The 269060-nt window shown below is 49.3% G+C and overlaps 1 protein-coding gene and 1 pseudogene across 1 annotated transcript; both read left to right on the top strand.

Moving 5' to 3' along the window:
• The first annotated feature begins 67811 nt into the window (after nucleotides 1-67811).
• Nucleotides 67812-185785, top strand: Adgrd1 (adhesion G protein-coupled receptor D1). The gene is made up of 25 exons (XM_041648529.1): nucleotides 67812-68062; nucleotides 68143-68179; nucleotides 79780-79863; nucleotides 85520-85642; nucleotides 92904-93083; nucleotides 97241-97495; nucleotides 100195-100250; nucleotides 101294-101449; nucleotides 106817-106876; nucleotides 109505-109622; nucleotides 110482-110592; nucleotides 112021-112096; nucleotides 113548-113689; nucleotides 144163-144236; nucleotides 152259-152382; nucleotides 158692-158795; nucleotides 159818-159929; nucleotides 160214-160367; nucleotides 170313-170379; nucleotides 171963-172029; nucleotides 180093-180184; nucleotides 181954-182080; nucleotides 182385-182426; nucleotides 182709-182801; nucleotides 183779-185785. The coding sequence occupies exons 1-25, from the start codon at nucleotides 67997-67999 to the stop codon at nucleotides 183872-183874; spliced, it is 2616 nt and encodes an 871-aa protein (XP_041504463.1). The 5' UTR covers nucleotides 67812-67996; the 3' UTR covers nucleotides 183875-185785.
• A 59243-nt stretch (nucleotides 185786-245028) lies between these two features.
• On the top strand, nucleotides 245029-245670 carry LOC121446532 (annotated as a pseudogene).
• Nucleotides 245671-269060: the final 23390 nt, after the last annotated feature.

Raw genomic sequence — 269060 nt, 5'->3', positions numbered from 1 at the left:
AAAGAATAACTTGTTTAAAGTTGTATGTGTGAATCAGATGTTTTAGTGTAAGGGCTATAGTCGAAGTGTCTGTAACCTAGACCTTCAGAAGTTAGAACTGCCTTTGATGGAAGGAAGCTTGAGGATTTTCTGACATGTATGTTTCTTGGTTTCCCTGTCTAATGTTGGTTCTCTAAAATGTTCTCGGCTTTTGAGTGGTGGTCTCAGCCAGCATTCAGGAGGCAGAGGCAGGAGGATCTGAGTTCAAGGCCAACCTAGTCTACCAAGCAAGTTCCAGAACTGCATAGAGAGACCTGTCTCAAAAGAAGTGTTCATGGTAGGTAGGCTGTGGCCCAGCATCTGATTCCCAGAGATTGTTTATAGGCAGCACAGGAAAGGAAAAGCTAGATTACTGCTGTAGATTTGCCTGGGCATCTGATGTGAAAATGTCATTTGAGCCTGTTTGTTAGGTGTGATCCTGTCAGAACTATGGTGTGGTAACATGTATTTAAAGGAATCCTTGTGTGGGCTCTTGCTAGTTCAATCTACCAAAGTTATTTTGATTTCCCCCCACCCCCCAAGGTTTCTCTGAACATTCTGGACTGTCCTGTAACTAACTCACTTTGTAGACTAGGTTGACCTTGAACTCAGAGAGATCAGCCTGCCTCTGCCTCCGAAGTGCTGGGATTAAAGGCCACCACTGCCCAGCTCTACTACCAAAGTTCTTAAAAGTGTGGACTACTTTATCTCCAAAGAAGGTTGAGTAATGAGGCTGAAAGGAAGTTGTGCTGTGCACCAGCTTTTACTAATTTTAAGATGCTATGTATATGCTATGCTAAAATCAGGTGAAGACCCTCTCCCCTGACTGGGATAAAACTTCATTTAGATCTCTTAAATTAATATGCTGTATGTAAACCTGATGTAGAATGCAAATACCTTATGACTCTGATTTTTGTAACAGTTAAACTTGAGAACTACTTCATGTGTGTTTAACCAGAGTGTAGAAGATTTACATCATTTATTGAAAGAACTTGAAAATATATATTGCTTCTGCTTTGCCTAGTTTTCTGAGTCATCTCGTATTTGCTGTAGGAGTAAGTAGTGAACGGCTTTTTCCTTTTTTTTTTTTTTAGGATTTGAGGTTTGATCTGCCAAATAGCAGAGATCTCCTTATTTTATCCAGTTCTTTTTTGTTTTTTTTTTTTTGCTTTTCTCTGTAGTCCTGACTGTCCTGGAACTCCAGGCTGGCTTCAACAAGTCTGCCTGTGAGTTCTGACTTTAAAGGCATATGCTATTCAGTTTTTATGTGTGGAGATAGTGCTCTCCCATTTTGTAAAAGCATCCCTGAATAGATGGCTTTATATTAATCAGTTAGTGTACAGCCGATAGAGGTGGCTGAATCAAAGTCGCTGAGGAGAAGTTGAAAAGTTGGGTATTTAAGAAACGGGGTTTCTTTGTTTTGTTTTTTTAAGATTTATTTATTACATGTACAGTGTTCTGTCTGTATGTATCCTGCAGGCTAGAAGAGGGTACCAGATCTTACACATGGCTGTGAGGCACTGTGTGGTTGCTGGGAATTGAACTGAGGACCTCTGGAGGAACAGGCCGTACTCTTAACCGCCGAGCCATCTCTCCAGCTTCTAAACAATTTTATAGACTTCAGGGGGTTTTGTTTTTTGTTTTTTCGAGACAGGGTTTCTCTGTAGCTTTGGAGCCAATAAAACTCAGTGGTTCACTAAGTCTGACTTTTGGTAGTATTCATAAAATTTGGTCTGTTGTGGGTTCTGTATCTGGGGTGAATAGATGTGTGTGTTATGTCTTCCCAGAAGTTTTGTAACATAGGAGGTTGTACCAAGTAAGGGTATGTGGAGATGACCAGGTCCTGATGGCAGTCCTCCAGGTGCAGAAAATGGGCCTTCAGATTTCTAGGAAAGGGTGCTAGTAGCAGAATCCTAGAGGCAGCCTAGGCCAGTAAACCAGTAGCCAGTTTGTGGGTAACACTTTGCTTTTTTCCCAACCCTGGCATGTCTCAGTCCCTTCCCCATGCTTTCTGACCAGTGAAGAATAACTCACTGATATTTTGCTGTTACCTTTCAAATGTTTTCTCAAAAGACAAGGGACCAGCAAGAGGCTTGGCAGGTAGAAGTCTTAGCAACCAAGCCTGAGGACCTGAGTCCGATCTTCAGGACTCAGGAGTGGAAAGAGAACCAACTCCTGAAAGTGGTTCTCAGACCTCTGCAAGCATACAGTAGCATACAACACACATATTTAAATAAATGTAATAATAAACCTGCTTTCAAAAGAGATGAAATTAGCTGGTCAGTGGTGGGAAATTAGCTCCCAGCTCTTGGGAGGCAGAAGCAGATGGATCTCTGAGTTCGAGGCCAGCCTGGTCTACAGAGTGAGTTTGAGGGCAGCTAACACTGCACAGAGAAACCCTGTCTTGGAGGTAAAAGATGAAATTGTACTTTAATTCTGCTTCATTCATTTTTTTCTTTTATATAGCCGTTAACTAGTGACCCACAGCATGGATGAACACAGATCAGTTTGACCAGTTCTGCATGTCTGGCCTAGGTGCACCGTGTACGTGCTCTGCTTTGTCTTGGGCATCTTTCACAATGGTGCTCCTCTTCTGCTAAAGCTACAGGCTTGGTTGGGCTAGGCCAGTGTTTCTCAGCCTATGGGTCACGACCCTTCCACAGCAGCTATTTACATTACAGTTCCTAACAGTAGCAAAATTGCAGTTAGGAAGTAGCAACAAAAGTAATTTTGTCTTTGGGGGGAATCACTGTAACATGAAGAACTGTATTAAAGGTCCAAACATTAGGAAGGTTGAGAACCACTGAAATAGGCTAATACTCTATCACAGGACTCCAATCCAGTGCTGAGTGGACTGGCTGTGATCTCTAAGTGTTTTACAGTTTCTGTGTTTTACATTTGTGAGACACTAACTGTCAATGGTCTTACTTTCTAAAAAGTACACATTGCCTAATGAAAGAGAAATGTTGAAATTACTATTTTGAGGCAAGATTTCTCATAGCCCTCTCTAGCCTCCAATTTGCTGTATAGTCAGGGATTACTTTGAACTAACCTTCCTGCCTCTACTTCCCAAGTGCTGGGGTTACAGATGTGCACTGCTACATCCAGTCTTGGGGATTTAAAGCAAGTGAGGCAGGGGCTGGAGAGATGGCTCAGAGGTTAAGAGCAATGGCTGCTCTTCCAGAGTTCCTGAGTTCCTTTCCCAGCAGCTATGTGGTGGCTCACAGACACCTGTAATGAGATCTGGTGCCCTCTTCTGGCGTGCAGGGATACATGCAGACAGAACGCTGTGTACATAATAAATAAATCTTAAAAAAAAAAAAACATAGGAGGCAAGTGTCCCACCCACCACTGAGCTATATATAGTCCCAGCTGAACTACCTTTTAATTGTTTTTTGTTTGTCTAAATTTTGGTTGTTTTTAGGTGGGGGTGCCAATATCAGTGTGCGTGTAGAGGTTAAATGAAGGCTTATGAGAGCAGGCTCCTTTCACTATGTGTGTTTCAGGGACCAGGCTGTGACTTGTATGTCAAGTGCCTTTCTCAGATGAGTCATCTCAATGGCCCATCCTTCCCTCTCCCCCTTTGAGACAGTCTCATCATGTATCCCAAGCTGGCCTCAAACTCATGATCCTCCTATATCCTGGCTGCTGTAATTACAGATGTGCACCACCATTCCCAAAAGACTGTGTGTAATGTCACTATGTCACCAGCAGCTTTCGGTGTCCATCTCTGGACAGACTGAGTCAAACACACAGAGTCCTACCCTCCCTTGGACATGTAACTACAATTCCTGTGTGTGTCCTCAGACTTGCACAAGACAAGGTGTGTGTGTATGTGCTCTTAGTCCCTACCACTGCATGTTCGTTTGGAGCTCAGAAAACTGTGGCTGGTGGCAACGATGGTGGAGTGTAGGCATGGATTTTTGTTTTGTTTCGAGACAGGGTTGCTCTGTGTAGTCCTAGTTGTCCCAGAACTCACTCTGTAGACCAGACTGGCCTCAAACTCAGAGATCCACCTGCTTCTGCCTCTCAAGTGCTGGGATTAAAGATGTACACCACCACCACACAGCGTGCTTTGCCTTCTATTCTGGCAGTAGTTGGCAGATATTTGGTAACTGATAGTTGGGCTGAGACTACCAGATATTTGGTAACCGACTGAGACTACCAAACTTTCCTAAAATGACTTGACCATTCCTACAAACAGCCTTATTGCCAAATCATAATTTTGAGTCCCTGTAGTTACAGAACTGGATCAACTTTGCCAGAACATAGATTGTTAATAAATTGATCCCTTAATAATTTAGTCACCTTCCTCCATGCACATGGGGCTGCTATACTATTCTCTGTCACTGGTGTCCCCAGTCCCCCCCACACCGGAAGCTCTAATATCATCCGTTAATGACTAAAAACATCAGCGCAGCCCTTACTTAACCTAGGAGGGAGTGATGTGACCTCATGCCTGAACGCACCACTGCCCTACACACAGTTGGAGATCTGATGGAGGCAGGGAATGGCTGTGGGGTGGTCATTTTCTGTCACATATTGTATAAGAATTAGTGAATTTTCAAACAGTTCTAATTCATATTTTTATATAATTTCAATGAGCATTTTTGTATACACAGCTTGAATGTTTCCTCCTTTTTGGTAGCGATGGCATCCAGAGTCTCTGCTTTCAGCTGCACACAGGCCTGTTTGGTTAGCCTTTGCCAGTAGCAGTGAGACTGGTTGGCCAGAACTTAGGAAAAATCACTGTTTGAAAAGACATTGTCCCATGGTGTTGGTGGCACTCACTTTTAATCCCAGCACTCGGGAGGCAGAGGCGGGCGGATCTCTGAGTTTGAGGCTAGCCTGGTCTACAGAGTGAATTCTAGGACAGCCAGTGCTATGCAGAGAAACCCTGTCTCCAAAAATCAAACCCAAAACCTCAAAGCCCACTCCCAGTGAAACACCTCCAACAAAACCACACCCATTCCACCAAAGCTGCACTTTCTAATTCTTAGAAATAGTTTATTAACTGGGGACTAAGCTCATTTCTTTATATAAGCCTCTGGGGGCTATTTTCATTCAAACCACCACAATGGCCCCAGACTTGCCTCTCCTATTTATCTCCCACCTGATAAGGTCTCCTCCCTCTGTGCACGTCTGTCTCTGCTCTTCCAGCAAGGACAGGTGTCACATCAACTGTCCCACTATGACTTCAACAAATACACCTGCTTGGAGCCCATTTCTAAATAAGTCAGACATTCTGAGATAAAATGGGCTAGGACCAAGCATGTCTTGTGGGAGACAAGTCAGTTCACAGCAATCCCTGCCAGTAGCCAGAAGGTCTCCACAAGGGCCTCACTATCAACATTGTCCTTCATGCCCTTGGGCCCTCCTCCCTCTTGGATAGAAACACACTCGCCCACAGAGGTGAATGGCTAGATAAAGGATATTTGTTGAACTTCATGAGATGGTGTCAGAGTCTTCCCAAAGACATAGATTTGTGTCTCCCAACCCTTGGTTGTGTCTGATTTTTGTTTATTCATTTGTTTGTTTTTAAGATTTACTATACTTGGGCTGGAGAGATGGCTCAGTGGTTAAGAGCACTGCCTGCCCTTCCAAAGGTCCTGAGTTTGGTTCCCAGAAACCACATGGTGGCTCACAACCATCTGTAATGAGATCTGGTGCCCTCTTCTGGCCTGCAGGCATATATGCAGACAGAATACCGAGAATACTGCATACATAATAAATAAATAGATTTAAAAAAAAAAAAGATTTACTAGCTGGGCGGTGGTGGCGCACACCTTTAATCCCAGCACTCGGGAGGCAGAGGCAGGTGGATCTCTGTGAGTTCGAGACCAGCCTGGTCTACAAGAGCTAGTTCCAGGACAGGCTCCAAAACCACAGGGAAACCCTGTCTCGAAAAACAAAAACAAAAAAAAAAAGATTTACTATACTTGTGTGCATGCATGCACACATGCATGTAAATGCGATGTCCACAGAAGTCGGAAGAGGGTATTGGATATCCTGGAGCTGAAGTTACCATGTGCTTGTGAGCCAACATATGGGTACTGGGAGCCCAACCCAGGTCCTCTGCAAGAGCAGCAAGCACTAGTAAGCGCTGAGCCATCTCTCCAGCCCCTGTTTAAATTAAAAAATAAATGAACAGATCAGGTAATTAAACTGTTGGAAATTTTCTTCAGGGGCCTCTTGCTAACTTGGGGGCAGGTTCAGACATCTTTGCGCTTTGCTTACGTTCAGGCCAAAGGGTGTTCCACTCCTGGGACCACTCTTCACCAGGGACTCTTAGGGGCCTGGAGGAGTGACTCAGTGGTAAGAATCCCTGCTGCTCTTGTAGAGGACCCAGGTTTGCTTGCAGGCACTCATGATGGCTCACGAGCATTTGTAACTCCAGTTTCAAAGGATTCCATGCCCCCTCTTCTGGCCTCTCTAGGCACTGCACTCGTGTGGCATACACACAGTCACACATACACGTAAGTAAAGTGAAGATTAGAAAGAGAGCTTACCGGAGTGGCGTGAACCCAGAACACTGACAACATCTAATGGCTAAGAGGATGCAGGTAATGGAAACTCTCTTTACAACTTGGAGAACTGAGGGGTTTCTCAGAAAGCTAGGCATAGTCTTTCTGCCTGATTTAGTGGTCATGTTCCTTTGTAGTTACACCCAGTGAGCTACAACCACTTCTAAGCAAAATCTGCCATGTGGATATTTATAGAAACTTTTTTTTTATAACTGTTCAATGCAGCAGCAACCAAGCTGTCCTTCGGTAGATGAAAGGATAAGCCATGGTGTATCTAGGAACAGAATATTATTAAGCAAAGAAAAGAACCAAGCAGCTGGACTGGGAGATAGCTCAGGGGGAAGAGTGTTCGCTATGCAAGCGTGAAGGCATGAGTTCCAATCCCTGGCACCTACAGAAAAAGCTGTGCGTGGTTGCACACGCTTGTATACTCAGTGCTGGCAGCAGTGGGGCAGAGATAGGTTGCTGAGGCTCACGTGTCTCCAGTGGAAAAATGAAGGACTTCAGGCTCAGTAAGCCTGTCTCTAGAACAGGTAGGGAGTGATACAGTAGGCTGCTGGATGTCCTCTTCTGACCTCTGGATGTTCTTATGGGCACATGCACACCACACACACACATATCACCACCACCACCACCAACAACAACAAAAACCACTCAACAAAGCCGGGCAATGGTGGCGCACGCCTTTAATCCCAGCACTCGGGAGGCAGAGGCAGGCGGATCTCTGTGAGTTCGAGACCAGCCTGGTCTACAGAACTAGTTCCAGGACAGGCTCTAAAGCCACAGAGAAACCAAAAAAAAAAAAAAAAACACTCAACAATCAAGCCAAGAAAAACAGGAAGGAACCTTGAGTGGACATCAAAGTCGAGGGGGAATGGGAGGAGTAGAGGGAAGGGAGGCTGTGGTCTGGATATATTGTTTAAGAGAAGAAAGAAAGCCGGGCGATGGAGGCGTACGCCTTTAATCCCAGCACTCGGGAGGCAGAGGCAGGCGGATCTCTGTGAGTTCGAGACCAGCCTGATCTACAGAGCTAGTTCCAGGACAGGCTCCAAAGCCACAGAGAAACCCTATCTCGAAAAACCAAAAAAAAAAAAAAAAGAAAGAAAAACACTAAAAACAAACAACACTTGGGAGGCATGGGAGGCAGAGGCAGGTGGATCTCTTTGAGTTCGAGGCCAGCCTGGTCTGCGTATCGAGTTCCAGGATAGCTAGGGCTACACAGAAACCCTGTCTCAAAAATCAAAACAAAACAAACAAAAAAAGAAGGCGATATAAAAAAGCTGTGATTCTAACTCACAATGAGGTTCTGAGAAGGCAGATCTGTAGGGATACCGTTTATGTGAGCAGCCGCCAGAGAGGTCAGGAGTGAACAAGTGAAGAACAGAGGACCCTAGGAGCAGGGCAACTCACACTTCAAAAAGCTGCAGTGTAGCCGGGCTGTGGTGGCGCATGCCTTTAATCCCAGCACTTGGGAGGCATAGGCAGGCAGATCTCTGTGAGTTCGAGACCAGCCTGGACTACAAGAGCTAGTTCCAGGACAGGCTCCAAAACCACAGAGAAACCCTGTCTCGAAAAACCAAAAAAAAAAAAAAAAAAAAAAAAAAAAAAAAAAGCTGCAGTGTTGGACAACATCCCCTCACAGCACAGAATGCACAGAGCCAGGATGAATCCCCCGATGTCACCCATGGGTGCCCAGGAAGATAATGTTCATGGAGGTTCATCCAATGTACTGATGGATGGACACATGGTAGCGGGGAGCCAGGGAACCCAGGAGGGCTCTACTCTGCATGCAATTTTTCTATGACCCCAAAACTGCTTTAACAATTAGTTCTGTTTCAGATAATAAATAAGTTTTAGCTGCATCTAAACCTATTAGGGAGACAGCTGTCAACGGGAAAAAGATGAGTGTCTTTTGTTGGACAATTTGTTAGTAAAACTGACTTGCAAAATTTCTTCTTTGAATCTTGCTCAAGCCATCTCAGAAGCAAGTACCCGAGTTGCTAGCATGAACAGTTAAAGCCATCTGAGTCCAGATGAAGGAGCCAGAAGCCTCGGCATGTCTGCCCAGAGCTAAGAATATGAGGGAGTTTGGGAAATACAGTCTCACTATGCAGTGCCTGCTGGCACTAGACTCACGATCCTCCTGCCTCAGTCTCCCTAGTGTTGGGATTATCACCAAGTGCCACCACACAGAGGAGAGTTCACTATTTTAAACACTTGAGAGTCTTGGATTGTCTACCACTAATTAGGGCACTTTGAAAATGCTCCTGGTTGGGGTTGGGGCAGTGGCTCAGTGGCTAAGAGCACTGACTGCTCTTCCAGAGGACCTGGGTTCAATCCCCAGCACCTATATGGAAGCTCACAACTGTGTGATACTCCAGGGGATCTGACGCCTCATACAGGCATAAGTGAAAAAAAAATCATTAAAGAAAGAACATTTCTAATGTTGGGCAGTGATGGCACACATCTTTAATCCCAGCACTTGGGAGACAGAGATGGATCTCAAAAAAAAAAAAATACTGCTCTAAATTATTTGTGGTGTGAATCTATTTACAGAAGCCTGACGGGGAGATGTGTTTGGCAGATGAGTTGACAGGGGAGGATGTATCTGAGCCATTAAGAGAGAGCTGAACTGTCCTGGCTGGGGAGTTGGTTCCATCTGCAAAGAGCTCGCCACACAAGCGTGAGGTCCTGAGTTTGATCCCAGAACACACATATAACAGCTAGGAGCAGTGTACACATTTGTAATTAATCCTGGTTCTGAGAAGGCAGATACAAGAGGATCTCCGAGGCTCGCATGCCAACCAGATTGAAGACTCCTTGGTGGGCTAATGAGAGACTTTGTCTCAAAAGAAGAAGAAGAAGAAGAAGAAGAAGAAGAAGAAGAAGAAGAAGAAGAAGAAGAAGAAGAAGCAGCAGCAGCAGCAGCAGCAGCAGCAGCATGTGTGTGGGGTCCTGTGGATACAGCTCAGTCAGCAAGAGTGCTTGAAAGCATACACAAGGCCCTAGGTTTGATCCCTAGTGCTGCATAAACCAGATGTGCAGGTGCAAATGTGCAATCCCAATACTTAGGGGATAGAAGTTCAGGAGTTCTAAAGCAGCCTGGACTACATGAGACTCAATAATAACAATAATGATAATAATAGATAAAACAGCAGCAACAATAACAACAATAATAATGGGGCTGGAAAGATGTCTCAGCATCTAAGAGCACTTTCTGCGCTTCAAAAGGGCGGGAGCTCTTCTGCACTCACATTAGGGTCTCGTATCTGTCTTCAACTCCAGCTCCAGGGACCGGGACTCCCTCTTCTGGCCTCTACAGGTACTGCACTCACGTGGTATGCACTTACACAGACACATACATGTAAATAAAAATAAAAAATCTTTTGTTTGTTTGTTTGTTTTCGAGACAGGGTTTCTTTGTGTAACAGTTCTGGGTGTCTTGGAACTTGGTCTATAGACCAGGCTGACCTTGAACTCCCAGAGATTCGCCTGCCTCTGCTTCCCAATTGCTGGGATTAAAGGTGGGTTTCTCAACCCTCTGGCCTAAAAATAAAATCCACAAAAACAAAGTGGGCCCAAAGAGATGGCGTAGAAGATAAAAGTGACTGCTTCAGAGGCTGACAGTCTGAGTGGGATCCCTGCACCCCACGCGGTGGGAAAAGAGAAGTGGATTTGGGCCGTTGTCCTCTGACCACGTGTACATCATGACACAGTGCCCGCCCCCCATAAATAAATGCAATTAGAATAGACAAGGTGGACCGCTCCCGAAGACCGATGCCTGAGGCTGTCTTCTAGCCTACACGCACGCATGTGCGCACACACACTCACTCAGAAAAAACAGAGAGACTCACAGTATATTTCCGGCAAATACCTAAGAACTAGGCAGTGCTGTTTCCTAGTGTCTCTCTCTAGCAGCCTGGTGTCTGTCACGCAGGCTTGGGTCAATAAAATTCACAGCCTATTTTTTTGAAACGAGCCAATATAGAGAGTACATTTTAAAGCGGCGTGTGGTAGACTCACAGTGTGCAAGCACAGCCGTCAGTCCCTGACACATCCACCCAAAGGATGCTTCATAAATCAGTCCGTGTGTCCCGTGTCCCCCTCCCCCCCAGTTTCTTATCTCTGCTTCTGGGTCCCTCCGGGTCTAGATGTTTTGTCACCATAGGGCAACCCAGTGGATGTCCTTGAGTCTGCTGCCCCCCCCCCCCCCCAGTCACACGTCCAAGGCTTGTATTGTTTGTTTTGTTTTTTCTTCCTTTCCTTTTACGGCTGAATACTGTTCTGTTGTGTGGCTAGACCCTTCCCTGTCGTCAACTCCTCACCTGGTGGACGTTTGGACTGTGTCCACCTTTGGGCTCTTCGAATTAGGGGATCTGCAAACACTCATAGGAGTGTTTTTTTTTAATATTTATTTATTCATTATGTATACAATATTCTGTCTGTGTATGTCTGCAGGCCAGAAGAGGGCACCAGACCCTGTTACAGATGGTTGTGAGCCACCATGTGGTTGCTGGGAATTGAATCAGGACCTTTGGAAGAGCAGGCAATGCTCTTAACCTCTGAGCCATCTCTCCAGCCCAGGAGTGTTTTTTAAAACTTGTTTTAAATTCTTTAAGATCTTGGATAGGAATAAAATGGTTCATTCTTATGGGAATTCCAGCCTCAACTTACTATTTATGTATTGTGTGTGTGCGTGTGTGTGTGTGCATGTGTGTATGTGTGCATGTGTGTGTGTGTGAATGCATACATGTGGAGGTCAGAGGCCAAACTGCAGGAACCAGCTCCCTTCTTCCACCATGTGTGTTCTAGGGATCAAACTGAGGTTAGGCTTGGAGGCAAGCTCCTCAGCTTGGTGACCCATCTTGCTGGCCCTTTCCTTTTCTCATTTATTATTATTAAAGGTTTGTTTTTATTTTCTGCATATGGATGTTTTATCTTCACATCTGCCTGTGTACCATGTGTATGCCTGGTGTCAGGGGAGATCAGAAGAGGGTGTAGGATTTCTGAGAACCAGAGTTACAAATAGTTGCTGGGAATCGAACCTGGGTCTTCTGGAAGAGCAGCGGGTGCTCCTAACTGCTCAGCCATTTCTCCAGTCCCATGAAGAAAAGGTACATTTTTGCCTCATGCTTTAAGGATATAGTCCATCATGGCGGGGAAGGGATGGCAGCAGGAGCGTGAGGCAGCTGGTCACGTGACACCCACAGTCAGGAGGTAGAGAGATGGTTGCTGGGGGCTCAGCTCACTTTCTCCTTTGTCTTCAATTGGAGATGCCAGTATGGGAAGGACACTGCTGCCCACATTCCTGGTGTGGCTTCCTTCCTCAGCGAATCCTCTCTGCCTCCCTTGCAGGCATGCCATGCCCAGAGATGTCTCCTAGGTGCTTCCAAATCCCAACAAGAGAACAGGGAAGGTGAACCATCATGGAGAGTTATTTGAAGTAGAAGCTGTTCAATTGGAGCCTCCAGTGCGGTCTGGTTCGGGAAACCCCATCTCTCTCTCTCTCTCTCTCTCTCTCTCTCTCTCTCTCTCTCTCTCTCCAAACCCCATCCACTCAGAGACTCTTCAAACAAAGGGAAGGGGTCTAAAAGCCTAGTTCTGCATTCTTGGCGGCTACTGCAGCTTCCTCCCCCGAAGTTGCCAGCAGCCCAAGTCCCCACCTAAGCGCTCAGCTTTTGATCGTATTTGGGTGCAAACCCAGCTTGTGCCAGACAAATCATCACCCCTTGCTTATGGTTTATACAACTTTCCTGCCCTGGCTGTCTGCGAGACTTCTCCGGCCTCGATTTCTGGGACCAGAAAACCTGCCAGGCTGCTTTGCTTAATATACCTGTTTCTATACTTTTTCAATTCATTTTGATCTGACTTACTGCATCGGGAGAAACTTAATATGGGAGGGGGCCAGAAAACCCTAGAAGCTATTTTAATTTAAAGTTTTCAAGTCCACTTAACTTTTTGTCAGTGTTCAAGCCTTCCACTGTTTTTTTTTCTTTTCTTTCTTCTTCTTCTTTTTTTTTTTTTTAGTTGTTGTAGAGGATTTTGGACTTTATACAGCCCCTCTGTGATATAATTTATATCAAGTTTATACAGGGTCAAGTGGAAGACTCTTTTTTTGTGTGTAGATAGCCCGCCGATCAATTTGTTGAAAATAAGTTCTTTTGTGCACTGTATTACCTTGACATCTTGCCAAAAATCCACTGACAAAACGCATGCAGGTCACCGTCGGACTCATCAATTCTGGGTTGACGTTCTTCAGGTGACCTGACACTGTCACCCCAGCGTCTCTGATTTGTGTGGCTTATTTCTTGGTGTTTGAGAAGCTAAACAGTCAAGTTTTTCTTCTGTGAATTTACTGATTCAGGTCCTTGTGACCACCTTTTTTTTTTTTTTTTTAAATATTTATTTATTATGTATACAATATTCTGTCTGTGTGTATGCCTGAAGGCCAGAAGAGGGCGCCAGACCTCTTTACAGATGGTTGTGAGCCACCATGTGGTTGCCGGGAATTGAACTCAGGACCTTTGGAAGAGCAGGCAATGCTCTTAACCACTGAGCCATCTCTCCAGCCCATGACCACCTTTATTTAACTCCAGTGACCCTCTTGCTCCAAGCATGCCGTGTGCTGGGACTTTGGCATAAGGAGGTGTGTGTGTGGGGGGGGGGGCAGAGACATTCGGTCTTCCAGGGCTTGTTGGTCCCAGCATCCCAGTTCCTTTCCTGCCTTCTTGACCTCTCCCGACAACATTCTTCGAGGCAACACCTGGTGTTCAGCAGTTCTTCTGACACTGGCCAGAAAGTGGAATCAGATTCTAAACAATCCCTGCGTTTAACTCCCACTTCACAGACAGTATGAAGTCAGAGGTCTCAGCTGAATTGCGTCAGCCGAGTCCAGAATCCAGGAAGCATAACAGAACAGCCTAAAACCAAACAAGGACACTTTAGAGCTCACACACTTGGAAGCCCTGCAGAGCATCCTAGTCCTAGCAAACTAAGGGAAATATTTGCTGCATAGTTTTTTTTTTTTTAAATTTCATTTCTCAGGATTTACACTCTTCTGTGTGACAGATTTTTGCGTCCACTTTTCTTAAGTATGAACACTGAAGTAAGCAATGTGTTTATTCCCTCATCCATCTTCCCTGACAGCTTTCATGGCCATAGATGATTGATAGATGTATAGCTGTAGTACCTCGGTCCCACGGCACAGTGGTAATTTCTTGATTCTATGGTTCTTGAGCTTGTTAACGGTGATTCTTCTAAAGAACAGCATTTCCACATTAACCACTTGGTAACTCTGATGCAAACCCATACAGGGCAGGCATAGTTAATACCAGTACTTTTTTTTTTTGTGATTTCTTTTTTTTATTATTTATTTATTTATTTTTAATTTATTTATTTATTAAGGATTTCTGCCTCCTCCCCGCAACCACTTCCCATTTCCCTCCCCCTCCCCCGATCAAGTCCCCCTCCCTCATCTGCTAGAAGAGCAATCAGGGTTCCCTGACCTGTGGGAAGCCCAAGGACCGCCCACCTCTATCCAGGTCTCGTAAGGTGAGCATCCAAACTGCCTAGGCTCCCACAAAGCCAGTATGTGCAGTAGGATCAAAAACCCACTGCGATTGTTCTTGAGTTCTCAGTATTCCTCATTGTCCGCTATGTTCAGCTAGTCCGGATTTATCCCATGCTTTTTCAGACCTAGGCCAGCTGGCCTTGGTGAGTTCCCGATAGAACATCCCCATTGTCTCAGTGTGTGGGTGCACCCCTCGTGGTCCTGAGTTCCTTGCTCGTGCTCCGTCTCCTTCTGCTCCTGATTTGGACCTTGAGATTTCTGTCCGGTGCTCCCATGTGGGTCTCTGTCTCTGTCTCCTTTCATCGCCTGATGAAGGTTAATATTCAGGAGGATGCCTCGGTACTTTCTTACTAATAGTGATGGATAGATAATCTTCACTGTCGGCTTGACTGGATTTGGAGTCCCCTGGGAGACACACCTCTGTGTGTGTCTGTGAGGTGTCTCTAGAGAGGTTTAACGGGGCTGGAGAGATGGCTCAGAGGTTAAGAGCATTGCCTGCTCTTCCAAACGTCCTGAGTTCAATTCCCAGCAACCACATGGTGGCTCACAACCATCTGTAAAGGGGTCTGGCGCCCTCTTCTGGCCTTCAGGCATACAGACAGACTATTGTATACATAATAAATAAATAAATTTAAAAAAAATAGAGAGGTTTAACGGAGGAGGGGGCATCATCCCATAGATTGGACTGAATGAAAAGGTGAGAATGAACTGAGCATCAGCACCCATCTCTCTGCTTCCTGATTGTGTATGTCATGTGACCAGTCACCTCATGTTTCCACCACTATGCCTTCCCCACCATGATGAACTCTCAGACCATGACTCAAATAAACCCTACCTTACTTAAGTTGCCTTAAGCATTTTGTCAGCACAATGAGAACTCACTAAAAATCAACTTTGAGAAGAATAACTCGATGTGCAGTTTCCAGGATGACCAGCGAGTGTTTTCCATTGTGGCATCATTAGAGGCGCATAGATTCTTACATCTTGGTTGTGTTTTGATATAGCGAAGCCATTATTTTCTTCTTTATGGTTGAATGCTCTCTCTTGGGCCATTGGGGACCCATCAAATTGGTTTCTATGCCATTTTGCTCTGGCTTTTCCCCCCTTTAATGTATTTTTTGCTTCCAGGCATGACAGAGCATCATCTTGATCTCTGGCTCCAGACCTCGTTAGAGACTTCTGCAGTTGGTGTCAGCTTAGAAGGGGGAGGAAGCCTGTGGTGCCAGGGCTGCTCGCTCTTGGTCTGTCATTGCCACTAGACTGCTTGATTGACAGGCATAAGAAGTAGGTATTATTCTCCGAAAGGGAAAATTAATCCTCAATTTCCAAATAAAAATTAAGAACGCACAGATTTCACTTAATGTTTCCGAGGCTATATTTACATCTTCACATGTTTCACATGTATTTGTTACTTGTTACTTTGTGTGTATGTGATGTGTGTGTGTAGGGGGGTGCAGATGTGAAGAGGACAGCTGTGGGAGCCAGAAAGAAGGGAGAAGGGGGAAGAGGGAAATGCAAACACATATTTGTGCAGATCTGTGTAGAGAATACATGCATATCTCGTATTTCCTCTTTCTTTCCTTTTTGATTTTTTTTTTTTCCTTTTTGATTTTTTGAGACAGGGTTTCTCTGTGTAGCCCTGGTTGTTCTGGAGCTCCCTCTGTAGACCACAGAGACCCACCTGTCTCTGACTCCTGAGTGCTGGGGTTAAAGGCAAGTGCCACTACTGCCTGGCTATGTCTCCCATTTTTTATAAGATAGGCATCACCCTGAACATTTCTTGAGCTATTCCGTCTTTGACACACCACAGCCATCTGAAGACCTTTGAACTCATTTGCATAGCCTCCTAGGGGAACATTTTATAAGTGACACTGCAGGGCCTAGGTGAATGGGGGCTGTTTCCAGGATTCGGTGAGGGTCTAGTGGGTGTGGAGGTTTCTATCTATTGATCTAATCTCTCTTTGTTTAAAATCTCTAAGTTTATGGGTGTCTGCTGGGGGCAAGAGTTCAAAGGGCTAAGGCCTACGGCTATGTTACCCTGAATGTACCCAATCTCGGCAAAGGCAAAGGCCTACTTAGGTTTGGAAATGACTTCCTGATTCTTCATTTAGGATCCTGTCCACTTCCATTCTCACCAGCAATGCTTTCTGCAAGTTCAAAAAACTGCATACAATTCTGGTCAGTCCTGATGGCTCACGGCTTTAGTCTCAGTGGCTGAGAAGCCTAGACAGAAGGACTGCTGTGAGTTTGAGGTAGACATAGGCTAAATAGCAAAGTTCCAGGTCAGCCCAGGGTACAAAATGAGATCTGCCTCAGCAAGACAAAAAAACCACACACACACACACACACACACACACACACACACACACACACACACTTTAAACATTTCCCACAACAATGTACACTTTCTTGAAGAATGAGAAGCTATGACAATACACGCCCCTCCCCAGTAACCCCCCACCCTTCCACCACACCCCCCTGTAATCCTCCTACCCCCACACCCAACCCCCCACCCCCTTAACTGGAACAGTTGTCTGGGCTGTTTTACTTCTGCCTCTGGGACAAGGTAGGTGTTGCTCATGTGCTCTGGGCCAGGCCTTGACTCATCACAGGCCCCGGATTCTAGAACCTGCCTGAAGTCACACATTGTACTTTCAGACATGCGCTGTTAGTGAACGAGACAGAACAGGCCTCCGCTCTGAGTGTGTTTGTGTTTCGGGGAAGGTGAGTGTGTGTTCGACTATGGGGTGTGAATCCCTCCGAGTGTCGGCCCGTGTGCAAATGTGCATGTATGCCAAGGGCTCAGTATGACTTACAAAGTCCTTCCATAATGCAGAAACCCACCTCTGTTTCGTGTGTTTCATGTTCCAGGACTTTTATATTTATTACTGCTTTTAAGATATTTATTTTATGTGCATGTGTGTACACCCGGGTGTTTGTATGTCCACCATGTGCACTTGTGGTGAGCCCACAAGTATTAAAACAGCAAATGGACAGCTGACAGGGCTATTGGACTATCCACGGGAAGTATATATGTATATATGTACATATGTACACTCCACCCAGAAAACCTCTTTGTGCAGAGCTGCGGGAACATCTGTCCTTTGGATAAGTCACCGTCGATTCTGTAAAACTCTTGTGAAATCATGGCATTTCTCCCTTCTATGGTATCCCAGCAGAGTTATCAGTAGTGTATAAACCTGACTTTTCCTGTAGGACAACTGCGTACCTCCCCCCACACCACGGAGCCACGGTGTGAAAAGGATTCAGTTAAGTCCTTGTTCTCGGTAGCCAAAATCTACATAAAAATGCTCCCCACAAACTTCCTTTATTGACAGTAGTCACTGAAAGAAAGGAGCCTCACACCGGAGGCAGTCTGCCTGCTCTAACAGCAGACTCAGGAAGCTGTAATCTGCTGGTCTGCTCTAAACTACTTACTAGTGTTCTGTGTTTACCCTTCATCTTGGTTTCAACTAACATAGGATCCTAGACCAGGAGATTAGCTGTTTAGACAGGGAAAAGGCCCAGTTGCTAAAACCAGCTTCAGAGAGAAAAATTCTCACCCGGGCACCTTACTGGAGTCAAAAGCAGGGTCCCCAGAAGAGATTTGTTTTAACCCAAGCAGCTAGATGCTAATGCAGGTCAGGCCCACAGGTTAGCACAGCTACCAAGGTTGTGTTTCCAGCCGCAGGGAAACTTCACAGCCATACCCCCTCTGAGACCGGAAGGTGCCTCCTTACCAGATCCACCGGCTTTTGTGACTCTGAAAATGCACACTTGATACTATTGTTACAGCCTAAGGGACTGCTACTTTGTCTGTGTGCCAGCGAAAGCGTACCCTTATCCTTATGCCCTTACACCCTTTTTACACCCTTACACCTGATGCCTTTATCCTTACACTTTGCTCTTATGTCTGACACTCTGTCTTTATACCTTATGCCCCTATGCTGCTTCTTCTTTTTCCTTCTTTCATATTCCCTCAAGAAATAAAGACACATGCAGGAAAAACATGCCTAAGTCAGTCAGTTTGTTCTACCCCTCAGATCCTGCTCCCAAGCCAGTCTTCAATTGTCGTAGAAGTCCTATTCTGAGCCCTGAGAGAGTGCTGAGAGGGACTGAGTAACCCTCAATATGCATGCAGTACCCACAGAGTCCAGAAGAGGGTGTCAGCTTTTTTTCTTTTTCCTTTCCTTTCCTTTCCTTCCCTTCCCTTCCCTTCCCTTTCCTTCTTCCTTCCTTCCTTCCTTTCTTCCTTCTTTTCTTTTTTTTTGAGACATGGTCATACTTTGTAACCCTGGCTGGCCTGAGGTTTGCTGTGTAGGCCAGGGTGGCCTCTCTCCTGAATGCCACCATTCCAGGCTAGCTGGTATTCTCGACCACTGAGCCATCTCTCTTTTCTTTCGCTTGTTTCATCAGTGCAGTGATGGGGCAGCTCTGTCTCAAGAAGGTCTTAATCGGGCTGGAGAGATGGCTCAGAGGTTAAGAGCATTGCCTGCTCTTCCAAAGGTCCTGAGTTCAATTCCCAGCAACCACATGGTGGCTCACAACCATCTGTAATGGGGTCTGGTGCCCTCTTCTGGCCTGCAGGCATACACACAGACAGAATATTGTATACATAATAAATAAATATTAAAAAAAAAAAGGTCTTAATCTTAACCTCGTTCAGGGACTACCGGAGAGAGAGGGTGTCTTTTTAGATTGTGTGTTTACATCTACCTGGGCACACTGTGTCTTTTCCTGGTGAGGGCCGACTTAGTAGGAGGCCCCAGCGGTAATAGCAGCCCTACTGTGTTGTGAGAGATACACATTTTTTCTGCTCCTCGTCCTTTTAACAGGAAATCAGCCAATATTTGGCAATAGTCAAGGCTAACAAAATTCCAGTGTGAGAAGCTCTTCAGTATGCTACAGGAGTGCCTCTTTAAGTGAGGATTATTGGGATTAGGCGTAGCCATTTGGATCTACTTAAACAAGGACTGGCGTTTTGGAGTGGAGATGTGACATGTTTTGTACTAAATGCCATCGAGCTGCTAACTGAAATGATGTGTAGATTCCTGGAACCGACCCAAAAGCGAATTGCATGAATCTGGAAGGCTCGTCCCTCGCTCTGAAGAACTACAGCTTATTCTTCAACACGCACTTGATTCTAACAGCACAATCACCAGAAGAGATCAGAGCAGAAATATTTGTAAGCCTCATCAGTCTCCCGGAGGGCCCTTCCAGCGTCTCAAGTGCTCACATTAGTCTCTGCTCACCAGTTAGGAGTGATGGTGTCCATTTCCGCTTGCCGCTGCTCTCGTTCTGCGGACCTCGACTTCTTGATGACACTGTGGGTCATCAAGGATAGTTCTATGGCATGGCTGTCCACCCCAGTTATCAGACACTGCTGCTTTTCTGTGCTTTGCTATGTCCTTGCTCTTTATGGTTCCGTCAGAGAGGCCAGGAGGAGTAAGCCCTGAGATGCCCAACTGTGGTTTGGGTGGGACAGGGGTAAGGAGCAAGAGGGATTTGGAGGGATGTCACAGCCTCTTCACTGACTTGTGGTGATTTTTGCCTCCTGTTGTAGCCTCAGTAAGGAATGTTCACCGCCCCTGTCCCCGCCCAGTTGTGGTTGGGGATTAAAATGTAGAGCCTTGTGCATCCTAGGTAATAAACACAAGACCATTGCAGTCCACTCCCAGGCTTTTGTTCTTGCTTTTGGTTCTTGGTCTGGGGATGTAGGTGACTCCTAGGGCACTTGTCTGCCTGTGAGATTCTCAGTTTCTATCCCTAGAACCATGGCAAGGTAGGGAGGGGGAGGAGAAAGAAAGAAGAGAAAAAGGATGAGGAGGGGGAACTTGGTGTGGTGGCACATGCCTTTAATTCCAGCATTCAGGAGGCAGAGACAGATAGATCCTCGTGAGTATAGGTTTGAGACCAGCCTAGTCTCCCTAGCAAGTTCCAGGACAGCTAGAACGACACAGCAAGACCCTATTTTAAAAAAAGAAAAAGAAAAGCCTTAGAGCATACTAATGTGATTCAGCCATAGCCTCTTGGCCAGGACACCCTGGGCCATCATTTGTCCCCCGAGTTTCTCTTGCAGTGAGATCCAGCACTGAGCTGTGAAAGACTGGAGTTCAGATCTGCTGGCAATGCTAAGAGACACACATACAAATAGTCTCCAATGGGAGTGGAGAGGTGGCTCAGTGGTTATGAGCCCTGGCTACTCTTCCAGAGGACCCAGGTTCAATTCTCAGTACCCACATGGCCATTCACAGCTCCTTTTCCAAAAGACCCAACAGCCTCACACAGAGGTACATGTAGGCAAAACACCAATGCACATAAAATAAAAACAAAAGACAAAGAAACAAAAACAAACAAAAAGGACTCTCCAACATGAGGCTAGTGGCATCGCACAATGAATAGAAATACTTGCCATATGGCATTAGGATTCAAGTTTGAATATCTAGAACCCATACAAAACGTTGGGTATGGCCATCCATCTGTGACCCCGACATTGTACAGAGCAGATTCTCCAGGTTCACTGAGAGACCCTGTTGCAGGAGAATAAGGTGGGGAGTGATAGAGCAGGACACTCAGGGTCCTTTGGCACACAGGCATGTGCATACACACACACACACATCTACCTACAGGTACATACATACATGTGTGTACAACACACACATATGCAATTACACCCAAGTACACACATACACCCATGCACGTATGTCATAATGTGCTATAGCATACACACATACACATGCATATATGCATATTTAATATACATGCGTGTATGACACATGTGCATATAGAATACACAAACATACAGTCTCCAGTGTGTGGTCTATTTCAAAGGGCTCTCATTTTTCCCACTTGTTTTTATTAGCATATTTAATTGAGTGTTTTGTTTGTTTTTCCGAGACAAGGTTTCTCTATGTATTCTTGGCTCTATAGACCATGCTGGTCTTGAACTTAGAGATCCGCCTGCCTCTGCCTCCCATATGCTGGGATTAAAGACGTGCACCATCACTGGCCAGCAGTATATTTAATTTAATTACATGGAAGGCACGCATTATTGATATGTATTGGTGGGTATGGAGGTTTGGAAAAAAAAGTCCCCAAAGGAAGTGGCATTATCAGGAGGTGTGGCCTTGTTGAAGTAGGTGTGGTCTTGTTGAAGGAAGTGTGCCACTGTGGAGGTGGGCTTTGAGGGCTCATATATGCTCAAGTCATGTCCAGTGAGCCAGAAACTTCCTGTTGCTGATGAGTCAAGATGTAGGACTCTCGGCTACTTCCCAGCACCATGTTTGCCTGCAGGCCACCGTGTTACACCATGATGAATGATGATAATGGACTAAACCTCTGAAAATGCAAGCCACCCCAATGGAATATTTTTCCTTTATGAAAGTTGCTATGATTATGGTGTTTCTTCAGAGCAAAAAAAAAAAAAAGATAGTGGGGAAGCTAATAAAACAATATACATATGATTAAAAACAACTAATTTTGAGCTGGGTGGTGGTGGTGCACACCTTTAATCCCAGCACTCAGGAGGCAGAGGCAGGCAGATCTCTGTGAGTTCGAGGCCAGCCTGGTCTACAAGAGCTAGTTCCAGGACAGGCTCCAAAGCTACAGAGAAATCCTGTCTTGAAACCCCCCCCCAAAAAAAAAACCCCAAAACTAATTTCAGCTGGACTTGGGGGTGTGTATCTGTAGTCCCAGCATTTGGGAGGTAGAAACAGGAAGATAAGGACTTAAAGTCCAGTAGCTGTAATATACTGGGTCTGAGACAATGCCTGAACTTTGCAAGACCCTGTCTCAAAAACCCCCAAACTGATCAACTAATCAAATTAGTTTCTATAGCATAAGTACCAGCCACAATGTCAAATACTTTTGCCATTATCTCATTTAGCCCCAGATAAAACTAATATGCATATTATCATATATATATATATATATATATATATATATATATATATATATCCCCCAGTTTTAGAGCTTTAGCTGGTAGATTCTGAGTTCTTTGCCCAGAGTCTATGTAGTCAGCAGTGCCAGGGCAGTAAATATTAATTGAGGTGTCTGCTGGCTTTTACTCCACAATCATCGTCTTGACTTCCCCAGAAGCTCTGCCCAGTTTATACTAAATGGTTCTGTACAAAGGTGATTTAAGGATTCAGAATCATGACAGTACTTTGCATACAGCAAGGCAGATTGAAAACCACGTGAAATCCCTCAGCCCGAATCTGCCCATCTGTGAGCATCGATCTGTTCCTTCAGTAGTTGCCAAGCATCCTGTTGCTAAGGTTACCTTAAGGCAGCCCTCTGGGATAGGATACAGAGCAGCGCTGTATCTCAGCACCCCCTCCTGTTGGAATGGGGAGCCCTGGGCACAGTGATACTGATTCTTTGAATTTCTTGAAGGACTATCAGAGCTCATCTTAAGGGAAACAGCTGAGGTGCTAGAAGAATGTTCCCAGTTCCCAAATCAAACAGAAAAAGTTTCTCTCCTGGGTCATTTTTTTGACTAATGCTATTTTTCTTTCATTCTTTCTTTTTTTCTTTTTTTTAATATTTATTTATTTATTATGTATACAATATTCTGTCTGTGTGTATGCCTGCTGGCCAGAAGAGGGCACCAGACCTCATTACAGATGGTTGTGAGCCACCATGTGGTTGCTGGGAATTGAACTCAGGACCTTTGGAAGAGCAGGCACTGCTCTTAACCTCTGAGCCATCTCTCCAGCCCTTTTTTTTTGTTTTTTTAAGACAGGGTTTCTCTGTAGCTTTGGAGCCTGTCCTGGAACTAGCTCTTGTAGACCAGGCTGGTCTTGAGCTCACAGAGATCCGCCTGCCTCTGCCTCCCGAGTGCCGGGATTAAAGGCGCGAGCCACCATTGCCTGGCTTTAATGCTTTTTTTTTAAAAACAAAAGATTTATTTATTTATTTTATGTGTGAGAGCTCTATCTGCATGTGCAGCTTTATGCCAGAAGAGGGCATCAGATCTCACTATAGGTGGTTGTGAGCCACCATGTGGTTGCTGGGAAGAACAGCCAGTGCTCTTAACCATTGAGCCACCTCTCCAGTCCCCCCAATTTTAAGGCTTTTTTAAAACACAGAACAGAGAGAGAGAAAGAGAGAGAGAGAGAGAGAGAGAGAGAACCATATCCATCAGAGTCATTTTGTGTTCTCAGCTGTGAATGTACTGAGAAGCTCTTATTTTTACCAAGGGTTGTCTGCTAGGAGGACTCTTGTCATCTAAAAACAGTGCATAAGCCTTGAAACTGTACCCCGGAAATAACGAGCATGCTTTTTCTTCCCTGGAGAGTTAGAAAATTTGGGGTTGAGTTTTTCATTTGTTTGTTTTCAAATTTTAATTTGTTTTTTTTAAATTTTTTAATTTTTTTTAAAGATTTATTTATTGAGTATGTATTGTGTTCTGCCTGCATGTGTCCCTGCAGTCCAGAAGAGGGTACCAGATCTCATTCTAGATGGTTGTGAGCCACCATGTGTTTGCTGGGAATTGAACTCAGGACCTCTGGAAGAAGTAGTCAAGAGTTCTTAACCTCTGAGCCATCTCTCTAGTCCCCCCAATTTTTATTTTTTTTGAGATAGAGTTTCTCTTTTTAGCCCTGGCTGTCCTGGAACTCGCTCTGTACACCAGGCTGGCCTTAAACTCACAGAGATTCATCTGCCTCTGTCTCCCTAGTGCTGGGATTAAAAGCATGCAGCAACACCTCCTGGCAAATTGTTATTACATTTTGCTTGTTTATTTTGTGTGCACTGTGTGGGAACATGTGCCGCTTGACATGGGTGGAGGTCAGAGGACAACTTATGGGAGTTGGTTCTCTGCTTTCACCAATCTAGGTCCAGAGACAGAACTCGGGTCATCAAGCTTGGCAGCAGGCCCCTTTTCCCCTGGGCTGTGTTGTTGGCCCATGCCTAATCTTCCCCTCCCCTCCCCTCCCCTCCCCTCCCCTCCCTCCCTTCTTTCCTTCCTTCTTCCCTTCCTTCTTTCCTTAAGGCATGAGCCTCCACCACCTACTGGCTTTCTTTCTTTCTTTCTTTCTTTCTTTCTTTCTTTCTTTCTTTCTTCCTTTCTTTCTTTTTGAGACAGGGTCCCTCTATGTAGTCCTAGCTGTTCTGGAGCTCACTATGTAGACCAGGCTGGCCTCAAACTCACAGAGATCTACCATCCTCTGCCTCTCAAGAACTGAGATTAAAGGCCTAGCCTGTGTTTGGTTTCCTAACATTAAGTCTCACTGTGTTGCTAAACCTGTCCCATAATTTGAGATTTTCCTGCTTCTACCCCAGAGTGCTGGAATTACAGGTATGCATTGCCATACCTGGCTCTATAATGTTCTCCCCCCCGCCCCTAAGATGGGGTTTATGTGTAACCCTGGCTGTCCTGAAACTTGCTTTGTAGACCAGGGTGGCCTCAAACTCACAGAGATCCACTTGCCTCTGCCACCCGAGTGCTGAGATTAAATGCACGTACCACCACCACCTGGCTTAAAATGTTCTTAAAAAAGTAAAATAAACAAATAAATGAAAATACAGGCTAAGATAAACATGCAGTTGAATTCTGGATCCCCTGCTCCTACGTAAGTAAAACATTAAGATGTTTTCTTTTTCTTTTTTTTTTAAATATTTATTTATTTATTATGTATACAATATTCTGTCTGTGTGTATGCCTGCTGGCCAGAAGAGGGCACCAGACCCCATTACAGATGGTTGTGAGCCACCATGTGGTTGCTGGGAATTGAACTCAGGACCTTTGGACGAGCAGGCAATGCTTTTAACCTCTGAGCCATCTCTCCAGCCTTAAGATGTTTTCAATACGGAAAAAAAAAACCCTCTTTCTAACGGATGGTAACCATTCTTCTCTGACTTTTGTTCTCCCTCTACTAAAAGAAGGTTAAATGTTTTCCTTCTATACTGTAAAAATCTGCTCATTTGGATTTTTTTAAATGACACTTTTATTTATTGGGATTTTTTTTTTTTTTGAATTTTCAAGACAGGGTTTCTCCGTAGCTTTTTTTGGTTCCTCTCCTGGAACTAGCTCTTGTAGACCAGGCTGGCCTCGAACTCACAGAGATCCGCCTGCCTCTGCCTCCCGAGTGCTGGGATTAAAGGCGTGTGCCACCACTGCCCGGCTATTGGGATTTTTATATTATGTTTATTTATATTATTGGCTCTCTCTATCCACCATGTTGGTCTCAGGGATGGAAGACAAGTTGTCAGCCTGGATGCTAAGTCTCATTACCTACCAAGCTGTCTCTCTGGCCCTTTACTGGAACAAGTTAAAAAATAAATAAAAATGACTGGTTTTAGTTAGACAGGAGTCGATGGTAATTATCCACACTGTAGATGCGGTATGCTAATGTGCCCTGGGGCAGAACCTCACACATAGTGGTTGCTCCTTAGAGGGAATGTAATTCTCAAGCAGTTTTTGAAAGTACATTCTCCCATCCCAAACCTCTGCCCATCTATGTAACCATTGGCAACAGCCTGCTGGGTTATCCTTCTATAGTGTGGTCCTTTGTCATGCTGTGTGCGCCTGAATTTAGTGAGGTTTTAATACTCTGAATTATTTGAACAAGGGATGCTTAGACATTCAAATGGGCCAAAGCTGGAGAGCTGGAGGCACCTGGCTGGGCAGCATCTCTCTCACCACTGCAGCTCTGGGCCTGTGTTTATTTCTCATGTGTCCTGCCATGATTTGAGTACGCAGAAGAAGCAATTAGGATATAGGCCCTTGTTTTCTCTCTACTCAAAGGCACTATTGGTGTCTGGCTTTTCTCCTCGCACAGTATGGTCTCTGGGAGAATGTTCCATATTATGTATATTGAGCTGGCTCTCTCCCTGGGTTGCTGATAATGTTTTGTTATTAAGAACACAGCTGCAAACAGAACCCGTGCGTTCCTGTCATCCACCATGTGTGTGCAGACTTCTCAGCACCACAGACGTTCCCAGGAGGAGCCTTGCTGGGTCCCTGCTCTGCTCTGTTTAGCTCTTGTTACCTAATTGCCTTTCCAAACCTTGGACCATCCCCCAAGTCCTGGAAGAGCTGAGGTTTCCGAATCTTGTTATGATTGTCTGACCAGTGTCTTGGTAACTCAGCATGGTTTGAAACTTTGTATCTCTCTTCCATGTGAGTTGATGCCTCTTCATCCATTCTTGGGTGCTGAGCCTTTCTTTGTGGCTTCCTGCTTCTGTCTCCAACAGCTTTCCCGGAAAGTTTCATTTCATTTTTCATTCATTCTGGTTTTTTTTTTTTTTTGAGACAGGGTTTCTCTGTAGCTTTGGAGCCTATCCTGGACCTAGCTCTTGTAGACCATGCTGACCTTGAACCCACAGAGATCTGCCTGCCTCTGCCTCCTGAGTGCTGGGATTAAAGGCATGTTGCCACCACTATCTGGAGTTTTCATTCATTTTTAGGAGCCCTTTATTGTGGAAAAATACTGTTGATAGAGCTTTGATATTTTCTTCCCATTCTCACTATGTAGTCCTAGCTGACCTGGAACTCTAAGTAGACCAGGCTAGCCTAGAGGGTTAGAGATATTTCTGCCTCCACTTTGTAGCCCTGGCTAGCCTGGAACTAGCTCTGTAGATCAGGCTAGTCTTGAACTCTGTGACTCTGCCTGCCAAGCGCTGGGATAAAAGGTATGAGCTACTACATCTAGCTTAATTTTTGCATTCTAAAATATAGCCCAATTTATCAATTTTTACTTTTTTTTAACAAATTAAAGTATGATTTATTTATTTTATGAGTGTTTGCATGTATGTGTGAGTATCATATTAGCACAGTGCCCTCAGAGGCCAGAAGAGGGAATTGTGTTTGTGTAGCTTAGCAGCCCCCATAATTAAATGTCTTTTTGTAGTTAGCTCATTAGCAGTTAAAAAAATTAAAGAAAACACAGTAATATGCATAATTTAGACTCTGTGTATGTTTTATCTTTATGTGGCTTATTTTTTTCTACTCTATTTTTTTAAATTTTATTTTTCAAATTTTTGGTTTTTTGAGACAGGGTTTCTCTCCAGTATGTATTTTTTTTAAATGCATTTGAAGATTACTTTGACATTTAAAGGTTTTACCACACTGATTACATTCATAGGATTTCTCTCCAGTGTGAGTTCTTTTATGCCTTTGAAGACTACTTTGACATGCAAAGGCCTTTTTTTTATTTAGATAAAAAGGAAAAATGATGTGAGATTCCCCTCTGTATGCTGTGAATATGTTTTATTACCATTAGTTAATAAAGAAGCTACTTTGGCCTATGACAGGGCAGAATATAGCAAGGAGGGAATTCCAAGTAGAGATAGAGGAATAAAGAAGATGCCATGTAGCTGCCAAAGAATAAAAGACACCAGAGCTTTACCAGTAAGTCACAGCCTCATGGTGATACATAGATTAATAGAAATGCGTTAACTTAAGATGTAAGAGTTAGTTAATAAAAAATCTGAGCTAATAAACCAAAGAGTATGTAATTAATATTAAGCCTCAGAGTGGTTATTTCATAAGTGGTTATTTCATAAGTGGTTATTTCACAGTGAGTGGGACCAGGTGGGTGGAGAGAATATTTGTAGTTACAGAACTGATTTTCTTGAAACTGAGATATTAGGTGTTTGTGAGCAGCCATGTGTGTGCTGGAAACTGAACTCAGGTCCTCTACAGGAGCAGTGGCACTTTTAACCATGGAGCTGTCTCTTTAGCTCCTGAATTTATCAATTAAAAAATGGTTTCTGGATTTTGAGCCAGAAATCGTAGGGTAATTTTCTCCTCACGGTGATAATGACATTTGTTGACTCACTTGGCAATTGCAGGTTTTACGACTTAAGTTTTCTGTCATTGAGACTGAGCCTCATGCAAGTATTGGAGACGTTGTTTTGTGTGATTTTATTACCCTTGTTATGCATAAATCATCACACAGTCACTGAAGATGCTCTATATTCTGAGATGCTCCCTTGCCTCTTGTCTTAGTTATATTTTTCTGTTGCTGCAGTTAACACCCTGAAAAACAACCTAAGAGTTTATTTTGGCTCACGGTTTGAGAGTGCACAGTCCATCAGAGCAGAAGGCATAGCAGCGGACATGAGGCAGCTGGTCATGTAGCGTCCACAGTCAGGAAGCAGAGAGAGATGGATGCTGGTGCTCAGCTCACTTTCTCCCTTTTATTCAGTCCAGGATCCCAGCCTAGGGAACGGTGTTGCCCACTTACAGGGTCTGTCCCCCACCCCCCAATGAACCTAGTCAAGGCAATCCCTCATAGCTGCACCTGGGAGCCTGTCTCCTAGGTGACTCTGTTGAGTTTTCAATTGATGTTAACCACCACGGCTCAGTTACAGCTGAACATCTGGGCTCAGTCTGTACTTGTTCTGTACCACAATGGCCACTTATGTACCAGTGCCATGAGGATTTAATGGCTGTGCCTTTAGAACTCCTCTCTCTGACTCTGTCTATATTTCTTCGTCTGTGTAAATCTTCTTTTATGGCTTCCAATAAGATACCATTAAACTTTGTTGTATACTTTTATTTAAATACCATTTGGCTCACTTTTGACAAATGGGATAGTTTCTTTACTTTTTATTAGCTATTTAGGGCTAATACACAGAAAATAACTTAGAAGTTTTTATCATCAATCTGTCTTTATACACTGTTTTATTTACTAGTACTATTAATTTATTTTACTGGTCTTTATTTTTGGAGGGTATGCAGTCATATTCAGAAAAAGAAGTCACACTATCCCATCCCAGATGTTTATACTGATGCTTGTGTTTATAAATCTGCAGAGACTGCTAATCCACACTGAGCAATAATGCTACTATGGATGCCAATGTCTCCTCCCTGGTTTTAATGGAAAAAGCATTTGTTGCCTTGAGGATCTTTATTCTTCCTGTCTGTTAAATGATTTTAAATTCCATTTATTTAGAGGGATAGGATTAGAATGGTCACCAATGTTTTCAATTATCTCTCCAGTATATTTATGTAATCATTAGTTTAGTTCTTTTAGCTGATTGACACACACATACACACATATACGACCAGGTTTCACTATGTATCCCTGGCTGTTCTGGAACTCACAGAGATCTGTCTGCCTCTGTCTCCAGAGTGCTGGCATTTAAGATATGCACCAGCCACCATTTCTGGCTTGAGATGCTTTTTAAAAACATCAGATGTTCTAGATCTTTTGCAGTGAATCCTGCTTGGGTTAATTCCTGTTGCAGTTCTTGTATGATCTGTTTCCGGACCCTCTGTGTTTGTTAGTTTTTGTGCCTATGTTTCAGTGAATGTCGTGGACAGCTGTCTGGTTTCAGATCCCCCCCCCCCCCCCCCCCCCCCCCGCTTTCTGTCAAGAACAGACCGGGCAGCACTAACCAGAGCCCAGACAGGAGCCACTTTTGGTTGGGAGGACCCATCCCCTGCTCTCCAAAGGCCTTGCTCCTATTGATGGTGTCTCCTTTCTTTCTTCCACTTCCCTGTCTGTAGAATGAGGCTGTGGTCAGAGGAGCTTCCCCAGCATGGGAGACTCAAAGAATTGCAGTTCTCACACAGCAGAACAGAGCTTTAAAGGGAAGGGAGAGGGGCCCGGAGAGATGGCCCAGTGGTGAGGAACACTGACTGCTCTTGCCGAGAGCCTGAGTTCAATTCCTAGCATCCACATGGGTGCTCACAGTCTTCTGTAATTCTAGTTCATGAAGATCTGCTTCCCTCCTCTAGCTTCCTCCAGTGCCAGGCATGGACACTGTTCACGTATATACATGCAGGCAAAGTACACAAACAAAAAAAATCTTAAAAAAATGAAGGAAGAGGAGGGTGTTTCTTTCCTCTTCTCCTGTTAGCCTCTCCTTCCCCCTTCTCCTCACCCCTTCCTGAGATCACTGGACGCCAGCCCTCATCCATGCTGTGCGCATACTCTATCCCTCAGCCCACTCTACATTTTACGTCTGGAGTTATGGACCATTTTATGTCCTGACTTCAATCTGGACCCAAGCGCTTGCTCTGAGTGATCTTGAAATCCTGGGGACACCAAAGTGGGAAGCAAAGATCTGAACCGAAAGTGTTTTTAGAGAAGGAAACGGGCTGGCTGCCTTGTGACCTTTGCAAAGAGGCACGGAAAGCCCCCTGGCTCTGAAGTTCAGATGCCACACTGTGTCTTCCAGAGAGCAGCGACAGAAAGAGCATGTGGCTCCCCGCGCTCCTTGACGCTGTGTCTTTTTCCCCTCTGGAGGAGCTCTGAGTCTCGAGATACACTGAATGCGCTCCGGGCTTCTCAGGGTTTGAAGCGCCAAGTTGGACTTTTCCTTAGCAGACCTCTAAGTGACAATAGACGCCAGACACGTTAAGTGTGGTTTTTCCCTTTTCAAACTCTGAGGGCTCTCCAATGGAGGAGTAGGCTTGTGCTTCTATAGCGAAGACTCATAGGGCGGCAGCCTCAACAGAAAGGTCACGTGTAATTGGGGGCCTGCAAGCAGAGAGTGAAGTTTCCTGAGTGACTATGAAGAGCTGGCCAAGCAGGTGACAGCGCCAGACTTTATAGCAGGCTGAGCCACCTGACTGATCACTCCCCACGGCCGCCGCGGCCTCCCGGGACAACATCTTAGCGCCACATTTCCAGGTATTATCTTGTGCGACTCTGAACTGCTCGAGCCTTTCCCTCTCTGCTGAGTGCTTGGATGGTCCACACTCACATCCTTCATGGGAGGAAAGGGTGCCATTTCCTCCAGGTTTTGGTAACTTCCAGATCTCTTGCCAACATGCCCTCTTCAGCCTCGCCACCACCTCCTCCCCAAGAGTTCTTCTGCCTGGCAATGGCTTTTCCCCAATGGGGAGGGAACACATAACTCACAGGATAGTCAAGTCTGTATCAGTCGGTCTGCCATGGCCAGGGAGCTTCTGGGATAGGGCAGCCAGCTCACTGTAAAACGCCGAGAACAGGGGCTGAAGGCACGGCTCAGTGGTGAAGTATACACTGCTGTTACATACTGTTCTTACAGAGGATTGGGGGTGGGTTCCCAGCACCCACACCGGACAACTCATAACTGCCTGAAACTACAGTGTCAAGGAATCTGACCCCCAATCCTGGGCTCTGCTGGTATCTGCATTTATGTACGTGAACACAGACACATGTATCTAATTAAAAACACTTTTAGAAATGTCTGGAACAGTATGTCATCAAAGTCATCTGTAATTTTCAGTATTGGGATGTGCCGCCACATAAAGTGGCATTTCTTAGTCCTTTTGGGCTTGCAAAACAAATTTCCATGACCTGGGCGGTGTATTAATGGAAAAGATATATTTTCCAAGCTCTAGAGGTTGAAAAGTCCATGATCAAGAACCCAATAGAGCCGATGTCTGGGGAAGGCCTCCTCCAGGTTCTTCAATGGCAGGACTCGGTGAGGGAGCACTCCAAAGTCCCTGTCAGAAGGCCTAGGACCAGCCACAGAGGTGCCATCACGATTAGTGTCCTCCCAAAGACCTCACTTTCTGATCCCACCCCACCAGGGATTGCTATTTCGTTGTGAGAGGGGTCGGGTACAGACCTTCAGGTCACAGCATGGAGGTTTCTTATGGTTTGATAAATGCTCATGGCTTGTTGGTTTTGGTACTGACCAAGATGCCAGTTCTCTTCAAACTGATCTACAAATGCAATGAACCCAGAAAAAAGTCCCAACAGATTGTGAAGAAATGAATAAGATATTATAAAAAAAATTAATCTAGAAACACAAAAGACCTAGAAGAGACAAGTTTGAGGAAGATCACCAGAGACGAGAAAGGCCATAAAAAAGATGACTACAGATTTAAACCCTAGGGATCCAGTCTGGACCAGCATAAGCCTGTCCTGTAGCATTTGAGGAAGGGTCCCCATGGTGTCTCTCTGCCTTGACTGTCTTGCTGTCGTTTACACAGCAATCTCTAGGGCTGGGAGAAGCTGGTGTCTGATGGGCAAGATCATGACCATGGAGGTGCCTGGAATGTTTGGAGCATATTGAATGTTTTTCACACAGGCCCCAAACTTCAGATGAATCAGCAGGTTTCCTAGAGGCCCGCCCCCTCTCGCCCCAAATCAGACACTGTTGTCCCTTTAATGGTCAAGGACCATAACCATAAAATTCCCATCCTCATCACATGCAGCATGAAATTAGGTGGGATTAGAACATTCACCATGGGGCTGGAGAGATGGCTCAGCAGTTAAGAGCATTGCCTGCTCTTCTGAAGGTCCTGAGTTCGATTCCCAGCAACCACATGGTGGCTCACAACCATCTGTAATGAGGTCTGGTGCCCTCTTCTGGCCTGCAGGCATACACACAGACAAAATATTGTATACATAATAAATAAATAAATATTAAAAAAAGAACATTCACCATGTAGGGTAACCATCATCATCATCATCACCATCATCATCATCATCACCACCACCATCACCACCACCATCATCACCATCATCATCATCATCATCATCTACTTCCTCAACCTCATCACCCTGTGCTGGCTGCTCCATTACTGGAACAAACTCCAGAGGGAAGAAGCTTAACAAGAGGAAAAGTTTACTTTGGCTTATGATTTTAGTTCACGGTCGCTTAGTTCTCTTTTTCAGGCCTGTGACCAGCAGAGTATCTTAAGAGGGAGTGGGTGGTAACGGCAGTGTCCGTGCACATGAGAACAGAGGCCACAAGAGGCCAGAAGAGGGCACTGTATTCCCTGGCACTGGAGTTCCAGGCGGTTGTGAGTCTCCTCGTGGCATCCGGGAAACAGAGAGACAGGAAGCAGCAGTATCTCTGTCAAGGGCACACTTCCGATGGCCTGGCTTCTTCCTACCACACTTCACTCCAGAGTTTCCACTCTCTCCTTGTAGCACCCCAGGTGCTGCGGGGCCTTTAACACATGCAACCCTCAGTGGAGTCTTTGTCCCCCTGGTAGCAACTGCTCCCACTCTGCCTCCCCAGCTGTGCCAACTTGGCACTAACCTCGCCACCTGGAAAGAAGAAACCTCAACAAGAGAATTGCCTTCATCAGATTGATCTGTGGGCATGTCCATGGGGCATTTTCTTGATATGCTCAGCCCACTGTGGGCGGCACCATCCCTAGGTGAATCTGGGTTGTATAAGAGAGCCTGCAGAATAAGCCAGAGAGAACAAACCAGTAAGCATCCCCCCCCCCACAACAGTTTCTGCCTTGGCTCCTGTTTAAGTTCCTGCCCTGACTTCCTTTCATATGTGAGCTGGATGCATAAGTCAAATACACCCCTTCCTCCACCAGTTGTTTTTAGGCATGCTGCTTATCCTAGAAACTGAAAAGCAAGCCAGAACGCCAGCCTCCGCAACCACGGATCCGTTTTCTGTTTGCATGGATTCTCCTCTTCTGGACAGCTCCCTTAAACGCGGGCTTCTGCCTAACTTCCCACTCGGATCATGTTTTAAGACTGACCCACCTTGTAGCATGGGGCAGAACCTCGTTTCTCTCTGTGGCTGAGCTCTGGAGCTGCGTGCATGGACCGCATTTGCATAGCCACTTATTGCTGGCAAGCGTTTGGTATCTCCTCTCTGGCTATTGTCTGCAGCCTTTGTCTGCGGCGTACTTAGAACACCTGTTTTTCCTTCCTTTCTATACACAGCCAGGAGTGTGGGTTTACGGGTCAAGTGGTGGCTCTGGATCGCCATGGTCCCCACAGCAGCTGGGCTATTCATGGTCAGCTCCAGTCTCTATTTTCCTTCACACACTGGCTTTGTTCTGAAAAAAAGCTACTGTTATTGAGTCTTAAGTCTTCTTCTCGGCCTTTCTAACCAGGGTAGAGCTGGATACCTGGGGCCGCTGTCTGATCTAAATCGCCAGAACACGGAGACTCATGGGCCCTGCCTAAGGGGTCCCCCTCTCTACGGGGTTCCTCAGGGATGTGTCAGGGTGTCTGTTCTGTGCAGCCACAGAACAGTCCACTGTGAATCCAGGTGTGAAACCCACAGATGTGTGTCTTTCCCCTCTTAATGTGGCAACATGGCGGCAGCAGGCACCATCCCCAGAGGACTCACTACCGGTGCCATGCGGAGCGTGGCTTCCTCATCTTCTTTCGTCATCTCCAATGCTGCCAGGCATAGAAAATACAGATTGGCAGAGGATTGTTGGTGGAGGTTTCCGTCCTTCCTGGTCCCACAGCCTGCAGAGGGGAATGCCACATCAGAGGACCATTTAAGAGCCCTAACTATCCCTAAAAGGACACCACTTAAAGATCTCTGAGGATGGTACCCACCCCCCATAGCCAAAAAAGCCAGACATCCCTGTGGGCCTCCCTGCCCTGCCCTGCTCTGGGGGGGGGGGTGCCAGCCTCCTGAGTTCATGTACTTCCTCCTCCTATCTCATCCCTTCTTCCCCAATTACTCCTTATCTCCTCTATTTCCTATGACTTAAATTTATTCCCTTATAGTTCTAGAAGCCAGAATGGAAAAGTCAGGGTGTTTTCAGGGCTTCCTTCCAGAGGCTTCTGGGAGAATTCTCCTTGTCTTTCTCTCAGCTGTGGGAGGCACTATGATCCTGCCTAAGGTGAGGCTGTCTTGCATCAGTCTGTCCCCCTCTCTGTGCCTCCCCCATTTCCCTCCCCAAACCTTAGGTGCCTTGTTCTATATCTGACGATGCCAATACCTCCCTAGTAATCAGGGGTCCTCCCATTTCGGGCTCCTTAGCCATACCACCTGCAGAATCCCTCACCCCCTGTGCAGTGACTCATTGGGCTGTTTCTCAACTGTCACGGCCTGGCATTCCACAGACTCGCTTTGTGCGGCCAGCACTGATGACAGAGCACCTCTGGCTGGTGAGAGCCCCCACTCCCATCTTTGGGCTTGGCTGTTGTTCACCATTCCTTGATTCAGGCATCCTCTGAGAGATACAGAGGCAGACAGAGCGATAGAGACAGAGATGGAGAGAAACAGCAAAGGAGACAGATTGGATGGAGGAGGAGACACAGTGATTCTCTGCACGCTCTCAGAAATCTTTCAGACGGTTTCGAGTCCTCATCATCAGTTTGCTATTGTTCATCTATCCGCCTGACCCATCACTCAGGTGGCTGCCAGGCTCTTAGTGCTGACCAGCTAACAGACAGAGGCCTGCCTGGACCCGGACTGCGAGAGTGAGCTATGTTCTCTGCCAACTGCAGACACGCCCCACCTTGCTAGAATGCATGCTCCCCAGCGAAGGGGTCCCTTTGTCATTTTCATCTCACCTAGAAGTCCTTAGTGTCTTCTGGACTGCTGGACTCGGGATGCCAACACCCCTGAACATTTCCTCTTTTTGCCACTTGGGGGCGCTCATGCTCCATACTGCGGCAATAAACCTACAAGGGGATTTGTTCAAAAGGCCCATGTGTTGCCTACATTCATTTCATATATATTATACATTTGTATATATTATACATAATACAAATACATGTGTATAAAATTTGCTGAACCCCTAACCCTCAAGGCTGGAAGGCAGCTGCAATGACAGTCCCTTACAACACACAGGTTTGCTAGAAGTCGTGAAGGAAAGCCGCTACTCCATAGGTCTTAGCTTGGACAGAGGCTTATGAGGGGCTGGAGACACGTTCCTTCCATTCCAGGTCTTAGGGTTACTTCCCTTAAGACCCTCACATTTTTGGAGCATTTTTACCTTGAGAGAAGGGATCTGAGGTGTCTCTGCGTACCCATGACAGGATGGAAAATTCGGGACACATTTCCCAAAAGATAGGTATCCAAAGTCCTAGATATGTAGGTTTCAACCATTGAGGAAGAACCTAAAATGACATCATGGGGCCTGGGCAGGGGTGGGTCACATTTTCCTCTTAGAATAAACCAAGCTGCTCAGTTACCATCCATGTTGTTAAGAATGACAGTATATCTGTTCAAAACTCTGTCCTGAAATGATATTCTTTTTTTAAAAAAATATTTATTTATTTATTTACTTATTATGTATACAATATTCTGTCTACATGCATGCCTGCAGGCCAGAAGAGGGTACCAGACCTCATTACAGATGGTTGTGAGCCACCATGTGGTTGCTGGGAATTGAACTCAGGACCTTTGGAAGAACAGGCAATGCTCTTAACCTCTGAGCCGTCTCTCCAGCCCGAAATGAAATTCTAAGCTTCAGGGAATGAATTCTGCAGAGGCTCCATTAGGAGACGTGCAAAATGAAGTTCAAATGAAAGCGGTAGGCCTTTCAGTGGTACCCAAGTCCCACATCCTCTGCAGCATCTCGGTTGATGCCGAGCAGCAGACATATCGGGAAAGCTGGGATATCGTCTAGGGTCAAAGGTGGCTTCTGAAGTCAGGGTCTGGCTAAATGAGGCTGCTGTAGTGGGTCCTAAGATCCCAGGGATGCTTGTCAGGTCTTTGGGTGGGGGGCAAGAGGGTGTCACAGAACCAGGGCACAGCTGTGGATGCTGCTTGCTTGGTTTACTCAGGGTATTCACGGGGGAACTGCAGCTGCCTCCAAATGCTGATGCGTGTGCATTAGAGTCCCCAAGATCTTATCACAGTTTAGATGTGACTTGGTGGATCTGTTGAGCCTGAGTGTATTACCAGCACACAGCTGATACTGGTGCCTTAAACACTCAGTGTAATATGCGTCCCAAACGGAGGCTTCTGAGGGGGCAGTAAACCCTGTCCTACCCTTGGGTTTTTCTCTCCGTCATTGGTTCAGGAAATCAAGCGCCCACAGCATGGTAGCCTGCCTGCATATTCCTCTAAGCCATGCACGAAGTCACCCGCGAAGTGACCTCTGCTATTGACGGAGCGTGAGTGATGAAGAAAAGAGCTCGACCCCGTGTTGTCACAGTCTGTCACTGTAGTTTGTGAGCTAATCACACAGTTTGCTAGTGTGATGCTAAATGCCGAGTGGACACGAATATGGGCCTAGGACTGGGTGCCAGTTGGCTCTGGAAGGTAGGATTGAAATCGTGCACGGAGGAGTCTTGCAGACGTATGGGGTCAGCCGGTGGGAAGGAAACTTCAAAGACGGGGATCTTTGGCAGAGAAGTACTGAGGGACTGGGTCACTAAGGAGGACGAAAAATAAGGAGCTACGTCGAGGGTGGTGGTGAAGTGATGGTTACCGCTAAAGGGTTGTCAGTGTGACGCTACAAAGATCGTCCACCAGGGGGCAGCAGAGCAGAGGGAGCAGAGGTTTCGCCATAGAATTTTAGAACTGAGGGGTCCTGCGGATTTTATTCTAGACACCCGGATAGAGGTCGGGGACCTAGCAGGCCGTCCACACTCTCCTGTTTATCTCAAATGTCCTCTGATACTCCTTTATGATGGCAAGTTCCCAGGATACTGTGGTCCTGAGAGAGATGCTCACTTCTTACTCATCCTTAGGACTTCTGCATAGCAGTTCCAGGGAGTCATTCCCCTCATGCTGTTGCAAGGCCACGGCAGACGCACGAGGAGGTTTTCCAGATGGCATAAGTGATTAAACCCTGAATTAGCTGTGAGGAGGGGTGGTGGAGTGGTCTGGAGGACAGATGGACAAATGTATTCAGTGTGCTCTGCGGGGGAGGTGCCCTACCTCGTGGGCGTTACCTCATGGGTATTATCAGTGTACAAGTTCTGTGGATCTCCCGCCCTCTTGGCGTTCAAAGAAGAAGGCGATGGCAGAGAGGGCAGGAGGCCATTCTCAGGTGTGGGGAGACCACACCGGCGGTCGGGTTTGCAATCACGGACTGTGAATTAGAACACAGCAACAGCTCTTTCCTTCCTTCATCCACCCGCGCCCCTGTTCGCTTAGATGGAAAGATGGGAGGAAAAAGGAGCCGAAACCCCAGCATCCTGTAAATGCACTGAGGACCCGCCGAGGTCCACAGACGTCCCGGGACTCCGCATGCACACTGTCACACTAAGATCTCTGCTCCATAAGATCTTGGCCCCTGAAAACAAATCTTATCTGCCCCTGTGTAGCAACTGCGGTGACCAATGGAGGTCATTCTTTTCTCTCCTGTCACGGACTTGAGCTCCCAGGAGCAGCCCAGGAACCAGAAATGCCAGCCTATCAGATTGCTGAACCCATTCAACAGGCGCATGATTGATGTTCTTGCTGGAGAGGCCGTTTGTGGGTGTCTGTGCCCTCCCGGCTCCGAGGCCTATGTGTGAGACTCTTGGTGGCTGACAGACAGCAGTTTTGTTCTGATTTTCTTTTCATTTTGAGCACAGGCGTAACCACGTTGCCCGTGATCCAGTGTCCCAGTGGTGTGATGCGGTGAATGGGAGGTGACTAGAAGAGGTATTGGGTGCTGGGCCTTTAATCCCAGCACTCGGCAGGCAGAGACAGGAGGATCTCTGTGAGTTTGAGCCCAGACCGATCTACAGAGCGAGTTCCAAAACAGGTTCCAAAGCTGGAGAAACCCTCTCTTGAAAAACCAAAAAGGAGGAGGAGGAGGAGGTGGAGGAGGAGGAGGAAGAGGAGGAGGAGGAGGAAGAGGAAAAGGAGGAGGAGGAAGAGGAGGAGGAGAAGGAGAAGGAGAAGAAAGAGGAGGAGGAGGAGTGGTGTAGTATTGGGGACATATGTTCTGACCTGTAAATACTTCCCTCACATGTCTGGTTACCCACTCTCGCCTTGCCGTGTGTGTGTGTGTGTGTGTGTATGTAGGCCAGAGGTCAAGGCTGGGTATCTTCCTTTATTGATTTCCACATCATCATCATCATTATATTTATTATTAATACTATTATTTTTTAAGGAATTTAACCTTTTATTATTTTTAATTATGGGTATGCATGCGGTCTATGTACTTCCATGTGTGCAGGTGCCTGCAGAGTCCAGAGGGGTAGAGAGTCCCTGTATCTTGAGCTACAGGCAGTTGTGTGGTTGCTAACATGGTTGCTGGGACTCAACCTCAGGACCTCTGGCAGAGCAGTGTGTGCTCTTAACCACGGGGCCATCTCTCCAGTCCACCCACTTTACTTCTTGAGATAGGTTCTCTGGCTGAACCTAGAACTTGCAGATTGGTAGGACCTGCTGATCAGGAACCTTCATGGGTTTCTGCTACCTCTACCTCCCCAGCGCTGGAATGACAGGCGTGTGTTGTCATGCTCAGCCTTGTACATGGGGGCTGGGGATCCGAACTCAGGTCCTCAGGCTTGTGCAGCAAGTCCTCTTCCAACAGAGCCATCTTCACCATGCTTTCTCCTTTCTCCTGGCTTGGTACAGGGTATCGAGGTGATAGGGTAAGACTTAGCTGGAGGAACTTGTTCTGAAGGCATGCGTGAGGGGTGTCGTGGCTACTTGGGGACCCTTGAGTCCCTGCGTATGACAGATGAGCCTTGATTTCCCCTCATCGGTCAGGTTTCACAGCAGGTGGCCCTGACCTCCCTGCATCACACAGCTAGATTCCTTGGAATCCATAGACACAGCAGCCTAAGGATGGAAGGTATCCCAAACGCTGTTTATTTTGGCATTGGTGGCATCACACCAGAGCTGAGCGGTAACAGAACCTTTAGTCTTTGCTGAAAGCCACCCACCCAGATTCTGGGAAGAGTCAGGTTTTTAATCACATAGCTTGGGGACCTGAGATGGTTCTTGGAGTCTGGCTCAACCCTCAGGATCTAGAGGATGGACAGGGACTGGTGGTTTTAACATTGTAAGTTCATGAGACGTGTCCTTGGAGCTGGAGCCAAGGGTGTGGCTGCCTGGCCGTTGCATCCGATCTGGCTGGGGAGGTGGGGGTGGCCGGCTTGGCTGAGAATACCCAAGCATGTGTAAACATTTTTTTGCCCTGATATCAGCTGTATTACTCAGGGTTCTAAGCTGCAAGTGCCTGGCTCGCTCAGGCCCAAAGGGAGTCTCCGGAGAGATGCTGGGGTCTGGAGGATCGTGAGGGCCAGAGGGTCATGCGTGGGTAACAGAGCCAACTGAGGAGCCGGGACAGGCCAGACCATGGAGGCTCTGCTCTGATTCTGTGCGAAGACAGACTGTCTGCTTCTCATTTGGGACCCAGTCCCAGGCAAGAGGGCAGAAGCTAAAGAGGCTGTGTCAAGGGTTCATCCTTGACATTCTGGGTGGGAAGCCTCATTTGACTTCGAATGATCTATTGTCTCTCACCACGTCTGACACAAGGCATTAAGAAGCCAGGGGTGATGGGGAACTATGCTAATTGTACAACTTTATGCCCCTTAAACTAAGGTGGTCCCCGAGAGTGGATAATCTTCTATGTCTGATCATTTGGGGACTCAGGATGGTGTAACCATTGACTCCGAGTGCCTGTGCCTTTAGGCAGAGGGGGAAGGAACGAAATGACCTCAAGGGCTGTAAAATTCCTGGCCCCAACTACTTTGGATGGGTGGGGTGGGTGATCCACATCACGTTTGCTCACATTCCCAGAAATACCGTGTCACCACGAGGGATGCTGGGAGGTACGAAAAAGGGGGGGGGGACTGGTAAGTGCGGGGCGCTTTGGCTATAGGAGGCTCATGGGGAGAGAGGGAGGGAGGGAAGGAAGGAGGGAGAGAGGAAGGGAGGGAGGGAGAAAGGAAAGGAGGGAGGAAAGGAGGGAAGGAGGAAAGAAGGGAGGAAGGGAGGAAAGGAGGGAGGGAGGAAAGAAGGGAGGGAGGGAAAAAGCATATTTGATGACAATGATATGGTGAGAATGGCCTGCCATGGGGCAGGTAAAAATTCTTCAGTATCTACTCTGAGGGCTGACGTGGAGGGGTGGGAACCCAAGAGTGTGGTCCTCTCCTAAGTGTGGAGGAGAGGAGGACCAGCAGATGTCCCGTGTCAGCCCCTTTACAAAAGCATCTCAAGGGAACCACAACACCGTCCTGATTAGTAAGTGTACTCTTTCCATTCCCCTGATGGCCAAGCTCAGTCAACAGCCTTCTGAAGGCTGCTTGCCCATCTCTCTCTCCCCTCCGCTCCCTTCCTTTACCTTTCCCCTCTCTTCCCCTTCCTTTCCTCACAGGGCCAGGTTGGAGCCCAGGGCCTCCTCACACACCCTAGAAAGCTTTCCTACTGAGCCGTGCCCTGGTTCATCAATCTTGTCTGTCCCAAAGCACATTCCACACCCCATTTACCAGCCAGGATAAGGACCGGTGGGTTCTGGCCTGGAATGGAAAGAGACTGATGTGCCTGGGCCAGGGTGGGTGGAGTAAAATCTATACCATTTGCTGGTGGTGACCCACGGGCTCTGGGAGTGAGCCACATGTTTCTGTGGAGAGCGGATTGGGGGTAAAAAGCTGCATGAGTGGGAGGAGCTGGGAGGGAGGAAGGAGGGAAAGGGAGTTTATCTGACTCAAGTGAGGGATGTTATTATCATCAAATATTTTCTCTAATTGCAAAAAAATTAAGGGGCTGAGGGATGCCAAGAAAATAAAGTACATATGCACTAGGCGTTGGCTTTTTTGGCAAAGGAAATTTGTCTGTAATCACTTTTACAAAGATATAAAAGAAATTGCCTCCCCAAATGTGATCACTTCGGCCCGGCTTTTTATCTGTTTCTTCAGAAACATCACATTTCGAAGGGAGTTGTATTAGCTTGAAGATGGTGAATTTGTCTGGTAATTGCTTCCTATTATAAATCTAAGCAACATTTAACACTACCCAGGAATGCAAAATTATCAGAAATGCTAAATGGAGCAAGGTTCTTTTGCTAACTTTTGTTTTCCTTGTTGAAAACAAGTGGTTTATGTGTGTGTGTGTGTGTGTGTGTGTGTGTGTGTGTGTAGGGGGGTCTAGAACACCATTTTGTATCACCAAACAAGATTATGGGATGTGGACGACACAGTCCCCAGGTCCCTATGGGGTGGTGGGTCTTGCGTTAGCCACTAGGGATATCCAGTTGCATTCACTGTAGACAAGAATATCTACCAGGGAGAGAAAGGGGTGAGGTTGCCCTGTTTCCAGCTCTTTGCTGTATGTATTTAAACATTGGTGCAGATCTTTGCTGTGGTCTGAATGTATTTCCCCTTAGTTTAGGTTGAAATCCTTGCTCCTGGGTCAATACTATCAGGAGGTATTTAGGTCACGAGGGTAGAGCCCTTGTGACTGGGATTACAAAGAGCAGCCTGCATTCCCCACAAAAGGACCATCAAGAGCCCATCTAGGAACTGGTGTGTTAGTGACTTCCCTTACTGGCAAAATCCCTGACAGAAGCCACTCAAGGGAGGCACTGCTTATGTTGGTTCACAGTTTTGTGGGTTCAGTCCATTATGGTGGAGCAAGCATGGCGGTTGGAGCTTGTGGTCAAGCTTGCTCAGATCTCGGTAGATTGAGAAGCAGGGCTGGGTTCGAACCCTCCAGGGCACCCAGTAGTCAGCCAAGGAGGCCCCAAGTCCCAAACTTTCCACAGCCCTGCAAAGCAATGTCTTCAGTGGGGGAGACAAGTGCGCAAACCCATGAGCCCATGAGGGATAGTTCTCAAGCAAATCATAACAGTTGGGAAAAAAATGCCAGGTTGCCAGAGCTTTGCTCTTGAACTTTTGGCCCCAGGACCATGAGCAGCGACTGACTAGAGTTCAAAATCTAGCCAGGGCATGCTGGTGTGTTATCAGATCCCAAATGGACTAAGGCAATTTTTAACCAAACCCACTTGTTATTGTGTTTTCAAATCCTTTGATACCAACATATTTACAGGAATTAGAAACTGGACCCTGGGGCCTTATTTTTTTTCCTGCTTACATATTTGCTGCACATTTGAATTTGCAATGTTGTAAAAACCAAACATTTTACACAAGATTAGAATCTCATAGCATCTGCACAAAACTCAGAAATCTTGTGAAATAGACTCCCCCATTCTCCTGGGCAGAAGGCTGGATGAGAGGGATAGGAAGTGAGGGAAAAAGGAGGGAGGGAAAGCCAGAGACAGAGAGAGGGAGGGAAGGCCAGAGACAGAGAGGGAGAGAGATTCAGAGACAGAGAGAGGGAGGGAAGGCCAGAGACAGAGAGGGAGGGAGGAAAGGCCAGAGACAGAGAGGGAGGGAGATTCAGAGACAGAGAGAGGGAGGGAAGGCCAGAACAGAGAGGGAGGGAGATTCAGAGACAGAGAGGGAGGGAGGGTCAGAGACAGAGAGAAGGAGGGAAGGCCAGAGACAGAGAGGGAGGGAGATTCAGAGACAGAGAGGGAGGGAGGGTCAGAGACAGAGAAAGAGGGCGGGAAGGCCAAAGACAGAGAGAGAAGGAGGGAAGGCCAGAGACAGAGAGAGAGGGAGGGAAGGCCAGAGACAGAGAGAGAGGGAGGGAAGGCCAGAGACAGAGAGAGAAGAAGGGAAGGCCAGAGACAGAGAGAGAGGGAGGGAAGGCCAGAGACAGAGAGAGAGAGGGAGGGAAGGCCAGAGACAGAGAGAGAGGGAGGGAAGGCCAGAGACAGAGAGGGAGGGAGATTCAGAGACAGAGAGAGAGAGGGAAGGAAGGCCAGAGACAGAGAGGGAGGGAGATTCAGAGACAGAGAGAGAGAGGGAGGGAAGGCCAGAGACAGAGAGGGAGGGAGATTCAGAGACAGAGAGAGGGAGGGAAGGCCAGAGACAGAGAGGGAGGGAGGAAAGGCCAGAGACAGAGAGGGAGGGAGATTCAGAGACAGAGAGAGAGAGGGAGGGAAGGCCAGAGACAGAGAGGGAGGGAGATTCAGAGACAGAGAGGGAGGGAGGGTCAGAGACAGAGAGAGGGAGGGAAGGCCAGAGACAGAGAGGGAGGGAGATTCAGAGACAGAGAGGGAGGGAGGGTCAGAGACAGAGAAAGAGGGCGGGAAGGCCAAAGACAGAGAGAGAAGGAGGGAAGGCCAGAGACAGAGAGAGAAGGAGGGAAGGTCAGAGACAGAGAGAGAGGGAGGGAAGGTCAGAGACAGAGAGAGAGAGGGAGGGTCAGAGACAGAGAGAGAAGGAGGGAAGGCCAGAGACAGAGAGAGAGGGCTGGAGGGTCAGAGACAGAAGCAGAGAGAGAGGGAGGGAGAGAAAGGGAAGAGGAGGGAGGCAGGAAAAGAAAGGGGAAGGAGAGAGGAACAGAGAATACATATGACATTCCCACAGGAATGTCCAGTGTCCCACACAAGAGTTCAGTGTCCCCTCTGCCATTGCTTGGTTCTTCCGCCTGTAGCTGACTGACTTACAGAGCTGGGCTGAGCACAGGCCCCTGCTGGGGTCCCAGGCTGTGGCTCACATGCCCCTTTGTGTCTTTTCCTCACTTCCTATCCATCATTTCATGTTTCTTGAAAGGCTATGAAGTCTCTGGGCATAAGGTCATTATGTCCCTTGCGGTATCACACAGAACCTCCATCATCTGATTCTTGCTGATCAGTGGCTGATTCTAATTTGCATGACCTATGGGGCTCTCTTCCTTCCTTCCTTCCTTCCTTCCTTCCTTCCTTCCTTCCTTCTTTCCTCCCTTTCCTCCCCTCCTCCCTTCCTCCCTTCTTCCTTCCCTCCCTCCCTTCCTCCCTTCCTTATGAGTTTATTTATTTTTATGTGCATAATTACTTTGCTTGCATGTATGTCTGTACGTGCATGCAGTACCTATGGAAGCCAGAAGGGGACATTTGACCCTGTGGAACTGGAGTTATGAATCTCCATGCCTGTCCTAGGAATCAAATCCAGGTCCTCTGGAATAGTAGTCTGTGTTCTTAACCATTGAGCCATCTCTCCGGCCCCACTAATTTCTTCTTCAGCGGGGTGGTAGATGCTTCTGGAGGGCTGTTTTCCTCACAGCCGGGAGACAGTGACAGATGCCAGAGAAGACCTCAGATCAAACACGGGAGAATAGAGCTCCACTGGGGAGAGCTCAGGGCTCCCTAACTGCTGTCTTCGCATCTCTAAACTGGTCAGGGAGAACCTTATTTTCTATTCTGTCTGTGTCTAAGAGCTATTGGCGTGTTATGGTTAGACAGCACCCCTGTCCTTGACACACATACACACACACACACACACACACACACACACACAGCTGTTGCTCAGATTCTGAAGTACTAGGTTTGAAAACCAAATGATGGGTGGAGATCATCCAGTAAAGACAAACAAACAAACAAGCATCCTGGAAGCCGCAAGTCTTCATGTGCCTCAGGGCTGTGCAAGCGACCTTTGCAACTCAAGCGTTGCGGACTCCTGTAGGCCACAGCTACACACGGGGCTGGAGGGCACAGATGCCATCCCTCTCTCAGTTCTCTAGAGCAGCGTTTCCTTGGTATTCATCTGCTTGTATCTCCTCTGTACCCTCCACACAGGTAAAACACACGGAGAAGAGAGTGTGTGTGCTTTGCCTAAACAGCTCTCCACAGTGGTGGTGGCTCTCTTTCTCAGGCTCTTGCCTATGAGATCTTTCCACTAGTACCTACAGTACCTTGAGTTTCTTTGGCCTCCTAAATTCCCCGTGGTCCTGAAACCTGCTTCCTGCCCCTCTGTGACAAGCCAAGGGTCCCTTCCAGGAGAATGATGATCTCTGCCTTGCATGGCTGGCTCTTCTGCATATTCATTTGCCTGAACCCATCGATCTATCGCATTCCTCGATAAGAAAAGTGAAAAAGATCGCAATTTTTCTGGAGTGTTATCAGAAGACTGTCCTAATAATATCATCAAGTCAGAGAAGAAGGCGGGACCTGGGGCTTCAGACACCTTGGTCCTCAACAAGGCTGAGCTGAGCAGCAGAATAGCGGTCAAGTCCCTGGATCCAGTCAAAGCTACAGTGGGTTATTAGTGGTCTTTCCTCTCAGGGACCTATCCATCTCCCTCTCCCCTTACATCAGAGGTTCTCAACCTTCCTAATGCTGCTACCCTTTAATACAGTTCCTCATGCTGTGGTGACTCCCAACCATAACATTATTTCATTGCTACTTCATAATTGTCATTTTAATACTGTTATGAATCGTAATGTGAATATCTGATCTGCAGGATGGTCTTAGGTGACACCTGTGAAAGGGTCAAGGGTCATTCAACCCTGAAAGAGGTCACGACCCACAGGTGGAGAGCCGCTGTCCTACAAGGTCACAGCCACAGGGCGTCAGTGTCGGCTGCTGCCATCTTTCTTTCCTGCTTCAGCATCTTCTCTTTCTGCCTCACGACCCAACTCTTCTCCACTATTTATGCCAGCCTTGCAAAGTGCCCAGACCAGTCACGCTCCACCCGCGCGGTTTAAACCGTTCAGTGTTTACAACATGGTCACTTACCTGCACACATGTATCAGTCCGCATCTGGCTTTGTCACATGCAGGACAACATCCCCCCCTCTTTTCTGTGTAGCCCTGGCATAACCTACTTGGCCACATACTCCACAGCCATTTTAGCTCCAATGTACTGGAAAAGTGACATACGGGAGATGTTTGGCCGCCTCTTCCATGCATCTATGTTTCCTGGTCTGCGTTCATCGCCCTTGAATTCCCGCCAAGGAGCTCGCGGCTTGCTGCCCTACCCTCATCATATTCTCCCCTCAGAGAGAGAAGCGACCAAGCATCCTGCAAACCCCTCAGCTGCCCACCGCGCATTGATCCTGCTGCTTCATTCCTTCCAGATGGTCGTTTTGAAATTCTTTGTAAAGCACCTGAGAATTTTATCAGTGCGGCAAACGGGAGCCTCTTTCTTTCTCGATTAATGAGCACACCACTGGGTGCATTGACCACAGATTTCCATGCCTGGCGCTCATGGCCAGGGAGCAGGGATATTGTAGAGGGGGCCTAGGCAGGGCAGAATATGAGGGTTTCTTTTGTGGGGTTAAATAACCAATCCTTCTCTTGATAGGAGGATGCTATGAGCCTGGGAAGGTTTCCAAGGTCTTTGAATTGTTGCACATGAAAACACGTCACAAAATTTCACAAAAATAATCCATGAGAATGTAAGTGAAGTGTGTCTCTCTGAGACATATCTGTGGGAACGGAGCGGAAGGAGGGCCCAGGCTGTGTGTAGCTTTGTGTATTTGGAGGGGTACCAGTGTCTTCCTCCTCGGTGCAGACTCCGCTCGACTGTGCAGTGTTTATCTACTCACAACTCCACAGTTGAACCATCCCAGAGATGCCTGAAGGCAGGCTAGCCATTCAGACGCCCAAAAGGTTCACAGTTTTGAGTCTACGGCCTTATTTTCCAGAATGAGCTAGAACATCATCACTCCCATGCCTCCTGCTGGCACGCAGCTTGGCAGTCACATGACTTTAAGGCTATTTTCCCAATGAAGGAAAAACAAGATTGGTTATGGGCACAGTAATAATTTTGGAGTAAGGGCCAAAAGCAAGGCAATTTCTTTCATTTATCCATTGGCTGTTTCTGCAGGTCTGAATGAGATGTGTGTCCCTCAGTACAGTACCTGCCAATTTACTTTGCTGGCTTGTAATCAATAGTTCATCGCTCTCATCTCAGTCTCTCTCCTCCCTCCTCTGCATGTACACACACACACATACACACACACACACACACAGAGGCCACATCCCACATACAGACATGCACATCCCCCAGGCACAGACAACATGCACACATGTACATAGACATAGGTGCTATGTACACATACCACACACCACATGTACATAGATATAAATACACCCTTCTGTGCACAATCACACACCCACACACTGCATCACAAGCACACAGACAAACCCCGATAAACAGTCACACTCATGAACACACAACACACATGAACCCACCAACACAGACACACACCACACACACACACACACACACACACACACACACACACCATCCATCCCAATGCTATCTCCTCCTCTGAATCATTGTTATTCTGTTCTTACAGATGACTTAGAAAGATCTGGAATTGTTAGAACATAGATCCAAATCCCACATCCTTTGGCTGGTCTGCCCCACTCCATCCGTACATGAGATACAATTTAGAGCAGAAACCAAACACTCTCTGAAGGCTATGCTGTTCCACAGTTTAATACACAAACCGAGATCGACTGTAGACTCCTGATTTCTACATTGATAATTTTCACTTGGCACTCTCCTAGCCCAACAATAATCTCTGAGCATGTGTACAAGGAAAATAAAGGATCTTTGCTACATGGCAGGACTAATCCAGCAGAGGGATGCCCAGATGCCGCCTATTAACGTTATTGACAGCGATTAACTAGCTCGTTCCAGGTTCTAAGCTCAGGAAGTATGGTCTCCATCACTGCAGAAATAGTATCTTTTTCTTGGGAGATGTGGATCCCTCTGGAATTACCGCTCAGGCCCGAGGATAAGTTCATGGTACACAGCATCTTTTCTTTTTTTTTTTTGGTTTTTCGAGACAGGGTTTCTCTGTGGCTTTGGAGCCTGTCCTGGAACTAGCTCTTGTAGACCAGGCTGGTCTCGAACTCACAGAGATCCGCCTGCCTCTGCCTCCCGAGTGCTGGGATTAAAGGCGGGCGCCACCACCGCCCAGCTTGGTACACAGCATCTTAAATGTTTCCAATGAAGTGTGGCTCCAAGTTATCCAAATGTCAGGGTCAGAGCAACACATAGCATGGACCACCCATGCAATCTTCTGGGAAGATACTGAAAACCCCATCCTTATTGCCCCTCCCTCCACATGCTCCTTGTTCCTATGCTTCCCTCCAGACACCGGGCCGGGTTTCCAAAGCGGCAATGAGCATTGCTCTTGCTTCCAGGTGCCACGACATCTCCTCCTCCCCCAAATATATAGGTACTCTATGTGGGATGTTGATCCTCAAACCACACCCTGAGACAAACCCTAGTAGGATGTTTCTAAATGAGCTCCAGACCCGTTAAGTGGGCCGTACCTCTGCCACTCTATCCTAGACAAGCCTAGTATGAGGGGGCTGGGGGTTTTAGGGGACTGGCTCCCCTGGGGGTTTTAGTGGGATGTCAGGCTTTATAGGGGGCAGAGCCACCTGGCAAGGACACTTAGAGGCTGGCAGGTTTGTAATGCTCTCTTCCCGAGTGATTAGAGCACAAGGCAGGGGATCTCTTGACAGCATTATTAGTCAGACTTCCAGGAAAATCAGCTCTTTTCCTTTTGCAAAGAATGCCCCGGTGGTCATCTTTGGAGCAAGCGAGCCATTGAGAGCACAGTCTGACGAGGTGCCCATCTCCAGGACAGGAGGACTTCTGGGATTTCAGTTTCTTTTCTTCCTTGTCTCTTCCACTAGAAAAATAGCACCCCACTGGTTGGTGGCAGATGACCTTGCTAAGGACTGGGAGGTTAACAGTGGCTTGGAGGATTCAAAGGTAAGAAGGTGCCTTGTATCTGGACATACCACTGAGCAGTGACTATAGAGGAAGGAGGGACATTGGAAAGGAGCTCCTTGCTGGGCGATGGTGGCGCACGCCTTTAATCCCAGCACTCGGGAGGCAGAGGCAGGTGGATCTCTGTGAGTTCGAGACCAGCCTGGTCTACAAGAGCTAAGGAAAGGAGCTCCTTTTTGAAAAAAAAAGTGTGTGTGTGTGTGTGTGTGTGTTTGAATAAGGTCTTCCTAGGCAGCCCAGGCTGGCCTTGAACTTGTCACTTTCCTCATTCAGCCTACTGTACCACCACACCCTTCTCGTTTGCTCAAAGTGACTCTTCAGAGACTGACCTGCCATGAGCCACCTCCAGCCCACCTCTTGTCCAGCTCCATTGACAGAAGGGGACACTTAGGAAATACCACCCCTGAAACTAAATAGAGGGCCTCCAAGTGACGATAGATGCTCGGGGGGACAGTCAGGAGAGTGTGAAAGTTCTGGGGTATGCACTGGCTGTTTGCTGTGGGCCAGAGAAGGCGGGCAGGTGAAGAGTGTTCACACTCCAGACAGTAAGATGCGCAGGCATCCTACACCTTACGTGTTACAAGGCTTCAGGAAGACGTTGTTTTCCCTCTGTAGAGGTTTCTGAAGGGGCTTTGCTGAGCCACCTGCGCATTCTCAGGAGCCATGGGACAGACAGGGAGACACAAAACGGACTGGACTGTAAGCGACATCAGTGCCTACCTTAGAACCATCAGAGTAAAGCGATGCCCGGGAGACACGGTGTGTTGGTGTTAGGTACCAGCATGTAGGTAGAAAGGAGGCATTTCAGCCTAAGGTTGGCTATAGTCTGACTTGAACAGGAAGCTGAGCCAGGCATGGCGGCATTTGCCTGCCACCTGAGCACTGGGGAGGCAGAAGCAGGAAGATCAGCTGTCCAAAACCAGCCTCTAATTCATAGTGACTTCCAGGCTACCCTGGGCTAGGAGACAGTATCTCAACCTGTCCCTCCCATTCGAAAAGAGGAAGCTGATTAGGAAACCCCCAACTAGAACCTCATGAACATGGTGCTCACATGTGAGGGGCAGGTGTGTGCGTGGTGGGTGGAGGCTGGGGCAACTCCTGTTTGGATGAGAAATATGAAGGTGGTGATATTTGGAAGTGATTGGCCCGTAACAGGAAAAATCAATAACCATCTTATCTGTGAGCAATTACCTGTTTCTGGAGATCTCTAAGCATGGAAACTGTAGCGAGGCACGAATTTATGCAGCACCTCTGGCCTGAGATATAGCTACGTAATAAGCATATTCTTTTTTTTTCTTTCTAGTTTTTCATAGAAGTCTAGGTGACTGATTTAGGAGGTCTCTTCTTTTCTGGCAAAAGCATTCAATGCTATATATTTTCCTCCGCTCACGGCCTTGGCTTCTCTCCACACAGTATGATGCAATAGATCACCATTTTTACCCAGTTCAGAATATTTTCTGGATGGGCGGTGGTGGTGGTGCACACCTTTAATCCCAGCACTTGGGATGCAGAGGCAGGTGGATCACTGTGAGTTCGAGGCCAGCCTGATCTACAGAGTGAGTTCTGGGATAGCTGGGTCTACACAGAGAAACTTTCTCTCAAAAACAACAACAAGAACAACAACAAAAATCTGATTTTTCTCTGGGGTTACTTCTGAGCTCACAGTTCACGTAAGAATATGTTTTTTTTTTTTTATTGTCCAGGGATTAGGGACTTACCTGTTATTTTTCCTGTTTTGATTTATGGCTCAAGTTCAGTGTCCAGAGGGCATATCTGATATGGTTTCACTTCTTTAATATCGATTAGATTTTATTTTATGGTGTGAGATAACATTCTGTCTTGGTGGTTGTCTCCTCCGCATTTGAGAAGAACATGGATCATGATGTTGTTGGGTGGGGCGCTCCATAAATGTCAATTAGATCCAGATGGCTGCTTGCGTTGGTGCATTCTGCTAAGTCCCTGGTTAATTTTCTGACTCCTGGTCCTATCTGAGGCTCTATTAGTCAGCATTCTGGAGAGAACAGAGCTAGTGGAATACCCACCTCCTATTGATCAACTGTTTGTTTGCTTTCTCCCTTCCTTTGGAGAATGACATAAGAAGAGGTTCCCTGGCCTGAGCCTGAGTTGTCATCTGCTGGGCTGACCTCACTCCCTACAAGCTGGGGACCTGGGATTGCAGTTGAGGGTCAACCCCAGAGTGATGGCCAAGAGCCAACAGCTCTGATGTTCAAGGGCAGAAAAAGACGGGGATCTCAGTGCAGGGAGAGGGGGCAGGAAACAGGGAGAAAGGGAAGGAGAAGGAGAGAAAGGGGTAGGGAGGAGGGAAGAAGAAAGGGGAAGGGAAAAGGTGGCAGGAGGGATAGGGAGAGAGGGATAAAGAATGGGAGGAAGGTGGGGAAGGAAGGAAGAAGGGAGCAAGAAGAGGGTATGGAAGTAGAGGGAGAGGGAGGGGAAAAGAGAGGGAGAGGGAGAGGGAAGGGAGAGAATAAAGAGAGAAACAACAGGTAACAGCAGAGAAATTGCTGAATATGATGGCGCACGCCTTTAGTCCCAGCACTCGGGAGACAGAGGCAGGAGAATCTCTAATTTCGAGGACAGCCTGGTCTACAGAGTGAGTTCCAGGACAGCCAGGGTTACAGAGAAACCCTGCCTCAAAAAACAAAACAAAACAAAACAAACAAAACAAAAGCCGGAAGAAATAAAGCCCGTCCCTGCCTTCCTTGACTGATTGGCTGACGGGCTTGCCTAGGAGGGCAGATCTTGGCTGAGTCCACAGATTCAAATACTGATTACCTCTGGCACGTGTAAACGTGACAGCCATCTTTTCTTCAAGGATGTTGTTTTGTGCATCACTTTCCCCTGTTCCTGGACAGTGATGACGCCATCCTTACACTCTCGCCCCTCAGGTCTGAGAAACTCTTCCCCTGTTTCAATTAGTTCTCTCTGCTGTTCAGATTGCTCCACCCCTGCCCGCGTCTCCTCAGACTCCACAGGCAATCTCCAGAGTTTCACTCAAGCCGGCTTCAGTTCTGGCTACTTCTCCATTAGACGCTCGGCTCTTTTTCTTGTCACCTTCCCATGCAGACTGTGGGAAATGTTTGTACAGTTTCGGGGGATTCTGCCATGGACACATAGGGGACCAAGCAGACTGGACCCTAATCCCAGAGGCCTTTGCTTTTTCCTGTGCTCTCAGAGATCCTTCTGCGTCCTCCACGTTTGTCCTCAGCCCTCTGGGAGACCCTTGTTGCTCACCTGAGCACCCTCATTGTGGCTGCTCTGAGGGCAGCCAGTTCATCAGTACTGTCTTCTGTTTTGTTAACTCTGGCTGTCCTGGAACTTGCTTTGTAGACCAGGCTGGCCGCAAACTCAGAGATCTGCCTGCCTCTGCCTCCCGAGTGCTGGGATTAAAGGAGTGTGCCACCACCACCTGGCTGGTTTTCTGTTCTTAATGAGTGTTCTTAGCCGGGGACTGTTCCATCTGCGGAAGCAGCGCTGGGACCAGAGCCCAGAGGAGAGGGATAGTGGAACGGAGCACAGGGTCTTTGGAGCCAGACAAGTGGCTCTGTCAGGCTGGGCTGCTGTGACCTGAACACTCAGACAGTAGACATGTGTTTCTCACAGTTCCAGGGGCCCAGGAGCCTGAGGTTGCGGTACTGATGGCTGCTGCCAGGGAAGGGGTTGTCACTTGTCCTGGTGGACAGATGATAATTGCCACGTCTCAGTGCTTCCTATAATAAGAGAGGAGTCATCTACCTCCTGCTTCTTCTCAAGAGGACACGAGCGCCCTTTACAAGGGTTTCATTCTTAAGACAGCCCTGTTCACAAAGGTCACCACACTAAGGACTAGGACTTTCGCCTAGGAATCAGCAGGGTGGGCCAGGCAAACGTTAAGTCCATAGCCTTGAATTGGAGGTAGGAAGATGAGGACTGCTTGGGTCATAGGAAGGGGACAGACAGCTCTGAAAACTTGACAAAAACCATGGTATCAAAAAAAATTGACGAGATATGACTTCAGTTCTGGCTTGTGTCAGGAGGGTGGGCATTGGGGGCTGGAGAGAGGACTGAGGGGCTGTCCAGTGGAAGTGCTGAGCAATTTGCTAGTAGGTGTTGGCATGTGGACATTGGTGGCGATGGAAACAGGCAATTATTAATGCGAAAGGTCTAATTTGTAGTTATATTTACACATTCTGCCCGGAGCACCACTATATAAGGCAAGCTTCAGTGGACAGTGCTTTTCTCTGCAGAGGGGAGCAGGCTGAGCCGTCAGAGGTAGAGCACTGGAAGCTACTCTGGCGAGGGCAGAGACCTCTCCTTAAGGTCTCAGCACGGGGGATGACAGAGAGCCCAGGGTTGGAAGGGTGAACGCTGGCAGCAGGGAGAATGTGAACGGTGTGTGGAGGAAAGCTGGGCCATTGTGTGTTCGGAGGAGGGACTGAGAGCAAAAGCAAGGAGGTATAGGGCCTGCTCGTCCTGGTTCACTCAAAGCATCTTCCTTGAAGGTCGAATAACTAATTCCAAAGCAATTCATTTCAAATGGACTTGGACAGAAAAAAGAAACTTATTGATTGGTGTAGAAATTTCAGTGTGACTGGACCCAGGGATGTGAGCAGGGTCATCAGGAATCATCTTGTTCTCTCAATGCTGTTTTTCTCAGGTTTGGTTTAGAATCAGGTTCTTTTTATCAGAGGCTCAGGGGACAACAACCATGTGAGTATTGCAGCCTTCTAGGTTAGCGAGATGAGCAGGACAAGAGACTATCCCCTTCTCTCCCCCTCCCCCGAGACAGGGTTTCTCTGTAGCTTTGGAGCCTGTCCTGGAACTCACTCTGTAAACCAGGCTGGTCTCGAACTCACACAGATCTGCCTGCCTCTGCCTCCCGAGTGCTGCAATTAAAGGCGCGAGCCATCACCACCCGCCCAGTGAGACTATCCCCTCTTAATGCAAGGTGTCTGAGGAAGATGCCAGCACTCCCCCTGGGTCCTCATGTACCATGTGACTTGAGGAGACTAGGAGGCATGGCCTCATCTGGGCCTGTGACATGCTTTTCGAGTGCCAGCTCTCTCCCTTTCTCCAGTGCATGCTACCTTTTGCTTCTTGGGCCGCACTGTTTGGTTTCCATGGTCAATGATGCATTACTTGTTGACTTGTTTAATTTCCTTGTTAACTCTTAATAATTATGAACTCAAGTTTCTCAAGACAGAAGTCATTTTCTAGTTATAAACATGGACAGGTGAGACAGAGGTCGTTGTCTGCTACATGGGAGGCACTCAATAAGGATTTTTTGAGAGGTTAAGAGTAATAGAGGGCTAGGAATCCTTTAAAATGAGGCTCTATTTACAGTAGAAAGGAAAATGAATGTTTAGCAGACCTCGGGTTCATTAGCATCCTGAACTCCATCATGACTATTATCACCCTCAGTGTCATCACCATACTCAGTATCTCTGTCATCAACATCACTAATGTCATCATTGCCATCATCATCACTGTCATTATCATTAACAGCAGCATCATTGTCATCTTCATCACCATCATCATCGTCGTCGTCATCATCACCATCACTGTCATTATTATCAGCATCACCATCATCACTGTGATCATTAGCATCACTTCCATCATCATCATCACCATCATCATTGTATTGTCATCATTATCATTGTCACCACCATCACAATTGTCATATCATCATCTTCATCCCCATTATCATTGCCATCATTATTGCCATTGATTTCATCGCAATCATGATAATCACCACCATCATCATCACTAACTTTTTAAAAATTCTTTTTATTTTATGTCTATGAATGTTTTACTTGCAAGTATGTTTAAGCATCATGCGAGGGCCTAGTGCCCAAGGAACCTAGAAGAGGGCATTGGATCCCCTAGGACTGGACTTATATATGGTTATTAGCTATCATGTGGGTGCTGAGAATTGAATCTGGGTCCTCTGGAAAAGCATCCAGTGTTCTTAATCTCTGAGCCATCTCTTCAGTGCCCACATTATCATCTACCATCATCACTGCTATCATGGTCTTTATCACCATCATTATCACCACTTTCATCATGATGATTGCTACTGAAGTCATCGAGCACTTACTGTGAGCTAGGCATGGTTGATATAGACTTGACACAGTATTAACATTTATTCCAGCTGTATGAAATAGGTGCAAATATCACCCTTGTGTTGTGGGTGGATACGCTGAGTCCTGGGGAGTTAAGCTCTTACCAAAGGCCTGAAGCAGCTATAGATGTAGAATACTTTTTTGTCTGCAAAAACAGCATGTAGAAGGGGTAGCACGATGGTGTCTGCACCGTGGAGGATGTGAGTGGGAGGAAAGGGACAGGGAAGGATGAAAAAGTGCTTGACCCTGCTGGAGGTTCTCTGGGGAGGGTCAGTCTGTATAAATGATTCCAGTGTCTCGAGCCCAGAGGCCAGAAGAACAGATGTGTGGCCAGCTAAGCTGAGACGCACAGGCCAACATCTCAGCTTAGCATCTCAGAGTGGAGCCTGGCTGGTCCCTATATCCTGTGAGCCCAGGCTTTTGATTTCTGTCCTAATTCATAAGCCGACCTAGATAGCCCAGCCCCTACTCTTAGTGGTTATTACATGTCATCATCTTTGCTTTGGTTCTCGTTTCGATCATTACTCGGTGTTCAGAAGAGTCTGGCTCCTTGTAGCCACTCTGATGAAGGTGTAACCATCTCAGTTCTTCATGGACAGAGGTGCTAAAAAGTGACATGGGGTTTGTAGACTGAATCTTCAATATGTTCCTCTGCGTGGAAGTAACCACTTGCATTTCACTAGCCAAAGCCAGGCGCTTGGTGCTGCAAAGTCCAGAAGCGTGAGACACAAGAGCCTAACTAGAAACACTGGGATATCACCAGTGATGGCCCTAGCTTCTTTCGACCCCTAAAGGCTACCTGTGGCTCTAGCCTAGGACCCAGGTCTTGACTACAGAGTCCCATTCAGTACTTGTATCAATTAGCTCACCACACCCTCCAACCACAGAGGTTGGTGCAGAGATGGACACGACCCAGTGAGAGGCGGCGGACACTTGCTGCTGATGTAAGGACATAGAAAGGCGCTTCTGCAGCCATCTTATGACAGCGAGGCACCAACTCCATAGAGAATGGAGCAACAGGTAGAAAGGAGATAAAGAAAGACGTAGAAAAGAAATTCCCGACACCACTGACTGAGCCCTGAGTGGGGTCATTTTGTCCTTGAGACTTTGTAGTACTGGAATAAACATATATTTTGGGCCTCTTTTGAAGAAACTGGATGGCTTCAGAGCTCTTTCCAATCTTCAGTTGTTTTAAAAATTACATTTACTTATTTAATGTGTGTGTGTGTGTGTACTGTGATGCCCATGCTGAAGTCAGAGGACAACTCGTGTGGGTGGTCACTTCCCCTCATCTCGAGTGTGGGTCTTATGCATCAATTGCTGGCTACCAAGGTTGGCATCAGGCAGCCTTAACTGCTGAGCCATCTCCCAGGCTCCTGGCTGCCACTCTTGAAGGAGGAGGGGGGTGGAAGAAAACTGTAAAAAGATTCTTTTGTTGTCACCGTTTTAAGTGATGACAGCTCATGCATCACAGAATCGTGAGATTGATTTTCAAAGTTGATATCTTTCTTTCATTTCAGGCCGCGGGCTTCATGAGGTTCCGTGTTAGAGCGCATGCTGGTGTAAGCTCTGTTGAGTAAACCCCCCGGTGTGCCATTCTGTCTTTGAAGGTTTGCACCTAGCCCGGCCTTGTCAGTCAGAGATGCCTCCGAGGTGTTAATTAATCATTGCTCTCTGTTCAGCCATGGTTTTTCCAAAGGCTCAAGATAATTGATTATCATTCCCCTTCCTCCAAATGCCATGCACGCGGCGGCTCCTGACGGATGTGTGACTCAGGTGCTGAGTCCTTAGTACTGCAGGGTCCCTCCTTTAGCATCTAGAGTTTTTAGTTCACAATCACAAGTAGGTGAGAATGAAGACGGATCCACAGGGAGAAGCCTCAGCACCGTGTAAACTATGACTCAGAAGCCCCATTTCTGCGGAGGGAGAAGCAGGTGAGATGAAGATGCATGATCTAGGAGAGGCTGGCTCAAATTCTCCTGCCCAGCTGGAGATAATTTCCATCTAACAGAGCCACACTGTAGGCTTTGCCACACAGAGGGACAGACAGACAGTCCAGGATCACCGAGCACCCACACCCCCTTCACCTTTGGCTGTGCTATTCTTAGCTTATGGGGTTTTTGTTTTACATGGGTTTATTTAGGAATAATAATAATAATAAAAAAAAATCACCCTTGCGGGTTGGAGAGATGGCTCAGTGGTTAAGAGCACTGCCTGCTCTTCCAAAGGTCCTGAGTTCAATTCCCAGCAACCACGTGGTGGCTCACAACCGTCTATAATGAGGTCTGGTGCCCTCTTCTGGCCTGCAGGCATACATTCAGACAGAATACTGAGAATATTGAATACATGATAAATAAATAAAATCTTAAAAAAAAATCACCCTTGCTCATGGGTAATGGTACGCACCTGTCTGTGATCCCAGCTCCTCAGGAGGTGATGGGAAAGAATTTCAAGAGCGAACCTAGCCTGGGTTATATAATGAGTTTGAGGTTAATCTAGGCTATGTAATAAGACCCTGCTTCAATAAGACAAAACAAAAACAAAAGCAATAATAAACAAACAAATAAGTAAATGTCCCTCTTCCCCAGAAGGCACCTATGAGACTTTCCTATGGTGTCACCAATATAACAAGATACAAAATAGACTCCACACCCCCAAAATATTCCTGAATAGGGGCTGGAGAGATGGCTCAGTGATTAAGAGCACTGCTGCTGTTGCAGAGGACTGGGCTTCCATTCCCAGCACCCACGTGGTGGCTCACAACTATCTGTAACTCCAGTTCCAGGAGATCTGATGCCTTCTTCTGGCCTCCATGGGCACCAGGTATGATACACACACACACACACACACACACACACACACACACACACAGGTAAAACACTCATGCCTATAAAATAAAATAAGTATATTTCTTTGCTTCTCTTGTAAATGGTATTTTTAAAAATATTTGTATTGGAGGGTTAGCTCAGCTACTAGAGTGCTTGCCTAGCAAAGGAAAGTCCCTGGGTTCCAGCCTCAGCATCACAGAAACCGAGCATGATGGCACATGCCTGCCAGTGTGGTGCTTAGGAGGTGGAAGCAGGAGAATCAAAAGTTCAAGATCATCCTTGGCTACCTTGTGATTCTAAACCAGCCCAAGTTACATGAGACCTTGTCTCAATAAATGAATAAGTTTTAATTCTGATCCTGAATTTTGAGCATATTAAAACAGATTTGGCTTTTCCTGTTGACCCTTTTCTTGTGACCTTGGGGAGCTCACCTGTCCATTCTACAACTTATATATTGTCATCACTGTGTGTTTATTGTTACGGTTCTGTGACCTCCATGCCTATCTATTTACCTACCTACTACCTACCTACCTACCTACCTATCTCTATCTGTCTATCTATCTATCTATCTATCTATCTATCTATCTATCTATCTATCTATCTATGATGGGACTGTATATGTGAGTGAACCCCTATAGCTGTAGTTACAGGCAACTCTCTGCATATGTACTGGCTGTTTTTGTGTGTCCACCTGACACAAGCTAGAGACATCAGAGAGGAAGGAGCTTCAGTTGAGGAATTTTTCTCAAGTAGTGGTCAATGGTCCTGTGAAATGTGTTTGCCATCCAATTTTTGTTATTGTCATTGAATCAGATGTCTCTCTTTATCCAAGGACAAATTCATGCTAAAAGTTACTCCTGGTTTTATTGTCGGCTTTGGAAACAAAGGGCTGTACTCAGCAATGTGTTTAATTCTTAGGTTCAGATGGGGCTGAGGCCCTTCCCTCCACTCTCCCTCTGGGGGAGGGGCTCGAAGACCCTGCAAGTTTCCTGTTTGAGTTCCTGTCCTGACTTCCTTTGGCGATGAACAACAGTGTGGAAGGTAGGCAGAATAAATCCTTTCCTTCCCCACTTTCTTTTCGTTTAGAAACCTGAACTAATACAACAGATCTCCTGATATGGGTGCCGGGAATCAAAGTCTGGTCCTCTACTGGTGCGGTGCGTGTTCTTTTGTTTTGCTTTGTTCTTTCACGACAGGGTTTCTCTGCATAACCCTGGCTGTCTTGGAACTTGCTCTGTAGACCAGGCTGGCCTCAAACTCATAGATCTGCCTGCCTCTCTCTTGTAAATGCTGGGGTTAAAGGTGTGTGCCACCACCGTCCAGGAGCAGTAGGGGTTCTTAAACTCTTGAGCCTTCTCTCTGGGGAACTCAGAACAGCAGAACACACACACACACACACACACACACACACACACACACACGCGCGCGCGTGTGCGCGCGCCGCCCAGTTTCTTCTGTTTCGTGTTTGTTTCACCCTCTTCCTGTAACCTCCCTCTGTGTTTACACTTACACGCTTCTCACGTGCCGGCAGTCAGCGCTTCCGTTCTTCGTCTGTCCTTTATTCTCACTCCTGGGAGAAAAACCTGCCCTTCGCCAGTTATCTTCCGTCCCATCTGTCTGTTCTCTCCTCCCTCAGCCTTTTCTCCATCTGCTCCTGGATTAATTCAGAATTTGTGACTTGCTGTTATTGACTTATCTCTAACTTTATGTCTCTCCAGTGGCTGTCCTCAGATCTGTCGCTGGCTTCTCTCAGCAGTGGCCACCGAAGGCATCTTTTAATGGCTCTCAAGTCACTTTCCAAAGACAGGACATAGAGATGAACCCCTCAGTACTGTCTTACATTAGACTGTGTTTCCTGCCTCTTACTTCGTGCACAAAGCCCACAGCAATCTACCTCTACCACCTCTTCTTCACATAGTCACCTTCTTTCTGTATCAACCAAACAAGGGAGCATAGCTCAGTTGGGAGAGCGCTTGCCTAGAATGCGCAGAGCCCTGAGTTCAATCCCTAGCATGGGATAACCTGGGAGTGGTGGCACAGGCTTGTAATCCCAGCACTCAGAGGGTGGAGGCAGGAGGATGAGAAAGTCAAGGTCATTCTTGGCTACATAGAGAGTTGTCAGCCTCAGTCTGGGCTTCGTGAGACTCTATCTGAAGAAAATCAATAAAAAACAGCAGCAACAACATCAAAAATTCCACTTAAATATTAAAAAAAGGTGGGGGAGCTTTCCCACTTAACTTGAGTTAAACTCTTTTCTTTCTTGGCATGGGTGGAGTTTCTGTCGGGAATGCAGTGGTTCCGATAGAGAACGGGTTACATTTCTTCCTGTCCTGGTCTCCTGCTACTGAATTCTTTCCATTTCTGTTTGAGGTGTTTATTTCTCTTTCTGCTTTATGGAGGCATAATTCACATACAATAAAACCCACTATTTTGAGGGGTAAAACCCAGTGCTTGCAGGCTAGCCGCAGTATTAAGCTGCCACCAGCATCCTCCTCTGCCTTCAGAACAATTAATCATCCAAAGAAATCCGGCCCATGTCTCGGGCTCACCTTCTCCCCCACCCATGGCCCCATTCTCACGCTCTTCCTTTCGAAACACACATCTGTTTTCCTTCCTGTCCCCTTCCCTTCCCCTTTCCTCTTCCTTTTTTCCCTCCCCCTTCCTCTCCTCTCCCCTCCTCTTCTTTTCATTTTCTTTGATCTGGGACCGGAATCTAAGGAGCTGGACATCCTAGGCAAGAGCTCTCCCATTGTGCTGTGCTCTCAGCCCTCAGTATCTAGTTATTCCCCCACATCGTCCTTGGCTGGTATAATTGTAATTTTTGGTAACGTTCCTCTGAGTCCTTCCTTAGTGTGTGTGCTTTCCTTCTTGCTCCTCCTTGATCTCCCCCCTTTCTCTCTCATTTACCTTGTCTGCAATTTCTGAGCCTGACTGACTGTCTTTCATTTGCCTCCTTTAGTCTCTCTCCTCCTGTCTCCCAGCTTCCTTTGGTCTCTTTTTCTCAGTCCTAGAATTCCAATTCCGCCCCCGTCAGAGAAGATTTGACTTGCGCTTCTGTTCTTTCATGCTGTTTTAAGAGGTACTCTTTCATTTTGTGCTCCGGTTTGACTGATTTGAACAGACCTCTGTCAAGGTCGCGGCCCTTCCTTTGCCTTAGCTAAGTCTGTCATATGAGCTCTGCGTGTCATCCAATTTGGGGGCCAGCACTCCACGTGACTCTTGGCATCACCTCCATGTCTGCAGAAGTCCTGCTAGGTGGCGAATGTTGTCAGTGTTTAGCGAATCCATTCCCTTCCCTCGGCATTTTCCAACTCTTGGTTTTGACCGTCTTGTTTCTTGACAGCAGGCATTTTTTCTTTTCATTTTTTTTTCTTGCCTTTGTGGATGTCATCATATTAGAATGGGCAGTTTGGGAAGACTTCAGAGACTGATAAGCTGTATTTGTCCCAGATGTAGCCCGAGTTCCTGCTGAACCATTAGAGTGTGCATATGTGTGTCTCTGTGTGCCCAGGCATACACTCTTACGTGCATTAAGTCCATCTAGACAAATGGGTGTTGCCCTGAGTCTGGCTCCATTACTATGGAGACCCCTAAGGCTGCAGGCCCTACACTCCTCATGCTCCATATTCCTCTGGCCTAGGGTAGGGCCTCTCGCTGTCTCCCTGCACTTCCAATGTCCAGACCTCCTATGCACCTCCCCAAATTCTTCTTGCTCTATCCCCAAAATGCTGCCTCCCATGGGCCTGGTGTTGAGGCAGTGTGAGATCTGCCTTGGTGGCCCTGTGCCCCTGTGTCATTGCTGGGTTTTCTCAAGTACCTATCTTGGGCAGAACGAGAGCCCAAATACTCTGAGCCCCATTTCCTGTCATTCTTGATCTCCTACAGGTTTCTCCTCTCACATGGTGTAGGGTGGCTGTCCAACTCCCAGGAAGGTAAGAGCTTTGGTCCAAGGAAGGATGGTCTGGGCAGGACTGGCAGGCTCTTTTCCACGGTGATGCTGACCTTCTGGGTGTGTGCTGTGACTTGTTCTGTCACCTGCCCACTGTCAGCCTGTCTTGTGGGCACCTGCTGGAGTCCTTGGAGAAGAGTGGAAGTGGGGCAAACGGTTCATGTATAGCTTTTGAGGGCAACCTGCATTCCTTGTGTAACTCTCGGGAGTCTCTGCTGGGTTCTCTGTTCATCCCGTGCTCAGGTTTGTCCGAGCCACTGCTCAAGCCCCACCCCTCCTGGGGTCTGACTGAGTGACTTTTGATGACAGGTTTGATATTTCCTTCCCCACCCCCTTTAGTGGGTCAAGGGGAATCAAGAGGATTTTGGACATGGACCAAGCTTCTCTTGCCAGTATCTTCACGGTTTCCTCCATCTTAGAAGGGGGAGCTTTCGCCATCATCAAACCAGCAGAACACCGTTCTTCATCCACTGCTCCCGGCCGCCACCTTTGAGCCGGGAAAGAGCCTGTCCAGAGGCTCTGAAGGAGTAAGGAAGGTGTATACCATTGGAGTCCTTTCCTCAGAGACTTCTGTCCGTGTCTTATTGTCCACAGGCCAGGGGCCACTATTCGCTACAAGGAGAGTGTATTAATCACCGCTGTGATAAAATGCTCGACACAAGCAGCTTAAGGAACGAAAGGTCTGTTTGGGCTCAGAGCGTGAGGGGAAAGAGTTCAGCATGGCCGTGAAGGCATGGGGTCAAGCTGTGACAGCAGGGATGTGAAGCAGACAAACACACCGCAGCTGTAGTCAGGAGGCAGAGAACAATGACTGCTGGTACCCAGCTGGCTCCTTCAGTCCGGAACCCCAACCTATGGGACAGGGTTGCCCACATATGGAACCCCAACCCACGGAATAGGGCTGAGTCTTCGCAGCTACTCCTCTCGGAATGGCCCCATAGTCACACCCCAAGTGCATCTCCTAGGTGACCCCAAATCCAATCAAGTGGACAGTGAAGGCTAATCATTACAGTCAGTGACTTTTATTCTCTTTCGGGAAGTTGTTGGGGATGAAGCCAAGGGTTCCGCACATATAAGAGAAGCGCTCCACAGATGCATTACACACATACCCCAGCCCCAGCAGCCCACACACAAGTTTGTGTCTCAGGAATGTCTGTCTGTCTGTCTTGAGTTTCGTATTTTCCATAGGTTGTTTTGTTTATTAACTCGTTTGTTTTTCATAGACTATTCTTCCCTCCATCAGCCACCCAGAGCTAACGCTTCCACGTCATTTCCCTTACGACTCCACCCCTCAGTCTGTCTAGGTCTGCCTGTTCTGTTCCTGCCTGTGCATGGCATGTATGCTTTGTGTAGCAGAAGCCGCTGTTCTGTCTGCCCATCTGTAGGGAGTGTGTGTACTGAATCACGCAAGCCAGCTGCCCCACACGGCTGAGATGGCTGGTGGAAGGCCCGTGACAGGGCATGGGAGGTGCACTTGAGGGTATAAAACTCACCAAAGAAACTCATCCACTGAGTTCCTCGGCCGTTCCAGACTGACCCCTGCAGGACCTCTGTCCTGCCCAGGCTGGCCCTTGTGTAATTCGCTCAGGCCCTGTCACCAACGAGCTCCCCCCCACAACTTGCAGCAACCCCATAAACATTTATTGAGTAGAGCCTCATCAAAGCTTAAGGCTCATCTTTTTTTAATATTTAATTAGCATCCACTCAATAAAATCTGATGGAGTTTTACCGAGCCACAACATTTCCCCACATGGATTCGTTTAAGTTAAGTGGGCATGCATCCATTTAAAAGGTACTGTTGGAATATTGGATGCCACACATTGCCCTGTCTCAGAGCGCGCACGGGGCTCTACTGCATGCCCATTTCAGCAGGAAGAGCGTGGCAGCGGCAGCGACTGTAACGGATGCTGGAGATACAATGTGTGTCAGGTGGTGATTTATGTCCATGAAAGAAAAACAATGGGGAAGGGCTGAGAGCCACCTGTCGGGGTGATGCTTGGGTGCCACCCGAGGGAGTGATGGAACGTGGCTCACAAAAGGACTTGGTTATTGGATGGCAAGCCCACATGCCACCTCAGATCTGTGTCCAAAATTCTGCTAAGGGTATAAAGCAACTCACAGACAAACATGGCGTGATTGCTTGGATATGGAGTCTCAGGAAGTCGATTTCATAGGAACGACACAGCCAGTGGAGGCTAGAAGCGGCGAGTCAGAGGAGGGACGTGTTTTGGTCCTGGGTACAAGGACTCAGGAGGCTGGAGGAGGATGCTTTGGTTAGCTATGCACTGACCATGGTAAATAACGCACTGGACTGCAAGATGGCTTAGTGGGTGAAGGTGCTTGCCACTCAGCCTGACAGCCAGAGTTACCTCTCTGGGAGCCACATGGTAGAAGGGGAGAACCGATTCTTTTTTTTTTTTTTCTCAGAATAGGAAAATTTATTACTGTGCTTCCACTGTCAAAATTTAGGATCTTGGTCTTTCCTTCTTGCCTTTGTACAGGGCCAAAAGGGACACGTTGGCTACTTTAACAACCTTAAAGCGGACTCCAGGAATATCACCTACAGCATGACCCTTTCGACCAAATCCAGCAACCAGAACTTCATCGGGGAGAACCGATTCTTACAAGCTGACCTCTGACCTCCACATCAGGCAACACCACACCTTTTGTTTGCCAAGTTAGCTTTGAGAATTTCTCTGCAGTTGAGATTTCAAAGCCAGTTTTGAGAAAACATGGCACAAAAGGGAGGTGTAGGTGTAGGGGAGTCTCTATCCCAGCCTGAGAGCATGCGGAAGTCTAGGGACAGGTGAGTACCCCGTGGGTTGGAGCCTGGCAGCTAGGCTCTGGCAACTGGCAGATGGTCCTGCGGAATGTGTTTTCCATTCGATTTTTGATATTGTCATTGAATCAGGTGTCTCCCTTTATCCAAGGACAAATTCACGCTAAAAGTTACTCTTGGTTTTATTGTCGGCTTTGAAAACAAAGGGCTGTACTCAGCAATGTGTTTAATTCTTAGGTTCAGATGGGGCTGAGGCCCCTCCCTCCACTCTCCCTCTGGAGGAGGGGCTAGAAGATCAAAATGAGAAGTAATTTATAAATCCCCTTTTCCCTACACCACAGGCACCTAGGCACCAAGCTAAAGGTCATTATTACAAACAGCCTGGAGGTCAGAGTCCAATTTCTCTGGCTCTGGGAGGAGGGCTATCTGCAGAGCCATCTGGAACCTTCCCTAGTGAGGTGACCCGATAGTAAGGGAGGTTGTCAGCACAGGCGGGAGTTAGTGCAATCACCTTGCATTTTGACATCCCTTCTCCCTGCCCCCAGGGGCTGGAAACCCTCTTTCTGTCCTCTTTAGGAAGCTTGCTGGACTCAGGACTCTTAATTCCCATTTAAAGTCAGGGCAATTGAGATGATAATGATAGCTCGATTTTATTGGGTGTTATGTTCCACTTTATCGTAGTAATCGGAACATTTATTGAGTGTGTTACCTCTCTCCCAAGCTCTGTGGTAAGGGCTTAAGGTCCTTATATGTTAGTCTCTGTCTCCTGGACACTCAGTGCTGTCTCCAGTCTGCAGAGGAGGAATTCAGGAGGGAGACAGCTCTGCCCAAGAGCACACAAATGGGGAGAGCTGGGAGGAGGCAGCTGTGTGCCTTGTGGCCATGCTACTGGTCGGACTCTGCAGGGATAGCTATTGTGTGTGTATGTGAGAAACGTGTATGCGTGTGTGTGAGTGTGTCTGCACATTTGGAGCAAGGTGAGCCAAGTCTTGACCTCGGCTAAACTGGAGCACGGTTAACAGAAGTCTGACGCTGATGCAGTTGGGCGCTGAGGTGTGCTAAGGTAGGATTGTATGGTAAAGGAAGGTGTCACACATCAGGGGTGTCCTGAATTCCATAAAGGTGAGCTGAAGGGAAAGCTTGGCTGGCTCTGGATGGGGCATGGGTAGATGTTACCTTTCTTGTGTGGCATAATCACTGTTTTCCCATGCTCGAGCAAGACCCGGATTGTAGTGGCGTTCCCAGTTCGAGCCACACCCGTACATACTAATACTGATAGAGATTTTTGAGGGTGCCAATGAGAATGAGCCTGCAATGTACGCATATTCACCGTGGTACCGAGACTCACCCAGTCACACACACCCATCCACAGCTACACTTTTTTATCTTTATTTTTTTAAGTATATTTTTGGTTTTTCGAGACAAGGTTTCTCTGTGTAACCATCCTAGCAGTCCTGGAACCAGATTTTGTAGACCAGGCAGGCTTCGAGCTTACAGAGATCCACCTGCCTCTGCTTTCCGAGTGCTGGGATTAAAGGCGTGTGCCACCACCGCCCGGCTTACACTTGTCTCTTAAAGGTTTATAATTTTTATTTCTGTGTTATGTGTGTGAGGCTACATGAGTTTATGGGTATCTTTTGGGTATAGTAGGCCAGAGAGGTTGTTAGATCTCCTAGAACTGGAGTTACAGACGGTTGTGAGTCACCTGATGTCCTCTGCGATAGCAGTAAGTGCTTTTCAATCACGGAGACAACTCTCTTGCTCCATATTCTTCTCAACGCTAGCGAGGCTTTGAGGGTGCGGCTGAGACTATGCCCTGATGATGTACACCCTCACACCAGCACACACATACTGAGTTACACTCACACCCACATACACTCCCTCACATCCGTCCACACCCACACCCACGCATACCTTGCATGCCCACACGGCCACACTCATACACCTCCGCAGAATACACACACATCACATGCATACATTCTCACCCCTCCCGCATCTCCACACTCATACACACACACACACACACACACACACACACACACACACACTTGTACACACCCACACTTGAAAGCACACGGTGACTAGGAAAGTCTTGAGCCATTGGTATCTTATCATGCATAGGCTTGCCCTCACCCATACCCCACACATATTTCTGCCACCTGTATCTCCCTACGTTCACACCCACACACACTTGCTCGCACCTACCTACGCGCAGTCACACTCCTCCACTTTTACCCCTCTCTTCATTCTTCACTTACGCCTATTCTTACTTCCCCTACCCATATACACTAGCCCTCAATACCCACTTTCTTGCACCCCCAATACTCTGACACATACGTTTACACGCACGTACCTACACACACACTTTCTCACCCCGAATACTGACACTTTCAACACCACCCTCACACACATTCTCACTCTCACAACCTCCCCAACACTCGCACCCCCATTCACACTCTCATCACCCCCCCCCCCCCCCATGTACAGCCCAGGCTTGCCGTCCCGGGAAGGGCTTAGCAGTTCCTAGCAGACTGGTGTTAGGACCCAGGAAAAGCCAGAGTGGGACGGATATAAATAGAGGAGAACAAAGTTTGAGGCCCACTGACATCACTCTGGCTCTCCACCCAAAGCCACGGGCTGGACTCTGGGCCAACGAGGTGTGGCGGAGCTCAGCTGCAGAGGGAGGCAGCGCAGACATCGCTGAGCTCCAAGCTGCGAGCTGAGCTCTGAGCTCTGGATTGAGACAGGAGGCAAGTGCCGGCCAGTCTCCGGCCCAGGACACAGACTCCTGAGCCCTGGCCTGTCCAGCAACAGCAGCAGCAGCAGCAGCAGCAGCAGCAGCAGCAGCAGCAGCAGCAGCAGCAGCAGCAGCAGCCAGGACCTTGGGGATGCTGGTAGAACCAAGGAGGAGTGCATACTCAACCCGGAGCTGCATCCAGACTCTGGGTCCCTGAAGACTCCAGTTTGGAGAGGAGAATCTTCCCAACTGAGCTCAGGCATAAACTTTAGGGGACAGACTTTGTGGCTAGAGACCTGTGATGAAGATGCCCTTGTCCTCAGGAAGTTGGAGGTAGAGAGGTTCCCGGCAGGCTGTGGGAGACCCACTGCCTGGTTCCCACTATGAGGGACCTGCCAGCACTGTCTTGCCGCTGGGCCTGGCTACTCTGGTCCTTCAGCAGCTTTCAGGTAATGCCCCCTCTGCCCAGGCAGCTGGGATGCGTCTGTGAAGGCTGTTCCCGCACTTACCCTGTGACCTTTCCTTACAGATGTGCGGAACCCAGCCCAGATCCCAGGAGCACCCAGGTAAGATCCCTTCCTGCTCCGATGATTGTATGCTTTGCTCCTTGCCTTTGGGGTATGCCACAAACCATTAGTCGAAGCCCCAGAAAATACATTCTGCCCTTTGAGACAACAACTCTGGTGTGACCAGCGCCTTCAGGCTTCTGGTGAGGAAGCTGGCCTCTGTCCCAGCTGCCTCTTGATCCAGGTTAGGTGTTGTCTTCTAATTAAGGAGACATATTAGGCAGACTCTTAATTAAAAGAGCCTTTTGCTCTTTCTTGTGCCTACGTAGATCACTACCATGGGAACTCTCCCTGGTGCCTCCAACCTCATGGTGCTGTGGACTGTCCCTTCCAAGGGTCCTGGCCACCACGATGTGGTGCCTTCCATTTGTGCTGGACATGCACAGCGAGGGTGTGTGTGTGGGGACCAGAACACTTACCTTCGGCTATTGTAACTCCCCCTTTTAGACGTACAAGGTGACACTTGTTTAGAAGTCCAAATCACAGCCCTGTTACAGATAGGAGGCTTGCCACATCTGCAGTGGGGGCGAATAGGAAGAGGCTTCCAGCCTGCTTGCGGTAGGTCCTCTGGGACTGGGGTTCTCGTTGAAGGTTAGAGCCAAAGAACAAGCATGTCTGACCCATTGCTGGGAAAGCCTGGTGGGTCACGGCGAAGAAGCCTGTGACTCAGCTCAGAGACACTGGGGTTCCCAGCAGAACTGATCAACCGAATCAGCCTGTCTCTTAACAGGGGCCCTGCCCAGCCAGTGCTCACAAGCCAACACGGTAGCCATGGTGAAGTGCAGCAGAGAGGATGAGGCTCTGGAGAACATACTGAAACTGTTTTAGGGAAAGATCTCCCTTCCTTCTGATATGGGGGTGCTGCTTATACCAAAAGGCATCTTCAGTCAGTCAGACCCAGAACTGTGCGGATTGCTGGTCTGAGGAGAGAAAACATCAAGGGCCATTTGCGGAATTTGTCCTTTGGCTGAGTTTCTGCCCACATGTCTGTACACACGCATACATGTCTGCACATATTTACATGTCCACTCCACACATGAACTAGCATCCTGGACCCTGAACTTCAGTGATGCCAATTCAGCTTTGTTCTGTGTAGATGCCTCGCACCTGACCTGATGTTGGGGAGAACAAAGTTTCTCCTGGTAGAGCACCCTCAATAACGGCCGAGGGTTCCCGGAGCCTAGGCCAGGGATCCTAGGTGCCTCTCAAAGTCCCAGACTAAGCTGAGAGGGATTCCTTCTTGTTTCCACTCCCATCCTTAGTAGCTCCTTTGTCCTTCTTCCTTCTGCTTCCACTGACCACAGGGCACAGCCAAGAGATGGTCTTCCCCCTCTCCCCTCCTTTCTTTCTGCCTCCCCGCTCATCTTTTCTCTTTTCCAGTTTTCCTCCTTCCTTTCCTCTCCTCTGTTTCTGTTCCTTGTTTCTTTCATCCTCTCCACTCTACTTCCTCACCCCACCCCCCAACTTATTTACATCTTTTCTTACATTTTGGACTTAGTCTATTATTTTTTTTAAAAATAATATCCAGACTTCTCTGCAAGACCTCTTTGGATTTCCCCTCCTATCTCCAAAGCCCAAGAAGCCCCAAAGGAGACTTTAGGAAAACCTGACCCTTGACAGGCTCCCCGACCATGAGAGCCCCAGATGGGCACAGGGTTGACGCATAAGCCAAGGGACTGCCCAGACACAAAGAGTGAGAGTCAGGGTTGGATGTCACTTGCCAAGGATGGGAGTGTCCTTGGGATTGCCCAAAGCAGCTTAAGAAGCACACAGAGCTGGCTCCCACCTGGGCACATGCACCTGCACAGCTGCCAGTCAATGGCAAGCCTGTAGCTGGAGTGGTTAGTTCAAGCTCACAGGAATGAGAGGACGCCATCTGGAGGGAGTTAGGGGAACTTACACCTAGTGGGGGGTCACCTAGGAGTGACACAGAAAACTCGCGATAAGCTGTTATCCTTCATTGCTTCCTTCCGGCTCCATCCCTGTCCATATGCACAAGGCAGGACTCAGAAAACAGCCACCAACCATCTTCCGTGCCTTGTCTGTGTAAAGACAGTGCTGATATCCTGTAAACAGGGTCCCAGCTGAGGCCACCTGCATTTTCAGCTCCCCGTGTTTAGGTGTCTACCCTGACCCAGGTCACCAGGTATCTACCATGTGAGTGATCGCTTAGTTTTAGAAATCTCAAAGATGGTACGAGATCCTTTGGGGTGCCACCACCTTCCGAGTCTCCCTGTGACTGTGACCGTGAGCTGTTATTGACGCCGAATTCTAAGAGCTGTAGTTAGAGCCCATGTAGCTCCAAGTTCCCACTTGAGAGGGAAGCCAGAAGTGGAAGGGGGACTCCGGAGAGGGGACTCACCCCCACACTCATCTGAGACACTCTCACATACACCCCAGGTCCTGGTTCATAACCCTCTGTTCCCCAGGGTGACCTAGGAAGCGCTGAGATTGGTCGATCCAAACCCATAAATGGCATTCATCAAGATTGCCGGCCACTTTGTCAAAGTTTATAAACATGTCCTTTTATAGATGGTGTTTGCAACGAGGGACTGGAAACTTGAGAAAAATAGCAAGCTGCGTCGTTACCTAGTTTCCTTCCTGGCCGTGGGGACTGCCGATTCCAGGACAGCCCCAGACTTCACAGCTCTGCTTGGCATACAAAACAGACAACGACAGCTGTTATTTATGAAGTAGCTTACGAAGGACTTCTGTAACCACCGGGTCACAGCAGAAATATCATTCTCCATCTTTGCTGGGCCAGCCAAAAAATAATATATAAGCCAGGTGGTGGTGGTGCACTTCTTTAATCCCAGCACGCAGGGAGGCAGAGGCAGGTGCATCTCAATGTGAGTTCGAGGCCAGACTGGTCTACAGAGTGAGTTCCAGGACAGGCAGCAACACACAGAGAAAATGCTGTCTTGAAATGAAACAAAAATATATAAATAAGTATATGTATTCACAATGGAGTTGTTAAAAGAGAATTTTATGTGCATGCATGCTTTACCTACATGTATGTCTGTGCACCATATGGATGTCCTATGCGCGTGAAAGTTAGAAAAGGACATCAGCTCCCCTGAGACTGGAGTTATACATGGTTGTGAACTGCCATGTGGGTGCGGAGAATCAAACCCATGTCCTTTTGCAAGAGCAGGCAGAGCTTTAACCACTGAGCCATCTCTCCTGCCCCATAATAAAATTTTTAAAAACAATGTTTATTCCATATCAAAAACATGGAAACATAGCAAGTAGAGATTTTTCTAGAAGATGCTAAATTTATAAATATATTTTATGCATATAATTATATTCTGTGGTCATTCTATGTTTATGTTTAATTATATCTGTCAAGTTGTTTTTATACCCTATCATTCATTCTACCTATATAGTTATGTTTTTAATTACTAACATTTAAAACGGGAGGCTGCAAATGCAGAAACCTGAATTTCACACACACATGCACGCATACACACAGAAAGGCTGTAATTTGATGCAGCAGACACATGATACAGAAGAGATGGACCCCCCTCCCTCTACCACCTTCAAAGATCAAGATGATGAGGCAGACAAAAGACCATAACTAAAACATGGTCGTGGGGCATCACGCTGAGAAAACAGAGCAAGATGCGCTGGAATCAGGAAGTTTTGCAAGAGGGAATGGAGACCCAGATTAGAAAGAGGTAGCTATGAAAAACACGGGGAACAGCATTGCAGACCGTCGAGATAGCAGGCAACCTTCTTCAGTAAAAAGAGCTTTGGTGTCTAAGGCCATCTACAGAGAGAGACCAACTTTTCCACCGCAGAGAGGCTTCTGTAGTGTTTTGGTAGCAGAGCCCAAAGGAACATTCCCAAAGGGAGCCAGCCAGATAAGACGTGGAGGATTTGAGTGTTGACACTCAGTTCTCTCTCTTTCTCTCTCTCTCCCTCCCTCCCAACTCCTCAAAGCAAACTGATATTAGATCAGTGGAACATTAGATATGCGTGAAAAATGAATTCTGAAGAACTGGCTTATGGTTATGCTGTAGACTAAAACCTCTCTCCCACTTCTTCCTTCTTTCTGTTCTCTCACCCCCTCCTTACTCCCGTCTCCAACTTTTTTCTCGGTCATCTTCCCCCGTCTTTTGTCTTTGTTTCTCTTTCGTTCTCTTCTCCCTTCCTCCTTCCCCGTCCTTCTCATTTCTCTGCCTTTCCCACGCCATTATTTTCAGCCCTCGAGGCTGTTTGCTCCCTGAGACCGGCCTGCCATCCCTGTGGGAGTCTGAGGCGGCCATGTGACTAACTGTGACAGGCTTTTCACCTTCGCGGTTTGAAAACAGCCATATATTATCCTTTTCCATAAAAGATCGAGGTTGTCTTGCTCTTACGAAACTTCGAGGACTGTGTGGGTGATCTGACCCTGTTGGGAGTTCAAGGAGCCTATGGGTTGGGTCTAGCCCATCTTATTAACACCAAACGATTTTAATTAAAAAAAAAACTGGCGATATTAGCATCGGCAAAAAATTTCAAAATCCAATTTAAAACATCTGTATTTCTGACATCTTTTAAAAGCAGGCACCTTGAGTCAGCACAATTAGTAAACGCCTATCATGCCAGCACTCAGAGGCAGAAAGATTCTGAGTTCACAGTCAGCCTGGTCCACAAAGGACCTTGCCTTAAAAAAATAAACAAAAACGAGCTGGGCGGTGGTGGCGCATGTCTTTAATCCCAGTGCTCGGGAGGCAGAGGCAGGCGGATCTCTGTGAGTTCGAGGCCAGCCTGGTCTACAGAGCGAGTTCAAAGACTGTCTTCATAACTAACTGAGAAACCCTGTCTCGAAAAACCAAAATTAAATAAATATAAATGAAAAATAAGCAAAAATAGATGAGGTAGTTCATGGCTGGGAAGAAATAATTATCATACTGTCAGCATTTCTTAGCTGCCTGCAGTTTGCCATTTAGGGTTGGGGCCCTGTGATAGCCCCCTTTCACACTGGCATAACTATTGTTGGCTCTGTTCGGGTCTTGTTTATGCAGCCATACTGTTGAAGAATCATGGTGAAGGCTGCCTCGTTATTTCTAGGGCATATAGTTTCACAGCAGATTTTCTGGTCCTCTGGCCCTTGGAAACCCCTACCCTTGCCTTCTGAGATGCTCCCTGATGTTCCTTGCCGGAGTTGTATCGTAGATACACCAACTGGGCCTGGGTACCCGTGATCGCTTGCTCTATGTTCTATGGATTTTGACTAATTGGGGGTGATCTGTAATGGTCTCAAAGAGAAGTTTCTTTAAAGAGTGCTGAGATTTACACTTTATCGAATACAAAGTGGGAGACCTGGTAATCCCAGGTGAACCTTCCCACAGTGTGACATCGGTCTAGTCTAGGACCTGAGAGGCTGGCTGCCCTCCCCTGCTTTTGCTTTCCTGCTCCAAGGTGGGCCACGGCTCCGTGTAGGCTGCTCTAGCTCCTGTGTCCAGTCATCCCGCTCGTTAACCACCTAGAATGCCGTTTTTCTGGGGCTCACCTGCCCCCACCCTCCTTCCTTTTAAGCAGCCTTGTCCCCTGACTTTGTACGTGTAGGAGATTCATGCTGTAGTCAGAGGACAAGGGGAGCGGCGTGGGTGCTTTGTCCTGCCTTGGGGTTCATGCCAACGCAATGGTGACAAACGTGCTCATCTCAAATCTCCCATCCCATCTCCTTTGCATGGGCTTGTTTTGGGGTAACTCCACACCTTCACTGGTCAGTCTTTCTGCCCAGAACCGGCTGTAGCCTTGTTCACTAGAGATGGCAGGAAGGACACTGTGTCTGCGTGGCTTAGTGGCAGAGGTGGATTCTGAAGACCAATAGATGTTCTTTCTGTTTCTGATTTTTTTTCCCACATGAATTGAATAACAAGCCCTGGAGGGTTTTTAAAACCAAATATCTTCAGCTTCTGGGGTTAAAAAAAAAAATCGACGTTGAAAACGAAAGCTTTGGATTTTTAAGCCTTTCTGAGTCCAGCCTTTCCCAGCTGGAGACTGCCCGGCACTGTTTCCTGGCTGCCTGCAGGATTAGGCCTTGATTAATTTCCTAAGGCCCCAGTGGAGGACTTTTTCTGTTTTTGGCTTGCATTTGGGAGTTGTGTGGGAACACAAAAGGGACAGGGGAAAACCGTGAAGGTTAATGTTTCCAATTCAACAGTATTCAGAACCATCCAGGAGGCAAATCTCTGGGCATGCGTGTGGAGAATTCTTTAGATTGAATTGATTGAGGTAGGAAAACTCACTGTTGTAGTTTGATTGCCCTGGCTGTGATGAAACACTTTCACCGAAAGCAACGGTGAGGGGAGAAGGGGTTTATCTGGCGTAACCAAATAAACTGTGTCTCTAATTATATATTCATCTATAGAAGATTATAAACACAGATAAAATCATTTAACTGTGACTCCCAGGTCGCAGTCCCTCACTGAGGGAAGTCAGGGCAGGGACTGAAGGAGAAATCGTGGAGGACCCCGGTTTGTTCTTTGCCTCAGGCTCAGTTATCTTTCTTAGACAACCTAGTGAATGCTGCTACCCACAGTGAGCTGGGCCCTCCTATATAAATTAGCCATTAAGATATGTCCCCGCCCCCCGGACCTGCCCAATCTGATCTAAACAATTCATCCGTTGAGGCTTTTCTCTCAGAGGACTCCAGGCTGTGTCAAGTTGATAGAGCTAACTGGAACACCACCTATAAATGTAGACAGTGCCATCCTATGGCTAGGGATCCTACACGACCCGGAAGGAGAAAGCGAGCTGAGAGCCAGCGTCCGTTCACTTCTCGCGGCTTTCTGACTGTGGCCGAGCTGCTCCTGCTCCGCCATGATGAACTGTGAGCCTGCAGAAAATCCTTCCTGGAGTTGCTTCCCACCGGACATTTTATCACAGCAGCGTGTAAAGTAGTGAAGACCCAAACTGGCACACAGAGCCAGCAATGTGAGGTTCAAGAGATGAGGTGTGAAATGTACTTTAGCTGTCATCTAGGATTATCATGTCAACGCTGCCCCAAGACGACGCCCACCCCCACCCCGCACCCCCAATTTTGAAGGTGGGACTTAGCAGTGTTTTGCCAAGGAAAGCAGGTCAGAGGCTTGGAAAGCAGGACTACTAGCAATGTGACTCTTCCTTCTCTTTTCTTCTTCTTCTTCTTTCTTTCTTTCTTTCTTTCTTTCTTTCTTTCGTTCTTTCTTTTTCTCTTTCTTTCTCCCTTCCTTCCTTTCTTTCTTTCTTTCTTTCTTTCTCCCTTCCTTCCTTTCTTTCTTTCTTTCTTTTTTTTTTGTGTGTGTGGGACAACGTCTCTTTACATAGCCCCGTCTGTCCTGGAACTCACTATATAGACCAAGCTGGCCTCAAACTCACAGAGATCCACCTACCTCTGCCTCTCGAGTGCTGGAATTGAAGGTTGTGTGCCACAATGCCTGGTTATCACTTTGATATATATATTTAAAATTTATTCATTTTAGTTTTTTTTTGAGACATTCTTACTCCGTAGACTAGGCTGACCTTGAATTTATTGTCTCCTCAACTCACCTTCCCTAGCGCCGGAATTGAAGATTTGAAGATCTGTATTACTGTATTTGGTTAAATTATTTTTATTACTTATTATTTTAATCAGCTTTTCTTTTACACCTATCTATTATATGTGTGTGTGCGCGCATGTCACAGTGTGTGTGCTTGTCACAGTGTGTGTGCTTGTCACAGTGTGTGTTTGTGTGTGTGTGTGCACATCATAGTGTGTGCATGAGGTCAGAGGACAACTTGAAGCAGTTGGTTCTCTCCTTCCACCTTGTGGATCCAGCAGGCGAACTCAGGGTGGCAGACTTGGTGGCACACTTTCTGAGTCCACTCACTGACCCGCCTTATTTTGAACTGGTTCCTAAGAACACAGAACCTGTGTTAAAGTACATACGTCTTCTCTTGGTATGGGCACCCACTGTGAGATCGGAGTAGACTTCCATCTCCACAGACATTTATCACCCTTCACGGTAAAGACGTTCAAACTCCCTTCTTTCAGCTTTTTTTTATTTGTGCTGTTTTTCTGAGACAAGGTTTCAATGCAGCCCATGCTGGCCTCAAACCTGTGAACCTCCTGCCTCAGCTTCCTGAGAATTAGACTGAATTCTGCTAGCCTTTGAGATTCATGGGACATGGCTGCTCTCCGTAGTCAATCTCCCCTGTGCAACAGAGTATCAGAGCTTCCTACCCCTGTCTAGCTACAATGTGTAAGAAATTGTTAAGAGTGTGCATGTGTGTGTGTGTGTGTGTGTGTGTGTGTGTGTGTGTGTTGGAGGAGTCAATTTTCTCCTTTCACCATGGGATCGGGAATTGAGCTTAGATTAACTGGCTTGTCTAGAAAATACTTTTACCCACTGATCTGTCTTGCCAACCTGCCGGGTTTTTTTTGTTTGTCTGGTTTGGTTTAGTTTTTGTTGTTGATTTTGCTTCTCCCTAACAATACCAATTAAAGAACACTGTAAGCCCACTATGGTCTCACACATGGATAATTCGAGTACTTGGGAGGTAGAGGCAGGAGGATGTCAGGTTTGAGGCCAGCTTGGGCTAACAAGTGAGCCCACCCATTGTCAACAAACAAGCAAAACCACAAAACATTACAGGAACCAAGTGTGTGTGTATGTGTGTGTGTGTGTATTTTGCTGGGTCTAGAGCCTAAGGGTTTTCACATGCTAGACAAGTGAGCACACCCATTGTCAACAAACAAACAAAACCATTACAGGAACCAAGTGTGTGTGTGTGTGCGTGTATTTTGCTGGGTCTAGAGCCCAAGGGTTTTCGCACGCTAGACAAGCATTCTACCAGCAAGCTATAGAGCCAGCTCTTCTGAGCACCACTCTGATGTCAACCCATGCATGCCATTCTTCACCGTTTCTTCGGCTGCACACCAGCTCACTGCACATACGCTCTGATTATTGAGTCAGCTCTCCACGGTTGAGCATCCAGGCTGCTCTCTGGTTTTCGACCCTGTGGGAACATTCCACAGAGAATACTTTGTGTACAGGTCTTTGATTGTACATTTGAGAGCCTCCGGAGTTAAATTCCTGGGAGTAGAGTTACACCAGAGAAAAAGTGCCCTTAACCTCTGCATCAACTTAGCCAGATTGTCCTCCGGAAAGGCCAACCTGACACTGACTCCCTCTGAATCTCTGTCAGAACCTATCGGCTTCACACATCTGGCATCTTGGTTGCCATTCCAACAGAAGAAGTCCGGCTGGGAGGGTGAGCTGCTTTATAATGTTTTCCTTTCTTCTTCCTCCAACTGTCTTACTGCTCCTAAGCTTTCTGTTGAGTTCCTCTTCATTGATAGATTTTCTTTCTCTTTCTCCTTCCTTCCTTCCTTCCTCCCTCCCTCTCTCCCTCCCTCCCTCCTTTCCTCCCCCCTCCCTCTTCCTCCCTTCTTCCCCCCTTCTTTCTTTTCTGTCTGAGGATTGAATCCAGGCCTTCACACATATTAGTAGAACATTCTACCACTGAACCATATTCCTAGCCCACAGGAATTTTATTAATATGTTAAATTGAATACATCTAAAAAAAAGAAATTGAGTTTCTGTCATATATACTTCATGAATGTTGCCTTGCGGTTTGATTCGGTTTATTTCCTGCATAGAAATTTTCAAAATCAGCTAAATGTAAAACCTCAGAAAATTTCTATTTATTTATGTATTTATTTGAATCAGGGTCTCATGCAGCAGGTTGACCTAGAACTCACTATATCATGGAGGTTGGCTCTGAACTTCTAATCCTTCTACCTCACAAGAGGGAGGGACGGATACGTTGGAGCTGGGATCATGGAGATGAGGGAGCACTTGTGGGATGATGGAGATGAGGGAGTACTTGCATTGTGATGGAGATGAAGAAGCACTTGTGGGTTGATGGAGATGAGGGAGCACTGGTGGGCTGATGGAGATGAGGGAGCACTGGTGGGCTGATGGAGATGAGGGAGCACTAGTGGGATGATGGAATGAGGGAGCCCTTGTGGGGTGTTGGAGATTAGGGAGCACTGGTGGGGTGATGGAGATGAGGGAGCACTTGTGGGGTGATGGGGATGAGGGAGCACTGGTGGGGTGATGGGGATGAGGGAGCACTGGTGGGGTGATGGGGATGAGGGAGCACTGGTGGGGTGATGGGGATGAGGGAGCACTGGTGGGGTGATGGGGATGAGGGAGCATTGCTGGGGTGATGGAGATAAAGGAGCGCTGGGTAGTTCACTAATGACTACTTCAAAATGTTATTTTTGACGAGCAGAGCGAGTTCCCTAAACCTTAATAGCATATGGGCACAAGGCACAGGTCACTGTGCCTGGCTCACCTGTTTCTTTTTAGACAGGGTCTCCACTATGTAGCCCAGGCTGGCCTTGAACACAGAGGTCCCCTTACCTCTACCTCCCAAACTGAGATTAAAGCCACACTCCATCCCACCCAGCCTCCAGCTCAGCTTTTGTGTTACACTCACACTTGGAACCATCTGAAGTATGAGCTGAGATCTTATGTTTTTCCCAGATGCCTAACTGACTTCAGCACCTGTGGTGAACAAGTCATTGATGCTACTTTTATCACTAGCCAACTGTCTATATGTAGTGGAGCCACTGAACATCTGCCTACACATGTGGTACCCAATGTCCCCTTATTGCAACTTCCAAGCTTTTCCCCAGCTCTGCTCACGACCTCTGCTGTCCCCAGCATCCTCCAGTACTCACCCCACCTGTACCAGGTCTCTTATTTATTCTTGGCTATAGCTATTCTTGTTTACTTTTTTTTTATTTTTATGTTTTGGTGTGAGTGTGTATGTGTGCATGCTCATGTGCATGCAGGCATGCAGGGTCTCAAAGCCTCTCATTGAGCCTGAAGCTCATGTTTTTGCTAACCTGGCAGGTCTATGAGCTCCCAGGATCCCCTAGACTCTGCCTCACCAGCACTGGGATCATACGCATTTACTACCACACCTGGTTTCATGTGAGTCTGGGGACAGAACGCAGGTACTCATGCCTGTGTGGTAAGCAGCTTGTCCTGGAGCTGTCTCCCCGGTCCTCCAGCAGGAATTCTGCTTCTCTTTACAAACAGGGGAAGAATGTGCTATCTTGCAGGTTACTGCTAAAAGACACAGGGGAGTGTTTGTTAAGGGCCTCTGTGATGCCTGACACGACATTGGGGTTATCATCTTCCCCCTGCAAAGTCATTTTAAACCTTGTTTCAGTCTGTGGTCCAATTATTTCAGACGTTGCCTCTAAAGCCACTCCAGGTAATAGTACGATAATGGGCATTTCTACCTTTCCTGACACTAATGGGCAGCTCCTAGCCCTGGACCCACACACGGACGGGGCTTTTGTTTTCTTGAGTTAGGAGGTGTTGTCCCTCCCTATTTGTCCTGCTCTGTCCAATTAGGAAACTAGCCATCGATTTCTAATTTGAAGTGGTGGTTTTTGTTTAACCAGGAATGTGTATTGAATTTCTCTTAATGCCTTTCCAGCTAGATCTGTGGCCATCATGACAATTTCACTCTTTCTCAATCTCCGAGAGCTTGGGTCATACACAGCTCTTATCTTCAGTTCCTTCCTCCCGAATTGTGATTTAAAGTTTTTGGTCCTTTCTCTGCAGGGTTTGCGATCTTGGCTTCTGCTTCTCATTACTGGCCTTTGGAAAATGTGGATGGGATCCTTGAGCTTCAGGACACAACTGGAGGTAGACAAGGGTGGTGAGCATGCCTGCAGTGTGGGATAGCGCCCCCCAGGGGTGTAGGGAGGTGAGAATGCCTGCAGTGTGGGATAGCGCCCCCCAGGGGTGTAGGGAGGTGAGAATGCCTGCAGTGTGGGATAGCGCCCCCCAGGGGTGTAGGGAGGTGAGCATGCCTGCAGTGTGGGATAGCGCCCCCCAGGGGTGTAGGGAGGTGAGAATGCCTGCAGTGTGGGATAGCGCCCCCCAGGGGTGTAGGGAGGTGAGAATGCCTGCAGTGTGGGATAGCGCCCCCCAGGGGTGTAGGGAGGTGAGAATGCCTGCAGTGTGGGATAGCGCCCCCCAGGGGTGTAGGGAGGTGAGAATGCCTGCAGTGTGGGATAGCGCCCCCCAGGGGTGTAGGGAGGTGAGAATGCCTGCAGTGTGGGATAGCGCCCCCCAGGGGTGTAGGGAGGTGAGAATGCCTGCAGTGTGGGATAGCGCCCCCCAGGGGTGTAGGGAGGTGAGAATGCCTGCAGTGTGGGATAGCGCCCCCCAGGGGTGTAGGGAGGTGAGCATGCCTGCAGTGTGGGATAGCGCCCCCCAGGGGTGTAGGGAGGTGAGCATGCCTGCAGTGTGGGATAGCGCCCCCCAGGGGTGTAGGGAGGTGAGCATGCCTGCAGTGTGGGATAGCGCCCCCCAGGGGTGTAGGGAGGTGAGCATGCCTGCAGTGTGGGATAGCGCCCCCCAGGGGTGTAGGGAGGTGAGCATGCCTGCAGTGTGGGATAGCGCCCCCCAGGGGTGTAGGGAGGTGAGCATGCCTGCAGTGTGGGATAGCGCCCCCCAGGGGTGTAGGGAGGTGAGCATGCCTGCAGTGTGGGATAGCGCCCCCCAGGGGTGTAGGGAGGTGAGCATGCCTGCAGTGTGGGATAGCGCCCCCCAGGGGTGTAGGGAGGTGAGCATGCCTGCAGTGTGGGATAGCGCCCCCCAGGGGTGTAGGGAGGTGAGCATGCCTGCAGTGTGGGATAGCGCCCCCCAGGGGTGTAGGGAGGTGAGAATGCCTGCAGTGTGGGATAGCGCCCCCCAGGGGTGTAGGGAGGTGAGCATGCCTGCAGTGTGGGATAGCGCCCCCCAGGGGTGTAGGGAGGTGAGAATGCCTGCAGTGTGGGATAGCGCCCCCCAGGGGTGTAGGGAGGTGAGAATGCCTGCAGTGTGGGGATAGCGCCCTCAGGGGTATAGGGAGGTGAGAATGCCTGCAGTGTGGGATAGCGCCCCCCAGGGACATAGGGAGGTGAGAATGCCTGCAGTATGGGGATAGCGCCCCCCATTGGCACAGGGAGGTGAGAATGCCTGAGTATGGGGATGGGGGGAGGTGGGCATGCCTGCAGTGTGGGGATAGTGCCTCCCAGGAGCTAGAACATCTGGAGAGAGAGAAAGAGTCTCTAGATGCCCCAGGACGCTGTAGGGATGGAGATGAGCAAGCAACTCACGGGCACTGCAAAGTGTTTAATGAGAACATTTATACATTATGATGATAGTAGGGCAGGGCTTCCCAAACCTTCTGCTGTGGAGTGATTCTGGGTAACTTATGGGAGGACAGAGCTGACTTGCCACAGCAAGCCCATGTAGGGATCTTGATGAACAGTCACAGACTCCGTTGTTTTAAGGTCACCGTTTCACAAAGCAAGGTGTCCCCTGTCTACCAAGCAGCTGTCCACACACTGGCCAACATCCCCTAAGATGCTCTTCCTGGTGCTGACTCCGCAGGAGGTGTCAGGGTCTCTGTCTCACTGAGCTCGGACAATGATATTGGAGAAACCCAGGACAGTTGTGAGCATGTCCATTCTAACAAGAACCCCCTTCTTGGAAAGCACTGATTCAGAATAAGTTCTGGAGGTCTTTTACTTTATGTTTATAAACCCATTGCTCCAAGGATGTCAAGTGAGGACACACACACACACACACACACACACACACACACGCACACGCACACGCACACGCTGTTGTTCAGGATAGACACAGGTTCTTGTGCAGTGCATCCAGAGCACTGTTGGTGGGCATGTTGTCCACCTCAGATCCCTGGCGTCTTCCCCATCGATGTGACGCCAGTACAGTGGGAAGCTGTCACAGAAGGTTTTAAAATGTCTCCCTAAAACGCTGGAGTCCAGGGGCGGGCTGAGATAGTTTAGTGAATAAAGACACTTGCTGCCAAGCCTCATGACTTGAGTTCGATTCTCGAGACCTACATGGTAGAAGAATTGAATCCTGAAGATTATCTTCTGATCTCTACTTATGCCTCCTGGCATACATAAGCCCCATTTTCTTAAGTAAAAAAAAAAAGAGTTGACAACATGGGTTAGTGGATAGAGGTGCTTACTCTCAAGACTCAGCCTGAGTTCAGTCTCCAGGACCCATATGATGGAGGGGAGAATACACTTTCCTCAAGTTGTCTTCTGACATCTACAAATATACTGTGTCATATAAGCAGGTGTATGTGTATGGGCACATACAACAGATCAATGTATATTTTAAAAACCAAAATGAAATAAGTGATGTTTAAAATTAAAAAAGTACACATGCATATAGAAAAGATAAATGTATATTTTGAAAACCAAAATAAAATAAATAATATTTTGTTTTAAATTAAAAGTAAACGAAAACAAAAAACCTTTCAAGTCTAGAAGCACCAGCTGGGGTCTTAGAGCTGGTGGCGGGTGTGGCCTCTGCAAAGGACTCGGTCTGACCACGCTGCTCCTCCATCCTTTGTGGGCCCTCCCAGGTGGTAGGGTGCTGGTGGCCCCTGCAGACTGTATGGCAGCCAAAAAAATTTTTCCACTGTGCTGTAGTAAGGGCAACAGCGCCCTGTGCTAGCTGGTGTGTTGGATCAGGGGAAACAGACCATCGGCCTTTGTCATAATTTCAATGTCTTCTCTGGAAGTCTTTATTTTGAAACCCCCGAGAGGCAATCACCTGACCAAGTGGAAGAGCATTGTTGGGGCCCCTAGGGTCCTCATCCCTGGCATTTTCACCCCATCTCCCCATCTTGGCTCACAGCCGCTGATTAAGTCGGTAGCCTACGGTTTTCTGAAGTCCCATAATCACTCAGGCACACCGCAGGAACTGAGTATTTTGACTTCTGGTGAAATTCTCAATGCTTCCATGTCTGTCCCCACACTGTGCGATGTGGCACTGGTATTGCGGCCTCATGTTGGAGTCCCCTCGGCAGTCTGTGCTGCTGAGCAGGTCCCCAGGGTGAGGAGACAAGCTGGGACCTACCAGCACCTCTCAAGGCTGGGGACAGCTGAAAGGCTCTTGGATACCACTTCCTGGATGTGCAACCCTTCTGCCTGCGGCCAAACCCTCTGTTGTCTTGTCTGTTGCCATCTCACGCAGATGTTTGTCTCTAATTTTTCCCCCATATCACAACCATTTCTCCTTCTGTTACCACTGCTTCACAAATGGCTGACTTCAACTCAACATCTCTCAACGACGCATCTGTGTGGGACTGGGGGCCAGCAGATTGAGGCATTTATCTCCTTGATTGTGCCCAAGGCCAGCAGTGGCCCGACTCAGGGGCACATTGGAACTGGTTATGGAGTTTGCTGAAGAAACCTGTGGGCCGAGGAGGAGGAGGAGGAGGAGGGAAGGAGGAACCCTTTCCCTGTGTGTCGGGGTGAGAGATGCGCTGTTTCCATTTGTGTCTCATGTCACTCATGTGTTGTCTTCTCTTTTGTCATTTCACCCAGCGTTGCGAACCCACAACCTCACTGTGCCTCCCTCCCACAATGCTACCTTTGTCTTTACCAATGACTCTGCCTACTCCAACTTCTCTGCGACCGTAGGTGAGCACCGGTGCTGGGTCCTGTCTAATGTGGAGCCCACTGGAGTCAAGGACCGGTTTGATCTGGTTCTGTAGGACTCATTCGGCTGGTAAAGGAGTGGTGGCCAGGTGCAAGTGATGGGCAGCCAGAGAAATGCTGGGAGAAGCCACACCGGCTTCTGGCTTAGGACGTGATGGCCGTGTCTGGAAGGGGTGGAGGTTCTTCCACGCTGCCAGGCTCTTTTGAATCAGTCCCTTGATCTCAGAAGCAAAACCAAACATGGCCCAGATTTTTCTTCAGCAAGGACAGCAGATTCATGCCCCCACCCTTTTTGGAGACAAGGTATATGTAGCCCAGACTGGCCTCAACTTCTCTGTGTAACCAAGGATGAACTTAAAACTCCTGCTTCTCCCCAGGGCTAGGATTCTAGCTGTATCCCATCATGCTTGGAAGAAACTGGAGTTTGGAATATATGGTGTTCTTTGTGGGGTGGGGCTGGGGGAGTCTCACTCTGCCCAGTTCATGGAAAATGCAAGCTGATTTTTAAAAACTCATCTAAAACCTCGTCTCGCAAACATCCCATCAGCATTTCTGCAGCTGTATTCTGAAAACTCTTTAGGAGCCGTTTTTTTTTTTTTAGAAGACACGCCCACTTGAGTCAGCCGATTGTCAGTTAACCCAGAGCCTGTGATTCCCTTGAGCTCAGAGCTGACAGACAGCAGTGACGGTGGCGAGTGTCTGACGGGCACAGAAAGCCTGTTTGGACTGTGTACGCCTCTCTGTCTTTTCTTAGCACATATTCCGATTTCTCGCTCCATTGTGGGCTGTTTGCCATCTCTAAATGATTTTACTAAGCAAGCAGTCTGGTTCTTGGGCCCGTGAAGTCTGGCTCAGCTGTCTGGTGGGTAGTTATCCATTTAGTGAAGTAAGATATAGCCCTCCCATGCCAACCAACAGGATAAGTAGAACCAGAGTTTAAACAACGAGGCCCTTGCGTGGAGGTCCACGTGACAGGGAGGGTTGCATCTAGCCAGTGGTCTGTGTGAGCAGAGTTCCCAGATCCCGAGTGCACACTTGGCCAGTAGCCAGAAGGGTATACCCTCTCACTTTCCTGTTCGTACACAGGTTGGACAGTCTCTGTGCATGCTCATTCTGTTGCATAGGGAGAGCCCATCACCAATAGTTTCTACAGTCTTTGCTTATCTAGCGATAAAGCAGCCATCTTCCTTTTCCTGTGGGACACACCAGCCATGGCACATGCCAAAATAAGGTAGCTGAGTGAGCTGTGTTGGAGACAGGGATTTGTGGCTCTCCGGGATTGGCAGACCCTTCAGCGAACTTCCGAATAGGGCTGTGGTTTCTCCTGGGTCTGGACCTGGCTCTAAAGCTGAGGGATGCCTATACGGAGGACCGGGATGCTTCAGTGAGTACCCACTCCGACCAGAATGCAGCTGTGGCCTCACACTTAAGTAATGAGAGTGCTCCATTCGGAAAGCTCAGCGCGAGGCAGAGTGGGAGGGACTCTGATAGCGGGAGTGTGAGTGGCATTTAGGGTTCGACTGTTGGCAAATATGCCAGTTACAATATTTCTATATTTAAGATATAGGTTATGCTGACCTGACATTAATAGAAGGGTAGTAATTTATTCCCTAACACTGAAACCTATGAATCATTCACACTGTCTCCATCAATAATTAAATATTAGTGAATGTGATTGCTATGCGGGAATACTGGGTGACATTATAAATGCATTATGGAGGAGGATGACACTGGGAACTCATTTGTAAGGTGCTTGTATGTCTGAGAGGTGTGTTTAGTCTTCTGGCGGCGATAGGGTAACTGGCAATGTCCGTTTCCTTTCTTAGATATCATGGAAGGGAAGGTCAACAAAGGTATTTACCTCAAGGAGGAGAAGGGGCTGACATTCCTATACTACGGCAGCTATAAGTCATCCTGTATCAGCAACCCGGCCCAGTGTGGACCTGAGGGTGAGTTGGGGCTGGGGTGTATGCTACCCTGCTAACGGCACATGTGAACAGTGTGTGTGTGTGCGTATGTGCATGTGTCTGCATGTATGTGTGCGTCTTCACTCAGTAAATATACCCATGCTCCAAAGAAGGACACAGGCGTCCTGTTCTATCACTCTCTGCCTTTTCCACTGAGATGGAGTCTCTCATTGACCCTGGAGCTAGGCTGATGTCCCTAACAATCCTCTTGAAATCCCCACCATAGCATTGGGGTTATAGGTAAGCATTGCCATACTTTGCTTTCCTTTTTTATTTTTTTTTATTTTTCGAGACAGGGTTTCTCTGTAGCTTTTTGGTTCCTGTCCTGGAACTAGCTCTTGTAGACCAGGCTGGCCTCGAACTCACAGAGATCCACCTGCCTCTGCCTCCCAAGTGCTGGGATTAAAGGCGTGCACCACCACCGCCCGGCTTTGGCTTTTCTTTTTGTCTGTGGGTTCTAGACATCTGAACTCGGGTCCTTATGCTTGTGCAGTGAGCATCATTCCCTCCTGAATCACACCTCCAGCCTAAGAGAACAGGCTTCTTATCAACCGCAATGTGTGCAAAATGTCAGATGCAATGTGGAGAGAGGGAGGGGGAAGGGATGCAGCCACTCGAATTCGGTCTCCGGTCCTGGAGACTGAAATTTAGGATGTCGCCCTCCTGAGCCAGGAGGTCAAAATACTGAACCTTGCAGAGGACTGGGGAACATCTTGCTTTAGAACACGGCCGCAGAGATGGATGTCACTCCAGCTGGGATGGGGCCCGGCACTTGTGGGAAGGAAATTGATGGCTCTCACAGTGTTATTTCTGGATCTGGGATGTTGATGACAGGTTAGGCCTGGCAGAGCAGGGTGTGCCTGTTAACCCCCAAACTGGGCTCACTTCTTATATGTTCACTGAGGGTGGTTGGATGGTGGCTGGGCCTCTTCCAACCCATGACCTCTGGCTGGAACTCATGACAGGTGTGTCAAAGAGAAGGCAGATCCCACTTGTTCCCCTTGGAGTCTGGGCCATGTTTGAATCCTTTGGGGACATCACCCTCTGCCATCCAAGACAACTTCATGTCCTTTTCCTCCTGTTCTTCTCACAACCTATTCATCCAGTTAGTGCTGCCTACAAGGGCATGGGTGTGGAGCCGTCCACCAGAGGATGGGGAACCTGCCAGCGGCCACAGTTCTGAAGAAAACCGATTCCTCCACCAGCAGTCACCAACTGTCAATCGTGCCTGAGAGTGGGACCTCATGAGCCTGTCCCCAGTTCATGTCGGAATGTTGACTGACTTGACATTGACAGTGACCACAGCTGGTGTGAGCTTGTGACAGCGACAGCCACGTCGTGTCCGGAAGACAGCCTTTCACAGCACCTCTCCCCGGCCTCCAGCTCTTACATTCTCTCTGTTCTGTGATGGTCCCCATGCCTTGGAAGCGTTGACACAGACGTTCCGTTTAGGAATGATCACTCAGTAATCACATATTCTCAACGCTCTGAACAGTTACGAATCTCGACATGAGCCTCTGCCCTCTGTGAAAGGAAGCTTCTCTGACCAAGGTTGACAGATGCACTGATCCATGGGTCTAAAGAGAAATATTTAGAAGGTGGCCACATGTCCATTTATCAAAGCAGCAATAGTAGATTTCCCACGAAAGTCTATGGCCTCTTCAACTACATACTGTTGACCAAGTTTACAGTACCAGGCATGGCCTTCTTCCCGGGAACAGGTCTCCAATCCCATTAGAAGGTGGTTGGTTACTTCATGACAGTCACGCCAATAGTATGACAGTGGGCATATCTTGCCCGGCAGGTCGGTATTTTATCACGCAGGATTCAGCCATGCATGAAATCAAGGATGACTTTGCTTTCCCAGTGGGCTGCGCAATGCTTTCCGGCGCTGTGAAAGCTAACCAGGAAATAAGCGCGTGGGTCAGTCCTAGCTTGATTTCCCTCCATCCCGCCACCAGAGCCTGTGGTGTCTTCGGCTCTGTGGTAGGGAACCATGAACAATGGCAGGAGCCTGTGTTGTTACAGGAGTCTCTGGACTTCAGGAATCTCTCTGACCAAGAAATAACTGTAGGGAGGTGTCCCTGCCTGGGACTGAGATTTTCATTTCAGAACCTGTACCTTCTGAGAGCCTCATTGTTGAGCTATGCAGGGCACTTGAGTTTGAATTCCTTTTTAAAAATAATTTCTATCTTAAATAGCTAACAAAGTAGTGATTTTCCACAAGTGTTTTTCACATCTCTTTGGTCTTGGTTAATTCACCCCCAGTTTCATTCTCTCTCATCCTGTGCCCCCATTCCCTCTTAACCCTTTAACCCCCAGGAGTTCCCACCTGTTTGTAGCCCAGCTGTTCAATGTCCTCTCACACCTTCAGGCATCTCCCCCTCCCCTTCTCGTGGGTCCTTTCTGGCTTCTCTATGGGCATTCAAAATTAAAGCCACAAATCTAGAAATTCAAAGCTAGGATCTGCGTAGGAGAAAGGACACACGAGACATTATGTCTTTCTATACTGGGGTGACCTCACTTACTATATTTTCTGGTTCCGCCCATTCTCATGCAAATTTCGTGATTTCATTCTTTTCTTTTTCTCAACAGCTGAATAAAATTCAGTTGTGTAAAGGTACCGCCCTCTCATTATCCATCCAGCGGTTGATGGACGTCCAGGATGGTTCCATTTCCTAGCTATTGTGTACAGAGGAACCATGTCTCTACGGTAGGGTCTAGAGTCCTATGAGTAGATGCCCAGAGGTGGTATAATTAGGTCACTGGGTAGTCCTAGTTTTAGCTTTATGAGAAACGGTGAAACAATTTTAAGGTCAAAGTGTCAGAGTCTTGTTGCTTGCTATCCTACAGTTGAGCTGGTCCCCTGTTCAAACATCCATTAAAACGTACAAGGCTATTTTCTCTCTCTTTCTTTTCACTTCGCTTTCTTTCAAGACAAGAATTATAGGAATGAGCTTCTCACATGGTTTTATGCAGTGCTGAAGCTCAAACTCAGGGCTTCATGCATGAGTTTGCTGGCCTTCATGCTAGGCCAGCGTTCTACTAACTGAGACACACATGGTACCCAGAGCATCAGCCTCAGGTAGCAGTCTGTCTGTGCTCCTTCAGTTCACGGAGCACCCATGAGGGGAAGCTGAGAGTCGGAAGGGCCTCTCTGCGGACCTAGGGATCTGCCTGCAGACTGGGGGCTCTGCTCCACACTGCCTTTGCTTGGCAAGAGCCTCGGCCTCAGACTTCCTGCCCCTGTGTGGCAACTCCTCCATAGGACGTAACGATTGATGGTGGAATACCGTCACATCTCCTTTCTGGTCTCTGGCACGGTGTGTGTGGAAGATTCCGCCTGGATCGCCACTGGTTCTCCGAGTTCAGCACAAGGCCGTAGGCATGGTGCATTTACTGAGCAGGCACAGCCGGGCTGGACGCCTCATTGGTGTTTCTGTCTAACTCGGTACATCCCTGACAAGGGGCCGTGTAGAGATTAGGATTTACTCATCCTAACCAGAGCAAACTATGGAACCAATGTACTGATGTGCTGTGCTTATTTTTTTCCCCTTCAGACTTCCTTCTCTGTGTTGATGATCCGCGCCTTTGACAGGTGCTCTTGTGGGCACATTGCGAATCTTTCCAGTCCGTGGAGACGCAGACTGATATTTCAATGAGGGCTTCCACAGACAAGAGTCATTACTTTGCAGGTTGGCTGAGCTAAAATGAGCGGCTTCGCTGGCAGAGTTCACGACCCACTTTCCCCTTGTCCCCGTCCAACACTACGCTGAATTTTTAATTTTTATTCTTATTACCTAACACCGTATTGAATTTTTTATTTTTATTTCTCTTCCCGGGGAAGAGGCACATTTGGCAGAGGCGGCATCATTTTGTGTTTTGAGATGAGTGAAAGGAATTTTTTTTTTAAAGCAGCAGCATTTTGGGGGTGGGTGGGGAGAAATGACTTGCACAGTGCTGCACGAGATACGTTTCACGACGGAAATTCCACAATGCGTCTTGTTCATTTCCACGTGTAACTGGATGTTTCTGAGTACGGCAGAGGTGGGTGGGGGAGGAGGAGCCTGGTGGAGGAAGGACAGGAGGGAGTCATCTAAGTCCCCTCCTCCACATCCAGGGTGGTGGACCTGTACCCCCAGCTTCTGCACTGCTTCTCACCAGCATCCTATCCTGGTGTTGGAGATCTCCCAGGACGACTTTCCTCAGCAGCCCAGGGATGCCCCTTAGACCTGGATTCTACCCAGAGCTCCCAGAACCCCAGAGAGGACTGGGAACTTCCTAGTGTTTGGAGGTTCTTAAAAAACAACAAAATATGGTTTTGAGCCAGGCATGGTGACATATACCTTTAATTCCAGTATTCGGGAGGCAGAGGCAGGTGGATTTCTGTGAGTCTATGAGCCTGAGGACAGCCTTGCCTACATAGTGAGTTCCAGGACAGCCAGAGCTACAAAAAGAAGCCAAAAATCCTTTATCTATCTATGTGTCTGTCTGCCTATCACCTATCTGTCTATGCACATATCTATATATGATATATATTATACATAGATATGAATGCACATAATTCCATGGCTGGCACATTAGGCAAGGGCTCTATTATTGATCTACACCTTCCACTATTTTTTTTTTATTGGAAGACAGGATCTCACTAAGTTGCCTAGTGGGATTGTCTTGAACTCACTATGTAGCCCAGGCTAGCCTTGAGCTTATTTATGATCCTCTTGCTTCAGCCTTCCCAGTACCTGAGAAACAGACCTGTACCGCCATGCTTGACTGGCTTTTATTTTGTCATTTTTCATGTGTATGTGTGTATGCATGTTTACATGTATGTATGCGTGTTTACGTGTATGTGTGCGGGCATGTGGAGGCCCAAGGTTGGTGTCAGGAATCTTCTTCAATTGCTCTTCCACATTATTTACTGAGGCAAGGTCGCTTAATCAAACCGAGAGCTTATGGATATGGTTTGTCTTGTTAGTCACCTTGCTCTGGGGACTCTGTTTCAGCCTTCTGAGGCCTCTAGGCAGGCTGCCACAGCCTTGCCTTTATGTGGGTTTATAGAGATCCGTTTTCCAGAAGTCACACTTGCCTGGCAGATGCCTTCACCGCTGAGCCATATCCCGAGTCTTGCTTTTTCATTTTTGATCCACACAGATGATTATGCATTCTGTGGGTACTGTGTGTCTCACCAACACCCATATGGTGAAGACTAACCTGAGCAGGGTGATTCAAAGTCTGTTCATCCCCAGTGTTTGTCGCTTGTTCATCTTTTTGGGGGGCATATTCAAAATCTGTAAATTACTCTTGACTAAAAAAAACCAAAATGGAAAAATTCCAAGCCAGCACTATTGTCATATGTCCTTCAAAAGACTCTGACAGACCAACCCATAAGCCCTTGCAGCAAAGATGGCTGGGAATGAGACACCAAGCTACACACAAGAGATAGGTGTCTTGGACACCTCTGTGTGTGACCTCAGTTTGTTGATAACAGCTAAGGTGCTTTGGTGCCATCTCTATTAATAAGGCCAGGACAAAGGTCCCCACACTTCTTTCCCTCTTCCCGATTTGTACCCTGATCCATAGCGTATTATGATTAGTCCTGTGGGGAGATCAGCTAGAGTCACTGACACCTCTCACATCCCTGGCCAGGTGGGAGGAGCCAGCTGTTTTATTTCTATCACCCACACACAGAGTCCAACAGGTGGCCAGCTTAGCACCCACACGCATGTGCAAGCACATACATACAGTGTACATGTCTGGTAAGGGGAGTGGGCACAGGTTACGGGAAACAGGGCAGCTATAGCATAACCCAGGGACATCTGTAACCCATGGGGGAGGTCCCGCCATGTCTGTGCCTCGATGGGTCTGAGTGAAGGTGGGCCCAGACTTGCCTGTGTGCATGCCAGACACTCTTGGCCATCCACAGCCTGGCTGGTTAGGTACATTCTCTCTGTATCTGGAGACAAAGAGGCCACATCCACTGTGACCTGGCTCATTCACAGTGATGTTTGTAGCAAAGATCACATAATCCATGTGGGGTACCACCTTTACCCTATAGTCCACATGGGGTGCCACCCTCACCCCATAGTCCATGTGGGGTGCCACCCTCACCCCGCGTGGAATCTGGGCTCCGAACTTCCTAGGATAAAGTACTCTGACAAAATACAACTTAGGAGAGAAAGTTCCTTTTCTTTTAGTTCGAAAATTCCAAGTTATAATTCATCACTGTAGGGAAGTCAAAGCAGAAGCAACTTATAAAGCATCACATCCCACTCATGGTCAAGAACAGAGAGAGAATGAATATACGCATCTGTTGTTCTCAGCTAGCTTTCTCTACTCTTACACAGCCCAGGACCCAAACCTAGGGAATGGTGTTGCCCACAGTGGGCTGGATCTTCTCACACCAATTAGAGCAATCAAAATAATCCCTCCCTGGCATGTCCACAGACCAACCTGAAGGAGACAGTTCTCTACTTGAGACTCTTTCTATAGGAGATTTTAGGTTGTGTCAAAATGATGATTAAAACTAGCCATCACACATACCCACACTGGGGAGTTCCAAAACATGGTAGCTGCTCTTACCTCTGCCTGCCTCACACCTACACCCCCAGGCAGTCAGCACACAAGGCATTGTGAACCTGGAAAACTTAGCTTCCCTCTTCACAAGAACACCCCCCCCCCCGGGAACATGTTCTGAAATATGTATAATTTGAGATATGTTAAAAAAATTAGCTTCAAGTTCTGTTTGGAATGTTCCTTCAAAACTTTGAAGGAAACCATGTGACTCAGAAACAGGGGCTTGTTTAGGATGTGACGCCAGGCAGACATAAAAACGACAGTGTAAAAGTGTATTTAGGGATGTGGGAGGACGTTCCGGAGGCAGTAAATCTTTAAAAAGATGCCATGTGTAACCAGAATGAACGAAACAGTTTCCTTCCTCTGTAAAATCGTTGTCAGGATCTGGGGAAGTAGGTGGGGTGGAGACTGGGGTGAAGGATGGGGTGCGCACATTTGCACACCCAGAGTCAGGCAGCACAGGCCTGTATCCGACCTCCATCAGTCACTAACCCACCCGCCTCAGTTTCCTCTTCCATGCCCTGGGAATGGGAGCAAGGCTTCCCGGTGTTTGAAAGGGGATGACTGCTCAGGTCACACCCTTGGGAAGGTACCTGGCCGTGACCAGATATTGCTGTGACATTTGATGCTGTTATAGCACCAGCTGATGAATGCCTGCTTCTCTCTTCAGGAGTCACGTTTTCGTTTTTCTGGAAGACTCAAGGAGAGCAGCCTCGACCAGCTGCCTATGCTTATGGGGGACAGGTCGTCTCTGATGGCTTCAAAATCTGCTCTAGCGGAGGAAAAGGCTCTGTGGAGCTGTACACGCGTGATAATTCCATGACATGGAAGGCCACCTTCAACCCTCCAGGTGAGTGGAGCACCAACTGGAGCCTCTGTGCCCTTCAGTGATGGTGGAACACTGAAGGAGTCTTTGCAGAACGTGGGTCCTTCCTGCCAACAGCTTGGGAAGGTCCCAGGAGAACAAGGAGGGCACTCATCACAAGGTGACCTCATGCCAAGGTCAAAGCCCAGATGGTAACCTGACTGTGAGTTCTCTGTGTAATTGCTGCTGCCCAGTGCCCGTGTGAGGCTGGCTTTCTGCATATAATGGAAGTGACATGGCCTGTACCCAGTCATTGGCTGGGAAAAAGCTGTGAGGTGAAGACAGATCGTGGATAAATCCTTCTGTCCCCATGCCATTCAGTGATTGTGGCCTTGAAGATGCTCACAGAAGTATAAAAGGTTCTGGGGAAGACAGTCTGCCAATCAGGGAGCAGCAGGCAGTAAGGCAGGAAGAGAAGCTGAGGATCTGGGTGGTCTTGGTTGAGGATGTGCCTTTAGAGCCAGTGGGAGGGGACTAGAGTGCCAAGGACCCGAGTTTCAGAAGATGGAGAAGCTCGGATGGTCTGCGCTGCGGAGCTCATGAGCTGTGCTGGACGCTGGACACCTGAAACCAGGGCCACTGAGGATAATGTAAGATACTGGAGGAGGAAGGTGACCAGCAGTTTCATGCGGGGTGCGGGGAGGACCTGGACAGAAACCAGCCAGGTTGGAGGCGGGAGGTGGGGAAGGGGGTGTCGCTTCATATGAAGCCTCTAGAACAGCAGTTCTCAGTCCTTTGGGGGTTCATGACAAATATGACTTTACGATTCATAACAGTAGCAAAATTACAGTTATGGAGTAGCAATGAAAGTAATTTTATGGTTAGGGGGTCACCGTAACATGAGGAGCTGTATCAAAGGCTTGTAGCATTAGGGGGTCACTGTAACATGAGGAAGCTGTATCAAAGGCTTGCAGCATTAGGAAGGTTGAGAAGCACTGCCTTAGAAGCAAGCGGAGCCTTTGATGTAGCTCAGCGTCCACTTCTGGCCCATTTGGACGAGGTAGCTCAGCTTAACTGTTAAGCAGTCGGGCCAGGTCCTAAATCTGCCGTACAGTTTTATGGACCTGGTATCATAGTCCATCACTTGATGTTTCAGTTTCTTCATTTGTAACATTCGAAGAGCGGCAGTTATTATTTCCCAGGGAGACAGACAATTGATGGATCGGAGGAGCCTTGAACAATGGGCTGCTGAATCCTGGGAGACTTGGTTTGCCTTGTGGGTGCTGGACATGCTTAAGCTGAATTCATAACTCCTTCGTAAGGTGGCTAAAAGCAGCAGCCAGGGAAGGTATTGAATTTCTGGATGCTCTCCCACTCTCGAGGCCTGAAACACCTTTGCCTTCCTGCTTCACGAGGCTTCTTCTGAACCTCTGAGATGGCTCTCAGTGAGGACCTCTTGTGGTCAAGGTTTCCTAGGTAACAGCTCATTCCCTCCTCCCCACCCATGGGCCTTAGGCCTGTGGCACGGCATCAGGCATCTAGCAGGTTCTTTGAAACTGAACACGTGCTGTTTTCCCACCAAGGGACGCCGAGAGACTTGTAAACACCCTCTCGTCATCTGCTCCTCATTTCTTCACTGGAGGGCTTTGTTATTCTCACTTTCAAAGTCAAGTGCAAGAATGCTTTGGCCCTGCTTAGGATCCAAGTGTTCTTCAGAGCATCAAAATTACTAAAGTGTTACACAATCCCCAATAGGAAGCCCTGACGGAATCACTGGCCGTCCACGGTGACCAACGGGCAGGGGCACTGTGTGTCCTTTAGCGGGGCTGCCCTGTTCCTTCTTTGTCAACCCAGGAGGATGTCTTACAGCAAGGCTTGCAAAACAGACCAGGCCTTTTGTGGACTGGTCTTCCCATTGACGAGAGGAGGGACCAAGAGGCTTCCTAATGAGGTTGATGACAGAGCCAGGAGGCTGGCCATAGGTATTGTGTCACCCCATTTTGGTTAATGTCATATATTCTATGTCAGGTCAGGCCTTTGGATGGTTTGGGGGCCCCTGCCCTGTGACTGCTTAGATTTTCAATGACGTTTTGAATGAGCTCTGACCAACAGTTATGATTTCATGTCCGGATTCAGATCTTCCAACTTCCCCCGGAAATAAAAGACAATGGAGACTTCAATTTTTTTATTGACAGGAGGGATGAGGGTTCCTCCCAGGAGCCACCTCCCTATACATCCAGTCAGCACACAGGCCTGTCCTCAGTGGAACTAGGTCTCTACTCCTACCTCTTCCCTAGTTCTGCAGATCAGGTGTGTGGACACTCATCTGGCGTGACCGTACTATTGTTCTCAAAACAATTTCCCCGGCATTTAAAAAAAATTAAACCGAAGTTGAGAATGAGGAACAAAGGGCTCCCAGGGGCTCCCCACCTCTGCACATGACCAACGTTTCCCCAGTAGCACCCCATCCCAGCACTGCCCTCCAGTGATGAACCACACCAGTGTGTGTTTAGTTTTAGGGCGGTCAGGGTCCCACCCTGGCGTCATGGATTCTGAATGTTGGGGAAGAATCTGTCCCGAGCTCTGACCTTTTACCTCTTTAAGTGGGCTATTCACTTGCTTGCTATGAGTTTTGAGGACTCTGCGCGTTTTGTCTGACAGTGTCCGTTGCAGACACTTCCCCCAGTAGTGGCTGGCTTTTCCACTTGCTCTGCTGACAAAATCTTCTATGGTGCAGAAGTTTTCAGTTTAATGGAGACCAGCTTTTCAGGTTTTCTCTCCGGATCTTGCTTTTGATGATAAAAAGCAGCATCAAGGGGCTGGGAGTACTTGCCGCTCTTCCAGAGGACCTGGGTTGGATTCCTCGCACCCACATGATAGCTCAAGACTGCCTCTAAGTTCAGTTCTATGGCCTTTGACACCCTCTCTGACTCCCATGGGCACTGCATGCATGTGGTGCATGACATACGTGCAGGCAAGGCAAAAGTACTAGCTTGTTTTATGTCAACTTGATAGAATCATCAGAGAGGAGGGAACCTCAATTGAGAAAATGCTTTCATGAGATCTGGCTCTACGCAAGCCTGTAGGGCATTTTTTAAATTAGTGATTGATATGGGAGAGCCCAATCTATTGTGGGTGATGTTATCCCTGGGGTGGTGGTCCTGGGCTCTATAAGAAGGCAGTCTGAGTAAGCCATGAGGAGCAAGGCGACAAGCAGAGTCTTCCATGGCCTCTGCCTCCGTGGTTCCTGCCTCCAGAATCCTGCCTTGATTTTCTTTGATGATGCACTGTGATGTGAAAGCATAAACCCTTTCCTCCCAAACTTGCTTTGACCGTGGTGTTTTATCACGGCAACGGTACCATAAGTAAAACAACGCTCATATGCGTAAAGTAAAACAAACAAACTTTTAAAAACAAAATCAAGCCCAGGGTCATTATAGATCCCCTTTGTATATTTTGGAAGCTGTGCAGATCTGTGTTTGGTATTTTTATCTACCACCCAATTTGAATTAGTTTGGGGCATAGGGACGAGGCCCTTATTCATTTACTGTTAATTTTGCATATGGCCCTCTGGTTTCCCCAGAATCCTTGGTTGCAGAGACTATCTTTGTTCCACTGTGGCTTTGTCTGCTCCAGTTGGCTTTGTCCCTATCAGGTATCAGCAGATGGTGTCTGTATTGCTCTATACTTGGGTTGTCTGTTCTGTCCCTCTGATCTATCCATTTGTTTCCCTAACACCACATGACTTCACTTACCGATCCAAGCATGTCCGACCTCTGGGCACTGTAAAACAACATTACGATCTGCAAAGTTCATGCTTGAGACCTGTGCTATTGAATTGCAGAAGAGAATCTTGTGATGTTTTAACTATCTTTATTCTGTTCTTCCCAACCCATGTGCCTCTTTCCCTGCTTACTGTAATATTAGGGACTGCCAGGAGTTTTGACAGGAGCATGTCCTTGTCTTGTTTCTGACCATATTGAGATTTTCAACTAGGATTATGTTCCGATTAGTTGGTGCTTAAATCTCGCCTTTAAAACGATTTTTTTATTACCCTTGGTTGAAGGAGTTTAACTCTGTGACTCTGGTGTTAACATAATAAAGGGTGACCAAGCATCGTATGAAAGAGGGATGTGCTTAGGAACGTAAGCTTACGTAGAACTCATCCCTTATGCTCAGGCTTCATCTTTACTCTCTTCCAGGTCCTTACTGGACTCATGTCCTGTTCACGTGGAAGCCCAAGGAGGGCCTAAAAGTCTATGTCAATGGGACTCTGAGCACCTCAGACCCGAGCGGCAAAGTATCTCACACCTATGGGGATCCCCATGTCAACCTGGTCATAGGGTCTGAGCAGGACCAGACCAAGCGTTACGAGAACGGAGCTTTCGATGAGTTCATCATCTGGGAACGTGCACTGACTCCCGATGAGGTCAACATGTACTTCACAGCTGCCGTCGGTCAGTGCGCGAGAAGGCTGGGGATAGATCTGGGGTCTGTCAGCATCCTCACCATCCTCCAGCTCTCAAGTTCTCGCCATGGCAGATGTGAGAGGTGTCTTAATGAACCTTATAAGTAGAGTCGTGTTTCTGAACACCTGTTCCCCAGGATAAACGAGCAAACAGTTCACAGGAGACACGCCGAGATGAATATTTCTCGGATCCTCACAGGCTCCGTGGGGGCATACAAAGGCTGATTACAAAGGTTTGGGTGGAAAATATTCAGGCCCTTCACACATGCCTCCCATGTGCACATCCTCTGCGGGGTCCTTAAGGCTCCGGGATATCTTCTCCTTGCTCATCTACAGGTGATTGCTCCAAGCAGGGGCCTGCTGGCAGGTGGACACGGTTCATTTCTTCACTTTGCCGTGGGACTTTGAAAAAGCTTTGATAAATTGCATGTGACATCTGTGTAACCATTTAAAGTGAGCAGTTTAAAAGAAAACAGGACAAGAGTGATAGCTCAGTCAGTAAAGTGCTTGCCTCTCAAGCACGAGAACCTAAATCCCAGGACCCGTATTTAAAAAAGCAGGGTGTGGTGGTGTCTGCTTCAAATCCCAGCACAGGGGAGGCAGAGGTAGGAGGGTCTCTTAGACTCACTCTCCCACCAGCCTAGAAATACCAGTGAGCCCCAGATCCTAGTTTTTTTTTAAAAAAAATATTTATTTATTTATTTATTTATTTATTTATTTATTTATTATGTATACAATGTTCTGTCTGTGTGTATGCCTACAGGCCAGAAAAGAGCACCAGATCTCATTACAGATGGTTGTGAGCCACCATGTGGTTGCTGGGAATTGAACGCAGGACCTTTGGAAGAGCAGGCAATGCTCTTAACCGCTGAGCCATTTATCCAGCCAGGTCCTAGTTTTAAAAAAAGATACAGACAGATCCTTAGGGATGATACTGAGGCTGACTTCTGCTTCTGTGTGCACACACACAAATAAAGAAGTAATGGCAACAGAGTAAAGAGTTTGGTGGTGTTTAGCAAATTCACAGGGTGCAAACACAGTCTCTGTATCATCTTCAGATATTTCACTGTCCTTCAGGGACATTCATGTCTGTTAAGTTATCACTGCCCTCTGCAGCCACGGATCTATGTCATCTTTCTGAGGTTCAGCTGTTCTAGATATTCCATAAAACCTCATCACTTACAGACTCGTAGAAAGACGGAGTGTTGGCATCTGTCTTCCCAGCAAGTTTCCCAGACTCTGCTGCTCCAGTGGGGAGCAGCTCCCATGCAGAGTCAGAGAGGGTCAAGTGCAGATCGTGAGATCTCAGCGCACGCATCTGTGAAATCTCGGCATGCATCTTGCCAGACGACCGACCTCCTGGCAGGAGTCACACCGGGACTGAGCCAGACCCTGGGGATGATGGAGCCAGGTTTATCATCTCAATCTCACATGGCCACTCCCACAGTGTGCAGGGAAGCCTCCTTTTCCATCGCCTTGATCTCTTGGCTGCACACGAGTCAACAAGAGTTGACGATGGCCTGTCATGAACACATGGCATGGCTGCCCCGTCACTTCTTGGCGCCCGAGCAATGAGTGTCACTCTATCTTGGAGAACAAAGTGCTTTTGGGGTCCAGTTCTACATCATCAGCCACCTCGCCCTACCCAGTCCCAAGGGGCCCATCCCTCTCAAGCCAGCCAGGGTGATGATGTCATTTCCTCAGGTCACCCAAAGCAACCTCGAGACAGTTCCCGAAAACGAGGTCGAGTATCAAGCGAAGTGTGTGTCCTCATCAGGAAACAATAGAGTCAGAAATAGTCTGTGAAGTATAGGCCGAAAAACACAAGTGGGGGGGGGGCTTCGTTTTTGACCTTGGACATCTCATCATGGGGAATGACTCATCTGTAGACTAGGCTACTTACCGCAAAAGTTCTGTCTCCTCCACCACTTTTGGGGTGATATCTTAGCCTAATGTATCAGTTTCTTTTATGTACCTGAACAAAAGTACTTACTTAAGTAGCATTGATTTGTATTAGCTCATGATGTTGGAGGGTTCAGCTGGTGGCCACTGGGCTCTGTACATTTGAGTGGGACATCATAGCAGAGGAGGACATTGACTCACATGACAGTGTGGCAGGAAGCAGAGAGAAAGCCACAGAAGTGGGCAGGGATAAATACTCCCTCAGAGACCTGTCCCTAGAGGCCCCCGTTTCTCCAGTTAGGTTCTGGCTCCCCAGAGTGTCAAGAGCCTTCCAAAAAGAGTGCTACCAGCTGGGTACCAAATGTTTGAGCGTGGGAGATGCTTCTGATTCAAACCGTAGCTAACCCAGTGATTAAGAACCCCGTGTTTTATCTATAATGAGTCCGCGTGCCCCTGAAGCCTATTCCTCATTCTGCCTTTGTCTGAAATTTGTGAGACCTTGCATAAAACCATCCTTTTACGTGATGGCTTGCATGAACGGTGTTCAGAAGCAATTTACAATATAAGTGGAAAAATAATTTCTGCTGAGAAAATCCATATAATCTACCTTTTAGGCTGATTTATGAGCCCTTTATCTTCCCAGCAACATCCATACTCAAAACATCCCAGGCCTTTGTAGGACACCTCAAGCTGGTAAATTCTGGGTAAGGACAGGCCTCCCTGGGGATGACAAAGGATAATTTAGCCCCCACCGAAGCATTGTGTGTGTGTGTTTTTTTCTTTCAGGTAAACACGCTCTATTGTCTTCAACACCACTGGCGATGCCCACGGCACACTCTGTGGTGAGCAGGGGCCTTTTCCTGTGTGGGAGTCACATTTCATAGCTGGGACAAAACATCTGAGAAGACAACCCAAGGGAGAAGGGTTTTCAGTTCATGGTGTGCTAGGTGCATTGCTGAGGGTCAGAGACAGGGCAGAAACAGGGTAGAAAGCCAAGTGGGGGATAGGTGGCTTCCTCCGTGTTCTAGAGCAGCCAGAAAGCAGGGGTGGGGTGGGAGAGGGAAGAGAGGTGGGGTGGGAAGAGAACGAGAGTCTGAGGATAATGTATATCCCCCTTTCTCCATCCAGGCCCCACCTCTACAGCCCATTCTTCAACACACAAACTCACTCGTGGGTTTAATCCGTGGATGAAGTTAGCAACCCTGCCACGACCCAATCACCTTTTAATAGTGTCACCGACCAGAGACCAAAGCTTTAGCATAGAAGGCTCTTTGAATGGCACCTCACTTTCAAATGATAGCCCTACCCTTGATGTTTGTTGACTTGAGCTGTGCTCCAGCAAGGCCAGAGTCATGCCTAGAATGAAATAATAGAGGGAAGGAGGCCAGCTTCGGGGTAATGCTTGGTGCCCAGAGTGATTGGAAAAATGATCCCCTTGATTCCTGTTCCCTGGAATGCTAGGAAGAAAGGAAATTCTGGGGAGATAGTGTCCCCTGAAATGGTTGCCTGGGCAGTTGAGACCTATTTCTTCTCGCCTTTTCTGATATCAGAGGAATGGGTTGATTCGTATAAAATGTGGCCACTTCAAAATAGTTTTTGTGTCTAAAGAATGCCCCTTGCTCAGGCACTTTGAGGACCAGGCTAGTCCACTTGGGTTCAGCTCCTTGTTTACCATTCATTGACTCTGAATTCCCCTCTGTGGCTAATTTCATCTTTCAGTTTTACCTTGTTTTATAAGGTATCTGTGAAGGTGGGATACTGTTCTATGCATCTGTGTGTGGTACAGGCTTGGTGCTGTCCTGATGGTACCAGAGCCAGAGGTCACCTTGAGCATCTATAAAACCAGTTCCTGGCAGAAAGAAGTCATGTGGCCACTGTTTTTCAGATGCCCACAGATGCCTACCACCCAATCATCACCAACCTGACGGAGGAGAGGAAATGCTTCCAGACACCTGGATCGGTGCTGCGGTACCTTCAGAACGTGTCTCTCAGCTTGCCCAATAAATCCCTCTCGGAAGAAACCGCGCTGAATCTCACACAGGTCAGGCTCCTGGTGCCTTTGACTGGTGGGTTGGGGCTGATACACGGCTGGAACATGGATGAGAGTGTTAGAAAGATCTAGAGCCATGTTTAGATGACTCAGCAGTTAAGAACACTTGCTGGTCTTACAGAGGACCGCAATTCAGTTCCTAGCACCCATGTTGCGTGAATCACGGTCATCCATAATTCCAAATCCAGGGAATCTAACACACGTTTCTTTCCAGGCTTTCATTGGCACTTATATGCATCTGGCATAATTTGTGTGTGTGTATGTGTGTATGTGTGCGTGTGTGTGTACATGCACACACACACACACACACACACACACACTCACACAAGCGCCTTTGCCTGATAGAGTTTAGCTTTCTTGTAAACAGGCAGGTTGCTCTGGCCAGCTCTGTGCTGCTCAGTGAAGCCTTCTTGAGCTGGGAATTGGACCTTCATTCCGCTTCCCCGGCATCTTATCTCCCTGGTCCATCCACATACCTACCAAATCTCCAGAGACAATTGGGCTTGCAGCTCACGGTCTCAAGTCAGACGTCTTCATGGCAATGAGGAAGATGGGGATGTTAGCAGATGTGGTTAGAGGCCACAGAGCATCATGTTCAGTGTGACTTCCTAAAGTCACACTCTGTGAGTGTGGTACTTAGGACATCAAAGGTAAGATGTTCCCTTTCTTCATTGCTTCTAACAGTGCCCAGGTAGAGACTCTGTTCCCATCAGGTATCTTGAGGTATCTCATGGCTTTATGATCTTCTTGAGCCAGGTTCTTGTCTGATATGGAGAAAGAAGTGGTGTTTGAAGTGGGCTGTTCTTGAGAATACATCCCAAGACTGTAAGCAAGCAGTGTGGAGTCTGGCTGCTAGGACCACATTTGTCCTTGTTAGGGAATGAATGTTGCTGGCTTCCTCACTATTCTGAGACTTGGAGCTGATAGTCACTGTGACCATATCTCAGGGGAAAAAGGGGGTCTCTGTATACCTTACTGTCTGGTATAGGGTCATTTCTTCCCAAGGGTTCTAGTTTCTTGGGGGTTCTAGTGCTGAAAGAAAACATGTCAGACCTGGGATATAGTGGTCAGAGGCTTCCCAGAGTGGCTGGCGATATTCAGTAGCTTTCTTGATTAGGATAGGAGAAGCAAGTAGGGCGCCTGAGATTTCATCATCTCAGAACACATAGGTTCTAGAATTCTGCATCACCTGGAACTACATGGCTCTCAAGAGGTTGAGGGACTGAGATAGATTCAGGTTCTGGAAAGCTCTATGGAAGGATGGGCTTGGGTAGCTTGGCTTAGGTTCCAGGCCCTGGAGTGGGACAAGGTGGAGAGGATCCCAGCCCTGTCATCTTCATAGTTTGGTAGGTGCATAGTCCAATCCTGCAGGGCCTCACTTTCCCTGGAGGTGTAGAGGAGTCGTGCTGCCTGGGTGCTTAGCTGGTACCTGCAGGGCAATAATAAGATTTTAGCCTAGAGCAGGTGTGGACTGTGGTGTTTGAGTCCTTGGCACTGACAGTGGCTAGTGGATCTGCTGTGTGACCCTCCTTTATGCACGCTGGCCACAGATCTATTAGTGTTGAGGTCGCTGTGTTCTGGGACTAGTGTCCAATGGACCCAGTCCCTGCGTCCATACAACTACACCTAGTCCTTTTCCTTTGTATCTGGATGTGCCGGGGATGGGGTGGATAGGTCGCTCATATTTATAGGAAAGAAGCCTTTCTGTGACACCCTGGAAGTAGCCACCCAACCTTGCTGATCATAGCTGGGCCCATTGACCTCACCTATACCAATCACCAGCCTAGGGGAGCAGATTTAGCATGGCAGGCTAGCCAATCATGAAAGAGATCTTCGCTGGACAGGAGTGCCTGGGTGGCACACTTCCCATTTCCACAGGAAGAGGGGCTGGATTGGGTGGAAAATCCCTAAATTTGGGCAATCCTATAGGCCCCCAGTGGGGATGGTATGCGATGCACTGGAACAGGGCTTGGCCTACAGTAAGCATGTAATCAAATCTCCCTTTTGTTCCTGTGACAGCTAGTCTCAGAGGCTGTTTATAGAGTGTAGGAATCTTTCAAAAGTCTGCGTTCCTCAGGCCCTCAGTACGCTCGGGGCCGAGCCCCATGATCCTTTATCTCCTGTTGGAATGTGCTGGGAGATGAGGGAGGGGCTGTGAAAGACATGAGCCATTGCTTCCTTGAGTGTGCATACTGAGAAGGGACTGTGACTGAGAGCCACAGAAAGAGATTCCATCATCTTTCAGGAGGGACACGGAGCTGAGCACAAAGGGACTTGGGTCAGGGGAGACAGACTGTCCTGCTAAACCCAGTGTGGAGCTATGTGATGGCTGGTGGGGATGGAGTGAGGCAGGGACATATGGCCAAGGTGGTTCCACGTTCTTCATAAGATGGTGTATTGGAAGACATACTTCAATGTAGGCCACGTGGGAAATATTTCCTGAGCTTGGTGGCTTTGCTCTTTGCCTGTTACTTCTGCTTTACCTCTCTGCTGAACATCACAGAGTCAGAGATTGCAAATCCAGAAGGCTGTGGGGGTCAACAATCCAAGTCATAGATGCAGCGGGCAGGACCCACGGAGAGCAGCAGCCAACTGCTTAAATCCTCTTGATTTCAATCTTCAGCCCCATCCATCTCGTCTGATTTGGCAAGGGAAGCCCTAAGTCTTGAAACATGGCTGGGATTTTAAAAGGAAGTGTGTAGAGATCCAATGAGAGCCCCTTAAGACTAGCTGAGGCCAACGATCAACAGTCTGAGGCTTTTCCATGGCCCTGGGGACAAATCATACAGAATGAGTTTGTCCAGAACGTCTCAACTCCGATTCAAGAGGAAACAAAAATTTTTAGGAAGTCATTGTACAGCTTTCCATAATGTCCTGGCTCTTAACCATTGATGATGGCCTAGTACAGTGGCCAGAGGCCATTTCCTAGGCTGGGCTGCCACTCATGTGTGCTCTCAGGTGTGAGGTCTGTGGTTCGTGTACAGGAAGTAGTAACCCGTGTAGAAGATGCCCGCTGGAGTCCTCAGCCTGAACAAAAGTTGCTGTAAAATATTTAACAGTTAACAGAAATATGACATCCATGTTAAGATATTATTTTTATGTATTGAATTAAGTAAATAAAATATACTATTCAATTTATTTAACCCCACGCATAGAAGCAGCTGATTGAAAATAGAAAACCGTGGGTGGTGGCACACACCTGTAATCCCAGTACCTGGAAAACTGAGGCAGGGGGATCTTAAGTCTACATCATGAGATCGTACACACATCCCCCCAAAAAAAGAAAAGAAAAGAAAAAAGTTCAAGTTAGCTGATGTGGTTCATTTGTTTCTGTTCTCAGAACTGTTCTCTATCCCTCAGGCCGAAGGTAGTCCATGCATAGCCTATTTCCGTAGTAAAATTTTAGGGACACATGGCCACTCTCTCATGTACAGTCTAGCTTGACTTCTGCACTCTGAGGGTAGAGCCGGGCTACCTGAAACCCTTACTTTGTGACTATTTATAAAGGTCGTGGGGGTTGTGGGCATGGCCCAGTTGGAAGAGTGCTTACCCCAACATTCGTGAAGTCCTGGGTTTGGTCCCCAGCACTGCACAAACCAAGTGTGGTGGTGTACCCCTGTAATCCCAGCACTCGGAAGGCAGAGGGAAGAGGACCAGACGTTCAAGGTCGTCCTTGGCCTGGGTTGTTCTTTGTATAGTGAATTTGAGGCCAGCCTGGGCTACATGAGACTTTATGCAAGAGGAAGAAGGAGAGGAGAGAAAGGTGGGGAGGAGGAGAAGGAGGAGAAGGGAGGTAAGGAGGAGGAGGGAAAGGAAGAAAAAGAGGGGAAGGAGGAGAGAGAAGAGGAGGGGTTAGAAGGAGGAGAAGGGATAAGAAATAAAAGAAAATGCTTGCTGTTCCTCTGATCAGGGAGAGAAAGCAGGAGCATTTTGCGGTCATTAGTTCGGCCCCTGAACTTTCGAATATTAATAAACAGCTGTGGAATGAAGATGAGTGGGAGGAGGAAGCGCTGATGATGCGTTATGCATAGACAGTGTATCTGGTGAGCTGCATAGGATTTTGCTAACCATGAAGACTCCACAGGTTCTCAACCTGCGGGTTGTGGCCCTTCAGGCAACCCTCTGTCTCCAAGAATATTTACATTATGATCGTAACAGTAGCAAAATTACAGTTTTGAAGTAGCAGTGAGAATAATTTCATGGTTGGGAGGGTCACCACAACATGAGAAACTGTATTAAAAGTTAGCAGCATTAGGACGGTTGAGAACCACTGGGCAGAGGAAACGGAGGCCGGTGAGTGGGCCTCCAGGTTTGAGTCTGGTGTCCGTAGCACTAGATGAGATGGAAAGACAGAGACAGGTGACTAGGGAGGGGCGGGGCCTGGGGCAAACATTGCTGAAGCAGCTACCCTGCTCAGCTTCACTCCATGGTTACCTGGGATGCTGGCAGGCTAACACCCCTTTTTTCCCCCCAAAAGGAAACAAGAAGACCAGTTTTCACTTAAATCTCCGTATTTGAAAATGCTAAAATTGATTTCATTGTTTTGGAACAAGAATGAGTCAAACCAAATGTGACTGATGGGGGAGGGGCATAAGTGGTTTCTGCTTTGTAGAGGCGATTTCCAGCTGGTATAAGTGGCTTAATGTTAGGTTGTCCCTGAGGAAAGTAGGCTTCATGAGCTGTGATTATGTATACATCCACCCATCCACTTATCTATCCATTCACCTGCTCAGCCATTCATTCATTAATGAGACAAGCTGGGGCTTGTCACACACCCTGGACACTTGCGATATCCACATTCTCATCACTGACTTTACAAGGTTGTCGTAAGAAGCAAGAGAGGAGATGGCATCTGTAAGATATAACCTGAGGCTGGGGAGATGGTTCAGTAGTTAAAGCATTTGACCCACAACCCTGAGGACCTGAGTTCGGATCCCAGGATCCACAGGATGCTGAGTGGACATGGTGGGTAACCTGCCTATAATTCCAGTCTCAGAAAGCAGAGACAGGAGCTCCCCAGGGCAAGCTGACTTGTGAGGGTTAGTCATATTGACTAGCTCTGGGATTGGTTGAGAGAGTCTGCCTCAATGAATAAGGTGAGTGTGCCGTGGAGGACAGACCCTGACACCAGCCTTGGGCTTCACATGCACACACACGCACTCCCAGGTGTGCCCACACACAGGTAAGCACATGTATACACAGATGTTCGCACACCACAAATATAAGCTATTATTGCCCGTCACTGTGCTAAACCAATTACCTGTTCAGGAGATGTGGGAAGACTCCGGAGGAGACTGACGGACTCAGGTATAGGACTCGAAGATCTATGCTAAGCAGTGTTGTTCTGTTTCTTTCTAGACCTTCTTAAGAACTGTGGGCGAAGTGCTTCTACTGCCCAGCTGGACCCAGGCATCAGAGGTAAGAGGAAAGATGCTTTGACCTTCAGCATGTGTGTACTGGATTATGGCTGTCTTCATGCGGTGGCATCCTAGGGCCCTAACAATCTCTAAGAAAAATGAAGCCTTTCCAGGTCCTGATGTCTAAGACACTGAAGTTCATTTCTCTTGGGCATGACATGCACCTGGGTGTGGTGTCTTCTGGTCTTCTGGAGACTCTGGGACCCTCAGCCCTACGCCACCATCTCTGGCTTTGGGAAAGGGACCAGATCTTCCAGAAGGCTGACCTTTGCGTGTCATTTCACACAATATATATTTTTTATTCTGCATTCTTGAATAGTCATAAGAGCCATATTTGGCATTTTAAGATCAGCGGATTGAGTGAGATGGCAGAGCGCGAAAGTGCGCCTCGTGATTAAAGTAGAAAATGAAAGGCTTTTGTCCCCTGCACTCAGAATTCAGGACGCACAACGGAGTGCTTTTCTTTGATTTCAAACCACCGTATTGATATTACTTCTTTAAAACATGAGAACAGTCGATGAATAGTTGTGGCAATGGCAGATGATAAAAATACTAAGATAAGAATCGTCCAGGGCCTTCAGGGAGAGCGTGGCGTTGAGCAACCTCGTATAACCCCACAGTTGGGTCCTGAGCCCACTCACGCACATTCGTCCTATAGACATCTGACTGAACCTACTTTTCCTTACTTCTACCAAGAACGTTTGCCAAGGTGGGGTTGGGAGATGGCTCACAAGCATACAGACTGGAGTTCAGATCCCAAGCACCCACACAAAGGCTGCCTGGGCACAGCAGCTCCCCTTTAATTCCAACTTGGGAAGGCAGAGACAGGGGATCCCCAGAGCTAGATAACTAATCATATCGGTGAGATCTAGGCTTGATTGGAGAGACCCAGACTCAATGAATGAGGTGGAAGGGTGATAAAGACTGATTCTCAACATGAACCTCAGGCCCCATGTGCATACATACATATATGCATATATACACCCCCACACATGCAAAAACATGCACATGCTTGCATACTGCATACACACACACACACACACACAAAATGAATAAAAGAGGAGAAAGAACATTTGCCAAGGTCCTCTGAGTACCATGTTAGTCAGGTCAGGATAAGGTGTGCTACAGTAACAACAGACCCTACCTCACAGTGACTTGGTATGTGGGCATTCACCTCTCAGGTATTCCGAGACCCTGTAGTGACTTGGCATCTCAGCTTCCGTGCCACACAAGGCTTCCAGGAGTTCAGGGAGAGAGGGAGGATGAAGACTCCCAGCTGCCCAGGAGTGCCCTGATCACACCAACATGCTGAAGCGCTCACTCTCCTGAGCCCTCCTCCTTTCAAAGCTTTAAAGGTTTTGCAAGGTTGAGAGGCAGAAACGACTGCCAATTCTCACCTTATTAATAAGATGGTACGAGGAGCTGCGTTCTGTGAGCCCTTTATTGAACAGCTTCACGTGAAATGAGATTGCATAACATTGGCAAGCAGGAAGGGAAGGGGGTCAAGAACGACACAGTCTTGTGTAGAAACACATTCTTTTTCACGAAGCGTAGACCTCCAGGGATAGGTTTCCAAGGGACTTTGTGTACAAGCTGCAGTCTGAAACCCGGGAGACTAGCCAGTGGGGCCGGCCAGAAGAGGGGCAGCAGCCAGTGGAGGCTTCAGATAGGCAGATTTTTCTCCATTGATTTAAATGAACTTTCTTTGAATGTAAAATATGCAAATCTGCTGCAAAATATGAATAATTGCAAAACAATCCAGGCTTAGGCAAGCTTATGCACATTGAAGAGAAAGGCACGCATGAATCGCTGCTCCTCCTAGAAGTGTGTGCCAAAGACACAGACATTCTGATTGAAATCAGACCACGGGCCTAGGAGACAACGTCTAAAATTGGCCTGTGTATCTGGTTCCGCCTCAGTAAGTCCCTCCTGGAGTGTTCGTGAGGGGGTGAGAGCGGCAGATGCTGTCTTTGGAAGGCTGGAGGGGATGTGCGAGGTAGGCAGAGGAGAGCCAGGCAGAATGGGGCAGAGGGTGGAGCCAACCGTTCTTTATTGCCATGGTGTCTGGGGTCTAAGACAGTCAGGCCAAGGTGGACATGGGCGCTGGCAGCAGAGGTCTGTGTGACTAGAAGGGACCCTCCTTCATGTGGGTAGAATCCAGAGGTGTCCTTTCTTCCTTAGAGTAGGTTAAGAGGGCCTCTGGGCGGAGGGTCAAGGAGGCCAGAGGGGATTTGGGGGCTGGTACCTCCAAAGAGGCTGCTGCTTCACTGAGAGTGGAAAAGACTTGCAGGTGTCCCCAGGACCATTATCTGTAAGACAGAGGCATGGGCAGACCTAAGACTTGCCCAGGTCCTTGGAGGGTTTATAGCAGAGCTAGAAACAGGTGTCTGAGCCCTCTGGTCACTCAGGAGCTAATGCTATGACATTGGGGCAGCTTTGACTCGTGTCCATGCTCTGTGAACTCAATCAGATGCTTGATCATCTCCCAGGCTTCCAAGTGGGGCAGTTGGGTGATTTTCTCTCTCTTATGGCCGTCATGGGGAAGAACAGCTCTGAGTCTGTTGTGTGCCCATTCCACATGATGTTGGGTGTACTGGCCCTCAGAGCCTCATGTCTGTGCTGCTTGCAGGACAACACCGTGACACTGGGCTTGGTCAACACCATTGATACCGTCATGGGTCACATCTCATCCAACCTGCAGTCGAGAGAACCCCACGTCACCCTCACAGGCTCTTCCTCCATGGCAGGTAGTCCTTATCAGATTGGAAGGGTTGGGCAGTGGGGGTTGTGGAAGAGAGAGTGTCAGGTGCGTGACCACTGGCCTTCACATTGTCTCAGGCTCACACAACAGCTGAGATAAACCACCATTTCTCTTAGGTCCAGTGTCTTGTGGAAAAATCCTGTTTTGGAAACAAGTGTGTTAGAAGTGGCTAAAAGTGCGGGGTCGTGGTATGCGCACAAGATTATGTAAGCAGTCATGGCAAAGTAGAGCTCCAGGTGTCTCAACAGCTGTCTGGGCTCAGAGTGCAGACTCAAACCCCTTTGAACCTCTGGATCCTTAAGGATCCGATGGGATGCTCTCTGTCTTGGAGATGTGGAATGGGTGAAGAAGGCCATTGGAGGAGGAGGAGACCAGAATAGGAGTCTGGGTGAATGCCAGAATGGGACATCTCAGAGGAAGCAGCCTTGCTTTTCCAGAATGTGTTAGGTCCCCCACAGACAGGCATGGGCTCCTTGCCTTGAGCTTCTCTCTGAAAACACTTGAGTGCAGGGGGATCAAACAGCACCCCACTGTGGCTCAGGAGCTCATCTGCTTCCAGAGGCAGCTTTTGGGGCTGCCTGTCTGCCAAGGCACCGCCAACACACACACACACACACACACACACACACACAACACACACACACACACACACGTGTGCTTTAATGTTCCCTTTTTCTGACAGGGAAAAACACACATGTGTTCTGGGTCACCCTTTCTCGAGATGATTCCTCTCCCCTAGGAGTTGGCTTGGTTTAAGAAATGAAGGATAGTGACACAGTCTTCAATCTGAGACTTGCAGCCAGTGAGCCGGCTGACTCCATTTACTGTGTCCACTTCTCCTTCAGAGTTCTCCGTGGCCAAGGTCCTTCCCCCAGCACTGAGTGCCCCCCACTACAGATTCCCAGCACATGGGCACAGTTACATTGAGATTCCGAGAGAGGCCCTTCACGGCAAAGGTAAGTGGACGTGGTTGCTCGGGTTCTCAGGTGGTACAGTCTGGGTGACGGTCTTTCCCTGATGGTGCTATCCACAGGAGGGTGGGTTTGGGTGCTCTCGGAGGGGGCTCTGATTCAAGGCACATGTTACCACCTCATCCCACAACACACTGTGGACTGAGCTGGGGCTTGGAGTGGGGTTCTGCAAATCTATGTTCCAGTGAGTCTCACCCACCACACAGGACACTGTGCCCCCCCCCCCCATCTTCTCAGCTCCTGGTTAGTTGTATGTGAGTAGGTGGGACACCTCCCCTCCTTGTTCAAGGTAGCCATGGATAGGTATGTTTGTATAGGAGAACCAGAAACGATCCTAGAACAGGCCCAAGTCAAGTCTCATTATGAGCAAGTAGCCAAGGGCACCTATGGATAAAACCAGGCAATTCTGGCCCTATCTAGATGGGATCCTTTCCTCTTGTGTCCACTCACAGTTGAGGATTGCTGTGGATCCTCATCCCAGAGGGCCCAGACAGAGGCCCAGGCTGCCACACAGACCCTCCCCAAGCAAGGATCCACCTCTTGGTCTGGAGGACAGGTGCCCATAATGTTCCTCTTCTCAGACTCAGTGTATCCTGCTCTCAGGAGAGAGGCACCACCTAGCAGCCTTGCATAGCATCTTCTCCCATGTTCCATGGCAGGACACATTAGAAACAACATAGGTTTCCAGAAGGGCCAGAGGCCATGTTCTCAACAGTTATTGTCAACTAACCCAGATTCTGTGGTTAGAACCCAGGCTTAGCCACTACTGACTCTGTGGCCTTGGGCAAATGCTGTACCAGGACAATAACAGTATCTGTTTCATGATACTGTTTCAGACCTTACAAGGCAAAATGTGTATAAATCCCTGTGCCTGGCATGTAGTGAGTCCTGAGTTGACAGCAGGGGTAGCTCAGAGAATCAGCCAATGATGGCTGGCTGAGTGCTCTCACCCTCCTGGAATGAGGAAATGAGCTGAGTATGTGGTTCTCACTGTAATAAGGGGCAGGGGAGCCATTGCAGCCATCTGGGTGTCTGCCAGTCTGTGGACCTGCTTCTGAGGATTAGCATACTCCTCCTGCAGACTGATGAAGATGCACTCATTGCCAGGCAACTGGCAGCCCATGAAGAGTCCCCAGGCCCCGCTGCTCTAGGCGTCTCGGACAGGCTTCAGCACCTGTGTCTGGCGTGGACACAGGGGACAGAGCAGGAGGTCATTGTTCCAGTCGAGCACAGGACTATCCACAGCTTCCGTGCTGATGTAAATGTTATTGTTCCGTGGCTCTTCCTCCTCCCCACCCCCAACCCTACCCGAGTCACTGAGTCACGGCCTTCAGTCCCCGTGTGCGTGATTCTGCACGCTCTCTGCTTGTAACAGGAGTGTTGACGGGTGTCTGACCTCTGCTTTGTCCTCAGCCTGGACCACCATTGTTGGCCTTCTCTACCACTCCCTGCACTATTACCTGAACAACATCCCTCCGGCCAGCACAAAGTGAGTGTTGTACAGTGGCGTGTGGGATGTGTGTGTGTGTGTGTGTGTGTGTGGTCTTGGATGACCAACCACAGTGACACGCTACACTGCCACACACATGCGTGGTTTACTTATTGTTAGAAAACTCTTGTTACCGGTGCCTGCTGCCTTGCTGTTCAAGCCAGGCTGGGTTTTTAGCCCTTTGGAAAAGACTCAGGAATTCCTGCAGTGGGATCCAGCAGGCTCAGGGGCCAGACTGGACAGCTATGCTCAGAGGCTCAGGTTAGAGACCTCAGCGTCCCCTAGGCTGACAGTGATCTGGGGCCCATGAATGGAGCTCTCCGAGTCTCAGTTTCCACATCTATAGAATGGGAAGGCCGCAGACCTGCCTTTATGGTTGTCTCCCTCGGGAAGATTTCTTCCCTTCATCTCCCCATTTCTCTCTCTCTTTGTTCCTTCCTCCACAGTTGCTTTGAGGGGAGCAGTAAGCACAGGCACATGGTTAAACTCACCCCGGGATTGTTCAAAGGCCAAGCTCACCAGACCCCAAGCCAAACTTCTGCACACCAGGTGTCTCACTGCCCTGTCCCTGACTTTGGCCACGAATAGCATTTCAACCTCAGAACCCTAAGACAGGGTTAGGAGATGTCTGGGGGTTGCTGTAGATTGGAGTGAGGCAGGGAATTTTAGTATGAATGGTTCTCAGCACATGGGGACTTGTTGAATAATATAAGCTGAAAGTCCCACAAGCAACTGGCTTTAGGGGCAGCATGGCCCAGCTGTCCAGATGTTGCTACCAGATCTCATTTCTGGGCTCATCACAGGCTGGGCTCCCTTCTCTGTCCCACAGTTCCCTTGCAGTTTTATCCTTCAGAACTGACATCCAGCATAGAGAAGTGAGACTCTCTCTTCTGGAAGGTTCCTGGGGTGTGACCTCATCTCCGGGCTGCTATGGGCTTGAGCAATGTGCTCTGCTGCCCAGCTCAGCTGGAGATGGCAAGGTTTGCTCCTGAGCCATGGGCTCAGTTCTGTGTACGTGGCAGAGTGGAGGAAGAGTGGCCGACTGCGTGAACGGGGGAAACTGAGGCACCTTCATGAGGAAAGGGATGGACAGGAGGCAATGAGACAGTAGACCTCACCACATAAGCACTGGCCTCATGTGTGGGTAATCAGGGAAAGTGGGGTTCAGACCCGAGCGAGTGAGAGCCTGGTCAGGCAGGCAAATGCACTGAGATTCCAAGCCTGAGGTCAAAGGCCTGTTTTTTCCGAATTCCCTGGTGTATTTTGAGGTTCTGCCCTATCTCACCTCCCAACTATGTTGTTACACTTCCAAGAGGGTAGAACTGAGGGACAGAATAGAGATGTTTAGCAGTAAGGATTTGATCCAGATGCGTGATCAAATATTGGTCTCAGAACTCTTGACCTTGAGGTCACAGTCTAGCCGTTGTAACCAGTTTTCCTTTGTTTCCAAGGATTCCCGAGGCTGTGAACTGCAGAGACTGCTTGCTGTCTGTCGCCAGCCGCCTGATATCCCTGGAGGTGTCCCCGCCGCCCACTCTGTCCCAGAACCTATCAGGCTCTCCTCTGATTACTGTCCACCTCAGGCACAAACTGGTGAGTGGCAGGCATTTGTCTTTGTGGGCCCTGGATGCAGTTTGCTGCCTGTGGCATTGTGTGAAGAACCTTTCATGGGCCTGGGGCTGGGCAAGGAGCACTTTCTGCTTCCCAGAGTTCATCTCCTTGCAATTTTATTCTTGAAATACGTGACTGAGCCTTGCCAATGACACATGGGCTGACGTTGAGTGAAGAGGCCTCTGGGGCCTGCTGTGGCTATCCAAGGCGAGTACAGCCCTTATGGGTATATGCCCCTAGCTTGTGGCGTTGTTTGGCTTGGAGCAGAGGTACAGTTGTCCCAGTGTCACTTAGCAGGCAGGCTGTTAGCAAGGTGCAGAGCTGAGCCTGGTCACGCGCTGCTTCAGAGGTTGAGAGAGACACCTCTGTGCTTTGGGTATGGAGGGATGAGCTGTTTGTTTTCATGTGTTCATCCGCGCTGAGGCTCTCTCATCTTTATGGAGCTCTGCCTGTAAGTGAGAACAGCAGAGATGGAGGCTGATGTGCCGTGGTTCCTAAGATGCGCGAGTGACTGTGTGCATACATGGACAGGCATCGTCTTCCTGTGCATCTCTCAAAGGCTTGTAGCTGGCACCTCGATCTTAAGGATGGTGCTGGGTGCACACGGTCGGGGGTCACTGAGATCTTGGTGAGGCTTTGGTGAAGCATTGGTGAGGCTTTGCGTGAGGGTCCTGGAGAGGGAACTCATGAGTGACAACCGCTATCACTAGGCCAACTGGAGGCAGGTTGGAAAACACAGTCAGGGGTGCTCTCTGGAGGCAGGCGGGTGATACAAGAGCCTCTGAGGGCAGAAGGCAGACAAACCAGCTCAGAACCAGGGTTTCATGTTATCCATAAGTCCAGGAGAGCTCACATGCTTGTGTGCATGTGTTTATGTGTACACATGGGCCTGCATGCACTTGGGTTGGCTGGAGCTAAGACATCTAAGATGTAAATGCGCATTTGCTTCCATCCTTGTGTCCTGGTGTCATTTCCTCTCTCCCTTGCCAAGGGAGACACTCCTGCTCTTCCCCCTCTTCTTTGTGTTCAAAGTGTCTCCAGGCTGGTCCCAGAAAACCCAGTTTTGTCAGCTGCATGATGCTGGTGCCCCTACCCCCAACCCGATTTACATGGCTCCCGGTATTCAACAGCCTCCTTCTGAGAATTCTGGGTTTGCCATGAATAGCACAGTAGCAGGGTCTGCCCAGTACTCTGGAAAGTTTTTATCTACCTGCAAAGAGACTTCCTCTTTGCTAATAGGCCCCTCCATCCAGCTTTCTCCTTCTGGTACCTCCACTCCTCACCATGCCACGGAAGCAATTAGAGGGAGGTAGGGGGAGAGAAAGAGAGAGATAGAAATAGAGACAGAAACAGCAACACACACACACACACACACACACACACACACACACACACTGGGGGGTATAGGAGAAGGCTCTGAGGTTATCATCCTGGTAGGGTGACAATGACAGATTGCAGCCCCCCACTCCACCCATCTTGCTTGGGGTCATGTGTCTGTGTGTGATACTCACTTCTGAAGATGTAGATTTACAAGCAGTCAAGGACAGACTAATGGTGACTCCTGAAAACAGATTATCTCACTGAGGTCTTATGGAGCTTTGCAACAGCAGTAAAAACTGGAGTTCACCACCCAAATGTGCACCCTGTCCAGCAGAACTGACTGGAGTGTGGTCTCGGGAAGCAGATGTCGGCTGCTGAAACGCTCCCTGGATGTTCAGGGAGAGGGAGCAGGAGGGGTGGATGGCGGCAGGCTTGCGCAACTGGTCCTGTTGGCAAGGAGATGATGGCTTATGCAGGGACCCAGAAGACCAAGATGTCCAAGGAGCTGGTGAAGGGCTATAAACCTACCTGAGTGGGGCTGTTTGTTCTCAGAATGTGTATGTTTGTTTCAAGTGCCAGCTCTACTTAAGTCGGTAGTGGTGGGGTCAGCGAGACTGCTCAGCCGATAGGGGCTCTGCCACCAGACAACCTGAATTCGATGCCTGGGACAGAACCAACTTCTACAAGTTATCTGCTAACCTAAACACACACACACCCACGCGCGCGCGCATATACAAATGCACGCACACACACACACATGCACATATACACACTCATTCTGGGACTCATATTGTAGAAGGACAGAACTGACTTCTGCAAATTATCCGCTCACCTAGACACACACTCACACACACAGACGCACACACACATGCACGCACACACACATGTACACACACACACCTCATTCTGGGACTCATATTGTAGAAGGACAGAACTGACTCCTGCAAATTATCCTTTCACCTAGACACACACACACACAGACACCAGGACCACAACCAGGGGAACCAGCCAGCCTGAGATGAGAGGATGGCCTCCCATTGCTGTGGGACTACAGGTCCTGCCTGCTCTCCCAATGCTGTTGGTGGTGGCCTTGGGCCTTGTGGAAGACTCTACTGTTTTTTTGTTTTTTTGTCTTCTGTGAAATTCTGGGAAGGTGCCAATTTGCAAACCAGAGAAAAAAAGGAAGGGTAGGCTAAGGCACATTCCCGGTTTAATGGCCGGTTGCTGGAGTTATTTTTAACAAAGAGCTTGAAAGAGGGATTGTGCCTTAAAAAGAGACGGAGGGGAATTTTTATCCTCCCAGAAGAGAACAGTAATTAGAGACAGTCTTAACTGAGTGTCCTCAAGAGTTTGGGATTTTTGTTGTTGTTTATGTGGGTTTTTTTTTAGTTGAAGGTTTCTGTTGTCCTTCTGAGGATGCTTAGGAGAGCTGCTGCTGCTGCTGTGTGTGGGACAGTTCCTGTGGCGCCCTCTCTGGAGCTGATGGCAATGAACAGAGAAGGAGGTTTTTTCTTTCTTTTCTTTTCTTTTCTTTTCTTTTTTTTTTTTTTTGCGGCGTGGCTTCAGCCTTGTCTTTCCCAACTGAATCCATGAAGCATGGAGCAGCGGTCACAGCACTGTCTTCCATCTTCCAACACTTTAAAGTATATACAGGCCAAGACTGGGGTTCCAATCTGAGGGGTCCTCTCTTATTGTCCTAAACTATGGTTGACATGGGCTCCCCAGGATCTCGAAGGGATAGGTACCTGTCAAAGCTTGCTTTCTATTGCTGTGATAAACACCATTCTCACAAGCAACTTAGGGTGGAAAGGGTTTATTTGGTGTATGCGCCCTGATGGCTGTTGATCGTGAAGGGAAGTCGGGGCAGGAATGGAAGCAGAGGTTGTGCAGGGATATTGCTCTCCAGCTTGCTGCTCAGGCTCAGTTCAGCTAATTTTCTTCTGTCTTCCTGAACTACCTGCCCAGGGGTAGCAGCACCCACAGTGCTTTAGCCCTCCCATGTCAATCATTAATCGAGAAAACGTCCTACAGACTTGTCAGAAGTTCAGTCTGATGGAGGCATTTTCTCAGCTGAGGTTCCCTCTTTCCAGATGACCCTGGTTGTCTAAAGTTAACAACAACAATAGAATCCACCAAACCCAAACTAAGCCAAAAAAAAAAAATCTCACCATCATAGAACACTACCAGACATGTCCTGGAAGCTCCTGAGCAGGTGCCTGGTGAGTTCTAGGGGTGAGGGGTGGGTACAGCATAGGCTACCCCACCCTAGTCCATAGTCCATCTCATTTCAAACCTGCTGAAAAGCTCTGGGATCTAAAGTTTCATTGCTCCAAATGGGCTAGGTTCTGTCCACCACCCTGGATGCTCAGGCTGCAGAGAACAAATGCGCTGAGAAGGTTCTGAATCAGGCCAGTGTTGGGTGCTGTCCCTCTGCAGACAGACGGCCTGCCCAGGCTTGATGTATCTACAGATTGGCCAGACCGCAGGGATATTTGCTACGCTGTATCTTAGGTTAATGCACCATCTTTCTTGACTCCATCCCTGAGACTGTTTTATCCTGTGGTCCCCTCTAAGAGTACCAGAAGCCAGGCCTTCTCTTGGAGTGTTATTTTGAGTCCTGGGAGCCCTTCTCCATGCAGAGCAGTACATATCTACCCAGACTTCCTCGTCGCTGGGATTGATAGTGTATGGGAAGTAGATGCCAAAGGCTTGTGAATCATGTGACAGTTCTTCAGTTTAATGCCCCCACGGAGCTGGAGGTTTTGCCTGCATGGCACACTCCGGCATGGGATCCAGATGCTGCCTAATCTTTCAGTAGCAACTGACCTCTTTGCTGGAACAGCTGTGGCCTCTTGACTCAGCAAGATGCCGCCGGGATGTGGGGATTTGTGGGCACCGTTGATAAACTGTAGGGCATCCCGCGACATCTGTAGCCTCTATTCACTCAATGCCTGGAGCAGAATCTCCGGCCGTGACAACCAAATACATCTCCAGACGTTGCCAGGAATGCCCTGGGAGATTCCCAGTTGAGAATCCCGTATGTCATTGCAGTAGTAACAGCTAGATTATTGCTGTTGCTATATAATACTCCATTGTGTGGGTGTTCTATCTTTTATCTCCTGGGGTGTGCTTGGGTTGTTTTCCACTTCAGATTATTACGCACAGTCACTTTTCTGTTTCCCAAAGAAAAACACTTAAAAGCCAGTGGTTTGCAGCTATTATTTTGCTATGATCTGTTGTGAATAAGAAAGTATCTTTTTTTAAAATCACCTTTATTTGTGTGTATGTGTGTGCTCGCATGCTGTGGATGTGTAGAGGCCAAGGGACAACTTGTGGACGTCAGTTCCCTCCTTCCACCATGAGAGTTTTGAACTTAGGTCAACAGGTTTTTGGAGCACATACTTTTACCCACTAAGACATCTTGTTGGCCCCCATGAGAAGAAAAGTCTTGCTGTAACATTAACATTTTCCTTTCTTGCTGTGATGCTCTGTCTGGGACTGGTAGCCCCTCTCTGCAGACTGTGATTATTATTATTATTATCATTATTATATCCATCTACAATGAATGTTGAGCTCTGACGGGCTTCCTATAGGGCTGTGTGGAGACCAGGGCACACACACACAGACTTGTGTAAATGAGGCGAGGCCAGTCATGTTGTTTTCCCAGTTTTTGGTTCAATCTGTCTGAATGTCCAGGTCAATTGCCATAAACTCCCCGGTCATTTCCATGGCTGTGTCATAGCCCACACCCTGTCTCCCGCTGTTACGTCTGGCTTTTCCCAGGCTCCGCCCTAACAGACAAGGCTGTGATGAACCGCTGTGTGCCCACGCAGCGCTCTCTCTGCGATAAGGTCTTAGGAGTAGAATTATTTGGTTAAGTGGTCATTTCTAACTTGTTTGTGATGTTTAAGCCAAGCATGTGTTTATGCTCATGTCCCAGTCATGTTCCCTGCACAGCACAGGCTTGGGCTCAGAATCTGAGCTGTGGGGGTGTCTTAGCTAGGGTTTCTATTGCTGTGATGAAACACCATGGCCAAAAGGCACGTTGAGGAGGAAAGGGTTTATTTGGCTCACACTTCAGCGTTGCTGTTCATCACTGAAGGAAGTCAGGGCAGGAACTCAAACAGGGCAGGAACCTGGAAGCAGGAGCTGATGCAGAGGCCATGGAGGAGAGCTTCTTATGACTTGCTCAGCCCACCTTCTTATAGAACCCAGGGCCAGCAGCCCAAGGACGGCACCACCCACCATGGACTGGGCCCTCTGTTATGGATCACTAAATGAGAAAATGCCTTACAGCTGGATCTCAAGCATGTATTTTCTCAGCTGAGGCTCCTTCCTCTGACGACTCTATAACTTGGGTTAAGTTTACACTCAAAACCACCCAGTACAGGGGGTTAGGGTAATTCAGAGCAAACTCCTTCACTCCCCTCTGAGGAGCATGCATCAGGGCAGGAAGCCACCTGTCTGAGTGAGGGCCACACGCTTCACAGAGTAGACATGCTCCTGAAATCACGCCAAGTGGCAGAATGCAGTCAGTGTCTGAATGTCCACCACGCACAGCCCCATCCCAGACTGTGCTGTGCAGGGAACATGACTGGAATATTCCGGACCTACCTGATGTGTGCTCACTTCTGTTGGGCATAAGTCCGGGAGTAAGGTGCTAGTCCTGGAGCAGGGGTGTGTGTGTGTGTGTGTGTGTGTGTGTGTGTGTGTGTGTGTATATGTGTCATTGATGAATAGCTGTGACCAATGACTGATCACATTTCCCAAAGTGGGCACCATTCCAAAACCCAATGAACATATGAACCTGTCAATCATGTTTGGGACTATCAATCTTCTCTGGGCTGGTTGTTGTCCAGGGGGCTTGTATTGTCTCATTCTGGTTTCTATTTGTTTTTCTCTATGACATTGGTGACCTTTTTATATGTTTATTGGGCATTCTCATCCCCCTTTTTTTATATAGATGTAGAAAGAATCTACCCCTATTTTCCCATCTAGTTGCTGCTTTTGTTTCCTTATCGATTTTCCGTTCCTGGCCCATCTCAGATATGAGGCATTTGTACTGCAAACTCCTTCTTCCGCTGCGCCTGGCCTTTTTGCTCTCAGGGTGTCTGTTGATGAGTGGCTGCTTTAAATTTTCATGCGAGCCCATTTATCAAGCTCCTGCCTTGAGCTTCGTGCCTCTTGGTGTCCTGGTCAAGGAATCTCATCTGACTGGAGGTCACAGAGAAGCTCGGGTGCTGCCTGAAGTGGTCACTGCTCATTCGGCTCGCTTCCGTTAAGTTCTGCGGTTGTCGTCTAATTGTGGCAGTGTGTGGCGAGGTAGGGCCAAGATTTATTTTCCCCACATGCATGGCCAATTTACCAGGCTTCACCTGTTGGCAAGATAAACCTCTGCCTTAGGCGGCTGGGCTGCCTTCTGCATCCATCAAACTGGCTGTTTCTATCTCCCTAACTTCAGGGGCTTTATGCTAAAGCCATGCTAACCCTCCCGCTTCGCCTGGGCTGTGGATGGCAGGATCTACATCTTAAATGACTGATGTTCACTGCGGAAGTGCCTTCAGAAGGATTCTAAGATCAGCGCTGTCACCACCGGGGCTCGTTAGCCCGCGTCCCACTTAGCTCTAGACTCTGATGGGCAAAAGTTACATCTGCTTGTTTCTGTTTGAGTTCCTTTGATTGCCGGCAACGCTGGGCGCCCTTCCCTGAGTGACTTGGCCATCTGCATTTTTCTTTCAGATCATGCACTCTTGCCTTGATTTTTTGGGGATCTGCCGTTTGCTTCATTACTGACTTCAAAGATCTCTGCTCATCTCGCAGATAACACATCGCCTACTGCCGTCCGCCATAGCTGTGTTTTATTTTGACAATTTTTTTTTTGCCTTGTGCAAGTTAAAGTGTTCTGTGTTGTCAAGGGTGTCAACCATTTCCTCTAGAAAGACGTCTTAGCTCCCCACGGCCGCTGTGACAAATGCACATAAACCCAGTGGCTTGGAACAACATAGCTTTACCATCTGAGAGTCCTGGAGGGCTGATGTGCAGAATCAGTCTCCTTGTGCTAAACTCCGGGTGTCAGAAGCCCAGAAGGGCAACTTCTTTCTTGCCTTCCTAGCTTCTAGAGACACTCTCGGGTCCATGCCTCTGAACCATGTTACCAGTCCTTGCATCGCTATCTCTCCTTCTCCCCCACTCCAGTTCTGACCCTGCTACCTCCCTCTCGCAAGGGCTGTATGATGACTTCGGACCACCTGAGTGATTCAGGTCATCTCAAGACCTTAATTGAAAGACATCGGCATAGAGCCTTTGCCGTATGGAGACACCCCCCTACACCCACAACATCCCCTCCACACATACACAACAATCCCCCCATACATACACACTGGGAGTGTGGATACCTTAGGCAGACAGTCACAGCCCTTTTTAGAGAAGATGGCCACTGTGTGGATGACAGACTCTTCCTCCTTCACCTACTTGGTGGTTGAGGTTCTTTTGTGTTCAACCCTTTCTTCTTCTATGGGTGACAAGACACTCAGAAGGTGAGAGAGATGTTGTGGGTGTCACTCCCGGCCCCAATAGAGAAGTCCAATGTAGAGTTTCTCTCACTGTGCATCAGGGCATTGAGGGATGCTGGTCACTAGCTGTAGGAGCAAAAGTCATTTGGCTTCCTTCTAGGGGTCAGTTCTGGGGACTGCATGGGGGCAATCTTGGCATGCCTCAAAGGGCACTGCCCTTTTCTGCTTCCAGCCCTGCCCATGTAGAACCAGGCATCCGACAGGTACCTCTGTGACATGCTGCTGGGCCAGGGCACCTGTGAGTGGCCTGAGTCTCTCCTAGTGTTTGGCTCTAGGGCTCTGGCAATGGTGACTCATAAAAAGGGGACCCACCCCACAGGTACCCTTGGAAGCTTCCTGCAGAATCAGACATGAGGCAGGCCCTACCCTGTAGGACATACAGCGTCCCAAGACCCCACGGAAGCCCCCGTATGGTGGGAGCAGACCCTCCATTGCCAGCCAGGGTTGGGAACTCACAGTGTGGCTTTGCAGAGAAGTCCACAGCTTCACCTCCCTGGGCAGTGCGTCTTCTTCCAGGTCCCCGGTGTGATGTATTCTGACACCAACTTTGGAAATTCTGCGTGCTATTGTAACTCACTCGTGTTCTTGTTCAAATCTCCCACTGTTGATATGTCACTGTTTATGGGGGGAGGCGGCCCTGATGTTCTTCCACAGGGTCTTTCTCATTTGTGGTGGGGTGTGCTCTCCTGAAGGGGCCTCTTCATTTCACCTGGCTATCGTGTGAGTCTTTGGCTCTCAGAGGCCCAGTGTAGGCTTGCTCCCCTGTCTGTTGGGAGATAGTGAGGGATGGCGTCTTTAGCTCATTGGGTGTTTCATTATCCTGAAGGAGAAAATGGGACCCTGTTCACCCCCTCTTTCTCTCTTTTGATGTTTGGCCAAGAGGTGAATAAGGTTTGCTTTGCCACGCATTCCTCGCTGTTGCCATCTGGTACCTCAACAGAGTCCAAAGTAATGAGTACTTCCCCATCAGTGGGCAGGGACTCAGGAAACCAGGGACTCAGAGCAACCCTTGGTTGGCTTATCAAGAGTCGTAGTGACACAAACTGAGCCCACAGCCTGGGGACAAAAGCAAGCATAGCGGGGACTTAGAAATAGTTAGTACTGACAGGACCTCGGGGCCTCCCCCAACTCTAGCTCCAGTGGAGAGACCACGAATTTACCCAGTTTCTTATTTTAGCAACTCATACCTGCCCAGTGTCCACCTCTGTTAAACCAATATGTCACAGCACTATGGGGGAGGTTCCAAGGTTCGTGTCTGCCTGAGCAGATGTCTGGGACCCCTAGTGGGCAAGTCGTTAGCAGGAGTCACTACAGGGCTTGCTTTCTGTCTTGTGTGGTGTACGTGTGCTCTAGAATGAACTAGGCAGACTTGAGTGAGTGCTCCTGACTTCCCACTTCTATACAGATGGGGGTGGGGTGTGTGGTGAGGTGCAGGGTGGGATTGTTCAAGTCCTGTTCTTTGGCTGTCAGTCAGGGATCACTGACTTCTCATCCCTCATGAGTGTCCAGACAGGTAGCTCTCGGTGCAGAAGGGACACACATTCCTGATGCCAGAGTTGACTGGTGACCACAGAGACTAATCGCAGGGTGGGGACACAGTGGTCTCTGGGACTGTGAACAGGGAGTGCCTAGCCGGAGCCACTCAGTTCCATCTTCCATGGGTCCATTTCCAAAGCTGTTGCGTCACTTGAGCATGGGGTGAGGTAAGAAGCCAGGCCCAGGGTGTGCCTGGGTGCCAGTGTGCGTGGCTTGCTCTGCATCCTGGGCAGGGAAACCCTACCCCCTGCCAACGCTACTACATAAGAGAAAAAGGCCCAGCTTCTAGATGCATCTGAGTCCTATGCCCCAACTTGCATCCTTATCCTAGTCTCTGGCATCCCTCTGATAAGACAGCCACACCCCCTGGCCATCCCCTTATCCAGACTTGGCCCCACTTTCAACTCAGCACCCAGAAGTCTATTCAAAATGTGGCTGGAGAGATGCTTAATGCTTAAGAAGGCTTGCTTCTCTTGCAGAGGACCGGGGTTCAGTTCCTAGCACCCGCATGGCTTCTAATAACCACCCATCACTCCCGTTCTAAGGGATCTGATGCCCTCTTCTGGCCTCTGCAGGCCCTGCATGCATGTGGCACACACACACACACACACACACACACACACACACACACACACACAGGCAAAACCACTCAACACATGCATAAAAAATAAACAATAAGCAGAAATGAATAAATCTTTAATGTACTCTAAAACTGTCACCCATGCATTGAAAACCTTTTCCTGTGTCCTCTGCATTCCCAGCCTCCAGCTACCATAGCCTCTTCCTGGTCCTTCCTCACACAAGCTAGGCCCTTTCCTTACATTTTCCCTCCTGAACAGAATGCTCTTCCTCAGGTCCCCGAATGGCTACCACCTTCGCAGAGTCTGTCCCACAGCCCAACCGTCCTCTAAGAATTAGCCGCACACTCCGGCCACATCCTATCCTGCCTACTACCTTTGTTCCCATCAGGGAGGTGGATGCAATCCTGTTTGCATGATTTTTGTTGTTGCTGCCACTGTCTTTCTTCTCTAGTAGAAAGCAGCTTCCATAACACACACACACACACACACACACACACACACACAGAGAGAGAGAGAGAGAGAGAGAGAGAGAGAGAGAGAGAGAGAGAGAGGAAGAATACAACCTCTAGGATCTCTACCAATGTTTGTTGACTGAATACCTGCATGAAAGAAGACATCAAACACAGAGGACCCTGAACCACCTGGGTGCACAGCTCGGTCAGGGTGAGTCAGTCTTTGCCACCTGAGCTCTGAGGATGGTGGCTCTTTCCTGAGGCTCTCCCTTCACCAGCTGACCTTGATAACACTAAACTGTGCCTGGACCCCGTGTTTCCACTTCCAGGCCTCATACTCTGGCTTAGCATGTCGGTGTTCTCTGCCTGTTTGCTGTTGGGCCTCCTCATTGACCTTGAGATGCTGTATTAGCATTGCCACCCTCTCTCCCACGGTACAACAAGGTCCTGGAAGAGGTAGATCTAGTCACCTCTCCATGTGCCATGAGCCCTCCTGTCCAGGCTCCCTAACCCCCCAGTGGGGTGAGGACAAGCCCTCCCAGAGGCCCTTACACAGCTTGGACCTCTTTCATGCAGCTCCCACTCCACACTCCGCTCCCTGGTCCTGGGGCTTTTACACACAAGGCTCTGTCTTGTTCTCCTTGTGCCCAGGCTCCACTGTCTCCCATTGCCCTCACGGAGCTGGTGAGGCTTGCTCACCATGTCCCTTCCCCAGGGCACCAATGTTCTCTGTGTGGTCACTGATGTTCCTCTAGGGCCAGACCTGTACATTTGGACATGTGTGTCATGCCAGGTGTCCCACGTGGAGCACAGTAGGAGTTGCCACTGCACAGGAAACACTGTTTCTGAGAGCTAGTCAGCCGGGGGTATCAGGCCCAAAGGATGGAGCCTGCAAGACTTGCAGCGCTGAGCTCGAACGCAGCCCTGGTCTCTGCCTTGAGCTCTTCAAATGAGCTCCGCTGGGCTCTCTTTCTCCACATTCAGCCTAGGCTTAAGCCCCCACCTCTTCACCAAGCAGCAGTCTCTTTTCTGTGCTTAAGATGATGGCGCAGTGGCAATCGCCAGTCCCACAGAGGACGCTCACTTTCTTCTTCTAAAACTGGACAATGGAGAAGCCGCAGGAAGCTGAGCCCGAGACAGTGCTATTGTTACGTCCCAGAGAAACCGTATTCTAACAATGCTAATGGGGGTCAAAACGAAAGGAGAGAAATCCGCCCACTTCCCTAGGTCCGGGTCTAGCTCTACAGATGTCTAATGCATACAGAGGGTTACGTGGAGGGAATCACAATGTGGATGAGATCTGTTTCCTTGGCTAATTATTTTTACCAGCTCCACAAAAGCAAACTGAGCTCTGGGAGATTTATTCACACAGAAATCACTGCGGAGGGAAGCGGTGCACTAGATATAGTTTGCTCCTTGTTTACCTGGGAGGTGGGGGTCACATGTGCCATGGCACTCCTGTGGAGTTCAGGGGACAACTTTCAGACGTTGTCTCTTTCTTTCCACCAAGTGGGTCCTGGGGATCAAACTCAAGTTGTCAGGCTGAGCTGCAAGCTCCTTTACCTGCTGAGCCATCTCCCCAGACTCGCATTTGAGTTTTAAAGATGCGTTGGTGTCCGTGGACTAGAACTCTGCTGAGGTTCAGTCTCTCTTTGCCAGACTTCCTCCAGCAGGCACCTGGGTCACCAGGAGCTGTGGGCCTTGTAGCTTGCGTGACTGGAATCAGCCCCCTGCCCGAGCCACACACCGTGGCGTCTGCCCCAGCTGTGAGAACACTAGCAGACGTGGAGATAAATCTAGGAGTCTTTGTCAGCTGTTCCAACAGCCAGCACTGTGGACGACCTAGCTTCGTCATCACAGTGACAAACCACCCACGGGTGCTGGGTAGATTTATCCGGCCACGCTATTGCGATTCCTGTAGCTCCCAGCCCTGTTTATCACCTGTCTGTCACATCATTGAGTGCCTATTCTTGCATGTGACGTCTCAGGGCCACTTCTCCAGAGAGGAGCCAGGTTGTTGGTGACACCAGGTCTATCTTTTCTTCCTGCATAGAGGTCAATGTCAGGGGCAGAAATTGAATATTTGCTTTCTGGAGCAGACGAGGTGCAGTACCCGGGGTCAGTCACCGAGGGGGCCGGGTACCTGAGAACCCCTTACTATTAGCACCCCCTGATGGAGCAGAAGTGACAGTGGGATCACTTTCCTAAGTCAAGAATACATCCAAGAGTTGGGGGTGACAGGTGAGCTGGCCTTGACACTGGGATTAGCAGAAAACAAGTCTGAGCTCCATCCTTCCCCAGCTCAGGGAGTACTCACCCCATCTTCTGATTGCTGACTATGCATGTAACTCTGGCTGATGTTTAAGCATCTCAGCGCATGCGTGAGTACATAAACACAGGAATGGGGCACAAGCTGACACATGGGGGCAAGCAATGGCCTCGTGGTGAGTGGTCCTGGGGATCTGTGCTTGCTTGCTTCTTGGAGATTTTTTTTTTTGAAAGGTGGAGGCTGTGCGAGCATGCAAGAAGCTGGAGAATTACAAGAACGGCCAGGCTGTATCCCTTAGAATGTTCTGTGTAAAGTGGCCTGGACCCCAGGTCATGGGACCAGACCCACCTTGCCCCCCTTGCCCTGGAGCTGGCAGAAGCATTTCTTAGGTGTTGGTGGCTCCTCGCTGGGTAACGGTGGGAGGAGCCACCAACCTGGTAATTCTGGCACGGTGAGGACTAGCCTGGACAGGCTCCCCTGCCCACAGCCCCTCCTTGACACCCTTCTGGAACTTCCTGGAAACAACCTCCCTTTGACCACCCGCATCAGGCAGGGCTTTGCCCTAGAGACTCTGACTTCCTTTCTTCCTTTCTATTTAAAAATAGGGAATTGTCAGCAGATGTCTGTGTTGTTACTTTACTTGGTTGGCTGGTTTTGATGTTTGGTCTCACTTTATAGCCTAGGCTGATCTGTAGTCTCAGACTTGCTCTGTAGCCTAAAGTCTTAAACTCATTGCAATCCTCCTGCCTCCGCTTTCTGCGCACTGGGATTATGGCTGTGCCTGGCTTAGAGCCTTGAGGCACCACATACAAATCTGGATTTACAAATGCCATTGACGCAGGAGGTCCTGACAAAAGGCTGCGTCCACACGCATGTCACTAGTCTCTGTGTTGGGTTCCAGACTCCATCTAGAGACATGACTACATGGCCCTGCCTTGCCCTACGTGTCCAGCAGGTTGGTGCATGGGTGAAGAGATGCAGTGACTTTTGCCCCTGCAGAGGTGGCTGAGTCCTATCTGCTATGCTCTCCCAGTAGTCTAGAATAGGAGGGAAGGACGGGTCATTAGGACATGGACTGGAACTCAGCGCATCTGTTACCTGCCTCCACTACACTGATATCATCTCCCTCCTTTTCTGCCCCTTCCTTCCTGCTTACCCTCTTCATTTTTCTCCCCACTCCTCATGATGTAACCCATATGATCCCCAAATGCACACCTGGATCAATCCTCCAGTTGAGAGTAGACCCTGCTCTCATCACAGGCCATGTGGCTTACCATCAACCAAGGCGAGTGACAATTGGAGCCTAGCCTCACGGGGTTATAGACAAGCAAGTTACTGAGTTCCACAGGCTTTGCAAGGCTGGCTTGGAAGGTATTGCTGCCAGTGGGAGAACTGCTAACGTCTTATTAGCTATTTTTCTTATTGTGGTGAACAAACACCCAATAATAGCAACTTAGGGGAAACAGACTTATTTCCCTTATACACCCATGGTTCAGGGCATATAGTCCACATGGTGCTGGGTGCAGCTTGGGTTTGCGGTAGTACGACTTTGAGGCTGCTCATTCACATTCCTAAGGACCAGGAAGGAGAGAGAGCAGACAGCATGCAGGGCTTGTCTATTAACCCTCAAGATCATTCAAACACTTTTCAGTCCCCATCCCCCAAGCCTGTTCTGGCAGACACACGCATGCATATCTTCCTAGCCGTCTTCCGTGGGTCCACTGAGGTGCGTCTTTATGTGGCATCCACATGAGCCAAGAGGTGGTATCCAAACTGCTGGGTGCACATGCTTGGTGAAAGCCTTTTGTTCTGCTGTTCTTCAAGCCAGAATTTAAGGGGCCAGATCCTCCATTCATTCCACTGGTGACAGGCAAAGCTATGTTGAGTCTTATACAGCTTCACATGGGAACAGACAGTGGGCCAAGCCAGCCACTGTGTTCAACCCTCCATTCCCCGGAGCGTGTGACCAGAGCATGGCCTCCCCTCCCCACTGCTCAGAACCCTGTTCACACCCTGCCTATGGCTGGAGCCTCAGCTGTCCTAGAGGGGCAAGGGGAGAGTGGAGGGACTGGGGAGGACACTCTAGGTGCAGAGACAAGGTGGTAAGTGTCCTTGATGTCCCAGGAACATCGGGAGCCCCTGCAGAGTTAACTGTATTTAACAAAACATTGCCGCCTAGACCCATGATTCCCTCTAATAGCTTCTACAGGGAATGTAGGGGGCACTGTGAGAGCCTTGCGGCTGATGAGCGATGGAGTTTGCTGGGACTCTGTCTTGGCTACAAAATTCAGAAGTGGGAGTAGAAGCCAGGTTCTCAAGCCCCTGGGGAAGAGGGAAGCTGCTGCCAGCAGCATGTGGGCATTATGCTGCCTCTCACCACACACTCACTGCCCAACCAAAACAGCACAGCTTCCATGTGTAATGGAAGCATCCTTCTGCCCCGCACGCTGCAGAGGTGACAGTCTGCTGGCTTCTCTCACCCTGAAGGAGAGAAAGAATCTTGCCCCGAGGTCAGGGCTGTGACACAGCTGTGTGTGTGCTGGTCACGCTAGCTCCACCCTGGAGGAAGACATTACTGCCACATGGACACAGGGGTGCGCCCAGGACAAAGTGAGCAGGAAGGGCTGCTGGAATAAGCAAGGGAACCAGTCAAAAACTCCATTCAACTGAATGGCCTTGAGAGTTATAAGGCTATCCCAGTGTGTCCTGCAGATGGGGTAGGCTTGTATGCTTAACTACAGAATTGAAACTTACATGGGTGTGATTGGACAAGTTCTTTTTTTTTTTTTCCCCAAAAGCATTGCTAGTAAGGCTCCTGGGCCTCCCACAGGACGGGTCCGCTCCTATCTAAGACAATGTGTGGACTGAAGCATCCAGTTGCTGGGGTGGAGTCACATGTCATGATAGGTGCTCATGAGAAACGTCTATCTGTTACCCATAACGTCTGCTTGCTTGGTGCGGATTATTGAGGAAAGATGTGGGCTCAGTGGGGAGCAGCCTCTCTGAAGTTGTGGTGACTAGCAGTCCTGGGTCCTCCTCTGTCAGAGCTCATTTCTGCCCCACCCATTCTGTAGCTGTGGGAATGCACCCATAGGTCTTCTGCCCGTCCTACACACTCAGGGTACCGATGCGCAGAAGGGCCACCCATCTCTCTGGCATGCACACACGGCCTCCAGGGAAAGTGGGATGAATGGGTGGTATGTGGGCCTAGCTGTTCCTCAGATGCACAGGGTGGGAGCCCACTGAGATGGCAGCTCCATCTCAGCCAGCATTCAGATCTGCCATTTATCCCACAATGATCATAGGTTGTGAAGCCAGCTGCTTTTTATAGTTATGCTAAAAGACTTGTCTGCTGAGAAACTGTCCCTTGTTTGTGGGCAGGACCAGCCCTCTCTGTGTCTTCTTCTATGGCGCTCCCAGGTGTCTGTTGACTGGGGTTTCTGTCCCACCAGGTCCCACAGTTGTTCAGTTCCAAAGAAATACACAGAGGTCTATATTAATTATAAACAGACTGGCCTATTAGCTCAGGCTTCTTATTAACTCTTATAACTTATATTAGCCCATAATCCTTCTGTGTTAGCCACGTGGCTTGGTACCTGTTTTGGCGAGGCAGTCACGTTTTGCTTCCTCTGTGTCTGGATGATGATTGCAGACTGACTCTTCCCTCTTCCCAGAATTCCCCTGTTCTCCTTGATCTGCCTCTACTTTCTGCCTGGTCACCTCACCTATACTTTCTGCTTGACTACTGGCCAATCAGTATTTTATTAAACAAGTATAAGAAATAAATATTTACAGGGTAAGAACATTGTCCCACAGTACTACCTCATTTTTTACAAAACAAGAACTCTGAATCAAGTCTTCCTTGTTTAGTTTTCTTCCTGTTCATTATCCATGAAACTTGTAACCAACATTCTAAACAAGGGCAAACATCCATAATCCATATTTTGGGGATTGCGGGCATAGTTTTACTGATTGGGGGTACTGATAATCTTATGGGGACCTAAAGAAAATTCAGAATTATGATCAAGTCATGACTGAAGTATTCTGTGAGGCTTCATCATCTCAGGTAGCAGTCTTGAATCTGTTCTGGATGTAGAACTCAGACATTTGGGCCATCCACTCACTCCTACTGGAGATTTCTCAGGGGGTCTTCCTTAATCAATCCTGATTTTTTCTTAATCCAGAATGAATCCACAGACTCTCATTTCCTGTGGAGACAAAAGAAAAACCTCTTCTCCAAAATAACATACCTTTTGACTTAAATTTTGAAGTCAAGGCATTTTCAAAATATATATGTCAAATTAATCCAGCAGCATTTATTTTATTTTATTTTATTTTTTTCTGTTTATTTATTTATTAAAGATTTATGTCTCTTCCCCGCCACCGCCTCCCATTTCCCTCCCCCTCCCCCAATCAAGTTCCCCTCCCTTGTCAGCCCATAGAGCTATCAGGGTCCCTGCCCTGTGGGATGTCCAAGGACCACCCACCTCCATCCAGGTCTAGTAAGGTGAGCACCCAAACTGCCTAGGCGCCCACAAAGCCAGTACGTGCAGTAGGATCAAAAACCCATTGCCATTGTTCTTGAGTTCTCAGTAGTCCTCATTGTCCGCTATGTTCAGCGAGTCCGGTTTTATCCCAGGTTTTTTCAGACCCAGGCCAGCTGGCCTTGGTGAGTTCCCAATAGAACATCCCCATTGTCTCAGTGTGTGGGTGCACCCCTTGCGGTCCTGAGTTCCATGCTCATACTCTCTCTCCTGCTCCTGATTTAGACCTTGAGATTTCTGTCCGGTGCTCCAAAGTGGGTCTCTGTCTCTGTCTCCTTTCATCGCCTGATGAAGGTTAATATTCAGGAGGATGCCTATATGTTTTTCTTTGGGTTCTCCTTATTTAGCTTCTCTAGGATTACTAATTATAGGCTCAATGTCCTTTGTTTATGGCTAGAAACCAAATATGAGTGAGTACATCCCATGTTCCTCTTTTTGGGTCTGGCTTACCTCACTCAGGATAGTGTTTTTTATTTCTATCCATTTGTATGCAAAATTCAAGAAGTCCTTGTTTTTTACTGCTGAGTAGTACTCTAATATGTATACATTCCATACTTTCTTCATCCATTATTCCATTGAAGGGCATCTAGGTTGACAGGTGTAAGATGGTATCTTAAAGTTGTCTTGATTTGCATTTCCCTGATCGCTAAGGAAGTTGACCATGACCTTAAGTGTCTTTTGGCCATTTGAACTTCTTCTGTTGAGAATTCTCTGTTCAGCTCAGTGCCCCATTTTATAATTGGGTTGATTAGCCTTTTACGGTCTAGTTTCTTGAGTTCTTTAAATATTTTGGAGATCAGACCTTTGTCAGTTGCGGGGTTGGTGAAGATCTTCTCCCAGTCAGTGAGTTGCCTTTGTGTCTTAGTGACAGTGTCCTTTGCTTTACAGAAGCTTCTCAGTCTCAGGAGGTCCCATTTATTCAATGAGGCCCTTAATGTCTGTGCTGCTGGGGTTATACGTAGGAAGTGGTCTCCTGTGCCCATGTGTTTAGAGTACTTACCACTTTCTCTTCTATCAGGTTCAGTGTGTTCGGACTGATATTGAGGGTCTTTTATCCATTTGGACTTGAGTTTTGTGCATGGCGATAGATCCAGCAGCATTTATAAACAAATATCTTTCAGCAGTTTTTGCTCCTTCCTCAGCCACCAAACAATTTAAAGACAACACAATAACATACAGTATCTGGACTCTCTGTGCATTTTTCATCTTTACATGGCTTTATTTTAACCTCTATTTCTTTTATTTTTATTTATAATTTTTGCTTATTGAGACAGAGTTTCTCTGTGTATCTTTGGCTGTCCTGGAATTCACTCTGACCAGGGTATCCTTGAATTCACAGAGATCTGCCTGTCTCTGTCCCCCAAGTGCTAGGATTAAAGGTGTATGCCACCACACCCAACTATTCTCTTTCTTCCTTTTTTATTTTAAGGACTTTATCCTTTTCCTTTGTCTTTCAAGCCTATGTATATTTTTTTCTTTTTGCCTACATATATTTTTAAACACACTGTAAACTATTTAGAGTTTTTCTTTGCCTTTGAATCTATCTTAACTGTATATCTCTCTTTTTCTGGCCACATGAGTCTTTAATTTGCTAAGTGATATGGCTAGGATTAAAGCTGTGGCTTTGATGGCTAGATCCAACCCATTCCTTAGCTTTCACGAGAGTCTAGCCTCAAGGCAGAGGTATTGGCCGGAGCCCTGTTTATTGCTCAACTCTTTGGCGTTTTAAGGTCTCTGCCACTACCAAGAAGCATGCTGTCAGCTATTCATAAATAGCATTTAAGTGTTTGGTGGCAGGGCCTCTTAAAAGAGCTGTAAGGTTTCACAGCTAAAGCTGAGTCAGAAAGCCTCTCTTAAATGAGATGTGTTTGTCTCTAGCAAAGAGAGCCCACCCGAGAAAGTGCTGCTATCAATAAGCCATGCTTAACTTTATTCTTTTCTGTCTAGAATTACTTCCCAAGCTCTCTCAGGCTTTATGTGGATACAGCTGTCCACGTGGCACCATTTGTTGACAGAGGTTTTCAGCTTTACGATAGGTCTGGCTTTTCTTCATGCTCAGGATTAAAGTTGGGAAAGAAGGGAGAAGGAAGGGGACAAGAAAATAGACCAGGTACAAGGACCAAGTGAGGGATGAGGAGGAGGGAGTCAAGGACCCAGGAGTTTACCAAGGTGTGCCTTGGGTTGGTTTACTGTCAGACAATAGTCAAGTCCCTTGGTCTCTGGCCTCAGCTTCCCTCACTGTTGGGTGTGGCCTTTGATACTGTTTGAGCCCAGGGCTGTGGGATGGCCACACCAAGTACCAGCAGCAGGACTGGGGCTGTGTGGCTGGCTTCGCAGAAGGAGTAGGTCATGGGAGCTGTGACTTTAATGCCTGCTCTGGACTCCTCTCTTGAGTCTCACCCACCCAGTCTCTCTTCCTTCAGATGCGTAAGGCCCATGTTTGCCTCATCTTGATAAGCTTGCCCCCTTCAAATGTCTGCTTCCCTCTTATTTTAGCAATGTCAACCCAACACACCCGGAAAAATGTGCTCATAGTATAGTGTTCTAGTCTACACCAATGACCTTAGAGATCAGAAGTGGTCCTCTCTGAGGGCTACAGGTGTCTCTGGCTAGTTATCACCAGCCTGGTGATTGTGTGCCGTTTTCCCAGGTATAAAAATTGCGTTGTGGAGGTGCAGGTTGCAATGGGGGTGGTGATTCTGGGACCAGCCTCACAGAGATTTCCTTGCTTGGATGAGAGATGGACAGAGAATCAAGTTATCTGGCAGGACTGGCTCTCTTGTGGTGGCATTAGTGGGGCTCCTAAAGGAACCCACTGCCAGGTCTGTGACTGGAGACTGGAGGTGAGGGTGGGGACTGTTACCAGGTGCTGATCCATTCACTCAGTCTGATTAGGAGGATGACTGCTTGGGCCTCCTGTGGGTCATCCTGGGTGGCCCAGGAAATGGATTCTGCTCTACCTCAGCTGGCTTCGTCCCTGTGGAAATGAGCAAACATGTTCCGTCTGCATTGTCGGAAAATGTGTTGGAGACAGGAGGTTCCAGAACAGTGTGCTGGAAGCTGGGGATTTGGCATGTCCCAGGCAGAGCAATGGGCTTGCTGCCCACTGGTAGCCCTTAGAGAGCGGATGTCCCCGTCTTCTCAATGGAAATAGCCATTATCATCTGCACGGTCTCCGCCGAGACATCCTTGGTGGCAGCTGTGGCCAGGAGGTTTGGTTAGCTCTTGTCCTTGGACGTGTCCAGGCTCTTTGTTCTTCGCTTCTTGGCCATGTTGACATCTCCTCCCTCAGTTCCGTCCCTCACTCATCACCTCCTTTTCAGTTCGTGTCCGGGCAGGAAGCAATCTGATGTCTAATAGGGTGGGGGCAGAATTGTACAGAAGAATGGGGCTCTGAGACACCTGCCCCCCCAGTTCAGCCCAGGTCACAGTTTGCATCATGAAGTGGGCACCCTGCCATATCATGCTAGTGGCCAGAGGATGGGGCCGGTGACCCTATGGTCATTTCCCAATGGACGATGCTGGAGCTATGCTCTGTTAGAGCTGGGTAATAGCCCCCAGTCTTTTCCGCTTTTCCGGTTCCCTTCTGTGGGATCGCATCTGCTCTGCCAGGAGGCAAGGTGGGAATGTTGCTAACTGAGCTCAGGGAACCCCAAGGCTCTTTCCCCTCCACTTTGCCTGAGCCTATCTGGGGACTCTACTGTCTGGGCCATTGCCAGTGATAAGTGTTTTCCTTTTTCTCTTTCTTTTTTTTCTCCCTGGGATGTGTTTCTTTGTTCAGGCTGTTTAATTCTGCTAAAGTGCTCTGCTGAACAGGGAAATATGCCTCTAAGTAAAAGCTTTTCCACTGAACACCGCAGTGCTTTGGTAAGGACCTGAAGTGGTTTTTGTGCCCTGGGAGTGACAGGTGATGTCCCAGAAGCAATCAGCCATAACCCCATGGTGACCCCATAAACAGGGCTGTTTTTGTGAATTTTAGTCATTGCTAAAGTGAATAAATAGAACATCACCCTTTTCCAGGGACACAAAACCCAGTCCTTCCCTACAGTGGGAGGTGAGTGTCTGTGTGCAGTCCACAGTGGGTCTCACTGATGTGTCTGTGAGCAATCCACGGTGGGTCTCACTGATACATGACTCAAGGGAGCTTGGTTTGGGAGAGGGGGCACGGGTCACAGTTAGGAATGGGCTCAGTTTTTAACATGTTTACTTTTCTTACTTTTCTATTAATTAAATTTGCCCCTTGTCAGTCTCTCTCTCTTTCTCTCTCTCTCTCTCTCTCTCTCTCTCTCTCTCTCTCTCTCTCTCACACACACACACACACACACACACACACACACAATGCACACTGGCCACTCTGACTCCCTTACCTATTTCTATATCCCTACCATACCATTCTCTCTGTACCGTTACCTAGAAATCTTTCTCACTTTTATATCTGTTTGCTTTGTGACCCACTGGGTTTAAACTGTGACCACTGGTTTGGAGGAGGTATCCATTGGAGCTAGTGGGCTCGTTAGTGGGCACACAAGTGAAGATCACGACTCCCCCTTTGCCAGAATCAGTCAATGGCCGATAGTTCAGCAGTAAGAGGTAAGGTCCCACGAGCTCTCATCCCATCTCTGGCTAACTGTACGACTCTTCTGTGCTGGCCCAGTGCAGATGGCTGGAGCTGGGAATCCACCGTCACACAATGGCCGTCAAATCACCGCCATACCCTATCTTCTGGTTCTTACATTCTTTTTGCCACTCTTCTGCAATGTTACCCAAGTCTGACATCTGAGGACATGATGTAAATGTCCCTCAACTTCACTTACTCTGGGTACCTTGGACAGCCACGAATCTCTGCATTCACCGCAGTTTGTGGGTCCAGGTCTGGGGCTATGACAACTGCACCTAGCATCACACTGTGCTGCAGAGCATGCATCACACTGCGCTGCAGAGAATCCTTGCTTGCTCACCAGCACCACCAGATGTACTGGTTTGTGCTGGCTTGAAGTCGGTCCCTCTTCAGTCCCCGATGAGCTTGGTGCTTTTGCACACAGATCTCTGTGCACCATTAGTTCCTGCCGACCCTCACCAGGACAGCCTTCCTCTGGGTTGACCTGCAGGTCCCGGAGCTGTTCCCTCTTCACCCTCCAAAGCACAGTACAGAAAACAAACAGAAGCCACACATATTTAAAGTCTGCTGTTTCCGGAGTGCAGCCCATCACTGCCAGGATAACCAGGGAGTGTGCTTCTCACTCAAAACTCCCTAGCCCCCTTTCGACCATCTCCACCTCCAGCCTCTGAGACTTTTCCCAATGTGGTTCACAGCCTCTGTAGTCTGTAGTGCTGCTGCAAGCAGTTTTTCTAGAACATCTTGGGACTGAGCTGCTGTGTTCTGGCTGGGCATTGTTTTATCATGCTTCTCGCTGGCAGTGAAGTCAGGCGAAATGAGAATCTTCCAAGCAGTCTGCCCACCAGACTGTAAGTGTGTGATTTTCTGGTTGGTGGTCCTCAGGCTGTCCTGCCCGGTGGGCAGTTCTTTCCCAGCCTACTGTTGCTTCCTTGACTGCTCGCTGGGTATTTGATCATCACCATGTTGAGAACAGGTAGAAGCCATTGTGGGGTCTCAGGGCCATGCCCTCTGGGAAGCCACTCTTCGATTCTCGGCACCAGGGAGTTGGCTGGAATCTGTCCATATCTTCCCTCCATCTCTACCATCTGGAAATTCTCTCAGCTAAAAACGGGCTGTCAGTGAGCCCCTTGCCAGCGACCTCCCTTCTCCACCTGTTGCTGCTCATCGGGCTATGCACCATCCTGATGCATTCGCCATCCTGATGGAATCATTGCTTCTAGGAGCAAGACTCCCAAACTGCCCTGCCCTGATGGGTGGGGTCATTGCTCTGGGCTGGGTCATTGCTCTCTGTTACTTCCACTCAGACTCCCTCATTCCGTGCCTGACCAATCAAGACTGCATTTTAGGGGCTGGAGAGATGGCTCAGAGGTTAAGAGCATTGCCTGCTCTTCCAAAGGTTCTGAGTTCAATTCCCAGCGACCACATGGTGGCTCACAACCATCTGTCATGGAGTCTGGTATCCTCTTCTGGCCTGAAGGCATACACACAGACAGAATATTGTATACATAATAAATAAATAAATATTTTAAAAAAAAGACTGCATTTTATTTCTCTCTCTCTCTCTCTCTCTCTCTCTCTCTCTCTCTCTCTGTGTGTGTGTGTGTGTGTGTGTGATTAACTTGTGGAGGAAATAACTGTGGAGGACTTAGAAGCAGAAGGACACACAGCATGTTCACCTGGGCCTTACCTGGCTGTTGTCTAGCTCCTCCTGGTTCTATTCTGTCCTGCCGTCCTCTCCTCATCCCCCTCCCCCGCCCTTGCACTCTTGCACAGCGTTACAACATGCATACTGACGAGGCTTCAAGACCTCGTTCTTCCCACTGAAATGTAAATACTGTCTGGCGCAGACGTCTTGATTCCCTCCCTGTGGATATCGGCCAGTTCTGAATGTTTTGTGGCTATTAAGCAAATTTGCTTCAGTAGTTCTGATAGCCTCACCTGCTATGAGACTTCTTCTTCCTAGAAGGGCCAGTTATGTCTGCTAGTCCCATGTTAATTAGTGAGGGAGATTAGACCTTTCTCCTTGTGTCTGTAAGGAATCTTCATGCACCTTTTTAACTGTTAACCCTTCATCAGGGGGAGGATCCCAGAAGCAGGTTGTCCATTTTCTTAAACAGTGCACATGTGCATGAGTGTGTATATGTGTGTGTGTGTGTGTGTGTGTGTGTGTGTGTGTGTGTACTTGGGGCCCAGGGAGTTTGGGATTGAGCTGTATTGTTTAAAAGCTTGTAAAATAGAGTAGCAGATGGGGAGATAAGGAGCAAAGACAAAACTTGGAGGTGGCTCTGTTGGCAAAGTACTTGCTGAGCAAAGAGGAAAATGAGTTCAATTCCCAGCACCCACCTTAAAAAGCCAGGCACTGTGGCACCTACCTGTCGTTCCAACAGAAACATGCAGGTTCCCGATGCATTCTAGCCAGACTGCCTAGCATACTCAGTGAGCTCCAGACTAACGAGAGTTCTTATTTCAAAGGAACAAGGTAGGAAGCAGCTGAGAAATGACACCCAAGGTTGGACTCTGTATGTATGCACACAGACACACCCATATGAACACACACACACACATGCGCACATGCACGCACACACACACACACCGCACAGAAATAGATACCACTACAGCCCATCAAACATTTGCATTCTTTTCTAAGTAAACCAGCTCCTTTCTTGTGGGGAAACCAGCGTTTTCACGTGGCATGTTCGAGGGTGCAGAGTCACCACAATCCACCACCACCACCAGCAGGAGAGGTGGGGATTTTACAGTTCTGTAAGCCAGCACCATCCTTTCTAAAGATATGAGGGGTCAGGCAGATCCTGGAGGCTCATTAGCCAGCCTAGCTGAGTTGGTTGGGCCTTAAGCCAAGAAAAGACCATAACAAGATGGATGGCTATTGAGAAGCGACACTTGAGGTTGACTTTGTACTTCCACGTGCATGTATACATACACATGCACATACATACACATCACACACACACACGGGGGTGGGGGAGGATAAAACAGCATAGTTTGAGTGGCAGGCTCAGGTCTGCCAAAGACCATCTTCATGACTCTCAGCACAGCAGAGTCCCGGGGCAGGAAGGATGAGGGGGGTGAGATGGAGAGTCCAGGCGGGGCAGGTGTGGTCCGTAGTCCAGGCTCCACTCTGTCTCCCTTGTATCACAGCAGAGTGACATCAGAAAGAGGATCGTGCATCTTGGGAATTTCTACCTATGCATCTTGAGAAAAATAACTATCAATAGACATAGTCCTTGAACAAAGGCCTCTGGAAGGGGAAATAGCCCAGCCAGTCAGCGGGGAGCCTTTGTGGGAAAGGGCTGTGGATCTGTCAGGGTGCTAGGCCTTGATGGGCAGGAACTCCACACAGCCCCATTCTACGGGTCTGAGCTATACTTGACTCTGTCCCTTAGGAGACCAGGCTGGTGTCCGAGGGGAGGAAGGAGCAGCCAGAGTGTTCAGAAGTATCAGCAAGGCCGGGTGTGAACATAGTACAAGTACATGAGTGAGTGAGTGTGTTTGTTGGTGAGCTGGAGAAGACTGTCCCTCTAGCCCCCCCACAATGTAGGGTGAGAGCAGGTGCTAGACAGACAGACTCAGGGCCCTGCTGTCATCCTGAGCAGAACTCATTCTGCTAGCAAGAACTGGGAAGTGAATACTGATCAGATGTCACCACAGCTAGCTGGAGTCACTTGAGAAGACAGATGACCTTCTGAGGTCCCTTCCTCATTCCACTCTCCTAATCTATACCCAAGTCACCTTCCTGTCCTTCTACAGCTCTGTAGATGTGTTAGGGGCAGATCCCAGGGCATGACTGGGGTTCCCATGGGAGCCCACGGAGAGCGGGGTGACTGTCCGGTTCATGAGTCTCTGTGTATACAACTTACCTGTCTGGTAATGGACACTGTGTAAGGGGGTGGTTGCGAGGGTGGGGCCTGCTCTGGGGATTTGACACCCTGGGAAAGGGTTGGGATTTATCAGACGCAAGAGTGTGCAGAGAAGAGGGAGGGAAACACAGCAGAGGATGGCACCCACGGGGGAGCCTGGGGCTTCGGTGAGGGTGAGCTCTGCTGGCGTGTCAGGAGGGTTAGGCCTCCCAGGCAACTGCAGCAAGACGGGTAAGCTCGGGAGAGGTGTGTGTGGATGGGCACTGTGGATGATGGGAAGGCAGATGGGCAAGGGAGGGCTATGTTGGTAGGACGGGGGGGGGGGAGTAAGGTGATGGGGGTGGATTCATGGGATGGGCAGCTGGATGAATGAGGAAGTGAGTGAGTGGAAGGGAGGTAGAGGGAAAGGTGGGCGGTCTGGTAGGGGTAGACAGAGGTGGGCAGATGGGGCGGGAGGGATTGGTGATGAGGCAGAAGTTGTCAGGCAGATGAACAGGACAATGAGAGGGTAGATAGGCAAGTAGGAAAGATGGACTGATGGGAGGACAGATAGGTGGATGAGTGCTAGGTGGGACAGACAGACGGGGTAGGCTCGGCTAAAGCAGAAGGCAGCACCACAAAGGGAGGGTGGCTTTCAACCCTCAGGTGTCTGAGCTGTCTCTGTTCCATCTTTCCCCTGAAGATCTTAAGCGTGTCATAGGACTGGTTGTGTGCTGTGAAAAGGACAAGGCCGTGGAGAGGGAAGGATGGAGGCCAAGAGCAGGAGAGGCTGTGGGAGGCCAGTGGGCAGCTGCCTGAGCTGCTGGACCCAGGTGGCCATGCAGCAGCTGTGCTAGGCTGGATGGTAGCGTGCACGTGATCACAGGAAGCACATAGGCGGGTCTTCTTCAGGCCGCACCCCTGTGGTTCAGATAAGAAGAGGTGAGGTCAGTGTGAAAGCAAGTAGGGAGAGATAGGAAAGAAAGAGGCAGGTCTGAGGGAGATGGAGGGGGACTACTGCAGGGGGTGCTACCCGATTCTAGAGGCATCTTTGGATAGCTCTACCGGTGGCAGGACCCCTCTGGTCCCAGGTCTGGCCTGTTCAGGATGGTGGAAAGTTAGTTAGGGCCCAGGGATCCTAGGTCATTAGAGACATACCCTCACCTGGCCCAGCTCTCACCCGGGGTTATCCTGCCTAGCTTCCGCCTTCATCTCGACCACCCTCCATAGGCTCCTGTGCCTGCACTGCCTCCCCTACATCTCCATCACTGGGTAACCAGAAGCTGTTTACACCAAGTGTGGATGCAGGCATGGAGTTCTCTGTGTTCCTTGTGTTAAACCTTTCCTGGAGTGCCTTATGGATGTGTGGTACCTAGGAAGATGGAAGATATAAAAGCCCTTTCTCTTCCACTCTGAGGCAAGCGCTTCTAATTCAAGGTTCCCGCACCATTCCATAGAGTTCTTCCTTCTTCATGTGCAGAAACTCAAAAGCGCTCTGATTGCCTCACTCCTCCGTGCAGGCTGTTTCTGAGCTGATAAGAGAGCTGGAAGCCTGCAGGTGCCGACCTGGGGAAGCCCTGGAGGGGTGTGGCTGAGAAGGCAGCTCCTGTTAAAGGAATGGGTCTTTCCTTTCGTGGCCAAGGGCTCGCTCTGGCCATGAAGAGATTAAAACCTGGATTCTGTGCTATGGGAACATCATTTCTTGGACCTCTGGGGCAGAGGCTGACCGTGCTCTCTCTGACCCTGGTGCACCCCTGTGGTGGTGCTCCCATGGCTGTGTTATAGTCATGGGAAGCTGCACCTGGAGAAAAGATGTGTGTTGAGAGGTGAGGGTGGCCCTTCTATAGGACTGAGGCCCACACGTAACCTATTGCTAAGGAGACATGCCTGACATCACCAAGTCTATGGGGCCGTTTGTGCACCCTGGTTAGTTCAGATAGAGTCTGGATGGAGTTGATGGCCCAGATGGGGTAGGAGTGGGGGACTCTTCCTACTTCTTGGCTTGGGACAAGAGAGTCAAAAATCAGGCAGCAAATACATAGTTTGGGAAAGCATTGAGCACAAGACACAGACAGGATTTTGCCTGGCTTGTTATTGCCCTTCTGCCCTCAGAATGCCCATCCCATTGACCTGTGATAGGGATGCAGATCCTGGGATAGGAACCTGCACATCTCGTTGGTTCCTTTCTGGCTCTCACCCAGAGGGTCCACCAGTCTTCCACGTCAGGGCTTTCATGGTCAATGAAGGGCTATCTATCCTAAGAGTCTCTGAAACCAGAGAACATCAGGCCTTTGTCTTGTGAGCCCCTTCGCCAATCAGAGCTGGGCCTGGCTGTGGGAAAAGACCAGAGGGAGAGGTAAAGAAGCAGCAAGGGTGGAGTGGGACCTCTGCCTGTGTCTGGCCCTATGCTGGGGATGTGGCTATTTCGGTCCGTGATGCTGCTTTGCCGAGGGTCGTAAATAGGATCACGGTGACGGTGCCATCTGCCTTCTGCTTGGGGACAGTGATGAAGAAGTGTCTCCCAGTTTCTTTATGGGTAAAGCCACACACTAAAACACAAAGTAACCACATGTCTGAACAAGGGATGTTAAAGGAACTTCTCAGATGTATTTCCTTCCCTTTCATGTTCAGAAGCCCACACTTCGCCTGTAAGCAGCAGGTTATGAGTAATTGGCTGGCTAATCCCGTTGGGAAGCTCGCTCCAGAGGTGGAGGGGGCCTGTGGAATGGCAGGGGCTATTGTGCAGACTCTGAAGCTCTGGACACACAGCGTGTGTCTGCGGGGGAACCACCAGGCTTGTGTGGGCTGGTCCCGGGGTTCTTTGCTAGGATCTTCAGAGAGACGCTGCCAGGCCCTTCCGGATGCCCAGCATCCTGCTGACCTGCGGAAATGGTTTTTCTCTCCAGCCCAGGCAACTGGGACTTGGATGGACTGTTGGCCTCCCACGGTCCTCTTCAAGTGGAACGTGGGCTGTGCGAGGTGACTCACCTTTCCTTTGGCACAGCCGCATTCCCATATGTTAGAATCTCTCTGGAAACGTCAAGGCTTCCTTTTTTATTTATTTATTTTTTTATTTTTTAAGCAACTCGCTTTTCCCAGCCAAAGAGCTGAGCATGGGCCAGAGTTTGAGAACCAGCTGGGCAGGGAATTCCTGGTCAGGACTGTGACCTTGGCCCCAGACCCAAGACGGCTATTCTACCCCTCCCTTGTGGACCACACACACTTGGCTTTTTCTGCACACTGGCTGGCCAGCTGCACTTTTTCTTTGAAGGATGATTTAAACCCGGGTCTCCGGGGGTGGGAGGAGCAGAAGTAAACCACCCAGGAGAAGACAGTCTTCCGAACACCTCCCTAGAGCCCACGTCTCTTGTGTCATGGGGGGCTGGGGATGGCTTCCTTTGGCCACCTGCTTGCTTTAAATACTTCTAAATTACCTGGGTGACACAGAGATGTATCTCTTAGACATTTCTGTGCAGTTTGGGTGCAGAGGAGATATTAAACACAGGGCTTGTGTTCCAGTAGAGATGCATCTTTACCTGGGCCGGTCGTCACCAAGGTTGTCCTTCCTAACTTCCAGCTCAGTGTTATGTCATCCACCCTCCATAGGCTACTGTACCCGTGCTGCCTCCCCTACATCTCCATTCCTGGGTAACCAGAAGCTGTTTATACCAAGTGTGGATGCAGGCATGGAGTTCTCTGTGTTCCTTGTGTTAAACCTTCCCCGGAGTGCCTTATGGCTGTGTGGATGAGTGCCTAGGAAGAGGGATGATATGAAAGCCCTTTCTGTTCCACTCTGAGGCAAGCGCTTCTAATTCCAGGTTCCCACGCCATTCCATAAAGTTCTTCCTTCTTCATGCACAGAAACTCAAAAGCGCTCTGATTGCCTCACTCCTCCGTGCAGGCTGTTTCTGAGCTGATAAGAGAGCTGGAAGCCTGCAGGTGCCGACCTGGGGAAGCCCTGGAGGGTGTGACTGAGAATTAGCTCACAGTGGTCACTTGGCTTCTCCAGCTTGGTCACAGGCACCCTGGATGTTCAGAATGTGAGAGATCTTTGGGAAAATAAAAAAATTCTGCTGCTGGAGGGATTGCTCCACAGTTTAGAGTGTGTGCTGTTCTTGCAGCAGGGCCAAGTTCAGGTCCCAGCACCCATTTCAGGTGGCTCACAATTACCTATAATTAGCTCCAGGAGGTCCAGTGCCCCCTTCTGACCTCCATGGGCACTGTGCTCACATGCATGGATACACAGATACAGATACACACATATGCATGCACATACATCTTAAAGTTCGAAAATCTGTTTAAATAAATAAATTAACTGCAAACACTTTAAACTTTGTGTGTATTGAGGCAGGCATGTGTGTGCCATGGCACATGCGTGAAGGTCAGAGACAACCTTCAGGAGGCAGTTCTTGCCTTCTCCCTTGTTACAGGCTCTCTCTTATTTAGGAACATACCCAGGTTATCTGGTTCACAGCTTCCAACTCTCTCACTCTCATCATTCATAAGGGCCCTGGGATTACAGATGTGCACCACAACATCTGGTTTCTATATGGGTTTGGGGATTGAGTTCAAGTCATCAGGTCCTCCATGGCAAATGTTTTACTTGGTGAACCATCGTCTCAGGCCCTGTGTGGAATCCTGTCCACACTCCAGGACATGTGTTTGGCCTTTCTTATCACAGCTGTATCCCTTTCCTTTCATTTCAGACTCATAAGCAGTATGCTGATGCCACCAACGAGAGCAACCGCCTCTTCCTGTATTGTGCCTTCCTTAACTTCAGGTACTGTGAGTGTGGGGGCTACCAGGTAGACAGAAGGGGGAGAAACCGGGAAGACAACAAGATGTCCAGTGGCTCAAGGTGTCCACCTCAGGGCGCTCTCACACCACACAGGGCAGGGTTGTGCTTATGAAGCCAATGTGTTTGTATGACTGTGTGTGAGGCAAGACCTGGTTGGGTATGACTGGAGGTTGTGTGGATTCAAAGGTCTTTTTGTAGTTCTTAGAATCATTTCATCAGGGCTCTATGAGGCCACGTGGAAATACTGATCCACAGCCTTCTCTAAAGAGTGTCTTGAGGGAGGACTGGGATGCGGGGCTTTGGGAAACAGCATTCACTGGCTAGCATATCAATATCTTAGCGTTGGGGCCAGTGAGATGGCTCAGTGGGTGAAGGTGTCGGCTGTCAAGTCTCATAACCCAAACTTTGGTCCCTAGGACATGGTGGAAGGAAAGAGCCAACTCCCCTGACTTCCGCATGCATACGCTAGCATGCACACACACATTGCCACCAAACATATGAATAATGTAATAAAAACATCTCTCTATTTGATGTTTAGTGTTGATGTTAATATCCAGAAATAGTTTCCAAAAATTCAAACAACCTACTAGTCAGAGACCCAAGTACCCTGGTTAAGTCATGGGCGACAGACCTAAATTGTCATTTGCCAAAAGAAAAAACAAAAATGGTCAGCAGATACATAAAAGAAAAAGCAAATCAATATCCCACTCCTCAGGGAAATGCGAATAAGAGTGCTGTGAGGTGTCTCTCCACCGCAGTAGGGACGGCTATTAGGAACAAGATGAGGGTTGTGGGTGTGGACCTCAGGGGTGAGATAAGAGTGGGTAATGAGCTCAAAGTGAGCAAGAGTGAATCACAAAGAATCCTGAAAGCTGAGAGGAGTGTGGCAGAGAAAGAGGCCAGACAAAAAGAGCCCAGACCCGAGTCAGAGGCTGTAGTGAAGCCATTCACCAGAGGACAGGCATTGAGGAGAACCTGCGCCAGCCAGCGTGAGTTCCGCGTAAACACACATCTCATTTCATCCAAGAGTACAGTCACCTACAGCTTGAAGGAGCACCTCACTGAAACCCTAAGGCAGCAGGGAGGATCAAATCCAAGAGAGCTTTTGGGATCAGGGCTCATTTCTATGACCTTCAAGGAGAAAGGGTCAACGGACAAGCAGCCAACTCTAGGAATTGTAAATTGGAGGAGGAAATCGTTGGTATTTCCAGCAAAGTGCCCCGCAGAGATATGTGTGGAATTCAAGGGAATCCTGGGATAGTCAGAAGGATGAACCAGTGTGGAGGGGGCATGCTCACTGCCATGGAATACAAGTTGTTCCTGACAGCCGGCTAGGGCACAGGCATTGGAGACATTAGGGAAACTTTGCACAGATTCCAATAACACAAGAAGGAGACTGTAGCAGCCATTGAGACGCTGGGTGCCCAGCGGTCGGGACTCTTGTCTAGAGGATAATTGCAAGTCGAGTAACTCTGGCCTCTTTTCATTTCTGCAAAAGATCAAGCCTGCGAGGGGATTCTTCTGTCACCGGCCTTTTGACCACCACAGTTCAGTCAGCCACTGGATGAGAAAAGAAGATTTATGAGTTTCTTTTTGGCGCAGGGGAGATGGCTCAGATGGTTACATATTTGTCATGCAAGCATGGGGGTCTGATTTTGGCTCCCCAAAACCCGTGTGAAAAGCTAGACACAGGGACACGTGCTTGCAGTTCTAGTGCTGGGAGTCAGAGACAGGAAGGTGCCTGTGGCTGGCAGCCATTCTAGCCTAATAGGAGAACTCCAGGATAGTGAGAGACCCTGTCAAAAATTAAAAGGGGGATGGTGCCTAAGGGATGGCACCCAAGGCTGACCTCTGGCCTCCACACACTCTTGTGTACACACACACCACACACACACCACACACGCACACCACACATGCACACCACACACACACACACACACACACACACACACATACACACACACGGATTTCTTTTCACTCTTTGCTACCAAGTGAGCTATTTGACTCTTAAAAAGAAAGATAAAAGCCAGCATTCTGGTTAGGTTCTATTGCTGTGCTAAAACTCTGACCAAAAGCAACACGGGGAAGGAAACGGTTCATTTGGCTTACATGTTAGAGTCCATCAGGGAGGGCAGTCAAGGGTAGGAACTGAAGCAGAGACCTCGAAGGGACATTGCTTACTCCCTGTGGCTTGCTCAGCTACCTTTCTCAGACCAACCACGCCCACCTGCCTAGGGGATGGCACCACCCACAGTGGGAAGGGCCTGCCCATATCAATTAGCAGTTAAAGAAATACCTCCCAAATGTGGCCACAGGTCAATCTGATGGAGGCGGCTCTTCAACTGAGGTTCCCTTCTCCCAGGTGCTTCTGGGTCATGTCAGGTTGACAGTTGAGACGAACTACAACAGACAGCAATGCTGGCCAGGGTGTGGAGAAACGGGGAGGCTGAGTCAGCACAGCCATTGTGGAAATCAGTATGGAGGTTCTTCAGGAAAAAAAATCAGACCCACTGCTGGTGCACATCCAAAGTAAGGAAGTCGGTGTGTTAGAGAGAATGTCTTCCCAGCGTTGCACACAATAGACAAGATATGGGTATCAGCCCGCGTTGATATGCATGCGTAGTGCTATTCTCTTCAGCCCCAGATTTATAATTAAAAATATTTTATGATCTAAAAGGTACTTTTGATAGCTCCCAGAGACAGCCACACCACAAGCATCCAGCCACAGCACTTTTCAAATGATTCCTTATTATGTATTCAGGGAGATTCAGTTTGAAAAGCATAGTTCTCTTGGTTTTGATGAGTGAACACAGCTGTATGATCACATGACCGAGCTCTAGGACAATACTGCCTACTTCAAACGTTCTCCCCATGTTCTGCATCTGGAGGTCAGAGGACAACCCCAGGGAGTCAGTTCTCTCTTTCTACTGTGTGGGTCCCAGGGATGGAACTCAGGTCACCTGACTTGACAGCAAGTGCCTTTACCTCCTGAGCCATCGCGCAGGAGGGGAGCTGCTTAACTTCCCCACAGTGGAAGCATTTCGAGAGTCTTTTCTGCTGGTGATTTATAATTAAATATTTTATGACCTAAAAAAGGTGCTTTCGATAGCCTCTGTTTTTAAAAGGCGCTCTAAGTTGTTTACACCCATACTATAGAGCTCCTGGGAAGCAATGCATTTGTGGTGGGAGTTCCATAAACGCCAGCGAGGCTACATTAAGAGGCAGCTATGCGCAGGTCTTCTGGTCTTGCTACTGTTCTGTTAACTTGTCCTGCCAATCACACCGGCCCTCAGTACCCATAATTTTGTAGTAGATATCTAACCAACTACAAACCTGAAATATTTGGGCTGGGGGGAAATGACACCTTTAATGAGCACAGGCAGACTTCTTGCCTGTCATTATTTCCACCTTGACATAACCATCCACATGCCATTCACATTGCATTGGATATTATGCATCATCTGGAGATTAACATAAGAGGGTATGTGGCGGCTCTATGCAAACTTTGGGCCACTTCAAATCTTTGAATTTCTTTGGAGGACTCTGGGAACAAATTCCAAGAGTAAGAAGCTGGGCTCAAACTCACAGGCCAGGAAGACAGCAAGATCAAAGCCTGCTGAGGCTACAGAGTGAGTTCAAGGCTATCCCATCAGCTCAGCAAGACCCTATCTCAAAACAAAACATAGAAAAGGTGGTGGAGATATGGCTTAGTGGTAGAACCCTTGCTTAGCATACACGAGGCTCTTGGTTCGGTCTGAGCGGTAGAGTGAACAAGACCTAAGAAAGATGACCTGAAAGGAGGCGTGCAGATTCTCCACTGTGATTGATGGTGGCCTGGAATAGTTTGCTCTTCTCTGTGGTCCCTCCTTCTTTACCGTGGGAGATAAGTGCTACACTGTGGTCCACCCCATCACATTGAGACACAATTCGCTGCCCCTTTAAAAAGCAATTTTTATTATTTTTAATTAGGGGCATGTGTGTGTGCACCTGTGGGTAGATGCACACAAGCTAAAAGATAGAGATAGCTAGAAGCCAGAGATATTAGCTCAGCTGGAGCTAGAGTTACAGGTGGGTGTGAGCCTCCCAGTGCGTGTGCTTGGGTGCTCTGGAAGAGTAATAAGTACTCTTAATTCCCAAAAGATTCCTCTGGGCATTGCTCTACCCCTTCAGTGTGTATTTTCTAGTGCTGTATCATGTTCTTTTAATTCTCTTTTATTAAATGTGGGGCTTTAAAGACCATCTCTTAGCCTTGTTCAGATGATCGACATTGCATGCCCTATGTCTGGCTGCAATGGATATGGCATGACTTTAGGAGTATTCTAAGATATGATTAATACGCACCTGTGGTTCCTCCTGCCCATCGATTCTAAGGTTGTCCCTGCCGTCATTAAATCTTTATAGGCTTTTTTTTTTGTTTTTTTTTGTTTTTTTTTTTTTTGTTTCTGCCCCAGACAATCAGCTATCTTGTAGAGCAATTACAGACAAGCCCAGGGCCATGCCATGGACGCCTCCACTTATCCCATCTCTAGCTATTTTTATGCCTTTGTGCAGAGCCACGTCTCTGTCTGGCGTAATGTCCCTTTAACCTTCCTTGTATTGCGAGCCTGCTGGAAGTGAATTCAGTTATCGCTCGACCATCTGAGAACAAGTTCTCTTTCAGTTTTGAAAACTGTCTTCCCTGGTCTTAGAATTCTGGACTAGTTTTTCTAATTTTGTTTATTTTTTTATTATTTGTAATCTTAAACATAACTTGTTTCCGTGCGTACACGTGTAGTTGGGTGTAGCTACAATCGCTCCAGAGTGTGTGTGGGGTGATCAGAGGATGACCTGCAGCCCGAGTCAGCTCTCTCCTTCTATCCTGTGTGTCCCAGAGATCAATTGGACTTAGGCCCTCAGATTTGACAGCAAAATGTTTTTACTGGCTGAGGAGCCATTCTGCCAGGAGACATGGGTCGCTTTTGGAAAAGATTAATACTCTAAGAAATTATACAGTGACTCGCTTGGTATATATTGAATATTTATGAATATATGCTTTTACTTATTTCCTTTGTGGGACCCAGGATGGAACCCAGAGCTGTTCATGCTAAGCACGTGCTCTACCACTGAACCCCACCCCCACTCCCTAATATATCCACATTCCTCTTTTCCATTTGTTTGAGACGGGCCTCACTTTACCAACTAGCTTAAAATGTACTGTCTAGCCCAGACTGGCCTCGAACTCACAGCAAGCCTCCTGTCTCAGCCTCCCAAGTGTTAAGATTACAGGCGTTAAGATTAAGCACGTCTGGGCTTCGAAATATCATTCTTCTTATTTTTAAAGATAAAACCTTACTTTTTAAAGAAAGCAAATACTTCTTTTTTTTTTTTTTACATCTTACCCTGAGTTTATGCATGTATTTTGAAATAATTTATGTGTCATATACACTTGCATTCACAGGAAATATATGGAAGTGTTTTTGGTCCCATCGTTCTACACCATTTTCTTTGGGTTCTGCCTCTATTGATGCCTGCTTCTTATACTGTGTTTATATATGTCACATTGTATTTATGTACCTGAGTGACGGTACTGCTGCCACGGTGTGGATGTCCCAGGTCACAGGCCGCGCATGTTTTTTGATGCTATCTGAAACGGCTCAGCTGTCTTCTGGGAAAATTTATTTGTGCGCAGCTGGGAAGCTTCCCGCTCGTCCCCACCACCTCCCTGGGGAGCAGATTTCCATCCCATCCAGAGGTAACACCTCTCAGAACTCAGCTTTCCTGGCTGATTATAGCAGTCACACCTGCAGGGTTCTGTTTCGGGACATGACTTTCATGGATGGTCTGTGCCCCCTTCACTAGAGCCGAGGGCCAAGTCCACCCTCCGGACTGTTTCCATCCCTGTTAATTCTCAGGGTGACCTCAAATGGAAATGTGGCATCTTCGCATTAAGTAGGCATACAAAGTAGCTGCATAAAACACAATCGCCTGTAAGGCGGTCCTTCCCCGGGTCCTGGGAAAGTTAGATCCAAATGTGGGGTGGGGGAGGGGCCCACGACTCCTTTATATTCTGCCGTTGTTGATGGGGATCTGGTTCCTCTACATGTGCTTCCATTGGCCCAGGCTTTGCTTTCTGCCCGTTGCCTCCGACCTCCCGCAAGAGGTGGCTCATTCATTATGAAAACCACCCAGAATGCTGCTGGTCCCTGCATCTCAGTTACCATGTGCAGTGCCCACACCGCGGCCCCTTTCCCACACTCTCAGCCCTACCCCCCAACAGGGTTACTATTGCAAGGGCTACAGTCCTCTTTGGAATATAAAACTGCTATAGCTGGGTGTTCATGGATATGGTCAGGGGAGCAAGATGGGGGCATGAATTACCTCGTTCCAAGCGCCTAGTCCCTCGGGGTAGAAGTAGGAACTATAGCAGAATACAAATCAGAGACAGTCTGAGCCTCAGACTCCTTCAGCTTGGTAGACTGGGGTCTCCTCTCTCAAGCTGAGACACAGGTTTGTCTTAGCAAACAAAGATACCTGCTTGTCATTTGAAAGGGCAGAGAAGTACACACGAGAAAATGACAGTGGCCAGCACACTCGCTGCAAAGATAAACCAACTGGCATCAGTGCATACTGGCCTGGGTGTCACTGTGAGAAGAAATCATAGCTCCAGCAGCAATTAGAGACTTGAACATTTCAGAAAAGCAAACATTCCGTTTGACCTCAGCCTCCCTCCCTGACCTCTTCCCCCGGTGTTTGGAGACCACTGTGAGGAGGCTGTCAGTTCCTCAGTAATTTGCATTCATTTATGTGTGCATTCACAGAAACCAGGTAGATGTTGCCTCCCGCATACTGTTATGATGTTGTGTGTGTCATTTCTGTGTTTTGTGTGTAATGATAGACACTGGCCAAGGGTTATTATTAGAATAAGTTCTTGGGGATTGGAGAGATGGCTCAGCGGTAAAGAGCACAGACTGCTTTTCAGAGGACCTGAGTTCAATTCCCAGCACACACATTGCAGCTCACAACCAGTTGTAACTCCAGCTCCAGGAGATCTGATGCCCTCTTCTGGCCTCTGCAGGCACCTGTATTTCCATACAGATATCCCTAGCCCTCACACACACACACACACACACACACACACACACACACACACACACTAAAATAAAATCCTTAAGATAAAACTTTAAGTGACAATAATGTGTGTGCATGCAGAGTGCATGAGTGTGTTTGTGTGTGTGTGTGTGTGTGTGTGTGTGTGTGTGTGTGTGTGTGTGGCTGCACATGCCCACACGTAGCTCATGCTCAGAGCAGGCCATCAAGTGCCTTCTATACTTCCCCAGCTTAGCCTGTGAGTCAGAGTCTCTCCTTGAATCTTGAGCTTGCGTTCTTATTGGCTGGACTGGCATTTCTAGCAATCCCCCTGCTTCCACTCGTCCACAGCACTGGGTTTATAGGAGGACATAGGACCATGCCCAGCTGCTACACAGATGCTGGGAATCAAATGTAGGTCTTCATCACTGCATAGCGAGTAACACTGACCGCTGAACCATATCTCCAGCCTTGAGGTTTCGAAAATGCTATGAAGGAGTTTCATGTGTATACACACCACATCATATATTTGCAGGCACTGCATTTTAGTTATTTTTATATTACTTATATACACCTTGTGTTTTACATATCTGTCCCCGGACATGCGCTTAAGAACTGTAACGCATTTTCTTAGATCACTCATGATTCCCCGGGTGTTTGGCTTCCCAAGCTGGACTCTGGACCACACACATTTCTTCCCAGAGTGGGAGGGGTCTAGGTGCTTCCCCAGTGAACCAAGCTGAGGCAGTGGCCCCAGCCTCTCTCTGTCTCAGAAGAGATCTTTCTGGGGTCTCGCTAGTGCCAGCCACTTCCCAGTTTTAATACCTGAAGACAGTTTGCACCCTGGCATCAGAATTAGCCAGTGAGCTGTTGAGCCTGTGGGGCTGAGGAATGCCATTGTTCCCACTAATCATTGTTCCTTGTCCGTTGTTTCCTCAGCTCCGGGGAAGGCGTCTGGTCAAGTCAGGGCTGTGCGCTCACAGAGGGAAACCTCACCCACTCAGTGTGCCACTGTACCCATCTCACCAACTTTGCCATCCTCATGCAAGTGGTCCCACTGCAGGTGAGTGCCACATAGATGCTGCCTGGCCCTCGGGTCGCGGCAGCTATCGCTGCCCTCGGAACAGATCTAGACTGTCTACAAACTGATCTCGTATCTGGGAGGTGGCCAAACACATTATCATCTTTGAAGAGCAAGCTGGGGAGGCTGACATGTGGTTCACATGGAAACCTACCTTGGTTAAGGGAGCATAATGGGACATCGGACACAGACCACAGGCCTGGAGGGGAGATCAGTGGGAAGCTGAACTGCCCTGGGAAGACACTCTAGAGTTGTAGGGAATGAGCCAATGGCTTCCAACAAGCATACACCAAGAGGAGCAGAGAAGGTACCTTGGCCAGTGATTTTCCTTCCTTCTTTGTGGGCAGTTAAACAAGTGAGCATCCAGTGTGCTGGCTGGGAACCTGAATGTCCCCAAAGACCACTCAGAGGGAAAGTGCAAGTGAACCCCTAGACTCACTGAGGGAGACGGGAGCTTTCGCGCTATTGGGGACATTTCAAACGACATCAGGGTAGAGAGCTTTCTCCTCTGGGACCTCCACGTGCTGGACCGCTGAACTGAGGGATATTCTGCTCTTCTTTGGTCTACCCAGGAGGGTCTGCTGAGCAAAACAAAGGGATATGTACTCTCCAGGGAGTGGACACTCATGCTTGGCATTTATCCCAAGAGATATCCAATCTCCAAAGTCAAAAAGGAGAAAAAAAGAGAAGGAAATCCAGACTCATTTATATCATAAATCTGTCACCAGTCAGTATTGGTGACACCAAATTTAGACAGCCCGTGGGTGTCTTCGTGGGAGAAAATTCACATCTATTCATTGCTAGGAAAGGTTGATTTGAAAATGGTTTAAAATTATCCCTGTTTAAAAGGAACAGTTCATGAACATTAACAAAATTAAGGCAGATCTCACAAGTGAGGCCAAGCCTGGGGCACACTTATAGACTTCAAAAGGTGGCACAAGTGACCTCATCTCCTTGATACCAAGCCAGGTTCTTCCTGGGCACCTAAATTCACCCTCATGGCCTTTGAGTTTGTGGTTCAAGCCTGCCCTTGGACATTCTCGTCCCATTGTGTCCCCATCTCTTTTACCCTCTGAGGTCTCTCCAGGCCTTCTCCACACCTGGCTTCTTCCTAGGCACTCACTTCTGGAGGCTTCTGTCTTCTGGGTGAGTGAGTGTGTTTTTTCTGTGCAATCTTAACAGACAGTGAGGCATCCCTGAGTAGTAACTTAGACTGCTGGACCACTATTAGGAGGGATGGTCTAGGCTGATGCCCCAGGAGACACCAAGATGGATTGTGTCCTAAGAGACTCGAGAATGTGTCTGAGGCTGGCCTTGGCCACTTAAGTATTGATGAAGTTTAAAGGTGGAAGGCTTGGCTATCGCATCATAAGCTCGTGCTCAGATACTTTACCCGAAAGTCTCGATTTCTGGTTTGCAAAAAAGTAAAACAGGGCTTGGGAGAAGGCTTAGTGATTAAAGCGCCTGCCTTGCAAGCATGAACACTGGAGTTTGTTCCAGAAATACACTTAAGTGTTGCATGGATTTTCTTGTAATTCCAACCTTGGAGGGTAGAGATGGAATCACCTGAGCACTAGCTATATTAGCCATTTGGGAAAGCTCTCGGCTTGACCGAGAGACCCTGCCTCAACGAATAAGGTGGAAGAGGGGTGGGGGAAGGTTTCTGACATCAAGCTCAGGCCTCTACTTGTAAGCACTCCTGTGCACATGCACCATACACATGTGCCTTTCACACACACATGTGCACACACACACACACACACACACACACACATACACACACACACACCTTCAGTTTGTGCTGAAGATAGCAAAACTTCATTCCTGTGTAGTAGGGAGAATGACCTGGCTGCTCCAAGGGGCTCTTTGGGCAGAGTGGCCCCTGCGTGCTCTGCTTGGTGGGGAACCTCAGCTGACCTCCTGCAGTCTCTCCTGGCACTTCAAGGGCATTGAGTTTGTGGTCGCTGACTCAGAGGGATCCAGCCCTGAAACCAACACCACGTTTTGTCTTTTTTTGTTTTGTTTGTTTTTGCCTTTCTAAATCTGGCCATGGCGGGAAAGAAAGGGCACAGCCAGTGTACACAATGCTGTCCTGCAGCTGGTGCTGGGTGTGTTGTGTGGGGTGCTGTCGTGGAACCCTTTCCCACTCCTGACCACTGCACCATCTCTAGCCTGGATCCAAGATAAGGGCAGTCATATATAGCCATGAAGGGGGCTCATATGTAGGCGTGAAAGCAAGGAGTGATGAGACTGGTGTGACCACTGTGTGAGCCGCTTTCGTGGTCCCAGGATTGTGGCATAGCCAGGGTCACGTGGGTGTTTCTTGGGGCTGGAGGAGTACATATATGAGGACCGGGCACAAACAGGCTCCTTCTGCAGGACATCCAGCCTATGCATGCCAGGCAGCCTCCAGTAAATACTGTAAGCCAACTGTGCCAGATACTGGGGTACACTGGGTTCCTCCTTGCCACGTGCTGTGTGGGTCTGCTGAGCTCAACTCTACCACCTGCAGCAGGGCGGGACATGGGGGACTTATCCCTGGAGGCCCATGGCAGATAGCATAAGGGGAGGAGTGGACACCATCCAGTCTGGGAACCCAGCCACTCAGCACCCTGCCTTGAGTCCCTAACCCCAAACACTCAGTTGTGGGGTCAGTCTCTGAACCAGCCATCATTCCCTAATACCCAGCCCTGAGTCCCCATCCCCTGAACTCCATGCCTGGCCCAGAATGTGCCATGAGCATGAGGGTCTTAGGGATGTCCTCATGTCAGGTTGGGGTAGAGAGAGGAGAATGAGGGGTGGGTCTAGCCACTCCCACCAGGGCTGTGAACCTTTTGCATTAAAATGTCAGTGCTGGGCCTGGCCGTGGTGGCGCACGCCTTTAATCCCAGCACTCGGGAGGCAGAGGCAGGCGGATCTCTGTGAGTTCAAGACCAGCCTGGTCTACAAGAGCTAGTTCCAGGACAGGCTCCAAAACCACAGAGAAACCCTGTCTCGAAAAACCAAAAAAAAAAAAAAAATGTCAGTGCTGGAAGTCGCTCAGTGAATAAAGTATTTACCATGTAAGTGAGGACTAGAGTTTAGGTCCCTAGCCACCCAAAGAAAAACAGAATGGGCTTAGGTGAATCCCTGGCGCAAGCTGGCTAACTGGGCTAACCCATGCAGCTCTGGTTTCAGCAAAAGACCTTGTCCCAGTAATAAAGCGGGCAGAGTGACTGAAGGGGATACCGGATTCCAGTGTCACCTGTGCAGGCTGGCGGTCTCAGAGTAAACTCCCCTCTTCCTCACTTCCCTGCTTCCTGTCCTGTCCCTTCCATCGCCTCCCTCTTCAGGTTCATTTTTGGCCTCCATCCTGTCTCCCATTGTCTCATTCTCTCCCCACAGCAGCCCTCCTGTTGGCCACTCCCTGCCAGGCCTCTTTCCCTGTAGGCTCTGGGGAGGCTCCTGGGCCACCTGGGTCATGGAAGTGAGCTGAGGAGTAACAAGAAAGAAAACCGTGCAAACTGCTCTTAGGAGGGTGTGGGAGGGAAGGAGAGAGGAGGGCACCTGGGACCCAGGGGATGAAGGGGAAGTGTGCACAAGACTGCCAGGTACCTCTGGGTAGCCCTGCCCTGGTTCCTTACTCTGGGGTCCCCCTTCTGACTCGCTGATATCAGCTCCGCTAGCCAGACCCACGATGCCACAGTTGAAATAGAGACCTGGATGGTGCTGGTATTATTCTAGAATCTTGACTAAGAATCAGCTGTTCTGAGCTGTGGGGGTGGGGGCAGGAGCTCTCTCTGTGTGTGTGTGGGGGGGGGAGGCAGGAGCTCTCTGCAGAGGGAAGCTGCCTGCCTCCTTTGGGATCCTATCTCAGGAGGAGGCTGCCTTCAGAATGAGGTTCTTTCTCCAAGGGCAAGGATAGGCTTGGTGGCTAGCTATAGGTGCAGAGACAGGGCAGATGGGCCCGAGGGAAGTCTCCACCCTAGAGGGCCCCACATGAAGCAAAGGGCTGAGGGTCCCCAGCATGGGCAGCTCTGGCTACAAGGTTGAAGTGCACCTTAGCCTAGGTTGTGACATCCTTATGGACAGGGGACCCCACAGGAGTCCAAGGACCAGATGGAAGAGGCATAAGGAAGTGGAGGAAGTGTGGGTTCTGTAGAGAGTATACACATTGGCCAGAGAGCAAACCAACATCCCGCTTCTCTCTCTCTCTCTCTCTCTCTCTCTCTCTCTCTCTCTCTCTCTCCTGTCTCCTGGGTCCTGCACACACGCAGGCTTTTCCATCATCACCGACATGCCTTCTGAGCCTGCAGCAAGCACCCTTTGTTCTCTGAACAAAGGGTGAAGATTGCTCTCTTTTCACAAATGAATCGTGCATCTTGGCGATTGCTCCGGCTAGGTGCATACAGACCAGCCACATTCATGGGACCCACTGCCGTGTCTCCCCAGGACTCTGGCCTCCATGGGGGCATGTTTTAGTGGTGGTTGTCTCTCTAGCCATTTCAAACAAGGGTGATATGTTACACACCCCTTCACCTCCTCTTTTGGGTGCTGTCCTCCTGGTAAACCTGAAGCCCAAGAATTTCAATGTTAAAACCCATGCCGCTATCTTAAGCTGCCTGGCTATGCTTCTGAAGGCAGGGGGGAACTTTGCCTGCAGTTACTTCTTTCCCCAGCAATTTGGGGTCAGGGCTTTCCAGCTCAGGGAAAGGGTCCTTTTCTTCTGGTGACTGGTGTTTATAAAGGACTCAGTCCTGAGAACCTATGTCACAGGTTTTTGGTCCAAGGGTTTCTTATCCATCCCTGCCTGGCTTTGCACTGCAGGCTGACCTTAGTTTCTGACAGCCAGCTCAGATGATGGGGAAAGAGTCCGATAGTTTTTTCCCTCTGTGGGCTACAAGTGCCTCTTGGGAGAGTGACTGTATCCTGCTATGGCTCAAGTTCCCACTAAGACCCCAGGCCCTGGGTTCTGCCCTATAGCCAGGAAAGTAGTTCCCTGTCGTGATTGACATCTTAGTCGCTTCATCAGCCCTGAGCTTTCGATGAAAGTCCTGGATTTTGTTCACTGTGAAGGGCAAATATGCCTTGCTTTCCTGGTAAGCCAGGTGGCTGATGGGAGACACAGAGACTCCTGGGTCCTAGGAGGAGGTGCTGGAGCCCTGGACCCCTTAGTTGACTCTCATGAGGTGACCTGAGCTGGAGGGGGAGGTCATGGGATCTCCATCCTGCCACAGTGGCCGGGTGGCATCTCTGTCCTGCTACAGCAGCCGAGTGGCTCATGCCCACCTCTGTTTGTGCTTTGCATCCTTCTCCATGGGACACAGAAGGCTGACAGTCCGGGGTCAGCCCTAGCCAGGCTCCTGCCTGTGGTCAACAAATGCTATAAAGCTGATTAAGATGACAGACAGTCGCCAAGCTAGAACTGCTCAGGGAACTATGGTGTCTCTCAAGGTCTGGCTATACCTGGGCTCTATCCAGGGCCAAAACTCTGCATGGAGGGACCTTGGCATCCACTGCAGCTGGGACACCATCCCTGAGAGCCACAGATGGGAAAGAACCAGCCTCAACCGAATAGAGATGGGTACCGGTTGCTAGGGCGTGGATGGGACACTCAGGTCAAGGTTGCTAGACTCTAGTTGGGTGCATTCTGTTTACACATGTCTTGTTATGCCATGAAAGATGCTCTACTACAACAGACGTCAGCCTAGGTGACTACATGGGTGTCCACTCAAGAGAAAGTCCCAAAGGGTGGCGTGTGCCTGCCAATGAAGACTAGCATATGGTGACTGTCAATTTGGGGACTAGCAATGCTCTTGAACTGAGGGCCAGAGAGGGTATTGACTTTCTGTGCATCAGAAGAGCCTTTCAACCAACACGCTGTGTGTATGTAGTCTTCCTAGCATGAGGCCTTTATGTCTATGAATGCACTGACCCTTCCCCTCTTCAAGTTCCTCACTGTTATTTCCTGCATTTCATAGCCAGGGGAGACATATGTCTCTGGTTACCCTGGGCCACTTATTCAGACATGGATGGATTGTCTTGAGCCTGGGGGTGTTGTCATAGAATAGGTCAGGTAGCCTAAGTCAGGAATCCAGGAGATCCGGCATAGCAACCTGAAGTGTAAGAAATGTCAACCCTGAAGTCCACTGTGGCATATCCCTCTGCCTGCGGTTGGGGCAGGAGGCTGGTCTTGGTGGTCAGCATCACAGGGCAATGGTGGTCAGCATCACTATGGCATCACGTGGTACCCCTCCCAGTCATGGAATGGGGTAGAAGGCCAGCCGCCCACACCTTGTTTTATTCCTGCAGCTCTCACGTGGACACCAGGTGGCGCTGTCGTCCATCAGTTACGTTGGCTGCTCTCTGTCAGTCCTCTGCCTGGCTGCCACACTGGTCACCTTTGCAGTACTGTCGTGAGTCACCCTCTCCCCGTGTCCCCAGGAGGTCTAGCAACTTACTGGAAATGTCTATGCATCCTGTCACTCTGGTCATACCCCTCTCTGACTTTGAAGACCCTGGGGGTGTGTCTGAGCCCTGCTAGGTGGAGTACAGATGTGACTACGTGGCTGTTCTCCCAGTGATGCTCACTTTCAAAATCTGATGTGCAGGGAAGATACAAAGAAATAGCAAAGCCCATGGAGTGGCGTTAGCAGGCTTTAGACACACTTGAAAGGTCTGGAAAACCCCATATCAACACTTGAGGAGTTCGGGGGGGGTGGGGGGATCTGAGTCAGGCAAGAGTGAGCACAGGCAATCTTGACTCTCCCCTCCTCAGCAAGCTATGATGTCTGGTTTTGAGGCCAAGTCATGCATAAATGCCTTTGGATGGGGCCCATCAATAACCAAGAAAGCCAAGGAATAACTAAATGCTTTCTTGTGCAGTCTGCCATGCACAAGGAGACAGTGCAGAGGTGAGCATTTTGGGTTGGGAGGCTAGGAAGCTCTCCCTGTTGGTTGCCATCCAAGACTACAGGCAGAGCCCTGCCAGGAATGGCTATAAAAGGGTGGCAGGCCCCGCAACCATTCTCCTGTATCCAAGCGGCTCCTTCCCTCCCTGCTATCCTCGATGATGTCCATGATGTTACGAGGTGCATATTCTTGCAGGTTCTGATTCAGAATTCAGATTAATGTCCCCACCCGCCCCCTCCCCAGGGTGGAGGGTGTGGAACAGAAGAGGACCCAGGGAATTTAGAAGAGCCATTGGAATGCCAGAAAGGCTCAGGCTGTGCAGGGTGGTTGGGTTTATGAAAGGAGCTGGGATGCTAGCCAAGAGTGAAAGGGAGCAGCTGAGGGTCCAAGAAGGGAGCGACAGCATGGAGGAGTAGGGCCTATAAAGATACCCATGGTGTCTCAAAGAGAAGTAGGGAGGGGACCAGAATGGGGATAGGATGTTGAGGCTGAGCTCGGGGACTCACACTGGCCCCTCTGTCTCCAGTTCTGTCAGTACCATTCGGAACCAGCGTTACCACATCCATGCCAACCTGTCCTTTGCTGTCCTGGTGGCCCAGGTCCTGCTGCTCATCAGTTTCCGTATGGAGCCTGGCACGGTGAGTAGGTGCTGATCCTCACCCTGCGGCTGTCCCTCTGCACCCAGGTGTCTCTTCAGAGGACACCAGGGAGGGAATGTGTTAGGAGTGGGCATGGGTGGGGAGTGACAGAATCAGAGGTTGTAGAACAACTTTGGACTGAGAAACCGAGCCTCAGCTCCTTGGGATGAAAATGAAGTCATGTGACTAGAGGCGTCCAGGAAAAATAGACACAGGGAAGAAAAACCTCAGCAGGGCTGCTGGGCACCTCGTGGTCTCACCCTGCATCTTTGTTTGACCCCCAGGTCCCATGCCAGGTGCTGGCCGTCCTCCTGCACTACTTCTTCCTGAGTGCCTTTGCTTGGATGATGGTAGAGGGCCTGCATCTCTACAGCATGGTGATCAAGGTCTTCGGGTCAGAGGACAGCAAGCATCTCTACTACTATGGGATAGGCTGGGGTATGTAGAGGGATGGGCAGATGGCAGGGATAGGCTGGGCTATGTGGTAGGGGTGGGGCAGGTGGCAGGGGTAGAGCCAATTAAGATAAGTAGGGAGGGATGAGGTGGGTCAAGCAGAAGTGGGGCAGGTAGGGTAGAGTGGGTCTTAGTGGCAGTGAAGCAGAGGAGGTGGATGTGGGACAGGGTTTGGGGGAGATGAGACTGGTCTTATGGAGATGGGATGGGATCCGTTGGAGATGGGATGGGATCAGGTGGGGATGGGATGGGATCCAGTGGAGATCTGATGGGATCAGGTGGAGATCTGATGGGATCAGGTAGGGATGGGATGGGTTCAGGTGGAGATGGGATCAGGTGGGGATGGGATGGGATCAGGTGGAGATAGGATCAGGTGGAGATGGGATCAGGTGGGGATGGGATGGGATCAGGTGGAGATCTGATGGGATCAGGTAGGGATGGGATGGGTTCAGGTGGAGATGGGATCAGGTGGGGATGGGATGGGATCAGGTGGAGATAGGATCAGGTGGAGATGGGATCAGGTGGGGATGGGATGGGATCAGGTGGGGATGGGATGGGATCAGGTGGAGATGGGATCAGGTGGGGATGGGATGGGATCAGGTGGAGATCTGATGGAATCAGGTGGAGATGGGATGGGATCAGGTGGAGATGGGATGGGATCAGGTGGAGATGGGATGGGATCAGGTGGAGATGGGATCAGGTGGGGATGGGATGGGATCAGGTGGAGATGGGATCAGGTGGAGATGGGATCAGGTGGGGATGGGATGGGATCAGGTGGGGATGGGATGGGATCAGGTGGAGATGGGATCAGGTGGGGATGGGATGGGATCAGGTGGGGATGGGATGGGATCAGGTGGGGATGGGATGGGATCAGGTGGGGATGGGATGGGTTCAGGTGGAGATGGGATCAGGTGGGGATGGGATGGGATCAGGTGGGGATGGGATGGGATCAGGTGGAGATGGGTTCAGGTGGAGATGGGATGGGATCAGGTGGGGATGGGATGAATTCAGGTGGAGATGGGATAGGGTTGGGCAGATCAGGTTGTGGGGTTGGCACCGGTGAAGATGCTTTGACTTTTGAACATAGCGAGGTTTGTCTCCTGGCTTATTAATGTTCTGTCACTTTGGGAAGAATGTGCTGTCTGCTGTTGGAATGTGTGTTCTCTCGGTGTCAGGCTTAGTTGTCTCAAGGTGACATCCGAGCTCTCTGTTTTGGCCTAGATCTTTCCTCTAGTTGCTCTTCCAGCTCTTTGAGGTGAGGTAGTGACGTCACTTGCCCTGTTTCCTGTTTCCCCCCTTTCGCCTTCTTTTGAGTTAAGTGGGTATTTTCCTGCGCAGCATTTTAATTCTCCTAATGAGCTTTCCGCCGCTTTTTTCTGGGTTGTTTTCTTAGTGGTTGCCCCCGTGCTTATTATATGCATTTCAGCATATTAAAATCTATTTTATGTTCTTAATAAATTACAGCGCAACACGGAAACGCTGCTTTTAAGTGGTTCTATTACTTTATCCCTCTTTCTGTGGTTATTGCTACACATATCACAACTACAGGGTGGGGGGGGGGAGGCTGTAATATTACTTTATCAACCTCACCTCTCTAAAAGAGGCCGGGAGAGGAGATGGGTTGTGTACCCATCTTTTGTCCTGTTATCCATCGGATGCACTGTGTCTGCTCCTCTGCGTTTGTCCCTGTGAGTCTGAATTGCCATCAGTCTGAATTGCCTTGTCACCGTGCCCCAACACAGCTTTGTCACTCTCCCTCCCCTGTATGCCTCGGAAGCTTATTGTATTTCTATTTGTTATGGGCCTAATAATGCAGGCTCTATAAATGTCATTTGATATTATTGCTTTTTAACTCAATTGAGGGGAAAAAAAGAGGGTACACAACTCTATTGTTGCTGATAATTCCATAATTTATCAGCGCTGTTGTGTGTGTAGGTCTGTGTTTCTATGCGTGTGCGTGCATTTGTGCGCGTAGGTGTGTGTCTCTCTGCGCGTGTGTGTTTCTGTACGTCTGCATGCATGTGTCTTTGTGCCTGCACTGATGTGCATATCTGTGCATGTCATTGCCTTTGGTGCCTGCGGCTGGTGAGGCAGGCCCTCTGAGCACATGCTCAGATGGGTGTTTATCTGGGAATGTCTGTCTCACCTTCATTTTACAAGGCAGTCATGCAGGGCGCAGATTCTTTCCCCTGGGGCACTTTGTGGCCCCTCATTGCCTCTGTCTCCATGGCTGGCTCTGAAGTCTGCTCTTTATCCAGGCCCGGGAGCTGAAGGGCTGCTTTTCTCCCGTGGTGTCCAGCGGTTTCACTTCCTTTCAGCCTTTGCACTCAGTCGTGTCCAGGCTGCCTCCCTCCCGCGTTCTCTGGCGTTCTTCCTGGACCTTATCAGCTGTTGAAGCGGCGGCCACGGTGTCTTCAGACACCTGCTTCACTCTGTCTCCTCTCTGGCACTCTCTGGTGCCTGCCCGAAGTCCTGTGTGTCTGCGTTTCTCTGGGGACTCTGTTGGCTCCTGCTTCCTCTGATCTTCAAGTCACGAAGTTTTCGTGGTGTTTGAGTCCTCTGACTCTTCCTCCTGCTGCTTGGCCCCTGCTGGCTCCTCTAGTGGAGTTTCCATTTCAGCGATTATACTTTTTGCTTCCAGAGTGCCCATTTGATCCTCGTTTCTTCTTTTTCATTTTTTCAAAAATTCCCATCTGCTCTCTGATACCCTGAAGAGACCTCGCCCGCCCGTCACACTCTGCTGGTGGCTTTAGTTAGTTCTTTCAGCATCTTCAATGACCTCGGCCCCTTCCCAGGCAGTTGCGCAGGCCACATTTTTTCTGCGATCCTGTATGACTTTAGAACCTTTGCTGAGGGTCTGGTGTTTTGGGATGCGCTCGCTCAGGGCTCCAAGCCTCCTCAAGTGTCCACCTGTCGGCTGGCTCGCTGCTCTGTTGCTTGGACTGCTTGACGCTGGTCCTGGACTGGCCTTTCCTAGCAGGGCATGGGAGAGCAGGGACAGAAGGAGGACAGTGTCCACCTGGTGTCATGCTGTTCTTCGTAGGTCTCTGGGAAGGGACAGTGGCCTCTGATCTGCAGAGCTCCTCTCTATCCCAAGAGTCAGCTGAGGTAGGACACAGATAGCTGCCACATCTGTATAGATGAGCACCCTTCGGCCTAGGGTTGGAGGCGGGCAAGCAGTGTGGGCGTCAATGGCTTCCTTGGAATGGATCTTTCTAATGTAGAGCTGAGGGCTAGGGATTTTGGCTCTATCTCCCACAAATATCCTGCAGGCCTGGGCTGGGGAGCAAGAGAAGGGCTGAGCTTTCTCTGTGTCACCAGCCAGTTAAGCAGGTAAACCACTCAAGTGTCCCTGGCCTCCCTATTCTTACATGGATTTTGTAGATGTCCGTGAGATTGTTTATCTCAATCTGCTGCACACACGTAGGAAAGTTTACAGGGACTTTGGAAGTTTCAAAAGTCCCATCCTTATCACCCGTAGTCTCACTGGGCCACAGCCAGTGCAGCGTCCTGGTCTTGGCTTGTTGGCTGTATTGACTCTTGCCCATCCCAAGGAGCCCCTGCCAGCACAGTGGATCCGCTTCCTGCCAGTGTCACCCTGAGGATGGGCACCCACCGCTTTCGCAATTGTTATAAAACACGGGCCAGGCGTCAGGGACCTGCTGCTTATTTCTACTTCCCTTCAAATGGGTTTAATTTCCTCAGCCCTCATTATGCAAACAGCAGATTAACCGTGTTTACTGTGTGCGCTTCGCGTTGGCAAGTGTCATTTGTTTGAGACCAACGTGGAGGCGTTGACACTTGACACTTTCCTCAGGATTCCCAGGAGAGCTGCGAGCAGAGGATGTGGGTGGGCAGCTACCTCCTATGGCTGCAGGCCATGCAGCTGGTACCCACTGTCCCCACGGTTACCACTCAGTGTGACTACTTAGTTTATCACTGTTCCTGTTCAGCCTGACTGCTTACAGTTTCAGTATATGTATGGCACAGGCTGGGCGTCCCCTGCTCTCCATCCCTTCAGGAAGGCTGGTTCAAATGTGACCTGCTCCCTCAGGTCCCCTGATCGTCCTAGTTGGAGGGTGGTTCCTTCCTGTGACTTCTGACTTCAGTTAGGAAAGATCTAGAAGTAGACGTGGATGACTAACTACTGTAACTTACTAATTTCTTCATGGAAACTGGCCATTCTGGTAGAGAGGGCCAGGTGCTCGGGACTGATAGAATGCTTGGGTGGGTTGTGAGTGTGTGGTGTGATGGGTGTGTGGGTGGGTTGTGAGTGTGTGGTGTGATGGGTGTGTGGGTGGGTTGTGAGTGGGTGTGTGGGTGGGTTGTGAGTGGGTGTGTGAATAGGTGTGTCATGGGTGTGTGAGTGGGTTGTGAGTGTGTGAGTGAGTGTGTGGTGTGATGGGTGTGTGAGTGGGTTGTGAGTGTGTGGTGTGATGGGTGTGTGAGTGGGTTGTGAGTGTGTGAGTGAGTGTGTGCTGTGATGGGTGTGTGAGTGGGTTGTGAATGTGTGAGTGAGTGTGTGCTGTGATGGGTGTGTGAGTGGGTTGTGAGTGTGTGAGTGGGTGTGTGGTGTGATGGGTATATGAGTGGGTTGTGAGTGTGTGAGTGGGTGTGTGAATAGGTGTGTGATTGGTGTGTGAGTGGTGTGTGGTATGATGGGTGTGTGATCGGATTGTGAATGGGTGTTCATTGGTGTGCGAGTGTGTGACAATCTACTCTATCTATCCTGGAGGAATATTTTACTTGGTCTGCCAGTACTGGAGAAAAACGAGCTATTGGTCAATATTGAAACACCAAGGGACATTACTTACAATGGCAAAGTCCCTTTGAAAACTGAGGAGGCAGGGCATCTTGCTTCCCATTGTGGCAGGACCTGGCATCTTCTGATGCCCACACATGTGGTCCTCACAGAACTCAGTCTGCAGCTTTGATACAAGCTCTCTACAAACAGAACTCCAGGCAGCTCTGACCCCCGCAGCCTCCATCCATCTTCCCACCATCCTGCCTTTAATTAATTTCGTCAGGAGCCCGTGAACTGTGTCTTTCATCTTGCCAGGGCTAGGTTGGCTTCGGGCCTAAGTGCAGTCAGTCTGCAGGCAGCAGGGTTTTTAGCCCCCAGCCCCTAATGAAGAAGGAATTAGAACTGGCCCAGAAGACCCGGCTGCAGGCAGAGACCCCAGGAAACATAGCCGCTTCCCCTCAGATCACTCCCTGGCGGTGCTTCACCCTGCACATAACCGAAGCTTTTACAAATCTAATGCTGTGTGGAAGCTGAGGTGAGGCGGGGAGGCATGGAGTCAGTTACAGGTTTGCTGACAGCAGCTTCCTGAGCTGGGGGACAGGGGTTTGTGGAAGCGAGGGGAACAGGTTGTGTCCCCAGGGAGACAGGGACTGTGATGCCTGCATTTTGATGGAGCCAGCTGGAATTTGATTACCAACTCAGCCCTGAGAGATGTCACGAGGTTTATTGTTCTCTATTGAACTTGATGTCTTCTGTGATTCCCCCCATCATCTGGGGCGAGACCCCAACGAAGCCTGTTCCAGGCCTGCCTTCCTCTGCATTTTTATTTAGGACACCAGCTCAGCCTCTGTGTGGTGGTGGGTTATTAATCAGGGTCTGCTGGGTGACGCTGTGGTAATAACCAGCTTCCTACCTTTGGCTGGTTTAAATGCTGTCCGCATTAGGGTTATTACTGCTGTGATGAAACACCACTACCAAACATCAACTTGGGGAGGAAAGGGTTTATTTCATTCACAGGCCCATGTAACAGTTCCTCTTCAGAGACAGTGAGGACAGGCACTCAAGCAGGGCAGGAGCCGTGAGGCAAGAGCTGATGCAGAGGCCATGGAGGGGTGCTGCTTACTGGCTTGCTCCCCGTGGTTTGCTCAGTCTGCTTTCTTATAAAACCCAGGACCATGAACCCAGGGATGACACCACCCACCATGGGCTGGACCCCACCCCACCCCCCGCAATCACTAATTAAGAAAATGCCTTACAGCTGGATCCTATGGCGTTCTCAACCGAGGCTCCCCTTGTTGACTCTAGCTGGTGCCAAGTTGTCCGAAAACTAGCCAAAACAAATGCCAAGCACTGGCTTGGGGTTTTTGAGACCAGTCCACCCTGAACAGTGCCAACGAGTAGGTCAAGAGCCTGGAGTCCAGAGGGGAGAGGTCACCACCAGAACCAGTGCTGGGAATTCAGTGCCGAACCTGTGAAAAGCACACGGCATTCCAGCCTGCCATGCAGAACAAGGTCCCAGGAGCCTCGCCGTGCAGAGTGCACGCTTGTCACAGGTGGAACAACAGCAAACATGGAAAGGCGGCCTCAGTAACTTCTCGGGAGGTGTCCAAGCATTCCCCAGCAGTAGTTCCCCAGATATGTCTGTCACCCCTACCAGGATCTTAGGAGGCCAAATCTAGGGATGGCATTAGGCTGGGCCCTCTGAAAGGCCCCAGTGTTCCTGAGAGGAGCGCATGTCAACCCAGGGAGACGATGTTTGCAGTGACAGGGCCAGAAGGACTCCAGACGGCCCACAAAAGAGCGGCACAAGTTTGCTGGGGTTTTGGGGAAGACAGTTTCAGATGAGACATTGGTGGGACAGCTGGGGAACCTGAGTCACCCAGGATGCTGTTTAGGACAGGGATCATTGTCACACACGAGGGCTTCACCGTTCATATGCCGTTCATGGGGTCCTTGCCCCATGTGATTCCCATTTCATAAATGAGAGCATGGATGCCCAGAGAGGTCCAGCTGGCTCCCCGAGGTTGCACAGCAGGTTTGGTGTGTCCTCAGCAAGGTGTCATTTGATCCCACGACCCAGGCTTCTTCCCTTTGTTGTCTTTTGTCTGTGTCTGCTGTCCTTGTTTTTCCGTCTGTGAACTTTTCTTTCTAATTTCGGACCCAAAGGACACATAATCAGATTCCCAAAGCAGGTCACATGGATGGAAGGAAGGAAGGAAGGAAGGAAGGAAGGAAGAAAAGGAGAGCAGTAACGAGAAAGGGAGAGAGAGGGAAAGAGAGGGGTGGATGGGTGGATGAAGCTCCCAGGTTTTCCACCTCTCTGCTTGACACTGTCTTCTGAGCAATCTACCCACCCTCTTGCTGTCCCCTGGCTGGTCATCAGTCATGTGATGACATACAGTCATGACCTGGGTCCAGGTCAATCATCCAAAGTACCGGAGGCAATGTTGCCATCTAGGGTGGACTGTGAGAGCCTGACGTAAGAGATATGCCTTCCAGAGCCTGGGGATGCTGCATCATCGCTTGCCTCGGTGTCTTCTTGATGCTTGAGTCTGTGGCTGCATCCAGCGGGGAGCAGAGAGTCATCGCCAACATTTCCTCCAATCACCACGGAGAAGCGGCCGTCCTTGCCTAGCGGCACTTGCAGGGGAGGCTGAGGGTGACTCGGGTCCACAGCACTGCTTGTTTCCTGTGCTGGCCACTGCGTTCAGAGACTCCCTGATGTCTCATGTCTTTTTAAACTGGTCCTTGCCTCAGAGGCAAAGGATGTGTGGCAAATGTCTTAAAAGAGGAATCTAGACTCCAAACCGCAATTCTGATAGAGAGAATGGAGGCATGAATAGCTCCCGGTCTGCAGGGGGCACTAGAGAGCTGTGGGGCGGAGACACTGGACTCCTCACACATCTGGGTGAAGCTGGAAAATAGTTTCCTCTAGGGCAGTGGTTCTCAGTCTTCCTAACGCTGCAACCCCTTAATGCAGCGCCTCACGTTGTGATGACCCCCAATCATAAAATTATCTTTGTTGCTACTTCATAACTGTAATTTTGTTACTGTTATGAATTGTGATGTAAATATCTGATATGTGGCCCCTGTGAAAGGGTCATGTGACCCCCTTCCCCCCCCCCCAGGTTGAGAACCACTTCTCTATAGCCCTTTCTCCTTGGAGGGATCCAGTTCCTTTGGCTCCCCCCCCCCCCCCACCACCACCACAGAGGAGGCAAAGGGACCAGATCCCCAGCCGGTGGAAATGCTGAGTGGCGGGAAATGTTTGCAGACTTAGAGAGGCTCAGCCCGAAAGTTCACATGTGTTGGGGGAAGCGCAGTCATGTTTCAGAGTGAAACCCCACACCATAGCTGAGCTGAAGAACGCTGAGCAGCTTCCTCCTCGTGGAGGCTCACGTCTGGTCTGAATATATATAAATCCCCTGAACTTGCGAAGTGCAGGGAGCAGTCAGCTCGCTCTGGGCTGCCTGGCTCTGAGAGCAGTTTGACCCGGAGTTCTTGCTTGGCAGGGAGAAGGAATGCTGTGGGAATTGCTGGTCTAGATGTTTTTCTAGTTTGTTCTTAGACCTCACTGAAGTTTGTTTTTGTTTTTAAAAACAAATCCAGCTCAAAGTGGCTTAGGCACAAAGGGAATTGAATGGTTCATATGGCCAAAAGAGGTCCATGGTAGTTACATTCGGGTCTTGATCCTTGAGCTTGCACAACACAAATCTGCCTTTGTTGATGTTCTCACTGGCAGTGCCCTGAGTTTTTCTGAACTCCCCACTGTGCCAAGGTGGCTTCAAAGCCCCACCCGTCCCACCAATGTCCTTGCCCTCTTCCCAACGCCATGAGGAGAGAGTTCTTCTTTAAGGCAATCTTGCTTTTGAGTCCCTGCTGGAGTCTTATTGGTTTATCCAGGTCACATGTCCATCTTTCAATAAATCCTATGGCCATGGGTCCCCTGTGACAGTCATGGGTCACATGCCTGAGAGCCAGGAAGGAGCCAGTCTCTGGGCCCCATAGATGTGGAGCAGAATGGCTGGCTGGAGAGTTGTGGGCTCAATCACTGGCAGCGTGGGAACTGTATATTTGATAGTCTAGTTCTAGATTATCAAGGTCCTGGTTCGCTTCCTTCCCCTGTGGCTATGGAGTGGTTTCTGTCCTCACACTCTCTTAGGGCAAGTGTCTTAGGTTTTATTGCTGTGGATAGGCACAATGACCACAGAAACTATTTTTTTTTTGGCTAGGCTTTCATTTATTCATTTATTTCTTAAAGATATAACAAAATAAGATATAATAAGATAAAACAAAAACTATCACATTGAAGAAGGATAGGACAAACCAAGAGAAGGCCCAAGAACCAGAGACTCACTCATTTTCACACCCAGAAATCCCATTAAAAATACTAAACTGGAAGTCATATATTTATAAAAATGATTTTACTTATTTATTTAATTAATTTTTTGAGATAGGATTTCTCTGTGTAACAGCCATGGCTGTCCTGAAACTAGCTCTTGTAGATCAGGCTGGCCTCAAACTCACAGAGATCTGCCTGCCTCTGCCTCCTGAGTGTTGGGACTAAAGGCATGCGCCACCACTGTCCACAAAGCAACTATTATAAAGAAAAACATTTAATTGGGGCTAACTTACAGTTTAAGATGTTTAGCCCTTATCATCGCACGATAAGGGCTACTCCCTATAGGCCAAGCATTCAAACACACAAGTCTTTGGGGGCTATTCCTATTCAAACCATCCTAGGGAGCCAACCTGTGGAATGTAGGGTGTTCCGCAGAGGCCTGGGCCTCTGCCTGCTGAATGCCCAGGACACACATCTGGTAACATACACAAAATGTCCTCAGCCACTCATACATGCTTCTTGTAAGTCAATTTGAGCTAGCTAGGAATTGTGGCCAAAACAGAGGTCACCAAGCGACCCTTCTTGTCACCATGAACCACCCTGCCCCAAGCACTGGACTGTGACAGACCCCCTAGGCTCCTTGGTAGAATGAAAAGAAGGTGCTGTGTGGGTGAGACCATCGTGTGACCTCTGGCTTAGCCTGCAAGTTCCTTGTATCTAACAGCGCTCTGGGCCCAGTGCTCAGCCATAGTCTCCATGGCACACGCCAGCTATGAGCTGAACACACATGTCTGTGGACAGAAGGGATGGAAACATGCCATGTGACACCTCCATCTCTCCGCAGGGTGCCCGCTCCTCATCTGCATTATCTCTGTGTCATCCTCTATGGACAGTTATGGGACAAGTGACAGGTAAGTGACCCTCTGTCCCCTGAACATGCCATATAATTGGCAGGCCTCCTGTAGAGGAGGATGCTGGAAGGTGCCCACAGTCTCAGATGCCCACATTCACCTGGGTGGAGAGTAAGCATCCGCTGGCTACTTCAAGCCTCTGTGTGTGTGTGTGTGTGTGTGTGTGTGTGTGTGTGTGTGTGTGTGTGCAGAATAGCAATCTTCTTATGCTCTTAGAACCAGCAATGGGAGCCAGGCGGTGGTGGCACACACCTTTAATCCCACCACTAAGGAAGCAGAGGTAGGAGGATTTCTGACTTTGAGGCTAGCCTGGTCTACAAAGCAAGTTCCAGAGCAGCCAGGACTACCCAGAGAAACCCTGTCTTGAAAACAAAAATAAAAACGAAAGCAAGCAAACAAAAAACACCAACAAAAAAGAACCTCAATATGGATGTTACAATGTTCCAGGTTTCCTTTTCTTTTTGCATCTATTTATTCAGTGTGTGTGTGTATGTGTGTGTGTGTGTGTGTAAATGTACTTGTATGCACATGCATATGTGCATGTACACACACGCCATGGCACACATGTGGAGGTCAGAGGGCACCCTTCAGAAGTCAGTCCCCTCCTTCCATGGCATGGGTCCTGGGGTTCGAACTCAGGTTGTCAAGAGGCCTGACAGAAAGTGCTTTTACCCCCGATCCTTCTGATGGGAATTTTTTAATCCACATGCTTCTTCCAGCTGCGTGGCTCTAGTCACCTGTGAAGCCCATGTCTGTGACCTTCAGGCGTTTTTCGGGTGTTAGTGACTAGCCAGCATCTGGCTGAGGGAATATGAGAATATGGAAATGAGCACAGTTGGAATGTACAGGCGGATGGGTCTTATAACCCTCACTTGGCTGGGAGGTCTGGGCTGCCCTCTTTCCTGCTGTCTCGGTGGGTCCCAGTTGTGTCATGAGGAAGGAGCATTAGTGTCCAGGATTGAGAAGATGACATTCCTAGACTCCACCCCAGCACTGGAAGGACACGGAACCCTGTGGGGAAGCCGGCCATCTTGCCTGAGTTAGGGGCCATGTCTCTGAGAACAGGTAGACTCCCACACCCTAGTCGCTGTACCCTGGCATGTTTGAGCAATTGCTGGGATGCACTGGAACTTCTCCTGTGCATGGGAATGTGTGTGTGTGTGTGTGTGTGTGTGTGTGTGTGCGCGCGCGCGTGTGTGTGTACTGGGCATGTGACCAACCAGTTCCCTGAGCCTCACTGAAGGCGCCTCCCTGGCCAGCACTTGACTTGCTCTGCAAAGACCCAAGCCAATCCATGGTATGGCTTTTGTTTATTGTGCTAATGAAACAGAAATCTACCCTGGGTTTAGGCTGAGCTCCCCAGAGGTGGCAGTCCTAGGCATCTAAGAAATCCTCTCCAAGAAAAAAACCCCTGAGGTCACCATGGAAGTGATTGGATTAAGCATGGGTGTCTTGCTGTGCCTGAAGCCAATGAATTCTTTCACTGTGCTGAGGCGTTGTTGTAGTTTCTGAGGACCACTGGGGTGGAGGTTCCTCTGTGGAGGATGGACAAGGTTACCCAGGTAACTCTCTTCTCTCCACAGCTGTTGGCTGTCACTGGGGAGCGGTGCCATTTGGGCCTTTGTGGGCCCTGCCCTGCTTGTCATTGTGGTAAGTCCCCCCACTTCATGGGCAGAGTCAGGCAGGTCAGGGAAAGAGCCACATGGACTGTTACAGGACCCTTGAGACAACACCCCAAGAAATAGCATCAAACTGACATTTATCTTTTATACTTGCTTTCTCTTTGGGGAGTTGGCTACCCATATCCTCAGGAAAGCCCTGAGTTTGTAGCAACCCCAACAAGTCCTCAGTGTACCTCACTGAGCTCAGGCCCAGAGGCCTGCCCTGGCACCCCAAGGCTGGGGTGCTAGAGGGTACTCATGAGAACCCAGCATGTAAGTGTAGACTCACATTGTGAAGTGAAGACAAGCGTCAGCGAGGACAGTCAGGGGCATAGGTACCGGTATCAGCCACATAGCTTAAAGCGGGATGCCAGCCCTTGGCTAAAGAGCTCTTTATCTTCCCTGTGGCTATTCTGTGTGGTAGGTGCCCCAGAGTTAGCGAGCAGTCATTCAGCATCCTTGTAACCATGGCTACCTCCTCCTGCTGACCCCAGTGCTTGTGTGCTGAGGCTCATTTCTGTTGGGATGTGGGAGTTCACATAGCCAACTGAGTCGTAGGGGTTGGGACACCATCACCACCCCTGCTTAGACTGAGTTATAACTGGGATCTGGAGCTTCTGCCCACCTCCCTGCTACCTTTGCATGGTGTTATGTTCTTCATGGGTCCAGCATGGGCTGTTGCTGACCAATGCCGAAGGATACCCTTTATAGAGATACATTGGCCTTCAGTAGGTTGGTTTGCTACCCCAAGATGGGGTATCCCATTTCCATCTTGATAGCAGAGTGGTATGTGGGGGGGGGGGGAGATACACACACACACACACACACACACACACACACACACACACACACCATCCTCACATCTCAGGTGACACCAGACTACACATCTCACCAGATAAAGGGTGGGATGACCTCTGGGAAATCTTGGAATGCATCTGAGGGCCACCCTCTTCCTCCATCTACACGCATACTTCAGGAAGGTCATAACCCCATCCCTCTCCTCTCCTTTTCCTGACTAGGACTCTGTGTGACCATCTCCATTCAGTGGCACTAGATGAAGTAGGTCCCTGTTAGTAAATTATAAAGGAAATTGAGGAAGATGCCAAAGGTTGGACCCGTTCTTCTTCATAGGAATTCCTCTGATGCCCTCGGGCTGATGGGCACAATGATGCCTCTCTTGGCTGGGGGTTTACAGAGGGCAGAGAATGAAATGGCATCACAGTACCCTTTGGGGCGGGGAGGCCGGGCACTGTCACTACACATGTGGCTGCTGCCAAACACGTGACCGTTGTAGTTCCTGACCGTTGTAGTTCCGGTGAGCTTGCTGTACCTTTTCCCACTGGAAGCTCTTCTCTGTGGGGTCCATAGGCCCCAGGGTCCTAGAAGTCATTTCCTCTGTTCTTGGGGGTGATGCTGGGTGTGGAGGTGGACCATGCCAGCTTTGAGGTTATCAGCCAGACTGGGTCCTGGCTGAGGTTTGGCCCAGGATCTATGTTTACAGGTCAGTTCCCTGAGGTGACTCCAAGGGCTTGGCTTCTATCCTAGGCAAACTTGCACAGCCTCTTGGGAAAAGGAGCCCAGAGGACCAGGAAGCGGTGACCCAGCAGGGAGGCTCCCAGGGTCTAGAAAGGCTCCCATTCAGTGTGGGAGTCATTTTCAAGGAGGGCTGTGAGGTCTAGACTAGGGACAAGGTGGAGCCCAGCTCCTCCAGGCTTGTCTGCAAAGAGCACTGGCCTCCACATGGGGTTCTTCCCATTAGTGGCTCTCAGTGTAGAGACCACAACATATTACAGTGCCATGGAGCTTCCCATGCCAGAGCTGTGCTGTGTCCAGGCCTACAGGAGGGCCAGCTGCCACTTTAAGTTGTTTTGGTGGCCTCATGGAGGCTTGGGCAAGAGGTTGATACCAAGTCTTCCTACTGTCTGGGGTTTATCAGAACCCCTCATCACGCCAGCCAAAATGTGAATGCATTTTCAGTAGAGATTCCCACTCCTCCACACTCCCTCTAGGTTCGGGGGCACCATCAGTGTGAAGGCACCTGTGGATAGGATGAAGAAAGGGAGGGCTTGTGTTTGAGGTCTGGCTTCTTTTCTTTCACCGTGCATCTCTGGCTGTCCTGTCTCTGTAGACCAGGCAGGCCTTGAACTCACAGAGATCCTCCTGTCTCTGCCTCTCTGAGTGCTGGAATTAAAGGCATGCACCACCATTATCCGGCTGGGTCAGCCATTCTTAACCTCAGAAATGGAAGTCCTCAGTCATACCATGTGATGTTTAAAGCTTGTCCTGTCGGTGGGGGATTGAATGGCCTTCTCCCAGGGGCCCCCTAAGACAATCAGAAAACACAGACATTTACATTATGATTCATGACAGAAACAAAATTACAGTTATGAAGTAGCAACGGAAATAATTTTTATGGTTAGGGCTCACACGTTGTGCGGAACTGTATTAATGGGTCACACATTAGGAAGGCTGAGAATCACTGCTCTAAGGGCTCCATGGTAAAGGACAGGGTTGGTTGCGTGCGACAGACATGACCACGCCTACTTTGAGGTCAGGCTTTGGGCCACAGCCGCACCCGCTGATTTACAATGTGTCTGCAGCTGTTCTGATTGCAGTGCCGAGACACTCTGCAGCAGACACTGCAGCCTTCAGAGCCCCAAGTATTTACAACCCAGCCCTTGGCAGAAAGAGGTAGCCAATCTCTGGTGTGAGGCACACCGTGGCCAGTCCTGCTGACTGCCAGGCCTCAGACTTGGTGCTGGGGTAAGAGGTGGAATGGCATTTTCGTGTCCCGCCCCCTGCCCCCCGAAGATGGAGTGGTTTGCGCCCTCCTGAGCCATGCCCTCATTCACCCAGTGGTTCTCTGCCTTACTTCCAAATGAAGGAAGCAAGTTTTGGATGTCAAGCGTGGCCTGACCCCATTTGTGTAAAAGCTCTCCATGGGCACTTATTCTCATGCAAGTGGGAAATGGCTGAGAAAATGTGGGACGGATACTCCCAAATGGCGGCTCCCTGGGGAGCAGTGTGGGACTACCTCCCCAAGCTTAGACTTTATATGCATTAAAAAAAAAAAAACACCCTGCACGCTGGCACAGTTTTCAAGATTTATTTTTATTATTTTTAATGTTGTGGATGTACGCATCTTTGCTCGGGTTTGTGCCCGTGAGTGTGAGTGCAGGAGCCCGTGGAGGCTGGAAGCACCGTATTCCTCGGAGCAGGAGTTACAGTCGGTTATGAGACCCCCGGTGTCGCTGCTGGGAACCAGCCTCAGGTCCTTTGCAAGAGCAGTGCATGCTCTTAATGGCAGAACCCCCTTTCCAGCCCGGTTTTGGAGACAAGGTTTCTCCGTGTGGCCCCGGCTGTTCTGAGACTCACTCTGTAGACCATGCTGGCCTCGAACCCGGAGATCCACCTGCCTCCCTGGTGCGGGGATTAAAAGGGTGTGCCACCACCACCCGGCTGGTTTGCAAATTTCTCAAGTAGAGTTATTTTATAAAGTAGGATATGTGTGTCAGAAGGTGTAGTTTTACTTGTTCTAGCGAGGGCTAGGCTGCAGGTGTGGGAGGTTGTGCACAGTAGCTGGCCACTGAGTCCTAGAGCTAAAGAGAAAGCAGAACTGAGCCCCCAGCATCAGGACCCATTATCCCACTTAATGATGCTAAATGAAGCCCTGTCCAATGGATCAGAAATTCCCCCAGGACTTCATCTGCTCAAGATCTTGCAAGAAAGTACCACAGACCAGGGGCTTGAATGAAGGAAATTATTCTCTTACTGTTCCAGAAGCCAGCTATCTGAAATCAAAAGCTCAGCGGGTCAGTTCCCCTGGTTCCCTCTCTCCTTGGCCATTTGCCTGTGGGAGGCCATAGCTCTGTTTGAGTATAACCCATACAAGTGACCTCAGTTTAATATATCACCTCTCTGAATGCCCCACCTCAAAACGCTGTGAAAGTCTGTGGTTATGCAGTAGAAGCTTGGCCACAAGGGAATGCAGGTTAGCTCAAGGAGCAAGGACACTACCATCCCCCACGAAGAAGAGAGAATTCATGAAGAGAATGGGTACTGCAGACTGTGGCCCACGGTGGATTGGGCTGGTCCTGTCTCAACAAGGAGAGGAGAACAGTGCCTCCAGGTATAAGAAAGAGAAGGAGTCTGGTACTCAAAATCCTTGTCTTTCCCGAGAAGCCAAGTATAGACACATGAGTAAGTAGATGCAGATGCAGAGCTACAGGCACATAGATCCTCAGATCCACAAGGCTATAGGCTCCTAGATCCATAGATCTACAGACCTACAGGTTCATACGTATATAAATACACAGAGCTACAGTTCCACGGAGCTACAGGTCCAGATAGATAGATAGATAGATAGATAGATGCAGACAGAACTACAGGTCCATAGATTCATAGCTACAGACACAGAATTATAGGCACATAGATATATAAAGCTATGGGCACATAGATCCATGATTACACAGAAATACAGGCACGTAGACACATTATAGACAAAGCTATAGGCACATAGATCCACATCTATACAGAGCTATAGGCACATAAGTCCAGAGCCACATACAAGGCTGTGGCTTTAGAGTTCTTAGGCAGACACAGACACAGGAATTCTGGGACACAGTGTAGCACTGGGAACACTATAAATTGTGTATATGTGTGCAGATGTGGATAGCTTCTTCTCCCTGTAAAACGCTGGTGCACATCCCAAAGTTTTTCCACAAACTCCTAGATGACTCTGAGCTGACAGAGCTGCAGAGCCTGGCCCAACCCCAGAGGCTTCACTTCACCTACCATGCCTCCTTTGTTCCCCAGAGGCCACCATAATCTTTTCCTGGGTCATGTTGGCCTGTGATCGGCTTTAGGTTTGACTGCCTGGTGTGCAGTTTTCCTCTTCTATTCTGAAATACAGTTTGGAATTGTACCTTTATTATTTGTCCTCAATAGTTTGTCCTCATCCTGACGGGCCACGCAAATTGCTGCAAACCCCTGACAGTCACGTTACACAGCATCTCAACCAAACCAGGCCTCCCTAATTCTGCTAGAACGTGGGCCAGAGCGAGCAGAACGGAGCCAAGAGGCCACCCTGTTTTGTAGTTCTGTGAAATTCTAGATTATGTTGTCTGTAAGCCACTAGCTTGAATTCCTACACAGACGCAGGGTCAGCCTCTCCTGGTGCCACAGCTGCCAGGATGGTCCTGGCACAGCAATAGATGCAAACCCACAGATGTGGATAAGTCGCTACAAATATGGTGGACCAGGTCAAGGTCCTAGGCTGTGTGGAGGGCAGAAATCAAAAACAGAGAAACATAAAAAAAAAAATAGAAATTGTGTTGAGTGGGGGATGGAGCAATATAAGCAGCCGTGCTGGTGCTGAAACACTGTGGTTCTTGAGCAGTTCAGTCAAAAAGTCCTGAAGTTACCGCCTGTTACATTTGCACGTGTGTGAAACGCTGTATCATGAGTTGGTGGCCCTGTTGGCAGCCTGGTTTAGGAAGCAAGACTGGGAACATGAAGCTATACCTCTGGTCTTTGATCTGAGATCTGGAATGGAGCCTACTTTTCTAGTGTGTGGAGGAGGAGCTGTGACTGTGAGCTCAAGTGACCTGCTGGTCATGATGCGGTTTCTCAGCTCACATGAGGAGCTGGCTAGTATAACCTCTGACGTCACACAAGGTATCAGAATCCCTTCCACAGGCAGCATCCCAGTGGCCCGTCCCCAGGCCCACTGCTACCCCTGAATCACTAGAACCTAGCCCAGCTATATAGCTTTGGGACCCCACCCCAGGGACGCTGTTGATGTATGTGTTCACTAAAAATGGGTTTCAAGTGATTTTCCTTTTAATTTATAATTGTTTCAAATTAAAAAGTAGTCAGACAATATATGAAAAATATGAATATATGAACAATCTTTGCCCACGTCCACTCCTGCATCCCCCAGTATCAACTCTCTTCAAGGGAGCAGGCTTGGTACTAGCTTCCCCATCACCAAGGGCTTTCTTCAGACTGGGTACCTCCATCTATATCTTTATTCCAGTAGTGTCTCCTTCAGGGGATACAGGGCCTTGGAGCTATAGGCAGGAAAAGGGACCATGACTGTGTCACAGGTCTAACCTATAGAGAGCCCCGCAGGCCACATCTGTAGTCCACTGGTGCATAGCCAATTTGCTTCCAATCATCAGCCAACAGCCTTTGCAGGTGTGTGAGGTAGTTAAGCTATAAATTCCCAAACTGAAAGGGGGAGGCTGGCAGCATGCCAACGAGAAAGGAAATTGCTCTCCCCTCCCCCCGAATCAGGGGGGACAGCAGGAAGAATTGTGTTATTAGAAACCCAGCACCCTGGAAAGGAACTGAAAGGATACAAACAAAAAGGCATTTATTAATTGCTCTCCCCACCTATTCTACTGAATCTCAGGATGATCAGAAGGGTCCGTGACTTTGTGAGCTGGGGTTGTTCCCTCTCCACTCTCTCTTGGGGACACAGTGGGTACTCTGTAAGATATGGGGGCATATAGCCTGGGGCACTATGACTGAAGACAGCAGGATGCTTGCAGGTGTCAATGGCCGTAGTGGTCTGAGGTGACGCCCCTGCCCATTGAATCAGTCGCCACAAGTAGCTCACTCCGACTTCTGTCGCTGTCCGACTTGGAGCACAACTGAGTCTAAAAGCCAGCAGCCCGCCACTCCCACCGTCTCTTCTTGCTCCTGTCAAATGTGGTTTTCTGGCCACTGTCACCAGTTGTGGGAAGGCTGGAGGGCAGCTGAATTACTGGACGCTGCGTGACACTGTGCTAGCTGGTTATGCATTAACCTTTCTCATCTTCTCCGACCTCGGGAGACTCTGTTGTTACCCAGGGCAACAAGGCACCAGGGGAAAGTGATGGTTAAGCTTTTGTTCATGTCTGACAGTAGCATAAGCAAGAGTCTAGACAGGACAGGCAAGGTACCCACGGTGCCTCATTTTCCCGGCGGAGCACAGACCCAGAATTGTCTCTGCTGAAAACCTTTAACAAAAGGCTCCCGATGACGGATGGGAGCCGGGAGGAGGCAGAGGGAGAGGGCTGCAGTGGAAAAGTACCAGCTGGAATCCGAGAGGGGAAAGCATCCCAAGTCCCCCCAAATCAGAGGGTTCAGAGGGGTCTCAGAATGGACTGGGACACAGTCACCTTGGCTACGGATGCAGGCATGTTGCTGCAAGGCTGTGGGGGTCAGAGGTCTTGACTGCAGGCCTCTCCAGGTGTGCCTGGTCTGGCAGTGCACAAGGCTGGACAGGCTAACAGCGTCCCTGGGAGGCCTGATGGCAAAAGCTCTGTCAGTTCTAAGGTCACGAGCCTGGAGCTGGCTTCCTAATGACCATGAAGATTTTAGCACTTAAGGGAACGGGCTCTGGCTACGAGTATGGCTCTCCCAACCCACTGGAGGTCCCTCAAGCAGAAAGAGACTGTGAGTCATTCCCCCGGCTAGTCACACCATGCCCCTTAGCAGTTAAGATTCAAGAGAGCTGCCAGGAGGGGAGGAGCTGGGTTAGAGCAGAGACCCCTTACTGCTGGCCCAGCATGAAAGCCACCCAGCATGTCCCATGTCCCCACCCTGCAGCAGAGGCAGTGCTGGGTACAGATGACACTCCCTACTGCTGTGGCTTTCAAACATCACACGGTATGTGCGTGGTGAGAGCCAGCTGCCATGTAAGGGCTGGACATATGAGGTATCTACTCTTTCCCCGGTCAGTTTGCCCCAGCCAATCTTTCTCACTTCGTGGGAAGCAGAGATTCCCAAGACCCACAGAGGTGTCCAGGGTCAGACGGAGTGAGCAAGCATGAGATGAGCTCTGACTGACTCATTTGACCCCAAAGGTCACCCTCATGCTTCCTGCCATGATGCTTGCGGGACAGGCTTAGGTGGCATCTGTCTTGCTGAAAGCCCAGAGAATTGCCTTGAACCTGTCCCAGCTGTGTTCCCTGTTGGTGGAGGAGTGGCTACCGTGGGGCATGTCCCTGTGTCCTGTGGGTGGACTCTGCCTCTCACTGTCTCCCTCTCTCTCCTCTCTCGCAGGTCAACATTGTCATTTTGGTAGCTGTGACAAGGGTCATCTCCCACATCAGCACCGACAACTACAAGATACACGGGGACCCTAGTGCCTTCAAGTAAGTTGACCCCGAGTGTCCACACCCCACTGCACTGCCCATGAGTGCCACTTGAGGCTTTAAGAGGGACAAGGTTGCTTCCCGGGACCAGCATCTGAGTCTTTGTCTGGCTCTGCATTCTCAAGACCTGCTTGGCCGGTCTTGGTTGGTTTGGGTCCTTATTGCACTCCTTACTCCTGGTGACTCAAGATAAGATCTTAATGCAGCCGTATGAATATGTCCTCTGGGGGCTTCTCCAGTCAGAATCAGAGACAGCTAGAGGGAGGGGAAATGAAAATTCTAGAGATGGAAATTTGACTTCTAGTTCCAGCAGCAATGGGCCTCTCTGCTCTTCACTTCCTTCACAGCGGAAAGGGACTATCAGGGCCCTCTTCTTGGGATACCATGTGAGGGAACATTCTAGAAAGCCGTGTTTCACACTCACTGGACTACCACTAAAGGAGAAGGAGTCTTTGGAAGTACCACACCTCTCATGGACCTGACATGCCAATTGAGGTTGCCTGGGTTCCTGGTGTTTATCTACTGGGGTCTGCCAATGGCAAATGTCAGAAATACCTACAGCAACTGGGTGGGGCAGGAGACACAGTGACCACAAGTCCTGAGCCCATAAGATACCCCATACATGGAGATACATCCTCCTGGGCTCAGTTCCCATTCCTTGAACGGGCTTCATGCCCAAATCCATACTCCCCGCTCCGACCAGATGTAGAACAGCGTGGCCAGTGTCCTCTTTGGGAGAGTGTCTTCCTTCCTGTTTGGTGTGTGGGGGGGGGATACTATGGTGATCATGGCCAGGCCTTGTGCCCAGTGGAATGGGATTCACTCCTGGGACTCATGAACCTAAGACTCATAGTCCTCCTTGACCATAGGGAACTGTCAGCATCCTGAACCCTAAGGATCACGGCTGAGAGCCCCCTCACAGGCGGTTTGGGAGCTCCTGCAATAACAACTGGGGTGCCAGGCTACTGGTATCCTGTAAGCTACTTTAAAAACAGTGTATTGAGCAAAAAAAAAAAAAAAAACAAAAAAAAAACAAAAAAAACCCAAACAAACAAACAAACAAAAAAACTATGAACAGGCAACAGCAAATCAATGAGATAATTATTCTAAGCCCCATAAATTAACTTGACAAGTGGCAGCTCTCTTGGGCTTTTTCCGCCTCTGGGACCTTCTAGGCTGTGCCTGAATGAGGAAGCACATTCAGGAGCATCAGGAGCACTTCCTGTCCACTTTCCTCTGAGGGGTAGGGGATCCTGGGTCTGTCCCCTGCCCACTGTGGCCTGACCAGGATGGGGGCTGTTCTTTCTCACTCCACATTCAGCCCTAAGGCCTTCAGTGGTCAGGGTCACCATCCTTACCCAGCTTTCATACCCAGCCTAGGTTTTTGTTCCTATCTTAACCTGGCCCCTGTAGTACCAAGGTTGGCACTGTGTCCAGGACATATGCAATCCTACCACCCCCATTCTACCCACCATCTCTCCCAGAGCTCACCAGGGAGGTCGCTTCCCCCCTACATCTCTCTGCAGAAGCACCACCAAGTGCTGGCCCTATCTGGGCTCCAGGGGCTTCAGGTATAAGTGTACTCTGGGAAGGCAGATTGGCACTTGCAGAGCTACAGTGACAAGCACTATGCCCTCAAGTGTCCACAGACAACCCAATCTCATTCCCCACTGAGTCATTTCTTCTCCCTGCAGACTTGGCACCCCAAGGCCCTCCTGGTCTAGTCTGCCTTCCCACTGCTAACATGAATGCCACCTCCCTTGTTCCAGGTTGACAGCCAAAGCTGTTGCTGTGTTGCTACCCATTCTGGGAACCTCATGGGTGTTTGGAGTGCTTGCTGTCAGTGACCGGGCCCTGGTCTTCCAATACATGTTTGCTGTGCTCAACTCCTTGCAGGTAAGGGGAGCCTGCAGGCCAACAGGTTGGCAGCATGGTCTGCTCCCATCATCCCTGTTGGGTGTGAACACCAAGGTGCAGCTAAGGCAATCTGGTGTCCTCTGCTTGGAACTGGGATGGTGATCAGGGTCTTAGGCTGATTTGAGCCATCTGGAAATTTCCCCTTTTCTGGGGCTGCAAGCCTAAGGCTCCAGGTCACGGCAAACCTCCTACAGTGACCTGTGCTCATGTCACCATCAGAATTGAGGGTTGGGGGGACCTTGTGTCATGCGTGGCTCTGACGCTCTCTCCCCTTCCTTCCCAGGGCCTTTTCATCTTCCTTTTTCACTGTCTCCTAAACTCAGAGGTACGTCTATCCCACCCCGTCACAGCTCCAAGTGGCTTCTCACTTCCATGAGGGCACAGAGAAGGGCAGTGTTGTCTAGGGTGATACAACCCTTGTCAGGCCCTCCTTAGGAACCACTGGCTCTGATGTTGATACTGTACCAACTTTGATGCCCTGCCCTTGTGTGGGGTGCTTGGGGCTCAGGACAGAGTAAGTCTCTAAAGGCTGTTGGCAACGACCCCTGAGCATTTGCTTTGCCAACCTCTGGAGTTCCCGCTAAGGCTCCTTCTTCTGCCTTTGAAGGTGAGAGCTGCCTTCAAGCACAAGACCAAGGTGTGGTCCCTCACGAGCAGCTCTGGCCGTACCACAAGCACGAAGCCCTTCAGTTCCGATATCGTGAGTACAATGCTTCAGGTCTTCCTGAGCCCCTTCCCTGGCTTTACTAAGCCAGTTCCAAGTGCCTTCCTCCACCCCCTCACCATCCTCAGGTTAAACCCTGAACCAGCAAACCTGGACATCAACCTGGCTGCAAGCCTGCTTTGCAGACAGACATAGCCTCTGCTTAACGCAGGATGCATGCTGCTTTCAAGCCATTGTTTAAATGCAGAGCTCCACCCACTGCGCCCTCTTCTTCAGGCTCCTGGAAGGGTTGTAGACGCAGTCCACTTCTCTGCCATTTACTAACCCCTTGCAGTTCTCAACCTCCCTAATGCTGCGACCCTTTAATGCAGTTCCTCATGTTGTGACCACCCCCGCAGCCATTAAATTATTTTCATTGCTGCTTTGTAACTGTAATTTTGCTATGGTTATGAGTCTATGACTCGTATGTAAATATCAGATACACAGGTATCTGATAGGCAACCTCCAAAGGGGTCGAGACCCACAGGTTGAGAACGACCGCTCTAGGGTTTCCTCCTTAGATGGCAGTAGGTAAAAGTGTCGCTGACTTATGGCCAAACTCCCACCTCAGCCATTTGCCTAATGGCCATTGTCTATCCGCTTCAGGGGAATAAACAACTCAAGAGAGCAAAGATGAAGCTTAGCTTTGTCTAACAGCCCCACCCCCACATACGTACGCACGCGCACACACACACACACACACACACACACACACACACACACACACGTTTGGCATGTATGGCATGTTCCACGAAGAGAGTGCACCTGGCTGACTGGTAATGAGCAAAGAACCTGGTCTTGGTGGGCTAGGAACCTGCATGGGTTCGGTCTGGACTCTTTGGGTGTTCAGAGCCTGTGTCTCAGAAGTGGGACCACAGATCCTCACATGGTCCCCGACCCAAAGCTTTTTGTAGTCACATGGAATGAACTCTATCTCTTGAAATTATCTTCACACCTCCCTTTGTGTTTTGTAGGTCAACGGGACCCGGCCAGGCACGGCATCTACAAAGTTAAGCCCATGGGACAAGAGCAGTCATTCTGCCCACCGTGTGGACCTATCCGCTGTGTGATCAGGCTGGCTGCCACTCAAAACGAGTGCCTTCCCCGTAGCAGAGAAAAATGCACACCCTGCCTCCATCATGGGTCCCTTTCCTTGCTGCCTCGGCCTGGGTTTACAGCCCCGAGCTATGACTGTGCAGAGTGTCTCCCTAGCACTGCAAGTTGACTCAGGGGGGTGTGGCCAGCGATGATGTGGCCCTTCTTCCCTGATGCGGTAGGCACTTCTGTCCTCTGTGGACCCCAGAGCACAAAGAAGTCTTTGGTGACACCTAAGTGTAAACCTCCCTTGTTACCCTGTGCACAGAGCACCACACCAGCAAGGCTGTGGTAAATGAGGCCTAAGGATGCAGCCGCAAGAGGGCATAGCCTCAGCCAGGACTCGGAGTCCTGAGGGATATTTCAGCTCCTGTGTGCCTCCAAAGGGTCAACAGAGGTAGCAGGGTTATGTGGGGGAATGAGGCCAGCACCAATTGGAATGAACATCTTCATGTAAGGGGCCACTAATTGGGCCACCTCTCACCCTTGCAGTACACCAGTTCTGGGGTCTCTGCCTTTGCCTGTCTGGAGTCACCCACTCTCCTGTGTATGGAGTCTTGTGAAGACAGCCTAACGGAGCCACTGCTTAGGAACTGACTCAGCCTATTTCTAGCAAGCTGTGCCTCGCTGGACCTAAAGTCAGTCTTAAAAAGCCTTTTCAGACACAAGCCTCCCTACTGTCTCCTGCCTCCTCCGGGGCTGAGACCCCATGCTGGGCATCCACCTGCATCCTCCTGGTTTTCTGCGGGTGCAGCTATCCCTGTGGACTGCTTTCCCTGCTGGATGTCCCTCATGTCACACATCAAGCCAACCACACTGCGGAGACTGATTTTTTCCCATTAGTGACCGTACCAAGTCTCCACTGCTAGGCAGGGTGGCCACTGGAGGTATGACTTAGCCCTGGGAGGTGACAACTGCTTGTCAGCAAGATCTTCGTGTGGGTGGGGATCACGGAGAATAATGGAACAGGCTGTGAAGGTCCAACTAGCCTAAATTGTCTTAGGACAGGAACCTAAGTGTCTGTGACACGCACAGCCCAGAGGACCAGTCTGGCCCTGATACTGGAAAACCCTCACTTCCCATGACATCCCTGAGCTCCTATCTGCCCCCTCCCCCGCCCACTTTCTTGCCTTTAGTTTCCACTCAGTTCTATGGATCTTTTTGGCTTAAATTGTTTCCTTTTCTTTTCTCCACTGTAATGAAACGGAGCCAGGGCCTGGCATAGCTAGGCAAGCACTCCACACTGAGCCACACCCAGCCCCTAAGTGACAGCCCTCATGCAGGCATCTCTTCCAGAAGCCATGAGGCCATAAGACTCGAATTTGTGCTGTCCAAGCCAGGACTTAAATCTATCAGCCAACTGGGTCCCTGTGACCCTCCTGCAGCCCCTTTGGCCATGCTGAGACTCTGTGCTCAGTGACAAGTCCCGCCTATAGAATGTGTGTGGTCACTGCTCAGCATCTCACTACTCCTCAAACCAGACACCAGTGACCCAGCATCCGACCTGCCCTGCTGAGCTCCCAGTAGTGAGAACACTGTATCCCTGCCGCGTGTGCTGGGCTTCCACTGAGGCAAGGCAGGCCAGGGCTGGCTTTACTTCCCATGGGATGCTCAGTTTCTGGCTCTTTGGTAATACTCGCTCTCACGTAGCTGATATATCGAGAGAAGTGAAGAGCAGACCCTGTCTCGGCTTCCCTTTCCCAGTGAGTAAGAGAGCGCGGTTTATTTATAGACTACCGACTTTGGCTTCTGCAATCATTTATTATCTGTGTGTAATTTGGCCCCACATAAATTAGAAAGAATGGTGTGTGTGAGAAGTTACGGCAGAGGGGAGATGATGAGTTGCTGCTATCGTGAAGACATGTTGCGATTTTGATGAAATAAACTCTTAATGTCCTTAACTAGAGTGTCGGGCTTCGCAATCTGTGCTTAGTGGCACCTGAACATGATGCTGTCTCAAAAGCCCCAGTGCCTACTGTATACCCGGTATATTCCAGCCCAGGGGTCTCTATCCAGGGGTGGGTGGGAGCACCCCAGGGCAGATGGCAGGCTCGAGAAGGAAGGGAACCACAGACTGGGCTGTCTGGCTTGGGTCTTTCTAGGCTGTTTGCTGCAGTAGACAGTCCTTCCACATGCATTTCCCTCACTGGCTGCAACCTGCTGCTTCTTTATTCTGCTAAAATTAGCTCTTGGTGGCAGGGGAAGGTTTGGGCTAATGCTGGAGAGTTTGGTTGATGTGCAGCCTAGCAGGTGTTTGATTTCACCAGCCTCGCTTACAGTAGGTCCAGCCCTTCTCATTGGCCGGCGGGTTGTGACTTACAGTCCTAGTAAGAGATTAAAAGCAACAGTGATCGTCAAACTATAGCAATGTCAGGAGAGACATGACTCTGATATTTCTCTTAAGGCACTATGCTTGTGTTTTCTTCCTGGGAGGATGGGAGGTGGCACAGTGCCTGTGAGACCAGATGAGATGTGCCGATGACCTGAGCATCATAGTGTAGCATTAGCCTCCTAGATAAGCCTGATTTGAACCAATCATTGTTGATCTCATGACCAAGGCTGCTGAGTGATTGGCAGGTAGAAGCCAATACGGCATGGATGTGACAGACCAACAAGCAGGGGGCATGTACAGTGTGGATGCTGTACACTAATGGGTCGATCCTATATGTAGTGGGGCATGTGCTAGACGGACGGGCAGGAAGCATCACGTGGTGCGGATGCTTCCAGCTAACAGGCAGGAGGCATGCATGACATGGACACACTAGACAGACGGAAGATCCACATTCCAGGTGGATAGAACAGGACAGCATTGAGATTATATGGCATCCCTCAGAAGGGCATGCAGTTTAAAAAAAAAAATTAATTATTTATTTCTGGGGTATTTTTCGTTTCACACGTTTAGACTGTGGTAGACCACAGGTAGCAGAAACTGCAAAAGACAAAACTCAATAAGGTAAGGCTGCTGCTATGCTCCCGTAGCTGAATGGTTAGTTCTTAAATCAATTTGGAACCAAAACAGCGCTTTATCTTACCTTCCCTTATTTCTTCTCGGATATTCCACTCCCGGGGCTCTGTTTGTCACGTTAACTAGGATTTATATCTGATCTAATCACTCTGCTTTCTGAAGAAACTCACCATTTCCTGCCAGGAAGCTCTGCTGAGTATCCATCCCCTGGCCGCTTGTCTGAGATAGAGTTAATTTTCTTCATAGGATGATTTTGCTAGAATTATGTAATTCAACACTGGTGTGTTTTCTTCTTTCAATTGCTTGGCTATTACCCCCCACCATCTTCCTGAGCAGAGTTGGTAGGAAGTTCCCTAGAATGCTGTTCTTGCTGCTTTGTGGGTAATCTGGGCTCCCACTCCCAACTAAGGAGAAATTTACCTGGGCTTTGCACAATTTTAATGGTGCGTCTTGGTTGACTTTCTGAGAGTGTGTGTGTGTGTGTGTGTGTGTGTGTTTGCGTGTATGTGTTGCTCCATGCAGGCTTCCTGCATGCATAGTTGGTGTGTTGGGAAGCTCTCAGTCATTACCGTTGACCTTATTCATTTTAATTGAAAACATCATATGATTAAAAGAGCTTCATGTCTCTGGGTCTTTCACCTGTGTATATGTCTGTGCACCATGTGTGTGCAGTACCCACAGAGGCCAGAAGAGGGCATCAGTCTCCTGGAGCTAGAGTTACAGATGGTACATGTGGGTGCTGGAGATGCAAACCCAGTACACTGCCAGAACAGGAAGTGCTCTTGAGCAATGAGCCGTCTCTCTAGCTCCTGTCTTTGTTTTTAAAATTACTTTGAGAGAGACAGAGACTCAGACCTAGCCTATGCTGGCGTTGATGGTTGAATCAGAGGACTATTTGCTGGTATTGGTTTTCTCCTTCCACCCTGCAGGTTCTGGAGATCAACTCAGGTTGGCAGGTCTGGCATTAAGTACCTTTACCAACTGAGTCACTCACTGGCCCAGTCGTTTTTACAAACACACACACACACACACACACACACACACACACACACACACTACAGTCTCTTCCCGGGTTCACACAGCTTCCTCTTTCGTGGGGAGGGGGAGAAGGGGGACCAGCTCCTGCCCGCAGGACTCGTAGAACACCTTCTATTTCTGCTTAGGAGTTTTTTAGTCTAACTACCCACTCCTTCCCTGGCTGTCTGGATCACCATTGTCTCCGGAGGCCTTCTGTATTGCTGTAGGAGGGCTTTAAGTGGAGGATTGCATTCTGATAGTCACTTCTGTTTCTGCCTATTGACCTCTTCCATCTGTCTTGCCTGCTTTGTTCCTTTTCCATGACGGTGCTTAAGACATTAACCACAGAAACTTTATTTATTCGCTTTTTAAGTCAGGGTTTCACCGTGCAGCTCTGGCTATCCTGGAACTCACTCTGTAGACCAAGCTGGCCTTGAACTCAGAGATCCGGCTGCCTCTGCTTACTGAGTGCTGGGATTAAAGGTGTGCACCACTACTCCAGGCTCAATTTCTGTCATTTCCCCCTCTCTAGAGTTTGGCATGGCAGCCCCTCAGCCCCTGAGCTACAAGGGTGGTTGCCCCTATTTCCCAGGGACACTGTGCTGTCAATTTTAGAGTGCACAGGTAGTTAGTATAAAGAAGTTTCTAGCTAGTTACAGTGAGGATGGATGAGAGAGACCCAGGTCCCTGGCTGGGGTAGAGTTGCCCTCGGATGCACCGCGGAACCCGCTCTTGGAAGCACCATGGAGGCCCTGGTGGGTCACTGCAGGGTCACCAGGATATCACTCTGGCAGGAAGGACTGTACCACATATCACCTCCGGCTGGGAGCTGAGGCAGGGTTCTGGGGGATGCCACCTGTGGCCCTTGCAAGCGGCAAGCCTTCAGCTCTCTCCCTTAGGAAGGCTGCACTTAGAGGAGATTTAATCAGGAAGAAAGGATGGGCCTAATGGAGTCTGTCCAGGGATCCAGGATCCTGGCGCCTCCTGCTTCCATCTCAGCTGCTCTGTAATTGGCCCAATAGCCTCTTCTGCATCCTTTGGGTTTGCAGCTGTGAGCTCAGCTATGCTGCAGGCGGCCTCTTGCTCTGCGTTCGCCGCCTGCTTTTGCAGAATGGTCATCCTCCTCTCTTGCTGTGTGCTGTGGATGGAAACTGGCCCGTCTCCTTCCACAAGGGCTAGGGGCTGGTGCCCACGACATCCTTCCTCTCCTCTGGCCATGCTGGGAGAATGTCTTTGCCTCTCCCTGGGTACATCTCAGGATGCAAGCCATGGCTACTGTGACTCAGTGTGAAGCCGGTACCCAAGCTGGGAGGGGGCTGGGGCCGTCAGACTAGAGTCAGGTGGGATGGTGGCTTTCCTGCCATAGGCTGTCATTGACGTGGAGTTTCAGCAGCCATGGTGGAACTACAGAGAAGTCAAACACAGAGGGGACCCTAGAGACAGGACAGAATAGGCCCTTCCCCTACAGAGGTAAACACAAGGCCAGCCCTGCATGGTACTGTCCACTTAGGTTTGTTAGGGAAGTAAGCTTTTGTCCTGTCTCAGCTCCTGTGGCATGGAGTTCTCAGTCACTCACAGATGGTCCACCTGTCACTAGAGGAGTGATGTCTGGTCATAGGTGGACTGACTGCAGAGAACAGCTCCCTGCAGCTGGGATTCAGCTGCACCCCTCAAAGTCCCCAGTGACTCTCCCTCTCAGTGTGCCACAAGCATATAGCTGTCCATGGCCATCCCCTAAGCATTCGGGATACCCAGGGTCCCATGTGTTCATGCCTTCATTGTGGGGTGTGCCCTTAGTTCCCTGTGGTCCCCACTGTGTCCTAGTAGCAGGTGATCATCTCTTTGGGGTACACCATGGTGCAGAGCCCCAACTTTATGGCAGTAGGTCTTTGAGAACCCTGCCTCTGGAACTTGTAGGTGTGTTGCCTACCTATGCAGGACATCCATCTAACCCTCGCCAGCTGGGTTATAAATATAGGAGTCTCTCAGGAGCAGGGACTTCTCCACTCCTCTTCAGCCTCCAGGGAGGGCTAGCAAGTCACCTGCTGTCACCTGGCTGCCCCATGAGTTTCCTCAGCGGTCGGGCAACAGTGGGTGATGGCAGGATGTGCCAGCAGGTGCAGCCACAGCCTGTGCTTTTCCTCGCCTTCCTGGCAGGGTACTGACTTGTGATGGTGTCATCCATTTCCTCTAAAGCTCAGTGACAAAGTGTCATGGCAATGTCCCCGGAGACACACCTGACTTCCTGCTGAGCTGTGGTCTGTCTGTGCCTTTTCCCAACCACTTCTGGCTCCGTTCTCGGCAGGTTCCCAACTGGGCCTCATGGTGCCCTAAGGGAGGCCCCAAGGGGTATGGAATAATCTAAAGGCTGGGAGGCTGGGAGCAGGGACATAGCTTTGAATACCCAGTGTCTCTTTGTGACCTCATCATGAACTTGCGGCTCTGTATTTCTTCTCAGTCTCTCACCTACCTGGCTCAAAGTTCTCAGTTTAAATGTCACTTCCTGGGGACTTCTTCCCCAGACTTCTGTGCCATGTCATTAGAGCCTGCCATGCTCTTCCTTTGTAATGTCTGCTGGCTTAACTCTTGCCTTGATAGGAAAGTCTCAGGCCTCCTTCCAAATCTGCTGTAGATGGGAGACACCCCAGGGGCCAGGGTGCTCTGTCTGCAGTATTTACACCTACAGCAACACAGACAGAGCCTGGACACAGAAACTTAGAAATGTGTGCAGTGTGACACATGGCACCGCTCCACCCAGGTCCTTGCTGGGCTCCTAGAGTGAGTTACACACACCACGAGACACGGAAAATGAGCCGTAACAAGCACATAATTACCCTCCAAGGGGCCTGTGTCTCCTTTCCTCCTAATTACATTTGTTCATTATGGGCTTGTGATTAAAACAATGGCCAGTGTCACGGCACAGACCACGCCCAGGAAGTGAGCAGTAGAGATGGCGCTGGAGGGGGCACTCCTAATGCTGGGAACAGTGATGCGGCTCTGAGATAGGCACTTTGTTCTGGAAAACTGAAATTGACTTTGATGTCCTTTGAGAGCGTTAATGCACTTTTAATTCACACAGAACCTCCCTTCTTAGCTCTCCGAGCTCCTCTGAGAGAGAGTGTCATGAATAGGTGGCATGCTGGCAGGAGAGCCAGTTTGGGAGGAGAGCCAGGGCAGTTTGGGCAGAGTCATTATAAGGCATGGTCTAATTCCCAAGCCTGTCTCATAGAGCATGGCCATGGCGTGTCTGGAATCCATATGCACTGAGTGGGTACCAGAGCCTGGGCAGCAGTGTTTGTGGCCAGAGAGCTCAAACCCATGCTGTGTTGTGGTCTCAGGCCATCATCTCTAGGACTGGCTCCTGGTTCCTGGGTCCCAAGCTGCAGACTGTGACTCTGGGCAGTTCAGATGACAGGAGCCCTTCTGCTCACTTACACTCCACCTTAAAGACAAGGATATTAATTGGATAGTTACACACCCCAAATCCTTACACCCTGCTTTAAAGACAAGAAAAGTGATTCGCTAGATGCACACCTAGGAAGTCAAGGACTCTGAGTGCACTTGTATCACTCCAGACACGTGCGTCAAAAGCACCAGAGTGAACTGCCTTTCTATAAAACCTGGATCTAAGGCCCTATGTGTGTTACATGGTGTGGGAAAGGGCTCGGATCAGACAGCGTCATGCTGAAGTGGCTGATACACAGCAGCCTGCATTCCTGTGCTCCCCTCAGGGACCTAGACTCTCCGTGGTCCACGGTCTCCCGAGAGCCAGTGTGGTGAGTGTTGGGAGATAATACAGCTGCATCACTTTACCATGAAAGATGCAAAGATGGACAGCTGGGACCAGCATCACTCCCACGGTCCACCAACCGCATCCTGAGAGTCCTTTAATAATGCAGGAAGCAGGTGTTTTCTCAGCAGTGTCAGCCAAGCTGAAGCTTCCAGAGACTTCCTGGGTCCTGTGCTCTCTCACATCTGGACTCAGCAGACACATACCCCGGCTGCATTTCCAGGAAGAGCAGGGGTGCTGGGGGCAAGCCTGGGCAGCAGAATGCAACAGGGAGATTTATGTAGATGTCAACCAGGACTGTCTGCATAAGCATTTTTTTTTTAATCTAGGAGATAAAGGCTTTACTGCAAAGCACTTACTGAACAATTGACAATGGGAAATAAGGCAACCCTCTTGTATTATATATGCCCACCAAACACAGGCTATGTGGAGCCTGTGCGTGCTCTCCTGGGTAACAAGCGGGCTCCTCACATGTATTATGTTGAGGTGTGAGCGGCTTTGGTCTATTGTCCACATCGCTTGTGTTTAAACTGCCTTGTTATTAGAATGTGTCACCATCTTGAGTCCCTGGCACGTGTCATGTGTCAGTGTTTGTCTGGGGTGCCTGTTTCTTCCTGCCTTACCCTGTGGGTTACATGGTTGAGCACGGAACTGATATGAGCAATTTCCTGTATATGGTCTCTCTCTGTGTGTCATTTTGGGGTCCCTGTGTCTGCTTTGGCATGTTCTCACTGCCACAGGGAGGTGTGACTCTGCAGGTCACTTAACATGCACTATGTGTGTATACTCTGTGACTCCAGCATGTGTGTTCCCTGCAGCTCACAAGTGGTGAGGAGTGTGTCACTTACAGTCATCATATCTGTGTTCTCCTGGTGACCAGATGCCTCACTTCCATGAATGCTGCCCACAAGTGGTTCCCTACGCACCCCACTTTCTCCAAATGGTGTAGGGTGTGCAGAGTTGGCTGTCCACAAGTGGTTCCCTATGCACCCCACTCTCTCCAAATGGTGTAGGGTGTGCAGAGTTGGCTGTCTACAAGTGGTTCCCTATAGCACCCCACTCTGTCCAAATGGTGTAGGATGTGCACAAGTGGTTCCCTATAGCACCCCACTTTGTCCAAATGGTGTAGGGTGTGCATTCAACTCCTTCACATGGGTCTCTGGTGCCTGGAGAAGGCTAACAGCATTGCCAAGGCTAAGCTCGCTCTCCTCTCACAGGGACAGCCTGGAAGCCTGCTTGAGTGTCGGGGAGGAACTCTATGAGGACAGGCCCTGGGCAGCAATGTCTACACAGGCAGACCTCTCCATGGACTGCAGCCCCAGTGGGCAGAGCCTCTCCTGCCAGCTCCTTTTGATCTGACCAGGATGGATGCAGAGAACCCAGATAGGCAGTGGGTCTTGCTTTAGGGAACAGCATCTTTTCGGGGCAGCAATGTTTCTGGATAGCCATTGTTTCTCTACCTCGTCCTCATGGTGGGCCGAGAAGTGCAGAAGTGAAAAAATGGTCCTTCTGGACACCCGCATCACCAATGCCCTCATGCCTGTGACAGCTTCATTTGGGAGCCTCTCTGACTCCTCTCACAGAGGGGAAACTGAGGCTTGAGTGTTCAGTGTGGCAGAGCTGGGTGACAGGAACAAAAGCTACTACCTCAGGTGTGTTCAGGAAACAAAAGGGGAGGGGCAGGGCTGACTCTCAGAATCAAATCTCTCTACAGAGTAGGCCTGGCTCCAGCCAGGCTGAGGGCAGGGCTTCATGACATCATCAGAGCCAAGCTCAGTCCTTCCATCTCAGCTGTTGCTGTGGCTTCTCAAGCTTTGACTTCAGAATCTGGAAGCTGTGGCCACTGTGCCAGGATGGACACTGGTCACCCTTGCTTCCTTCCAGACCCAGCTCCTGTCAGTCCCGGAGCAGGTATGACCCTCACTCTGATTGGCCCTGAGTTGATCTCTAGAGGTAGGGCATAGGGCATGGAAAGTGTGAGATCCTTTGCCACCCACCCTAGGGCAAATCACATTTCCTGGGATTGGACTGGCTGGACCATGTGCGGACCATCCCTGCATCAATCAGAGACAAAGAACAGGCTTGGGTCACGGGCCCATCTGTGGATCAGAGATGCTGCCCGCCAGGGTCTCAGGCTCCCAAGGGACCCACTATAAAGATTTTCCTTGAAAACTGCTGGGCAGTGGTGGCGCACGCCTTTAATCCCATTACTCGGGAGGCAGAGGCAGGAGGATCTCTGGGAGTTCGAGGCCAGCCTGGTCTACAAGAGCTAGTTCCGGGATGGGCACCAAAGCTAGAGAGAAACCCTGTCTCAAAAAAAAAAAAAAAAAAGAAAGAAAAAGAAAAGAAAAGAATCATGCTCGTTACATCTGTTCTGTTGCCTGGAAAGTTTCTGTCTTAGTTAGGGTTTTATTGTTGTGAAGAGACACCATGACCACAGTAACTCTTATAAAGGAAAACATTTGATTGGGGCTGTCTTCCAGTTCAGAGGTTTAGTCCATGGTCATCACGGTGGGACCTGGCAGCATGCAGGCAAACATGGTGCTGGAGAAGGCGCTGAGAGTTCTCCATCTTGATCTGCAGGCAGCAGAAGCTATCACACTGGGTGTAGCTTGAGCATAGGAGACCTCAAAGCCTGCCCCACAGTGACACACTTCCTCTAACAAGGCTACACCTACTCCAACAAGTGCCATTGTGCCTAATGGGTCTCCTAACAGTGCCATTCCCTATGGGCCCAGCTTTCAAATACATCAGTCTTTGAGGGCCACAACTATTCATTCCACCACAGTCCCCCACCTTTAGGATTCTGGACTTTAAGACGAGACTGAGCCTGAGCACCTGCTTCTCACCTCAGTTCCACTTTCTCAGCCCCCATCTGGTTGCCTTCAGGCCAGGCATACATACCCAGCTCTTACCTGTTTCTAGAGAGCTGCCACTCCCCTCCCCCAGACCCAGTAACGGCGTGGTCCTCTTAGGACCCACATGGGTGATGCCCCTGAGTCTCAAGTACCTCCTCTTACTTCCTACATCCACTCCACATGGAATAGGCTGTAATTGGGTGGGTCCCCAAGCCGGGAGTGGATTTTGAGTTTGTATCCTAAATGCTTAGCATACAGCCTCGGAAGCTGACAGGATCATCCACCACTGAGCCGGGCTATCAGAGAGCTGCAGACTGTGGACGTGCCCGCTGGCGTGAAACCCTAGTCCCGGGATTTTCCGCTTCATTCGGGAACCAGAAACGCGGCCTAATGACATGGGAAGCTTTGAGACACACGCGAAGGTGGTGAGCTCTTGGTGGAGTCTCCAGGGAGCAGATGGGATTGCAGCAGCTACAGTTCTATCCAGAGGAGGGGGGCACAAGCCCCATGGAGAGATCTGAGGCTATACAGAGAGAAAGAGCCCAGGTCCTGTGGCCATGGGCCCACCACAGCAGCAGCTAGCCAGCAGGATCCAGAATGATCTGACTGAAAAGGGAGCAAGCAAATCTCTGTGAGGCTCTGTGAACATCTGCCAGTCTTTTTCTACAGGCACCTCTCGAGCTCCTCTCGTATCTGCTGCAGTTGCTTCTGCCTCGGAACCCCTTGGTAGCGGGTGGAGTCATTGAAAAATTTATTCCATTCTGCAGTTTGTCTACCTCTCCTGCAATAAGGGGTGGCCGCATTGAGGCTACATTGTTACTCCTTGAGATCGCAGGTGCAGAGACATCTGACTTTTGGGGTGTGAGCCATCATAGCCCCTCTTCTTCGCAGAGGAGATAGTGGTGGCCTGGTCCTGCACTGATCGCAGTGAGCACAGAATCTCTTGTCCGGAGAGATGGGCAGGTGGTATGGCTAGGAAGTTGTTCTCATTTCCTTTCTGTGGCTGAGCTAAAACTCTCTGACCTAAACAAAGCAACTTAGGGAAGGGAAGGGTTGATTTGGCTTATACTTTCAGGTCATAGTCTGTCACTGAGGGAAGTCAGGACAGGAACTTAAATAGATACCCAAAGAAGAAACCATGGAAGAACATTGCTTGCTGGCTCAATCACTCGCTCATGCTTACCCAGCCTTCTTGTACCACCTAAGACCACCAGCCTAGGGAATGACACCACCCACAGTGGGCTGACCCTTCTATACATTCCCACATTTGACCTAGGCAATTCCTCAATGGAGGCTTGTCCCTCATATGACTCTAGGCTGTGTTAATTGACAGCTGAAGTTAACTAGGACAGAGATGGACATAGCTTTGTAAGGACAGATGTTTGGAAAGGATGATGGTCACGATCCTCTTCTGCATCTGTTACCAAAGAAGGCATATCTTGTGATGGAGAAGAAGCACGGCCAGCAGGGAAGTGACATGCATCCTCCTGCACGCCTTGGGCTCTGCCGTTGCCCAGTTCAGCTATCACTCAGCATCCTACATCCCAGGGCTCAGAGATGAAGGCCACATGCCGCAGTCTCTTGTGCAAGGATTAGAGTTCACCGTTGGTATCCGGCATGTCTGATTGATTAGTTTTACTGTGTTTATTCCTTATCCTTTCCAATCAGTCTTTGAAAATTTCATGTATATTTCATTTTTTGCTTTGAAGGCCCCTGGAGAAATTGGCAAGCTCCACCAAGGGAGGTTCTTCAAGATGGTAATTGTGGGGGGCGTGCGTACCCCAGGAGAAAAAACCAGGAAGTCAAGGCTTAGGGTAGGAGCGCAGTGGGGGTGGGCTGGAGCAAGGAAAGGGGTGGGAGATGGGGGTGAGCAGCAGTGTTAGCAGGAGAAAGCCGTTTGCCTCTGTGGAGATGAAGGAAAAAAGATAAGATCAGATCTGACTGACAGGTCTATGAAAGAGACTCTGTTGGATTTAAAAAGGCATTTCCCTGGAAGTAGATTGTACACGAGGTTACATGCCAGAAGGGCCCTCGGATGTTCATTTAACCTCATCTGTGCTTAGAGAGGGGAAGCCATTCCCAGGGCTTGAAAGTTGAGCATTGGCCTGGAATCCCTATTCCTAATTTTCTTGGACATTTATTCCTGTTCTCACTGGCCATGACTGACAGGCATAGACACTCCCGCACTTCAAAGGGGACCAACTCGATCAACTTCTGTCCACTGTACTCTAGAAACCCACATATGAGGGCATCCCAAAGATCTGACTACCCAGACTCAAGTTCTGCGAAGAACCTTTGGAAGCCATTGACCTTGGGAAGTTTGACCTTCAAGTTGGATGAGGTGGACAGAGAATCCCTCATCAAGTCACGGGGCAACTCGTGTGGGGAAATGGAGTCAGGATAACCTCCACCTCAACTCTACTCGAGATGCTGTGGTTGGCGGGCAGACAATGGTCCCTTAGACGTCCACTACAATCCCCAGAATCTGCGAGCATGTCACCAATCCGAGGAAAGATACTTTGTGATTAGGGTTGTGGAACTAGAGGTCACAGGGAGCATAAAGGACCCAAGGCAGACCAGTGTCACCCCGTGAGTCCTTTTGGTAAGATAATCATGCCCAGAAGGGGCCCATTGTTGAATCAGAGAGAAGACATATCTTTGAGGACAAAGGAAAAGTGAGCCACAGTGAACACAAGGGCAAAAGAAGCTGGTAAAACTTCAACTGGCAGCCATCAGGGGGAAGGGACCTCAGTGTTAAAACCTGAATCCTTCAACACGCTTCCCCTCAGGTCTCTAAAAAGCCTACTGACGCTTTGACTTGAGCCGTGTGACTTCTGCGTCCAATTTCTGATCTATAAAAAAGTAAACAAAACAAAACCACACATGCATCCACTGAGCCTCCAAGTCAGTGGTGGGTTTTGAAGGTGGTGGTAGGAAGCTGATGCAGGAGGCCAGGTTTTCCAAAGTAGAGGAAAACAGCTCTTCTACAGAAGCAAGCTGGCTTTCATTTTCAGGGTGGAGCTGACCTTGAGATTGACAGGAGCCAGGGGTGAGAAGGGTGTGCCCCAGAGGGACCTGCACAGCATACTGCAGAGTCCTGACAGGCCCACCAGCCAAGACCCTGTGAGTCCCCACCTTGCGGACAACGCTGCCGTTTCTAAACAAACCTGGTGGAGGCCCAGCAGTGGCTTCCCGGCTCAGAGAGCTCTTGGATCTGCCAGAGTGTTTTTGTGTTCTGTTCAGATAAGGGTGTTTTGTGCTTTTCCCATCCCGGCTATGAAAACCATACATCTAAAGATGGATTTTGTTAAGAAAACTGCTCTTTATGATCTGGGCTTTCACACATCCACAGGCTCTCGGGGGCCATTTATCCTCTCGCTGGCAGCTCTGAGCCACACACCATCACTTACAGAGCAGTGGGGAATTCCTCTCTGTCATCGCTGGTTCAGGCACGAACCCCTGAACACTGTCTGCACCTTGTGGGGACAGGCCCTGTCTTTTCTGGAGCCCACATGGATTTCGTGATGACAGCGTGTGTCCAAGACAAGACCTTGGCTGGGTGGGCCCTGGACTTTGACCCCCCTGGCCTGCGGCACTACCTCACCACTGGCCGCTGTGACTGCACCGGTCCAGGCCTCTCAGGTGTGGCGTGCGAGCAGGAGAGCAAGGCTAAGTTCTGTGAATTAAACTCACGTGGCAGAGATTCAGGGAAGGCAGAGGCAGCGAGATGTGATAACGGTGACATCTGCTCAGCCGGAGTCCCAGCTGGACGCTAATTTGACTTCATCTAAAATATTTTGAATTCTATTTTCCAGATAATTAAAGTTTTTTCAACCATGTGTCAAACCTCAGCTGTGCCCCTTGGTGTCCACCCTCACCATGGGCCTCTCATTGCATCTGGGAGGTGAAGCCACAGCCTCTCCAGCCGTTGGGCCTTCCTGAGATAATAATGGGCGGGAGAAGAAATGGGTAGTGTCTGGTGTGTGTTGGAGGGGTAGGCCCAGTTGTTGGGGTGCTCTGATGAACTGGGGGTTCATTGAGGGAAGGTTTATGCAAGGGCATTAAAAATGAGAGGAGAAATGGAGGTGCTGCCAGGAGCAGTGATGACGGACAGGGATGAAAACCGAATGGGGGAATCGGACACCACGATCCAGCTGGACCAAGAGACCAGGGACACACTGCCAACACCCACAGGATGTGTGCCCGTGTGGAGCCTTGTCCAGGAGAGACCTTTGCTTTGTCTTTGTTTCAAATGACTAACAACACAGAATGGACCGAAGCTAGCCGAGGGCGAGAGAAAGACAACAGAGATGTACAAAGGCACCGAGCCACACACTCTCGAGGGCTGTCAGAAGGCCAGGCGGTGGTGGCGCACGCCTTTAATCCCAGCACTTGGGAGGCAGAGGCAGGTGGATGTCTGTGAGTTTGAGGTCAAACTGGTCTACAAGAACTAGTTCCAGGACAAGCGCCAAAGCTACACTGAGAAACCCTGTCTCAAAAAAAAAAAAAAAAATCCAAAATAAATAAATAATAATAAAAACCTGTTAAAAGAAGAAGAAATCCTGGGGGAAATACCTTTAGAATGAAATAAAGAAGAAAAAGATTAAAAAGACACCAAGCTTTTGGACTGCAGGGAAAGCCGCTCTGCCGGGGTAATATATAGCTGTGAACAGCAAAGTTAAAACAGAAAGAGGTCAAATCCGTGATCTTACTTCATACTTTTCTAAAGACGAGCAAAGGAAATCCAAAACCAGTGGGAGAGAGGGAACAAAGGGCGCAGCAGAGATAAGATAGAAAAATCAGCTGATTCAGGAAAACCTATAGCTAGATCTTAAGAAGGAAAAAAAAAACCTTCCAAACAACTGGTGGCTGGAGTGTGGGGGCCCGCAGAAGTGGGTCCACTCCTCCTTGACTGAGGTCAGAGAGCTCAAGCCTGTTCTTGCTCTTTCAAGGTTATTGGCAGGAAGTCTGACTTAAGGAGCGGCTACAAACTAGACATCCTGGCCTAGGGTGTGGCTACCTGGTGTTCTGGATATTAAGGTGGCCCATAGAGGATCTGCTTCACCATGACCAAAGGTCAAAAATTCAAGCCTATTCCTGCTCCTTCAAGGGTATGACAGGAGGTTTGATCCAGGGAGCGGCTGCCCCCAGAATGCTTGGTCTAAGGTGTGGTCATTACATGTCCTGCCTAAACAACAGAATGCTTAACTAAAGGATATAGTTGCTTGATATTTCAAGTATTATACTAAGTGATTGTTCTGTTTGTCCTTTGTTAACGCAGTCTTTTGCCTTCTTCCTCCCTTTGATGGCTTGGGGTGTATAAGCATGTGGAAAATAAACACAGGCATATTCAGCATTCAGTACACACTGGATAACCCTCCCGGTTCTATTCTGTCTCTGTATTTCTTTTGTATCTTTATTCCTCCTACCTATTTTTTCTAATTCACACACCCCTACCTGGAACATTTGAATCCCATCAAGGGTGGACCCCAACAGTGTCACCACAACCTCTGGTTATTACACTGGAGAGATGGCTCAGTGATTAAGGGTGCCCACTGCTCTTGATCTGGTTCTTTTCTTATTGTTTTTATTGTTGAGTTGGTTCTTAGCATGGGGGTCTGGGGCCTCACAACCACATGCCACTCCAGCTCCTGTGGATCTGTCGCCCCCTTCTGGTCTCCTTTGGCACCTGCGCTCCTGTTCACTCGCACACAAGCACCATTAAAAATCAAGTCAAGTCTCATTTTAACAACTGCAAAGTCTCTCTCCCTCTCTTTCTCTCTACCCCACCCACGTACACATTAACAAACTCAGCAGAGTGGCAAGAGGCACGATCAACACAAAGCCCAGCTGTTCATATTCAATCACCAAAGAACAATCTAAAGCGCAATTATGAAACAATTCTATTTATTGCAGAAGCTAAAGGGGTAAAATGTATACAAATGTATCTCACTCTAGCCAAGCAGGAGAAAGAGTTACAACCGGAAGACGCCAAGCCTCTGCCAAACATCATGAATATGCCGTTGACCTCCCCACTTGCAAACCGTTCACTCTACATTTTTGAAGTTTTATCTTTAAAAAAAAAACACCGAGAAAAGGGAACAATAGTGGTTGAAAAGACAGCGGAGGGAAAATGGGAAGTTGAAGTTTGAGCAATTTTAGTTTTCTGTCAGGTGTAAATTAAAAAGAGCCCAGAGTGAGCTGACTGCGGACTCATGAGCCTGTCTCCTTCCTCAGGAAGGTGAGCCGGAGAAATGAGATATGAAGGGGCAAAATGGATGCGCTGACTGAACGCTAATAACCCATAGGCGATGCGTGAAAGGCAGGATTTATGAAACCAGAATATCAATTTCCGTGTTAAAAAATAACAAATAGTCTTGCCTGCTCCCGTGATTATCCCAAAATGGACGTTTAAATATTGGGACTGAGATGATAAGGAATGCTGGTTTAGGGAGAGAAGTGGATATTAACATAAATAATTACGGAGGCCAGAACTCTGTTTCTGAGGGAGGGGGCATTGTGTGATTAGAGCCTCACACCCCAGAACCTCTGTCACCAAGAGACACACTTAGACAGCTCAGTGGATTCCCAACCCTGCACCCTTGACTGTCCGCCAGCACCGGGGAAGTCGGTAGTGACAGTGTTTACCAAGAGTCTGCTGTGTGGGCCTGCAGCGAGGGCTACTGAAGAATGCTCATATTTGACCTTCACTCGGTGCTCTGGGTACCAATGTCAGCATTTTAGCAAGAGGAAACTGAGCTACCAAGAGATGATCCCTGTATGGCCGCATATGAGGTAAGGCTGGATCCAGTTTTCACATGTTGCCTCCTCCCCAACCTGGACCCCCGATACCAGGGTCGTACCTAGGAGCTCTGAAGCGTAAGTAGCCAGGACAGAGATAGCATCAAGGTGACCTGGGTGAGTGCGGTTTAAATCCAATTCTGCTTTTTAAAAAATACAAAACAAAACAAAAAAACAAAACACTTGAATGGCCCCCTTGATCATTTCTGGCCAGTGGTTGAGCGACTCAACTCATAAAGAACTAAATGCACAAGGGAGGGTCTTCGTGTGGGGAGAACACAGTGAGCCTACAGCCCCAGGGGTCTCTCCCATCCACTTTCCACACCCTCAGCCTCTGATCTGTCCATCAACAAAATGGAGAGGCTCCAAGCCCTGGCTACATCCTGCTGTAGCCATGGTGTCCCTACTAAGATGATCCAGATGGGGCCTGCACATCAGGAGGGAGGTGTCTACGGCGGCAACCATAACCCAGAGGCCCATGCCCAGCTGCACCTGTTCTATCTTCATTCAGGGGCGTGTAGATGGGCTTTCCAGTGGGGGAGGGAATTTGCTGTGAGAAATACAGCAGAGTGTGTGTGTCATCTGCCTCCGGTGGACACATGGCCAGTCCCGGTCTGAACTCTTCCTCTTTTAGGCACTGGAATCCTTAGAGCATCTATGCTCGTTCAGGGACCCATCTATGGAGGACCCATGAGTGTAAAGGTTAGTGCTGTATTCTGATGGCAGGGACGTGGGACAGGAACTGGGGGATGCTGGCCATGCTAGAGAAGGAGGCTCTTCAACCAGTCTTCTAAAGGATGCCGTAGGTGCAACTGTGTGATAGCGGCTCAGCCTCAACCCTGGGATGGGATTACTTCTGGAGTAAACCTGGTGCAATTACTTCTGGAGCCTTATCTGATTTGAAGACCCCCGTAAGCATCAATGGCTGGAATTTGTGGCCTGTGTCTGGTAAGCTGAGCAGGAAGCATGGAGAACCTTGCCTGAGGGAGAGGGTAGATCTGGCCACTGTGCTCTTTGATGTGGGCTCTATGCTACAGCGATCAATATGAAGGGTCACTCGAAGTCTGTTGAAGAAGGGCTGTCCAAGGAGGTGAAATTTGGGGGAGGTCTAGATGGAGATGTGGGAGGAGGGAGATCGAGGCTCTGGGTAGGTGGACCCTGTGTATGGAGGACAGAGGTGTGGTAAGGCCGCAGAGCAGGAGGAGTGACCACACGAGAACAAGTTCCGCTCGCTGGTCACGTCTCTTGTGCCCAAGCCCTCGTAGCCCGCCCCCTCCCCCGAACTCTGTTCTGTGGAGGCCTTTCACTCCTTCTGCCTTTCACTGTTATGAAGAGGAAGCCACCTCTCCACTTCCCGGTTTCCCTTCAATCACATCCCTTACCTGACTAAACCTGTCATGGGGCTTACTACCCATGAGCCCTTGCCCTGATAAAGAACCCAGGAAGAAGATGGCCCTGGGTGGGGTCCCTCTGTATGGGTGGCTTTGCTGGAGGGATGCTGGACATTAGGGGAGCTCAAGGCTAAAAGGACAAGCTGAGTGACCTTCTGGGAGAAGCCCTTAGAGGGCTGATTGGAATCTCTTTTGCCCTAAGGGAATCTGGGAGCTTCAGGGTGCCTGCCTGTCCTGCCAAGAGTCAGCTTCCCCTGGGTCTGTAGGATGGGAACAGTCTGTGTCCCCAGGCTTGACCAGCTTAATCTGAGCCACCCCTAAATCAGGCTGGTGAGCGGGGTGCACATTAAAGTAGGGGACAGGAAGTGGAATGGAGTGTGCCCTTTCTCCCGTCCCCCACAGAATGCATCAGAGTTGTGCTGACAGAGTGAAGATCCTGGTGAGACAGAAACCATAGGACTGGGGTCAAATCAGAATACTGATTTGGGGGTAATCAGAATACTGGAGCTCAGACCGCCCGACCCAACAGGGGCTAATTAGCAGAGACCGGAATTGCATCTTTTAGTTGTGTGTTTTATTCAGACAGCTGATGGCCTGAGAAGGTGGGATTACCATCCTAAATATTTGCCTTACAATATAGGCTCTGGGAAAGGCGAGGGAGGGGGAGGGTCACTGCAGAGCTCAGGGGGGCCTCTCTGGTGGGGTGCTTTACCGTGTTTCTGAGGTCTGTGACATTTGGCCTTCTTCTGTTATCACCCCTCACACACTTCCCCCACGGCTGTTCAGGCTCTGGTACCTCTTGGTATGTTGAAGTCCAGTTTAGCTGACGCTGGTGTGAACCTTCTCTTCTTCCAGGGGCATCTGGGTGGGAGGGGCTGACTCAGACAAGCCAGCCCTTACTAGTGTGTACAGGATAAGCTAGTGATGATTTGTTTGCGCTGCTTCCTCTTTACAGCATGGAGTAAGGCGCATCTTTAATATATAGAATATGCAGGTATCCCCATTGGTCCCTCCTATCCCCCTATCAAGATGGGAGTATCTTAGAATATGTTTTCTGATGCTGGATACAGTGGGCCCAGAAAGAATGCAGAATAGGTCCAGATACATGCACAGAAATACACATCCATTTCTGAATAAAAGCCTCAGATACGCCCTCGTGCACAGCATATGGATAAACTTAGATGCACTCCACCTACACGGCAAGGGTGGGGAGACCTCACCCCAGACTTTTCCTGGCCCAAGTCTGCAGAGTTGCTGAATGAAGGCAGCCTGCTGAACCAGCCACTCACCCTAGAGGAAAAGGAGTCGTTGGATGGAATTCCCATGAGACAGCAGGCTCTTGTGGCAAATGGTTTTTGGGATGACTGGCAGCCCTAGACCAGATGGACTGCTATGTCCCTGTCTCTTTCAGGTCAGGGAGTGTCTCAGGGCTCGGAAACAGTAAAAGACAGTCTAACAGTAAGGATCAATTGCCTCTGACTTTTTACTTGGGATGTTATTTGACAAGCTTGGCCTCTGGGCAGTATGCCCCCGGCAGTGGACACCTGTGGCTCCCCCAAGAGCAGAGCAGGCAGGATGCACTTTGACCCCAATCTGGTATGATGTGGAATCTGCCTTTTGGGTCTGGCAGAGGGACTGCACAGGGACAATGGGGACATTAGTGTGTGTTCGTGCTCCAGCCACAAATGCCGATTTGTACCTAGGCCAAGTCAGTCCCACTAATCCATTTCAAAGGAAGAAAATCGCATTTGCAAGGCAGTGATTGAGCAGTAATTGCACTTGAAATTAGTAATTCCATGAAATCCCATTATGTGTGCTGAGGCTGGAGATGGGAGTCTGGCTCCCTGGGATGCTCTGCTTGCCCTCAGGAGGAGCCTAGGTCTTCAGAGGCATGGCCCTCTTCAGGCGACCCTGGTCAGTTCTAAGGTTTGCTTGTCCCCCAACTGTTTGCTCTTAGACTCTCCCCTCCCAGTTTCTGAGACGTCTGCATCACACAGCCTCTGACTAGATTATCTGGAGGCCCTGGGGACACTCCTCGCGGTTCTGGTGAAAAGAGCCACCCAAGGTATGGCTGGAAACAGAGGATGTCACAGCAGCCTGATCACCTTCAGCAAGGGAGGTGGGCTTGCAGAGATGCATGACTAAGCTTATGGTCTGAGCATGCGTCTCTGGGTAAGGAAAGATAATTTCTAAAATAAAAACAGAATAGAATAAAACAATGGTCCCCTTTCTGGAAGGGTGAGGCTTCTCACCTAGTGTGATCTTCATTTGTGATTTTAAGTCACTTCCTTGCTAGCTCATGGGAGATGATATTCCAATAGGAGCTTAATTCCTACCCAGCACTGGGCAATGACAGCAATTCATTGATGATCTCTCTCAGCATGCAGATCAATCTATAGATAGACCTGCTCCCTGCTTGGCTCACAGAATGCCCTTGACAAGGCTGGTGAGACCGGGTCCTTGGCTTAAGAGGGTGGTACTGCCCTCAGAAGGCAGCCACTTCCACAGAGTCCAGGAATAGAGGGATGCCACCACCTGTCCTGGAGAGTGACACCCTTCCCCCAGATCATCTTCTCTAGGGTGAGGGAAGAGAGAGTAGACAATGTGTCCCGGTGGTAGGCTTTGATCAGGGGCCTGCACTGGGTCCCCAGTGATGTGTAAGTCATGGTAGAACCAGAGAGAGAGGTGAGGAGGAAAGGATCAGCAGGTTTCAGGAATTTATACTCACCATCACCTCTGCTGTCCAAGTATGCTGCCCATCACTGATGCAGTAGTCATAACAACCCCATTGCACAGGTGTGAAGGGCATCTTCACTCTGCAGAAGTGAGTGTGGAGCTTATCACTGATGGAAGGTGAAATCATGCCTGCTCCCAAGTCCCCTCCATGACCTGGGTATCACCTTGGCTTGGGTTCCTGAGCAGTCAGCTCATGTCCACGGATGGGGAATCTTTGCTCTGTACTCTATTGTTTCATGTCATCATTAATTCAACATCACTGGCAGCATCAGAACTATCACCAGCGGCAGCTGCAGTATCTCCATCCTTGTTAGAGTTGTCATTGCTATTATTGTTAGTCTCTTCACCATTGGATTCTGATACAGACATCACCAGCACCCTCACCATCGTCACCATTACCCCCATCATTGCCACCACCATTGCTATTGCATTATCTTAATAGTCATCATTAATTTCTTATCATCGGCAGGAGCATAACCATCATCACCATTGTCATTGGAATCACTGTCAGCATCTTCTTCATCCTGGTCCCCACTTTTCTATCACCACCATCATCTTCACCATCTGTCCAGCCTACTGTGGGTGGTGCCATCCTTGGGAAAGTCATCCTGAGGTGTATAAGAGAGTAAATTGAACAGGTGGGTAGGACCAAGCCACTGGACAACACTCCTCTGTAGTCCCTGCTTCAATTTCTGCGCTAGAAATTGATGGACTGTAATCAGGACATCTAAGCTGAAGTAAAACCCTTTCCTCTCCAAGTTGCTTTTGGTCAAGGTGTTTGACCACAGCACTAGGAAGCATAACTAAGGCATCATCCTTGCTATCATCATCATCATCATCATCATCATCATCATCATCATCATCATCATCATCATTATCTTTCCCATGTACCTAGTCACCATCATGACTACCTTCATGTCACTATTGCCTGAAATACCATCACCTTTTCTGCCTCTGAATGTGATGCTTAACATGTACCAGTGCCTGCCCCGTGTTCTTTCCATTGGTCACATCTCTGTTGTCATCACAAGTCTAGAAGGTAGGTGTCATCACCACCTCCATTTTAATGCTGAAGAAGCTGAGTCAGGAGAAGGTTCAGAGATTCTCCGTAGTGCCCAGGTCTCAGACCCAGTGTCTGGTCTCACAGTCCACCCTCTTGGTCAGTGGTGCTGCCCACACCTGCCTGGTCTCCCCTCAACACAGCAGGCTGCACCTTAGGCTCACCCGCCCCAGAGTGCCACCACCCGGTCAGCATCAGACCCTCCTCCGTGTAATCATGCGTGGACAGCGCCCCTCCCAGCCGGAGGGCTCAGCCCTAAGCCCTGCTGCTGCCCTTTGCTGCTGATGATTCTGGACAGTGCAGAGTTCTCCAGGATCCAACCCTCCACTCCCGTGGACATTCAGATCCTGAATGTCTTCAAGGATGATCTGGACACAGCCTGTTGTTAGGTTGACTATGGTTCTGAGGGTAGACAGCAAGGTCAGGGCAGGGCAAAGAAAAGGACAAGGAGTCTTCATCATCTCAAATACCTCACATCTTTACATCACAGTCTACGGTAACCTCATGACTCTGACGTCATCCCCGCCTTCCTATCCTCCTGCTGCCCCTCCCTAGAGTCCCAGATCTGAAGGTGAGCATGGGCGTTGTGGGCAGCTGGGAGACACCAACTTGGAACGAAACAAATTGGAGCAGAGTGGGCCTGGCCTCCCTGCAGCCTGGCCGGCACCTGCTACCAAAGGACTCACTCTTGATTTGATCCCTGCTAGTGACACTTTGTCTCTCCTTATAGAAGGTCTGTCCTCTGGAGCGGTAGTTTTCCCGCTGACAGGAGAGCAGGACGCGGAGTCGGAGCAGCTTGTTTAATAGTCAGCCCGGGCTTCGGTAGTGACAGCTGAAGAGAAAAGCCACTCTCCTGGGAGTCACGGCTCAGCCGTGGGCTTTCTGGCAGGAGTGACATGCCAGCCGTGGAGGAGGACACTGGCTCTCCACTGACCATTGTGAAGAATGAGCATTCCCAATGCTGGCCTTGAGCTGATGCACCCACGGAAGCGCTGATTATAGGACCCGCCCACTGGTCCCTACCCCAAGACTCAAGTTGTCTTTGCTCAGTTTGGAGATGAAGAAACTGAGTCACAGAAGTGATGCACTCACTAGTCCAAGGACACAAGCCAGTGGGTAATGTACTAGCTTCATCCTCACCAGTATTAATATCTCACTCATAATTATCGCCATAATCGGCAACAGTGCCAGCACCATCTTTGGATTATCTAGCATCACCACCACTACCATCATCTCCATCATCCTCAGCATCACCATCATCATCACCACCCACCATCACCCCCACCCCCTCCAGCTGCAGTAGCAGATCCAAATCTTTGTCCTTTCTTTCTTTAGAAATGAATGTTTTTCTTTTATGTGTCATTGATTTCTCTGAAATAGTGGAATAATTTTCCTTTGTGGTTTGCTTGCCTTATTTCCTTATTTAAAAAGACACGCACTATTCAGATACTTACAAAGACAATGTACTTAGTTACTGTGAAATTAAAATGGAATCACTATTTGGACGAGGAGAATAAAAGGCTGGTCATTTGGCTCGATAGTAATATTTTGACAGTCTTCTTGCCGGTGTTATTTTTATATAAAATCATGTCTTTTTTTTTTTGCCAAACACAGGATAGAGTAGCACAGAAGAATTCCTAACCGGTATTATAATGTGTGACTTCTGTACCCATACACATCACCTTCAGAAGCTGTGTCGTCACATGGCTTGCCTATGGCTATGGACCACATGTGTCTCATGGCATGGAGTGTTCACCCATGAGCCAATCAGAGGCTTTCATGCATGCTCTGTGCTGGTCAGTAGACAAACCCATCACCATCCCCCTCTCTCCAGTTGAACCCCACTCCTTCTGGAACCATTAGCCCATGATCTTCATCACATAGGGTAGCAGTTCTTGACCTGTGTGTTGTAACCCCTTTGGCAGTCACATGTCAGATATCCTGCCTATCAGATTTACATTATGATTCATAACAGTAGCAAAATTACAGTTATGAAGTAGCAATGAAATAGTTTTATGGTTGGGGGTCACCACAACATGAGCAATAATAGGCAGGTTGAGAACCACCGTTCCAGGGTCAGGTTGTCTGGGATCCCCCTCTTCACAGGGGTCTTTGTTCACAGACTCAGTCTCCCCTTATCACACATTTTCTGAGGGCTTTGCTGCTACAGAATCCAAGCTGAGACCTGGGCACCCAGGCTGAGTACTGGGGGCCTAGGACATCCACCTGCCTTTATTTAAGTAGTTACAGGGATCAGGCATTCACCAGCCTTCTGAATCCTCACACAGCTCACGAGGTCCATGTGTCCAGTTCTGCACCGCGGCACAAGGCGGCTGACATGGCAGGTGTACAGGGTCACATGGAGGCCCCAGTCTTCACTCCAGGATCTGGTCTAGAGCTGAGCATGCCAGGAAGCCACATTAAATCACAAGATTATACACCTCTCCCTGCCTGTTCCTTGAGGAAGCTGACAGATCTTGGGGTAGACTGAACACACTTGCTGGCAAGGGACAGAAAAAGGTCCCTGTGTGACCAGTCTGGGATAAGCATGATAGTCTGGGGGAATTCAGGGGAAGCCTGGCCCTACAGGGAGTGAGGATCACCAGGCTATTAAAAATGTCCATTCCCAGTTTTCTGAGCACAAACAGGTAAAAACCCCTCTGTGTGTTCAACAGTTCTGCTTTCCCTACTGCTGTCTGTGAGCACAGGAACTTTGTGCCATCTACATCTAAGGAGATGGAACAGCCAGGAAAGTCCACTCCATGAACACATGATAATCTGAGTTTTAGTCCCAGCACCCACATGAGAAGCCAGGCCTGGTGGTGCCCAGTTGTAATCCTAGTACTGAGGAGATAGAGACAGGTCTCTGAGGCTTGCTGGCAAGACACCCTAGCCTACTCGGCAAGTCAATAAAAGACTCTAACTCAAAAAATAAGGTAGATGAATTCTGCGGAATGATTTCTGTGCCTAATTTCTTACTTCTATATGTACATACATGTGAAAAATGTAAATAAGTTGTTTTTACAAAAGAAACAATATCCCAGCCATAGGACCAAGGACAGAGAGCACAGGCCAGGAATCAGGGTACTGAGATCCAAGGATCATTTGTTACACAACAGGACGCCACACATCCTAACTAGCTGCCATATACACACAGAGCCATCTGCTTGAATTGGATATGGCATTCATCCTGTCTTCTCCCGTGTCTCAGGACCACTGGGAGCCACCCTAAATACCTGCTGACTGCCAGTGTCTATGCCCTGCAGGCCTCACTCTGCCCATCCCCCCTTCCTTGCATTGCCTTGCCTACCTGTGCCTAGGTGGCTCCATTTTCTGTAAATCCCTTCGTTACCTGTCCCCAGGGACCACAGTCGCTGGTCAGGACTGGTGACAGGCTCTGCCTTCTCTGAGCCATGGCCATTAGCCTAAGTTAACCAGTCCCCTTGGCCTCTGGGCTGGTGTGGGACGCAAGACATATGTCTGCCTTACACAAGGGAGCCAGAGAGCAGAGTTTGCCTGAGGCAGCCCAGGAAGAAAGCAAATCTCTTCGACTGTTGTTCAAATTCAGTTTTCCTCCAATTGAGGAAATGTTCACACTCTGGCTGCCACGATGTTCCCTGGTCAGAAAGGCCAGGGCTTTTGTTCTGCCCTGTTCAGCTGTAGACATGTGGGAGGAACCGGAGGTCACAGGCTTGTGAGTGTAAAACCAGGGGGCGGGGACACCCTAAGAGAACCATTTTGTGTCTGTCCATAGACTCTTGTCCTGATACAGAAGTCCCCTGGACACACTTGTTTCCCTCCCTGGTCTCCAGAGAGAATGTCCAGAGATGCCAGCTTCACCTCTCTGGGTCTGCCAGCCACAGACTGCCCCATCTCACCTCTTCACTGTGCAGGGGACACTTGCCCTGGACAACACCTGCTCTTTGGGGTCACATCGTGATGATTTGGGGGTGTTGTGATTTGGAGATGAAGCAAAGACTCATTGTTGAAGGTTTGGTCCCCATGGTAGATCTAGTTGTTGGGAGGTCATGGGTCACAGGAACTCTGACCTGATCATTGGACTGATCTATAGTGGGTTCATTCTGACAGTCTTTGGGACCTGGTAGAGGTGGGGCCTGCTGGGGAACATGGTAACTGGGGTGTGCTCTGCAAGGGGACATCTTGCCCCTGGCCTATCCATCCTTGCTCCTCTGCTTTGCAGCTTCCATGAGCTGAGCAACCTCCCCATCACATACCCCACCATGTTGCTCTTCTTACCGCAGGCCCAATGCCATGAGCCAGCCCACTGTGCACTGAAGCCCGTGGCTGTGAGCCCAAACCATCTGTCCTCTTATGAAATGTCCTTCTCACATACTTGTGATGTCATCCACAAACCGACTAACACAGGGCCATGCTCATCTCCCATCGTCCTATGCAGTTCCTCCCTGGATGCTCTGGAGCTGAGATTCTACCCATCTCTAGGTCCAGGCAGTGTTGGAGAAGTGATGGTGGATGACCAGTCCAGGCTCATCCTGTGGATTCTGAGACTCCAGGCCAGGAGGACCAGATGATGGTGGCTCATCAGCTAGGCCTGTGCAGGAGGTTCTGGACTATGACATACACCCCTGCCTACCCTTTTGGGTTCCATTTTCTGGTCCCTGCCTCCGGTTCCCAGAGGTCTCCAGATCCTGGCAGCTCAGGCTGCAACAGTGTCCGATTCTCTTCTAAGTTGGCCCAGGCTAGCCCATGGTATTACTGCTGTTCCTTCAAATCAAGAGGACACAGTTCCCTTGAGCACAGCTGTAGTCTATCCTGGAGGGGGAGAAAGCTGGAAGATGACTTTGTCCAGCTCCCTGGAGACATGCTGGTCGGGTGGGGGGACTGGGAAAAGCGACTGTGTGATGGGGAAGGGGACCTGTTTGGGGCTGATGACTGAAGAGATGGCTATTGCTGATGAGAGCCTCGGGTCTCTGATGGAAAGTGCTGGACTGATTTGAGGCTTGATTCTGCTTATTAAAATGAACTGAACCATAAATCATGCCTGTCACATTCCTGTCCCTTCGGTCCTATCGATGTCTGCTGCAGTTTTTAATATAACTGTATATTGGGTGTCACACAAAGTTTCTGGACAGATAGCTGGTATGCATCCTCCACATCTACCTGTGCTCCTGAGGCTGAGGACTCAGGTATCTGCTGATGTCACCTCGATGCTTGGGCCCTTGACAGCCATCATGAGAGAAAGGTAACATCGATAACAGGATGATGATGAAGGAGCCAGCTTGAGGAAGGATGAAGTTGGAGAGAAAGTCGTGGACCGGGTCCCACGGTCCTTGGTAGACGCTGGGTCAGCTCTGTCCCCTCTTCCTGCCCAGGACAGTGGCTTTCCACCAGTTCTCAGACTCATGTGTGTCTAGGCCCACCAGGCCCCATGTCCCTGTGGCCTCTGGGGGTGAGTTTTCCCGCAGTCACCTCTAGCACTACCTCACCCACCTTCTAGGTCTGCCCATCCAAAACGTAGCACTAACCACCTACAACAGACACACAGAGGCCCTCACTGAGACCCAAGCTGCTCCCAGCAGCCAGGCTGACCCCGTGCGTGCACTGCCTCCACCATGACTCACAGTCTTTACCCTAACGTCACCTCCTATTTCCCAGCTGCAACCTCCCCTTCTCATCCACTCCATTCTTCTGTGGAGGGATAGACTCTCCCCTCAGCACGCCTTCTTTCCACAGCTAAAATTTAATCATTTTTTACAATTTATTTATTGAGTTTATTTTTGCTCAGAAGATGTTGTACGTTTCATAAGTGACATCATCCCCAATGGCCCCCACTCTGATGGGGGCTTTGGGTTCTGTCTCAGTAGACTGTAAACATATTCCAAACCCTGTCACATGCTCTTTATTTTCTTAATTTAACTTTATATTATTAACATTTTTTCATTTATTTTACATTCTGACCACAGTTTACCCTCCCTTCTCTCCTCCTGTCCTCCCGCTCCCATCTATCCCCCCTCCCCATTCACTCCTTCTCCTTCTCCATTCAGAAACAGGAAGGCCTCACGTGGGTTTGGACAAAGCAGGGCACATCAAGTTGAGGTAGGACTGAGCTCCTCCCCCTGTATCAAGGCTAGGTGAGGTCATCCAGCATGGGGAGCAGGTTCCCCAAAGCCAGCTAAGCATCAGGGACAGGTCCTGATCTCACTGTTTGGAGTCTCACAAACAGACCAAGCTACACAACTGTCACATACAGACAGAGGGCCTCAGTCAGTCCCATGCAGGCTCCCTAACTGTTGGTCCAGGGTTCACGTGCTCCCATGAGCTCAGGTCTCTGTGGGTTCCCCCATCATGACCTTGACACCCCGATCCTCCACCTAAGTACATACACTCCTTCCCTTTCTTCAGCAAGACTCCAGAGCTCAGCCCAGCGCTGGGCTGTGGATCTCTGCATCTGCTTCCATCAGTTACTCGATAAAAGCTCTCTGACGACAATTAGGGCAAGTCACCAATCTGATGACAGTAGATGTGGTTCAGGCACCCTCTCCACTATTGCTAGGTGTCTTAGTTGGAGTTATCCTTGAGCATTCCAGGGAGATTTTTTGGCACCAGGTTTCTCCCTAACCCCAAAATGCCCCCTCCATACCAAAATAGGTCTCTTTTGTTACTTTCCCCGTCTGTCCCACCCCAATCCCTCTCCCACACCCAGCCTGCCCAACCTGCTCCCTCATGTTCCCACTACCTCCATTCCCACCCCCAGTTTCCTCAGGAGATCTCTTGTATTTCCCGTTCTCAGAGAAATCCGTGCATTCCATTTTGGACCCCCTTGGTTACTGTGGATTGTCGGTCGCTCATCCTGTATCTCACTCCTAATATCCACTTACGAGTGAGTACATACCGTGTTTGTCTTTCTGGGTCTGGGTTACCTCACTCAGCAATTTTTTTTTTTTTTTTTTTTTTTTACTAAACGGCCTGTAAATTTTATGAGGCCATTGTTTTCTGTTTGTTTGCTTTTGCAGCTGAGTAATACCCCACTGTGCAAATGCACCACATCTTCCTTATGTGTTTTCTGGTTGAGGGACATCTAGGTTGTTTCCAGGTTCTGGCGAACGACGCTGCTATGGCGCATGCTCTTTGACTGCACACCACGCTCCCTCCCATCCTCTCCAGCACCTTCTCATGCGGTCTCCTCCCCTACTCATTTGTGAGCTATACCTTCTGCCTCTCTCTGCTCTTGGTAACCCCTTTAAAAATGCGCATTTAATTGATTGCACTTTAAATGAATTAATGTTTCCACCTCCCTTCTAGATTATAGTGATTAATTCGGATCTTTGCCTGGGCTGATGGGCTGCTAATACATGACCTGTCTCCTCTGCTTTATTTTTAAACTTCTCTGTTGATATTACTCAACGGTGCCTGCGTAGCCCTACCCTGGCACACCATCTTTTTAAGGTTACTGGCTTCATTTTGATATCACTTTTCACTCCGCTTGCCTCTCTGTGTCTATCCTGGACGATGTGCTGGTGGCAAGGGACCCTGGAGCTAATTTCCTACTCTTTTTTTTTAGGTCTTCGGGCATCCTGAAACCTTCATGGGGCGTCCCTGTGAGCCCTACCCACCCTCATTTGCTGTTTCTGTTGCATCTATTCAACCATCTGCTGGTGACCTCCTGATCCCTAAATCCTTCCCATAGGCTGCCTGTGCTCAAACCAACCAGAGCCTGTGTCCTCCTGGATTTCCAGGGAGTCTGGCTGGATTCTTGTGTACTGTGACCCTGGGGGTCCTGTACCATCCTCAACCCTGTAGCTCCAACACCTGTGGCTCTGGGGGGTAGCCGGTGGTGGCACTGGCTAAAGCGTGGATGGGGGCATTAAGTTTTGGTGTGTTCCCATGCATGTCCCTGGCTCCTCCTGGCTCCCTGAGGAGAGTCCTGATGGCACTCTTCTCAACGGTGTCCTGGGGAGGTATGTGCTGGGGGCCACAGGTTCCAGGACACTCCTTGGGTGATTTACCTGGAATGAGCTCATTCCTGTTTGGTTATCTCAGAATTACAGTGTGGAAATATATTTTAGGAGACTCGGAGAAAGAAACACTGTCTTCATAATTTCCCCCCTAAGCACTGCTGTGCGCTGTATCGGCTCAGCTCTTGTGACCAGACATAACTAGCTTCCACCCGCACCTTCGAACCCTATCCAGACGTCATCCTCAGTGTAAACACCTCAAGGCACAAACACCTACCTCCCCTCCAACTTCTCCAGCAGTCATAATGGCTGTTTCTACCTCCTTGGGATGGGAGAGCAACAGACCCTGCCCTACAGGGAAATAAAAGTTTAAGATTAGGATCATAATATCTCACCAATCCCTGAATTTGTCTCAAGATCAGGCCACCACATGCCTCCAATCCCAGGCCACTCTGAAAAGCTCCACCCCACAAGAAACCCTGTATAAAGTCTGCCTCCTGCTCAGTTCTCTGTTGCTCCTCTCTGAGCAGAGGTAGCCACCCTCTTGTGCCTTTCCCAACCAATCTCTTGTGTGAGGTTTGTTGTACGGTGTGACTTTGTGGTAGCCCTTGGCTCCTGACAGCCAGGATACCTTTCCCCTCAGAGCCGTAACACTTCCACTCAGAATAGCGCCAACTCCAGACTAAACACAGGCATCATGAGTAACTTGCTCTTTTGAGGAATCTCTTGACCTCTGAGCAGTCTGAGCTCCAGGGTCCAAGCACCAGGTCCAATGGCAGTTGGGATGACCTGTAAGGCACTGACAAAATGCCACCTGCCACCATGGGAGGTCTTAATGACAGTAGCCAGACTTGTGCCACCTGCCTACACAGGCTGCTATCCCGTGGTGAGCGGTCCCTGCCACAGTTCTGAGGAGTGATCTCTCCTCAGGTAGCCATCTTCTCCTGCGGAGGACCACCGTGACCAGTGCACTTAGATAAAGCAAGGCGATTGATTTTGGTATCTTCTGGCCCTGGTTCCCAGGAGCCCCTGGGATGTTGTGTCCTACTGATCAGTGTCTGAGAAGAACCGCCCTCTCACTAGGGACCTTATGCTTCTATTTAGCCAGACTCAAGCTGGAGCTTCTGCTCTGTGAAGTGACCCTCACACTGGTGCGCTCCAGCACAGATTCTAATGCCAAGAAAGGAAGCTTCTGTCCATCCTGCCTCGGTCCGGGCTCCCTACCCACAGAGTTTTCATCATGAGTTTCTCAACACGGAGCCAGTGCGGGTCTCAAGCAGACATATAGCAAGAGCCTAGGCTCTTGGCTCTGGAGTCTGAGAAGAACCACGAATTCCCACCTTGCTTTGGAGATGCGGGGACATGCGACACACAACCAGGGGACATACACTGGCAGAGTACCGATGGCAGAGTTTGAGCAGAGCTGAGGTTGATGCCTGGGGCTGCCCCTGAGTTCATCTTTTCGCCAGGGTGCACAGGGTTGGTCTTAATGATTTTATTTCCTTGCCTGCCTTGTAGGGAGTCATGTGATATGAGTGTCTGGTGGGTGTGGCAGAAAGAAAGGTATCATCCCCTCTCCACACCCCTGCTGATGGGATCTTCCATGGACCCTAGGGAGTATGGTTCTGAGGGACACATGGGGCTGGGCCTTCCTGTGGACTCAAACCCACTATGGTTGTTTCTGAGAGAGTCACGCATGTCTTCTTAACCACCATGTCACCAGATCCTGGTGTCCAGATGTCCCTGAAAATTTGCCCAGGAGTTTGCAGTGGAGGCCTAGGAAAGATGTGGCTGGCCATTGCCTGGGGCAGGAGGTAAATGGCTGGCAGCTGACCCCTCACAGCTCTGGAAAGGCAGTGGGAGGCCTCACAGGTAGGGGGTCCTGCTGTAGATGTCAACTCTGTGCTCCCCTAGAAGATAAGCCATTGGATTTGGGGCCCCTCCCTCCTCTTAGGGACCTATAATGGCTGCAGACCTTCCTGTTTTGTTCCCTGTCTCCTCCCTTATGCCCCTTGCACTGCTGGCTTTGGTGGATGGCACCTACTGTCATCACTGCCACTGTGGGAGGGGGAACCAGCCTCAGACCTAGGGAGATACAGTAGATGGGGCTGTGGTCCTCAGATTCCTGGGCCTGAACTGTGGACACACTAAGTGCTCCCTGCATGTGGATCCCTGTCAGCTGCTCTCTATTGTCTTCCCCAGTCCTAGTACACTTGTAGACCGCAGTTACCCTGAGACGGAGAGCTGGGGAGGGCTGGCAGGGTAGAGACAGCTTTCCCACCTCCCCCACCCCGCCTCCCACAGCCTTTCATTTCAAAACTCATAAATCAGTGGTGCCAGATGCAATCACTCTCGCATAACCCGCTCTGTGCCCCAATATTCTGGCTACGTGGGAAACATAATTTGGTCAATCCTGGGAAAACTCACTTAGGTTCAGTGTAATGTGGTAGAAGGTACCGGTAAAGAGAATCTGCAGAGAGAAACTGGAGGGAATTGACCGTAGTCGAAGAGTATCTATGTGTGTTCTCTGCTGCTAGGGATGAGGGGGCAGGGCCCCCAGACAGTGGGGCCAGGGTAGCCTCCAGCCTGTATACAGGAGACAGAGGGCCCTAGAGAGTGCTCCCTATGTTTCCCTCTGCACTTCACAGCTCAACAGCACCAGCTGGCCATAGAGCTTTTAATCACATGACCTCTGAGAAAAGAAAGTACAGGCAGGGTATAGATTTGAGGTACTGGTGCCCAGGTCCGAGGTAGCCTGTCGGCTTCTCTCAGGGATGGTTTAGGGACAGCAGCAATAGAGGGCGCACAGTAGCAAGAGAGGGAGCACAGCAGCAACAGAGGGAACACAGCAGCAACAGCGGATCACAGCAGCAACAGAGGGAGCACGGCAGCAACAGGGGAGCATAGCAGCAACAGAGGGAGCACGGCAGCAACAGGGGAGCATAGCAGCAACAGAGGGAGCACGGCAGCAACAGGGGAGCACAGCAGTGACAGAGGGAACGCAGCAGCAACAGAGGGAACACAGCAGTGACAGAGGGAGCACGGCAGTTCACTGCAGCACCTTCAGACTCATTGTGATATGGTTTTCCCCATTCCCAGTGGAAAGTGATTCTGTAGGCTCCTGCAGCTGGGTATGGATGGGGAGGGGGTCACCACAAACCTCTCTCAGATGATATCCAGCTGTGTGCACATCTGGATAGAAATATACAGAAGGAAACTTGCTATGTGTCCCCTCAGCAGATTGCAGAGGATGCAATGGAACCAGCATAACCCCCTCCCTGACACTGCTCACCTTATCTAGGCTGAGCCTAACTCAGTAGAGCGTGCCTCTCCTCATACACTGGACCCCAGGTTTCTTCACCCCCAAAATGGAGCCACCTCAATGTCCTTGTCTTTAAGGTTCCCAACAAAGTTTCAGGGTCCCTGACACATGGCTGATGGTGATGGCATACCAGTTGACTCCTCACCCGCAGATAAAAAACAATCTTCCTGCTGGGCGATGAGGAGTGCATTGAGATGGGCACAGGAGGGTTTGGAATCACATCGTGACTGAGGTTGAGACACGACATGCTGTGGCAGTAGCTGATCAGGCTGCTGTCTCAACCCAAGGCTGTACTTCCAAGCAGAACATTAAAGACGAATCCCACCTTTAGGAGACTGAAGGCTTTCTATAGAGTCCCCACCAGTGTGTCATGCAGGCACCGGACCTAAGGTTGCCTGGGTTCCTCATTCTAACCCAGAAGGGAACACGGAAACGGAGTGAAAACAGTGTTTCCTCCATCACCCCAGAGTCTTAGTCCCTTCCTAATACCTGGAGTCTTTGAGTCCCCCACTTGTGGATTTTGGTTGGATGTAGGCATGAGAGGACAGGGTTTTCAAGAGTTGCCTATGTGGCCCGGGTAGTTGCACCTACCTGATGGGAGCAAAATCAGGCAGGTGGACCAGCTCTGTCACAATCTGAGATACCACATAGTGGACACATTGAAGACTGTCCCTCACCTGTCTCTCTGGTACCTGTCTGAATAAGGGTAGAAGGCACGTAGGAGTCCCATGGAATCACCAGAAAGCCCTGGAGGGCTCAGTCCACAACTGTGGTACTGAACCATCTAGACCAGGTGTTGCTGGGTCCTAACGGCTCCTGGGGGAGCGGGTGAGAAGGTACAGCACCAATGGCATAGGCATTGGGAGTCAGGTAAAAGGTAAACAGCAGACTCACTTATTCAGCAATGGGGAGAACCTTATATACTCTCCCAGCACCAGGCCTGCATCCCAGTCCGGTGACATTGTGTGATCACCCCTCATTGGCTAGGCACGTTCAGGACCTCTGACAGCGCCTGTTGCTAGGCTCTCAGCTAGGTTGGCTCATCTCTTGGCCTCCTAGGCCTTATCTTCCTGCAACCAGGTCTACTCAGGGAGATCCTGCTGGTTACTCTGGACATGTCCCTGTAGCTGTTCTGGGCCAGGACCAATCTCTTGCTTCCTGCTGCTCAGCTGAGTGTGATCAGTGGGATCTGAAATGCTCCCACAGGTGTGTTTAGATATTGCGTCTCCAGCTAGTGGCACTATTTTGAAGACTGTGGGATCCTTAGGAGGAAGGGATCTGGTTCATAGGTCACCAGGGGCAGGTCTCTGGAGATTGAACTCACCCCTGGTTATAGCCTTACTTTCTGCATTCTTGTCCACACCGTGTGCACAGTGCTGCCTCTGTTCCTGCCACCAAGACAGCAGTTCTGCACAAGCCTCCCTTTGTGACACACCCTCTGAAACCGTGAGCTCAAGTGAACCCCATACAGACACCACAGGTAGATTATGGCATTAATTTGCAGTTGGTTTCTTGTATTGATTGGAAGGTTGTTGTGTTGATGGGCAACTTGCTTTTTGTGGCGATTGGCGGGTTGTTGTGCTGACTGGCAGTTTGTCTGTTGTATTGATTGGCGGGTTATCAGTTATGTTGATCATTGTAACTCTAGGGCTGACTTGCTTCTCTGGAGCCCACACTATCCACAGCAGCCAGACATTCATCCTTGCTGAGCTTGGAGACCACGTGAGCCTCTCCAGCTCCTGTAAGCAATGCTCACTGCTGCTAAGGGACCAATGACTTGACTCTGGGTCCATAGTCAACCTCCCTGGCTCCCAGATTGTCTGAGCAGAGGTGACCAAGTGGGGCACATGAGCCCCTCACTCTTTGCTGCCTTTGTCAGTTTTGAGAAGTTCAGGATGTGTGTTAACAGGGGTTTGACCTAAGACGTCCAGCTTCCATGACCAAGCGTTTGTGAACATGAACTCTGACCTGGAACTTTCTGAAGTGGAAAGGTGGTACCTGCTGTCAGAGTTTATCAGTTTCTGTTGAATGGACATTTTGTAACCAGACCTGTGGTGCCAACCAGCTCTGTGGTAAGGTGAGGCAGAGACCCTGGGAGGCAGAGAGAGCTGTGAACTGCTCAGCCTGGAGGGGAAGAAGACACCCACCTCCTGACCCAAAGAGCCCTGGGCTGCTGACCTCCGTGCTGTGCCTCCGGGGAACCCAGCCTGGTGTACAGGAACCAAACTGCCCTGGGCTCTGGTTGGATAGGAAAAGAAGTTCCAATGTCAGGGCATATGAGAGGAAAGCTGGAGATACCAGGCCTGGGGTGACAAGGCCCATTGTCCCCAGCCTGTCATGTCAAGATCAGCTTGAGCCATGTCAGAGGTCTCTGTTCAAAGGAGGCTAAACCCTGGTTGTCCCCTGCCTTCCTGGGTCTCAGTGGAGCCCGGACCCTTTTAGCACTCTCTTGACTCATATCTCAGGAGGACCCCTCGCTCTGTTTCCTAGTCCACACCATGTGCATAGCGCTGTCCCCTGCTCCCGCCACCAAGACAACCACTCTCTGCCAGCCTCTCTTCTGTGACACAGAGATCCTCAGAAACTGTCAGTCAAAATGAGCCCCTTACAGACCCCACAGGAGGGTTATAGCCTCGGGTGACAGGGAGAGCCCCACCTCCACTCTAGAGTCTGAAATCTGCCTCCTTCCCAAGGTAGCTGCCGTGGATGGTGTCCACGTTTTTCCAACTCTAAAAATGCTTCTGGTTGAGATGAAATTGAAAATAGGGAATGCAGGAAAAAAAATGCTGACTTCAAGGACCTGGCTTCAGCCCTATCCATCATCCTAACTGTCCCCACAAAAGGGTTGTATACAGAGTGTCTGTTCTGATACTCCTCAGGGCTCCCTGCCAAACCCAGACCTGAGAGGGACAGAACTCATACACGCATGGGATCCACAGGGATCCTGAGCAGGGGACCAAGGACACACAACCTCATCCATCTCCGTGGGGCCCTGAATGTCCTTGAGCCTCTTCCCTCCTCCACGTCCTGGCAGTTCCTTCAGACCATGGGTGTAATTGACCCCCTTTTTAGGTAAGACGCTATCTGCCCTTTGTTCTGGCTGCCTGCACACCGCCTCAATGGCTATCTCCTTCATTCCCTTCTCCAACACCTCCTCCTTTCTGACCCTGGGAGGATTATGAAATATGTCAGGCACCTGCTGTGTTTCCTCTGCTCCTGTATCTGGTGATGGATATGTCTACTCAAGGCCTTTCCTGAGATTCCCTTCCTACTTGGTCATAGGCGGGGCTCGGAGCCGTCTCTATGTGAATCAGCCTTTGCACGGCGCTCTTACAATCCTCTGGGCATGAACACCCATGGCATTGTTTTCTGTTTCTATTTATTACATATTTATTTTTTTACAAATCCCAATCTTGTAACCGCCTACTCTTTGCTAAGCACACACTACCTCCTGGGGTCTCCCCGCTAAGTGGGTCTCATGCACCCCACACTCCACCCCCACCTCGTTCTCTCAGGGACCTCCATTCACACAGGGGCCCCTCCCAGCCATCACAGTCACTGTGGCAGCATCTGAACACTGTCCTTGTGACCTGGGTGAGAATGTCTCTGGAGCGACTGAGCGGGAATCCACGGCTGCCCTCCTTCCTTCAGGGCACAAGTGTTTACATGTTACTATCTCCTGTACATCTGGCATCAGCCGCCATCAGTGGGAGGGGCACAAAAAAGGGAGAGAGAGCATGCCCAAGAGGACTTCCGGGAGCCTCACCTTTTGAAGGCTCCGCGTGTCCAGAGCACCACAGATTGAGGACCAAGTCTGTCCCCTCGACCCAGAGGTTTGGGTACATACACATGCTGTGAATTGAGACGTGCTGTTCTAAGAATTTGAATCTGGAAACCCCATGCTGGACAGAGACAAGAAGCTGTCTGGAATCCCACAGGGGCGAGGATACTGTCCTGTCTCAGGAGCCTCCTGCTGTTGAGTGAGCAGCCAGCAGTGATCAACCACACACAGAGTGGGGACAGCTGCCTCTGTTCTGGTCTCATCTCTCCCCCAAGCTTGCTCAGTGACCCAGGCAAGTCCCATCGACCCCCAGGCCTCAGTTTCATCTTCCATAAAATGAAGAAATTAGCTAGATGACTTCATATCTCCAGCATCAGCGTTCCCAGCATCCACCACCTTCTGGGTTCCCAGCACAGCCTCCCCCATCTCTCTCTTTAAATCTCACTTCTAATCTAGCGAAAGTTTCCATTAGTGTGTCTGGGAACCAGTCTTGACTGGAGCAGGGGAGGCCACAGCAGGATATGGAAATGGTGACTTTGCCAAAGAACCTGAAGTGTTTAAGAGGCTTCGTCTCCGGCTTCCACTGCTCTCTGTGGCTTAGGTAGCTGGGAACATGGGTACAGGTTCTCTCACTCTGCAGGGTTCCTGGGCTTCTGTCAGTTCTGGGGTTGCATCTCTCATGAGACTCATGGCAATTCAGATCCCAAAATGTCACCTAGGAATTACATCAAATCTCAGTCCTTCCCCCTGACCACCTGTCATCCCATCAGATGCCCGTGAGCTGTGGCATCAGCTGGAGCCATTACCTCTGTGCCCTAAGCCTCAAAGGGCAATTTCTTGGCTCCGTTTGCCAGGAATTAGCAAATCAAAGGGCATGCTTCTCAGAGTCTCCAACTCTCTCTTCCATGGGGGCCAAGGAGATGGAGGAAGGAGGGATGGTGGGCAGAGCTTAAATCAAAACCTCAAGTTCAGGCTCACAATGACCTTTCCCATGGTGCTGGTTGCTACAGCTTCAAGGACAAGCAGCCTCAGCCTCACCTCTGAGCTCGCTCTAAACAATCTGCGGGTCAGGACTGGATCGCTGCTCCTGTGAAAAACCTGACCCCAATTCCTTCTCCAGTGATAAAATGTTCCCCACAAAATCCCCACGACTTCAATAGTAGTTGAAAACAATGAGGGCAGATGCTTCAAAGTCTCCCTGAACCAATTGGGGAGGTAGCTCAGCTAGTAAAGCTCTTGCCTTGCGAGGGCAAGGACCTGGGTTTTCTCCTCAGAACCTTTGTCAAATGCCAGACGTGTGTGCTCAGGATCCCCGCTCCGGAGAGGCAGATCCATGGGCTCTCTAGCCTCCCTAGCCTGCTTGATGATCTCCAGGTCAGTGAGAGACCCTGCCTCAAACAAACAGTGTGGAATGACAGCTAAGGCTGTCTTGTGACGTCTGTCTACATGTACACAAACATACATGTACACATGAATCTGCACACACACGTGTACACATGCATGTAACCCCCACACAAACACTTCCAGAATCTTCCAGTTCACACCAGAACATGCTGGTCTAGTCCTAGCTGAGGGAGTGAGCCAGGTCATGGTCACATAGAAAGCCCTTGAGCTGGCCCTCTGGCCCTTCTGTGGCCTGGCCACAGAACGTGAGGAATCCAGAGATGTAGGTTTCAGTCAAAGCAGTTTTCGATGTGTGTCAATAAGCCCTCAGCAAGGCAGGGGGGCTCTTTAATGACCTAGCATGAGTACTTCCATGTCACAAAAATGCCACAGCCCCAGGCCAAGTGGGACCTCCCCTGGGATCACCTGCATAACTTTCATTGGAGTCAGGTGCTACATGCCATGCTCTTTTGCTCACCTAGCGTCTTGTTCCTTCTAAGTCCTGCAGCAAAGTCCTGATATTGCTTCGGGCAGCTCTCCAATCCCCATGCAATCACTCTTCTACCTCCCCACCTTGTCCACAGGGTTGCGTGGCCACAGCCTCCCCGTCAGAGGAAAGTAGGGCAGAGAGGGAGGTTTGGCACATGCGCTTCTAAAATCTGAGCAGCCCGCGCAGGTAAACAAACATGTTGGGCCAATTGAGAACAGATCAAGTAAATTAAGTAGATCCAGTCTCCAGCATGTAAACTTCCCCAGGAGGTTGATGTCACTGTCCCTCAGGGGTGCTTCTTCTCCCCTCAGCTATAAAGAGAATGTCTTGAGGGCTCCTAATGGTCTTTGTCACCAGCTTAGAGTTGCCATCTCTTGCCAAGGGCTCTTTTCACCTGAGCCAGATGCTCTCTCTGAGCTCTGCAAAAACCTCTTTCTCTTAATAAAATGTCTCAATTGCTGTATGTAACCATATGTCTCTGGTGCAATTCTTTGTCCGGAGACACGAGCTCCTGGAAGCTTCAGCCGGTGCCCTGGGACTCAAACACACGTCTAGAACCATTCCCAGCTGCGAGCTCTTTCATTTACCTCCTTCATTGCTTCTAACCTGCCTGGCTCTTTTGACCCCCGGTGTTCACTTTAAACCTGATGTTATTTTCACTTAACAGCGTGATCCCAGACTCCTCACGGAGGAAGCCAGTGGAAACGGATGAGTAGACAGAGGCAGTTATGACCCTGCTCTGTGGATGTCTGACTTACTGGATACTTCTTACATGGTGCCTTCAATCCTCACCGGGCCTTGCCGCTCCCGGGGATCTCAGTAGAGCCCTGATATTGATTTAATGGCCGGACTGATCAATTCCACCTCCTTTCTTCCTCAGTATTGATAAGAGAATAAAGTACTCATCTACGAACTGCTTAAGTGTTGTGTATTCTCAGGAGGGAAAGAGGGAAGGGGAAGGGAGAGAGGAGAAAGGGAGGGGGAAAGAGAAGGGATGAGGAGGGCTACCATGGGCGAGAGCCCCCACTGGGGTGAAGAGCCAGATACCCACACCTGGTCCTTGGGCACAGCCTGTGGCAATGGCATTTGCTCCAGCTCTACTCAGCCCCAGCTTCAGGAGGCCACGGGGGACATGACCTGGGTGTGTCCCCAGAGCCAAGCAGGATGGCTGTTCTCATCAAGCAAGCCATTTTTGCTGAGGATGCCAAATGTAGAGGGCGCCAGCAATGAGCAAAAGCTATTTCTTCATCACCTCCTGCTCTCAGCAGCTCCACGGCCCGTAATTCGGACTCTCTCTCTCCTCAGTGTGATTTGGTCACTGGATGTAGTGCCTGCCTCTGTGAGAAGTCAGCTCAGCATAGACTTCCTCACCATGCCTGTCACATCCCTGTTACCCTCTCAGAGCAGCTCTGCCCCTGAGAAATGTCACCATGCAGATGCTTCTCCAACTTGCCTGCCATTCATCTTTGTGTTTCCTGAAGGAATCCTCACTCTCTAGAAAGCTGGCATAGGAATGCACATCCTGTGTCCCTCATCGTCCCATCCTTCCTCCCCGCCCCGCTACATGCCGCCTCCACTCAGGGTCTGGTTACCTGAGACCCAAAGGACTTTTTTTCTTGCTCTCCTGTGCTCTGCCAAGTGGACACAGGCCTTCACCACTGCAGCTCTTCCAGGTTCTCTGTGCAACCAGGTTGGCACTTCCACAAACATCAAGCAATGAACCTGTGCCACAGTAGGAGAAACAATGAACTCAAGGGCAGGTTTGCCCAGTGTAGACTTTAACAGCCCATTTGAGTCATGTTTCTTGTGTGTTCCACCATGCGTGTGACATTCGTGAAACCTCACCATCTCCTGCCTCAGTTTCCTCCTCTGTGAACATGGAATCCCTGAAGGACAATCACAGAACCACTGGGATGATTGTGGATGTGCAAAGTGTAGCCCAGTTCTGCCTGCCTGTGGCAGGTGTGTAGGAAATGTCAGTCACTGCTCCTGGTTGTGTGGCTGCGGAACATTCTTGTTATCCCTGTATGTATCTTGTGCCCAGGTGGACATTGACTCATGGGAGATTCCGCCGAGGACCTGGCTCTTTAAAAATTGTGTCACACTGAAGTAGAGACAGAGATGGGCGGGGGTCTCTGCTGAAGCATCATGGTTACTTTCGCCCAGGCACCCGCTCTGCCAAGCTCTGCTGGGAACATTGCGATCTGTCCCCTGAATCCTGCTGCATCTCAGCTAGAGCCAGATCCAATTTTCTCTGTTTTTTAGATCAAGGAACTGAGGCCCCTAGACATCAAATCACTTGCCCAGCACTCAGCCAGTACCCGGTGGAGCTGGCATCCACGCTGCAGGCAGGCTGACATGCAAGTCTTTACCCTCTGTGTATTTGAAGTTTCTTTCCTGCTAACTCCTAATCGTGTCTGACCCGTCCCTCCATTCTCTGGAGCTCGTTGCACAAAGTACAGCATCTTCTTGATGACTTAGGATGGGCTAAGCCCTTGTATCAAAAGGATTTAACCTTTTGTGTTAACTCGCCTCGTATTATCTCTCCCTTCTTACCTCTGAGCTGCATTCACAGAGGTTTCCGTGGAACCTGATCCGGACAAACCTTTGATCCATCATCCTGCCAGCTCCAGTCTCTGCTGGCATCTGTGGAGTCCACGCGGGCTCTATTCTCACTCCAGGCTTTAACACGCTGATCAGTGACTGCATCATACCCCGGCCTGGCTGTGTTTGTTGCTTTATGTCTGGATTCTCCCCTGCCTCTTCTGCCACGCTGTGATCTTTGGTTGAGAGTTTGTTACAACTGATTCCTTCACTTGGCTACTGAGAGGACTGGTCCAATAAACATGGATGTGCAGGCGTCTTTGTGGCATTGCCGGCTTAAGAATTATTCTGGTGCATACCCAGGAGTGCTCACCAACAGAAGAATGGATAGAGAACAGAGAAATAGGGGAGATTTTTCAGCCAGGAAGAAGAATGAAATTTTGCCATTTGCAAGGAATGTATGTAACTGGACTTTATCATATTAAGTAAAGAAAGACACAAAAAGACAAATATTACATTCTCTTTTATTTGTGGATTCTAGAATTTTTTACTTATTGTGTAAAAGCATTTATATTTGTAACACATATGATTTATATATTTATGTATGCATATGCATATATATTGCATGAAAGTAGAAGAGAGAGATGGAGTGTGGGGGAGCTTAATGGGAGGGGGGAAAGGGAAGGGGACAAAGCCTGAAGTAGATATGACAAAATCACATGACATATGTATCTTCTTAAAACCCAACACTGTCCAATGAATGCATGTACCTGCCTATAAAAATGTTTATGGGCCAGTGAGATTGTGCAGCAGGCAAAGTAGCTTGCTGCCAAACCTGATGATCTTAGTTCAATCCCTTGGATCTACACTATGGGAAAGAACTGACTTCTGCGAGTTTGTCCTCTGGCCTCCACACTTGCTCATGAATGTATATACACATACTTGATAGAAATGAGGGAGAGGGAGAGAGACAGAGAGAGAGAGAGAGAGAGAGAGAGAGAGAGAGAGAGAGAGAGAGGAGAGAGAGAGAGAGAGAGAGAGAGAGAGAGAGAGAGAGAATGGTTTGAGGAAGGGAGCTATGGAGATGGCTCAGTTGGTAAAACATTTGTCATGCAGATGTGAGAACCGGACCCAGGTTTGGATCCCCAGGACCCACCTAAAAGCCAGATGTAGCAACTGGGAAGTTGAAGACAGCAGAGTTCCTGAAGTTCACCGGTCAGCCCGCCTAGCAGATTGGTTAAGCCTCCAGGTTCAGTGAGAGACTCTAGCTCAGAAAATAAAGTGGAGAAATCGAGAGAGACAGTGGCACCAGTCTCTGGGCCTTACAAGAGCAGACACACACTTGCAAGTGCAGACACACAGGCATATATACACGAACACACCACATGCATGCTTATTTAAAATGTCTTGAGTAGTAAAAGTGTAGAAGAGGAAGGAAGGTAGATATGGGACAGGTCAAGGAACTAGAGGCGATGGTGTGTGTGTCTGAAGATGACTCGTCTCTTACTCTCCCAGGACCTCATTTGGAGTAAGATGGGTGTGAATTTGGACAGAACTGATCTGGATCTGGTGGTCGCTGGTCATGGCTGCCCTCATGGCAAAACGGAGTCCTTGCGTGGCTGTCCACTGTTCCTTTGTGCCTGCTGTGAAGGTTTAGCTACTGTCATTAGATGTTTGTCACTGCTCCTGTCCCTTCTCATCTCCAGGCTGTATTTCCAAGACCCACAGAGATTTCTGCCCACATCTCCTCTCTCTTGGATTCTCAGTAGGAGATGGCCAACACCTTGGGCCTCACAGTTGAAACATTATAATCGCTATATACTGTGTGTATCCTCAGCTATCCTGGGAAGTGTTGATACAGGATATCCTCCTGCCCACCTAATCAGCCCATCGAACCCCCCTCAACTCTTCCTCATCATAAGAAGGATTCCAGTGCTTCCAGGTCCTGGAAGCCTGTGCTGGCTCCCTCAAAGGCCTCCTCTCTGCTTTCAGGTACAGTGGCTCCTCACCTGCCCCCTGGAGGAGCCAGGATTGCTGACTCCAGCGCTTCAATTGATTAAAACTTTGTCCCAAGGGTGAGAAAGGGTAGAAAGAGCCATAAGGGTTGCCTTCCACCTCTGCAGTGACACCTGTGATCCCCGATCCCCAACAATTGACACCGTAGAGGGATGATTTTTCCCGTCTCTCTGATCCTGCCAAGCTCCGTGAGAAGCCCTAGAAGTTTCTCCCTGCTGCCTGCAGGCTGTTACCCTGGACTCACCGGCTAGGGCACACTGAGCTTAGAGTCTGTTGAAGATCTTGAGCCAAATATTCTGAGAAGCCCTGGGTGGTCCCCATTCTGTCCTAGCAAACCAGCGTCCCCAACCATCTCTCCTGGAAGCAACATCTCTTCGTTAGGAGGGAGCCAGTGTCCCTGAAACCTCAGCTCTTTCCGCTGCGATCTTAAAGACTGTCTGGCTTCTCCTTGTTAGCATGGAAATGATGCTCTTTGTGGCACTCTGCAGCCCCACTGGAGACCACACGTGGTCTTCCTCTTTAAGGGCACTGCTTCTTTCATGGGCTATTGGTCAAAAATTGGTCACACGTAGCTAAAGAGAACAGAGGAAAATGTGGTCTGCATTCCAAACACCCCAAAGGCTCCAACTGTGGAAGCTGGTGGCATGGGCAGTTCTCAAGGTGTACGCGGCATCTCTGCCACACCCACGGTGTTTAGATTACCCCCTCCTCCCTCCTCTTTTCCCACCCGAAACACTGCTTCAGCAGAAAGGCACCCTTTGCTCAGTTCCTTGCCATCAAAGCCTCAGGGTCCAGCATCGACGAGAAGGGCTATGTGGACAAAACTTATCTGCACAAGGACCCTGAACCTTGACACTGGGCGAGGCTTCTTTGTGCACACAATCATGATAGTGTGGGTAGAGAACCCCCGGGGCTGGTGCCAGGGCTTAGAGGACACAGCACTTGCTGAGCAAGCACAAGGACCAGTGTTTGGATCCCCAGCACTCACTAAAAATCCAGAAAGAAGTGACAACTTGCAAATAATCCCAGAGCTAGGGTAGGGGGTGAAGACAGGCGATACCAGGGGTGGGCTAGCTGGAGTATCTGAATCAATGGGTTCTGGGTTCAACTGGAGACCCTGCTTCCACAGATGAAGCAGAAAGCAATCAAAGAAGACATCCAGCACCACCCAGTGCCCTTCAGGCACATGCTCACAGATGTGCATGTCCACCTGAAAGCATGTCTGTTCCCACACACTGGAACACACACACATACATGCAAGAATGTATGCACACCACATAGACACACACACATTAGAAATCAAAGGAAGTGAACACCTGGTGTGATGGTGTCTAGGAAATGGAGGGCCGTAATGTGAGGGTGTGAGCTACCACCATGCCCGAGTTCACGGGGTCTTTCATCCTGCCTCTCCAGACTCTCCGTATAGATGACAGACACACACACCCTCTTGTTCTGAGCTGGGTGTTCAGAGTTCACCTGGGAATCTCTGCCAAATGACAGCAGAGCGTCTTGTCTTGTTTCATCTTAGCTGAAGGGGAGGATCCAGGAGGGAGTATTTAAGAACATGTTGAAAGAGATATCTCCAATGTGTGGAAAAAGTGATTAACACTGCGGTTTCAGCCTGGGGCAGTGACAGAGGCACAGGAGCAGCTCCCTGAGCAATGCACGGCTGGTTTGTAGCTCTGTAGGGTTTCCATCATTCTGACAGTCGCTTCTGGCCCATCAATCCCTACTAACCTCCCAGGGAATCTTTTCCATCCACTGGTCCCAAAGCGGTCACATGACCAGGCCTTGGACAAGGGAGCTGTATTGAGTGTGGTTCCTGCTCTACAGCATGGTGGAGTTCAGGGGATGAGAGAAACTTCCGGGAAGAATCCCTCAGTTGATGCTACACACACATCTTCCCTTCTTCCCACCAAGGCTGCCCGAGAAATGGACAGAACTGCCATGCACAGTGCACATAAAGGACCTGGAGTCTCTAGCTGCAACCCTGAGGCAAGACTTAAAGCCTGTTGTGGAGTTAGTGCCCAGCACAACAGTGGAACAAGCCTGGGGTGGATGGAACACTGTGAGATGACAAACATCTAGACTGAGGGATGGGGCCGGGGATTTGGGTACAAGCGGATGGGGGTGGGGAGGATGGGGAGCAGCATCAAGAGGTGGAGCCCCTGCAGGAACAGAGTCCCAGGTAAGCGTGTCTTCAACAGAACCGACCAGGCAGGAAGGAAACTTCCGTCTACACACCTCCGTCATCAACAATGAAGCGTTGTGTGACCGCTGCCCTATGTTGAAGTCCCAGGCTCTCTACTGCTTTGTATCACCTACCCTGGCCAATCCTCTCTCCTCCTCATGATCCAACTCTTGGGCATTCCGCTCCCTCCAGGGCATGCAGTGACTGGGAGGTGCTACCTGCTATCTCCTCTCTCATCCATTGGGCAGTCCATGGTTACATGATGGTGCCTAGCTGCAAGGGATGCTGGGTTGTGTCTTTGTTCTGGGATACAATGTATCCAGCTACATCCAGGAGGCTGTAAGCTTCTGCAGAGGGATGGACTCCGGGAGATGCAGCCCTGCCCCAGAGCTCCAGGGTGTGTCTGCAGCGCTGACAGCCTTCCATCTGCGACTGCAACCAGTTCCAGGCAGGTGAGGGAACTCAAGAGATGGACAGCAGCCTGCACAGATGGTCCCCGACAAGCTGGAGAAGGGAAGTCAAGCTGGGGAGTCCAGACAAGCTGGGATTTTCAGTCGAGAGACTCGTTTTCCTAGAAGTGATTGGAGGTCACAAATTCAAAGGTGAAAATGGAACCGACGACAGCTGGCGGCATGGGGAAGAAGCTGGAAACTGTTGCTTTGGTGTTTATGCCCCAGCGTAAGGGCACACTGCAGATGGGGCATTATTAGGTTTGTTTCTCCTGTTGGGCATCGTGAGCAGTGCCACCATGACAAGCCTTTGCACACATCCCCTGTGATGCTGGTCCCTCTATTTGTAAGCGACAGGCGTGGCTCTCCCCAGCAGCTCTGGATTTCTTGGTCTCTGACACCACATGGGGGAATTCAGGGACTGAGATGTTTCATCCATTTACACAGAGAGATGTGACCAGGGGCTGGGGACAGCTTCTCAGTATGCACCCCAGGCCAGACACCGCAGTGGGGAGCCGATAGCTGAAGGAGGGGGTTCAGCTAGTTTGCCTTTTGTCCAGCTGGGCATTAAAACTGCACACGGCTGAGTCTGCTGCATGAAGTCAGTGCCGCAGCTATGAACACACCAAACACTCTTTTACAAGGGATTATTTCCCCCAGAGCTGCTGACAGCTCACCTCTCCATCCTGAGAACAACTGTCCACCCAGTTAGGGTCACAGGGACACTGTCTCACATACAGATAAGGGATGCAATCTGTATCCTTCACTCAGGTGACTGCTTCTGCTTTCTGAATGTCCTCGTGACCTTTATGTGTCCTCAGAGAGTTCCTGAAGGACCACAGGAACCTAGCTAAGGATGCACGTTCAGGTGTGTTTCTAAGGTTACACTTCAGGACCATTGTCTCCCTGCCTGTTGCTCCTCCATGCTGGGTGGAGGGTTGCAGCTAGAGTCGGGGATGGCCGGTCCTCTCTTGGGGAATGTAGATGCAGGCAGAGAGAGGGAGCCACAGAGGTTACCGAGCCAACTGCAGTTAGCATCCTGATCCATGTTTGGGCAGCATCAGTGGGTCCTCTTCTTCTGTCACTCACCCTAGGACCTGTCACAACCTTCCCTGGGGACTGTGTGTGCTTTCCTTGTCGGCTCCCAGTGCCTGGGTCACACACACACAAGTCCATGAAAGTCAGCTCCATCTGTGCAGGCTAATCCTTACTTTTAAGAAGACCGTTCATGACAAAGTGGCCATAAGCATCTAACCATCTCTACTTGTGGAAGTCAAGGCTGACTGTGGGGCCTCTCTCTCTCTCTCTCTCTCTTTCTCTCTCTCTCTCTCTCCTCTGTCTCTCTCTCTCTCTCTCTCTCTCTCTCTCTCTCTCCTCTCTCTCTCTTTCTCCTCTCTCTCTTTCTCCTCCCTCTCTCTCTCTGTCTCTCTCTCTGTCTCTCTCTCTGTCTCTCTCTCTCTGTCTCTCTCTCTGTCTCTCTCTCTCTCTCTCTCTCTCTCTCTCTCACACACACACACACACACACACACACACACACACACACATCTTCCTCTGCATGCTCGCAAGTTACCTCCAGGAAGCTGCATGGCAGCCATAGCTACTTGCTGCCGGTGTGCACCAGTCTGACTGCAAAAGCACTGTTCCAGTCACAGCTGGTTTCAACAGCCTGCACTGGATCTTTTGCCTACACAAGTCTCTGAATTGTAGAGGACCTTGTTTACCCTACAGCTATCCTCTCTCAGGCCAGATGGGGAGCCCTACCCTGCTGGTCCAGCCTAAGGCCTTTGATTGGTGCAAACACAGTCCTTCATTTACCTGAAGGCTCACTATGATTGGCTGAATCACCCTCGCCACACCCCTTTTGAGTAGATGAGCAGGCTGATTGGCTCACTGGCCCAACACTAGTCTTCTCTGCCGGTCTTTCCTTGTCTGCTTTTGACCTTCACATTAGTAGAATGGGCTAAGCTGGCAACAGGAGGGAAGGCAGCAAGCAGAAGTAGAATCATGGTGAATACAACAGGGGTGGCAAGAGGTGACAATAATGGTGACAGGGTAATTGGAGATCTCCAGAGAGCATTTAGGGTGGAAAACATGGGGACAGCAGAGCTAGGAAAAACTGAAGACAAGAGATTGCGGCTCTGGTCACAGAAAAACTGCCAGAAGCTGTCATGCTTTAAGAACCAAGGGTCTCAGCCAGGCAGTGGTGGTGCACGTCTTTAATCTTAGCACTCGGGAGGCAGAGGCAGGCTGATATCTGTGAGTTTGAGGCCAGCCTGGTCTACAAGAGCTAGTTCCAGGACAGGCTCCAAAGCTACAGAGAAACCCTGTCTTGAAAAACAAAACAAACAAAACAAAAAAGAACCAAGGGTCTCTGACACTTGAGGGTGACACTGTCACTATAGGGCTGAGAGTCCCAGCACTGGAAGGCTGTTTGGGAGCTGTAACACTAGCAGGTTGCTTCTGCTACTGTTGAGAGTTGAGAGGATTACAAGAGCTCCCAAGTGCTGCTGGCTAAATCCTACAGCAATAAACCTTCAGGTAGGGTTTTGAAATCCAAGGCTTGGAGCAGAAGGTCCCTAGCTCTCAGTGCCCAGAGTTGTTAGCTTCTAGGTGTGTGTGGTATGTGGCTACCCTCAGAGCCAAGCAGCCACCATCTTGGGGAGTTCAGCTTCACTCAGTTGTAAAAGTGTATACTCCTTCTGGGTTTACTGACCCGTTACACCCCATGGAGGTGTGGGGAGTCGCACCATTCCTGCTGAAGTTGACTTTCACTGCGGCCTTTGAGACAGAAGAGCACCCGCACCCCTGTAAGTCACCCCTCACCTATGTTCTGAAATGAACCCCAATAAACTCCTTGGTTCCCACAAGTAAACTTTGGTGGAACTGTGCCTCAGTTTGTCATTGGAACCTCCAGATCAAGGACAGATGTTGCTTACGTCGTCCCCACCAGGAAGGAATTTTAACAACACTCTGCTAGTCCAGTTCTCAGGCACTGGGAACTTCGGGAGCCAAGGCTGACAGTTCTGGGGAGCTGCTTCTCTGCTCTGAGTAGAGTGGAAGGACCCAGACACCTGAGCAGAAACAAGCATGCTGGGTCTACCTGAATTTATTCAAGGCTGGTCCCCCAAATGACCACCCTTGATTTATTAGATCAAGGATACCTCAAAGCACAGGTGTCTGGTTCCTAATTGCCTTTTTCACCTTCCACATGCTGGCCCTGGATGTCTAGATATTGGACCCCAACTGTTGGGACTAGTAGATCTATAAGAAGTCAAAAGTCACCCAGAATCTCTGGGTGAAAACACGAGTTTTCAGGAGATGCCATTGTACAGCCAACATGAGTCCCGACTCTCCACAGCCTGGAGCCACCTGCATCCTTGGAGCCTCGGTGGAATCGGGTTCTGGATCTATGGATTTTAATACGGCTGGGAGTCCATGTCTCTAACAAGCACCAGGCAGTGCCTTGGCAGCCTGCCCATGGACCCTAAGGAGGAGTGATTCCCCAGAGCATCCTAAAGGGATTGGGGGGCCTATTTTGGAGGCACTATGCATTTTGAATAAATTTCTGGACATTCGGAACTGTGAAAACAACTTCATAGTCAAGAGAAGCAAACACAAACCGTCGTGGAAACCCAGTGTTACTTGGTATACATTGCAAGGCTCTCCAGGGAAGGGCAGAGGGAGGCATGCACCCTCAGGTACTGGGGGTGGGGCAAAAGCTGAGGAACTGCCATGTTCATGGTGTCCTGACCTCCCCACAGGAAGCTTGGACAAAAGCACAAGCTGCCCTGTTGTCATCTCCTTGGTCTCTCTAGTGTCTCAGGATGCCCATTGGGACCCAGAGAAGTGAGGAACAAGCCTCAGGGTCCATGAGAATCCGTTCCTGCCTGGTGAGACCAAGTGTCACACAGAGCTGGCCCTTCTTGCAGGTCTCAGCACCTGAGATGATCGCCAGCAGATGCGCAGCTCTGAAGCCTTGAGCCACTGGGGAGGGTGGAGCAGCTGGTCCTCGAGTGGTGCGGACTGTGGTGATGGTTCTGAGTGGTTCTGCTTATGGCAGTACTGGGAGAGGCGGATCACAGTGATGGTCTCTGGGGTGTGTGCTTAACCCAAGTTCACATGTTAACTGAACACAGCTAAGTGTCAGCCTGGCAGTGGAGCACACCTTTAATCCCAGCCCTCAGAAGGCAGATGCAGGTGAATCTCTGAGTTCGAGGCCAGCCTGATCTACAGAGTGAGTTCCAGGACAGCAAGAACTACAGAGAGAAGCCCTGTCTTGGAGGGAAAAGGGCATCAGGTCCAAAAGAAACTGGGGGACAGGGGAACAAGATGGCTAACTGTGGTGTCTGCTAGCATACCAAAGCTCATGCTGGCCCCCAGGCTCTCTAAGTATCAAGATTATCTGCAGCTCTTGTCAGTTCTTCTCACTCAGTCCCCTACCCTAAACCTCTCTAGCCCACAGGCTTTCCTTCCCCCAACTCCTCATTCCTAGACAGCCCTGCCTTTCAGCTCTGTGTTCTTAAGGTCCCTCTCTCTTTTGCCTCCCTCTCTTGCCCCACCCTCCTCTCATGGCCTGGTCCAATCTGCTGGCCGCGTGTGGTCTGCCACATTCTCTCCCTGCTCTGGACCCTCCCAGATGCCTCTGGCTGTGGTCTCCCTCAGATCTACAATAAAAACCTTCCCCTGCACCATACCCTAGGAGCAGCCATGCCCTCACTTTACACAGTAAAGCTAGCAAATTTTATGTTCCTATATTTCATCGTAATTAAAGCTTATTTTAAAAGAAACAAATTGGAATTACCTTTATGTCAACGGCGTTGTCGTTTTGTTTTATGTATATAAATATACACAGGTTTTTATTTTTATTTCCTCTATAATTTCATCTATTTTTCAAGCCATGAACAATGAATCACCATAATAAGAAAATAAACCATGGTTGGCATTTGTGTGTCTTTCGTTAAAGTCTGTATCTGGGGTTGTTCGACTGTCTTGGGGAGAGCAAGAGAACTTTTCCCCTAAACACAGCAGATGAGGAGAGGGCAAAAAGATCAAGAAACAATAGGATCTCGGGTACACTCATAGGCACCACAGGAAACTGGAGCCAGTAGCCAAGGAACTGATAAGACATGCCCAAACCAGCAGGTGGTGCATGGGCATGGATGGCAAGAGCTAAGACTCAGGGCCTCCCTGCCAGAGCTTGAGATTCCAGGTCTTCCCCTGCCAAGCCTTGACACATCTCTGGCTCTGATGGCGCTATGATGGCGGTCCACATGTCACCTCCACTTAAGGTAGGAACAATGTTCCTTCACAGCCCAGCCTGCAGATGTCAGACCACACTGAGGCCGGCTCTGTGCAGGCATCCGTCCAGCCCGAGTGCTGCAGGCTGGTGATAATGGCCACGTTTAGTCTCCATGAGCATCGGTTCCAGTTGTCACTTGTTCCGAATCGGAGCTCCTGGTTCCTGCGATCAATCCTGAGCCCCAGGGCACCCCAATAGCCAAGCCCAGGATGGCCAGCGTGGCAGATGGCCGCGAAGCAGCATTTATCTTGGCAGGGAGCGCTGCAAAATAATGGCAGAGTTCAGGATGTCCATTAGGGGACATTAAAAAGGAGAAAAGAATTGGCCTCGGGAACACCCCTGAGGTCTGATCCGAGGCCAAGTGGCGGCATGGAGGGCGCTGCTGGATTCTTCGCTGGCGCCATAAGAGATCATTTCTCACGCCATTGACAGTGCAGGATCTGGCAGTGGAGGGAGTAAATGGTCTTAGCTTCTACTGCAATTCACCACGTACAAGTCCTCTATTGAACTGTTCGTTTCCAGTGCTGCACATTTTGCTCTCTGAAGACTCCTCTGGGTGGGCGCTTGCATTTCACCCGGGGACATAGTGGGGAAAAGAATGCCGACCTGAAATGAATCCAAGCATCACCCTGTGGACCAATGAGAATTATGACCTTCACTGTGATGACTAACAACATCCTCACTGTCGTTACCATCACCACCACCATCATCAACACTATCATTGCCATCATTGTCAGCATCATCATCACCATTACTGCAACCATCGACCATGGTTATCATCTCTACCTTTATCTCTACTATAACACTATCACACCATCACCACCATCCACTATCATAACCTTTGTCTTCATCACCGCCGCCATCATCACTCATTCCATCACAGGAACATAAGCTCAGAATGCGCAGAGATCTGCATGCTTGTCCCTCCTGCCTGGCTCTAGGAGCATGATTGGCACGGTCCACATGTGTTGACTGGATGTAAATAGGGTTAATGTGTGAAAGCTGGAAGCACCCAGTGGGCTTCTCCTGTGACGCCATCATTCGAGGGGATACAGAATTTGCTGCTTGTTTTAGTCTCAGTTCTATGACTGTGAAGAGACACTATGGCCAAGGCAACTCCTCTAATCGGGGGCTTGCTTATGGTTTCAGAGGCTTAGTCTGTTATCATCATGGCGAGGAGCATAGTGTCACACAGGCAGGCATGCCTCTGGCACAGTAGCTGAGGGCTTTAGATGCTGATCCACAGGCAGCAGCAAGAAAAAGAGACACTGGGCTTTTGAAACCTCAAAGCCCACCTCCAGAGACATACCACCTCCAACAAGGCCACATCCCCTCCAGGACCAAATCTATTCCAACAAGTCCACACCTCCCAATCCTTCCAATAGTCCATCAACTGGGGACTAAGCCCTGCAAATATATGCCCCCATGGGGGACATTCTCATTCAAGCTACCATGCTGTTAGAGCCTAGACACCACAGGACCACCATAAAAGTGATCTCCCACGCACTCTAAATGTTCTTCTGGCCTGGCCTCCTTCCCTGGAGCCCTTCCTACCTCACACGGCTTCATGCAGCCTCATTGATTAAATGTCCAGGCCCACTAGATAATCGATTTACCATCAATACAGGCTGCCCCGGGGGCAGACCTGGGCAGGCAGTTCTCTAAATAAAGATATCTCGTGATGGGTTGACCTGGTAGAGAGATGCAGGAGAAAGCTCTGTTAACCTGAACCGGACGCACAGGGTGGAAGCAGGTATAAGTCCTCAACTGCACTGGCCTCTAAGCCAAGTGAGCCTGGCTGGAGGGCAGCCTGGGCTGCGGGGCAGAGGCTTTGAGGACTGTCTGACGAGGAACTCTGAGGCTCCCACACATTTAAAGAGGCAAGTCCTAGACCTCGTGGCCTGCCTTCTTGGAGAGGGCTCAGACAGCTTGGGACAGCCATTGGACAGTGCCTGACAAGGAAGGAATGAGTATTTTACACCTTGACCATAGAAGGCAGAGTGGGGACTTGGAGTGGCACTCCAGTTGAAGAATGTGAAAGAACTGTCATTGCTGACTCCTGCTTGCAAAGAAAATATCACGCAGAAATGTGTTCTAGAGAATTGTTTCTTAATGCTGCTTATATTCCCTGGAACCTGGATTCTGGGGGCTCCTGTATCAATACCTCCAGCTTTTTCCTGCTGAACCACCCAGACCCTGGGGCGGCTATTGGATAGAAAAGCAATGACAACTTAGGACCTGGCTGTTCTAGCCTTCAGCAAGGATTGCACTGAGCTGTGGCTTCACAAATACTTCAGTGCTTTGTACGTCTGCTACAGGCATCCCTTGGTTCTTGTCTGCTGGAGGAAAGAATTCACTTTGGATATACAGTTGATTTAAGCAGAAGTTTATTTAGCAAAGCAACACTGAGACTGGATGGCAGTGCGCTGGAAATGGACAGTGGTCCAGTGGGGTCTATGAATGTTTAGGAAGCTGGTAGCATATTCATGGAGTAAGGTGGCCCCTTTTTCTCTCTTCCAATCACAGGGGATCTACTCTCTTACTTAGGGTGTTTCTTCCCATGATTCTTTAGAAAGCTCACAGGGAGGGAAGATCTAAAGTTTGCTGCAGATGTTGCAGCAGTGAAGCCGGAGTCTTTGGAGGGTGTAGCAGACCTTTGGTGAGTGCACATGCGTGACAAACAGGAAAATGTCCTGGTGCCTCAGCTTCTGTTATTGTGGGAACAACCTAACTGCAGCCTCAAGGATATTTAACCACAAAGGGATGCTCTGAGTGCCTGGAGATGCAGCTAAATTGTCCCTGGTTACCTTGTGTTTAACTCTTTGTCCTGATAAGAGTGTATCACTCCTTCCCTCTTCGATGAACAGCTCAAGGCTTAGAGGGCTTGCCTAAAGCTTCCCAGCATATTCTTGCAACCCCAAAATCCTATCCTACCCTACTTCAGGTGTCTCTTCCCCTTGCCTTGCTGTCAGCCCTCCTGATGGGAGTACCCAGAAATCACCCCATTTGAAGGTGTCTATTGCTGTGAAGAGACACCATGCACACCAGCTCTTATAAAGGAAAACATTTCCTTGTGGTGGCTCACTTACAGTTCAAAGGTTTAGTCCATTATTGTCAATGACAGGAAGCAAGGCAGCATGCAGGCAGACATGGTGCTGGAGAAGGAGCTGAGAGTCCTTACATCTTGACTCGCAGGCAACAGGAAGCGATCTGTCTCACTTGGACGTGGTTCGAACATATATGAGACCCCAAAGCCAGCCCCCACAGTGACATACTTCCTCCAAGGTTACAACTGTTTCAACAAGACAACACCTCCTAATAGTGTCACTCCCTTTGGGGACATTTTCTTTCAAACCACCACAGAAAGCATCTGCTCCAGCCCTGGGCTGTTTCTTCTCTCTAGCCCTTGCCTCTTGTATCCAACAGTGTGGATATCAGATCACTGCCTCAGAGAAAGGCCAGGGGTAAGGATAATGGAAGCCAAGTCTCTGGTTTGCCTTTAGGACCCATGGCATCATGTTGAAGGAGATGTGGGAAGTTTTGGCAGGTTTGACCAGGTTGTTTAAATGAGATAAAACTGGCCAGTCCGATAGTGAGCAGAGCAGACAAGAGAAGCTTGGAGGAGAGCCCAGGGGGAAAAAAACAAAAGCGGAAGAGCCCAGAATCAAGGGATCTGGCCCTCCATAAAGAAAAACCCCAGAATAGACTCACTTCACCCCAAATCAGATCTTTCACTCCACTCTCAACCCTCTGATCCTGCTTCACGAAAGCCCCTGACTTGAGGGTAGAGGAGAGTAGGCTCTATAACAGACAGTACAGGCCTTCGCATCTCTGTATTACAGTCACTCTGCGTGAGCGGTCACTTACTGTTTGTGGCCAATGTCCATGTGTGGACCGTCTCTGTGCCACAGTCATTCTGCACATGTGGTCATTCACTGTGTGTCATCACGCCACACTCCACGTCACTTTCCGTGTGCTGACTACTCCGCTGTGCTCTCTGACTAGAGGGTGGTGCTGAGGCCACCCTCCTCTTGGGGTTTGGAGACCATATGCCAATCCACGAGCAAGTCCCCAGGAGTAGAGGTGGGAACTGGGAAGGTGTAGTAAGAGCTGCGGGCTGCGTTCCTGCCGCCCTGGCTCACGGCCACCTGGCTAGCTTATACCCCGAAATAACAACACACAAACTGTATTCTTTTAAACACTGCCTGGCCCATTTCTATTTATGTGTGTAGCACCCCAAGGTGCACTTACTGGGAAGATTCTAGCCTGCGTCCATCCTGGATCGGAGCTTCATCGCGTCTACTCCAGAGAGCAGAGCTATCGAGTCTGAGCTCACTTCCTCTTCCTCCCAGCATTCTGTTCTGTTTACTCCACCCACCTATGTTCTAACCAAAGAGGGCCAAGCAGTTTCTTTATTTTTTAACCAATGACCTTCCTCCATCAGGGAGGAATCCTCTGGATGACTCTTAGTGATGAGGGATGAGAACGAGAACTAACACCCACCAGCACGCACTGTCTTTTTCCTTAGACCTGGATGGGTGCAGGGGGCCCACCCACACCAGTCCTACAGTCTCCTCAAAACCACTCATTTCTCTCTCCCCTCAAAAATGTGGATGCATATAGTCCCTTGATGCTCAGACACCTGGCAGTGCGTGGCATTTCACAGGGAAGACCTGCAGGACAGAGTTGCCTGCGTTCCTCGGAGCCTCCCTGGCACCTCCCCTGGATCTAAGGCTTCAGAACAGCAAGAGACAGACCCCAGAAGCATGTAGTCCATAAGAATGTGTCCAGTGTTCATCTCTGGGCAGGGGCTAAGGACACAGTCATAGGACAAATTTACACTCTTAGACCCTCCCTGCATTAGGACAGGAAGCTGCAAGCCATACCAAAGAAGACACGTGGGGGCCACAGTGGGTCCCCATGCTGAGCTGTTCCCAGGTCTGTCTCCTTCTCAGGCAGGAGAAGTTGTCCAGGGTAGCTTAGCAGGATGTTGCCCACAGTGGTTCCTGTAAGGAGGAGGCCAGTGTCCTTTGGTATATTAATGTGACGACCACTGGGGAATTTATCAATGACGGGTGAGCTGTCATTACAGGTAATTTCCCTAGCACCATCACATTAGCTAGGAGCATTCAATGGCCCTGTAAAAAGTCACAGCTGCCATCAGCAGGATAGCGCCCTTACCTGCAGTGTGCTCTGGAAGTCAAAGCTGAGCCAAACCTCCAGGCTGCCTGCAGCCTGTGTCCCCTCAGGCCACTAAATTACCTGTCTGGACAGCATTCCAGGATGGAGTCATTAAATGCAGACATGCTGGCCCCAGGATGCCAACTTCTTGTAAATGTGTTGGAAGAAAAGTCAAGATGTGTTGGCCCCAGGAAGCCCACTTCCTGTAAGGGCACAGGAAGAAAGGTCACGGGAAGTACTGTGTAGGACAAAGGAGCAATGAGAGCCACAGAAACCCAAGTCTCAAACGCTGGGGAAGGAAAAGGAGACAGTGATATCGGTCTCTGATACTGGGAATTTCAAAGGGCCAGTTATAGACAGACTAACATGGGTCTAGCCCTCAGAGCTGTTCCGGTGTCTACACTGGTCTTCATTGGACCCACGTCTTTCTCCTGTACTGCGGCTGCTCTGTACGAAGGTCCTTACCTCCCTTCCAGGTGTGGAGATCAATCGAGCTAGAGTTCTCTATGCTGGGTCCAGACTTTAAGCACAGGAGAAGTATCGACACAGAGTCTCTCTGAATGAGGACTCAAAGCCCTTCCCTAAGGAAGCAGGGCCAGGCCTCCAGCAGCTTGCCAGTAAGCCCAGCTTCACTGTGCTCTTTGACACTTGGCTGGAGGCAGGACTCCGGACTTAGTCGTTCAGTTTTGAATACACTGACCATTCTGTTCCTGGGAGCCTCATGTTCCTAAACACTAGGACACATAGACAAGCCAGGAACTTGCAGGAGGCTGTTCCACTAGAGAAGACAAAGACTGATTCCATCTCTCCACAGCGGGGAGGCTGCAGCAGGGTTCCACCCAGGTTTGAATTTGGGAGTGAGACAAGGGCAGAGCCCCTGCCCTAGTCCCTCCTCCCCTCACCCCAGTCCACAGCCAGATATCAGCATATTTGCATAGTCACAACCTCTGAGCATTCTAGGAAACTCCCAAGGGCCTGCGCCAGGGACCTCATAGGTCCACCAGGTGCAGCTCCCCGGGTGTGTACACCTATGGAGGGAGACACTCTTGATTTCTTCTGCCCCGGGAAAGACCCCAGCAGGGTCTGCAGAGTGCAGAAACAGGACCTTTCTGTGTATCTAACCAGAACCACTCTGGTCCCACGGTGCTGTCCCCTGTTCCTGCTGTCCTCTTGGTTCTCATCTGCACAGGCCCCACATGGGCAGCTATAAGCACCTCAACCCTGGGCAATCTAAGCCCCCAGGCCTCAGCACCTGCTGAGCCAGGCCGCTTCCAGGTCAGCTAGCTCAAGGTCAGTGAACCTTCCCTGTGCACTGAAGCTGGGATTACAGGTGGAGCTTTCCAGAAAGGGCAAGTTTGAGCCTTAGCAAGAGCCTTAGCAAGGCCATTGCTAGAGTCCCCAGGGAGAGGCTCAGAACCACCTCAGGCCTCAGCTCACCCTGAGGGTAGAAAAACAAAGCCCCTTTCAGATCCAGCCTCTGATTCCAAACGGCTAGGGAGGGTAGGCCCCTTGGTTCTGCCCTTCGTGATCAGTGTGTACACAGCCATTAATAGCAGTCAGCAGGCAGGGAGGTCCTTCACCCTCCGCTGATCCCTCTGAGCTCTGAGGTGCCTGAGGCAGGGAGAAGGTATGTTTGCCCCCCTCACCCAGGTTCAGTGGGAAGTGGGGGAGTCTGATGAAGTAGCATCTGGGCCCAGAAAGCCGGTTCCCCCATACTCCTAGACCTTGTGGTCCCCTCTTCTGTTTCTTTCTCTAAGTCCTTCTGAGCAGCCACGCACAGGTTGATTGTGACAGAGAGGTAGGGGAGAGTGACCGGAGAGACTTGCTGGAAACAGACATCAACCTCGTGAGTCCTGAGTTCCTTTTCCATTGTCCTCAGCTCTTAAGTGGCTATGTCAAGAGCAGGTGCACCGGCTCTTTCTGAGACCCTGGCTCCATGAGGAAGTCACACTGGTGAGGATGTCCTTATCTCACACCTGTTAAGTTGGGAGTTTAGCCCCCAGCCTGTGGCATCCATTCCAGCCCCCCTGGCCTGGGAGTTGCTTTGGTCTGGACTCCAAATCCCAGCATGCCAGGTCCTGACCCTTCCATGGAAGGGGGTCAAGACCACTCCCACAGGGTATTTAAGTGGGCTCCCAGAGGAAAAACATGTGGTTCCAGGTTTGCATGGGCTCCCTGCTGTCCTGTCTCCCCACCCTGCGCTCAGCCACCCGAGAGAGTCTTACTTAATAAAACAATGGGCATTCTGATTTGGTTTGATTTGACCTAATTGGACTTTTTTTGTGCCGGCAGAGCTGCCCTTTTTAAATTATGTTTATTTAACAACACTCTGCTTGTATTCTACTGCCCTGGCACTCCCCTTGTCCTACCTGCCTGATAGCTCAGGTCACCCAACAGGCCCAGGAATTCCACCTAGTCCTTGCAGGGGGTTAGCTTTCACAGTGGCTTCTGGTTCCCCACCTCTCATCGCACCCAGTGATCCAACTCCCCCTTAAGCAGCCCAATGGAAGTGACATTATAACATCAAGTCATTGCTAATGGCTGGCTGCCAAGTCAGGAATCACGCACACCCCCTAGGCCCTTGGTTCTCCATCTGTGTTATTTGCATCATGGTTCATAACAGTCGCAAAATCACAGTTATGAAGTAGCAATAAAACTAATTTTGTAATTGGGGTCACTGCAGCATAAAGAACTGTACTAAATGGCCAAAGCATTAAGAAGGTTGAGAACCACTGTTCTAGGCTGACTAAGTCCCAGATCGGTTACACAGAGACAATGCAAAGATCCTACAGACAAGCGGGCCTTCGGTAGGTGGAAGAGTGTGATTTACCCTCAAAGGGGGAGTTTCCAGGGTTGCATGCCAGCTCCACAGAGCCTGCAGGAAGCCCACAGACTTGCCCTGAGGCACCCCAGAAACTGATATCTGCAGCCATGTGGGGTGTTTAATGCCCCAGGGTCTCTAGATCCAGAACAGTCTTAGGAGAGGCCTTGGGCTCTGCTGGCAGGGACAGTGCTCTCTTGCTTGGCATCATGTCATCATGGATAGAGCCAATCTCTCTAATGTGAGACTCTCTGGTGAGTCAGGCAGGGACCTGGAACCCTTCAGGAGTTGTGCCTGGAGGGTCAGGTCTCCCAGAATAATCCATTTCCAATCTGCCTGCTTGCCTAGTTCTGCCCCCAGGAGTCTCAGTCCTTGCAAAATGGAGAGTCTATTGCGTGTTCAGGTTTCTTCCTCCAGGGCGGTTCTGTGACCCCACCAACTCAGGGTTCACCCTTCAGCACCCTCCCTGGCACAGCATTGAATCCCTGTGCTTGGCACTCCTGGCCTGGGTACAATTCCATGGGACTCCCACCCCTACTACGGCCTTTCCTCAGGGAAGATGCAAAGTGCTGGCAAGTGCTGGTCATCCGTCCTTAGAGCATGGGGACTTCAGTCGTATTCAAAATATTACTGAATTCTGTTTAAAAAGTGTTCATTACATGGAGTTCACTGAACCCATGTCAGAACAATAAATCCAAACTCTTTGCATAAGCATTTGTCCTTAATAAAACATAAGGAACTGGTACGGTTTTGACTATTTACTAACATCTAAGTTTAACTAATTTTTATAAATTCAGTGGGTGGCCTTAAGGGCTGGTGTGGGAGGGGGATGGAGGCATTTCTACCTAAGCACAAAACACAGAGACTTACGGTTTATTTATTTCTTTAATTTGCCCCTCGAAATGCAGACGTAAATCTGTACTAAGCAACAACTTTAATGAATATTCATTCCTAAAGTGAAATGGGAGTAGCTCTAGTTTCTATTCAAAACCAGAGGGGAGATTGCAGTATATTGAGCTCCATAGAGACAGCGCCAGGGCAAGCGAGAGCCGGACGGGCACTGGGCTACTCTGTGCCTCGTGTATGAAAATCAGCTAAACATGGGCAAAGGAGATCCTAAGAAGCCGAGAGGCAAAATGTCCTCGTATGCATTCTTTGTGCAAACTTGCCAGGAGGAACATAAGAAGAAGCACCCGGATGCTTCTGTCAACTTCTCAGAGTTCTCTAAGAAGTGCTCAGAAAGGTGGAAGACCATGTCTGCTAGAGAAAAGGGGAAATTTGAAAACATGGCCAAGGCTGATAAGGTTCGTTATGAAAGAGAAATGAAAGCCTACATCCCCCCAAAAGGGGAGACCAAAAAGAAGTTCAAGGACCCCAATGCACCCAAGAGGCCTCCTTTGGCCTTCTTCTTGTTCTGTTCTGAGTATTGCCCCCAAAATCAAAGGAGAATACCCTGCCTTATCCATGGGTGATGTTGCAAAGAAACTGGGAGAGATGTGGAACAACACTGCTGCAGATGACAAGCAGCCCTATGAAAAGAAGGCTGCCAAGCTGAAGGAGAAGTACGAAAAGGATATTGCTGCTTACAGAGCTAAAGGGAAACCCGATGCAGCGAGAAAAAAGGGGTGATCAAGGCAGAAAAGAGCAAGAAAAAGAAGGAAGAGGAAGATAAAGAGGAAGATGAAGAGGAGGAAGAAGAGGAAGATGAAGATGAGGAAGAAGATGATGATGATGATGAATAAGTTGGTTCTAGCGCAGTTTTTTTTCTTGTCTATAAAGCATTTAACCCGCCTGTACACAACTCACTCCTTTTAAAGAAAAAAAATTGAAATGTAAAACAAAACAAAACAAAAAAACCAGAGGGGAAAGCAGACCGTGGTTCACGGCCTCTGGTTCTAGGGCAGCACAGGTACCCATGGGACACCAGGAGGCCTGACTGCCACGTGTCTGGAGGAGCTCCAGAGAATGTGTTGTGTGGGTGCGGAACTTCAGTGTGTAGGGCTGCCAGCTGCCCCTTCCCTGCAGAATGGGGATGCTCCCGTCCAACGAGAGGGGCCAATCACGTAGACTGGGGGTCAGAGGCAGAGACTTTGCACTCAGACCCAGCGGTCACACACAAACCAGAGATTCCCGCACACTGCTGGGAGCTGTAGGCAGAGGCAAGAAGCCCGAGCTCTCCAGTGTTTCCTCTGCTGCCCTCTGTCCCTCTTAACTTCTCTATTATTGTCATCCAGTCCTTTCTCTCCTCCCTCCTATATCTTGTTGCCTTCTGCACCACACATGCTGAAGAAGATGCTGTGGAGTAGAAAATGGGTTTGGAACGAGATGCCCCTCACACAATGTGGTGGGAGTGTGTCCTGAAAGATGATAGTGTCACTGAGTTAGTCTGTTTCCTTCCTGAAGCCAGACTGTGGCTGGGGAGACACTTGGCACCAGCTGAGTTCTTTTGGTGCCTGCTTGCTCCTGACATCAGGGCACAAGAGTGGGGAGGGAAGCAGTAACTGAACCGCTCTTAGGGCCCCAAGTGCTGGGTCCTCAGGATCTGGGGGTCAGGTTTTATCCCTATGCTCATAAAGAACACATAGACTTGAGAACCTGGCAAGTCAGAGAGGGATGGGAGGGGGGTGGTCTCGAGTATTACATGATGATGTATCTGTGTCCAATCTAGAGGAATCACGTGATGGAGCTAGACAACAGGCAATCTCTTCTTAAGTAGAATGGGTGGTGATGTCACTAGATAAATGCACATGGACTCCAGCATTCCTGGAACCTGACCCCAAGCCCCTGCTAAAGATTACAGGATAAGATACAGTTTTACGGGCTGGAGAGATGGCTCAGAGGTTAAGAGCACAGACTGCTCTCCCTGAGGTTCTGAGTTCAATTCCAAGCAACCACATGGTGGCTCAAAACCATCTATAATGAGATCTGATGCCCCCTTCTACCCTGCAGGCATACGTGCAGACAGAACACTATACATAATAAATGAATCTTCATTTTTTTAAAGACATGGTTTCCTTGGCACTGCCGGGTCACCGCATGGGTGGAGGCAGCAGCCATCAGGCAGAGCAAAAGCTGAATATGGCTGGGATACCATGAATCAGCATCCAGGGGTGAGAAAGTGCAGTCCAGGATGGGGGAGGGCATCTGTGGAGATTGAGAGAATGAGGTGTGTGCCCCCAGCATAGATACAGCCAGACCACACTCACAAAGCAAATTTAAAGGGAAAATTATCAAGAACTATAGATACAGTCACAGACCAGTGAGCACAGAAGCAGTTTTTGGCCCACCTGACACAGTCCTGGAATTTCCCCTTTGGGGTATAAGAGTAAGGCAGACGCTGGGACTATGGGTACCAGACAGCATGGCCCCATCACGGTAGCACTGGTACTTACTGTACAGGGAAATCTCGGGAAATGGATGGACAGTGGGGCTCATACAAAGTGACTGGGCTTTGCTGAACTCACCCAGCCACCCAACTGGGCTCAGCAATTGTGGATGTCACTTGGAGGGACACACAGGTCTTCAGCCTCCTGCTTCAGAGCTGCACGTTAAATGAAGGGTGCCGTCTTCAGCCCCAGCCCCAAAGCTCGTGGAGCAACTGCAGAGTGTTCATGCAAGGGGGCAGAGCTGTGACTGTCGCTCTTTGCTCTGGGGGCGGCACAGTGACAAACCCGAGTATCTGTTTCTGGACTTGGGGCTGGCTGAGATCTATGGCTGAGAAAGCTGCCCGACAGGAACCACACAGGCTGCATAGTCCTGTAGGCAGAGGCGACTGTGGCTAGCTCACTGACTCCCTCCGGAATTAAAACAAAGCAGTGTATTTTTGTGACAGGCCCTTGATCGTGAACAAGTACTTCCTAAATGAGACTCGTTTAAAGCGCCATTGACAACGCAGTCATGGAACACAGCTCCCAGCTTCTAGACATCATATGACAGCGGGGTCCAACTGCTGTTCCCAGAGAAGACAAGCCCCAAACTTCCTCCTGTTTCTGTCTGTCACATGCTGGGGTTACAGACATGTAACCACTACAGCAACACTTCCTTTGTCTTGGTAACTTTCCAGACTCTGATGCTTTGTTACATCAACAGAGAAGAGGCTGGGACAGCCCAGACAAGTTCCACGCATCACCCCAGCACCTCTGAAACAGGATGGTTTATGAGGTGGTCCCAGGTCACATGATTCACACAAGGGAAGAATACGGAGGCTCCCCTGGCCCACATGAACCAAAGGCAGGGGAGGGGTCGACTTCAAATGGAAGGCCAAGAACAGCTGTTGGCTGCACTGAGGTGGGGGACCAGAGGTGGCCGTCGGTCCTCCACGGTCAGCAGTCATTGTGCAATCATTCCTGCGATGCCTACAGGTCTTTCAGCTCCAAATCCATAGGTTCAGAGTCTGGGACTATCTGAGCGCTGTTCTAAATGCAGTCGGGAAGATGAAGTTGGGAGCCTGGAGCTATTTCACTTGAGTAATAGATTGAGATTCTGGCTGTAGTAATTCCAGACTTGTGGCACTGGCTTGGGTCCCTTGATGATGAGGCTCGCATAAGGCTTTCATCCTTCGGGCTGAGTCTCCTGGAGGCTCTGCTGAGCCTGCATTTCTCCCCCACAGAGGGTTTGCAGCAATTATCACCCTGATTGATGCTGCGCTGTTTCCGCCTGTGATTTACAGGATGCAAAACTGCCACTTTGACTACTGTTGGCGATACAGCCATGGCTTCACTCCAGCACCTGCTGCTCCCAGAGACCTAACTGTGTTCTGGGGGATCGGAAAGGAAAGCACTATGGCTGGTCTGGAACAGTATGGGAGCACACTAGGCTTCTGCGTATGGGGGACACGGCCTCCAGAGCAGCAGGAGGCTTGGGGCTCAGGATTTATTGTGATGCTCAGACTCAGTTTCTCCTCTGAAGTGTGGACAGTTGTCACAGTGCCCTCTCAGGAACGAATATGGTCCAGTTCGGGCTGCTGATGTGGATGGGTCCTGATACATTATGAGTGATGGGGACGCCCAATGTGGACACATCCCAGATCTCAGTGCATGGCAGGGACATGCAGATGTGGCTGTTCCTGTTACTGATCTGAGGCCTGTCAGCTGAGAGCTTCTCCCACTTCAGATCCAGAGAGAGTCAGGCTGGGAGAGACAGGAGGCTGAAGGGGACACTGTGGTTCTGTGCTAGGCCAGACTGATGGGACATTGTCCATACCTATCTCCTCTTTCCCTCATCTCCCATTCCCCGCAAAGCCCATTATTCTTTCTTTCTCTCTCCTGGCATCCACCCTATACCTCACTGACCTCCCTTGCTCTGGCCTCAGCCCATCCTCCATGTCTCTCTGTCCCTCCAGATTCCTTCACGGTCCACACTGACACCATTCCAACACCACCCTTTGCCTCTAAATCAAGGGTGCTGTCCATGACCCAAAGAACTTCCTCCTCTAGGGGACAGAAGGCCCCAGCTCCTGCCATCAGTCCCCTCTCTCTTTCCTCACTTCTCCACAGAAACCCGCCTTCCTGGTCATATCCCTCGGCACCAGCTTCCCCTGTCTTGACCCAAATCAAGCTGAAGACGCACAGGGCACCATCTGGTCAGCCATCCTCACCAGGAGCCCCAGCAGTTGGGTCTCATGTTGTAGGAAGATGGCTATTTCCTACCACATTCTGAGTTGCTTCATGTGGAGGGATTCCAGGAGAGGCTTTGGATGCCACCGTGTCCGGGGCCTGGCCAAGACTGTCTGTTCCTTTAAATCTCCCTGACACCTCTGTCTTCACTGAGTGCATGGCCATGACCACAGACACTCACAGGGGTTGAAAATGGTGCCTCTGTCTCTCTGCAGCCCTTGGGGACTGGCCTCTTAGTTCTAATCTTGTACAGTCCAGCTTTGTATTCAAGGTGACTTGGTGCTCCATTCACCAGGACAAGTGTCACTAAATTAGCCCCAGCTTAGGACTCTACCTGCTCTAGTGTAGGTGGGTTGCTATGGCACCCATCGCTATGGCCCCAGGCAGCAGAGCCTTCAAGGAAGGGTGCGCCTCATGCGGGTGTGAGCGGAGCATGGAGGCAAACAACATCTCCCTTAATTTTAGCAACAGCATCCCGAGCCGGAAGGCTCCAGCTGCTAACCAAAGGGCATATCCAAGCTTCAGCCTGCCTTTCATGGCTTAATCCGGCCTGCCACAGTGGAGCAGTGAGAGGTAATTAGGAGAGAAGGCAGGGTGGGGCTATCAGGACCGGAGCTTCCACAAGACCATGGGAAAGGCTTTCAGAGCGAGGTGCATGGGGGGCAGGAAAAGCCACTGCAGCGGGTGTTAGTGAGCCTTGTGAGGAGAGGAGAGGAGAGGAGAGGAGAGGAGAGGAGAGGAGAGGAAAGGAGAGGAGAGGAGGTCCGGGGCTCCAATGTCAGCACAGCCTCTCAGAATCCAGAGTACGATGCACCATGTATCAGGTGTTCCAAGGCCAAGGAGAGTGATGCTTGCTGGCCATCATACAGGCACACCTCCCCCATTCTTAGCAGGTGCTCTGTTCTTTCTTCTCTCTGATGTGGTAGAAAGGGAGGAAGCCATCGGTCACCTCCTCTTCCTCCTCCCCACCCTGCAGACTCGTCTCCAGGTACATAATAATGATGAAAAATAGAAGTAAGACACTGAAGGGAAGGAACATGTACCGCGAGAGCAGGAGACCCACAGAAGACAGGCACACAGCTGTTTGTCAACTTGACACTAACTAGAGTCATGCGAGAGGAATGAGACTCACTAAAAAAAATGCCTCTAACAAACTGGCTTATGGGCATGTTTGTGAAGCATTTTCTTGTTGATTGACTTGGGAGGACTCAGCCAGCCCACTGTGGGATGTACCACCGCTGGGCAGATAGATGGTCCTGGGTGCTCTAAGAAAATAGGCTGAGCAAGCCACAGGGAGCAAGCCAGGAAGCAATGGTCCTCTGTGGCTTCTTTATCAGCTCCTGCCTTCAGGATATCAATGCATCACTTCTGGATTTTGAGGCTCCCTGCTCTGCCTGGTGGGTAAAAAAAAGCCCAGAAGAGGAGTGTCCAGCAACATCCGTGGAGGTTGGGGAAGACCATGTCAGGAGGGGTCCAGGCTTGATTGCTGGAGCTATTCCTGCACAGTTGGCATCTCCAGGGCCTGGCCTATGTATCAGCCTCTCCTACCCCTGGTGAATTCTTTTCTTGGCATAGTGAGCCTCTCATTGCCTCAGCCTCTGTGAGAATCACAGGCCTCTAGGAAGGATTTCCTCATTGACAAAACCATGAGACCCCTCTTTGCAGAGAAATCCGCCATCCCTGACTCTGAACATCAAGAGTCCAGCTGACTGCAGCTCACCCGTGTCCCGGTTTTATTTCTGTGGCTATGACAAAATTTCCTGACAAAGCGCAATGCAGGGGATAAAGGATTTATTTGGCTTATAGTTCCAGCTTGCAGTCTATCATTGCAGGGAAGTCAAGCAAGAACTTGGAGCAGCTAGTCACAGCATATCCAAGAGCAGGACGAGAATGAATGCTTGGGTGGTTAATTCTCAGCTAGCTTTCTCTACGCTTACATATACTCCAGGACCAAAACCAGGGGATAGTACCACCCACTTTCACACTAGGCCTTCCCACGTCAATTAAGGCAACCAAGATAACACCCCAGAGAGACATACCCATGGGCCATCCTGATCCAGACCGCTCTTCACTGAGACTCCCTTCTCTGGTACTTCTAGGCTGTGCCAAGATGACAATTAAAGCTAGCCACCCCATTCTCTGAGGAGGCATAGAATGGGCAGGTATGCAGGCTGTAGTGAAACCTCCTGGGTGATTTCAGTCCCAGGAAGCCAGGCACAAAGCTCAACATTAGCCTGAGTTTAGGGGAAGCTGGTCACAGAAACCTACTCGTTTATTGCTATGCAGAAGGATTTGCCTGGTTGGGATGCAGTTCTTGAACTCCGGACAAAAGTCCCCTGGCTTCTTGCACCCTCTACAACATGTTGGATATGTGCTTTCTCGAGTCTAGAAAGGCAGCCCCCTGGATCTCACTGTTAGAAGTGGCCATGGTTCCAGGACTCTGACTCCAGCTGTCACTGTGATGTGTGGAGGTCAGAGAATAATGCAGAAAGCAAGGGCACAGACTCCTTCGCCTCCAGTGTAGCTTGTTTCGTTATAAGTTTATGTAATTAATTGATGGTTATGGTGGGGTTTAATCGTCAGTAGGTAATTTCTGATGCTTGGGCAGTTAACTCACAGGAGCCAGTGTGAATTTGGATTAATGCCAATAACTCCAGCACCCACAATCCCAACCCCCAACAGCCCCACACCCTTTCCCAGCACCCACAGACCCAGAAACCACATTCCTACCTGGTACATGATCCCAGTACCCCAGCCTAGTACTCACGGTACTCAAACTCAGTACCCATAACCCTATCACCTACAGCCTCAAACCCACAGCTTGTAGCCCAGACCCACAACTCAGACACAGTACATATGATCCCAACACCCACATTCACATGTATCACCTGTAACCTAGCACCCCCAGCTCACACTTAGTGTGTGTGGTACCAGAACTCATAGCTCAGGCTTAGCATCAAAGGTCCCAGAACTTGTCTGTACCCAAGTTCAGAACCAGTAAGTGTGACAGCAGCCATGAGTGTGCTTCTGGTGTGTACATACCCTCATCGATCCCTCCAATGTTCAAAATTATTTTCTCTCCCAATATAAGCGAGCCCCAGATTAAGTATGGCACGTATGAGTCCAACATGTAACCATGACCAGTAAGCCCAAATCATGACCTGAGAGGGGGGAGGCCGAGGACACGAGGTAATGCTCACTGCCCAACTGCTGGGGTACCTCTGTGAAATGATGCCTTGCAAGAACATGGGTGGGACATGCTGGGGAAACCCAGATGTAGGGAGTAGGGACAGTTGGGAGGGTTTTCCTAGCAGAGGGAGCAGCTTGTGTCAAGTCCAGAGGTAAAGGAGATGGATTGTTCCAGAAAGACCTAAGACTCCAGATGGAGGACAAGAGACAGGGAGTGAGTTTGGGGCCATCAGAAGGCCACAGCAAAGGGGCTTCTGCGGACCTGAGGCACCAGGCTCTGGTCTGGACTTTTTTGCTGCAGGGTCAAAACCACTAAGAGCTTTGAGGATAAAGGAGCCGGGTCTGCAATTCTAGAAGAATCATCCTGCTGCCCGCTCTTTCACAAGCCAGCCAGTGCACTCACTCGGGCATCAGGAGAGTCTATGCTTCTGCAGGAGCAATGGCCTTTGCCTGCTCAGTGGATGCTTGCAGGGAGCTATTTTGGTCCTGCTCTGGTTGGATTGGGTCTAATCACTGCAGTGCGGAGGGGGACTCTGCCATGCACCCACAGACTGTGTCTCCTCTCTCAGCAATCACACCCTTGATTAGCCCTGAGTGCACAGCAGAGGAAGCCTGAGACACTGGAGGGGCGGAGGGGTGAAAGGATGGAGGGAGGGGCCTCATCTAGGGTCCTTCCACTCCCAGCTCCCTCAATTCTCCATCACCTCAGACACTGGCCTTTTGTGCCACCTGAGGTGAGTCACAGGTCCTCCCAGGATAGAGACTGGTGGGCGGCATCCTGGTAGAAGGTCTGAGTGTCCCACCCTCTCAGACATCTGGAGGGGCTGAGTTCATATGGGGACAGTGAGAGACAGGGGTTGAGACCCCTTTCTAGGGCATAGGTGGGAATAAAGGGCACGCAAGCCATACAACAGAAAAGTGAAGGTAGGACCTGTGACTCTGCACACCTTCCAGGCAATTGGCTGAAGCCTCCATGTCACGACTAATGTTAGGATGAGGGACTGTAACTGCCCCAAGTCATTGGTTGAAGCCTCCGTGTCACGACTCCTGCCTAACCTTTCTCTCTGTATATGCGGTGCCTGAGACACAGTAAACATCTTAAATGTTTGTTACTGGGACGCACAGTAGTATTAACCATGTACACACTGGAATGTGAGAGATACCTGGGACATGTTCACCCCACCAACAACCTCTGTCTCCATGGAGCAACCCTCAGCCCCTGTCCTTAGCAACAACACCTTCTTTACTGTTTCTCCAGGTCTGGCCACTTTAGACACATTGGGTAAGTATAATCATGCAGTTCCTTCTCCTTTAAGACTGAACGCTATTCCACTGAATGGACGTACCATATCAGGATATTTGGGCTGCATTGAGATCTTGGCTCACATGAGTAAAAATCTCCAGATCCTGCCTGCCCTTGGTTCTGGATAAATGCCCAGCAGTGGGATGTCTGGGTCACAGGCACGCCCTCTCCAAGAGTTTTAGGGAACCTCCACACTGCTTCTCAGGGCAGCTGCGCTAATTTTCATCCCTATTTCGCCAAGTCCTTGCCAACTTTTGTTATTTTCTGATTTCACTTTTTCATGGCAGCTGCTCCAATAGGGTTAAAGTGATGGGGCACTGTGGTTCTGATTTTCACTCCCAGTGATGGATGACCTTGAGTGTCTTTCAGTGTGTCTGCTGGCCATTTATGTAGCTTCGGGGAAGTATTTAAGTCCTTTACTCTCTTCGCTGGGGTGGTTTGTTTATTTTTCCTGCTGAGTAGCAGAAGCTGATTAGATGTTTTGGAATTAACCCTGATTAGTAATGAGGTGGGAAGGCATTTTGTCCATTCTGCAAGTGGGGCATTCCCTCTCACTACTCCCCTTTTCTTACACATTCCAAAGCTTTGAGATTGTTGTCTGCGTCCTCAGCTGTCCCTTTTGCTGTCTGTACAGGTCCAGGACATCACTACACAGGATTGCCCTGGTCCCCTCCCCCTGCCATCTCCCCTGAACAGCTCCACAGCTATGCCTGAGCCTGCACATCTGACCTGTCTGAGTTCATCCTTCATGTCGTGTGAGGAAAGAGCCCAGCTTCAAATCTGCTCGTGGATGTTGAGTGTGATGATTTGAATGAGAATGGCCCCCATGAGCTCATAAGTTTGAATGCTTGGTCCACAGTTGGTGGAACTGTTTGGGAAGGATTCGGAGACGTGGCCTTCTTGGAGGAAGTATATCACTGAGTGCAAGGCTTCAAGGTTTCAAAAGCCCTTGCCAATCAAGATGTGAGCTCTCAGCTACTGCTCTAGCACGATGCCTGCATGCCTGCGTGTCTGCATGCCTGCGTGCTTGCTGCCATGCTCCTGGCCATGACGAACACGGATGCTAATCTTCTAGAACCATGAACCCCAAATTAAATCATGGTATCTTAGCACTTAGAAAAGGAACTTGACACTGCGTTTCCCAGAACCATGGGTTGAAGTGTCTGACCTTGACTCCTTCCCAAAGTCTACCACTGCCCTGAAGTTTTGTTCCTGCGCTCTCTGTTCTGTCCTGTTGGTCTATCTGTCTGTTTGTCTGTCTGTCTTCATGTCCACAACCTCCTGAATAGACTCCTGAGTCTTACAGACTTCCTAAAGTCAGGAGCCACATGTTTTCCTTTCTCAAAACTGTTTTGGTTCTTTGGGGTCCCTTGAGACTCCTATGAATTTTATTTTATTATTTTAGTTGTGCCCCCTCAAAAGCCTCTTTGATACTGGCAGGGATGGTACTGACTATGCGGATTGTGTTGAGCAATACAGACATTTATAAACACCAATCTTCTAACACAAGGTGTCTTGCCATGTGTTTCTATTTTGTCTCAGCAGTGTTTGCAATCCTCAATCTAGTCTCTCTGGCCAAGTCCCTTCCTGGGTGTGTCCTTCTCTTCACTGATATTGAAAGTGGAATCCTTTGCCTAATTTCCTTTGGGGTTTGGTCGTGTTGCTGTCTCAGAACAAGGCTGGTTTTCACATGTTGCTCATTCTGTGACCTTACTGCCTTTGTTCATCCTTGTTGACATTTATGGTCACGTTTGGGGTTTTCCCTGAGTATGATCGTGTCATCGGCAAACACATCTTACTCCTAAAGCCCTCTGCTGAGGTGGAAGAAAAAACCTGCACAATCTCAGCATTCTCCCATGTGCAAGGCTCTGTTCTGGGGCTTATTATGGGATGCATCCTGGGGAAGGTTTGCTGCCTCAGGAAGAGGGTGAGTTCTGATGCTATGTGTGGCATTGTGTCCATCTGGGCAGCAGTGTCTTCCGGGGCTTCTGTTACCTCATGGTCTCTCTGACTGACCCACCTGTTCTTGGGGTTGCTGCTGTAATTTCCTGCTGGGGCATGTGGCATGAGACCCCTCACTAATGCTGAGAATGCTTCATTCACAGTGGCTTTCCTGGCGGGTACCATCATAGTCAACACATTGACTATGTGTGACTCCTATTGAATCCCCTCATGCCTCGCATGGCAGGCTTCCTCTGGGTGTCTGCTTTGTCTGATACACCTGTGGCCCCCTCTGCTCTCCCTTCTGTCTCCATCTGTACGAAATACATTTTTCTGTCTTTCCCTTTTAAATCTGTGTGTGTCCTTCTATCTAAAGTGTCTTCACACATATCTACACACAAAGACTTTTTAAAAAAAGACAAAACAGAAGAGATGGGATATGGCTCAGGAGGTAAAGTGCTTGCTGTGCATGCGTGAGGACCTGAGTTCAAACACACATAACTCATATCAAAGTCAGACACGGCCGATCACCTGCAATCCCAGTGCTCCTAGAGCATGATGGGAGCCAGGCAGGAGAATCCCCGGAGGCTCATGGACTAACTAGGCTGGTGTACACAGCAACAAATAAAAACCCTGCCTCAAACAGGTGACAGTGGGGACTTAGACCCAAGGTTGTCCTCTGACCTCCACACATGCACCTGGATACTCGTGTACCCACACCACACCACACACACACACACACACACACACACACACACACACCACATAGTAATAATAATATAAAAATGTAAACAAAAATTTTAAAATACTGAATAAGTTATCTTCCTGACAGCCTGTGCCTGGATCTTGCTTTATTTCTGTTCGGCTGCTCTGCCTTAAGCTCAGAGTTTGGTCCTTTCATGTCTCAAAAGAAGTTCAGATAGAAGCACTCCAGCTGTGCGTGGCCACTGGCTGCTTAACCTTCTGCCTTGTTCCTCTGTCCCTCCCTCCCTCTCGCAGCTTTCCTTGCTGTCTTGTTGGTTTCATGGGGACATCCCATGACTTATCCTTTCTGCATCTCTTGTAGCTCCTCTCGCGCTCACTGTGGGAACCACAGAAAACACTTTCGAGTTGTAACATGGTGTCTTAAACTGCCAACAACCTGACTTCAGTCACTCTGTTCTCTCACGTCCCCTCGGCTTTATGTCTGCTCATCATAGGCCACCACTCTTTGTACTTCATGTCCATTAACACGAAGGCACAGTGGCCTCTCAAAGGTAGGACCAATGGCCATCCTTGCTTGAGTATCACAGCGTTCCCCAGGTCATGGGGAACCAGTGATGGGGACCCACAAGATGGGAGGGGAGTGGGTCCTCCTCCTTAGGAGGTGTCATCAACTCATTGCTGCTCAAGACCAGACATCCATGCCAAGCATTTGACTTCACAGAATTCAGAACTTCTCAGTGCTTGTGCCCAGCTGTATTCCCCAGTACGAGTATGCTCCTGAAATATTCATTTAACACCTCACTCACTCCTAGTCTGTGCCTGGAAGCTTTACTATGCTTTGACCCGTGCCCAAAAGCAACTCCTGACGACAGAAGGAACTGGATGAAGCCAGGTCTGGGATTCTGCCTATACATACTGAAGCCCAGGACACTGAGGCCCAGGACACTGAGGCCCAGGACACTGACACGGGCTCCACTAGTGACACACATAGGTGCAGAGGGGATGACAAAGGAGCAGTCACTCAAAATTTCATTCGTTCATTTCACTAAATTGTTTACTCATTCATTCATTCACTCAGCAATTCACTCATTCACTTACTTGTTTACCCATCCATCCATCCATCCATCCATCCATCCATCCTCTCGTTTATCCACCCATTCACAGCTAGAGTTTCTTTAGTACCACATCAAGGGACTCTGTGTGCTGGGCAATTTGAAGATCATGTTTATGGGCTCCATATGTCATCTTCTAAGCTGCCCACCATGGAAAACCAAGTGTCATCTGTGCTCCTTCATCCTCGGTGGTCAGTCAGGAACAACTCTAGGAGCAGGGCAGGCCCTCCTGGTTTTCAGGTGAGAAATCTTAGACACGGGCAGCTTAGGAGTCTAGAACCTGCCAACTGAGGAGGTCAGAGGTAGTATGGTGTCCACACCCTGGCTTCCTGAGCTCCCACATACAGTATGCCTCCCACAAGACCCAAGGCTATGTGACTCCTCATCCCCTGAAGTGGGGACCTGGGCAGCTGAGCCTATCTGCATGCCGAGCATTGGTACCTGTGTGTGCCGTTTTCCTGCCCCGATGCCCACCCCAGCCTCTGTCCTGAGCCCCAAGCAGAAGTCCCAGTGCTCTTCCTGGCCCTGGCTGGGGCCGGCTTGAGGAGGTAGGTTATCAATTATTGATTTCATGGAGTAAGCTTGCATGTAGAGAATAACAACAACAAAGCCACACGGTTTGGAGCTTTGCAGAGGTGACAGTGGGCACAGGTGCCCCTCCTTGACTCTGATGTAAATGCTCCTGCAGCCCTGAGACTAGGGACAGCTTCAGGGAGGCAGACCCATGCCCCACTTACTCCCTTGTCCCTGCACCAAGGAGGCTGCACAGCTGGCACTGAGACCCTGGGGCTCTGGGATGAATCTTTCATGGGGCGCTGGGTCCAGGGGCTGCTGCTCCATGTTCCCCCAAGGCTGTCCCTGCTCTGTTGGGTCCTGCCATCTGGAAGAGGAGCCGTTCCCACAGCAGGGAGGCCAGGGCCCCTGCTGCTTCTCCCTGCATTCCTCTCTAGTGGGGCTGGCCCAACCCTGCCTGGTTCCACAGGACAGCTGCTCCTCACTGCAGGGGATTGGCCATTTTTAAACAGCCTTCACTCCTACATGTCCCCTGAAGGTCATAACCAGATCCATGGGGGGGGGGGTGTAGAGGAGCTATCTTCATCCCGTTAAGAGCTTGAGATTGGACTTTGCAATTAGGGTAAGAGTTATAGTTTAGGGTTAGATTCAGGGTCTCCCCAAGTCCTTCCTCTCCCCTGTTGTCAGGATCCAGGGTAAGTAAACAGCAGAGGGTCTGACCTGGGACCCTGAGTCACTATATGAGGATCACTGAGGCCTTGCTTAGGAGATAACACCTGAGCCCACAGGCTTGTTTGTTACTGCTGCTCAGCGCATCCCACCCTGACTGATACACACCGTGGAACCACCTCCTGGTCTCAGCTACCAGTTGAAAGTGTGGGGACAGACAAGGGGATGTCACAGGGGCCTCATTTAGAACATCACACACAACAGTGAGCTGTCAGTCATGCCTCTGAAATGACTTTGGGCTTAAGGTTTAGCACATCCAGGGGCTCCTTTTGAGGGAGGACTTCACTGACCAATGGGGTGACAAGAGGGTCTGGGGAGGCAGGGCTGGCCCTGTTCTGGTTTGAGGAGAGTGTGCTTTGTTCCTCAGGCATGAGATCGGACATTTCCGAAGCTCTTGATCTTTTTAAAAACTTCCTCCCTCTGAATCCGCAAGCCCAAGAAGCTCATCCATCTTGTGCCTGTATGAAACCAGATGCAGCATTTCCACCGGGCTGTTTCAATTCACCAGGCATCGTGCGCGACTGTCTCTCCTCTCCTTGTCGGAGTGTTTTAATTCAGACACATGAGATTGGCAGGGGACGGAAGGGATGGCATTTCTGAGATGAACACTGGAGATCCTTCTGTGTCCTTGTGCATCTGTCCTGCAGAGGGGAGACCCTCCCTAGCACACAGGGACAGCAGGATGTGCCAGAGTCTCTGCTCACCTAGATCCTCAGACCTGGGCTCTGCACAGCCCTTGGGTACCATGGCCACGGGGAAGAGGTGTTCTCTGCAGGGTGAGGGCAGGTTATTGAGAACACAGGGTCCTCTCCTTATCCTACAGACTCTCCCTGGCCTGGAATGCGGATGGAGACCCTGAGATGCCCCAGCCCCAGGACCCAGCCCTTCACAGTGTGACCATAAAAGGTGATCCCCAACCTCCCACCTCCCCAGCAGTACAGGGACTCTAGCTGTGAAGTTCTCCCTCAGTGACCGCCAATGAGAGGGTGACAACCAGTTTCCATCATGGGTCACAGCAGTCCTACGCATCACCAGAGGAGGAGACAGGGGTCCAGGCTAGGAAATACTGGAGTCTCGGGTTGTCAGAGCCATGGGGGAGGAGTGTTCCTGCTTCATGAGCCCCAGAGGGTACGGAGGGCTCCGGGAGATAGATAGGTTCCTGCTGGAGTCAGCTATGACTGGGGTCCCTGTAGACTATATTTTAGACCCTCAGACCCTGCCTCATATGCATGGCAGGCTGTGACTGTCCCACTTCCCACCTGTGATTTTACCATACAAAGCTCCCCAGAATCTCAGCCAGAAGGTTCCTCATGACCTTACACTGATTGGCAGGGCCCAAAACACCCCAACTCGAAGCACTCTGGGGAAAGGCTTTAACATGGAAATTGCTGGGACAATGGCTTCCTCTGACTGCATCTATGCCTTCGCTTTAACAAACGCTCCCTGAGTTAGCCTGAAATCTCCACTGATTGTGGGTGGGCAGGCAGAGACACAGGTGAGAAAACTCATTTCTAAGCGCTGTGGGGAGAAAAGCATTTATTCCACTCTCCTGGGTTCAGAGCTGGAGACATGCGAATTAAGCTAACAAATTCAGGTAAACAAGACAAAAGGCACACATCTAACTTTTTTTAATGTTACACACACAGGGGTGTCCCAGAAACAAGAAAACACCCAAGTGTACAAAGATGCAGCTGGGTGGTGGCATACAGGGCCGAGGGGTGCTTGGGAAAACACAGAGGCTTTATCAAAGCTCAGGGACCCTCCTCAAGAAGGAGCGAGTGAGGTTGGTTAGAAGTTTGAGTGAGACGAGGACACATAGTGTCCTAGAATGTGGACTATGGTCCCTGCTTTCTTTCGGTGGCTGTGACAAAATACTGGTGCCACCCACAGTGGGCAGGTCTTGCCACCTGAATTAGCCTAATCAGATAATTCCCTGCAGACATCTCCCAGGCGAGTTTAGATCTCAGGAGGTTGACAGTTGCAATTAATCATCACACCAGCCTTCTCCACAGCTCTACATGGTCAACTTAACCACTTCTGGCCAAGGTTTCTTAAGCAGAGGGAACTCAGCATAGGAGACATGGCTTGGTGGGGGTGGGAGGGTGGGGGAAGGTAGCTCTATGTATTAAGGAAAGCGGGAAGACAGTGATAACAATAATATGTCTATTTCAAATAGCCCTGCCCAGCTTTGAACTCTGTCACGGTGTAACCGAACCAAATCTTATTCCTCAGATGAAGCAAGAATGCCAGCATCATCAACCACCGTTACTATCATCACCATCACCATCATCACCTTCATCCTTACCTTCACCAGCATCATGGTTACCATGGTCACCATCATCATCATGATTATTACCATCACCAGTATCATCAATAATATCACCAGCATCATAATACCATCAACAGCATCATCAATATTATCATCAGCACCATTACAATCATCACCATCACTAACATTTTCACGGTTCCTATTTCACAGTTGGCGACAACATTTCTCATGATGCTAAGCCACCTCTCATCCATGTGGTGAGAGAGAGTTGTCTTTACCTGTTAGCTAACCTTTGATAGTATTATTTTCCCTTGACCAAGCCAGCAGTGCCCTGCATCCTGTTTTACCCCCTTTCTCCTTGCTCTGCTGGGAGGGGGGCATTTTCTGCTCTTGCAGACTGTTTATACTTTCTCCTCTGAATGGTTCATATGCTTTGCTGATTCCCTATACAGCTGCTTATCTTAATCACGTGGTTATACAGGGTGTTACAACGTATTCTGTACGGGAGTCCTTTGTTATTTATTGTATGAATGTTTCCTCTGGCTCCTTTTCTAATCTCTTAGCAAGATCTTTCATCCTACAAGAATTTGAAATTTCAGCGTGTGTTCTTTATTTCAGTCTTCTGCAGTTTCTGGCTTTGTTAGTCTTGTGTGCATCCCTGGTTAGGTATTCAGATATGCCTATGCAAAGTTTTACAGCTTTGTCTTGTATTTAATGTTCAAGTCCATCTGAAAGTATCTGGGACTATGAAGTAAAAGTTTAATTTTGCATTTTCTTTAGCAAGAAAGGGACTCTTTCAATGCCATGTCTCTCCATGAAGGCTACAAGTTAGCCACGGCTCCTTCCTGGGGTTTGAGTCTCACTCTCTGCCCTGTGTCTGGAGCTGAGCGCCTGCTCTGTTGACCTCTTTGCTGTGCTTTGTGGCTCCACCCACCCACAGACTCTATCCCCTATGCAGTGAAATCTAGGACTGCTCTCATCTCCTCCTCTTCCTCCCATTCTCTTTTTTATTCTACTCCCACACTTTGCAATTCTTGCACTTTGTCTTCATGGTGAATTCCTTGATTCATTTGTGATTCTCTCGAAACAAGTTCTGTGTCGCACTGAGCATGTAGATCAGCACTAGGAGGGTGGAGAGCTGGTCCATGCTTGATTTTCTGTTTGGAAATGTGGCCTGTCTTCTCCCACAATCCCTGCTTTCTCCTCCCACTTTCTCTTTCCCCTTGTTCTCCTCCCTTTTTCTCCCCACTCCTTTTCTCTTCCTTCTCCACCTCCTCCTTCTCATCTCTTTCTTCTTCTATGATTTTTGAGACAGAATTTTAAGTAACCCAGATTGATCTTGAACACACAATGTATTTGAGAATGATCTTGCACTTCTGATGTTCCCGCACCTCAACCTCCTTAGAGACGGGACTACAGGTGTCAGTCACCGCACCTGGTTCCTATTGTACTGGAGATCAATCCGGAGGCTTCACACATGCTAGGAAAATATGCTACCAACTGAGCTATGCCTCATCCCTCCCTCCCCTTTGTTCAGGGTCTTCCCCTCTCTTAGGTGAGCTCTCAAGCCATCCTCACACACACTGCACAGCATCGCAAGGCTTGCTCACTCACTCACATGCCTTGCTGCTCTGTTGTCTCAAATCTTAGTTAATTCTCAAATTGGTGAATTCTAATAAGAAAGATATTTTTTTGCTGCTTCTGTATTTTGAATTTCCCCTTAGGTCCTTATGATAGTGTTTGTTAATTCAGTTTTTTTCATAAACAGCCACATATTTTGCAAATGTTGACAAATGGATTTCTTCCAGTTGGGTTTATATTATTTACTTCTTATCCTGTGTCATTTCTAGAACCTTCACCAAATGTCCCTGATCACGACACCTGGCATCTTCACTGCGCTCCTCACTTCAGCAGGTGCCTCTAATATCCCGCTATGTGAATGTCTGTGTCTTCCAGTTCTGTGAACAACACACATTGATAATACTCTGGATTTCATTTGCACCTATTGTCACAAAACCTTTTAAAAGACCCTCAATTCCCAGTGATGGAAAAATACATTCAGAGCTGGTACAAGGGAAAGCAGTTTCCAGGCAATTGCCAACTCCTTGGTCCTCTGAGGTGCTTGCTTAGGCCCACTCCTTGGCTTTAGTCTCCAGGCCAAGGTGACAGCCCAGCCCTCTGAGGGCCAAGGGACGTATACAGGGTTGTACTCATACACGTTTGGTGGACATTGCTGAGACGATGCATGCTCCCACCTTGTTGTCCCCTGTCGCCAGTGTCACAGACCTGAGCACACCAGGAACCAAGCCTCATGGATGGTGGCCAATCGGACTCTTCATGGTGAAGTCGCATTTCCCACTTTTGGCCCGAAGTGTCTTCTAGGTGGGATGTTGTACATTAGATATATTCTTATGGTTAATGTGTTGGAATTATGGAAGACAAGAACACCAGATACATTCTATACAGGTAGGTGTTCTGGGTGTCTCAAGCACTGCTCACAGGGACATAATCCACATTCCTGTACTGGAAGCCAAAGAAGATTTCAGCACCTTGGACAGTCCCCCAGACCCTTGGAGCTACTCCGTCCTGGCAAGTAGCTGCAAGGATAAAGGGACTGTCTGAACCCTGCTGCCCTTTCTTCTGCATTGAAACTCTTCCTCCTTGAGGCAATAGAGAGCTCCTGCAGCTTACAGAATTCGGAATCTCAGATTCACAAAGCAGGTCCCCAGGGTTACATAAACAATAACAACGGCTAGGGGCAGGGGACTCCAGCAGGCTCAGCTGCAAGTGGTGTGCAGGGAGTTCTGTGAGTCATCATCCATGCTGGGGTGGCTGCTGTCCGCATCACCTATGCTCTAGGACAACAGGGATGAGAGCGTGACATCAGCACGGTGACTCTCGCCCTCTAATGATGAACTGCTGAAGACCACCTGTTCCGTCCTGCAGACATGGAGTCAGCACAGTAACCCTTTCCCAAACTCTGGGTAGTGTCAGGTGGACTCTAAGAAATACTCCCCATCCTCTGATGATCTTCTGAAGTGAGGACCATTTCACCCTTCCTCCTTCATGACAACACACCTTAACTCAGCATCTTAGTTCAACCTCAAAGGGATGGTCTGGATCTCTTAAGGAAAGCAAGGAGTGACCACAAACTGTGGTCTCAGTCATCCCTCAGGTACCCTCCTCTCTGGGTTCCCACTGGCTGTCCTGTGCCCATACCTACCTTGGGTCACATACAGTAGGGATGGAGGTCAGAGCCTCTCACTTAAAGTCTCCTGACCTGTGATTGGTCCTGGTGAAATCCTACCCCTATTACGTGAGGAAATTTTTTGCTTCTGCGTTTTGGATTTTCCTTGAGATCCTCACTATTGTAGTGTTGGTTAATTTCAGCTTTTTAATGTAAGCAGACACATATTTTGCAAACGTTAATAAATGTGTTTCTTCCATTTGGGTTCAGATTATGTCTTTCTTGTCCTGTGTAACTTCCAGAACCTTCACCAAATGTCCTTGACCATTTTTGACTTTTGGCTTTTGACTTTAGCAGATGCCTCTAATATCCTGCTATCTTAATGTCTATTTCCCCTGCATTGCCGGCAGGGTGCCAATTGTCTGAGAACTGACCCTGTGATCTGTCCCTGGACTGGAAAGAATTCCAAACTCTAGAATGGGTGCACCTTTATGGTGCTGGAATAGACATTGGGGTAAAGGATGTTGGGTAGAACCCACCCCAAAAGCTGTCTCTTTTGGTGTGTCAAGGAGAAGCACAGACTAGCAATGGAGAGAACTCTAAGCTCCACAGTTTGGGACATGTAGGTATAGTGCCCCCCCATCCTGGGCTGTAACCTCTGACTGCATTGTCCTTGAAGGTGCCAGTCTCTGGGTCACAAGAAAGCTGAGGAGACACTTGGGGCATGGCAGATGCTTTCCACGGGTTCTTTTCTTCCTACCAGAGCCTTTCAGGAGCCAAAGATCTCCACGGAGCAGCAGACAGTGTTGTAAAAGTGTCCCCGATGATAAACAGAAATTCGCAGCTGTAAAGTCTGTGTGGGAAACACACACAGTAAAGCAATTAAAGTGATGTCCTGCATTTGGTCCCGAGGATGGGATGGATGAGGACTGGCGAGGACATTCATCCTTCACAATAAGTGTCAACTGACTATTAAAAATTAATTCACCAAGTTGCAGCCAGCTCCTGGGGACACGTCTAAATCATCTGTGCTGTACGGATCTGCAGGGACTCCACCCTGATCAGTGCAGGGAGAATCTGTCCTTGGTAGCTGAGACTGTCTGAGGTTCCTGGGTTTAAGACAAAAAAAAAAAAAAAAAAAAAAAAAACCAGCACATTCCAGGATTCCTGTCCCTCTGCCCAGTAAAATCTTCTCTTAGAGGAGTGAACCCTGTACAGGAGTGGAGGCAGCTTGGATCTTTCTGGTTCTTGTCAAAGATCCATTGTCTAGAGCAGAGAGACCAGGAGGTACAATGTGGCCCTGGGCTAGATGCGCAGCTCCCCGTGCCTTGGGTATGTGGGCATTTCCTCTGTAATGGGACGGCATGCTACCCTGTGTGCTCTATGCTTCATATTGACTGGCCCACTCTCATCTGCTGGGCCCATGCTCCATCCCGATTGACCCACACTCCATTCTGCACATTCCATGGTCCATCTTGATTGGCCCAGGTTCAGCCTGATGGCCTACGCCTTCCATTCTGATTGGTCAGTGTTCTATTTTAACAATCCAGGGGAATATTGTTTCAACCATCATGTCCCACGAGATCAGGAAGGAGTTGGGAATCCACCTACCCCTCACCTCTTTGCAGCTTATCCCCAGAGGAGAGACCCTAGGGCAAAGCAGGAGTGTGGCATCCTTAAGCCCATGGGAGTCCTTCAGCTCCCTCCAGGGAGAAAGGGTTCCTGGAGATCACGCTGGGATCTGAGGGGCAGTTCATGTTCTTTTCTAATGTGAAGCTTTCTTCACTGACACACTCTTGCCAATGGCCTGTCATCTCCTTTGTGGGGGCAGGACTCTGTTCCAGGAACATCCCCTTCTTGGTGCCATCTAGAAACAGACTCTGCCGTCCTGGACTCTCATTCTGATTTGATTTATAAAGCCAGGTGGACAAGTTCCCTGACTGTCTTCTGAAGCTGAGATTCCCCCCTCTCTCCTCCAGCCAAGGTATAGACTCCTGGAGCCTCCCCAGAAGCCAGTGTACCTCTCAGACCCCAACTGGTCAGCTGGCCCCAGGTGGGACAGGAGAGCATGGGCTCATGCGTGTCCATGTGTATACGAGGTCTAAATCCAAAGGTAGCAGCTGTCCTCTAGATGAGAATTTAGAAAACAAAACTGACGAGGAAGGGTTTACAGTCAGCCTAGGCTCAAGGACCGAGCCCCATCAGAGCTGCTTGATTCAGTTATCTGTAACACAGGCGAATGATGGCTTAAGTATAAAGGCATGCTGTGGGGAACACGGGATTGAAGTCCTGGGGACTCACATAGACAGTGACTAGAATCCTGTACCAGGGCTCTGTACAGGGAATAAGCACCATCAGTGAGCCTGCTCCTGTCACTCGGCACTTTAGCCACCAGAAGAACAAGTACCGGCAAGACACAGAAACCCAGCGTCAAAGCCTCCCAGACTGACTGAACAGAGCCGGCCATGTGCATTCATGATTTTGACTTGGGTGTGATCAAGGGACATAAAATTTACTTGTGATCTGATCTTAAGAGAATTGTCTGCTCTCATCTGCTCCCCTAGCCACACACACTCACGCCTCAACCACTCGCTCAAGGACCCAGATGACTCAGGCATCCGGCTCCTTCCTCATCACTATGCGGGAGCTTCCCCAGCACCCCTCACTCACAGTGAGTGACGCTGAAGAGCAGACAAATGTGGGGTCAAGGTCTCAGCCCAGAGGAGTAGCCCCTGTGACCCTGCTGCACACAGAGCAGTGACTTCTTTTTTAAATATTTTTTTTAGATTTATTTATGCTATTTTATATGTATCTTGGTTATGGTTTCTCTTGGTGTGATGAAACAACATGGCCAAAAGCATCATGGAGAAGAAAGGGTTTATTTCATTCACTCTTCCATATTATATTATAGCTCAGCATCAATATCAGTCAAGGCAAGAACCCAAATAAGGAGGGGACCCGGAGGTAGGAGTTGATACAGACATCATGGAGGAATACTGCTTACTGGCTTGCTCCCCACGCCTTGCTCAGCCTGCTTTCTTATAGAACCCAGGATCACCATCCCAGGGATAGCATCACCCACAATGGGCTTGGTCTTCCCCGATCAATAACTAATTAAGAAAATGGCCTACAGGCTTGTCTACAGCCTGATCTTCTGGGGGCATTTTCTCAACTAAAGTTCCCTCCCCTCTGATGACGCCAGCATTTATCAAGTCGACTTAAAACTGGCCAGCACAGAGTGTTTGTGTCCACTGCCTGCATAGGTCAGCAGAGGGTGTTGGATCCCCTGGAACCAGAGTTACAGGAGGGTGTGAGCTGCCATCCTGGTGCTGGGAATTGGACCTGTGTCCTCAGTAAGAGAAACAAGTCCTCTTAACCTCTGAACCAACTTTCCAACCCAGAGAAGTGGCCTCTATCAACCTCAGTTTGCATCTCAGATCAGCACTTTGGAGAGCATCAGTTCATTCGTGTGAGGATGTCATTTTTACCCCCTCCTTGCTGAGAAGCACAATTAGGGCTCCTCAGAGAGTTCAGAGATTTGACAGTGCCCAGGCTCCCAGCAGGAGCTAGGTATCAGAGAGGAGGCAATCTAGGACAGCACTGGGCCTTCGAGCAGAAGAGGGAGGAACTTGGCCTCCAATCCAGGGGCCGTGGGATGGACCATGGCACACTCGGCACCCAGACCAATCCCAAAACACTCTGGAAGCCTAGGATCACGGAAAGTGCTAGAACCTGAAGGCCACCTGAGATGTGGTCCACTGGATTGTTCATGATTCTAGGGGGATGGGGGAACTGTGTGTTAGGGCTGGTAACTCCTTCCTAGGGCCAGAAAAACAGATGCCAGCACCACACCAAGATGGAGGGTGTCCATTGCCTGTGCTGATGCCAAGGAGAGTAAAGTCTCTCCTGGCCCAGTTGCCCTTCACTCCATTCCTTCAACAAGTGTGAGTGATTGAGATGATTTCTCCATTAAATATTATTATTTATCATGTTTTTGTTTGCCAGGCCATTGGCCAGAGGAAAGAGATTTTTTTCCACCGCACGTCATCTTAGCAATTGAGCAAAGACGACCTTAGACCTTCTGTGAAAACTGCCTCCAAATGCATCAAGGACATTATGTGAAACGCAAGACTGTCATTTCTCAGAGGAGGAAAGGAGCCATTTTGTGACCTTGGAGTAGGGGAGGCCGAAAGCAGGAGCCATGGAGGAAAATCAGGCGATTCCATCAAAGTTAAAATCTTTTGCTCTGCCGAAGACACTGTTAAGAGAGGGACAGGCTGGCCACAGCTGGGCAGGAAGCATCTGCAATTCATATGCGACAATGCACTTGTGTGCAGAACATAAAAATAACCTCAGATGCAATACCAGCCAAACAAAGGCCCCAGTGTTCTTTACGGGCAAGCGTTTCACAGACATTCTGCTCCCCAGAGCACAAGCGGCAGCTCCGCAAGGGGAGGAAGAGATGCTATGCTTCACGAGGTGTGGAGAAGTGGAGGGTAAAGCCTCAGATGGTGCTGCACACGCACACCCATCGCCCTGGTTGGGTTTTTGGTTGGTTGGTTGGTTCTG

Source organism: Microtus oregoni, unplaced genomic scaffold (assembly GCF_018167655.1).
Source record: "Microtus oregoni isolate MIOR12 unplaced genomic scaffold, Mior012 000003F_ref0000135, whole genome shotgun sequence".
Lineage (NCBI taxonomy): Eukaryota > Metazoa > Chordata > Mammalia > Rodentia > Cricetidae > Microtus > Microtus oregoni.
Note: the sequence above shows the minus strand (reverse complement) of the source record. Positions and strands in the feature narration are given on the sequence as shown.

What these genes read in the sequence shown, in the direction of transcription:
- Adgrd1 (XM_041648529.1), top strand. Translation starts at nt 67,997, where the DNA reads ATGAGGGACCTGCCAGCACTGTCTTGCCGCTGGGCCTGGCTACTCTGG. An exon ending in GGGGACCCTAGTGCCTTCAA is followed by an intron (nt 180,185 to 181,953) that starts GTAAGTTGACCC and finishes CCCTTGTTCCAG; the next exon opens with GTTGACAGCCAAAGCTGTTG. An exon ending in ACTGTCTCCTAAACTCAGAG is followed by an intron (nt 182,427 to 182,708) that starts GTACGTCTATCC and finishes CTGCCTTTGAAG; the next exon opens with GTGAGAGCTGCCTTCAAGCA.